Source organism: Cydia amplana, chromosome 2 (assembly GCF_948474715.1).
Source record: "Cydia amplana chromosome 2, ilCydAmpl1.1, whole genome shotgun sequence".
NCBI classification, from domain to species: Eukaryota; Metazoa; Arthropoda; class Insecta; order Lepidoptera; family Tortricidae; genus Cydia; species Cydia amplana.
Window position 1 is genome coordinate 13261868 of NC_086070.1, and position 285844 is coordinate 13547711.

Consider the following 285844-nt stretch of genomic DNA (forward strand, 5'->3'; position numbering starts at 1 on the left):
ATTACAGTCCGCTAAAATTAATATATATTCAAAAAAATATTTGTTAATATGTCCCAAAATCATGGCTCATTTTTTAAGTCTCCTGACTTACCAAACATATCGCAACGAAGGCAAGGGTACAACGCGGCATCGTGAACCTAATAACGTAACGTTTCAGTTACTTTTTTAGTCGCCGACCATTTTATCCGGGGTACGAAAAGAGGTATTAGATCTATCCTGGGTCTAATATGTTATAAAAACATAGTTTTTTGAAAAATGTTCGTAGGTAGTACACAAAATTTACATTTTCTTTTAAATGTGATTTGGGTCATCGTTCTCCCTGGTGACTTTTCTGGTGACCCAAGAGACATCAATTTTATTATGACTCAGGAGACTTTTTTTCTATGCACTTTGATTTTTTTGATGCGCTAATTTTGTAATCTAAAATAACTTTAAACTGCTGATATACTTATATCACTTTGCTGATGAGTGGAAGTGGAATTTAAACTTAATTTATTGTTCTCTCCCTTGACATTTTGGCATACATTTGACATGCTGCAGTGCACTCCTAACGTTAATAAAGACATAATTTTTAGAAAAAGCTTTAGGAAAACTCACTCTTGAGCTTAAAACGATTAAGTCCTTATCATATTATGTTAGATTTTTAGTACAGACCCCAAATCAGTGAAAATGTGTCTTAGCCAACTAAATTTGTCTCTGGGAAAAGTACGATATCCCTAAAAATTGTACGTACATTTCGCATTTTTCTGAAGGAACGGAATTCATAAATTGGGTTATTATTATTTTTTCAGATTATTTGATTGCATTGACATATCACCAAGATAGATAGAACATTTAAGTTACCAGAAGAAAAGCATTTGTGTTCTTTAATAGTGTGGAAAAAGTAGGTTCGATTCCCGGGCGCGATTAAGCGAATTTAAAAAAAAACAACGTGTTGCATTCCGGGAGTGCCGACAGAAGTGAAAACTCAATGACTAGTCCAAAATGTCTGCAGCACTATGTATAATTGACCCATCCTCCTTTCTATTGAAAACTTTTGGTTCCGAAATTGCTGGTCAGTGAGCTTGTTTAAAATTCGAAAATCAAATTTATTAATTATAATAATTTATTTATTTGGTCATGATATTTTGAGTTTTATTCACCAGTACTAGAGTTCACTTTTATTAGCGATTTCATCAAGATGTAGCTTTATTGAATTATATTTGAGTGATATAAAGTTATAATACTGTGAGATCCTCGTATTTCAGCCCGTACAAGATTATAACCTTTTTCATGTAATGTCATTGAGTTTTTCTTTATTGATTTAAATGCCATATAAACCTTACGGTCACATGATCGCCTTACGCTGTCTCGAGTTTATCATTTTTTCCCCACCTCATAAAGTGCCTAGCGCCGCTAAAGAAGTTTTCACTTCAAAAATCTTTGAATGCAGTTGTTTCTTTAAAAAACAATAATGTTTCATTTAAGTAAAATGAGCAAACTTAAGGTTTTAAGGCACTTTCCCTCCAGGGCCCATAATTTTTTTCCACCCGGTAGTAGACAACTATTTTTTTCGACTAAATGAAGTTTTATTAGATAAATCGTTGATCACATGGTTCGTTTCACACATCACATCAAATCGTTTGTCATCACAATCAAAATTTGTCAAAAGTAATGAAATTTATGCCAAAAAAACATAAATAAAACATATAAATTCAACACATTTTTTTAATAAAAATCTTTCTCGATGATATAAAAAAGAACATCGACAAATTATGTTCAAAGAATTAATATCAAAACAGATGTCATAATTAGGATTGGCTACTTTAAGAAAGGGACAGAGAGATTTAATCCTCTCGCTCTGCACGTTTTTCTCATTCCTCCTTGTCAAGCCAAAATAAACTATAAAATGATAGTAACACAGTACATTGTAATATTCACTTTTTCCACGGTATCATGTCATTGTAAATTACTTATGTGAAATTGTAGTGGCGTGCGACTTTCAAACCGGAGGTCACGGGTTCGAACCCCGGCCCGTGCAAGTGAGTTTTTGTAAGTAGAGACCTTTTTTAGTGGTACTTAAATATAATAACTTTTCGTATTATTGAAATAAAATATTTTATTCAAACAAACTTAATAATATAATAATTAAAACGAGTAATATCAATTAGTTTTTAATATTTATTCAATTATTTTAAATTATTTGAGCATGAAACATACTAGATTTATTTTTATCATTACAATAGAAAAAAAGCAAAAAATATATTCTTATAGATATTTTATTTTCAAACAAAAATAAAGCAAAAAGTTACGGTTAGATTCTGATGGCTAAATACCAAACAGCTACCGATACATTTCAATATCTGTCGAAATTTCCTAACCCGTTGTAACTGACAAAGCATAATTTCGACGTAGCATGACGTAGCTAAGCAAACACGCACACATGCGTAACGTATAGGCCTGTAAGAAGGCACCATCATAGGTTTACCTCCGATTCCGTTACTACTCAATGGAGTTACGACTCAACGTTTATTGGATATTAAAATTTTACGTAATTCGGAGCGCTGCGCGAAGTGACATAGGTCTTACCTCTTTGAGGCACGACGGCCATCTAACATTACTGGCATAAAGGATGCATTTATGACTTTGACGCATGACAGAAAGAGAAACGGAACTGCGTAAAATGGGCGTTTGCTGTTGAATTCATAAAATCAAAAATCGATAATAAATCCATCGGTAAAGGATAATAAGTTAATATTTAGTTCTTTGAAAGTTAAGACGAGATGAAAACCTTTGCTGTAAGGTGGGTTGTGCTGGATATGGATGTGTTTTCTAGTTGCACGAAGCTAAAACCGAAAAATGAACACGTAAGTTTGGATTTATTTTCTATCGAGAAAATTTTAAGCATTCGTGTTTCGACTACTACGAAATGTCTTATCATATAGTCAAGAAACATATATCCGAAAATCACTACTGTTTGTTTCCGGGGCTAGCCACTGCCACCTTTCTAAGATCCTGTTATTTTTCGATGCACGGCCTTAACGATATTACAACTTCCTCACTAGTGTAATGCTTGTTGCGCGCTCTATCTAGGTAAGTAGGTACCTATATATAGGTAGGTATGTTATTCTCAAGAACGTTCCCTATTTACCACGGGAAATGTTCTCGCAATGTTCCCCATAAAAAAAACGGAGAACGTTCTGGAAAGCGGCACAAATATGGGTAAGTAACCAAGTAATATATGGGTGTATGGGTGTGGGTATATGGGTAAGTACAAGTGTACTACGGCGCAAGTTTGCCAAGTAGTTGGACTTTTAAGGGGTCTGAATGTTAATTAAAAGTACTTCCTTCCGACTTCCAACAATCAAACATCTGAAACAAATCTACCTGTATCACAAGTAAAAAACTTTTCTCGAAAAATTACTCTACTTGAGGTAGTCGAGAAAATACAGGATTACGAATATTTCAATGTCTATGTAAATCAACACGTCATTTTTAATATCAATACGCCTCCATTCCCGCATTTGAATACAATGGCAATCTACACATATTCTCTTATTCGCGTAGCACCTTTCATCTCTCTTCAAAGAGAAATAAACAAGCCGAGTTGGCATTTCATTACCCCAGCTACGTGTGGTTAGGAAAAATGTTTTTGTTTGCGATAGTTAAGGTACCCATGTGTCTTGGAAAAAAGAAAAATACTATTATATTGATTTTTTCGGTTCTATATGTCAATTACCTTGTTTCAGATTGACGCTCTGATATCGTACTTGTTGTCAATAGCCATCTCGCTAATATCATTCGGAATGACAATATGTCTAGGAAATTGTGAATTTCCTAGACATATTGTTAAGCAACACTGACTTAATATAAAAGAAATAGACACACAAAGCAGAACAAAAACGTCAAGAAATGTGGATCCCAATGACGTTTCGCACCATTTGCATTGATGATAAAAACGCTTACGTAAATTTTGAGTCAAGATAAATGTTTCGTACAGAAAAGAGCTTAATGTCGTAAGCATTAAGTGTCAAATTTGCAAACATAAGTACCAACACTGTTAAAAAATTTAGTCCGATGGCACTAAACGTAACGTATTTACGTCAAACAACGTCAAACGAGAATAATGAACGAATGGAGCCACTTTGGTACACTTTAATATGTATTACTGTACAGGAAAACCAATTGAAGTAATAAATAAAACAAATTTAATTTAATCGGGTGCTCAAATAAAATTAATTCGTGGTTCAAATTCAAACAAATTAAATTTTTAATTCGTAAGTATACGTCTTTAAATACTAATTTCCTTGAAATAAATTCTACTTATTAAATAACTGTGTACCTATTTAAGATCTACATTTACTCATAGCACGGGTGCACGGGGAAATTTAGATACTGATTGGATTTTTTTATAAAGTCTACCTATACTTTATAAAAAAAATCCTGTGGTTGTCACTGTGTTCCGACAGGTTTAGCATTTACAGTTAGTCGATATAAGCCCTTATTGGTGGTGTATATGTCGGAAACAGGGAAATGGGCCGAACACACAAGTGCCGTTTTGCCTTGTTTAAAACTGCATCACCCCTATCTCTTGCTATAATTAAATAGCAGTCCACTTTGCACGTCGCATAGGTTTTCTTGGAAATCTTCAATTTAATCATAATATTATTTCTTATGAATTCCATATAAAAATAAATATTGACCTCACATCGACTCATTAGAATTTTGTTCCTTGACATCCCTTCTTTGGTACTAACAAATTAATTTATTCAAAACCATAAAATTACCACCAGATTACATAAATTATGTAATGCTATCCAAAGAACTAACCGAAAGAAATACATTCCATCCTTTTTCCTTGCTTTATCATTGTTATTTTTACATATTTTAACGGCACATTTCGTAATTGTTGACAACTTCACATTTGAGCGTTTCAAACAAGACTAAACGAAAAAGTAATGCATGATCTGTTTTGACATCACTTTTGTGGGGCCATTTTTGGCGGCTGATTGGGTATCCAGTTCTTTATACTATATCAATGTTAAGCAAGCATAAATTAATTTTCTTACAATGTGAATAGCAACTTGTACTTTGTAACAGCCATGCATTTTGGCTGGCTGATGTTGATATCTTGTATGGAAGTGTCAATTTTCTTATCGCAATTTTGAGGTTGGTCCCATAGTAAAAGTTGCTCAGTATGACCTATACATCGAGTACCCACCCCACTTTCAGTGGTAGATGTAACATGTTGTATAAATATGTTGTTGTATGTGCGTCATATAAATTGTTTCGACTGACTGTAAAGTGGTGGCCTGGCCGGGTATTTGAGGCATACTTATGGTGCGCCTGATGTTTTCCTTGCCGTAATGTAACACATAGTAATCAAAAGTGTCATTTACTGAAGGCTTACGAACATACATCAGTTTTGGAAGTAATCTCCCGAAAGAATTAATCGCTTGGGTTGATATAAATAAATAAATATTATAGAGTCTGTTCGAAAAGAGAAGAGTTGTGGAATGTATGGGGCCCAATACATTTCAAGACTCTTCTCTTTCCGCACAAACACTAGGACATAATTAAATTACACAAGTTGACTAAATTCCACAGTAAGCTCAAATAAGGCTTGTGGTGTGGTTACTTAGACAACGATATCCAATGTGCCCACGAGGAACCCGAAAGATTTTAACTTTTAATTTTTCTATCTATCTATCTTCAGAGTTAAAACTTAAAACCAGTAAAAAAAAACATATTTTTATTGTTACTTAGTGCAAAACGCCTTTTTGATGACGATGTTGCCACATGACTATGACGATGGTACTCCAAATGTCCTTACTGATAGATGTCAAAAAATTACAAGTAAACAGTTCCCATACAAATTGCAGTCCGTCTGCATCGACCCCAGTATCGACCCTAACACTTTGCAAAAACTAGGTTTTACTGCCACTAATAATAAGGATGGTATGACATACTTACTTATGTACTAACTAGAGAGATATTTACTTCGTTTCTCTATAAATTGTGTTGTTTTTTTTTTAAACTTAGACTCATTCAAATACTGGGTGGGCCATTAATTTCTGCAAATAGCTACAGTAAATAATAAAAAAAGAAATGAATCTGTTAACGACTGGAGGGAAATTAGACATTATTTCAGGCCACTTTAGTTGTGCTGGGGCTTCTATGGACACCAGTGAGCTTTTTGTATGAAGCAGTTTTATAAAAACCATGTTTTTTACGTTACGGTGCGTATTTGGGATCAAGTATGGATTACCTAATCCATTGCTGGATTACGCTACGACAATGAGTGTCCAGGTAGGTTAAGTATATACTTATAATAAGTAAGTACTTTAAAAGGGCCTGGATTGAGAAGTTCTGGCTGACTGGTCCCACGAAGAATTAAAGCGATATTGATGTAGTACTTAGTCTTTAAAACCAGCTTAAAACCAATACAGTTACCTAGGAGTGTTTGTTTAAAGCGCTCGTGGTCGTGTACGTACAAACAACTAATATGCAAAGTGCATTTAGGAATAAAGAATAAACATAAAAGGGTTAGAGTTAGAAAGGCATATATAAGGAGGTACTCACGTTTAGAAGTTTTATAAGAAAATTGGACTTATCTTATACAACTTAAAAGCTGCACTACACGCTTACAAATGGTCCTGCAAAACAAGAATAGTACATTACGATACAAGTGCGAAGAGTAGGAAATTCGCATCGAGTGGCAAGTTAATAGTTAGTTACCGACCGAAGGGAGTTACCTTACGGTGAATTACCTTTTCGCACATGTATTGTACAACGTTTTACAGTAGGTACATATGGCTCTTAAATTTTCGACATAGGCACATATTGTGCAAGTTACACCACTAGGGCGGTAGAGCGCCTGTTCCACCTATCCCTACCGGGTTATCTCCACTGGTAGGGATGCATAGATTTTTTTCCATCTATCCCTACCGGTAGTGATAGGTGGAAAAAAAGATCATGTATCTCTACTAAGCTATCCCCCCTGGTAGGGATAGGTGGACTTATTTTCCATTATTCGCTACCAGGAGGGCTAAGTGGACATTTTACTTCATCAATCTCTACTATCTATATTTTTTTTTATTACATTAACATAACAGTCACGTTATGTATTGTGTCGATAATGTAATAAATAAAAAAAGGATATTGCATTAATTGCATACCTTGTCATTTCTTGGTGGTTTTGGAAGATAATTCATCGGGGTTGATTAGATTATTTTAGTATAGTCAAAATCAAATAAAAGATACATCATATGGTAAAAACCCTTACCGGCGAGCTAACGTATTTTAATTAATTTGTATATTTCATTTACATCTCCAAAATATTGCCATATGAAGCTCATTTTACTCAGTCATTTGTACATTCAACATGAAAAAGGTGACTCAAAATGTTGTATGATTTTTGTTCCCAGGGCGTAACGTTCATAAAAAAAATTAAAAGTCAATACAAAAATGAGACGGTCTGGAATTGAGTTTTTGGGGCACATTTTTTCTTGTACGAGGCGTAAAAGTATCATATCTATCATATTTTTGTATCATATCTAGACACTCAAGAAAACACTTCATGTTTAGTAGAGATGAGTGGAAATATTTTGTCTAACTATCCCTACCAGTAGAGATACAAAGGCATAATATTTCCACCTATCCCGACTAAAAATAGGAGCGTCTAAATATGTTCCACCTATCCCTGTGGGGAAAGACGGAAAAAAATCTATGCATCCCTACCAGTGGAGACAACCCGGTAGGGATAGGTGGAACAGGCGAACATATCAAACTAACTTGCACATCGATTTCAGCACAAACTTGATCGGTATCCTGATTTCAAAAGCGGCAGGAGATATATATGGATCTGTATGGATGTTTGCATCAGTGTTGTTGCCTGTTAAAGTTCAGAGGTACCCTCAATTTCTACAATTTTATGTATCACTGTATCCATAATGTACTTACCTATGTAATGGATCTACGTATTTATTTACTTATCGCCCGGAAATGTACAGAAATGACAGACTTTTAAGTTTATTTTTTAGAAGTTGACAGTCAGGTGTCAATTGTCAGCGTAGTGAGATGGAAACATCGCGACAACCTGCCGTGTGCTGCCAACCGTAATTGTGGTACGAGTATATCTCGTAACAGTCATAAAATATCAACAGGAATATTTATTTATTTACTATATAATTTAATATAGGTAATCCTTCATTGCAGCCATAGATTCTGTGACGCAGTTTCCTAGGTATTGATAAACTTTTTACACAGTACGACTGGCCATACGTAAAAAAGTGTTCGGAAAATCACATTATTGTCACACTTCAAAAATTTTATAACTGACACTTTTCGCATTTTTAATAAGTACATCTGTTTGTAAAGACTTACTTATTTGTAAATTCAAATAACAATTGGACAATGCAGTCGGTTGTGACCTTCGAGAAACCATTGCCTCATTTAAGTTTACCGGATTGGGATGCTCGTCTCTACGGGTTAAAGGTAAGTAAAAGATGACCCACGCTATACCGCGCGGGCCGGGGCCGGGCCGAAGCTTCCGGCGCTGCGTTTTCTATGAAAAGCACCACGTGATCACCCATCAGCCGTCATAGAAAACGACATGTCGGACGTCCGGCCCGGTCACGGCCCGGTCTAGCGTGAGTCATTCTTAAATCATTTTTGTTAAAAGTTTTTAGTATTTGATGATAGAACAGAAGCATCAATAAATGTCATTAAGGGCAATGTGGTCAATTCCGTCATAGGGGCTATTCCATCCACTAGCGTTTTTCTCGAATAACGAACAAAATTGATAATTTCATCGACAAAGCAGCGATTGCTTTTAGTTTCAGCAATCAAAAGCAGATGGGTTTTTTCCTGCGATTGAAAAATACGCTCAATATACTCGTACGCTCGTAGACGGAATATGACGAAATGAGCCATAAAAATATATATAATATTTTAAGGTAATTATTAATATTAGATGCCTCAATCGTTTCATTTCGTGTTCATGGCGGTGTGAGGATACTGATAATGTAAATTTTTCGTGTTCGATTGGTGTTAGGCCACTTTTCCTGTACAGCTAGGCAAACTTTATTTTAATGCAGACCATTTTGACTTATCGCCACTAGAATTTAGAGACGCACTGGCACTGCGATACCACAGAACACCTGTCTCCATGCCCAAATCATGTGATGGCTGCGGCAATGATGACTTCAATGTCGAGCACGCCCTCTGCTGCAAAACGGGTGGTTTAACACGTCGCCACAACGAAATAAGAGATCTGTTTTGTGAGCTATGTCAGCACGCTTGGGGGAACGTGGTCAAAGAACCCATCATCACCGAAGGCGACGGTGGACTTCGCGGGGATCTCTGCTGCCGCGGCGTCTGGGATGCACAGAGGGAGGCGTTATTTGATATCCGTGTCGTAGACACCGACGCTCCTTCTTATATCTCACGTCCCGTAGCATCCGTCCTAAAATCCGCCGAAGAAGAGAAAAAAAGAAAATACTCGGACGCCTGTGAAAAGCGTCACGCAACTTTCACTCTCCTCGTCACATCCGTCGATGGAGTCTTCGCTCCGCAAATGTCCACCTTCATCAAACATCTCGGTGAAGCCATCGCTAACCGTTGGGACAGATCCCTTAGCGTAGTAATGGGTTGGCTAAGATCCAAAATTATGATTTCGATAATCCGAGCCACCAGCATGTGTATCCGTGGGACACGGCACAAATTCAAACCCATCCAACATTTCTTCGGTCTCAATCTCTCAATAACGGTGCAGCCATACCTAGCCCGTCTACCTCCACCCTGCACTAGCGCCATGTTTTGTTGTTGCTTATTCTGTTTTTTTATAATTTTACATTTTTGATAGTTAAACGTAAATTCCTCATGCTGAACTTTATTTAAATAGTCGAATTTTGTTTCTCGTTTTCTGTTTATACCTAGGCACTTTTTTTATCAAATAACCTAAATTTAACTACAAAACGCTATACAATAGAACTTTTCCCATGAAACTTCATATAGCCTTGAGCATGTTTGTGAAATGATAAATCATTGTCTCGCTCGGTAGGCCCGCCGTCCCAATCGTTTTGAGGTCGTCCTGATTTCGGCTTCAAATTAGAAAAGTTTTCCTTGTCCCAAACCATGTCAGTGAAATTGCCTTGCAAACAGGAATCGAAAAGCCCCCTCGACATTGATTGTATCTATTTAGCTGTGACGCTAAATCGACACAAGGTACTGTGAAGTATATATTCAGCCGAATTGAGTAGATATAATTAATTAAAAACATTGTTAAAATATTTCAAACAACAGACAACAAGCCGGCTGGAGTGGTATACATTTTTAGATAAATAGTATGTTAATAGTTAATAAATAAGACGTAAGCACAAAGTAATTTATGTAATAATATATCTAGTTGTGAAAAAGCACAACTATTACCATTATCTAAATTTTCGTCAAAACTTCTGGAACTTTATCAGAAAAATAACAAAACCAAATAAGGTAACTTTTTACCGCGTAAAATTTTTTATTTCAAATTTTATCTCATTTCAAATTGTAGTTTTTTTTTAGGTATTTATACTTATTTTATTAATTAAAGTTCAAGCTTGCCATTGACAAGTAGTCTTACTATATTTCAGCAAATAGTGCAGTAAAAAATAATTAAGTAATAATTAATTACTGTTTTATATCGCTTTTAAATATCAAATACTTCCAACGATACTATAAAGTTATTGCTAAAAGTTAAGCGTTTATATGTACTTATTATACTATAATCTTAATATATAAACCTATTACATAGTTAGTTTTTACCACAATAGCTCGTAAAGGCTCTCTTTATTCTTCAAAAACTGATGGGAAAAATTCATTTTGTCCACAAGAGTTTCAAAGTAATTATCATGCAAATTTTGAGTGGTTTCCTCAAATTAGCTGGTGGAATTGATTTTTAAGTGATAAATATTTAAAATTATAAACATGTAATGTAGAGTTTATTTGAATCTGATTTGTAACTTTTACATCAAGTATTTTCCTCGCGTTGGTGAGATGTAAATTACTGTGTTTCACTTGGTAGAAAAATTTGTTTAAAATTTGTTTTCCCCTTGAAACCCACGCAACGTCCAAGTTTCCACTTCTCAAATCTATCGCTATGCTTGTGGGTCAATGTTAGAATCTATCGCATGCTCGGATATCAAAATTAAAGCACGAGGAGTCAAACTACAACTTTGCCCCATTGTAAAACAAATCACTCTTTTGTCATCCCTTTCTAACAGACTAATGTTAAAGTGACGGACGATTAATAGCTAATATTTCATTTCAAGCCGACGCATGTTTATTACAAGCTTTTGTTTACTTTCACCTGTCCCGTTGTCTGTCTGTCTGTAATCAAATCTTGCAAGTATTTGATCTACTTTCCGGTTTCCGATTGAGCTGAAATTTTGCATACACATGTAAGTCGGGTGACAATGCAATATTACGGTACCATCGAGCTGATCTGATGATGGAGACAGGAGGTGGCCATAGGAACTCTGTGATGAAACAACGCAACCTAATTGTGTTAGGGGTTTTTAGAATTGTCTCGATGAGTATTAGTTGTCTGTGGTAAGAAAAGTACAGTCAGCGACAAAAGCTTGTATCAAAAATGAATTTTTGCCAATAACTTATGAATAAATGCACTATGGCAATGTAGTAGGTACATTGTTGCCATCCGTCGGCAACAGAACATACACATATTACATATTTATGAAATACTTTTTCCCCCTGCAGGTGACAGCAGATACTCGAAGAGCAGACGCTTTCGATTTTCGTCACAGCGCCCACCAGCTTAGGAATGAGACCGGGATCAAGACTGATTGGGACAGCTACCATAATAACAACCGTCTTAGAGCCAGGTAACCGTCACAACAATTGGATTTAATCGAATCTAGTCTCATATTCATTTGTTATTAATACAAATTGTAGTGTATAATCCTAGACAACTTTTCGTCTCTATTTGCGCGTTGGCTATAGGTAAAGTAGATGAGCCGGGGGGCGCATTCAGATGTAAGTAATATGGTACCTACATGATATTAATCTTACTGTCTCGCTTATTACTAAAATATCTGGGCGACCGAGCTTTGCTCGGAAAACATACAAAAACTCAAAAATGCGCGTTTGTCCAGAGATAAAACCTAGCTAGATCGATTTGTCGCCTCTCAAAACCCCCATATAGCAAATTTCATCAAAATTGTTAGAGCCGTTTCCGAGATCCCCGAAATATATACCTACCTATACATATAAATAAATAAATAAATAAACAAGAATTGCTCGTTTAAAGGTATAAGATAATAGTGCGAGTGGAACGCTTTCTAAATTTGATATCAAGTTGGTACAGTAGACAATTTACATAACTTACATTCTTAAACGACGCTCTTCTAGTTGGGTTAATCGCTTGGATATCACAGGCTTTTCATGCTCTGAGTTGTTTCATGAACGAAAATGAAATTTCGTACGTCAGAGGAATTAATATATTACAGTCGCCAAATTTAATTTTGCTTGCTGAATTCAGTGTGGTGTGGCTAAACCACTTGTTCGACGTTAGTAAGATGAAAGGGACAGAGCTTTTGAGCGCTCGATATGAAAGTCCTAATTAGTCTAATTACATAAAAACGGATTATCAAATCACGGAAAAAACTTGCCATTTTTGACACAAGCTTTTATTGCTGTCCGTACTTTCCACTCCCAAAGGATTGGTGTCGTCAAAACGAATTTTAGGATCCCAAACTCGTAGTACATGCAGGATTTACCTACTAGTAGTACATGCAGTCTTTGGCGAAGAATAGTTATTTGTTTTCTGAGGTTGTTTTAATATGTGCTAATATTGATAATCGAACCTGGTTCGTAAAGTGGAATCTTGAGCGTTGCGAGAGATTCAAGGCACGAGGGTTAAACAATCTTTGCTACCGTGTAAAATATCAGTTGCTAGCGCATGTGAAAGGGATACTATTTTATTTTACTCTTTTTGAATTCGGTTTTTTTATCTAAGTACTTTAGAAAACTTGTACAAATATGAAATACGTGTTAATGAAGCAGAAGTTCTGTTCTAGTTTTATTCGCCAAAAGTCGAAGACAGAATGAATGAATGAGTGAATGAATGAATGAATGATCTTTATTTTGCACGATATCAAGTAAGAACAATAGGATGTTACACAAAAAAATGTCCGCAGAAGCTAGTTCTAAATAATTTACTCCTTCCAGGGTATACGAGATAGATCAATGGCGATCAACTCTTCAAGAACTTCTAGATCGTATAGACAGAGAGATGAGTGCGCTGAAGGAGGAAAAGGCATCTACGGAAAGAGAGTTGGAACAGCTGAACTTGCCTCTTTTAGTTTGTTCCGAATGTCTTTCCAACAGAGATGGCAGGAGAAGCACGGAGTTAACTTATGATCTTGCCGACACTGAATTAAAGAAGGTAGGTACCTACCGTAAAATATATGTTTGATCATTTAGCAACCGCATTATCACATACCTAATCAGTAATCACATAAATATAAAATTTATAAAGAAAGTTTCATTTTGGAATGAAATTCAAATGAATAAAATCTATGGTAAACATAATTATGTAACATTTCTTCGCCCAAAGAAATTTTACACACCCCCTTTACAATCATGACCAACCATAATCTATTATCACCACTTTTTACGAATCACCGTCCACAGGAACTGTGTGTAACAGAGAGTAATAAAAAGATGCTGATCGATCGGTGTCAGTCAGCTTGGGAGAAAATTAACAAACTAGAGGTTGTAAAGTTTAAGCTCCAGCTGGACCTAAACGATAAGAACGAGGCTCTCCAAATTGACAAGGACATGCTCGGTCTGGATAAAGATTGCGCTAACATTACGTATAAGACGGATTCTCTCAAAACCCCAAAAAGGTTTGTATCTTCTGTAGTTGCAACCCACAAATTCAAATAGAATTTAAAAAAAAACACGGCCAAGTGCAAGGGGGGGCGTGCTCAGTATATTAGGGTTCCGTAGTTACCCTTCTAAGGGCCACTTGCACCATCCCACTTACCCGGGGTTAACCGGTTAAACCTGGAGTTACCATGGTTACCAGTACTTTTTGACAGTGGGTTAACGGTTTAACCGGTGGGTTAGTGGGATGGTGCAGGTTGCGCTAAGCGGTTAAAATGTTAAGAACTCAGAATTCAACCTCGAAAACTAAGGTTGCTTTTTATTTAAGTAGGTACCGGGACTTCCTCGTTCAAGTAACTTGTAAAAGCATTCTGGGGAAGTCACGTAGGTTTGTTTGCGAGTACTTGAACTATTATTGTCAACCGATTCATGTTGTAGTTATTTGCTAAGTAATTGGCAGGAGCAGAACAGGTTCTTTAAAAAAAATATTTCTAGCTAATACTAGTTACTAAAACCTTTGTTATGATCATGATCCCGATTGTCAAGTTGCTTTCTTTATATATTCCTATTTATTTCAGAATGATAACCTACGATCAATGGCTAGACCGATGCGAAGCCACTAAAAAAATGGCAGTAGATGAACTTCAAGAAACTCTAAGCCTCCGAGAGTCGCTCTTTGTAGCTAGAGGCCGCGCTAGGAACCTCCTGCAAGCTCAAAAGGACGCCACTAATTACATGTTGCGTAGGCGTATCTATGATACGCAACGGGCTAGGAATGAATTAGATTGGCAGAAACTAAAGGTAGGTATGTACATTCTGCCCTGCTTATCGCAAACGCAGTACTTTGCATGAGGGTTTTCATGCAAGTACTGCACCCGCGATAAGCAGGGCAGCATTGTGCAACGAGGGGGTACTTAAGTACCTAAAATTTTGCAAACGAGGTCGAGGAGGGCGGAGGAGGGGGGAGGTCTGGAGGTTTTGCTCGAGTTTGTAATATTGATCAATATTTAATAGCGTTCGTTTTGGATTTCATTTGTAATGTTTACGGTAAGCCTTTTACTGGTAGCAGTTTTTTTAACCCTCACTACGCTCGTGATTCAGTTTTTTTAACCGTCACTACGCTCGTGATTCAGTTTTTTTAACCCTCACTACGCTTGTGATTCAGTTTTGAAATCCTTCGCTTGCTCGGGTATCAATATTAGCACGAGGAGTTAAACAACAACTTTCCCCCTTGTGAAGCAAATAACTAGGTATTACTTGTTAATTTACGCATGTTACTTTCGTCCGCGACATCAGTTGTCTTTAGGTACCGTACTTTGGTGGTTTGGATCAATAAAATTTTAGGAATCTGACGAAATTTAGGCGCAATCAAGATGATGCCACCTCGGATAGTACTCCACACTCTGTTAATTAGATCTGACTCCAAGCTAAGTTGGTAGCAATTTAGATAGCCCAGACGATGCAAGTGTTAAGTAAACGTCATAATTTCATAGGACTTTGACGTTTAAAATGACGCTTGGTCTGACTTTATATATTCAAGTCTTAATTTATTTTATCATCATACCCATAAGTACCGATGAAGAAAAGTTTGTCTACTTAACAGATGGAAGAAAATATGGACAAGCTTGCCACAGAACTAAAAGTAATAGGGGAGCAATTTACCGACAAGGTAAACGCTTTGAAAGTGGCCGAGACCCGCCTGGAGACTCGAGGGTACCGACCAGGCTCCGAGCTGGCTGCAGACGAGGCGGATATCGGGTTGAAAGAGGAAGTGCGCAATCTAAGGGAAACCATCAGGCAGTTGCAGGAAAAACTCGACTGTGGCAAGTAAGTTAAGAGTCAAGTACTGACGACTGCATGACGACTGGTCTGGCCTAGTGGGTAATGATACTGCCTGTGAAGCCGCGGTCCTGGGTTCGAATCCCGGTATTTGTGTGATGAGCACAGATATTTGTTCCTGATTCTTGGGTGGTTTCTATGTATTTGTATATTATAATCGTTGTCTGAGTACCCACAACACAAGCCTTCTTGAGCTTACTGTGGGCCTTAGTCAATATGTGTAAGAATGTCCTAAAATATTTATTTATTTATTTATTTTAAGTCCGACTATATTTATTAAGCACTTAACGCGTTGAATGATGAATGCTAATATGACATTCATTTTTATATGGAGTAGCTGTCACGTAAAATTTTTGTTTGAGGTTTTTTGAAGGTTTAGCATAATAATTGATTTAGAAATGAAACATTTAAGTAATATATTAAGAATCAGAAATGCTTACTGATCATCAATTCTAGTTTTAGTTATTAGATCCGTTTCCAATATTATACTGATATTATGATACTGATCTGTCAGTGTCAAAAGTGCTATTTCTTCAACCAAAAACGTCTAGAATAAGCTTGTTATATAGAATAAAAAGTTGAACACTTTGGCTTGAAAAACGCTAGTAAAATAGGTACACTGTTTCCCAATAACAACCATGCGCCTTCAATAGGGACACCATCGTTCCTCATTATCGGGTGGTCGAACATCGTTACCTATCGATTTTATCCATTAACTAGCTCCAGGACTGAGAGTAGCGATTATTTCCCGAAAATCGAGTTTTACTGGAAGCAATATTTCCATTCGCAAAATTTACCATTTTATTCTTTCTGACTAGCTTCCTTTCCCGGAAGCATTTTTAACCAATTCGCATATTTTCCTATTATAATTATATTTCTATAGCTTATTTTCCTGATACGTTTTCAAACCATTGGAATAGTTTGGATAACTTTTCTTATTATCTGTAATGTACATCAATATTGTTCAATAAAATATGTTGGTTTTGGCGATCGCCGGCCGCTACCGCGGCACGCTCGCTTCGCTCGCTCGGCTTCGCGCACTGTTTTGGTCACAGTTCACCTAACACACTCCTCCTCGCTTCGCTCGTCGTCGTACCTAACTAGGCTCTGTCAAATGACACTCTTTAGTGATTGTAAACAAATGAAATATAGCGGGAAATTATGCGAATTGTTAGAAATCCTGTTAGGGAAATAATCTATTGAAAAATAAATATATAGGAAAATATGCGAATTGGTTAGAGATGCTATTGGGAAAGGAACCTATTGAGAAATTAAAAAGTGGTAAAATTTGCGAATGGCAGAAATCGCAACTAGGAAAAAACGATTTTCGGAAAATAGTAGCACCACTCCCGGGGCTAAGTAATGGAACCATAACTAGATTTGAGCTCAAAATATCGATCCGCGGAAAGCGTGTTACGTATATTATCGCTGGCAGGATTATGCTGTGAAATGCTAAGTCCCAGGGGGAACGCTTGACATTTCTTCAACCAAAAACGTAACTTTTGACACTGACAGATCAGTATCGTATTGAAGACAAATCTACTCGTAATAACTAAAACTAGAATTAGCCTGTTATATGTATGGAATCATTTATTTATTTATTTTATTTATTGATCAAATAAGTAACACAGCATTACAGTATAAAACCAAGGCACTGTGAAACTACAAAATATAAAAGAACTGATACAAAGAAAAACAATATACATAAAAATGAAATTAACTAAATATTAGATTTGGGCGACGACGTAACAGCGCGGCTCCGTAGCGTCGTCTGACTCGTCGATCATAAGTTGTCAAAGTTGAAAACGCTAGTAAAATACACTGTTTCCCAATAAAAACCGTGTACCTTCGATAAGCACCATCGTTCCTCATTATCGGCTGTGGTCGAACATTATTACCTATCGATTTCATGCACTAACTAGGCCCAGGGCTATTGGAACCGTAACTAGATTTGAGCTCAAAATAACGATCCGCGGAAAGCGTGTTACCTACATCGCTGGCAGGATTATACTGTAAAATAAAAAGTCCCACGGGGAAGGTCTTAGGTCGGTTTATATAATTTATTTACCTAAACTGGGAACTAAGAATGCCTTTTCTATCGGTATTTGGGTTTACCTTTGAGTCACCGACATACATTTAGTCGGATATCAATTCATCGAGAACGTTTCAAATATGTTTAGGTTTTCAATTGATGTACGAGTAATTTAGTAAGCGGAAATACGTTACACAATTTATTATTTCACATTGTTTTTAAATCATATAAGGCATATTTCGCACAAACTCAGTTTCAGTCTTGTGCTGGATTACAAGCAAGCAAGCCTTCTCCGCATTTGTAACACAACATGCTTTTCTGGTAGCAACTAGGCTTTGTTTTTGATCACTGTATGTAGGCGCAATCTCGTTATGCTGTCAAGATGATAGGGTAGGTTGGGAAGTGATTGAACAGTTATATATGGTAATATCTGGGAGACCGAGCTTTGCTCGGAAAACATATAAAAACTCGAAAATGCGCGTTTTCCCAGAGATAAAACCTAGCTAGATCGATTTTTCGCCTCCAAAAACCCCCATATAGCAAATTTCATCAAAATCGTTAGAGCCGTTCCCGAGATCCCCGAAATATATATAGATATAATTAAATAAATATATAAATAAATATACAAGAATTGCTCGTATTAGATAAACTATTACAGTTAGATACACTTTTTCCTGCAGCCACACTTTATTCATATTTACCCGTTTTAGACAAAACTAAAAATCATTTTTGAAAACATAAAACAATCTTATATAAATAGTTTTATTAACTAGTACATATAAGCTTCATTTACAACGAACAGCATTATGACTCAGTGCGCCTAATTTTTTTCTTGCCTGCGGGGTTCTAATGTGATGCCTAATAAATTATTCTTATCATGCAGGGTAGGTTCAGCCACCCTCGGAAGTCGCTGTACAATTTTAGTAGGTACTTTATCGTAGTTAGGTACACACAGAAGGCTACGTCAGATAAAAATTGTTACTTTAAAAAATTACAGTTCATTAAGGTCCTCAGTCACGGGACATTTTACAGCTCGTTCAAAAACTCCCGACGAAACGGAGACGATAAATTTAATAAGTGTTTATGGTAGAAGGGTGTGTGTGTATTTTTATTAGAGTACGCGTACCGTTTTTCTCCAAAACAAATCGACCCATTTAATTCAGGTTTTCTGTAAAAGATTTGTAATAAAGTACTTTTGATCCAACCAGATGGCGTTGTTGATTTTGACGGTTATTACGTCTTTAAGTTACTGCTAATAATTAACCGTAAGAAATAAAAAATAGCTACTTATTTAATATTTTTACAAGCTTTAGTTTTAGTTTAGTTCCAAAAAAATATATGACCCATTTTTCATTTTACTTCATTCAGCAAAGATTGTATTTGTTTCTCTGCTTACCTACCTGTTTATTGTTTTCATTTTGACCTCGTTGATAACGATGCATGGAAAAATAACTAAAGTACCAATCCACTTTACCAATACTTTTCTTCTACTTTAGTTTAATTGCACCGTAACGTTAAAGTATATATCAAATTTATATTTACCTGACCGTAACCTTCAATTTTAGGGCTACGTACAACGCTCTCGAGGCAACTTCTATCAAAATTGCTATGGATCTGGCTGACAAGAACCAGTCTTTGGAGACGGACACTCGCGCCCTGGAAATGAGGGCGGCCCTGGAGCCCAAGAAACCTACTGGCACCGACAAGAACCTGGTTCTCGCCAGCATGGCTGATGAAGTTCCCAAAACAGAACTTTAACAGGATGATCTAAAATTCACCTAGAACACAATTTTGGATTATTTTTTGATATCTCTTGACAACACCTATGATGACGTAAATATCGCAAAATAGTAGTAGCAGCAAAAATATTTTTTTTTTATGGAGTCCATAATTTTTTTTAATAATTACAAAAAAAAAACTAAAAAATGCTTTTGACAAGTCCTCACTTCTTTCCAGACATTTCAAATCAAAGGATTACGCTTGGAAAAGAGAAAACAGGAAGAGAGTTATGAATGTTATGATAGCTCGCGTTAATATCATTTTTTACAACAATATTAAAATTTGATCACCATGATGTCTCGAATTAATATTTAAAATGTCAAATTTTTTGCATAAAAGTTACAGTTTGATTTAAGATTTTTTTCCCTTTCTGGCAATAATTTGGCTGTAATTTCGTATTGATTTCCGTCCCCAGGAAATTTTCTCGGTCGCCGCCTGGAACATGTCTCGAGATCTTTCAAAAGTTACGAAATTGCCCATTTAACTTTTACTTTTGTCAATCTAGGTGCCGTATTTTGTGAAAATTGTTAATGTTGCCTATTGTGCTATTATTTATATACTAATAGATAATTATATAAAGATAAATATGTTTTTATTTCTTATCAAAATACATTAAATCAATGTACGAAGATGTTGCACTTTTTTAATGTATGATATAAAGTTGAGCCCATCCTGGACAAAACGAGCTTTAAAATCTTTATATACCTAATATATATATATATATATACATATATACTATTATAAACGAATAAAAAGCAATACCTTAGATCTAAATCCGAGTATAATAAATTATTGTTATCAGTGTTACCTAAAGGTTCCGTTTTTGTGATTCTTGCTACGAAACCCTAAAACTCTTTTATCCAATTCTTATTATTAATGATTCGTCTGAGTCAATCAATCCACTTAAATGTAATTTAATTACTTACCAGAAAGGTTCAATCCTAGCACAACAATCTTTTGTTTGCGTGTATTTTGTATAAGAATAGTTTTGCTGTCTATAGACAGTCGAGTCTGTGCAACTGCAAAATATAACTTGGCACTACGCGCCCTGCTGTGCTTTCAGCTATGGTTCAGTGGCAAAGAGAAGTATATAATCCGAGACAATCGACAGATCTTCACATTCAGCCTTCGTCTTCTTCACCGAGCTGCTTCATAAATTCCTGTAAGTTACATCCAAGTTATATTTTCATTTTTAGAAATTTACCTATCGCTCCATTTCTGCTTCTCCAGTAAGACACTTGTTAGAGAGATTTTTTTCCAGTTTGTAGATATATGGTAAACATTGTAAACAATGACATAACAAATAAAAGCCTTCGTTGCGAGAATCTCTTATATTAAGACAAAATATCATTCATCCCTTAACTCCGAAACCACTGGGCCTAAAAATTTGTGAAAAATACAGTTTTATTACCTATTCCTAAAATCTAATTCCACAAAAAAACTAAGAGGAGTTGAATGATGGCGGGATAAGATCAATAAAGATTCTAAATGCTGTACGTTATTGATGGTCGGCAAGAGATAGGTTTTCGAACGTAGAAAATTGAACAGTGACTCTCGTGTGACCTTCCTGATGACTACGGTTTATTTTGTAAGAAAAAATATCTCTTTTAAAGTCATATATAGAAATGCGGCATGTGTCACGCGTATCAAAAAAATTAAATTGATACCACCACTTATTTTAACGCTGCGGTGGAACGCACGACGTAAACATACATACCCGACGTAAATATACCTCTTTAAGTACTACCTACATGAATTTATTTACATGCATCGGTATACCTTTTCCGTAGTCATATAATTTTGGAAGTCGCACTGCATCCACGAATAAAATAGAGTAATTATAGATAGAAATTATATTAGTGTGTAATGGTTTAATGCGGAAACCTCAAAAAAACACATGAAGAATCAATCATAATCTCGTCATGAATTCCGGCATTATTTCGAATTTATCATTTTAATTTAGGAAGTGTTCTTACCACGTATTAAGCTCGATATGTGAACGATCGAACGATTAAGTAGATCCGCTTCCTAAATGACGCAAGTTTATTTCGATCTATTCTCTATACAATACTCTTATTGCTGTAACATGCATAGATCGTAAGCAGTCGCAGAGCAATGAATGTGAAAACGTTGGCTGCTCGAAAGCTTATTGTATTACTGCGTAGCTGCAGGTTATTTACATTTGACTTTTTGTCTGTCAACGCGGAAGTTAAATTACTTCTGTCGTAATGAAGGGCCATTCTGTTAATAAACATAAAGCAACGGCACAAAGTTCAAATCAACTCTCTTTACTTCAAGCAGCACTATAACGACGAAGCCGCCAGGATTTCCGTCAAAATTACGTTCGCCGATATTGAAATGCGTACCTTAATTTTCACCTCGTCAATTTGCGTTGATTACTCTTAGTTGAATTCGCAGTAGCGATTATTTGACGGTGTAAATGTTATGGAATAGCCCCGGGAGTATCATCCGAACAAGTATTCAGGCGCCCGAGGCACTGAAGGCCGGCTGGCTTAAGCCCGAAAGTATTGAGTGGACATGTGTCCCACGACTGTTGTAACAACTTTACGTACTTTTTGCTTTACTATTACTATGAACTGTATTAGAATTAGACTACTAAAATGAATGAATGACTACTAAGTTTGTATTATGCGTGCTAATACCAAAAGGCCGCGTATCATTCGTATGTACCTCCTTATAGTAACTAAAAACAATGCTTGAAAATGTCAGTTTCATTAGACTTATCGACCGGGATATGAAGCGTGATTACCTTTTGTATTGTTTTCGAGCTCTCGATATCACAAAACAATACAAAAGGTAAAAAATTTGTTTGTAGGTAAATACCAAATTTAAATATGCCATATTCTTGGCAGTTTCATCATTTGGATTTTTGCTAAACCAAATATCTTAGTGACCAGGAAAAACTTTTGTGGTTTTTATTCTATTCATATGTATTAATCATATTTTACTTTAATATTACCGACACATGTATATACATAAAAATATATAATAACAAATGTTAGAAAATTTACCTACCTGTACAAACCGGTCGAATTAACATTTCGTTGACATAAACTCAATAATATGAATCATACCTAAATACATCCGAGTTACGTTGCAACCAGTTTGAATTAAAAAAGAACTAAGTACCTGCTTACGTCAACGGTAAAGATATTCAGTCCCATTCGTCGTATGGGAAAACTGTAGTCCTGATTAAGGATTGTTTTGTCTTCTTGTTACTCTCAGTGGGAGGGCTGCAGTGATTCACAAAAATACGGTGTTTTCTTATGTACCTACCTAAGTAGATGTTATCAAGCCCTCAACTGCAAGTCAATTATTCTATTATAAGGCAAAAACGCTGGATTTAGAATGCCACTCTGTGTGCGATAGAACGCTTTCGCGGTCAGCGGTCAGTAGAACGCGGAACTCCAAAGTGCTGTGTGTGCGGGCTCTTAACTTTTAATTGCATTTTGTCAACGAAGAAATGAAGGGGTCTAAACAATTCATGTTACTGATATTATGAAAAATTATAAAAAGTGAATACTGATCTTATCCACGCAAAGCGAACAAGTACAAAATGTCAACACTTCCTACTTAGAAATTTTGGGCTTTCGCCGATGCGGTACCTACTCGTACATTCGCAGACCCATTTCCTGGGGTATCGAGCCGTGGTACCGTCGCTATAGGTCATTCAGGCTGTATTGTCATGACAAAACGCGACATACTCGGGAATTCTAGTTCCCTCGACATTATTTTGCTCGACATGCTTTATACCAACCTCAATTTCAGCCCACTAGCAATCTAAAATAACTAAATTGACCGACAGCCAGCCTAAAACATGATTTTAAAATCATATTCATCTGACGGATCCTGGCGCCACCGGGGCGTGCAATTGTAACTCGTGTAGAATCTGCCGCTGTAGAATCGCGCCTTTCACGAGCTTTAGGGTTCCGTAGTCAGCCAAGAACCCTTATAGTATAGCTCATCATCGCACACAAAAAATGTCACGTTCGTGCGGTGATTTTTTTACGTTTAGTACGTACCTAGTAGAGGTATCATTAGATATATGAATTTAAAATAAGTTTTTGGCAAAATTTTCATTTTTGGTACAAGCTTTTATCGCTGACTGTACTTTTCTTACGACAGACAACTAATACCTACTCATCGAGACAATTCTAAAAACCCCTAACACAATTAGGTTGCGTTGTTTCATCACAGAGTTCCTATGGCCACCTCCTGTCTCCATCATCAGATCAGCTCGATGGTACCATAATATTGCATTGTCACCCGACTTACATGTGTATGCAAAATGTCAGCTCAATCGGAAACCGGGAAGTGGATCAAATTTAACTTGCAAGATTCCATTACATGTTAGTTACATACAGGTCGACCTAATAAAAGATTGTTAAAAAGAGGAGCCTCGAAAAACGTATTTGATAACGTGAAAATTTTCGAAAGTAATCGCTCGGTTGAGCCAGTTTTGAAAATTCACAAAGAGTCCTCCCTATCCCAGTAAAAGCACGTAAGCACCGCGTAGGCACTCCCTTCTACGTATTAGTCAATAGTCAATTCCAAAAGGTCCCTTTTTAATTCCACCTGTTTTAACCAGGGATGTTGCGGATGAAGATTTTTTGACATCCGCGGATGCGGATATTTAAAGGCTCACATCCGCGGATGCGGATGCAGATGTCAAGATTAGATACAATTAATATTATATTTTTAGTATTTTTTTATTAAAAAAACGAAACGTTTAGTATTTGAGCAAGAATATAGGTGCGTTATATTTAATAAACAGTAACTTCGCCGACTTTTCTGGATCTAGACGATTTCGTTATAGGTAATGACGAAATTACCTAGCCCTTACGACGCCGCTAAGACGTTCCTGTACCGACTTGTTCGACATCCGCATCCGCATAAGCTCCGCATCGATTTTATGCGGATGCGCATGCGGATGTTCGCAACATCCCTGGTTTTAACGGATCGGCAACTACGGAACCCTGCATTGAGTTTTTTATGCCCTTTTGACATGGTTTAATAAAGTAAAACGTTAACCGTAGCGTAACAGTGAGCATGATCATTAACGGTTTTCCGGCGACATTTAAACTCTGTCGGGTTTATTTATTCACGGGGTATTTGAGATCACTGAAAATTTAACGTAGTCTACAGGTGAATCACTTTGAACATTACAGTGCTGAAAAGTAGAATTTGAATCAAAGGAACATGAAAAGCTCGTAAGCTTGGCTTAAATAAACAATTTTTTTTTCAACGCTTACTCAGTTCGATTCCGTAGTTGGTCGTTATATTCACCTCGCAGAGTATGGCTAAGGCTTTTAAAAAGACGAATATATACCTACATATGTGGTAATAGTAGTTTTTAATGGTAGGTACTAGGTATAGGGGTAGTACCTAAGTCAATATGATAAGTTTTTATTGTTCCTCTCTTTATTAATATTTATCATCGCGGAAAGAATTTACCCCCCCCTTCCCCCTACACACAGGTGTATAAAACCATTTTCACCGCGTGGACGACTATGAGTCAAGACCAAAGATTTGTTTCGTCGACTTGTCAGTGATTACAATCAGTTTCGGATATTGTGTGGATTGCTTTCGTGGATGATATCTCTAAAATTTAACTCCATGTACATATTGTACATCGAAGTAAGTGTTGATTGGCCCTTCTAATTATCAAATTTCCATTTTCATTACCTATGTATATATTAGCTGTAAAAATATTCTTCATCCAAAAAATGATTTTAAATGAAAACATTACCGGGACCCAGTAATATGGATAAGTGTATACCTACCTTTCTACCTGTAAATATTTAAATAATATATTAGTCCTTATAAGAATATATGTGTAGGGAATAAGTGCTACAGATTTAACCTGGTGTATGCATGGTGTAGGTAAGTAGGAAGAAGATTAATTTACCTTGCCAATTTATTTCTAGCAAAATTGATGTATTTTCTGACTGGATAAGATGACTACGTAATACATGCTCTGAAATCAAACCAATTTTTTTCATAGGTAGTAAAATCCGTTTATTTTCCTCGGTTGTTAAGGTCGTGCGAAATGAAATATTCATAGAGCAGTGACAGAATGTTGACCCTCTTGGAATCGCTAGTTGCTTGTTTTAACATAAGGGTTTCTATTGAATTAAATTACCTTACGGGTCGGTACTTATGAAAATAGACCATGGGTCTGATGGGTCCTCTTGATCTTTTTCAAACAGATCGGTGACCCATGTATTCCCAAAATAAATGAATGATTAAAATATCTAGGTATCGATACTTATTCTAGATATTTAAGTCATTCATTAAAATGTCGAAATGTCTATCGTAAAATAACTGCACCATCATCTTCCTGTAGTATATTTCAAATAGATTGGGCACAGTGACAGCTGCCGTCTCGAGGCAATTAATAACCTGTACGGATATGATGGTCGTTCTTGTCTACGTGACAGCGTGATAAAACGGTGTCCGTCACTTTCTTTCCCACGGTGTTAAACAGTGACAGTTATTTTATCACGTGGATAAAGATGGATAAAGCTATCCATAATAGGCTGGCTGAAAGCAAAAATATGCATTGAGAGTTCTGCTGTCACCGTACCCAAGCTATTTGAAATATACAAAAGCGTTGTTGTCCCGGCTCGGCAATCATCTACTTTTTTTTCTCATATCTATCAGTATACGAAAGACGACTTTCGTATACTGATATCTCCTGATAACTGTACAGTGGCATTTTAACGCAGTCGTGTCAGAATGTTTATTACGGAATTCCCCCGAGAGTTTTCCTCATTTTAGAGGTATTATTAAGTGCAATCTGGTCAACCGTAGTATTTATGTGCCGTAATTATACATCAAAAAATAATACGAAACATAGTGAACCTTATGACATTGTACTTTAGAATTACTTTTCTTTTTAACTATAGTACCTTCACTCTTTACTAAGAATTGTAGTTATGCCATGGATTTTAATAGCCCCCTGAGTTCTTGTCATTATTGCAGTTTTGAATTTGGAACTTTCTTGTATTCCACTTTAATTCAAAATTCGATTTGAATTAAATCCTTTATAAAGGCCTCAGGGACTCAGGAGGATAGATGTTACTACCCTCACTCCTAAAGATGATTTAATTAACCCTTTGACCGCCGTTGGCATGTATACAAGACAACGATAGAACGATACACTGACGCCGCTGTCTTGTATACAAGACAAAAATTCAACCGCTCGGTAAATGTGGAAAAAATATCAATTTTTTTTTTTTACACTCATGTTAATGTTTTAGGTCCTTGTTTAAAAAAAAATTGCATTTATTGCAGCTATAGAAATCCATTCTTTTATAATAAGGCTCTCAAAAAAATTGCTCCAGATTTCAACGTTTTTCTTGTTCCTCGTCGCCGTTGTCTTGTCTTGTAGCTAGGGATGGGAATGTTAACTCGATATGAGAATATTCAAAATAAATATCAAATCGCAAATCTGGTTTTATTTAAGCATTTGAACACTTGTTAAATGCCAATTGGTGGTAACTAGTAACTAGAATACGTAAAACGAGACGAGAGAGACAGGCATTAACTATAGCTGAAGTTCAGGGAGCTTCTTCAGCTGTTGATAGTAGAATCAGACAAGTAAATCTGTCCTTGTGGTTTATTTGCAGAACAAAAGATTCATTTTAAGATAGTGTAGTGGGGAGTGATACCCTGCAGTGACCGCTTCGCACAAGAATGGTACAGGCGGACGCTAGGACTATATAGTCAGTGTCGCCTAACTATGAGAATGTTATATATTTGAAATTGACGAAAAATTGTCATGGTAGGGAGGATGTAATACGGGAACTGAGAAGCTCATCTAAGGAACATGTCGAATGTGAAACATGCATTCCCGAACATTTCCAATCCCCACCCTTTTCCAATATTATTGTTCTTCACTCATTGACAATTCAATTAACCCACGTGCAATTTTCACCAATGCAGTTCCGGTACTTACATTTATATTATCGACACACGATGCGCGGCTCTAACGTTACGCTTATAAAGTTTACGTACCGACAAGCGCTTACGCCGTTGACCTAGAGACTATTATTACTTAATCCGCGCAGAAACAGTCCTTGTCGGTCTGCACTGCGGACAGTCCATGCGCGCCGTTGTCTTGTAGGTATAAACGACTTCTTGTACAGCCTAGTGCGGTGATATTACGTCATGAATCGATATTGTTTAGTGGTTGTTTTTAATGATAAAGACCTTTATTTTGAACATTGTCGTGTGTAAAAAATATGTTAATTTTTGGCATTTTCGAAATAAATTAAAGTTGGATAAGAACAAAGCCAAATTGAGAAGATTTTTACCATAATTTGTAAATATCGATATCACTATTTGCAATCCCTAAACTTTTTATTAGTTGTTTACTTAGAATTTGCTCTGGCGTGTGAGTGAGCGTCTTTGCGGAATAGGTCCGGCGGCCAAAAGGTTAATTATGGAAAAAAAAAACAAATTGCTTGTTGGCCATTCCAACAGAACTAAACTCTTATCATTACCTACATAGTATACCTAAAACAAAGTCGCTTCCTGTTGTCTGTAACATCCCTATGTATGCTTAGATCTTTAAAACTACGCAACGGATTTTGATGCGTTTTTTTAAATAGATAGAGTGATTCAAGAGGATGGTTTATGTATAACTTATAAACCCGTGCGAAGCCGGGGCGGGTCGCTAGTTAATTCTAAAATTGAACTAATTAATAATTACAGGCTAGCTGACAATGTCCGGAAAGTTCTCAGTAGCCCTGCTCTTCGCCGTCTTGGTAGTGAGCCTCGGCATCATCAACTGCAATCCTGCTATCGGTAAGTTCATTAGCTAAGTTGATTGTTAAGTTGGATGGGATGGGAGGAGGGAATTAAGTGTCTTCTGTTTGAACTTGAATACAATTATTTCATTTTCTAGCGCATAGCATTATGACTATAGGTAGGTACGAAATGTACCATATATTGTTCAATAAAATCACACCTATAACAGGTAGATACGAAGCCGGGTATAAAATATGAGTGTTGTCGTGTTATAAGCATCATAAATTCACCGAGAATAATAGATGTTAGGCCCCAGGATACGAAGTTATCTAGCTGAAATTCATATAACCGATTATTCATTCACAATATAATTATAATTAAATGCAGGCTTTCAATCCGGAGGTTGCGGGTTTAAACCCCGGCTTCTCGTACCAATGAGTTTTTGAAACTTATGTACGATAATTATACCGTTTGATCCAGTCGCATTTCGGTAAAAGAAAACATCATGAGAAAACCGGACTAAGCCCAATTAGGACTAGTTGGAAGGTCAGATAGCAGTCGCTTTCGTAAAAACTATTGCATACGCTAATTCTTGGGATTAGTGGCCAAGCGGACACTATATAGGCTCCTATGAGCCGTGGCAATAAGCCGGGACGAACGTTAAAAAGAAGTAGAAATAGTTTCCCAATTGGTAATGCGAACATAGTAGTTAACGAAGTTGACGCAGGCCGTACTTTGTTAATAATTATGACTTTATCAGACATTGTCGTTTGTCAATATTACATACAAAATAGCCAGGGAGGCTCGCGGCCCGCGGGCCGCAGGTTGCCGACCGCTGGTATAACGGGTATAGTTTCTATTACATATTACCTACTTACTCGTACTCAAAACACGTGGAAAGGCCACAAGAATTAAGAAGTGCTACAACGTTATCGTCATCTATGACTGAAATTGTGATCGCGGAAAATGATGACTTCAGACGAGATAATTGTTATAATAAATTTCCCATAAAAGCTTAGTCACAATAGGTATGTATGTGCGCGTAGTACAATAATTAGCCAATTAAATATTGCAACATAAATACTGACTGGCCAATATCTAGAGATTATAATAGGAATAACTATATACCTATACATAAAACACCTGTGGTATTAAGATGAATATGACTCATTTCGCAAAACCTCCATTAACTATATACTCGTACATCATCACACAGGAAATATATTTTTTGCTGAATTCCGATAGCAGCAGACAAAAAGTTGCGCCAAACCAAATTATGATCCAGACTACTTTTTTGTGTCTTCGTGAGTCATCTCTATATTGCACAAATAACAACAACTGATATTTACTTACATTAGTTACTTAGCTACCTACCTACATGGGTCATTAATCATTAGGTATAGTCGCTGTAACGCTGGTCTTCTGGAAGGCGCTTTTCGCTCATGAATGACTGTTTACATACCTATACCTATTCTTGAAATGGTCTTTTCACTAGCTTTCATTTGGTGTGGGTTATTACATACCTATACCTATTCTTGAAATGGTCTTTTCACTAGCTTTCATTTGGTGTGGGTTACTACCCCCCCCCCCCATACCCTCAAGGTATTGTATGGGTAGTAAGAAAAAAAAGACAATCCCCCATCCTCCATTTTTTCTACTAAAAATGCGCGTTTTCCAGAGATAAGACCTAGGTTGAACGATTTTTCGCCCCCGAAAACGTCCATATAGCAAATTTCATCGAAATCGTTAAAGCCGTTTCGAGAACATACAGTACACTTCACAGCTTTATAGATCGCGGTCTTTATCTACTCTATTCGTACCAAATATATATCTATGCGTTTTCTCCGTTTTCCACTGCCTTTGGAACAGTCAAGAATAGCCCACTGCAAGTACGGCAACAAAAAAAACGGGGGGTGAATTGAATTCCTATAGGTTGATATACCTTTGCTTATCGTGTGCGTAATAAGCTTTCCTTCTTTAGTGTCTGGCGCTAAAAGCAAATTAATGGTAGAGCGCGTTAATCAGATTAACCACATTGATTTGTTTCTTAGAATAGGTTCATTTTATCGGGTAGGTACCTACCTACTAGCGACCTGCCCGGCTTAGCACGAGTTACACAAAACCTTAATAAATTGCATACCTAAACCTTCCTCAAGAATCACTCACTCTCACTCAATCACTGAAGTGAAACCCACATGAAAATCCGTTCAGTAGTTTTTGAGTTTATCGCGAACATACATACCTACATACAGACAGATTCGGCGGGACATTAGGTACAAACATGAGGTACAACATGAGTACCTTCGCAGCGCTTTATGCGTCTTTTAGAAGATTTTCCAATAACTCAAAAACGGCTGGACCGATCATGATCGCTACAATTTTCATTAAAAGTGTTTAAAGTGTGTAAGTTTCACTTTTTTTTTCTTATTTTTTGGACCTATGGTTCAAAAGTTAGAGCGGGGCGGGGACATATTTTTTTCTTTCGGAGCGATTATTTCCGAAAATATTAACTTAATCTTCTTCTTTTTAATTTTGAATATGAATTATGAAATATAAAACATTCTGCGGCAGACCGGTAATACGAGGGCTGTTTGATAAGTACCCGTTTATGAAAAAAATTATCAGTTGTTTTGGTTTATATGCATTTATTTTTCTTCATAGTCTCCTTAATTACAGACCGATACTGCTCTTTCTCCATTTTCACAATTTTAAGTTCACGCTTTCACTGAATCGCTGTCAAATGAGAAAAAAACAAAAGAATGCTGTTTTTTTAAAAAAAATCCCACCTCTGAAAAATGGCTTAAAACGATTGTATAGATATTTTCGGCCCGTGATATTAATACATTTGGAAAACGGGTACTTATCAAACAGCCCTCGTACTATTTGATTACTCCCAATTTTATTTATTACTTACTTATTCCGATATCTACTAGCTAAAATATCTACTCGCATTACACCAAAAATGTTATTCTTCATCTGTCAAAATATTAAAATGATCCAATCGGCGAGAGTGTAACAAACCAACATAAATACCCGGGGAAAACATATTGCGCTATTTAGCCAATAAAGTACCGGGGAGAAGGGTTTTTACCGAATCGGCCTCATGGAGTGGAAATGAGATATTTTATTTACCTAGCTGTTTAATTTTCTCTTGTTTGATATATGGGATCGAACCGTTTTTGTCTTCTAGGTAGCTTAGCCAAAAACCGGTTTATTGTGATTATCTAGAAGTAAATTACCAATAACAAAGAAGAGAGGGGACGTGCATCGTACCTAAGTCATGTCATATCATCATGTGTGTGGGCGTTTTTATTTTTCGTTGTAAGTCGAAAAAATCGTTGTCCCGCCACTTTCATAGTCAATTACTCTGATTACACTAAGATTTGTATTAAATTGTAAGCATTTTATCAATGCATAGCTTATTAACTTTGTGTTCACACGAAAATAATGCAATTAGGTATGTTAAATTTTAAACAAGATCCAAATAAGTAAAAAAAAAAGTCATATTTATCGTGTCCCATACCCTCTGAGTAAAGTTTGGTATTCAAAAATGAATACTAAATTTGATTATTTTAAAGTGGTGGATATATCGGTGGTGAGTTATTGAGTGAGCTGTAATTTTATACCTAAAAACAAGGGTATTTTATTATAAATTTATTTGACAAAAATAGATTTTATCGTGTCCCGCGAATCAGCGTCAGGCGGAATTCCGTCCGCTTAACGACACCGCATTTTCTACGACTTGGCAACAAAATATTGAATAAATTCATTCAACATTTTGAATAATAGAACATTTTTAGTCTGTGGTAAACACTATTTTGTTGAAAATGATGGTAGTTAGTCAGTAAATGCATACTATTGTGGTCGCGCGCATCTTGATCAATAAAACAAGTTCCATTAACCAACCCGATTTTCGTAAGGTAAGATAATCCTGTGTACTTGATTAATTGCTATACTAAACTTGTTGTTTAATGACTATGCAAAATTTAAAGTAAAATTAACGAAAATATTAACAGTTTACTTGCAATTTCAATTTAAAGTTTTATTGTCGTGAAAACGTCACCTCCATTTCGCCACTATGGCGTTAATGGAACTAAAAAGTGACGAAATGGAATCTAAAGCTCGGTTCATATTGGTGAAAATGGTAATCCCCTAACTATACGTAAAATATCAAAATTATTTCGCCGGCTGAATATTCGGCGGCTGGATACCGAATATTCGGCAGATGGCAACAAATTCTACCCTCAAATGGCTCCTTAAGCTACTTAGTTGAGGGTAGATGATAACACGATCAAATAATGTAGGTTAAAGTCAGGTCGTTCAGTGACAGATCCAGGCGGTTTTGTATTTGTTTGGTTAACCAATAAATCTTAAAATAATCATGGTCTTAGTCATAGTCATAGTCATTTATTTATAATATTTTAAATATTACATGTCAATTTATTTAGGTATTAGGTTCCGTTGTTATATAATATTCAAATTAATTAAGTAATCAGCTTAATTAAGATATCAAGATAGGTACAATTACAATGTCAGTTATTATATCTTATCTCATAATCATGGTCGAGTAATGTGTAGCATTGACTAATCGTTTATAAATACCTCGCAATATGATCGTTGCCTTATAGTTCTTAAGCGCCACTTCGAGTTCTATGTAACGCCACTGTCCTATTATTTCTGTGATACAATTCCTACAATTAATGATAACATCTAAAAGATACATAGAAGATATTTTTGTTAAATACATCGTCTTTAATTCGTTGTCTTAGATAAATAAATATTATTAAAAAATATTCCGTATTTTTCACACAGGAGAAAACAATATAATGTAAGAAGTACAAGAAAGTAGCGTTATGAATACTCTTTATATTATAACTTTATTGTTGTAGTAACAAATACGACCAATTATATTTTTTTTAGTAGTTTGATTTGCTTTTGTGTGATTAATAAAGAGAATAAATTTCTAATTTTCTCTACTTTTTCTTTAATACCTTCCAAAATAGTGGCGCAATGGAACCTCTTCCCAGCATATGCGAAATTAAAATGAGATTATCTACTAATACAGAAATTATTTCTTGATGAATTTAAAATTTCTATGTACTTTATTTAATATACTATCGATTAAGGTGTATTTTACAGTAATCAAGGAGACATTTTAAAGTGGAACTCCGCTAACGTCACCTACAACGAAAAATAAAAACGCCCGTGTAGGTACCATACTAAGTTAAAAATTAGCTATTTAACGTCAAGATAACATCGATAATTGGCAAGGTGCGAAGTCGGTGGAGGGGGAAGTGGCGCTGATCGTCACAAACACAGGTAATCTTATGGAATGGCCGCCATTAGTACTAGCGGCAGCCGCTTGAACTAATTTTACTCCATAAGATTTAACGTAGAAAGTCTGCCAAAATGAGGGCAGCACCAGTCGTGCACCTAGCGAATAGACATGGCGATATTTCGTATTGAATAATTTTACGGTTTAGACTCCTTTGTTTAAGTCACTCGCGCGACATGTTTCGGAGAGCCTAGGTCTCCTTTCTTAAGCACTAACAGTGCGAGTAGAGTATGTTTCACAACAGTTTAAATTCGATATTTCGTGTTGTCAATTACTCGTTTTTGCCAGGAAAAGTTTTGCCTGGTTATGATTAACTGTGTAATTCAATTTATTAGGCATAGAAGCAATTGCTTCTACAATATACTTAATATAGGTAATTTGTATATGAAAGGTACAATTGTTGTTAGCCTTTGTAGCCTTTAGCACAGCCTAATTAAGTAGGTACGAGCGAGATGCACGGGCGAGTGATGTCAAAAAGAGATTAAATTCAATTGAACTATTGAAAATCAGCGCTGCGGCTTACCATAGCATTACGCTGAGTGAGGGGAGGGGTCCTTTTTAATGTCTATCTCATCTATGTATTCTATGTAATTAACTGGTTTGGTTTGACGTAAATAAATGTATTTTCCTTCTTACTACGTATAGAACCGGCACAGAGAACCAGTATTTTGCGCCATGAGTTGTTGTTGTTTTAACAACAAACCATAGAAGTGGAGCGTGAATCTCGCGACCTAAACGCGTAAGCGCAATGAATTTTACGGTGCTTACGACTTTATGGTCGCGTGGTACAGGTTGCGATTGCGACCATTTCATTGTCTGGTATGGCTTCTCTATATTAATAATAATTCAATGTTAAATTCACATTAATTTGTAAAATCGAATGCGTCTCGCTGGGCGGTAGGTCGCTACCTACCAATTGGTTTTGTTTTGAGTTGCTGTTATCGATTTGACCACGCCACTGTTATAAATTTCAATACGAAATGGCCTTATCCTCATTTAAAGATACGGAAAATCTGAACTGTAAACCCACTTTGCATATCAAACTGACCACTTGTGACACTGGTTTAGCTAGAAACAAAATTGCACAAACCGCGACATGGGGATGTGTGAGATTTCACAAAAAGGCATTAAAGGATGTCACGTAAACAGATGGAAAGCAGTCATAGAAGAGTCGCGTGCGAACCGAGGCAATGACCCCAATCGGCAGATTTGACCGGTTTGCTTTCGCCGTGTGTTTTGTTACGCAATTTCACCTTAGCCGCTTACACTTGACCTCGTGAAGACAGTTCGAGTTACAAACGACGAGCTCAAGATAATCTGGCAAATGTGGGCCCTGACACGTCCTCGGCTTGTCCGGCCCTAACAATTAACTACCTAACCTTATAAGAAAACTAAAAATGAGCTTAGATATTGTTATTTTAGTTCGCCCTAATGTCAGCACATTTTAGCACAAAATTAAATTCTGTAACTAAAATATTTGCGTAATTCAGTTTACAAACTTACTAAAGTTATTAGACAATAAACCTAGTATATAATGGTGTATATATATATAGTAAAAGCAGCTTACGAAAAGTCAAAGAGCTTTATTGAGTTCGAAAGTTCCAAAGAGTCGAATAGAATAGGTAAAGTGCTTTGCATGAACATTTCAGCAGTCGCCTAAATAGAAACTGAAGTGTCCTTTCCGAAGGGATGGAGTGATTTTGTTTTTCATATTGGACAAAAGCTTGGTGAAGGAGGGTGCGCACAGATACTCGTATAAAATATGGAGAATTTCCACAAAAGACGCTATGAATAGGTTTAAGCTAAGCTCATAGCTCCTCCAAATCTGCAGGGCTCTAAAAGGTTGTGGCGAACAGTTAAATTATTATTTTCTTGATTCATAATTATTACCTACGACAGATTATAACAAAGATCTGGGAGTTGCTCGGAAAACATATAAAAGCTCAAAAATGCGCGTTTTTCCAGAGATAAGACCTAGCTAGATCGATTTTTCGCCTCCGAAAACCCCCATATAGTAAATTTCATCGAAATCTTTAGAGCCGTTTACGGTGACATATACAAGAATTTCTCGTTTAAAGATATAAGATTAATAACTAGGTAATGTATATTATTAATGATCTCTAAAACAGAACGACTGATGACTGATATAATTTGTGATAGTCCAGCGATGATTATTTTTATAAGTTTTAACCAGATGGCGTCCTAATAACTTCGTCGGGAATGGAAAGTCGGGATTTTATTTTTTTGTTAGGTATCAGTCTAGTGATGTACCTACCTATCTCTTTATAAGCAATTAAACCTAGAAAATACCTATAAAGAAATATACCTAATTAAGCGTGTCACATATTTTTGCGGCCTTCGAAGAGTAACATATTATTGCAGGTGACTGTACCATCTCTTTTTACTATTTCAGCGTCCGGTTTCGACCCCATGGAGGTGTGCATAGAAAACTGCGCGCAATGCAAGAAGATGCTGGGTGACTGGTTCCAGGGCCCGCTCTGCGCGGAGACCTGCATCAAGCTCAGAGGCAAACTCATCCCTGAGTGCGAGAACTTCGCTTCCATATCGCCTTTTATTGTCAACAAATTTTAACGCGATTGGAATCATTTTGTCGAGCGCACGATATAAGTAAGACGGTTTTTTTGGACACTGAAGAATGGGCTGTTGAGTGTAGATTTCTAATATTTTTCATTTTGATATTAATGGAAGATCAGTAGCTAGCTAAATATCTTGCCGGTAGCAATAAGGAGCAGAAACTAATCTTGTACTAGTTACGCAACCTGAGCAATTTAGGACAGTTCAGTAGGTATAGGTACATATACAATTTGAAACAAATTTGATTCAAATATGTTTAACTACTCAAATCCAGCGGATATTTTGTATCTTAATAGTTTAAACAGGCCTAACTTGGATTGCTCTCTCTGTGTATTATATTATGATTCATAATAAATAATACACATCGGTAACTCGTGGCATTTAGGTAGCACTTGATTAGTGATGAGCACACATCGGTAACTCGTGGCACTTAGGTAGCACTTGACAGTTTCTAACAGACTAGTGATGTGACAACGTTCTTCCTATAAGAGTCGAGAAAAAGAAACCACTAAAAAAAGGAATTAATTAAACTAATCTTTTAAGTGCTACCTAAATGCCACGAGTTACCGATGTGTAATTATGAATGAAGGTGTATGGGGCAAACAAACAAGACTTCTTTACGCGAACAAGAGTATTTAAAAAAGTCAAATTAAAGTTAACTCAGAAAATTACGGGGCCCTCAAAATGCTCCGTATGATAATACAAAGAAACGGTATTTAAATTACTCCCTAATGGGTGATTGCCTGTAATCCTGCTCCAACCTTTAAAATCACTTTTTGATGATTAAAGTTTGAGGGCGCTCTCAGTAACTTCCGGTTCTTCTAACATTTTTTTTTAAATTTCAATGGAAAGTGGTGGAAGAAAGTAATTTTGTCGTCCCCTAAGAAAAAGGACTTAGTGATCACACGTGCGCGTTCCCCTTTCACACATTTCCACATAAAATCCATTATCTGAACCAAAAGAACTTATAAATGAATGTGCGTGTCGTGCACTCGACGAACCGACGATGAACGACTTCTGAAGATAAACGATAAAGCCAAAGTATTAGGTATACTCATTAGTACTTAATTATTTACTACTTAAGGTTATTATTTTTATCGGTATCTTATACACTTATTTTAATTTTTATACAGGGACATAATAAACCATGAATATACTAAAATAGTTTTATTTATTTCATTGTATTTTGTAAGACAGATTTATTGACATAAATATTTTATTACGTAAAAGGACATACGGTTACATAACTCTAAAGCACACTTAGTACAAAAATGTTTACTCCAGATCCGCCCTACCACGCATTGACAACCACATGTTACATTGGGAATTTTATTAAATAGTGCACCTTACGTGATTGTTAAGCAGGGTGGGGCAAAAATAATATAGTGCTGAGTAAAATGTAATTTCATAAAAAATAAATAAAATGTAAAACATTTACAAAAATTAAACCCCTGCTATAGTGGGCCAGATGGAACGGATAGATTTTAACCACGCAAATGGGGTTGGTATAAATTCAATCAGAATTAAGAGTCAGATCAAGCTACGGTGGCACCGATTTTGATAGCACAGATGGTGCAAGTGTTATTTTAAACGTCAAACATCTATGAAATTATGTCGTTTACTCAAACTTGCACTCAAACTATCAAAATCACTACCAACTTAGCTTGGTCTGACTCTAACCCATTTCCAGGCATAGTACGATTTATCGACCACATACGCGACAATAGAATTTTAAGCGCATTTTATTAATTCGCATTCCGATTTAAGGTTCAAATTAGATTGCACTTTCCGGAAATGTGACTAGTCTTCAAATTAATAATCAAAGCTGGATTTATTGGAATATATTTGGATTTTTTGGGAAAACCTTGTGGATTGGTTCGGCCTTAAAAACGGTCAATTTAGAAAATATAGAGGAAATTCCTTGCCAACTTTTGTCATGCGTTTTTGGAGTTAGAACTGAACATAGGTAGTTAAAATAAAAGCTTACCATAATTGAACTACATACACCTATTACTAACAATTGTATCATTACTGAGACATATCGTCGCTATACTTACTCAACCTCATATCTGCAACAATCATTTGATGGAAATGTCGCTTTTCTTTCATTCGGAATACGGGTGTTTTTGTCATCAAATGAGTGTTGCAGATACGAGGTTGAGTAAGTATAGCGGCGATATCTTAAACAAGCATGGCTTGAATATTAATTGACTTCAATACTTGGAGCAGTTTCTTCCGGCATCTGAACGGGAGGGGCGACGTCCATAGCACCAGAGTCATCAGGACCTAAATAAAATAAAAATATAGTTATACTAGCGACCCGCCCCGCCTTCGCACGGATTAACAAATTATCCATAAACCTTCCTCTTGAATCACTCTGTCTATTAAAAAAAACCGCATTAAAATCCGTTGCGTAGTTTTAAAGATCTAAGCATACATACAGACAGACAGCGGGAAGCGACTTTGTTTTATACTATGTAGTGATATGACCATAAACAATTTGGTCAATAATGCAAGGGCTTGCCTGCACCTGCAGAATGCTTGGACCTTAAGTATTAAGAGGAAAGGGGACGATCGATTCTCCATACCAGGCGTGGCTCACTCCGCGATTTCGTCGTTTTGCTACAGGTAGCTAAAAGTACATCCGTTCCGCCCAAATTTTGGGGAAAGCCATAAGCCGCGCGTAGCGCTGTCGCCACCTAGCGGCCATGTCTGTGCTAATCGTAACAGACGCGTTTTGTTAAAGAGTGAGTCTTCTGTACCTAGTACTATTATTTATTCTGTGACAATAGTATATTGTGCAACAAGGGAGGTATGGGCAAAATTGTTAACTGGGGTCAAAAGAAACGTGATGCGCGGAACTTTTAGAACGCCGTAATGAAGGTTGTACGAGTTTCCGGCTTACTGTCTCTAACATTCCGAGGTGAAACCCTTAATTTGACTGGATAAAGAGATTCGTGATAATGATGTTCTATTGTACCTATATTCCTAATAAACAAGAAGCACTTTAGCAACACCCACTATTACGCAAAACAAAACCAGACCAGATAGGTAGCTAGACTAGTCACGTAAAAAGTTATTAAATATCAGTTAATTCCATGACAAACGAATTAAATTCCAATTCCCTTTTTGCTTATATACCGTAAAACGGGGTGAGTAGGGACAAAACTGACATTCAAACCTTGATAACATTTTATTTTTACATTTTATGCAAACTTAATTTTATTAATAAATGTTCCGGCCGTTTGTATTTTAGTTTTTTTTATGATTTTAGATAGTTCCATTTCATAACTTTAAAGATAAACACAGAAAAGTAAGACATCCCACCTCACCCCGTAGTTGGGGTGAGGTGGGATTTCATACAAAGGTGATTTTGGAAAATTGTTGGTTCGTTTTTTTTATTATGAATATGACTATAGCTCCATTTGTAATAAGAATACATTATTTAGGTAGCCTTTAAAAACCATCTCTTCAACCCCTGTCATCCCTTCTCTCCCCATTCATAACCCAAATGTCCTCGCAATCCCTACTCGCCCCATTTTGCGGTATCTAAATTATAAACACGTAAATATTTCCTTACCTGCCGCAGGAAGTAAAGGCGTCTCTAGTGAGGTTGCCGAGGTATCCATTGATTCGTTTGCCTGATCTTCGGTGGTCTGCGGAGGCGAAGGCTGGGGGCTTGGCGGTAGCTGAAATAAAGGTTAAATGTTTTATTACTCTCTAATTAATTCTACATTATGACATAGAGAAAAAAATACATAGAGTGCTCACTCTATACATCAGTTTTAGTACCAAAAAGACTATTAGCATCTAGCATCGAGTAGCGGAACTATCAGTACTGCTACTTGACAATAGATGTAGCACCGCCCGGAAAGTCTTATGCTGTTGAGATAAGACTTTCCGGTCGGTGCTACATCTATTGTCAAGTAGCAGTACTGATAGTTTCGCTACTCGATGCTAGATGTAGACACTGAAATTAATAGTCTGAACTGATGTATGGAGTGAGCACTCGTCTTTATTTCTCACAAACAAGACAAAACTAGCGGTTATCAAATCCTGGACTTGCACTCGCGACTTCATGGGTCAAGTGATAACCGGCGTTTTTAGCACAGCTTCTCACCCTGATGACATGCGTGGTTAGTTCTACTAGAAGTTTTCACAGCGCCCAGGCTCTTTTCCATATGAAAGCTTTCCTGGTTCTATTGTTAACAATCCTAGGACCTTAGGTACTCTACCAAAAACTGTCTTCTGACTAGACCCCATTATCTTGTCGCACTGACATTGCTTTTCCGTAGAGCGTGAATGTTTTTTTTATCGACTATCTTGATATCGATGTTTATTATAATGCAATTGAATTTTCGCCTTTTAAGTCTATGCACAATCTCAATGAAAACTTCTTGATTAAAAATAAATAGGTAAACCGCCAGTTTACATTCGCGTGCGAGCCACGAGCCCACCGGTTACACTCGCGTCTCGTGGCTCGGCTCGCAGCTCGGCTCGTGACACTGACATATATTTAACTTTCTACACTATCGAAACTTAAACAGTCGATAAAAAAAACATTCACGCTCTACGGAAAATTAATGTCAGTGCGACAAGATAACGGGGTCTAGTCAGAAGACAGTTTTTGGTAGAGTACCTGAGGTCCTAGGATTGTTAACTACTCTACTACGTCTACTTCTGACCATCCAATTTAGTAAATGTGGAAGGTATAGTTTTTAATTCAAGAGCCACCCTTTGCCTATACAATGTATTTCTTTATACCACGACTCTGGCAACAGAGACGGTGGCGCCTGATGACGCATCCTATGGACGCTAATGTATGTGGATCTGAAGCTTAACCTTTTGGACGCCAATGACCGATATATACGCACCGCAGGTCCAACGCCAAAGACGTATTAATCGGTCATAGACCACAGAGCAACATAGACCTAGGTGCATATGCATAAAGTTCAATTTCAGTTTTGACACTTCGGTGACGTGGCGTCTGAGAGACAGAGGGCCTACCGCGAACCACATTCGACGTGTTACCTCTCTGTCGCACGTGTAAATTCGTACGTAAGTGTGACAGGGAGGCAGCATTTCGAACGTGGTTCGCGGTAGGCCCTCTGCTTTTGTGTTTGACACGGCGTCGAAAAGGTTAACGGCGCTCATCTCGCAGTAGGCGATCATATAGGCAGGGTAGATATTTGGTTTTTAGTTACTGTCTATGGATGAATGTAACCTACAACATTTTTATCATGAGTTACCTCGGGAGCTATCCTGGGCACCTTGGCTACCTTGTGTCTAACGTTAAACGGCGCGCAGCGCTCGTAGTAGGCGATCATGAAGTCGGGATACGCTTGACCGAACTCGTGGCCTGGCACTACGTCGAATTCTAGGCAGTCTTCCCTGGAAACAGATTAACACGGGGGTAAGTAAAAAATTAAGAAAAAAAATCTATATTTCTAGATTCTCTAGATCTTGGCTTTTACGTAAGAATTGAGGTGAATGATTGCACATATAGCTACTTAGGTATTTAGGTATACGTATCATTTTTAGTTAGTTACTAGCTGCTACCCGTGTCTTCAACCATGTATAATCATTATTTTCGTGATAATAACTATATGTATGTATGCGTGCATGCATCCGTGCAGAGGTAATAGACAGAAAGAGTATAACTTTCGAATTGATAGTAATGACTCATGACTACTATCATGTCTGTCATATGTAATATCAATTTATATGTAACATAGAAATGCTGCCATTATAATTATCATACCCCGCAACGGAGCTAGCAAAACCGTAGCATATGACAGTTTTGTGTCAGGGTTGGCGATTATGATGAACCATTTTGCTTTAACTTTATTGTATGTAAGATTAATAAAATTGATCGAGAACCTTGTTGATCCTCTTCCGATATAACCCGGTTTAATTTACTGTCAAATAATATAAATTAACAGGTCAATGTCAATATTAGATGCGTTTCAATGTATCTGTTATTTTGTTTATAAAATCAGGTTTTTTTTTCGCATATATTTCAAATATTAAAATGGAATTTTCATTGCTTGAAAATATTGGTGTGTTTGAAAACAAAGAAAAAATATTTTTTGTACTTTAGTTTATGCGTAGTTGTGATAACCTTGACGTACAACTGCTACAGATTTGCTAGCTCGGTTGCGAGGTATGATAATTATAATATAAATAAAGGATGAATTAAGTCAAAAAATAATATTATGCTTACCATTTAACAAGAAAATAGAGAACCCCATGGAATAACTGTCCAGCAAGAATCTTCTCTGGTTGCAAACCACGAGCCAAACCTCTGGGTTTTTCAATTTCCTGTAAATTTTACCAACTTTATATTATGACACACATGGCAGACAGTCGCTTACAAAAGCTAGTGCCAACCCCACCTCATGGGATTACTTGCAAAGTAAATGGACCCCCGGATCTCATGTAAAATGCAAGCAACAACATTGTATGTGGGAAAAAATGCAAGTTTAAACATTTTACAAATGTTAATGGCATACTTTTATAACATATCCATATCCACCGCACATTGTACCATCAAGATACAACATACAGCAACATCACATTAATTTAGGCCTCTTTGAATGTGGCTAACATTAAAGATAACCAACCGTCATATGTTACATAGCCACCAGGACCATCATCAGTCTATCATGCACAGTAAATAAAACAAAACTTACTTCAATCTTTTTCTTCTTTTCAGCCCCTCGACGCCCGCGTTTCCTAGTGCTATGTGTTTCCTCCACGGTTTCTGATGAAGGCATAGGAGTAACGGCAGTGGGAGCCGTGGCAGCAGCTGCCGCAGCGGCCGCAGCGGCTGCCACAACTTCCACTGCAGCGGCTGTTTCGGCCGTTGCTGCTTCAGCCTCTACTGCCTCACGTTCCCGCTTAAGGCGAGCTTCTTCATATGCTGATATAAGCTCTGGACAGTCCAGGTTGTCCTCAGGCTCCCAGGTGTCGTCCTCGCTATAATGAGAGAATGTTAAGTACACTAATTTCAAATGAATTTTATTTTATTTATTTGGAAAGTAACAAGTTAGGTAAAACATAGAAACAGTGAGCCAATTACATGTTTTCACAGGTAGAAGCGGTTGCGTTTTGTCACACTACCAGTTCTTAAATTGAATTCAGATTAAACAGGATTTCAGGATTATTCATCAATCATTGTTATAGTAGCAAGCCAAGTACAGGTTAAGTTCTACAAAATCAATTCAGAACTTACTGAGAATATCCCTTCCACTTGAGTAAGTATTCAACTTTTCCGTTCTTCACACGCCGGTCCAAGACTTTTTCAACAGAAAACTCTTCATGTTTACCACTCGGGCCTAGTGTGCCTGGCTGTCCTGTAGGAACTTGATTCGTTTCCATCGGTTGTACCGGTTCTTGATTAGGTTGGAAGTTTAAATCAACTCCAGCTTGCATATTGCTCGCAGAGAGCGACTCGATAGCTTCCTCCATCCCTAAAAACTCATTAATTTATTATAAATATTGAAGTGATCAAGACATCCTCACAATATTACGGAACTATTAATATGATATACCTGTTAATAGATTATATCCTTTTAATTTACGCAAGTTATTAATTTTTTTTTATAAAAAATAAAATAAAGCGGCTAATATTGATAATAATATACAGGAATCAAGTAAACAACAAGCGACAAGTCGACAACCCATCAACCCAACCCAACGCCAAAGTCGCCAAACGCCAAACGCGCTTCACAATTTGACATAATTATGAATGTTACCAATAAAAAAAACTTATAGCCTGTCAAGCCATTTTCAACAGTAGAAAGAAGAGGCAAATTTAAAATATAAGATGGTCAAGCAAATCTTGTCAGTAGAAAAAGTCGGGAATCGTCCCATAGAAAATTTTAATTTCTCGCCTTTTTCTACTGACAAGCTTTGCTAGACCATCTATAGCTGGTCAACCAAATCTTGTCAGTAAAAAAAGGCGCGAAATTCAAATTTTCTATGGGACGATATCCCTTCGCGCCTACATTGTTCAAAGGGTATAGCCGGGTAAGCATGGCCAATCTGCCCTTAGCGAAAAAAACAATTTCCTTTTACTGGATTATTAACCTATGTATATGTAGTGCTTTCACCAAATATTAAGCCTGAAATGCTTCAGACTTAAAAAAAAATGCAAAAAAAGTAAAATCATTTTTATTTTATTACAGCCAAAGTAATAATCCGATTTCTTTGTAATTTGGGTATGTTGTATATAAAATTAAGGTCGCTTTCTGAAAAAAATAATACTGAATTATCTCTTAAAATAATAGTAAAAAATTGAGATGAAAATTTTCAGAAAAATAAAAAAAATACGTGCGAGATAGCGACAGTTACCAAATTTACATATTTTATGTAGAATTTAATAATGTTTAACATATATTTTTTTCAAAATTTAAAATCGGGATTAACAGTGTGAAAAACTCGAATTTGTAACATCCCATAATACTCTCTCTTCATACAAGCAAAGCTAAGTAGTCGTAAACGAATGAAGTATATTGTGAACTCAGTCTTTACGAATTTGAATTTAGAATGTGACGTATTTTATTCATCAAAGGAACAGACATTTTTCAATCGTTAACGCTCTGTATAAAATTCGTGCCTATTTTCCTGTTCCCGCGCTGTTTTTAGGGTTCCGTAGCCAAATGGCAAAAAACGGAACCCTTATAGATTCGTCATGTCTGTCTGTCTGTCCGTCTGTCCGTCTGTCTGTCCGTCCGTATGTCACAGCCACTTTTCTCCGAAACTATAAGAACTATACTGTTGAAACTTGGTAAGTAGATGTATTCTGTGAACCGCATTAAGATTTTCATACAAAAATAGAAAAAAAAAACAATAAATTTTTGGGGTTCCCCATACTTCGAACTGAAACTCAAAAATTTTTTTTTCATCAAACCCATACGTGTGGGGTATCTATGGATAGGTCTTCAAAAATGATATTGAGGTTTCTAATATCATTTTTTTCTAAACTGAATAGTTTGCGCGAGAGACACTTCCAAAGTGGTAAAATGTGTGTCCCCCCCCCCCCCCTGTAACTTCTAAAATAAGAGAATGATAAAACTAAAAAAATATATGATGTACATTACCATGTAAACATCCACCGAAAATTGGTTTGAACGAGATCTAGTAAGTAGTTTTTTTTATACGTCATAAATCGCCTAAATACGGAACCCTTCATGGGCGAGTCCGACTCGCACTTGGCCGCTTTTTAAATCTATGAATGCCGTTCGCCCTAGCCGCATACAGCCACGGAGTTTAAGGTCCGCGCTCAGCGAAATAAGTCGCGTTCTAAATTCAAATTGCGTTGGGAATATAACTTTCTAGTATAACGTACAAGTTATTTTGTATGAAGAGAAGGTATTATGGGATGTTACAAATTCGAGTTTTTAACACTGTTAATCCCGATTTTAATTTTTGAAAAAAATATATGTTAAACATTATTAAATTCTACATGAAATATGTAAATTTGATAACTGTCACTATCTCGCATGTATTTTTTTTATTTTTCTGAAAATTTTCATCTAAATTTTTTACTATTATTTTAAGAGATAATTCAATATTATTTTTTTCAGAAAGCGACCTTAATTGTATATACAACATACCCAAATGACAAAGAAATCGGATTAGTACTTAGGCTGTAATAAAATAAAAATAATTTTTCTTTTTTTGCATTTTTTTTTTAAATCTGAAGCATTTGAGGCTTAATATTTAGTGAAAGCACTACATATACATAGGTTAATAATCCAGTAAAAGGAAATTGTTTTTTTCGCTAAGGGCAGTTTGGCCATGCTTACCCGGCTATACCCTTTGCCGCCTTTTTCTACTGACAAGATTTGGTTGACCATCTATAATTCATGTTTAAGCTGATGGCCGTGTTGCCATTGTTGCCAAAGCTTCAATAAATAAATAAAAAATGGCTCCTACAAACGCCATCGATAATCGCATGCGATCTTGGAGGATATAATCAAATATATATATTTAGTTGTATCCTCCAAGCATGCGATATTTGCGAAGAAAGAATATAAAACTCACGTCATGACTATACGAACGACCACCTAGGTTAATCACTAGTCAATTGTCAATGTCACGTTCACGTCTGACGTCTGACATGCTTATTAAAATAAAATAATAACATCATAACCTATAAGTTCATAAGTCGATGCTAAACTAAATAAGTAAAATAACAATTAATATAAATTTGTTAATTTTGAATAATATACCCGCTAAATTTGAGGTAAGTTTATTTCAAACAAGATATATACAGTGTATTACTAAAAGAAATTAAAAACTAGCTTAAATCTAAAATAGGCCCTTGAGGCATTGTACCAAGGATGCTGGCGACATTTCCTCGCTGTATCGCAATGCTGATACGTTGTGCGAGGTAGCCGCACAGTTTATTTCGAAGGTATTTTATAGCTAAACTAATAATTATGTACATTCTGGAGAAGAAAGTTAGAGAAGGGTAAAATCTAATATTAGGTATCTAATTTTCTGTACATCAGGCTATGGCGAGTCGAGTTCCATTCCAGAGCACAACGGGTTTTTGCGCCAGGTGCGGCTCCATTCTTCCCCTACTGCAGGAATTTGGTTCTGTGAAATGCTATGCTTGCAAATCCGTGTATGGGGCTGAAAGTAAGTAAAGTAGCACAACTTCCCAAGTATAATCGGTGTTATTATAATGTTAATTTCTTGTTTTTAAATGTTCATTGTTTTAGACAAACATTTAACTCAGATTTTGAGTTTTGAAAGAAAAAATGCTTGTTTATGTTTATGTATATTTTTCCAGAAGGTAATCATAGTCCAATTTATTCCTTTGCATTTTTTCTTACATTCTCTATATGATATTTTGAAAACAAAACAGTAAAATATCTCGGAGTTGTTAAAAATTTCCAGTCTTGGTTTTTATAAATATGTACCTACTTATCATCCTATCTCATTTCAGACTTCAACAACATAAAATTTAAATACTCAATTCACTTCAACACAGTATCATTGCTACCCAATGAAAATATATTGAATATGGACGACCCCGAGGGTCCAGTTGTTGAGAGAAAATGTCCCAAGTGCGGTAATGACAGAATGTCATATGCTACTCTACAGTTGAGGTCTGCGGATGAAGGGCAGACTGTGTTTTACACCTGTACAAGTTGCAAGTAAGTTTTACTTCACAACACATATTTTTAACTTACAAAGAGGGTGTGCACAACGCCATAAAACTAACATAGGGTGTGGGAGGCAAACGGCTCTTCACTACAATTTCTCAGAACTGGTGTGCAAAGTTTAGTAAATATTATTTTAGTTTTAGGCCTAAGTCTGCATTGTTAAGCCTAACTCTATTTTGTGTATATTTAAAAAGTTATGCAATGTAAATATTTTGAAGGTTGTAAACATTTTATTGTTATCGACAGGTAGTTACAGATGTTCTAAAAAACAATTTTTTATTCCAGATACAAGGAAACGGAAAATTCGTAATGGAGGCCTCAGATTGTAATGGGTTACTATTTAATTATAAGACATTTCAAAATATTATAGGATATTTTATATGATTTATAATTTACAATTATTCCCTATTTACATTACTAGCTTTACATCCTAATAAGGCTCTCTCTCACTCTACTTTAGCAGCAGTCTATACAAACTACTGCTGACAAATACATCACTCCTAATAATGCAGTGAATAAATGAGTGTGACGGACTGATGGAAGCAAGGCTCGGAACCGGTTTTTTCTTCATACAAAAAATACCGGTACTATTACGTTCTTTTTAGTTCCTTGGTTTATTATTTCATTGACCGAAGCGTAGCGAAGGTCTACGTTTTGACTCGGGCATTTTGCTTTTGTATGTCCGGATGTTCTCCTCTACAGGTCGCAATTCCTAACCGATTTTCGTGAAATTTTGTGACCGAATTCTATGACTAAATAAAATTTTTTTGTCGATCCGGTTTTTGGAAATTTTTCAAAATGGCGGAGTCGTGATAGCTCCCGCCTAAACAAATAGTCGTATCGGTATCATAAGAGTTTTTCTTTTTGAGATATGTTTATAGATTAAATGGCCAAAAATTCAGAAAAATTGTATCGCTGGTTTTGGCGGTTTTTACTTGAGAATGAGTAGCTAAATTTCGTCAGCTTTAGTAAGAACTATAATGGCGTATTTTGCAAACGTTCTCTTTTTTTGTTTGCATCGGCAGGTCCCTGGTTCCATCCCCAGTAATTGTATACTGCTACATAACTTTTTGTATTTTTTTTATACTTAAATTTCGTATAGTTGTTTTTTATTTTATTGTCTTATTTTGAAAAAATGAAAAATTTCGTATTTTTTATTTATCAAGCGCGGGTTAAGCGTATTCGTTTAATTTTTGTTTGTAGCTTTATGTAGTTTTTAATTTTTTGTTTATATTACATGTAGGTACTATACTTTAATAAATATTTTAATAAATATTTTTGCCATACATTTATTCAGTTTTAAGCTCTGCTTGCGAGGTCTACAGCTCACACAGCCACAAAATACGAAATTTTTCATTTTTTCAAAATAAAAAAATAAAATAAAAACCAACTATACGAAATTTAAGTATTAAAAAAAATACAAAAGGTTATGTAGCAGTATACAATTACTGGGGATTGAACCAGGGACCTCCCAATGCAAACAAAAAAAGCGAACGTTTGCAAAATACGCCATTATAGTTCTTATTAAAGCTGACGAAATTTAGCTCCTCATTCTCAACCAAAAACTAAATATCTAAATACCGCCAAAACCAACGATACAAATTTCACGAAAATCGGTTAAGAATTGCGACCTGTAGAGGAGAACATCCGGACATACAAAAGCAAAATGCCCGAGTCAAAACGTAGACCTTCGCTACGCATCGGTCAATAAATAAAACTCTTATCTGTGAAAATGTTTTTATTGCGTAATACCGAATACATCACAATGCGGTTAGTGAATACATCATACAGGGTGGAAAGATAAGTCGGGCCCTGGAGGGAAACTTCCTTAAATCCTTAAGCTGGCTCATTTTACTTAAAGGCGACATTCCTTTTTTTTTTTTTAAAAGAAACAAAACTGCATTCAAAGTATTTTTCTTTTTTTCTTCAATTTGGCTTGTCTAAAAAAATCTTAAGTACTAAATATTAGATTTTATGGATATTTTGTACGACTGACGAGTGTAAGACCTAATGTTTCTTGGAGAAATGTTATCATTAACATTAACTGTATCGACTAGTAGAATAAAACTGCGAGTTTTTATTTTTTGGAATTTTTAGTCGGTTCGAGTCCCGGGCGAGGCAAGCGAGTTTTAGAAAATCTTTGAATGCAGTTTTGTTTCTTTTTAAAAATAAAGGAATGTCTCCTTTAAGTAAAATGAGCCAGCTTAAGGATTTAAGGTAGTTTCCCTCCAGGGCCCGACTTATCTTTCCACCCTGTAGAGAGTTGAAATTATATGCATAGGTACATAAAATAGAGTTTGTACCTAACTGTACATAATTAGGCATATTAAAACTCACTTCGTTCGTTTCTTAATCCTACATTCGTATTTTAAGGCTTTTCATTATGTAGTAGTCACATATACTTAGTACTATAATGACGTACCAATGCGGAGTTTATGTCGCGGTGGGTTTTTGTACAAACTTGTCGGTATAATTATAATTCGCTCATTTAACCTAGAGTTATGTTATGGCTCCTCTACACGATGGGCCAACGCCGGCCACTGCAAGGGACGCATTTATGCGTTAGAGGGAGCAAGTGATATTGCTATCTCATTCTACCGCATGGCTGCGTCCCTTGGAGTGGCCGGCGTTGGCCCATCGTGAAGAGGAGCCATTACATTCAGACGAATTAGTTACCAACCATAACGAATGGGTGTCATTAAATGCATCCCGCTTTTAACTTTTATGACATCAAAATTATAACCCACTTATATTAAAAGCTTAAGCGTGGAACATAATGAATTGCCAAAATTAATGATACCGTCATTGTAGTCTATTAAGATGCTAATGCAAGTCCTCGGCCCATTTCCTTATCAAACGTCAACGGTGTTCTGACATCAAACGGTACCGCGACCACTCATTCACAACACAACACAACCGCGCTCACCAACTTATCTACGTCAGTTCCAAGCTCTTACCTCATTGACAAACAGACTATAATTGTTGAATCTATGTTACAAATAACTTGGTAGGTGGCACAGGTGAAACCTTCGTTTCACATTCGGCACGCGCTACCGCCAAAGATTTCAAGCATTTTATGACGCCAAAACGAGAAAGATGCACGATTGTGAGAGTTTTTACTACGCGAGAGAGAGGGAGGGCCGATAGTTTTTTCAACGAGCGTGGCTCGGCGTTGAGATGAGGCGGTAATTAATTTGATCAGTCGGTGTACGTTGTAACCATGTGGCTAAGGAGGGATGATGCTCTGATTTCAATTTGTCGATAAACGGAAAGTGTGTCAGCTAATTTTGCATCCTGATCACATTTATACCTGTTGTATTAACGCGAGCGGCTCCTAGAATACGTTAATTTTATTAAATATATTATTTTGAGATGATATGTTATATTATATAAATGAATAAAAAAAGATAAAAATATATTATTTAAAATACGCGCTTAACTATATTTCTACTACTTATATGAATTCTGTGGCATTTGTAAGATTTGATGTTTATTGAGACAGTTAATAATTGTTTTCACAGGCAAGTTTTATCACAATAGCTAGATATAAATTTCCATATCTTGTAAATATTTTTTCATAATAGGTATTTATTCGAGACGGATCTATATATATATTTGCCATAAGCTCGTTACAAAAAACACTATAATAACTAATAATTCGGTGGAAAGAAGTATAATATATACATGATACAGATAATATTTTACTAGTTTTCAATATAATGTAAATTCTAAAGTTTTATTCTAAATACGTAACCTAAGTCCAGTGAAAATAGACGCGACAAAATGATGAGACATTTAATACAACACGACCATTTCTTTAAAACTATCCAGGAGGGGCGGATAGGACATAAACGAGGTAGAGGAAAGCCCAGACGCAGTTACTTTAGATCAAATGAAATAAAAAGTATAGGGGTCGTGTCGTATTAAAAAGTCTTAAGAGCTGGCGAAAGATAGGAAAAGCTGGAAGATACTCCACCGACAAGAGAATAACTTTTTAAGTTCATGATGATGGTGAAGTGCAGTCCACGACTTCTCTGGTACCATGAGGATTTTGGCAATATATCGATATATCGACATGCACCTGTCCCTAGCCGCGGGGTCCGGGGCAGGTGCCTCGAGACGCGGCGGCGCGCCAGTCTCCCGCGCCCGCCGCCGCGACCACACGTCGCGATCATCGACAATCGAGAGAACACACGTGCGCGCAACCCTATTCGTTCTAATTTCGAATTTTACTAAAATAGAACAGTGCAGTGCTCGCGGATTTTAATCGACTTTTTTGTTTCAAGGTAAGAGCTTTTTATGTCACAACTTGTTTGTGAAAGAATTTATCGATAATATGGTAAAGTGTGCCAGTTGTACAAATGTTTTCTAAAGTTCAAAAAATGTGTTTTGTTTGTTATCGGTTAGAGATGTGGTTACGAGATAACATTGATTGTAAAAACAGATTCGTATCATAATATAAAAGCTCTTTACAAAAGACATCAACGCGCTGCGTGCTGGACTTTTGTGTCAGTGGTATCAAGTTTGGGCTTTTAAAGTCTTTATTTGATTGGTGATCGGATAAAAGTAGACAGTTACTTTCTTTAATGAATGACTTTCAATTAAGAATATCCTTGATAGGTACCTATTTTCTGCAAATGATGTATAAGAAACTGTGACTTTACTTTGAAATGAATGTTTATTTGCATTCGAATAGCATATTAACAAAAACGACAGTTTATTATTGCAATATAATTAACGTATTCACATATGTAAGTACCTATAGTAGAATAACCGAAGTTTAAAACGCCCCCTTAACATTTCTTAGCGTTACGTCTACATACATATATATTTGTTACAAAATGTCACCTCACAGCCATAAACTGCGATTTTCAGCGACTATCCATGACAGGTAAACTGTAACGTACCGTTAGCGTCATACCTGTTAAGGAACAAGAAAAACTAGCATTTATCTGCAAATGACACAGAAACAGAGGCTGATGCGAGTTTTTTCTACCGGTTGTTTCAGGCATCTTGTACATACGTCTGGATGTGTTTATGGTAGGCAGCACTCATGAAAAAACCCGGCCAAGTGCGAGTCGGACTCGCGCACGGAGGGTTCCGCACCATCAACAAAAAATAGAGCATAAAAATCGTGTTTGTTGTATCGGAGCCCCCCTTAAATATTTATTTTATTTTATTTTTAGTACCTATTTGTTATAGCGGCAACACAGATACATCATTTGTGACGGACGGACAGCGAAGTGTTAGTAATAGGGTCCCGTTTTTTACCCTTTAGGTACGGAACCCTAACAACACTAACGAGCTAATGATCAACGTAACTGCAGACCTATGAGTTTTCCCAGATAAAACAATTTTACGAACGTACCTAATATTTACCTAACGGTTAAAGACAGACGAAAGATGGTACCTATTCGGGTATGTTTTAGATACCTATTACCGACTTAGTGACATCATGATAAATACTAGGATATGACCACTTTGTCTTTTTTTTCCTTGTTAGACTTCGGATACAAATGTTTAACCATTCACCATCACAAATTCAGATCGGTATTCATATCAAATGAAATAGGTAGGTATTATTAGTAGAGATGCCACGAATATTCGGCAACTATTCGGTATTCGGCCTATTCGGCCACTTTTCCGAATATTCGGTATTCGGCCGAATGTTGCCTACTATTCGGCCGAATACCGAAAAAAAATTGCACAATAAAAATAACCAAAAACTATGTAGGTATATTTAGAATGTGTTCTTGGAAAGTTGTTAAATACTAAGACCATTTTTTGAGCATTTGTTAGTTTCATTAATTCTGTTCAACAAAAATATATCTTAGCTAACGTCATCTAACGTTGAGCTTTGTTGGCGATCACTTTTCATAATAATAATTGTGACTCAAAATGTTCGCTTGTCATGCCGAATATTCGGTATTCGGCCGAGAGAGGGGCCGAATATTCGGTATTCGGCCAAAACCACTATTCGGGGCATCTCTAATTATTAGTACCTACTTACCTACTATTTCCCCTGGATCTCGGACTATAAAATCATGTGCATATTATTATGCGCACGTTCGCATGCAGTAAAATAATATCAGCTGACCTCATGTAAAGGATCAAATTGCACTCATAATCTCACTGAAAGTACTGAAACTAACACAGCTGCCATTATAGGTACCTACAGCTACCCATAAAGTTAGCCTCGATACTCTAGCCGACACTGTCTATGTTTATGGAAGCCAGTCAGCCAAAAGAGATCTGACAGATCTGGTTGATAACTAGACGTTGCATAGGTATTTTCATTTTAACTTTTACTTGTAAACTTGACTTTAGCTATCGACCCTACATAGGTTACGCTTTTTTTTTAAATATTGGGGACATCTTACAGTCTTACACAGATCAACCTAGCCCCAAACTAGGCAAAGCTTGTACTGAGGGTGGTTACCTACATACTTATATACATAGGAAACATCCATGACTCAGGAACAAATACTTGTGTTCATGACTTCATCACTCAAATAAATGCCCTTACCGGGATTCGAACCTAGGACCATCAGCTTCACAGGCAGGGTCACTACCCACTAGGCCAGACCGGTCGTCGTCGGTTTGTGACAACGCTTAGCGTTTTACTATCGGTCTTGTAACTGATAACTTAATAAGTACTTAATGAATGAAAATTGCTTAGTTTCATTGTTATTAAATAAATATCTGAAGCAACACACTCTAATGCAATGCTAATTTGCTCTACCTATAACATAGATTGCTCACTCCATACATCAGTTTTAGTACCAAAAAGAATACTCATATTCATCATTTATGTAGCCACACCTAGCGGGTGCGTCATCACTGACTATCGACGACTTGATCGTGAATTTTAATCACATTTTATGACCCTTAATTGCTTTCATATATATTAATAAACGTTCATTTATTCAGTTACTCTTTTGGATCTGTCTTAAATGAAAGTTTTGAATTGTAAAGTTCAAATCGTAATAACGTATTTGTAAGGTACCTAATAGTTGCAGTAAGTATAGGTTTTAATAACAACACAAAATAGGTCTTAACAGCAATCCAGACAAGTCTAGTCCCATTTTTCTTGATGAATGATGACATTGATGACTAATTTAATGCAGTTTAATTTTTTTTTTACCAGAAATGTTTATAAATTTATCATAACGTAAAATTTCCCAATTAAAATGGAATAAATACCTAGAAATTTGGTTGCAGTTATTTCTTTCGCACTCCATTTGTTTTACGAAAAAGCTTACTTAGTGTAAGAAAAACATTTTATTTGATAAACATAACAAACAAAGAGTGGTAAGTAATGCGCATCGCTTAGTTGACAGAATCACCAGCAGCGACGCGAGTTTTCCATTGGAAAATAGGTTTGGCACTAATTTTCCTATTATAACACTCGCGTTATACGGGCAATCAGAAGAAAGTGGCAACGAGTATAGACGCGGAGTCAGTGTTCGAGTAGAACTGGGTTACTCGTACGCGAAAATATAATTGGCTTTATTTCTCCATGTATCGTTCACGCGGACTGAACATCTGTGGACGACGCACTTTTGACGTGGCTACACGCTAAAACATACCTTATTATGTTAAAAATGTTGTTCAAGATTGTATTTATCTAGTAGAATCGTTCATTATAAAAGATTAACGTAAGGAACTAATGCTTGGATGTCAGATCTAATTACCAAGAGAGATTTGATTATCACCACTTTTTTTTATAATATTGGAGGCAAATGAGCAGATGCGCCCATTGACACTGCAACGCCAGGGGGTCTAGCCAAGATGACGGAACGGATAGAAAAAAAGTATGGGTAAGTATGGGTATGACAGAATGTTACAGAGGGGTTACAAGTGCGTTGTAGGCCATTAAGATGAGAGTAAGTTCTTTTCTTGAAGGTTTGAAGGTCTTATCGGTCTGTTAATACCTCGGGCGACAGTAATTGCTTACCACAAATTTCGTAGGTACCTACCTACACATAAATTTTCAAGTTTGTTATATGAACGGCTTTATGACTCTAGTTTATAACCATTAGCTGTACATGTAATTCGCAGTAAAGATGAAACTTAAGATAATTTTGCGGACGATAAGTGTTATATAACTTTCTCCTTTTTATATTGGAATATTTTCTTCTAATGAGCCTAATTATGGCTTATTGAATAATATTTAAAAAAATAGAAACGCTAGTAAGAAAAGGAATTTTTACCAAATCAACTCGCGAGAGCGACATTACACTCTTGCCTTCACGACAGCCTTGGGGCTGTTCATAAATTACGATATCTATTTTTGACGATTTTTAACCCCCCCTCCCCCCCCTAAAGTCATCCAAAAATCATGCTTCGAATGACCCCGTTTCCTCCTACGTCTTGCTACCATCATCCGATGTCCAGACCCCCACCCCCAATTTGAAATGACGTAATTTATGAATAGCCCCCTTCACGCCGGGAGAGTGATGACAACCTCCGGATTTACCCCCTCAACGTTAACGATTTCTTGTAGAGGTGGACAACTCGACACCCTCGATGCCACTACCCGGTTCTCGTTATTAGAGACTTCATTACGTCCATGTCATTACGAGTATCAGCACCGGCAAGCAATCCCTTGGTACCATCGGGGCGCACGAACCAAGACCAACCCTTTCCCGTTGGCCTTGATTGGTACCAAATCTAGGGATATATTTTATTATAAATATTTACGTTCTGATGTGTCTGATGGACAACTCTGTCAATGTATGGCGAGAGTTAGGGACAGATGTTTCTGTGGATAGATCTGACTCCAATATTCCTCCCGAAAACGAAGGTCGTCGATTACTGAAAATCTCCGTACAAACATAATTTAATACGAGAAGAGTCAGATTAAGCTAACTCGGCAGCGATTTCATGATAGACTGTGCGAGTGTTATTTTAAACGTCATCATTTAATAGAAGTTTGCCGCTTCAAATAACACTTGTACAGTCTGTGCTATTAAAATCGCTGCTGAGTTAGTTTGGCCTGACTTTAGATACTTGCCTTAATTAGTGCCGTACATCACAATAAAAATATGTTGCAATAGGTACATTGTATTGCAAGATATGCTGGCTCGCTCTGCTTGACCCACTCGCCACGGCATGCGACTAGTCCCACACTCTTACTCGTACATCAATAAATTAAACTTATCTAAATGAATTATTATATATCCTGGTTCCTTTTAATAGATCATTCGCTATTAAATTATGAAACGTGTCGAATTGGGGCTTCGAGCTAATGAGAAGCTATGTTGTTATACTTGTTATTATATTAGGGGTTATATTATAGTTATACTATTACAACCGATTTTTTAATAGGAATGACATAGTTCTGAGAGCCATTCAACAATCAATCATCATTATCATCAAAATTAATGATGATGAAAATTGCATAATAGTTAGTTTAATACACATTGAAGTAAGAAATGAACGTAGGGGAAGTCCGGGTAAAGCGAACACCCCAGGCAAAGCGAATTCGGGCTCCCAGTCCTAAACTATTCGACTTTGTCGCACCACGCGCCTATATGATGTTCAGGATCCTTCGCTCTATGAGCGGCAAGCGTCACAGGGAGCGGTCGCTGTGAGCGTCGTCGGTGACGAGTCAAAACGTGTTTTAGTGCAAAATATTCGATTTTGAAAGGTAAGTACATTGTATGTTATTTTGTCCCAGTAATTGTCTCGAATTTTAATTCAAGATGCTTCTATTGCTTATTATAGTATCTTCCTTTTACAACGCATTTCTTTCAAAATAATCTAACGGTTATTTTTTTTAAATTGTTAATTTCTTTAACTGACTGAATGGGCAAAGTGGATCGGGCAAAGCGGATAGCGAGTTCACTTTGAATTTATTAGGTAATTTTTTTTAATGATAATATTTTATTACAGATGGTATATAAATATCAAAAAAAAATCGATAATGGCTCCTGGCTAACATACATCATGGAAATGGCTATTAGAACGTGGATTCGCTGTGTTAAAATGTCTTCAGAAATGCCGTGAAGACTTATGCTTATGAAATCAGTGAAAATATATCAAAAGTTACTTGTGACAGCTTTTTCTAATTAATATTATTGAAATGATCTCATGTTGATTAATTTTCACTTAGTTATTAAGTTCACTAAGATTTTATGAGTAATATTTGCTTTGCCCGGGGGCCTGTTTCACTTTGCCCGGCACCCTGGGCAAAGCGAATAAAATATCTTTTTTTACGTTTTGTTCAAAATTGCAGCAACTATTAAACATTAGAGGCTAGTGCTGTTTTAAATTAAAAGATTATTAAATAAAGACTTGTTATTGATACTTTTTTCATTTCTTCCTCATTAAATTTTTCTGTTATGTCAAGTCAAAGGTAAAGGTGTTCACTATGCCCGGACTTCCCCTATGCCTAATCATATAAATACTTAATAGGTACCTAATTAGTTTGTAACAAATTTGTCCATGTCCACGGGTAGCCGAGGACTTTCGTCCGAGATACCTATATAAAAGTTTAGACACAAATATTCCTCTAGGACAATTTTAATGAAGAAAGATGAATTTAATGAATTTAGCAAATTACATTAAAGTTTATAACATAATGTGTACCTAACTTCTCAAATTAAAATACAGGTATCTACTCGTAGTAAAAATTTATTGTGTTCCTACTTGTTTAGCAATATAAGTTTAGGTAATTTAAAATATATTTAGATTCTTTTGCAGAATATTTGCATCCTTCAAAGGACGAGACCGTAGGTTATTGACAATTAAAGTTCCTAGTAGACTGAGTCACATTCGACTCCAAATCACAACTTACTCTTAAAACTTTGACCCGACACTAGTTTCCTTTAAATCCCACATCCTTAAACCCAACTCTCACTCTACCGCAAGATAGCGGAATTCCATAGAATCATTATTAATTTATTAATTTATACGCTCTCTCCGCACGGTCGGCTGCGCGCAGCATCCCCGGCGGATAACGCCACTACGTGATGGATTAACTACGGTTAGACGTGCTTATGATTCTGACACGTGATCGGGTAATCGTTTTTATTGATTCAGACTTCTCCTCCATTGTTCAATACAAGTTAGGTCCTTGATTAGTTACCACTATTACGCATTCGTCCAATTTGGAAAAATATTCCCAGTCACAATGTAAGATTCGTTTTGACGTGATAACGTCTTATAAATCGATGAACACCAGTAGCATGCACGAAAAAGTGTCAAGTTGTGGACAGATCTCCATGGTAACGTTGTGGACAGATCTCAATGGTAACGTATAAAAGTATGCAATTATTCATCAATGTCTCCTTATGACGTTATCACGCAAAATTATCGTCCGTAAACCGACTTTACCGACAACCATATTTTTTTACATATAGTATTATGTCATAGATTTAGATTTATTTATTTAATAATACAGATGAAGTACATTATAAATTGCAGGCATGTCAATCTACAAGAATTCATGTTATGATATGATCGTCAAAACATAGAAGATAGCATCCATGAAAGTCGTAAGCGGCGGTATTAATAAAATATCTTTCACGATCCAATTACTTACTCGACTTAACTACCTATATACTAAATCGAACTTGTTCATTGTTACACTATGAATCGTTAAGTAAATGTAGCGTAAATTGAATGGTCGATACGATTTGTTAGCGAGATCATCCACTTAGCGCTAACTCGACAACAGAGAAAGGTAGTTAGTCGTTCAATTCCCGTGACAAACAAGCGTATCTACAAACCTAAATACATCATCGTTAACGAGAGTCCTCCTTACCATACATAATGCGTAGGTATTGTATTAGTATTAGACCTTTAATGGGAAACGCAAGCTATGACAACTTAAACAGGTCCACTTACTTATGTACATTATATTGGTGTATATGTACGAGGGCTGTTTGATAAGTACCCGTTTTCCAAATGTATTAATATCACGGGCCGAAAATATGTATACAATCGTTTTAAGCAATTTTTCAGAGGTGGGAAAATTTAAAAAAAAACAGCATTCTTTTGTTTTTTTCTCATTTGACAGCGATTCAGTGAAAGCGTGAACTTAAAATTGTGAAAATGGAGAAAGAGCAGTATCGGTCTGTAATTAGATTCTTGTTTTTGGAAGGAAAACCATGTGATGAAATAAAAGTAAGAATGCAAGCGGTTTACCATGAATGTGCTCCTTCTATGACAACCGCCAGATACTGGTTTAACGAATTTAAGCGGGGGAGAACAACCGTCTTTGATGAGGATCGCCCAGGCCGCCCAATTGAGGTGACTACAGACGATATGGTTAAGAAAATTGAAAATATCGTTTTAGCCGACCGCCGAATTGAACTTCGAGAAATCGTTGATGCTGTAAATGTTCCAATCGAGCGGGTACAAAACATATTAGAAGAAAAATTGGGTATGAAGACAGTATCGGCGAGGTGGGTGCCGCGTTTACTCACGGAGGAGCAAAAACGGAACCGACTGACTACTTCGGAACAGTGTTTGGCCGTGTTCAAACGTAACCCGAAGGAGTTTCTGCGTCGTTTTGTGACCGTAGACGAAACGTGGGTCACCACTACACCCCGGAAATGAAAGGGCAGTCGAAGCAGTGGATTTTACCGGGTGAACCTACGCGAAAGTTAGCAAAAATCGTCCCATCGGCTGGATAGGTCATGGCGACCGTTTTTTGGGATTCGCAGGGTATTATACATATTGAGTTCTTAGAAAAGGGGAAAACGATAACAGGACAGTACTATGCCAATTTATTGGATGAATTTGACGCTGTGTTGAAGGACAAACGACCCCATTTAAAAAATAAAAAAGTACTGTTTCATCACGACAACGCACCAGCTCATTCGTCTAGAGTTGTGATGGCTAAATTAACACAATTACGCTACGCCCTATTGCTTCACCCCCCGTATTCTCCAGATTTGACCCCATGCGATTTATTTTTGTTTCCCAACCTGAAAAAATGGCTCGGTGGTAAGCCATTTGGATCAAATGACGAAGTCATTGCCGCCACAGAGGCCTATTTTAATGACTTTCCGAAATTTTTTGGATGGTTTATTGAAGCTTGAATATAGGTGGAACAAGTGTATAGAGTTAAAAGGAGACTATGAAGAAAAATAAATGCATATAAACAAAAACAACTGATTATTTTTTTCATAAACGGGTACTTATCAAACAGCCCTCGTACAGTCATTAAAATAACAAATATGTTTACATAATTGTTTCCTTTGTTATCGTTTAGTCTTGTGCGTTTTCGCGATTGGTATCTACTCGTACCTAATACCTGTGAAGAGCCCGCGTGAGACTATTCTAACTCAATTGCAATCACGGCAAAAGTCTTATTACCTATACCAATCACCTACTTCATTTTGTGAGTGAATTAATAACACCTTGATTTGTATCCATAAATAAGGTAAACATAATATAGGCAATTTCAAGAACCATCTTGCTTAATAGGGTAATGCGTCAAAGACTGTGTTCAACCACCACATTTAAATGTCACCAAAAATGTCAATTTTCCTAAGAATTCTTGCGGCAAATGAATTTCGTGCGGTAAAGTGCGATCTTGCGCACACGCAAACGCGATGTACCGTACGATGCCGTAACTTGGGAACGCGCAGACCCGGCACTGGCGGTTAGCGCCGAATATAGAAGCTTGCTACGTCTTAATAGCGAGAATCGAGATGTCAGGTTTGTGAAACGACTTTTTTCGAGTTGTTTGAACGGTTTGATCTCTGGCGAACTTGTATAGGGCCTTCTAGTTGACAGTATTAAACTTGTATGAGATATTTTAAAAGTTAATTCAAATAGTGCTCTTTAACATTCCATAAAGTTTAGTGGTTCGATAATCACTGATACCACATCATTGTAATACATTGATGAAATGTTTATTTTATTTCTTATTTGACAAAGATACCTACGTATTGTTCATATGTGCCAAACCTAAATAAGGTAAACGTACTGGTGCTAGACGCGGTCCCAGTACATGTCATCTTGAAACTTAAGTCATTATCAATAGAAGTGACAGCAGGGTGTCATCTATTGGACATTAGCATGTCGAGCACTAGTACGTTTACCTTACGTACACAAAATATGGTAACTAGTAACCATTTGTCTGTTTTGAAGATCTGTCGCTAACTGAACTATGTGAGTATTTTTCTTAAAATATGTCAGTACCGATCAATCGATCATCTATCATGGCAAAATAAAAATAAACAAAAGTATTGTCACAATGTCCGGAGACCAAGTTAGACGTCAAATTGAATTGCTATCATCTGAATCAGTTAACAGGTGCGTTGTTTTTTATATTCATTTTGATGGCATCTCTTCTTATGGTATGGCGCCGAACTCACATAGTCAAGTTAGCGACAGATCTTCAAAACAGACGATTGATTATTAGTTACCATATGCTGTATAGGTACATATGTTGTATAGGTAGGTACAGGTACATAATATCTGGGTGACCGAGCATAACTCGGAAATGCGCGTTTTCCTAGAGATAAGACCTAGCTAGATCGATTTTTCGCCCCCGAAAACCCCCATATAGCAAAATTTCATCGAAATTGTTAGAGCTGTTTCCGAGATCCCCGAAATATATAAATAAATAAATAAATAAATATATAAATAAACAAGAATTGCTCGTTTAAAGGTATTAAGGTCACTGCGGGCAAGACCGTCTACAAGGGAAGTCCGTCTACACGTTATAACTTTTGAATTAAGAGTCGTATGCCGCTTTGGAGTCTAGTCGATTAATCAGTTTTGCGCGTTAGTTCCCCCACTCTAAAACAGATGGCGCTGTGACAACCAATTTCAGAGCAATCCGCCTAAATAAGTCATTTCGTGTTTTGAACTCGAAGTCATAGTTCGACAGCCGTTCGAAAAAAATGTGTTAAAAATAGTTTTTGAAAAGATTGTGCATCAGAAATTACCTACGTAAGTAGCATAAGAACCAGTTATCTTTATTCTGTGTTTAAAATATCAGAAATTGACTTAGTTTTGTAATTATACGTTCCACCATTTATCACATTAAAATTTGACTAAGTTTGAAAGTCCGTCTATTATGTACAAGGCAAGTCCGTCATATGCCGGACTTTTGTTAAATCAGAGATTACCAACTGTTTTTGCGACTTTAATATTATAACGATTTGATAAGGTATCGACAAATCCTCCTGACATTGCGCATGATGTTAGTTTCCTAAATTTTCATCTCAGTAAATTAAAATAAACTAATAAAGTACATTTTAAAATTTCTATTGGTCTTTTATTTCGGAAATCCAAAAAATAATTACGTATAATTATTAGCCATAAAAGGTTTACCACCCCATTTTCGTAGTATATGCCGATGTAGACTTGCCTTTATATTAGAAAAATGGCGTTTATTTCGAATCTGAACCCTATATTAACAAGTTGAAAGTACACTTTTCATTGTCTTGATTCATTCTTTTTAGGAATTCGACTACGAACATATACGCACCCATAGATTGGCTGATATCATTACTAGACGGACTTCCCTTAAACTACAAGGCAAGTCCGTCTACTCGCCGTCTTTTTAAAAATACTAATGTTTTTGCTTAATTTATGATTAAAATGATCTGTCACTATGGCTAAACTATTAATTATTAAATTCTTCATCGTATGCGATTACAAACGGAAACGTAGGTGAATAAGTAACGCAACTAGATCACTCCAAAGTAAAAAAAAATAAAGTATGCCGGTCTTGCCCGCAGTGACCTTAGATGTTTAGGTTTGGCACATTATAGGTATGAACAATATGTAGGTATTTTTGTCAAATAAGAAATAAAATAAGGTGTCGTATATTTAAAATTACAATACAACTATCAAATCTGGATTGTGGTTATATAGGTATTATTATGGCAGTTATTGTACATTACACGTAACATTACTTAAATCAAACTATATTTGGCACATTTTGCATCCCTTAAAACATTCAAATCTACTTTCGCTATCATTTTAATCTGGAATTCAGAAATTTCAAGATATCAGTAATGTAACTTAATTTCTAAAGTATTAATTTCCTCACTGCCAATTCTGCGAGACTTTCGCGGCGCCTCGCAGCGGACCGCGACATTTGAAATTAAAAATATAACGGACGCGCGATCTCTTATAAACAATTGTTCCGATTTTCCTCAGAAATTAATGCAACTTCGCTCTCATTATCAAGTAGAGGAGGCACGATAAGTGCTCGAACATAAACGACTCACAAGCACGTACGCTAACAGCACGTTACAATACACACAACTATTATACGAGTTTTACCATGAATGTGGGAGTGATAAAGTACTTTTTAGTGCTTTATATACTTTTCATATATTAAACACTGTAGTGAAATTAATTTATACTAATGTCGTTCTGAAACTTTACCATGCATCGTGTCTAATGATAATGAGCGACCTAATATTCCCGTAGGTACTGATTTATCCTTCCATTTCACCCCCTTAGGTTTCAAGTCTCGTGATAAAAGTGTTTTGTCGTATGTATGTTAATATCATGTTTTATTTACATTGTAAATCAATTTTTGGATATGTTTTCATTTGTGGTGCAATAAAGCATAATGTTTACTTTAGTTTTACTAGTTGAAAGCATATATAGGATAGGTATAGGTTTTTTTAATCCGTTAACTTCGGCGTTTGGCTAAGTACAATTCAATTCAAAGGAATCTAAGCAGCAAAACAATTCTCAAATATTTTATACGAACAATACCTACTTGTTCATCATCAATTCATTATATTACGTTGAACATACAATCTGTGGGCCTTTGATGGACAGTAACCAGAAATTCGCCATGCCCAGGATGCCAAGCGAGATTTTTCGAGAGCAGATGAATAATGCAACGAACGGGCTAACTGTAAAAAATATGACAATGTTTTTGGTAGCTGGCGTACACATATGTATAGATTGATTCACGAAAGCTCGTACGAATGGAAAAAACCCAACTTTCATTGTCATAATTTATACAGTCAGAGCCACCATTTTATTGGCTAATGTGATACACACATAATTTCATTCACTCATTAATTCCATTTGTGTCAGCTCTTGCGAATCGACCTGTATAAGTAATCCAGATCTAACTCTTAAACTGTTATTAGAATCAGAAATCAGAATACGCGCCCTGTTACTACACATGAACATACTTATTTTCATTATCAATCAATCGACGTGGACCTTTGAGTATATAGCCTAAGGAGATGTGATAACGTAAACTCTTCGAACAAATTTTTTCACCACTTTTAGCGGGGGGCAAGGTAAACACGTACAGCACACCACCAAAAGATAAGTAACTCAACAGACACAGATTTTGCTGTTGCGACAAACGCACACTACAATAAAATTCAACACATCAAAAATTACACGCACACAGACAGAGTTTTCACATAACTATGCAGCATACATACGAACATAATAGTGATGGGTCACATCTGAAGAATGAGTCAAATCAGTTTGATGAATGAACTGAATTGTCTTATACTATTTATTATAAAATTGTAAAAGTGAAAATTCTGTACATTGAAGATATTAGGTAGCCAATAAAATGATTGTTTGTATGTATGGTTGTCTGTATTTATGTGTCTTTGTGTCTTAGCCCGCACGCACAGCTAAACTGTGGAATGAACTGTCGCCCGCGGGTTTTCCGGGTTTATAGAAAACTAGCTTTTGCCCGCGGCTTCGCACGCGCAGGAGAGTTTTTTTTTTAATTTTGGACCCCCATTTCATCCCTTTAGGGGATGAATTTTGAAAAATCCTTTCTTAGTGGACCCCTAGACCTTATAAGGAACCTACTTGCCAAATTTGGACTTTCTAGTCCCAGCGGTTTGGGCTGGGCGTTGATTTAAGTCAGTCAGTCAGGTCTTTCACGTTTATATATATAGATTTGAATTTCGCGCCTTTTTTTTACTGACATTATTTGCTTGATCAGCTATATTAAACAAACTGCAGTGATTGAATGAATGAATGATTCATTCAATCATTCAAATGTTGAGTCGCTTTTTTGACTTTGTCGCATCCCTTAAGACCGATTCGTCCCCGTACCACTGTATTCATGTTTACATTTTTCTGTCGTTTATGTATCGCAACGGTTTTTTCTTTAAATGGAGATTGTACTTCAATATACATTTAATAGTTAGTATAAATACTTATTTATGATAGGAAACGCAATCTTGTTGCGAATTTGAGCTATCAGATCACCTTTTACACGATAATACTGAACAAGTCACCATTTTTTAAGAGAAACGTCTCGCGACACGGAACGATGCAAAATGGCGGTGAAGCGACTTCAAGTAGTTTTATATAACGTGTTTGAACAGTTGACCAATGTACTTTGCCGGAGGGGGTCGCCCGTGTATCACATCTCCTTAGGCTATATACTCAAAGACGTGGACAGTATAAAAGTACACGATTTACTAAGGCTTTCATCATTCAGCTTTTAAGTACGAGTAAGTGAAAGGAAGGCAACAAAAAAATCAGGCTTTAAAGTTATTTTATGATGTCATTAATTTAAAAATATTCAGCTAGATAAGAACATACTGTGAGTAATGCGAGTACAACAAACAAAGTGCCTTGTGAATGATGAAAATGATAAAACATTCGTTAAATGAATAACAAAAATGACGTCGCTCATTAAACAAGACCTTACAGCTTTGCCACCCACTTCATTGTAATAAATAGCTACAATGTTCCTCCATATATCTTACTCTTGTTGTAAATCATACAAACGTTATAAAAGCATCCTTAGGAAGACGCCATAAGAAACAATATGATAAATAGAAAGCGTACCATTCTTATAATGCCAGAGTCAGAGCTACTGACAGAAAGGCAGTACATTCAAAATCGTTATTGATAGTGGCAGCTTATCAAAAGTTTTACGAATTCAATTGGTCATTTATATTACTAATGCCACCATCATTCTGAATGTTGACGTTCATCTTTGTGTCACGTATAAGGCGCGTGGAGCTATTCACATTCATTCATCCAGGCAGTGCGGCAACCTTAGAAAAGTGCTTCTGTTTTGACTACCTTAACAGCCTGCACTGCCTCCAGCCTTTCAATTTTGTTTTTAACTTTACATTTTTAAAAACTCTCTGCAATTTTTAAAAAGTACCTAGTTACCTACTTAGATGTTTAATCCCAATTATTTGCAATTAAAATATTAAATAAAAATTTAGGGCTCTGTTCCGCCCGTATCCAAATATCAATATGAAACTAGACGCTGTCTGTCTATCCGTCTGTTTGCCCGTGGACTGTATTTCAGGAAGCAAAGTAAATACTTGAATTACGTACGCGTAATTGAATTTTCTTCTAATTTTAGTTACGTGTATGGAGTGCCCTCTAAAAATATATTTTTATAAATTTTTACTTCCGAACTAAGTAGCGGCTCACAAAATACAGCTACTTACTTTAGTTTCCGAATAAAATTACTGACATACAGACAGACGGACGGACAGACGGACATGGCGAAATTATAAGGGTTCCATTTTCTCCCCTATCCCTACCTCCACCTGAACCCTAAAAAAAGACAAGTATGATCTCATTCTTAACCGTTTCACGTTACGTATTCACTTGTTTCCCTTAAGCGTATTAAGGCTAGCCTCAAAGTAGTAGTGATGAAACAGAAAAAAAAACCGCATAAGGATACAGAACAAATACCTAATTAAAACCGCATTTTTTAAAACCGCACCGCAAACCGGAAAAAAATTAAAAGCTTACTAAATATTGCATGATAGCACAGAACCCTCGGAACAGGAACATGATTCACTCTAGGCCGGTTTTTTTATTTATTGTTAAATGTTGTCAAACAGCACCATAATTAAATAGAACATAATATGATCAAACCACATGAACTCATCCGATCGATGTCGTCGTTAAGATCTGATTAATAATTCATCCATTACAAACCATTAGCCTTTAAACAGACAAGCTCGCGGTTCAACTTTTAACATCAAGGATGCCCTAAGGTGTTCAAACATATCGCCCAGCTTAAACAGAACTCTAATTTCCGACTAGAGAGAGAGAGAGGTCTTCTAAAGACGCTGGGGCTATACGAAGGGGCAGGGGTCACGAAAACTGGTAATAGCATATGATTACATGTTCGGATAGTAATTTCAAACCCAACACACCCACACACAGGAGTGGCATTTGGTTAGAAAAAAATAATGACCAGCAGTAAAAACGTCCGAGAAAGGATTCGTGAGATTTGCTATGCTCTGCTTTGAAATATTTAATTAAGTTACTATCCCACCGTTTTGTATACGTTTGGACTTAAATACGTTCCTCGATGTTAACTGAATATATGCGTTAGTTGTTATTCTTATTAGAACCGACACTTTTGTCTGGTCTGGTGTAAATACCTATAAATAAGAAAGCTCAAGTCATAATTCATGACATGCTTCAAAAAAGTGATAAATGGAGTCCACTCAATTTACATTGAACACGGGTTACTTTTAAGGGACATTTCCATACCAATGGACCGGTTTTCATTGCTCCTGAATGCACACTATACTGAAAGATTTTCTCACATCGTTAATGCAAATAAAAACAAAACGTCAATCGATAGTATCGACTCAACGGCTTTAAAGTACCGGAAACGACGTCCAATTACGTACGAAAGATGCGAATTTAACTCGAATCGAGCCGTCGGCGTCGTAGATTATTGATAGGCTCGGCAGATGTTTGATTCCAATATATACGAACCTCATTATTTGCAACGGCCCTTTAATGATTTACTTATAGTAAACTTTTTTGAATATTAGGATTTGTAAAGATCAAAATGGCATATGTTTAACAAAATTCAATTCGCAATTCTTTCAATGTAAACTGCCTATAAAAAAATTAGGTAAACTTTATGGTTTATTTGCATGTTGCATGCTACTAACACTTTAAAAAAGCTTGTCATGCTGTCATATAAAATGCTTTTTTAAATCCTGAAATTCACATACGTAGTACATCAAAATAAAAGGTTATAAACTAAAACCCAACTACGGTTTTTTGGTGTATTCCCATTTGACCCTATCCCACGTGACCGCCGCCATACATTCGGCGGGAACAACTTTAGTTGGAAGGGAACATAGCGAGAATATTCAGGTGAAATACAGCCTACTTTTTGACTTCGTTGTATTCAGGTCAAAAAAACTAACAGTTCAATGTCGATGTATTTATGGGCCACCATATTATGTGAATAGACGGTATATGTATACAGTCGACGCAACGTAAGAACCAATATTTTTCAGTTATGAATTGACCCTTATTATAATAGGTGTTGGTTCTTACGTTGCGCCAACTATAGTTATACTAGCTTAATTTAAAACGTGATCGTCTAGATGAGCCGCAAGTAGGAACCTTTGGCTGCAATATCGCATTATTCAATGTTAGGTCACAGGCTAGCATTAGTGCCTGTCTTATTAACCCGCAAAGGCCAAGACCGTCTGCCACAGCGTGCTGATAGAAAGAGGTCTAGTATATAAAATGAAATATATATTATTCTAATGAATAGTCACGATTGAAGCATTGGTTATCTGGGCTTTTTCTAAAATAAATATCGAAAACCTGATTCTTTCAAATCTGGACATTCTTGGGCTCATTCTGCTCAGAATCGACAGCACTCTCCATCCTACCATTAAAAAAAGATGTCCCAAAATGTCCATTCCATTACGTCACGTTTTTAGTATGAGAAAAATTTTCACTTGTATGCAACGTGACGTAGTGGAATGTACTATTTTTATCATCAGGATTGAATATGCTAGTGATTCTGAGTTGAAAGTACCCAAAAACATCAGGATCTGGGAGAATCGGGTTTTCAATATTTATTTTAGAAAACGCCCATCTGGCATTTTTTATCATATAAGTAAGTACCTATATCATAGTTATAATTTTTAGAATATATAATTATGATCAGTATTATATTTGATACAGGTGTTCAACATGATTATAGGTTTACGAAGTTATTTTAAAACTACCTATCATAAAATTATAGATGTTTGCCACAATTAGGAAATAAAATTTGTACCTAATAATACCTACATACATCATTCGCGAATCAAGAGTTGTTCAAATAGTTTAATACGTTAGTTTTTAGGTTTCCTATCTCTTATCTCTCTCCACCAGCCTATTGAAACATTCTTTATACTATGTATTTATGTAACTGACACCTCAATAAAAACCCGACAACCACGTCATTTCAAACAATGACTGGCAGACGATTTAACAGCCGATGAAAGTAGGAATTACCTTCTATAGCAGCGATGTCATTCGGAGTGGGTGTAAACTAAACAGTGATGGCTGAGTAACACATTAGGTATTGTTTTTTTCAATATGGCGTTATCACCATACATATATGTACTATTAAATATAGCTATTATTGATAAAATACTATAATAGATGGCGCTCTTTTCATTTTATGTGCTTTATTATCACTGAGCTACGAGTATAGTTACTTAGTTAATAACATAAATAATAATAAACCTACATCATAAAATACGCCGATTGTATAATAATAAAAGAAAAAGTATCTACTCAATTTAAATGTTCCATATTAATTTGAATTAGGTACCTATATTCTCAATTTAAACACGTCCCCTCACTAAAAAAAAGCACGCTGAATCTCGTGGTACAAGTGTACCGACAGTATTACAAGACTTTAACAAATTTTACATCCCCATCTTGATAGGACCCCACATGAGATGCTGCCTAAATGTCTAAACAGTAAGGCTTATTATAGCTTGGCGTTTGCGATATCAAGTTGTAAGGCGCGTACTCGATAGCTCGTAACACTTACCGTTATCGCGGTACCGTCCGTCTGACGGCTACTCGGTCTTTGCGTTTTCATTTCCACATCGAACGGTATTCAATTTTCGAATTTCGCTTAGCATTCTTATCACTGTTTGTTGATCCTCTTTATTAATTTAAGTAAAACCGCATTATGTGCTAATTTATCACAAACCAACATTGGACTAGACGCAGCAAATGTCATCATTTGCGTGTTTTTTTTTTACAGCGGCGAACACCTTTGGTTCTACTGTAGAAAATATTTACCTTGGTTGCGTAGGGTGCGCTGTGGTGTGCCCCACGTTAAATCTTACAGTCAAATATAAACTCCCCCCTGAATGTTCAGTTTTCACTGGTGAATGCTTGGCCATTTGGACGACGATTAAACATATACAATCTAATAGACTTCCTAAAACTGTTATTTTCACTGACTGCTTAAGTGCCCTTCAGGCAATTTCCTCTCGGCCTTTTTTAAATTGTGCTCGCAATTACCTAATAGCCCAAATCAAACAAGCTATTTTTTCTTGCCGCTTAGCCAATATGGATATATATTTTGGATGGATCCCGAGTCATTGCGGAATTTTAGGTAACGAGCTAGCAGACCAGGCTGCAAAAGATGCTGTTCTACGCGGAAATGATTCCTTCTTTAAGATTTTCCCTTCAGATCTGGTTTGTATCCCCTCAAAAACAATTTTAAAAAAATGGTCTGCTCGATGGAAATCTTCCAAAAAATGTTTTTACTCGTACATTCAGCCCTCGATACCCTCTCGCCCTTGGTTTTTTAAAAATCGTTCTCTCTCGAAAAGGCACACCAGTACCATTATTAGACTCCGCTTGGCCTTCTATTATTCACCAGAACTCCTGCATCGCTTCAAACGCAGAGACTCTCCTATGCGCGATTGTAATGTGGAAGTGGGATCATTAGATCATATTTTCTTTAACTGCCCTCGCAACTCTCCCTTCTTTAATTTATACTCCGTCTTAACAAAATTAAAAATTCCCCTCCCTATAAAATCTTCGACCTTACTAAGTCTCACTGATAATAAAAAAGTATTCCGGTTTCTTGCTAGGTTTCTGAAGAAAAATAACATCGTACTATAGTAACCGTGTAGTATAGTATAACTAATAACTATATAATGTGTGTGTCGTCTGCATTTGAACTAATCACTCACCTTTGTTTTACTTAGTTATAACAAAACGTGTAGTGCTTTCATGTTCTGTGTGGGCGTTGGTATATGTTTGTGTTGTCGTCTGTTCTCAGGTGCAGATCGCAGTATTTTATACTTGACATTGGCAAATTTGTGCCAACTTGTTTGGCCAGACCGCCATAAAATAAAAGAAGAAGAAGAAGAATATTTTGCATGTACCTTTGTAGGTTCATTTTATCATACAAATCCATCCAAGTTTTAAAATAAAAAAGAAGTATCCATTGTATACCTATGTATGAGTATATTAAAATGTCGTCATCGACTATTATATGATGAATATGACACGCTTGCATCTGATCTGTATAATTTATTACGTTAACAAAATTCTCTGAATTTATAACTTTTTGAGTAGAAGCAGTCCTTTTACCGTAATGCATGGGGTTTCGGGGCTTCTTGTCGACCGCCATCTTGGTAACATCGGGTCGTGATTAATTTCTTTGTTTTTGCCCATTAATGTTGTTTAAAGTGTAATACTGATAGCTTATTATACAGTAAACTAATATGGAAGTGTGCGGATAATGAAGAATTAATCTTGATACGAGTTTAATCGCCATTCTGGCGTCAACGCCAGGTAGCCCCACGTGGCCCTTGTAAAGTCCAGCTATCGCCTTACAAGAGCTCATAATACAACCGAACAACGTCGTGCTCTACGAGCATTTGGTATTTCTACCTCTAACCGTGGCTGGCTAGAGCCCTAGAGGCCATAATTTTATAGTTTTATATACCGTACACTGGCAGAAGTTTATTTATTACAAATAATATTAATTCGATCCCACGTGGGATCCACTTCGACGTTGGCGAAATCATCGACAGTATCGATGGAGCCATATTACCCAAAGATTGATTGATTGATGGGGTTTCTGTAGGTTGTTTGTGTAGTAGATCATAGGTTAACTGGTACATGATACATTGGATCATTATGTATATTTAAGTATATGTGCACATGATATATATACTTTGAGTAAATAAATTGCCTTTACGGGACGACAGTGAAATCCGTTTTTCGTTCGTTTTTTTTAGCATTAGAAATAAGGTAAACAATCTTGACGTGTCTTTTTATTGAAAAACACGTTTTAAAAATAAATAATGGCAAATATGTAACAATTATGAATCTAATACGATCATTTATATTCTTCTGCTTTCATAAGTAATAGTTACTGATTTTTAACAAGCGTTTTTCAATTAAAAGACATGTCAAGATCGCTTACCTTCTTTCTAATGCTAAAAAAACGAATTATAAGAAATGATAAGAAATTGTTTATAAGATCCAAAGTGGGGACTTGTATCGTCGTCTAGTATACTCATAGCACGATCTTTGCTTACGAGGAGTTTGTTCTTCTTCTGTTAATGCTTATACTGTTTAAAATAAATAAATATGTACCTACAAAAATATAAATATTTATGTATAATTCAGTACGACTATTTTAAATATAAAAATATAAATTTGTCATTTAAACCTATTACCTACATTAACCCTTAATTCATCACAAAACACGGAAGGTCGTCGATGATTCTAATTAGGAAAAAAATAAAACTCAAAGGTTGTGTCCAGTTACCTACCTATCTACGTATTATGGACGTTGTCGAATTGAGAGCTGAAAATATAATAATATCACTAACCTATAGTTCGTTTTTTTAGCATTAGAAATAAGGTAAACAATCTTGATGTGTCTTTTAATTGAAAAACACCGTTTAAAAATAAGTTACGGCAAATATGTAACAATTATGAATCTTATACGATCATTTATATTCTTCAGCGGGCTCAGCACGGTTCCATGTTTATCGACTATCACTATGCCCGTCACTTTCGCACTTACATACTTGTTAGAACGTGACAGCCATGGTGATAAACGATAAAAATGCGACCGTGCTACTAGGGCTGCTTTCATAAGTAATAGTTTTTGATTTTTAAAAAGCGTTTTTCGATTAAAAGACATGTCAAGATCGCTTACCTTCTTGCAAGTTCTTTCTAATGCTAAAATAAACGAACTATAGCCCGGTCTATATTTTTCGCACCAGTACCTGTTATAATTATAAAGTAAAGGAAAAGAAAGAGCACTGAATAATATCAAATTAAATTCTAAAATTTCGAATGTGGCTCCAGTACATTCAGTAGAACCCGACCTAATCGTGATATCACAACAAAACATGGCCTACATTTGTACTCGGAACAGAACATCAATGAATTGCGTTTATTTTTTGTTACAAATTAAGAATGTAGCTACAAATTCCGTTACTTGTGGCGTGGCATACTTTACAAACATGTTCGTACAAAAAATGAAAATGAAATACCCTCCACGCGCTCGTGTTCGATAATTTCAGGACAAATAAGCCTTTTTGTACTTTGATAAAAAATCTTTGTATTTCATAATTACAACGAGATAATTACATGTTTTGTATACCGATTAAAATGCACATTAGTAACTTTTATGTAAACTTACAGGATTTCATCATAAAATTGAATGCTATTATGTGTATACTGACAATATGTCATAGTAACTACAATCCAATTTTGAGTCTTATCTGCGTGTCATCATATCATTAATATGCCTTATGGCCAATGAATCTTTAAATGAAATTAAGATACGAAATCATTTAATTCAATCATGTTCTCTGAGATCTGTTATGTAGTTTTATTATAAGATACTTTAAAGTAATTAATAAGTTTAATAACATATCGTGTCCATTGTTACAGATAACAAATATAAAATCATTGAGACGAGCAAGTGCAGTGCAGTGACACAAAGGATTATGTTCAGTGCCAAAACTATTCAAGTGGCCAAGAACAGGTGACAGTCGTGCCGCTCATGTCAGTGACGTGTTGTGAACAATGATTGTTTGGAGAACGAAGAACCCTAGTCGTCGGAAAATCAGTGGCTGGTAAGTTTTGACTACAACAAATAACATATTTTAAAAGATGTAATAAACGCAATGCAATTTAGGTAAATGAATAATTTCAAAATAAAAAACTTTCAACACGTTATTTATATTTAATAAAATAAGGTACTTATTTCTGATTCTGAATTCCGCAAAGTACGCCTGATTCAATTAATATTTCTTCATTATAACTTACACTTAGATTATCCTTCATATAAAGACCTGCCGGTCTAGACAGTTCCATCAACTTTACTCTGCGTCACGGGTAAAGCTGCGTTGACACTTAAGTCAATTAATAATTATTTAGATAGATAATACAACACTAGAATATTTTTTCAGGGCAGTTTTTTTATCAGTTATATGAGTTACCTATTTTAAAAGGTATTTTTGGTATCTACTACGGTTGTGTGAAGGGCAGAGATCTGATTTTTTAAGATCTTCAACGGTCAGGTCTACAGGTTTTATTAAATCATTATCCTCGCTAAGTTGCTGATAACTCTAACCACTAAAAAGGTAGATCAACAATTGTTTCATCAAGGTAATGAACAAATGGACGTAATTTCTCAGACGTTTTCGGCTAATCGTAATGGTATATTAAAATAAATATTTGATTTAGTCTCATGCAAGGAAAGTACCTGCACAAGGAAGAGGCACGGTTTATTCACGTTGCAAATGCAAATTACACAGCGTATCGCGATGATGGTGTTTTTGCTGAAGATGTGTCCTATTCCTAACTCTGCTCCGCGGGGCATCGACGCAGTTACCTATGTGCGCAGGCGCAGACGCCGTCCATGTATCTTCATCATGCGTTATTGCATACGTCCGCGGAGCAGAAATCTCGCAGGAGAATACCTCTCGTTAGAAATGTATTAGTACATAGCTAATAGTCTTACTTGTAGTAAATTACATAATTGAATTAAATAAATGTAAATATATCGATTACCGTAGGCTCAAAGGGCGTAAGGGACAAAATGGCGAAAATGAATTATGAACGCAGTTACATTGTAAAAATATAAATGAGAATTAAACGAAGTAGAACTAGCCGAATTAATAGGAACCTCGATTGGTAAGATTTTTTCTTATAGAATAACATGTGGTGTGATGTAGTTTTTACTTAAAATGAAATTTTTATGATCACCAGTTAAGTATAAAATGATGTAGGTAAGTACTTAAATAGTATATTCCTTTAGTATGCCTTTTATATACCTACATACATGAATATAACAGAATCCTAATTTGATTTGTTACATTGAATACTGTTAAATATAACTAATATTCAAAATATTGACTTCTCTTATAATTTATAAGAATTAATAATTTACAAGATATCCATATAATTTACAAGGGTCAATAAGCAATTATAGCGAACTATTCAAATTCTAAATTCTGTGTTGTAAAAAAACTGAAATATTTGTTCTGTGCTTGTATTCGATTGAAAATTATGCATCTGAAGACGTAGTGGTATATATTTTAAGAGAGCATAGTTTATCTAAAGTAAATCTAAAATGAATTCGCGTTCACGCCATATAGGGCTGTCTTCTTCGTCGACTTCATTGCCCTGTCTCTAAGTCTCTAACCACGGGAGGCCCGCTGGCTCGCTTATCTATCACGAAATAGCGGAGTAATTTCACTGCCCGTGTCACAGGCCGGCCAAGTACTTACCAACCAGGAATAAATTGGCATTGTTATGGCTAGTTAGCTTAGTATACCCAAGAGCAATGAAAATTACCAGTATAAAGTTACCCATTTTCATTACTGATAATACTTAAGTATAGCTGATCGTCGTTACATCGTTGTTCTTTATCAACATTGTTAAATTTTACCACAAAAAAATCTAAAATGCATATACTAAATTACTGCAACCAAAACTGTTCACTCAAGCTGGATAAACTGGTGGAGTAATGCTATTGTATATAAGTAACTATAGGAATTACAGGATGTTATTTCATTGTTTATTGAAAAATGTTTTTCAAACTTCAGGATTAAATAACAATTAGTTGGATAGTAATAGTAATGAACCCAAGTTTATTTGGGCAGAACAGGCTGTTTCTTCTTAAAAGTAATCTAAAGTCTAAACATTATTCAAGCAGTAAATCAGTTTTTGATTTATACTTAGGTAGGTAAACACTATCATTAGGACACGTGGACAGGTAACTTTATAACACCTCGATGTGAAACCCTTTTTATGTGCAAATAAATGATTATAATTATGATTATAATTATTAATAATTATTATGAATAGTAGCGTGACTATGAATGCTAACAATTTTTTTTAAATAAATAATAAGGAGCTTATTTATTGTAATTTGAGTTATGTGTATGTAATTTTTTAATGTCTTGATCCACAACTATAATAATAACATATGTATATACTTACGAGACGTACCTAGTTCTGTAGACAAACTACAACAATTATATAATCTAATAAAATGATAAAACCGTGCTACCTGACCTTGGAATAGGATGCTCTTATCTTAAAATCTATAATTAAATAAGTAGGTAATGAAAATACAATTATAAGTATTCCTCTCACTACTGACACCTGTGTTCAAAGTCAACTGCGTATCAGACCGGCGCAGGCTCAATTTGATTGATGAACATGGCCCATGCTGCTACCAGGAACAGTTAAAAAGTGGCCCGTTTACTTGAAAAAGTGGCCAGTTTATGTGCAAATAGTAAAGAAATAATAATAATAAAATAAAGTTTCGCAGATAGAGGAAATGGTGTATTTCGCTTATAATTATATATATTTGTTACTCACAAATTTTCCTGTCGTATTTATTGAAATGCAACTTACATGGCAAAAAAATAGCGGTCTCTGCAATTCGTTCCTATATCTTTACACTACTACTTCAAACATTTTTCAAGCATAAAAAATGTGTCTAAATTAGTGTCCGACCAAAACCGGATTTTATGCCGAAACCCAAACCGAAAAAAGGGTTCAGTTTTGCCCTGATTTCTGCCAAAACTGAATCTTCGGCCGGACACTTCGAATTTCGCGGTTATAGCCCTGAAACCAATACTAGTCTAAACACATACAAACAAAGAAGAATTGGTACCTGTATGTTAAATACTTCCAAATTCTTAAGATTGCGAGTACTTGTTCAGTACGGCAAGTCATGCGTCGGTGTTTCGCTTTTCATAATTAAAGAACATCGATTTTTTATCAATAATAATAAAACATATGAACTTTAAACTAAGTGTTTTACTAGTAAGTGAAATTAATTAGTTATCAAAATTGCGCGCGGTGTATCAAAGACACTTCTCACTTCGACAGGGCGGGCTCCCTGTCCTCATAATCTTAAGATACACGATGTGAAAGTATATTGTACTTAAGGTCAGAACATACCGTGTTTTATTTTTGCTAAATAACGATAATGACGAATTACAAAATCGGTCAGTTGTAAAAATTACATACTTAATTACATAAAGTTGATTTGCTTAAAGTTAATCGTGCAGCATTCGTTTGAGGTTCCTAATTATAATTAGTCATAATCATAATTAAACTATAGGTACGAGTAGATTACGTACTGTCCATATATTACCTATCCATAAGTTATTACCCTTTACCTAAGTAATATACTTATTCGTTTTAATGTCATTATTAACGATAATGCAAAGCGATTACATTCAGTATGAAGTTACTTGGCATGAATTTATGATCAATACATTTAATTTAGACAGGTTGATTAGTAGCTTAGCAATAACTAATAAGCATATTATTTGATGTTCATTTTTCTCGGCCTGCAATCAATATGACATCCTACTTATTTTGCGCCTAGGCAGTCATCCTGTTTCACAATAGGTCTGTTCGAACTTTGAAAATCTGATCTTAACCCGTCAATCCCGTCATTGATATTATTGATAGAGTCTGGCTAGCCAAAAATTGTTGACAGATATTTCGTTGTTGTATCACCAATTGTCTATGATTAAAAAAAAAGTTAAAAGTCAGTTGTCAATTTATGTCATTCCTTCAAATTGTTTGCGGTTTATAAGGGGTTTATTTTAAATAATATTAATAATGTCTATACTGAGAGAGGTCCGCAAACTATTATTTAAGCTCGTAGAATTATTACGACAATGTGCGAAGTCGACGTGTAGCGTTGTATAACGAAAAACTGCAATGTTTACAAGTCGTAACCAAATGTAAACAAATTAGGAGGTTGGTGCTCTATAAATATTTTGATACTTAGCATTTAGCATACTTGGCATAGTACTAATGTATTTTTTTGGTAATGGATTAATATTACGGTATTATCGAGCTAGGTCTTATTTACACTACATTTCATTTTTCGCCTCGTTACAATGGTATATGATGAGAATGTGTAAACATATGTATTTATCGTTGACTGTCGTTACAAAGTGGTAGAAATTATGTGAGCTGACTTTGAGTGCACGTCAACGTATATTTAACTTATATCCTTAGGTACCTTACGTGAGTTACGTGTGCACAGAAAATCAAAAATATTTTCTAGTATCAAAACTATAATTCGTACTACACGAAGTGTGACCAGCCCAAGATTTTTTGAATTTCCCGCCATACATTTGTGTAATATTTCAGTAGCCAGACTCTATCGTTTAAAATGGTGTGAGCGAGATGAAATTAATAAAGCCTCTTTATTTCCATAATGGATAACTAAACTAAGTAGGAACATATTTAACATGTAAAACATTTTTTTTTAAATATGGACCCCTCAACGGGTAAAGGCGAGATGAAATTATAATATCAATAACATTATTAATAATCCATTAAGAAAAGATTTTAAATGTTCGAAATGGCCTCCTATCCGTGGTAATTAACGTTTCATTATTGAATGCTATCTGTAGCCGGAGATGATGTTGCCTGAGAGGCGTTTATTGCCTCTGACTCTCCACAAAATGCATTATTTCTTATGTTTGTGTTGTAACTACTAAACATGCGTTGTCAGTTAGGTACTTCATTGTAATGTGGATATTTCAGTCTTAATTTAAACTTGCATTTTCTTCTCTTCTATATTTAGCTGATAATGGAACCTAGAACCTTTCTTAACTGCGGTAAATGTGCTGTAATGCCTGTAATTTTACTGAAATCGGAAAACACATTTGCCATAAAAAGAAAATTACATGTGTTAAAACTTAATGTTCGCAATTAAATGTAGTATTAGTTCTAGTTGTAATGACCTTTTAATATGGCGGCTTCCTCAACAAAGATTTTAATAATATTACTAAGTATTAAAATCTTACATTTGAATTAATTGGTAGGTACCTGATAATCAAATTAAATGGAATTATAAACTTTTATTACGAATCGGAGGATCTTAGCATTTTTAACTATTATACTGGTATATGTAATTATATAATATATTGTCAATTGGCAGATTTTTTTGTGTTCCGGCATAATATCCGGCATTGACCCCTAAAATATAATAACTTAATTAAAACATATTATTTTATTATTTTGAAGTATAAGTACAAACCTAAGGCTGAATAGAATAGAAATCCAAATTAGATTCAAGAGTTAATATAATTATGATTATAAAAACCCTTGAGTAATTTTATAATAAAATGCAGACAATAATTATTTCCATTAACCTACAATGTAAGTTAGAAACAAACTCAAGCTATGCAAATTAACAAACTAACCAGCTTTCTAACTAGGCTTTAATGGCCTAGGACTTGGAGTGACACTAATAATACTCGAATGAAATGACGGTGCGCAGACACAGCAAGTAATGTCTTCATGTGTGATTATGGGAGAATTCCGCGGTGGAGCGTGTAACGTCCGAAGAGCTGGATTCCTAACAGTCGCACCACTGTGCAACTGATTTGTAATAAGCTTTCTTTGTTAACATTGTGTACGGCATCGGCATGCTATTTCATTCTCTTAGTGGCAAACTTTTTAGTATTCTTTTTAGGGTTCCGTACCTCAAAAGGAAAAAACGGAACCCTAGTAGGATCACTCGTCTGTCTGTCCGTCCGTCTGTCACAGCCTATTTTCTCAGAAGCTACTGGACCAATTAAATTGAAATTTGGCACACATATGTAAGTTTGTGACCCAAAGATGGACGTGTAACGTAAATAAATTAATTTTAAATATGGAGGCCATTTTGGGGGATAAATGAAAAAATTAAAAAAGAAAGTTTTTCAAACTATATCGTGTTACATATCAAATGAAAGAGCTCATTGTAAGAATCTCAAATATTTTTTTTTTATAATTTTAGGATTAATAGTTTAGCAGTTATTCAAACAAATAGGCAAAAAATGACCATTCCCCCCCTTATCTCCGAAACTACTGGGTCTAAAATTTTGAAAAAAATACACAAAATAGTTCTTTACCTATAGATGACAGGAGAACCTATTAGAAATGTGCAGTCATGCGTGAGTCGGACTTAATGTACGGAACCCTTGGAACGCGAGTCCGACTCGCACTTGGCCGGTTTTTTTTGTATTCTGGCTACTATAACAAATTACACTAATGCCTGGTGTCTGTGATGCAGTTCTTAAGCTTAATATATTTATGCAAGGTCATAAATGTTTCTACGTTGAAAAACACCATATATATGTTACAATTACCTAATAATGAAGTTTGCGTTCACATAATTTTGACGTCGTATTAATTCGGTACGGCCGCTTGCTGAGATTCTTGAATGACATAATAATATATCATCACTACAGGCAGCACAGGTAATTAATTACTACTTATAACGCATATAAATTGTGATAAACTGATGAAAATAATTGTAAAATATATAAGTAGGTATTATACTACATACAGAAAAGAGCTTTTTCTTCCCTGCTAGGAGGGATCAAAGTGGCACTTTTCCTCCCTGCTAGAAGGGAGCAAAGTAACACTTTTCTGTTCTAGCACACTATTTTTACATTTTTTTTGCACATAATTTTTTAGCTTAAATAATCTGTTTAAACATCAGATTGTGTCAACACTAACATTTTTTTATTTTCCTCATAGTTGATGTGAAAAGCAGTATGTGTCACACGGTATCAAAATTATTTCGTCTTGGGCGTTAACACTTGAATCCCTCATTACGCTCAGGATTCAATGTACGCCCTTGACGGAAATATATCATTTTGATCCCTTGTAAGTAACACAAACTACTATTTTTCTCCTTGCACCAATTTTACATGTCTCTGTTTGGTCCGATGGTTGACTGGTAGAGAATGCCATTAGGCATTAAGTCCGCCATTTGTACATTACTTTTGTGTTATGTGCAACAAAGTTTAAATAAAGAAATAACTAGAGTCCAGTAAATAATAGCCATTTTCTTCGTATTTCCGCGACATAAGTAAAGGCCATTACCATAAGTATCGGGTGTCGCATGTCGCCAGGCACGCAACGCTTTACCGGTTCCACACTAGGTCATAGAGTTTCACAAATATTTGTGACTAATATTAATATGCATATACTTATTCATATATCACTTTATCAAATGCAATTAAAATCTTAATTTATAATTCGAAGATTTGATCAATTAGGTGTTAGATTTTTTTTGTAATAGCTAAACATAATCATGTAACTCATATTTAAAAAAATACTTTTTTCACGGTCTAAATGTTACGTAGTCTTATGATTTATTGGTATCATTTTCTATGGCATTTATTATCTGGTAGCTGTGGAGGTTCCTTTTTTAAAAACAAGTTTTATGATTTATTTCTGTACATATTTTTATTTCCGATTAGACCTTTTTAATTAGCCTTAACTCAATGAATTTGTGTTTATTTGGCTTTTCTTTGGCTACCGACAGCATCATCAGTTCAGCTTCATCTTAGTATTTATATTAATATTCATGCATTATCAAATTATCATATGAATCTAGTTTGCCAAATTTAAACTCATTTAGACACCGGGAAGTGGTTCAAATTAAAGTTACTATATTTGAATCAAATAACCTATGGAGCTATGGACTGAAGTTAAGTAAAAAAGAAAATTTATTTTTCACGTTATTATCATTTGACGTCTAGTCGGTAGTAACCCTGTCTATGAAGCCGTTGGTCCTGGGTTTGAATCCCGGTAAAGGCATATAAATACACGTATGTGTCCGAGTACCCACAACACATAACTTCTTGAGCTCATTGTGGGTCTTAGTCAATTTGTGTAAAGATGTCCTAATTTTATTTATTTAGGTATTTATTATTTATATCATCTAATAATTATTTCACCGTGCTATTCTACTAGTTATTAAAATACCTCTGCTCCAGGGCTCGTAAATAATAGGTAATTGAAATAAAATAACCTAGCATCACATTAACATCATGATAAGATACCAAATGCCTTAGCCGTTCGAGCGAAAAAAAATTCATTGTTTTTACACGAAACGAAAGTACGCGATCGTGCTGCCACGCACGCGCCTGCGCGCTTCATTACACTGCTCTCTGTAAAGATTTCCATTTGTACAATAATATACGATTTACTGAAGTTTATTGTGAGCAAAACCGCATAGCGCTGCACAATATTTTCGTGGTTGTGTGCGCAAAAAATTGAGAATACAACGAACACCATACAGTAAATTTAATAATATTAGGAACAAATTAGACAAATATACAAATTTTATCGTTTGGTTTCTACCAATATTCATTGTGATTACCTACAATAGCGCACTACGTGGAATAGTGCACTAAAATAGTTATACATTGCATTGTTAATTAAAGTACCTACCGTCTAAACTTTTATTAGCAGGTTATTTAATAATATTAGGTAGGTACACCTTAAAATTCGATTCTTGTCTATAAACTGTAACTTTTTATTACTACCTTGGCGTTTAAAAACTTTAATCCCGCTATAAAGAAACAATATGTCTACTATTAAACATTCGAATAGTTTCACGATTACTCTCTAAACGAGCACTAAAACTTAGCCATTGTTTTAAATTAAGTAAGTGTTTTCCCACCGACTTGGGACGATTGATGTAGAGACGAGATATCTGGGGGCACGGCTGTGCCCCCGCCAAGACGAGACATTGCTTATTGCCTTTGTTTATTTTCCTAATCAGTGGTATGTTTTTAATTTTAACACCATACGTATAGCCCTACATGAAATTGTAAAAAGAGGCAATATTGTAGTGTTGTCCCGTTTTCTTAGATTGATTTGAAAGGTGCACTACAGTGTTTCCACTTTTTAATTTCTACAATTTCTTGTCGGACTGTATGTCGGATAATTTACGACTTTTATTGGACAAAAATATTGAAAGTTGCATTCTCATGTAACTCGTCAATCTCATAATAGATAAAACTGAAAATTATTAGAATGGGCCACTTACTTCTTACTCTTATTATACAACTTATGAAAAACTCCGTCTGTATAATATAAATTGATACTAGTAAGATTAGGTATTATTGATACTGATTGTACCCACCTACTTGTTTGTTTTATTTAATAAGGAACAAGTGCGGAAGGTAGGTATTCTTAGATTGAAGACTCCAAAACAGAGAATATTTTAATTAGTGTGAAAGCGATATTGATTATAGGCATCGGTTCAAACTGGCTTCCTATGATTGTTTGCATTTATTCATAACATTTTCACTTATGTAAATCTGACGAATTAACAACTCCTTTGAACTCCTATTACCGGGAGTACGCACAGCTAAATGCGTAGATTTGACATCGGATTAATTAAGGGCAATGTGGAGAAGGCCGACATAAATTTTTTGGTTGTGCAAAAAAATCTCGTATTTGTATACGTACTTCGCTCAGACACAGGCCAATTCGGACGTACACTGATATCAGAATGACGTCTAAATAATGACATTCTGGGCTATAACCGCGAAAATCGAAGTTCGCAAATTGCGGGCACTTTTCTCTGTCACTCTAATTACGCCTTCATTGGAGTAAAAGAGAAAGATCCGCGCAATTTTCGAAAAACGGTTTTCGCGGTAGCCCCTCAGATATTGTGCATTTCGCTCGTACTTGTCCGTACATGTATCGGCGCGAGGGTCACGCACGATAGCTAAATGATATCAATCTGATGTCAGTGTTCGTTCGAATTGGCCTGTCAGTCAGGAAGGACAAGCTTCGCTGCTTGTGCTCTACCGACCTTCTGTAAGTGGAGTATGTATGTAAGAAAGAAAGAAAGAAAGAAAGAAAGAAAGAAAGAAAGAAAATACATTTATTTACGTTAAACGAAACCAGTTAATTACATAGAATAAATATATGAGATAGACGTTAAAAAGGAGTTGGAAACGACGAAAGAGTTTTACTTTACTTTTAATACAATTATTTTATGTTTACTAAATCTACCTTAAATAAAATAAAACTACTAGTTTACCTAAATATAAACATTAATATTCTACATCATTTTAGGACCTTATGACATATTTGACAATAACATAATACATAGTAATTTTATTGTTTCAGGTCCAAAATGGCATCAGATGTTGCGTCTCATATACCGAGGACGACATTTGTTTGGTTAATTTTTACATTGGTTAATGTAAGTATGTAATGAGTCAATTAATTTAAAATTCTTAGTTTACGTAAAATCCTTATATAAGTAGGTATAATTAATTAACCCTACAAACCTTCAAATGTCATGATATTCATATTAATATGTTTTTTCTAAGTCTAGTGTTAATTTTAAGAATAGTGTCAGTTTCGGCGTAGTTTTGGTATAGGTATAACAATGTATATTAAGTAGACAATTCCTGACAGTCTATTTTTTATAACATTATGAATAGGTACGATACTTTTATTCGATTTTCTACATTACTTTGTTGCATGCATAACATTCTGCATATAAATTTCACTTGTCAATTTATAAACATCTTAGTAATGCAGTTTATGTGAAGCAAATTCAATGAACCCACTTAAACGATGACTAAACATTTAACCAAGCGGGTCACTACAAACCGGATCCATGTTAGACAACGTCAAATTCCTCTGTATTAATTCTGAATCTCAAAATTGCATTCCGCTAGGCTCCGTATCATACAAAAACCCGTCTTAGAATAGTGTAAGTGTGTTGAGTAAGCAGAAACGAATCTCCGTTCCGTCCTTGGGGAGGTCGGGTTGGCAGCCTAACCGATGTGAAAAGCTGTCGGTTCGAAGCTAGGTGCTTTGAATTGAGGTCTTGCTCGTTTGGTCGGTTGTCGCGCAGCGTCCGTTCCATTTGAGCTGGTGGCTGCGAACGTCCGCTAACACACATAGCGTACATATCGCACGCCTGCAACTGGACCGAGAGGGGAAAAAACAAACGGATGGATGCTGTACGGTTAGCAGTGTTGACTTCTGAGTTGTACTTGATTTTTAAACAGGAAGTTAAACTTGAAGTAGTGTCCATGAAAAAAAAAATGTTTTTAAATATGTAATATATAATGCTCAATCTAATCTTATTGGATAGATTTCGTAGATGTGAAAAATATTAATCATTAAATGATCTTTGTGTTTTGTTTGGATTTAGGCATAATCACTTTAAGGACGTGTTGACAAAGTGTAACTTCTTAAATACGACGTCAAGATTTTTCCAACCAAACTGTGAAGAATACTGCAAATAAAATAAACATATTTTAGGTACTATGTCGTTAACTAATAACTTCTCTTCAATCTCCTTGTCGAATCGTCTCTGCTGTCGTTACGTAACGGATCCCACCTGACTTTACAGTACAATTCAATGAATTATTGAAAAGTACTTGCTTAGTTTTAGCGCGTGCGCGAACTCACGTGGGACGAGTGCAGAGTATACTTAGGTTTTAGATGCTCATCTAGTTATTTATAATAGGTATAGGATGACAATGCTGGTGCCATATTATAGTATTTTTCACATGCTTTAGGTACGGATCTCGATTCATTACTGTTGATAAGCTAAACATCTTTTATCCTATGTCAATGCAATTAACTAAAAGAGAAAAGACTATTTAATAATTTCGTCGTTAATGCGGTCGTTCATACAACCTATTTGCAGCCCATAGACAATTTCTAAAGTAATCATGTTATTATATAAAGAAAAATAAATTGTTTCAATACGTTCAATCAATACATAACAGAAGTAATTAGAAGATATTTACAAGTTCACATAATTTACCAACATCTGGCATGCAAAATATGGTGGAAACAAATGAAGGGTACACGGAAAGAACATGTCTAGTCACTTTAGTAACATTTTGAGTAATCGCGGTTTTAAAATTTGGAACAATGTCAAAACGTATGGTAATTCCGTGACCAGGTATTATTTAACTAAAAATAAAGTTGTGTTACATTTATTATACCGTGGTAGCAAAAGATATAACTAATAGTTCATTAAGAGCTCTTCATTTTGTAATTTGAGGTGCAGTGGTGGCAGGTCCTAAGAACACTGTACCTATGCATAATATCAGCCTTCGATCTTCTTTTGTTCCAGACTTATCCACGAAAATGTCAAAATATCAAGGTAATTTTTAAACGGTTATTTCAGCTAAACCAAGCAAGCGAGAGTAACCAAATAAATTCAGATTGAAGGAGCATAAAATGGAGCGATAAAAAAAACTTTTTTTTCATCCAAGTTCAAGGAAATGAATGTCTGTAAAAATATGCATTATAAACCCCATTTTATGCTCCTTCATTCTGAATTTATATGGTTACTCTCGCTTGCTTGGTTTAGCTAAAATAACCGTTTAAAAATTACCTTGATAAATTCAGATTGTCATTTTCGTGGATAAGTCTGGAACAAAAGAAGATCGAAGGCTGATATTATGCATAATACAGTGTTCTTAGGACCTGCCACTATTGCACCTCAAATTACGACCAAATCCCTTACGGGGGCCAACCTTATTAGCTTAGCCTGCTAGACCCTTTATAAACTATCATGCAAATCATAATACCTATGTCAATAAATGCGTTGGCCATTTAATCATCACATCAGTCTTCACTGGTCAAAAACACAGCCACCTGTATAATGGCTTGTACGATAGCACGATTGATGTAAGCTAACCGCAGAATTGCATCCGCAACGAGGCACAGGGTCGTTCTGATAGGGCTGTTGCTTGGACTCTGTTTTATCGATTAACTTCCTTTATTATTATTTTCTATTATCCCAGAAATTGCCCAAGGTCTGCCTCCTACTTATGAGTACCCTACACTGCTCGATTCTGGGTAGGTATCTTATTTTGTGAGCTTGTTTATGAGCAGTTTATGTTTCCATAATGTAAGGAATTGATTTTATTTAACATTGTGTCAGTCAGGCATATAGTAATCTCCGAAACGAAAGGTCAGGGGCCTATTGCATAACACAAGCGGACGCCTCTTTTCATTCCCTTTTATTAGAAAGAGACTTCCGCTTGTATTATGAGTTGTAAAATGTTATGCAATAGGCCTCAGGTGTCAGGTAAATAATTGAAGGGTACACGGAAAGAACATCAAGTCACTTTTTTCGGAAAATGAGATTTTCATCTCAAAATGTAGTAGTTATATCTTTTGCTACCACTGTATAATATATGTAACACAACCTTTTTTTGTTAAAAAATACCTGGTCACGGAATTACCATACATTTTGACATTGTTCACAATTTTAAAACCGCGATTATTCAAAATGTTACTAAAGTGAATTATTAGCTGAAGTAAAACATGTCTATGTTCTTTCCGTGTACCTACCCTTTAATGAATAATTTCATTCCATAGAAATGTTAGGTACTGTAAAAACAAGTCGGTTCAAATTGTTTTTAAAGTTTATCCTAAATGCTGTAAAAATTACCCAATGTAGAACCTGCATTAAATACAAAAAATATAAATGAAGAGATCGTAATACTTATTTTATACTTTTTATACGTCAACAAAACTATTAGCTTACTAATCTATCGGCATTGGCACTCCTGCATAGGTACATACATATACAAACGTATGAATGAATTCGTAGCATTACAATTTACATTTTATTTAATTCATACAAATATTTTTTTGTTAGCTTTCATCATAACGGATATTAATGTTATAAACAACTCTATATGATATTTTACATCGAGGCGCGTGGCCGCGTCAAATGGCTTGTACAATAGCTGCTCATTTTCAATTACTCATACCTACCGCTTTATACATAGTAATTACCAACCCAGTTTTACGATTTATGTGTTTTTAAAAAAAAAAAATTTTTTTAATTTATTTATATATTTAAATTTACATCTTAATTACTAAACATTTATATTCTCGCCAAACTGTTACGTTTGATGGCGAGATGCGCTCAGTTTTATACACTTAACCTATTTAACTAATTATATACTTAGACTAACAGTTTCATAGGCCACACATAAATGTATTGTTTCTATAAATTGGTTTGCTTACATTATTTTTCCATTTTCTAATTATGTTCATTTTACAATTTTTATATTGTTCAATTGAGAAGATATTCTTTTAATCTAGTTTTTAACATGGATTTACTTAATTTAGGACTTTGCCTCAGTAAGCTAATTTTATTTAATATTTTTGGTACCAGGTACTTTGAGCTTCTTTTGCCATAATAGTTTTTAATTTTCGGTTGCACTAGCTTTTTCTCTCTTACACTCCTAGTATTATAATTATTATTAATTACTAATTTGTACTTTTCACTATAATAATGCTCTAAACCTATGAGGTATGTGACTTTCTTATCTACGGGTAAAATTTTACATAAGGGAAATAGTTTATCATAATCATTTTGACATTCTATCTTAACTTTTTTACTAACCAGGAATTTAATTAGTCTTGTTTGCAAATTTCTTACATCTCTAATATATGTTATGAATGTTCGCCCGTATACAACTAGACCATAGCTAATAAGTGAATCGGCAAGGGCATAATATACAACTATTAGTGTTTTCTTACTCAATGTTCTGCTTAATTGGTAGAATTTGCCTAGTACAGATCTTAACCTATTACAAACGTCGTTAATATGCGGTTTCCAGTTAAAGTTTCTGTCGATAGTTAAACCCAAGTATTTGAATGTTTCCACATATAACAATTTAGAGCAACTACAATTATTTTTATCAGCATGCAGGCAATCATATGTATGTCCTATTATTTCCAAATTTTTTTAATCACTTTTTTTGCGGCCTGGTTATATGGCGAGTGAATGTTCATGCACTTGGTTTTTTCAAAGTTTATGATGATGCCGTTGTCATGAGCCCACTTTGTGATACTTTCGAAATCTTCTTTATGCACTTTTGCACCTCCGTTATATCTTTCGCGGCACAAAGTAGACACATGTCATCTGCGTACATGAACACCCGGCAGCGTTTCACTACATTCGCGACACTGTTGACATGCATCACATATCCCACGGGACCATACACGGATCCGGTCGGCACTCCGAGCTCCACCGCTGCATCTTGGCCCGTCACCCCCGCGATGCTCGTGCGTATTTTCCTGCCCGTCAAGAAACTTTGGAACCATTTATTAGTGGGACCACGGATTCCACATTCATCCATCGCCTGTAGCAAAATATCGTGGTCCAAAGTGTCGAAGGCCTTTTTATAATCTATGAACAGAGCTATTAGCTGCTGACCTGAGTCTAAACAGTCGTTTACATAGTCCGCAAACCCCGTTAGCGCAGAGACAGTGCTACGTCCTTTACGAAAACCGTGTTGCGAGTCCGAGATTATATTATGACGTTCTAAGAATTGACTGATTTGACCAACGATAACTTTCTCTATAATTTTATCTACGGCAGACAGAATAGCGATAGGTCTGTAGTTTGCGTATTCTAGATGGTTGCCAGACTTATATATTGGCCGTATTATTGCACACTTTAGTAGGTCAGGATAAACACCCCGAGTGAGGCAGGCGTTAGTTAATTTAGCTATAATAGGACATACCCATTCACTTAGATATTTAAGGTCTTTTACCCTTATACTATCTAATCCCGGTGCTTTTTCACATGACAACACATTTATGACTTTTTTCACATCTTCGGCGCTTACCATTCTGTATCTAAAGCTTACCTCACAAGGTTTCACATATTTTGTTCTATCTAAAAATTGTATCTTACAAACATGTTTAATTTCCCTAATTTCTTGGTATGTTAAAGATGTTTGTGTAAAACACAAGGATGTTACCGCTAAAGATTCCAAGCATGTTAACTCCTCAGCCCTGCGGCTACTGTCACGCCGCTGTCGGACAATACACGTCCTGCCGCATGTAATGGCTGTGAAAGCCGTGTGAACCCAAATGCATGGGAGCCATTGTGGTTGTCACGTACGATCGACTCAATTACCTGTGGCTAATTACCCACCAACCTACATTAGATCTACTCGTGGTTTCCTTCAGCAAATTATGGCAAATTGACGAGGTTTGCTCAGTTAATGCACTGTTTGTATTGTGGTCATGGGAATTATGATTATTCCCAGCGAAAGGTGTTGAGAGCAATTGGAGGAGTTCAATTGGTGATATAAATGACGTATTCAAATCTTTTCCACGGTTTGCTTTTCAAATGCGTTAATTACGATGGCGCGGTACTTAGCGTGCAATCTGTTTGTATTAATCTAATACAAATCCAGTCCTATTTCAGTACGTTGCGCTCGCTTTGTTCCGATTTAGCAAAAGCATATGCAAACAAACGATTCATAAATTCAACTCGTAAACGATGGTTACGAAATCACTAATTAATTTGGTACCGGCTTAAGGAAATGTTAACATGCCTACACGAATTACCATTTCTTAGGACTACATATTTAAATATTAATTGCCAGGTATGGTTATCTGTTACTAAATATCTATTATATGTCTGCAGACTGCTACCTATAGTGTCGACAATAATTTGCAACGCTAAACTGCCCGAGAAGTTTGCGTTATTCCTTTGAAACTCCGATTAGCATGTGACACGCGATCAGTAAGCTTTCTCTGAGTGCTCTTTCTTTACGTCTTTACAATTACTAAGATTGTTAGTACATTCCTCTCAGAGGTCACTAGTTTATAGGTTGCAAATGCAACAGGACTCGGTAATTTGCGGTGCATTTCCCATGAATAATGTATAAGAAGTTGTTCTAAGCAACAATCACTATCTCAACAGGCACTATCTCGTGCCTATTTACGTGCGGAGAATGAGGGATCAGTAACGGTCGCCAAATCGCGTATCCACGGATACTGTTGAATATGCACATCGGATGACGCCTCGTCGTGGAATGTTAACGGTAGTTACATTTACAATGAAATCTCTCGATACATCGGTTCGGTTTCAGCCAATGAAAGTGATAGCGATCCGGTTTGTATAGATTATTTGCATCAGATCACATATTAACTTTTAGTGTGTTGCTAGGACTCAGTTTCCAAATTAGGGGTCGCGAAAAATTTTTGACGAGTAATGTTACTCTGCCATATAACACAGTTCGATCGACTTAAGACATAATATATGAAAAACCAAACAAAAACTCAACAAGCTTCGTGGCCTAAACACGGTACTGAAAAGCTCTGTATTATGTGAGATTGTATACAATAATACTATTGAAAACTATATAAGTACGAGAAACATAGTTTAAAGACAACTATTATAGAGAGTTTAAAGAAAGATCAGTTAGATCTGACGTACATAATCGTATGTATAATCCTAGTTATACCTAGTGATATTACACCATTGCACGGCTGCGCCATTCCCTTAAGTTCATCGTAAAACTACCACAATGATTTAAACGCTCTTGGTGACTTTAGTAGGCAATAATAGACATTGTAATATTTTTCGAGCAAATGAAAAATACACAATCTAAGATAAATTCAAACCCATTCAACATTTCTTCGGTCTCAATGACGGTGCAGCCATACCTAACCCGTCTACCTCCACCCTGCACTAGCGCCATGTTTTTGTCGTTGCTCATTCTGTTTTTTTATAATTTTACATTTTTGATAATTAAACGTGATTATTTTATTACATTTTTCAAAACTTTTGTCATGCAAATTTTAAGAATCCGTTTATTTTATGACGTTAACAAGAAGACTTCGCATAAGCTTCTCATACTAAAAGAGTTATTGAGCCATCTTATATGGATTAAATTATTGGTTGATTAACCATATTTTATTGCACCTACTAACAGCAAAATATTAAATCTTATAAATAGAGGCTGTTCGTTATCATAGCTAACATAGATACTATAGCAATTTAATTCATTTATCTCACTAGTTTATGCTTCCCTTCGACTGCGATTTTATCGAACGTCGCTTGCACCTTGTGTTTAGTTTATACAACTTCAATATTGAATTACAATATAGATAACAACTACGTAAGATAATTCAGAATAATTAAACTTATTCGGATTAAACAAGTATGCTTTTAAGTTTCTTGGATGATTTACCGCATACGAATTAAAGTTCCAGGGGACCGAGCTTTGCTCGGAAAACGTATAAAAACTCCAAAATGCGCGTTTTACCAGAGATAAGACCTAGTTAGATCGGTCCACCCCCGAAAATCCCCATATAGCAAATTTCATCGAAATCGTTAGAGCCATTTCCGAGCCCCCGAAATAAATATTCAAGAATTGCAAGTTTAAAGGTATAAGATATATGTACTTATGTACCTAGGATAAAACGTATTGTACATACATAACACATATTATTATCTTACATTTGAACTGGACAGCAGTGGCTTCGTTGGCAGTCGTTACTCGATCATACACATGACAGAGGTAGTACCACTCAGCCAGCCTATTATGGATAGCTTTATCCATCTTTATCCACGTGATAAAATAACTGTCACTGTTTAACACCGTGGGAAAGAAAGTGACGGACACCGTTTTATCACGCTGTCACGTAGACAAGAACGACCATCATATCCGTACAGGAGATAAATATACCTAATAAACTGCGTGCTCGTCATTACGAGCTTCTTCGTTGTATGGTAATTAGTTACAATATAGAACTTTGTAATAACGAGGCAGCAAAATGCCGTAGGCACTTTCGCTGTGAGCAAAGCGTAGTGCGTGTCTCGCACGCCTACTCTACTGTCTATGAATATACTGTGCCAGACAGAAGCGAAGAGTTACATTTATTTATTTAATTTTCTGGCTGTAATTTATACCTATGTGGTCTCTTAACGTGTATAATTAGTTTTAATGGTATTGCGTGGGCTATACTTACTGTTCTTATTATTTTTTAACTATACGTTTTTTGTTCGTCGTACTGTTTCTACAATAACGTTTTAATTGAAGATTTTGGTTAATTATTAAAATACTTTGACCAAAGTAGGCCGTAGCGGTCAATAAATTGACATTAGAAACGTACCTTCGGCCCCAATACAGATCGTTATGTTCCATTTTTGCGGAAAGAACTAAGTTAATTTTATAAACTACGTAAATAAATATGAACATGAGTTATAATCGTATGTAATACTAATGTATACCTTTATTGCATAAAGTAATAAAAGCAAATATTTTCACGTGTTGCCCGTGAAAATAACAATAAAACTAAACAGTTAAAAAAAGCAACGAAACTCCATAACATTAGCTTGGGGCTATGTGATTATCAAACCAATATAACGATAAACAGCTGTTCAGACCACGCTAACGTGTAATTTGCCCGCGATACTGTGTCAGCCGCATAAATAGGAGAAATAGAATGATAATCACCAAATTACATGCTAAGGGCATGTCGATGCCGCGATCGCCATAAATTTAACATTCAGTATGAGTCTTAAGTAAGCGTGGAAGTAAACGCCTTTAGAGATCAATAGAAACATAATGCATTATTAGGTTATAGGGACTACACCCAATATATAGGCAGATGTAAACAATCATCTAGTCTAGTCTAGCCATTTATGTACGAGTATTAGGCTTTAAATATCTATCCCCGTTAAGAAACACATAGTTACTTACTTACTGCTTCTGGCGCCGGATTCGTAAGAGTTTGACCGATTTTGTTTGCTTTGATGTGGTTTCTTTATTTCGTGGCGTCCATGATGAAGGTTATTTGCTATTATTATTGGTTACTTTATCTACTATATTAATTTTAAACAAGCAGAAACGTCTGCGAACGATGCTATTAAGCTAAGAATAAATTTTAATGTAGAAAAATCCTTGTCTTGGCTTGGTTTTGGGTGACTTAGGTGGGTCTCACCCAAGGCATTAATTATCCACTTTTAAATTTATCTACTACTTATGTCGGAACTCCGTTCTTGAACAGTTCATTCAAACGCGAGACTTTTTTACGAGTGGGTATTTACTAAGTAAAAATAGGGCTAATTTGGTACCGTAAAACGGGGTGAGTAGGTTTCGCGGGGAGAGGTGGGTTATGAATGGGGAGAGGTTTGAGAGGGGGGTGAGAAGGGATTTAAAGGCTACTGCTACAAAAATAATGTATTCCAATTTAAAATGGAGCTATAGTAATACGCATAATAACAAAAATCGATCCAACAATCTTCCAAAATCACCTTTGTACGAGGCACTACGGTTTTTTACGGTTTTCCTATTTATCGTCAAAGTTATGAAATGGAACTACCCAAAATAAAATAAAAACTAAAATACAAACGTCCGGAACACATTCAGTTTTCATATGTAAAAATAAAATGTTATCGAGGTTTGAATTTCAGTTGTGACCGTACTCACCCCATTTTACGGTACACTTGAACTGGCAATAAAACATTATACAACATATTTTAAGGATAAAGTCAGAATACAGCTCAACTCAAAATCTTCTTCTTATCTTTATATAATGTGCACGACGGAATGATCAAGTACGTAGTACCTACATTGGTAAAAAATCTTATTAATTTCAAATCTTTTGCAAAAAATCGCAAGCACTTTCAACGTTATTACTACTTATACTATTAGTTATAATATTTACGATGTGGAAAATAGCTGCTCCCAGAATATAATCGTACCTTCGTACCTCATAATTGTAATAACGGTTTACAATGATCCAATCATTTTATCTGCTTTTGAGTTTGAGGAGTCAGTGACACCAATTAAATTTTCATAATGGATACTTAATTTAAAATTAACCTCGAATGTCAAGTAAGTTACGGTGTGGATTTTCATTATGAGCCAAAATACTTATAAACAGTGATCGGAATTGGTAGTGCCATTTCACGGGACTTTGGTGCGTAAGCTTAGTATGGATATACCTTTTCACCCCGGGATCTCATATTACCTACTTCAATTAAAGACATGCCAAGAAATATTTTTGGGAAGAAAACCGGCCAAGTGCGAGTCGGACTCGCGTTCCAAGGGTTCCGTACATTAAGTCCGACTCACGCTTGACTGCACATTTCTAATAGGTTTTACTGTCATCTATAGGTAAAGAACTATTTTGTGTATTTTTTTCAAAATTTTAGACCCAGTAGTTTCGGAGATAAGGGGGGAATGGTCATTTTTTGCCTATTTTCTTGAATAACTGCTAAACTATTAATCTTAAAATTATAAAATATATATATTTGAAATCCTTACAATGAGATCTTTCATTTGATATGTAATATACTTAGTTTGAAAAACTTTATTTTACAATTTTCTCATTTACCCCCCAAAAATGGCCTCCATATTTAAAATTCATATATTTACGTTACACGTCCATCTTTGGGTTACAAACTTACATATGTGTGCCAAATTTCAACTTAATTGGTCCAGTCGTTTCGGAGAAAATAGGCTGTGACAGACGGACGGACAGACAGACGCACGAGTGATCCTATTAGGGTTCCGTTTTTTTCTTTTGAGGTACGGAACCCTAAAAATAAGAGTCTTGGAATCCCGAGTCTTATCCATGTTAAGTACAATGTTTGAGGTCATTCACCCCAAATGGCACTACCTATTCCGATCATTGCTTATAAATTAATGTACGTAGGTACATACATAAATATCCAAGTTTGTTATAGGTACAGCCAGCATCAAAAGTAGCGGATGAAACATCGCCCCAAAAGTATATCTACCACCCTCGAATACTGTTCCAAATAGTGATATTATATATTTAAGAGTTCGCGTTCAAAAGTAACTATTTGCCACAGTTTTAATTGTTCTACATATAGACAAAACATCTATTTTTATTAACCTATTAGAGAATGGTTGACACTTTTGACACATAGTCTGATATTTTACTTTTGATGCTGACTGTACATCGTGCAATTTTGATGTACCTAGGTATAAGCTATGGTATTTTAGCACTACAGAGTTTACAGCACAAACACCAACCAGCCCTCTACAGAAACGTCGAATGACCGCAGAATGTTATGGTTAAGGCTAACCACAGACACCTACGACACGAAAAAAAATATTGTTGAGCTATTTATTATTTTAACACTATAACCTAAACAATTACAATGTGACAGATTTTTCAGGCTAATATCTACGAATAATGTAGTAACATGTGTGATGTGGTATCATACCCATATCTAAAAGGAGCCAAAAATATCTGGTAAACTCATCCCAATCAATCTAACCTTCTACCTATACATATGTACCTATAGGTAGGTAATTACACATAGAATATATTATGGGAATTGAAAATAATTATAATAAGCGAAACATACAATTACTGTCTTTTATGAAACTATATAGTTTTACAACTCTCCAGTTTTCACACTGATTCAAACAATTGAACGTGTTAAGGTAGGTCCAAACAAGTGCGTTTTCATGCGATGATGATGTCTTCCTCAATCCTCATTCACTAACAAACAGCCTATGTTGTTAGTTCAGTTATTAGGAAATTTGAGATAACAGTGCTGTACCCACTGGGTATTGAGTATTTAGACCATGTCCTAGCTGTCACTACTTTTAATAATGTAATGTAGGTAACTTAGTTTATATTGCGAGACCCTTTTTTGTACGGGTCAGTTACACAGTTTGCAAGGCAAGTTAAGTGTGTTGCTGTTGTAACCTATCAAAACTTGTTATCAGGTTTCATAGTAGAAATAAAATTCAGAATGCTTTGGAAAATGCTAATGAATTAATATGATATTTGATGTGCGCTTTAAGTTTTTCACGAGTTTCACACTATATTACGGCATGATTCTTTCTCGTTTAACAGTAAAATATCTATCTTGTATTCAATTAACGCGGTGAGAAAATGACATGTCTATCGGGTGAGGCCGTCGGCGGCTCTAAGCTATCATTACCATTATGATCGGAGCGCGGATATTAATGTTCTAGATGAGACTATGTACCTGCTTGTAAAATGTTCAGTCATAAGACACAAGTTTGCAGCAGTGCTACGAAAAGATAAATTTATAGATTGTTATTCTTCTATTTAGCCACTTTACAAAGCACTTATGAATATCAAAAGCTACCGCCGCCTTAATTACTTTTAAGTTTTATTTAAACGCAGACATTTAATTGCTTATTTCTTAAGCCCAAGAAGCAAAATCAAAAACTATAAGAGATACCCTTTGTACTTAGAAACCATGAGGAAGATTATGAAGATACACAAATATATAATACTCGTATATAGATAACAAACTGAGGTAGTGTTTTGAAAAATCAATGATGAAATGTACCTAATAATCTGGTCGTACATGGTACCATAATAAAATCTGTTCTGTTGCAATAAAGTTTGGGCTAGCACGTTAAAACTTTTTATTTTATTTAAAGGTAGAGTTATTTAGGTAGACATGATAATTTGATACTTTTGTATTTTAAACATAATACATACTTATATTACACTCCTATAATTGACGTTATTATAATACTGCGCTTGGTGAACAGAAAATACGCTCACCAACCATCTAAGTACACTCATGCCTCTTCCGTCTCTGCTAATTTCATGATTCACACCACCTGGCGAGGTGGCGTTGACCTTCCACTGTACAAGTCGGTTAGTACGACGACACTATGCCAAAAAACTTGAAGCATATAAGTACCTACCGATGAAATGCTACCGACGAAGAGGCGTGGTTTCTAATGGTGGGAGGCTAACTTACAGGATTGCGTCATCGTTATAATGAAATTTGTACCCATAAGTAGGTATTTAGGTACGATGTTTAACGTTTAACGTCGCATCCATCAATATAATCCTAATCACCAGAACTTGACTTCGAGTCTAATAATAGGCATAGAAAAAATATGAGAAATAAGAGCATATTAATACATTAATTAAATTTGCGCTAAGTAGGTACCACGTAAAAAATGGATAAGACATAAAGTGGACATAAAATTTGCGGTAAATTCGACTATGTATCAGTAAATATTGATAGGTAGCCAGCTAAAACTTCAAACTTCAACATTTATTCAGCAAATACCAAACAATAAAATTAGGCCTGTAATGTTAAGGCTCTCTTTTTACAACCATTTATTTTTTTACTTGCTTTGTAATTATGTTATGTATCCTGGAAGCTAAATTTGACCCACTTCCTGATTTCCGAATGAGCTGAAATTTTGCATACCTACATAATTATGTAAATCGGATGACAATGCAATATTATGATGACATGGAGCTGATCTAATGATGGTCATGATGGACACAGGAAGAGGCCATGGGAGGAAACTAAAGGAAACTATTTGTGAGTGTGGATTTTTTTTCCAAAAAATTTACTCGTACCTGCCTTATCATTGTCAGAGGGCAGGTACCTATATGTATGCAAATTTATACAAATATAGGTATTTATAAAAATAATGACCATCAAAATAGGTAGTCACGTATTTTTCAATATATCTTATCTTTAATATGAATCTTTTCTTATTATGTTTTACATTCGAAGATAACGTGAAAAACCTGTTGTTGTTAAAAAAAGGAAATAGATGATATATTATTAATTGCCATGCTATACATTAATTTTGTCGGTTGATTGTAATAGGTCGTTAGATTTTTCTTTTAAATTCCTTTCTAAATAGTTAGTGCCAATTTATATTATATACCTATACGGTTCTTTTTCTTGCGGGGTCAGTAGGTATTATAAATTTAGGTATCGTTTCATCGCGGTAGTATAGGTACTTTGTTTTTGTTAGGAACGGCACTTTACAACGAAAACTATGTCATAATTATTATTTCCGGAGCATATTTTTATTCAAATAATGTTTATTACAAATTCAAATGCCTTAGCAACAAGTAAAGTGTGATATGTCGGTATCGTCTTGGGTCGTCCCATTCGTTTTTCGTCTAGTTCTTAAATTAGTCCTTTTCTGCTTTCGTCACCCATTCTACATTGAAAGCCACCGACGATTGTGACGAATGTAGAAAGGGTGACGAAAAAGAATAGGACTAATTTAAGAACTTGACGAAAAACGAATGGGACGACCCAAGACGATACCGATATGTCATAGTTGTACACGTGAAACTGTTACCGTGAAATTTTGTTTAATCTGTCAGCTCCCACGGCTCATATATGAGCCAGAACGCTTATGGTGACGTCATATCGTGGGATTCGACAGGTTAAGTATGCTTTTTATGACTGAAATATTTTTATAACAATTAGTCTATATGTACTAGTTTTATTAAATTAAAACACTTAGAATTAAAAATCGCGTTATCACGGTAACATATCTATTCCTAGAACTTTAAAAACTTGGTTTTATGGTATTTTAGACGAATATTTAGGTGAAAAAGCATTTAAATTATGAAATAAACACCAGGCATAGAAGAAATTGTTACGTTTAAACGAAAATTATTATTCTTGGTTTAGGTTAACTTTCGTCTCCGCACCTGTGACATTCTTGTACAATGCGTAACCATCATAAATTGAAGACTTGCCTGTTGTTCAGCACGTGACGAAGCTTACAACACTTTCTACATTAACTTGTCTAGAACCGCTTCCTTGATGTCCTCATTGCAGATGACAAGCTACCCTATTATTTTTATTTGTCTTGCGTAAGTATTAGTCGTATCACTGGTAAACCCATTCCTCGCTTGCCCTCGCGTCCACATAAGATGTGTAAACATTATTATTTTTTTATTTTCTTATTATGTTATTGGGCTTCTACCCACCTCCAGTAGTTCCTTATCTCTTTCATTCAAATTCCGACCCTTTCATACCACGCTTTGCTCCAAATACCTATAATAAACTTATTCTGCTGTTCTGAGGTATGTATCATCATTTTATCTTATATTATCTCACAGTGCTCCGATAATCTGCCACTTCAGTCTTAATTTCGAGCAAATTAAGTGTCGTGCAGGAATTTCAGGATGATTAATATTAGAAATAGGGTGTCAAACAGTACGATATCCTTTATTTTTTGGAGTTAGTACTTGTTAAAACAACCATAGCTTAAGTGGCTACTAGTAGACTCTTCATATTTTAAGACTCATCATATTTCCAAATGGACTTCCGTCTGTAGGTATAAAGCTGGCGTATGAGTAATACCCATGAATGAATCAACCTAAAGGTGAAAGTGTTTGTTCTTACGAATCCAGCGATTGGTCACTAGTGATAGAAAAATATACACTTATACAGCGTAATTACAAGAATGAAACCTATTTATACGAGTTTGAAAAATATTTTGGTACAATATTTATTCCAGAAAATCTTAATGCCATATGTAAATTAAGTTGATTTGTATCATTAAAAAGATTTATGGAAAAATTGAGTTTTTAGATGTGTAGATATGCGGCAGGTACGGTTAGTGCAACAGTGCTAATATCGAAAGCAAATGTTATAATCCCCATCGATAAATTTCTCCGCTCCAGTTTCATCATTAATCATGCGCAGCGCTAACCTGAGTTCCTTCCACTTAATTCGTAATCAGCTTGTAGGCTCTAGCAATTTCCCTTAAAGTTGTTCAGGGAGTTGAAGGGGTATAATCGATCGAGATACCTGGTTAGTTGTATTTATTTTGTGCAATCGTAAGGATTTTTTTTTAACAGTTTTGGATGCATACAAACTTATTACTGTCCGCCTGATTGTAAGCAGTTTCCATAACCTATGTTATATTTGAGATCGTTTTTTTATTAGTAAACTTCTTCCGCCACGTTTCTTTTTTTTATCTATCTAATATAAACCATAATTTTTCCTAAGTGTATAAATTTGTATTAGCTGGAGTCATCATCATTGGCCACAGCATCTTAACAGATGATTGTTGCAGCGACAGTTTATTAAGAAGAGGTCTGTGCGCCGTCGGAGATCGGAGGTGCGGCACACAGAATATGTTAATTCTTATATAACTTTAAAGCTAAGTTAATCCTCCGGTTGGTTTTGTACGATATTATAACTGACACAGAAAAATTGCTGCACCTCGCAACTTTATAAGAACAGTGTCACATAAGTCTATGGGTTCTATCTTCATAAGTTGTTACTCTTTCTATAATGTAGTATTAGCTACAGCTAGTCATGACAGTAATGACCTAATGACGTACACTAGACTTTTGTTCCTTGTTCCCATTGCTCACCGAGCAATCAACAATTGGCGGAGCAAACCGGCGTAAATGTAGACTCTACATCAGTAAACATTATTTGTAATGGTAGTTGCACTTATATGGTTCGCTTGGGCGTTAGGCTCACCGGCGCTCGATAAGCTAATGCGAAAACGCTCCAGCAAACAGCAAGTCGTTAGTGCTAATACTGCTAAATAACTGATTCATCAGTAATGTTATTGCCGCAGATAATGCGTTAGTTTCCCTAGTCTTCGTGACATGGATTGCAGACGAATGCCACATAGCAAAAATAACTTATCTACATGCTCGTTACCTACATGTGAAAATCAGTAAAATCTCCTCTTCATCTATAGGTAATATCTTGATATTCCCACATAGCTGTTTTTAGAGACGTCGAATTTGTTTTCATCCTAGCTGATAAGTATTATAAATTCGAAAGTAGGTAACTCTATCTGTATGTCTGTCTCTACCTCGTCACGCTTAAACCGCTCAACCGACTTGTATGAAATTTGGTATTGAGATAGCTTGAGGCCCCAGAAAGGACATCAACGACAGTCGCGTGCGGAAGCGTATTTATTTAAATTATACCAATCGCTATGTAGGAAAAGCTTATTTTAGGGTGTTCTTCTTAAACGTTTTTCTTAACTAATTTTATAACCCAATAATCCCAATTAAATTAAGAGACAAAAATAAGTAAGAAATCTTCCTCATTATCAACTCATTAATAATCGCTATGTAGAAGAAGATTATTTTAGGGTGTTCTTCTTAAACGTTTTTCTTAAATAATTTTATAACCCAATAATCTTAATTCAATTAAGAGACAAAAATAAGTAAGAAATCTTATTACTTACTCATTAATAATCGCTACGTAGGAGAAGATTATTTTAGGGTGTTCTTCTTAAACGTTTTTCTTAACTAATTTTATAACCCAATAATCCCAATTCAATTAAGAGACAAAAATAAGTAAGAAATCTTATTACTTACTTATTAATAATTTTCAAGAAATATGCAAGAGGAAACTTTTTGCCCGTAAGTACGAGGCTACTTACGAGTACCTACATCAAATGCGTTAATATTCTTAGAGTGTAGCGAAATTACTTGCGATTAGTTCAATCGGTCTCTATAATTCCAGCGCTTGCACAGAAACACACTGCGGTTACTCCGTAATAACATAATGATATTATTAAAACTTGTGTACTCGATATTTATCACGTACTTACCTACTTGAAACGTGAGTCTATTATTTTGAACATGGTGAATCTTCAAATAATATATAGGTGTTGGCAGGAGAGTAGTATTAAAACCGAATAATAAAGAATTATTTCTAAATTTACAACACGTGTCCGTCTTTACCCAGAAAAAAAAATGAGATAAGATGAACATAACGTATTCATATTTACGGTTTTCCCCCAGTCCTTCTTTGTTGAAAAAATATTTTTAGGACTTTTTTACCCCTTGATACCATATTACTCTAGGGTTTTATCGATGGAATAGGAAAGTCTATTATTTTCCCTTATTCCTAATTAGGCTTTACGGTGTTTCCAATGCAACTGCTCATCTCACCAAAAACATTCCGTCTAACCCAGCGTTATTTTCAAAACCCCGCTGTCGTTTCATAAAATGTTATTGTGCGCTTGACCTCAACTCCCGTGGTGCTAACTGCTAACACTTATAACCGCGTGAGCATGACTGTCACATCAGTTGTCAATAATCATCAAATACGTCAATAACTATTTCCTATTGTTTTATTTATGATAACTATTGAACTTTGCCGATCGTTATGATGATCGGGATTGATCATTATCTCTCTTTTAACTATAACGAAGCATACTTGGTTTCAGTTTAAATAATTTCATAGATCTGACCATAAGTATATATGTTTCTAGAAGAAATACCTCACCCATGTAGGTAAGTTTTTTTCGTAACATCAAAAAGTTGGCGTCAAAACTATACTGGGAACTTCAGCACTATATCTTTTTAATTGACATATTCAACATGCTATTGCAACGTGGTATTGCGTTACCTATAACAACAAAGTGGATATTAAAATATTCAACTACGGTGGCTATCGTGTTATTCTATTGTGCTTTGTCACCAATTTTATGACAAATGCATAATTAATATAATTTAAGAACATACAACCAGTTAGTTGCAGCGTATACGCATACAGTATCGATTATTGAATAGAAAACTAAAGAGACAATTTGAGAATAAACGACGGTAACTATTGAGTGAGAATATCTGCTTATACTGGATGTTTAAAACGAACATTCTCCTCAAGTATGCTCCGGGAATCTGGACGGACTGCTTCACACAGGAAATAATAGGGATCCAACTACATACTTAATAATGCTCTGATTATATCCTTGAGCATAATGAGCAGATGGCGTTTGGTTTTTGTTAAGCAGAACAATTATTTACTGAATGCTTCGCGGCGTAATTGATATTAAAAAAACTGTTGTTAAATGGTTGGATAATTGACTCTTTGTAATTTCCCATGATATAAACCGATTTAAATCGATGTGCGTGTTTAAATTTAAGAACAATGTTTAATACAACAAAGTATTAACTAGAAATCTATATATATAAATGCACGTGTCCTGACTGACTGATTCATCAACGCACAGCCGAAACTACAAAAGCTAGAAAGTTTAAATTTGCACAATAAGTTGCATTTATAAATTTGCACAATAAGTTGCATTTATAAGAAGCGATTTTGAGAAATTCAACCCCTAAAGGGGTTAAAAAGGGGATGAAAGTTTGTATGGGGTTCAAGTTTTATTTTTAGCTAGGAAATTGAAACATCGTGCAAAGATATATTATTAAAAAATAAGAAAACTAATTTCAGCGTTTTTGAGAATTCATCCCCTAAGGTGGTGAGAAATGGGTTGAAAGTTTGTATGGAGATCGAAAAAAATTTTGAGTGCGGGCCTTAAAACTTCGTATATAGGCATATTATTAGAATACAAGAAAAGTAATTTCAGAGTTTTTAAAAATTCATCCCCTAACAGGGTTAAAAAGGGGTTGAAAAATGGAATCCATTACAAATTCTTTGAAACTTCTTATAAACGCGTAACATAAAATAAAAAAATAACATTAATCAAACATTATTAAAAATGACAACCCCTAAGGGGGTTAAAAAGGGGATGAAAGTTTGTCTTGGGGTTCAAATTTTATTGTAAGCCAGGAACTTGAAACTTTGTAAAAAGGTATTATAATAAAAGAGAAGAAAACTGATTTCAGCGTTTTTGAAAATGCATCCCCCAAGGTGGTGAAAAAGGGGTTGAAAGTTTGTATGCACATCAAATATTTTTTTGAGTGCGGGACTTGAATCTTTGTATAAGGGCATATTATAAGAATATAAGAAAAGTAATTTCAGCGTTTTTAAAAATTCATCCCTGAAAAGGGTTAAATAGGGGTTGAAAGTTTGTATGGAGATCTAACATTTTTTTGAGTGCGGAACTTGAATCTTTGCATAAAGCCATATTATTAGAATATAAGAAAAGTCATTTCAGCGTTTATGAAAATTCATCCCCCAAGGTGGTAAAAAAGGGGTGAAAGTTTGTATGCACATCAAATATTTTTTTGAGCGCGGGACTCGAATCTTTGTATAAGGGCATATTATAAGAATACAAGAAAAGTGATTTCAGTGTTTTTAAAAATTCAACCCATAAAAGGGTTAAATAGGGGTTGAAAGTTTGTATGGAGATCAAACATTTATTTGTTTGCGGGACTTGAATCGTTGTATAAAGGCATATTATTAGAATACATGAAAAGTAATTTCAGATTTTTTTTTAATTCATCCCCTAAAAGGTTTAAAAAGGGGTTGAAAGTTGGTAGCGTTCAAATTTTATTTAAAGCTAGGAACTTCAAACTTCGTAAATAGGTAGTTAGGTAGTAGGTTTTACTAAATAGTGGACTTGAAAATATGCTGGAGGTTGAGAGGGATTATTATATTATATCGAGAACAATTTTATTCAGTTAGGGGCTTGAAACTTCGTAGCCAGATTGTGTATTTATAATAATTAACAAATGATTAACAGCCCCTACTTCTATCTTTTGCTGCATAATGTTCTAAGCTAATGCAGAATATATAACCACCAATATACATATCCACGCGTACGAAGTCGCGGGCAACAGCTAGTATATTATAAGTAGACGGTATTATCCGAAATTAAACCTAACCCATTTATAAGCTTTTGTAAAATTACGTACCTACAATTGGTCTTGTAAAGGCTGACAGCGCACTTACAACCCCCATGGTGTTGCGGGTGCGCTTACCATCAGGCGATTCGTCTGCTCATTTACCTCCTATATTATAAAAAAATCTATAAAATCTATAATTGTAACAAAAACTGATATACCGTAGTACAATGTTTTAAACAATTTGTCTAAAATTTCATCTCATAAACCATCAATCTCAACTCCAATTTTTTTTTATCATTTATTACCCAAATCATTTTAGTGCTACGCTCGAGTCGGTTAACCCAAATTTATGATTAAGCGTTCAGTAATATTTCACTGCCACACAGAATACTTGGATTCATACTCATAAATGCTACCCGTGTCATGTGATTAATGTTTTAAATACGAGTATGTACCTTTCTTAAAAAAGGACACAGATATCCACCACACTTTTATAGATAAGAATTGAATGACCATGATAGGTTGAACTTTAGCATGCTCTTAAAATGCTAATTGACTTTTACCTTCTACTTCTATAAATCTTTCAAGATTTTAGTAAAGCCAGTAGGATACCAATTTCTCTAGGTATAAATTATAATATTATGCACTAATCAAAATATACGGATAGCCCGCATACCTGAAGCGGTAAACCGTTCAGTTGCGCAGTTTTTGGTGCATCCCTGTACAAAAATGCACGGTACCTACTCACTCACACATCGCCGAATCGCAAATTCCTCGTGGGAACTGCGCGAGCGGCGTTCCAGGAACGTGCCTCGGAGCTTCATCAAATCGCTCCCAAAGATCACTAAACTTAAGCAGATGCTGCGGAACGAATCGGAAATAGTGGATTCATACACTTACTAATCGGTAGTTTAGAGATGTGCGTTTCTTGGAGTACATTTTGATAATGACGCGCTCTTATGATTTTTAACCTAATAATAACTATGTATGTATGTAGAATGATTATATAAAACATTAAAGGTCCATTTCCAACCGCAGCTGCACTACTGTTCATTTTACAATGGAAATTGACAGTAACAGCGACGCGTTCAGTACCAGTAGTGCAGCTGCGGTCAGAAATGGAATGTTACCCTTAAAGCATTAAATAGTAAACTATTTGCATTTTGGGCATAAAATAGATTTGGTTGGTATATACTTAGCGTAGGGGTCTTTTTTTAAATTTTTAATTTAATAGTTATCACACAAAAAAATAAGTTCAAATAAACTGACAATTCATACTGAAGCCTACTGTTTGGCAGCACTTCTGCAGCCAAATTATTCTTTGTAGTTCAAAACCGCTCGTCGTTTAACCAATCATCCAATTTTAATGAAAGAGGTTAAGTATTTCAGAAATTATGCGGTCCTTGTTTAGTTTACAATCTTCGGAAAACCAGTTCCGTACTTCGGGAAATAACCGTGTAAAGTAAATCGCTATTTGTACGAACCTATTGCCATTAAGCTAGCCAGTAGGTAAATTAATAGGTACCGTAAAAGCCTACTTTGCTCCCGACTGGGTTATTGTCCTCCAACCGTTTTTATATATGAAAACTATATCACGATCTCATTTAAGTGTAACAACATGATAGTAGTGATGGTCTACTTTAAATCGCCATAATTATATATATCAACATCCCTACAGAGGTTTTCCCGAGGATCTACAGTATAGTGTTCTTCTTCTAATAAAGGCGTCTACAGGTTTTTAAGGGGTCGGCAGCGCGCATACACCTCCGCTTCTCTCACCTCTCCTAATTAATAAATTTCGAATTATGGAGCTAGTTTTGGAGTACATTTTGCGGTAGACATTTTTATGTCCAGCCTGAGAGAATCAAGTACTTTAAAGCGTGGAGGTAAAGAGTATTCCAATTAATTTTCATAATTTTATCGATGTCAGACCCAGGCGTTAAATTCCATGGCCACTATTAATGAATTTATTCGTAAATGCATTCATGCAATTTCAAAGCTCGGGGTGTCACTGGACCAGTTATCTGAACATATTCACATAATTGCATTGCAATTTCTATAGGTACCTACCAACGGAACGTCGTCGGCGCTTTATTCATTAGGTATACAAAATTACTGCATTAAACGTGGATATCTTCCACAAATAAGATAGCACAAGTAACAATTTAACTTAGATATCCTGGATACTCTCATCATACAATTTTCATTTGAGGTTACCTTTTCTAACAGGTTGTTAAAGTTGTCATTTAAATATCTGTTTTTAATGAAATTACGTTAAGTTCGCTTTCCCTTACCATATTTAAAATGCGGCGATCGATGGTCGAGATAATTGTTACGTAGTAGGTTTAGGTGTTTCGACAGTGGAGTGGTTTAATAGGTAGGTACTGGAGACTGAAAATCTTAATAGAGTCTGTGCTGAAAGAGAAGAGTCGTGGAATGTATGGGGCCCAATACATTCCACGACTCTATTTCCGCACAGACTCTAGTAGCTTTGATAATTGCAGCATTTTGGTGTTTGAAAGAAAACTGTTTTTTTTTTGTTTGAATAAAAAATAATAAACGAAGATGTTTCATTAAGACAGTCAAATGCCCATCCCATAGCAATTAAACGTTTTAGATATTCCAAAACTTACCTCTGCTATAGTTTGGGCAGTCAACAGTCAGTATATATATATATATATTACTCAGAATAGGCAGCTAGAAACATATGCATTAAACAAGCCAAAACCGGGTAGTATGTCTTTCTGCGAGTGAGTTTACATAGAGAGAGTTTCAGGCGTTAACAAGATAAGAAAACTGTTGATCCAAAATGTTAGGGTACATGTTCATACATGTTCTCACGACCACATTCTTCTAGATTTTTAGTAGAGTCTGTGCGGAAAGAGAAGAATCATGGAATATACGGGAACAATACATGACACGACTCTTCTCTTTTAAACAGGCTCTAACATGTGTGTCAGTGACGTCAGTGTCCGTATTAATGCGATGTATTATGTTTGTTGACAGACACGGGTACGGGCGGGCGAGCTATGGCCTGTCGACAGGCCAGACGGCATGCCAGTCATACAGTCGCTAGAAGTAATGTGCGGGAAGGATCATATGGACGTACACCTCACGTTCTCACATCCTTTTGAAGGAATCGTTTCGTCAAAAGGTAAGTTGAACATACGACTACGAGTACAATTATGTAAGCAGTTCCAGGTAAGTATGCTAACCAATTTTATTATACATACATGTATTACATAAAAAAAAAAATATAGTTTTAATGGTTGAGGGCCGATTCAAATGACAGGGCGCCGATTAGGTATTCATTATAAATGTAAGCCACATCACTGCTAATACTCTTTTTTAAATTATAACACTAAGTATGGTGAACCAATTTATTTTTAAGCATAAAGTTACTTACTAGTTATACTGATTCATACCCATCTTGACTACATTCATTTACATAGTTTACTAAATGTATTAGCGTAATAAAATCTCATTTTCTAGAAATTAGATAGATAGATAGATAAACACTTTATTCATTTCCACAACATACATGGTGATTACAAAAATTCCACTCTCTGCCCATCTATATATATGTATAGGTATATATATATATAAGTTGAAGCACCTTTCAACTGCACATACTAGTTAAGTCTCACCATACCCCACAGTATGTAGACCGCCACTAATTGTTATATGTAATTGCCCAGTTTCACTTACAATTATGACGGATACATGCTGAATTATTAATACATGCCCCAGTTTCAGGCTTTAGTGAACAAATGTGTCAGTTACCGGGATATATCCCTTGTAATGATAGTTAAAAGCAGATAACACGTGCTTTACTGCTGAGTATTTACATGCTGAAATGTATATTTACAGCGCTAACAGTTATGTATATATTGCAAAGCAGGTGAGGTGTTTAAAATTATCACATGCTTTTACCCCTATATTAAAGGTTTGTTTAAATAATATTGAACACTTAGCTGCTGACGCTGCTAAAGTAGATATACAATATATGTAATTAATGCCGAAAATAAGCATCTTCAACGAATGATTTTTAAATTGTTTTCTGTACACTACTGTTTTATTGTCGATATGCATAGCTTAGCCACACACCTTTAAAGAAAGCCATCAATTGAAAGTGCTTTATGGTTGATTATGGCACCATATTTTCTTCTATGATGTAAATTCATGTCTGGCATACAGCAGCCGCCTCGTAATCCCGTCAAGCCGTTTTGTCACGCGAGTGCGAAGACTGTCGAAATCGTAGCCGCTGAGTGAAATGAAACATTCCTCTATAAATATTAATGAATGAAAGTATTTTATCGAAAACGCAAGAACGGGCTTTGAAATTTCTATTGGAATCACAGAATGTTCAAGCAGAACCAGTTTGATTAAATTATTTTTAAATGTTATTCATTAACATGATCATAAAATATACTTACATTATTATTTGTCGGAAATGAATGATTTTACATTAGGTTTAATTTTCATTTACATTTTCAATTGCGCCGATTTTTTAAATTTTACTAGTGCTATTTAACCTTAACATACGAAAAAGTGTGAAATCAATGTTAAAATATAAATCTAAAAAATATTTTTTTTTGTGTTTTAAAACTTCAAAGTGATCGAGCACCTCTTTGTGGTTACAAACATGGTGTATTTTATCAACATAAAAAGTGTAACAAATTAAAAGAACGCTGTGTCGTCTGGCTAGACTTTGTTTTTTTTTATACAAACGTAATCCACTCTAGACTTTAGTAAATTGGGTCTCCTCAACTGTATTTTTAAATTTTTTAACGGTCTCGTAGTCTGAGTGACATTGAATCTGCTTACGAAGCATTGGTATTATTTGATATTTACTTATTAATTTTATTGAAATCAATTTCCGTAAGATGGTCGCATAAAATTAATTATTTATTGATTTCTAGAATTTAGTAGGTACCTAGTAGGCTGTAGGTATTCAAAAGTGGGTCACGTGGATTACCGAGTGTTGAAGCTGATGGTAATAATGAGTGATAATCATGTTTGTTTTGTTTTGCACGCAGGTCAGCACGGGGACCCTCGCTGTGTCTACGTACCGCCATCGACAGGACAAACATACTTTTCCTTTAGGATCGCATACGCAAAGTGCGGAACAAAACCAGGTGAGGCCAGGATAAATTAAATTCGTATGAGTACCGCGTTAACATAACCTCCTAAACAAGCCCGAAACTGTATGTTAACATAACATGTATATTAACCATAGCTTTGCCCTAAGTTTCACTTTTCTTCGATTTTTTGATTATTCTAAAAAAATAGGAGCGAAAAACAGACTTCATACACATTTTTAAATGATTAAATCAGGTATTCGAAAAAAAACATTGTGTCAAAATATTTTTAATAATGTTTGTATCTAGAGAGGAAAATGAGGTCTATACGTTTGGTGGAAAAGGCTATTTCGCGTGGGTCCTCCACTTCCATCTTAAGTCAGAAAATATCATTAGGTAGGTTTTTTTTTCCAGTAGGTACATATTTACTTTCATTTTATTATTTAATGAAGGCAACAATCTTAAATAAATATACTATAGAAGCACGTAATTTTCTAGTAAGTAAGTAATCGTTTCAGATTTCCCCTGATATTATATTTTATCAAAAGTATCGATCTTTTTTTTTCACAGTCAGTAATTGAAATTGTCTGCTTAAACGTCTTTACGGAACAGACAAAAATCTACTCTGTCTTTCCTAGAAACGATGTGCAAACATTGCGAACGCGTACCCGCTTTAGGCAGCCTTCCCGCTAGCCTGTGCACTATTGGTACTGGGATTCAATCATATATTAAATTTAGAACATGATATGGAAACTAAAATGGATCATGATATGGATGGATGGATCTTTCTAAAATGGATCGTAGGATTTAAAAAAAACTAATAAATAAAATCTATTTTATTTGACCCAGGACTGTAAATATTACATGCTATAAAATCAATTTTATTTTAGGAATATTTGTCTTAAATGTCCTTTTTCGTCATATAATATGTACTCGTATATACCGGTTAATAAACGATACTTAGAAGAAACCTCCCAAAATTATAAAAAATAAGGCTTAAGTTGCTACAAGTAGGTTTCATTAAATTTTAGTTTATTTTATTTGTGTGCTGCAACATTACGGTGCAATAAGAACGTTAATGTTCTTGTGCTGTAGTATACGTACATTTGACACAAATATTTCGGTTCATGTGACACATTTTACTAACTACACTACCGTTATTATTATGTTTATAAACTTTTCCGTTAACATGAACACTTTGCTCGTAGTTTCCACTTTATTGCCGGTTTTCAATCATTTTATTAAATAATTAAATTGCAACTTTCTGTTACACGATGTTTTAAAATTGTTAACGAGTAGCCATATGGCAACCGCTTACTGTTCCTACTAACGATCACATGAGCAATGTTTGGAATTAAAAAGTAGTTAATTATCAGCGGTTTCTGTATGACTTATGTAAAAGTAATGATAAATTATAAATATATTTTTAATGACTTTTATACTTAGCTACAACCTTTCAAATATTCACTGGAGATACCTATCGATTAAAAAAAAACTGAGCATCCCACTGCTGGATACAATTATCTCATTGACTGTTGGTAAAATAATTTATAGGGACTTTAAAATTCATTAATTTTAAGCTAGAAGGCTCACCATCAGACAGACTTTATTAAACATGTTTTCTTGCCTGCGCTTATTAGGTATTCATTATTATTTTATGGATAACTCCAAATACACAGGTATGTATATCTATTTTGCAGGGTACGTCACTTTCTGATAAAAATGTCCCAAGACATACATCCTTTTAGTTTCTACGTTAGAACTAGTTACGGTCCGGCACGTTACCCTGCTCGGAATGGTCGGTTTTTTCACTCGTGCGCCAATGTGGAAAGTGGACACTGTCAACATACATAGATACAGAACAGTTATAATTGCATCTCAGTGTACTGTCGATGTCGTGGGGACTTATAATTTTAAAAGTTGTTATTTTTTCTTTAAAGTTCAGTGCAATGAATCTAATAATTTGTGCGGAAAAAGAAGAGTCACAGAATTTATTGGTTTCCTTTCCCTTATATTCCACGACTCTTCTCTTTCTGCATATACTCTAATAGTGTTAAATGTCAGAATACTTATATATGTAAAAAAATGTTTTTTATTTAAATGGGTAAATAAAAACATTTCAAATGGGCATATTTATTCTAGGAAGTATATTTTCTTATGTTCAAAATGGATTGTTCCATTGACCTAATTAATCGACCCCATCACGTTGACAGCGCGATAAGGCAACGTTCTGTAAAATGCCACCCGCGACGGACAGCGTGCCGTGACGTTACGGCTGGTGTCTGGCTGGTCTGTTTGACGGATGACTGTTAGGGCCCACCTCACACTAGCGTCGTCCGAGCGTCGGCGTCTAGTCAACTCTATGGCTGCTGCTCGACGCAACATGGGCGCAACTGCGCTGCGACGTCATTTGCCATAGCTGAAGATGCTAGTGTGTGGTAGCTCTTAGTCTGTACTAAACTCATAAGTAGCTCAGATTTTCTTTGGTAATCGGTTCGTGGCACAAGTGGACGTCGAGTGTGGTGGGTGAGCAAGACCATGCACATACAGCACAAACGTAACAATCGGACGTCGAAGGTCGCGGCCGGCGTGTGGTCAAGCAGACCGCAGCCTAAGATTGCAACGTCTACCTACCCACAAGTGCATACACATATACTAAGAAGAAGAATCGCTTGAGGTCCGAACGCGAAGACTGAGTCTTTCAGTCGTTCCGCGGGATAATTTATGTGACAAATGAATAGAAATAGCAACCAGGCAAAGCGGCGTTTTCTTAGGAGCACCGTTTCCGTCCATAGAGGTACGCTATGCGGCTATACTGCGGCAAATTCGAAAACGTTTTGTTTACTTGTACATGTAGGATATTTTCGTTATTAATGTAATAACATAACTGCCAGAATACAATTTGGATATTAATCATAATCATAAACCATTTATTTGCTAAATCATTGCATTTATGCTAACTTAAATCTAAGGTTAGAAAAAAAAATATCTTAATAGGTCATTCATAACATAAATAACTATATATTATGTTGGATAATGGTAACATAATTATATTATAATAGTACCTTACCTAATACGTATTTAAAGTATATCAATCATTTTTAATGTTAGGTATACGAGTAGGTAACTACACAATACTTTTTTTATTTCATTGAACTCGGTGTTTTTTTTGGCTCTCAATTTTAAAACAGCTTTCCATGAATATCATCTGATCTGTACGCGATAAAAGTAAAATAAACATGTACTTAAATAGTTAGGTACCTACACCTCCATTTCGTAGTTCGTTGTCCCGAGGACAATCGCCGAAGGGCGTCGAGTAAAAGTAGACAGGTACTTAAGTATGTTACTTAGGTACTGCGAACATTTCGAGCCACACTAATATAAGAACTTGTTGACTTATAAGCATAAACCATGTTTAAAAGTGCAATGTAAAAGAAAATGCTACAATGTTAAAATGCGCGATAGTTATGAATCTAGATTAAATGCATATCCGTTTAAACGCTGTATGTATAAACTTCTTGGTAACTGCGGTAATTCGTAACAATTTCGCAATAAATCGTTGCAGGCCAAGTTTTACGGCATGTCGGTCCCATTTCAACAAAGTAAGAGAGTTTTTCTCGTTCCGATTCCTAGTTGTATCCACTATGGCTACTGTGGTGTATAACGGACGACGCATGCGTCCCGCTCCTTCTGCGAATGTTGTGCGCGCATTGTTTCTCAGAATCGCTACCCACCGGACCACATAGCGAGCTCATAAGGACCATTCTCCCTTGATACGATACCATTCCTCAAAGCAATACTTGCTCTGCGTACTAGCGCATTTCCTTCCCTCCGCATCGAACTATTTGCGACTTTAAGTGTAAACCAGCAAAACGAATTATATTATAAGCTGATCTGACAATGAAAACTCGATTTTAAAAGTCATGAAATAAAGACTGAACGTATAAGTTTGATTGAAGTTGGTAGATTAGTATCCTAATAGCCGATGGTTCTGAAAGGGAGTTGAGCTGGAACTTTCAAAGCTCAGTTTCGCTTGCGCGTTGTCGATCAAGAGGCCACTGGTTCGATCCGCGTTCTTCGGGCGACTTCAACTTTTTGCGCGAGTTCATCCGCATGTTCAGCCCTAGCAATAAGGCTTTAAAAATGAAATGCTGTCCATGGATAAGGTCTTGGTAGCTCCGATGGCAGGGCACTGGGCTAGTGATCCAGTTGTAGTGAGTTCAAGTCTCACTCAAGAGAGTAAATTTTCCACTTTTAAAATTTAAATTTATTCTAATAGACGTTCGCAGACGTTTCTGCTTGATACAAAATTAATTTAAAAATTAAATGTTTGGATTTTTAGTTTGTTCTATTACGAATTTATTTATAATCTCCGTACGTTCTCACGTAACTAAATAGATGATTGGTTTCTAAAACGATATGAGTCAATTATGATTCCTGTAACAAACATAAAAATCGTATTTCAGATCTCCACGGTCAGTTCTACGAAAACACAGTAGTAGTTCAATACGATAAGGATCTCCTGGAGGTGTGGGACGAGGCCAAGAGGCTGCGCTGCGAGTGGTTCAACGACTACGAGAAGACCGCCTCCAAACCGCCCATGGTCATCGCCGATTTGGATGTTGTACAGCTGGACTTCAGAGGTAACTTTACTTGTGGTACAGGATTTCACTTGTAACGTCAGCCACAGACAAAATGTTGTGTATTTTAAATCTTAACAGCATCAAAACAAATAGAAAAACAGATATTATTTGGTTGTACTTGAACCTCATCTGGCCGAATCGCCTGGTATAATATTTCATTCTTAAAACATGTACTTGTATTTTTTAGTTTCCAAAAATTTAGCTATTTAACACCAAATTGCTGCTAAACACGTAGCCAGATATAACCAACTTTTTGATGGAGTAATAAAAGTATTTTGGGATTTTTTTTCACCAGTGGCCTGACTTAAATAACTTGTAATAAATTTTGCAGGAGATAATGTGGACTGCTGGATGGAGATCCAAGCCGGCAAGGGCCCGTGGGCGCCGCCAGTGTCCGGCATCGTACCGTTGGGGTCCACACTGACGCTTGTGGTCGCCATCAACGATTACCGAGGTGATCTTTTTTAACGATCTGTTGAGCAAACACGTATTAGATAAGCTTACTTCGCAACCATAGGTACGAATCGCAAAATATAGATATTAAAGATAAAATCTAGTCTTCTATGAAGAGTAGACTAGATGTGTCGCACGATTTGACCCACAGAAAAGAGAATATTAGTTCTTTATTCCGTGATTTGACCAATACATAATTATTAGGGGTTACCACAAGCATAATTTAAGTAGGTACCTATTATGCTTGTGTTTATTAAATACATACACAATTCGTTCTATAATATTAGTTTTGTTTCGTAAAATGACACTGACTGTACGTAGTAGTTCGTACAGCAACATCACAGCTTTTTTTAAATAATACATAAAGTAACGTCCCAAATGTCATGCGAAAATATCCAATCAGTCCTTAATCAATTAACAATGTAATTTATATAGTCTTTATTATTTCTCAGTCAACATTGTTCCGCCGTTCTTACAATTATATTTTTAAATGCTTGTCGATTTACAATTATTATTCTATAAACCGGATTCCACTATAAAACGTTCGTTTACCTTTATAACCCATTCATAAACATAGACGTTTAAAAACAATGTTTATAGATTCCACAGATTGTTGTCCACCATTATGTGAATTGTATTGTTGCATAACCCGTTACGATTGCGGCAATATACAAAATATAAAAGTCTGGCACGAAAATAGTCATTATTGTGATTTTGTTATTTCCATTAGCGTAGTTTAAAGTTAAGTTTAAATTGTGGGATAAATTGATGAATTTGTACCTAGTGTCAGCGGAAATATATATTTTTTTAAACTCGATGGGTAGGTATTAAATTATATAATAAAATAACGTCAAATTTCGCATTTTTTTATTGAAATAACACCTGTCAGCGTACCCATCGAGTCTGAAAAATACTATATTAATCGACTTTTTGTCATCTATCGCTGATGTCGCTGTAGAATGTAGATGATGAGGTATGAGGTGACATTGAAGCCTAAAGGATATTTTATTCGCAGTAATTTTTTTTTTTATGTAAACACAAGAATCATTATATTACTCCGTTATAATATAAGTCCTCCTCTTCAACTTAACGTTCTTCCGGTTGTATCCTAAAAGAGTCCTGGTACTGCTTTGGCAATCTAATCATAAGAATTGGCGCAGGCTCTTGTTTTAACGAAAATGACTGCCATCTGACTTTTCAACCCAGAGGGTAAACTAGGCCTTATTGTGATTGGTCTGGTTTCCACACGTTAATATTACTTAGATACCTATCCTTCGCGCAATAGCGATGTGTACCTAAATCATCAAATGATATTTCGTACCTACATATAAGAACCGCTAGACCACCAATGCTTGGTAAAACAAGTGTCATTAAATGTACTAACCATTAACAGCTTAAAGGAGGCTTAAAGTGGTTGATAAATATGTACGAAAATATACGCTTTAAATTGTCCGTTTTGCTTTTGCAGGATACGGCATACCTTGTCGATTGGTAATCTAAATGGTCCAAAATTAACACAGCGGTATCTTAAAAGCCCCAAGGGCCAATTCTTCACCAATGTTAACGATTTTAAAATGTTTTTTACCTTGTAAAAATGCGCTACGGACAGCCAAAAAGAAAATAATCGTTAATCAGGCCTGTTTACTGCAATGATGAATCACCGGGCACCGCGGCCGATCGAGCCGTTTGATACTCGTTCGACTCTTGAAGCGCGATTGAAAAGCACGACCTAAGGTTTATTGTCAAATACTTATTTTTTCATAAGTACCATATTGTACTTACATCGGTGCTCGGTGAAGTTATAGTTTAACTATAAAATGCCAGTTGATAACCATCGAACAGATAAAGTGTGTTATTTTATGACTTGATGCACATCAGATGGTGGCAGTGTTAAAACTGGCAATTAGTGAGCCTTGCACGCTCTAAAACCATATGTAGACCTAATAAGAAACACAAACCTGAATCGTCCATTCTTACGTTCATCATATACAAACGGATTTCAGATTTTGATTCCCACAGAGAAAATAAACGAAGGTGATTTTCTATTGCTGCTATAACAACAAATAATAATAAAAACGAAAGGGGCTTAAAACTTATGGGACACTATGGAATCCTCAAATCTCAAATACGATTAGCATTTGGTAGATTTTTATGACGCCCTCCATGTGTTGATATTTTTAATAAACCTACTCTTAGCGCGATGGTTTATGGATTCATTTAAGGTGCATTGGGGTAAATTAGAAAACAGGTTAATTTAAGAAATGCAACATATCTATCATCTAGAAGTACTTCCTACTGTGCAACAGTAAGCGCGATGTCTTGGTAGGCGTTGCAGTAGTTGCTAAAGTATGAAATGCTTCTGGTTTTACAGATGCCTATCTACTATCTTCAAAATTAACCAGCTTTCGAATATACCCCAATGCACCTTACATATTATAGTTATCATCATATTATTAACAAATTTACAAAGGTGAATTGCCCGATAACTTGATTTTTTCCGAGCTTTCAATACTGTAACTGTAAACTGCATAGTTTACTGTCTATGTAAACAAGTAAATCGAATCGGTATTTTAAAAGGTAAGCAAGGAATAGACGTTACCGCCCACGTATGTCAGTTACAGATTCATTGACATGAGGGTCTCGCTGACAGCCGAGGTGTGATGTCAAGTCGAGATACCTATAAGCGAACAAGTTATGAATGTAATGTTGTTTGATGCCCGGTGTTAATGATGCAGCTCGCGAACACTCATTATGAGCGCGTTCGAAATAATTATCATTATAGCTTACAAGTGGCACTTGGCTTTGCATGGCTTACAAAGTGCGACGCATAATTTGAAAATATAAGTCCAATCACCTTAAAAAGTACTCGATAGCTCATTTCATGGAATTATGTTTATAAAAAAAGACGAAAGTTCTCTTAGAAGGAACAATCAGTCGACGTCTTATCCCTACTTCTATTTTTTGTACCTATAAACGATTCCCTGTGGTAAAAACTGAGTAAAAAAACAATAGCCACTGCCAAGTCGCTTTAGTGGTAACTAGTGGTTTTTTTTCTCTTTTTTTACCACTGGGAATCGTTTATAGGTACTGGGGAAACTGTTTTTTTTCTCAACTAATCAGAAATCAGAAACGCTAATCTATCTCTGCCTTATTAATCAAGAATGACAGAGAGACACATAGCGTTTCGTTCGCTACGGTGCAAATGATTGCCACCTTGGCTAGGCCCCCTGTTCCCTGAGAAAAAACCCAGTTCTTGCCACTAACGCGCTTTGTTAGTAACTAGATTACAGGCTCTTAGAAAACATATGCTATTCTTACAAATCACAAAAATAACAACCCACTAATGAGTTTCTCGGGAGTATGTACGAAATGATATTTTACATTTTGCCCCTTGCTTTGCAACAAAACGTGGAAACCTTTAGGTTGGACATTCAGATGGTAGTTGTTTTTGTAAAGTTACGCAAAATGTCGGGACGGGTGATAGGAAAATGCTCAAGGATCACTCGCGAGTTCAAATCTTGCTCGAGAATGAAAAATTGACCTGATAGGAAACCTATTAATTTAAAAATAATTATTATACGTGACGCATATCAATTGAAGGGATGTTTACAAAAACAACATAACTGCTTAGAGCGGTTGACACTTTTTTAAGAACATTGTTAATGGTTTCAGGTGTCAACCAGTGTAGTCAGTTATGTTGTTTTTGTAAACATCCCTTCAATTTTATAAGTCATAGTTAGATTAGTCACCCTAACCTTACGGAAATTGTTTAAATTCATATAAACCTATGAATAGCAAGCAAAAGAAGCATCAAGACAGCTCGTAATCGCATAATGTGAGTCTAACAGGGCAATAATGACGAGCAAATATCGCCGTTAACGGTATAGAGTATGGTAAAAAGTATACTAGACAAATACGCTCGAATACGTTTGTTTAACGGCATGATGGTCTCGTTACCAGTGGGTTGCGATAATGGGCTTAGTCATAAAAAATAAAATAATAAAGATACGTATCTAAGTCATCAACATATAATAATATAAGCTTGTAAATAAACATGAACAAAGTAAGTTCACATTTGGTGCAAATATTGCGAGCAGGATCAATATGGATGTTTATCTCAGTTTCGTTTATTGATTTCGTTTTTCAAAATGGCAGAGCCATGGACTCTCGCTATGTCTACAGGTTGTAGACCCACTAGTTTTAAAGCATGGTGACTAACTGAGTACTCTAATTGAGCAACTGCAGCGGGCTAAAATTAAGATAATATTTCAAGATAAATATTATCTTTATTTAGTTATGCTAAACTTTATTGGCAAGAAAGCCTAGAAACGACTAGTTCTACAAAAAAAAAATAAAGAAGTTAATTCATGTAAAACGAGGAAATATCGGTGTGAGAACATTCGCATCAGATATAAAGATGTGAACAAGATGTTTGATAAAGAAGATTATTATCTTAATTAAGATAAATTATGGTTTGATTTAATTGATGGCAAGTACGATGTTCAATCGTGCGTCGGCGACCACCTCATTATCTTTAAGCCATCTGATTATTAATCTGATGTTGTCCGATATTGCAAAGTTAGACCAGATTTTTTTAAACTTTGTATTAAAATAAATAGCAAATCATTTTGAGATATGAATCGTTTGGTGTTGCGGTGGATTAAATAATTGGTGGATCAAGTTCAATTGTTTAGGTACTATACAATACTCGTACATTGATATATCTATTTTAATGATAAGACTAATGATAGACTAAGTCTGTAAATACTTATTTTAAAGTGAACTGAGCATTTTCAAAATCCAATAATGGGAGAAATCTATGTAGGTACTAAAAAAAGTCAAGTCACTAAAGTAAATAATGTGCTCCTATTTGCTTAAATTTTTATGACGATAGTTCAATGTGCTGTTATAACATTTAGGCATGTCACGCTGCCGACGACGTGTAGATAGATTCAAATGAATATTTTATTTTAATTTGTTGTTTATTGCAAGCCAAATTTAGCCGTAAAAACCTTTTTTATGCACTTTGCTAGTGCACATAAATGTTAGATTTTATGAAAAATAGTATTTTTTGTGGTTATTTTAGTCGGATAATAATGTAGGTAATTAACTTCTAAATATTCAAATAGAAAAAGGAGAAAAGTAAAAATACGCGGTAATAGTTTTAATTTATAACTGTATTTATATTCATAAAGATACGGAAAGTATGAAAGTGAAGGTATAAAAGTGAGGATTGGATATGATATAGGTATCTTAAATTTTAAAACTTTATGCCCTACATTATTGACATGCAACATATTTTAAGTAATCTCTTGAGTTCTGTAGATTACCAAATTTTTCAACCGACAATTAGTGATAAGAATTAGAATAGAATATACCTACATTTATTTACGTTACATTGTGGTTGGTTACATGTCTTCGATAATAATGAATTAACTTCTGTTAGATCTAATAAATAAAAAACCGGCCAAATGCGAGGCGGACTCGCATTTCAAGGGTTCCGTACATTAAGTCCGGCTCACGCTTGACGGCACATTTCTAATAGGTATTCCTGTCATCTATAATAGATAAGGAACTATTTTGTGTATTTTTTTTTTCATTAATGTAGATCCAGTAGTTTCCGAGATAAAGAGGGGGAATGGTCGGACAGAGAGACAGACGCACGAGTGATCCAATAATGGTTCCGTTTTTTCCTTTTGAGGTACGGAACTCTAATACTAATATACTCGCAAAGTAAAATAAAGGTTTATTTTTAGGTGGATATAACATATTTAAATAGGTGAACGAAGTTAGGTTGTTCATTGTCAAATAAAAGTTTAAGATTAATCTCAAGATGATCAAAGATACCGAAAATTACTTAAATTTTAAATTAAACGAATATTTTCGGTTTGTTATTAAGTTTAGTTTAGTTACTTAAGTTTTTAGATCGCTCATTACCTAATTACTAGTAGGTAATAGAAAGAAAGAAAGGTACCTACTACTATCGTGTCATAATTTTTTGGTCACGTTTATTGTAATGCCGGTTCTACAATAGCGGAATACGAAGCATTTATACAAGACGAAACATATATTGTATGAAAAATTTAAAAAATCAAAATGTACAAAAACTAATTATGCCATTTAGTATCCTTAAATGTTCAGTAAGCTGCAGAGATAACTGACACCCTGCATAAAAACTTACTTACTTAATTTTAAGCGGCTTACACTGTAATACCTGTAAATTAATAGGATCGTCGGGACCTCGGGAGGTATGCGATGTCCCTGAAATAAGATTCAAAATTGCATGAGTATTTGAGGCTTGACCGTATTACATTTAAGCCCACTCGCCGGTCGCCGCCGCGCCGTCGTGTCAACTTTGTATTGCGACAGCTTTCTTCGTGTTTACTTTGTTTAATGGTATATTTGTTTACCTGTTTCCGCCTTTGCATGTTTGGCCATACTTTAGCCTTTTGTGGTTTCGGTAAACAGTTTAATCACTTTTCACTCAACTTGGATGGATGGGTTAGTTAAGAAGCACTCTCGTTGAAACCGCTAAGTGTGAATGGCATTTGTGTAGCTAGTGCGTTTTGGAAATATTAAGATAACGATGTACCTACCTATAAGTAGGTACTATGAAAATAACAACACTTTCGTAAGTTACTAAAAGAAGAACAACTTTGTAAGTTACTTAAGAAATACCAGTTTTAAAATTCGTATAATAATAATAATTAGTGCCTCTGTACAATACCTGCCAATTTTATAAATTAATTATCTGTAAAAGGTCCATTTCAAAACCATTTGGCAACAGATTATTCATTAAGAAGTAACACCAAAAAATAAATAACCCAACTTCTAAATAATGAGGAATATCGCTTTCACAATAATTAATTATAGACAAAAAACTAACCACACTTCATAATGATAACGTCAAAACACATCGTGTTGTTTCTGAAGTTTTTATAGCAAAACGCATCCTGCCATTTTATTACCCACAATTAAATTCCTAGGTACTCTTTCTCTTAAAATAAGTTATTTTGTGTTGTGTTCCGTTATACAGTACTAATAAATAAATGTTCAAGGCCGTAATTTCACCTAAATAACTTTTGATTTCAGGTGAATTCGATATGCGAGTGAAATCGTGTGCAGCGTCTGATGGCTCCGGACACATTATACAGCTTTCTGATGAATACGGCTGCGTTTTGCGCCCGAAGATGATATCAAGGTAGGATACCGATTATAATGCTTGGTATGCTAATCATCTATTGCCTGTTGATGAACCCAGTTAAGGTCTGCTCCTATTAGTGACTTCTGGCATGTGTGCTGTATGCGCGACGCGCTTATCTACTGTTGATTTCAGTCCTATACGCGCTGACCTTTTAATCCTGATACTAATGTCCTATAGCACGATCAAAATGCCTATTCGAGTAGGTAATACCTAACTGTCCTACCTCGCATGATCTAATTCATATTATTGTAATTTCAGATTTTTAAAAGCTAAGGCAGCAGATGAGCGAGCAACGGTGATCACGTACGCCTTTTTCCACGCCTTCAAGTTCCCTGATGCCCTGAGCGTGCATATTCGATGCAAAGTGGAGATCTGCAGGCACGGCTGCTTGGACCACTGTCAGCTAGCCGGCGTGGCTCCTCAGAGACACGGGGCTCTGGACAGGAAGGATGATCGGACTCATCGTGACCACAATGATATCAAGTAAGAATATTGCTCATAGGTACTGTTTCTAGAACATACTTGTAGTTCATTTAGTGCCAGTGGAGTTACGATTTATACAATATGTATATTAGCAATCCGTAATAGTAACTTTCATCACTAGATACATGGAAATTGACTAGGAACACCAGAAAGAACATTATTTATTTAATTATCACACCTTTGTAGGTACGTGGCTAGCTAAATCAAAACGAAGTATAAGATAGGTACTATATATAAATAGTAAGTGATTGTTGACGATACGAGGATCATTCAAAGTCATAGACTAGGAATCCTCTAGACTGAGTTTAGAGCAATTATTTCATGAAACCGATGCTGCTAAAAATACGGGGGTGCGGGGGGACGAGGTGAGCGAATCCCGTGCCGTGATTGGTCCGTTCAAAGACACGGACCAATCACGGCACGGGATTGACTCGAAGATGGAGTAATACTACCGTATAAGTGGCAGAGGGGGTAGCGTTACGAGTACTATGCTCAGTCTAGAGGATGTCTTGTCTGTGTTCAAAGTAAACTAACAAAAGCTTGTAATTTTTCAGTGATTCATCAGCCGAAGAAGTAGCAGAATCGAGCATAATAGAAGAAACTCGTTTACCACTAGAAGAAGCTTTCGGGGACGAGGTATCGGGCGACGCGGTGCCAGCGCCGGCGCCGCTGCCGCAGCGCGCGCCCGCGCCCGTCGTCGAGGAGTCTGACCACATGTCCGCCGTCGAGGAGCTGGTCGAGGCCCTGGCTAGGCCATTCACTGTGAGTAGCTTGCCCTGGCTAGGCCATTCACTGTGACTAGCTTAGCTGTGACAGTAGGCATTCGGTGAAGAGGTACCACCGAGTTGGGATTACTTTCACAAACCAGTTCCAGCATGACATAATGTGTTGTGTGCATTATGCGAGGAAAATAAACATAATTAGTAATTACTAATAGAATCATTTTAATTTAAATGTTTGCCACTGACTGGTAGCAGGATATAGTCAATAAGCGCGTGGTACCCATGCCTGCTGCTTGGACAAAATAATCCTTGACGTATACAAACGGCAAATATATACATACCGTACATACCAATAAGAATGAAATGCAAAAGTGAAATCTTTATGTACGAGTCCGAGTACATAATTACTAATGACACTTGCATATGTACACTACGTTTTTCCCTTGAACTAAAATGATATTGTCAATTCAGCACTATGGCGATGCTATTAATTACGTATGGATTATTGGTAACCAATACGGTTAGAAAACAAAATGGGAAATTAAAAACACTAGTTCGCAAAAACTAACTTTGCGAACGCTAAATAGCTATGTGAAATAGCACTTTTTGAGTAACTGTACAAAAAAGTAAATGTTAATAAAACATTTACTTTCCAGGATCGTCCCAGCGATCTCGACGAGCGCGAGCGTTTCCCCCACGGGCCGCGGGCCTTCGGCTCGGACAAGCCAGTGTCCGACGCGGTGGTGTCCGCCAAGCCCGCAGGGCCCGCCGTGGCCGGCCCCAGGTCTCTTCGCAAGCGGAGGACTGTTCGCGAGGGACGGTCCGCTGATGTTGGCGTTTCGGGCATCTACGATGTGGTCTCGGAGGCTGACTTAGCTTTTGGTCCGACAAGAGAACCAGTCACCGTGTTTAGTGGCAGGATTAGAGAAGAAGTAAGTGGATTATGATATAATAAAATTTATTTATGGCCTTCGGCTCGGACAAGCCAGTGTCCGACGCGGTGGTGCCCGCCAAGCCCGCAGGGCCCGCCGTGGCCGGCCCCAGGTCTCTTCGCAAGCGGAGGACTGTTCGCGAGGGACGGTCCGCTGATGTTGGCGTTTCGGGCATCTACGATGTGGTCTCGGAGGCTGACTTAGCTTTTGGTCCGACAAGGGAACCAGTCACCGTGTTTAGTGGCAGGATTAGAGAAGAAGTAAGTGGATTATGATATAATAAAATTTATTTATGGCCTTCGGCTCGGACAAGCCAGTGTCCGACGCGGTGGTGCCCGCCAAGCCTGCAGGGCCCGCCGTAGCCGGCCCCAGGTCTCTTCGCAAGCGGAGGACTGTTCGCGAGGGACGATCCGCTGATGTTGGCGTTTCGGGCATCTACGATGTGGTCTCGGAGGCTGACTTAGCTTTTGGTCCGACAAGGGAACCAGTCACCGTGTTTAGTGGCAGGATTAGAGAAGAAGTAAGTGGATTATGATATAATAAAATTTATTTATTTGGGAAACATACAGCACATAATAATACAAGTTAAAATATAAGGCAATGTTTGATGAAAAAAATATTATTATTGTGAATGAACTCTACATGTTTCCAACTAGAGACAGCTTTAAAAAGTTTAAAAAGTATAGAGAATATACAAACAATGTAGAAATATAGCATGCATCTTGAAAATCTTGAATTCTTTGCCTACTTCGATATTGTCCTCTGATTTTTTCTGAATCTATAAATGCTCAACATGACTTGGGACTTCAGAATCAGAATCAGAATCAGAATTTTATTGGTAAAAGTATAACAGAATTTTACATGTCAGGCATAAAAATATATTATAACTAGATATGTCACATTTTTAATTCATATATCTTTTTTAACACACAGTTAGTTATTAGTTCAGTAGCCTTTAAAAACCTATTACCTATAATAATTTCACTGTACCTAGATATCACTAGACGCCTCTTCCTAAGCTAATGCGTATAACAACGATTAAATTAAATTGTGAATAAAATTTCACATTTTCTCCATAGTAAATGTATGGAGAAAGTTTTTATTAATTTGTGGCTTTTTAGTACATTACCGTAAGTTGACCCTTAGGAAACTATTGATACTGGATAGGAATGAAATCGATTGGCATACAAAAAATAGCATGTGAAAAATAAAAGTTTTCATTTTCATACAAATTGTATGGGAAAATTTTTCCTCGATTTGTGGCTTTTCTAGCCGGAAATGTTTTTTTTGGTTCCATACAAGCTTTTGATACTCAATAAGAATGGGATCGATTGGCATCAAAAAAAAAGTGTGTCTAAAATTACCTTTTTCTCACACCCTGTATGTTTTCCAAAATCTGTAACCGGCAATCTCCATCAATTTGAAATCGAGGGAAGGTCTTCTAAGACCAATTTCGCGTAGCTGTACGGGATCTGATAGCCGCCCTCACTGACCCAAAAAGAAAATCCACCCTGTAATATAGTTTTGCGGTCGACGGTTATTTGATCGGCCACATTGTGTTCAGGTGGTGTACGGCGTGTGCATGGGCGCGGTGAGCTTCGGCGCGCTGTTCGCGTCGGCGGCGGGCGCGGCGGCGGGCGCGGCGCTGGCGGCGGCCGTGCTGCTGCAGCGGCTGCGCGCGCGCGCCGCCGCCGCGCCGCGCCCGACCCACGCCGCACCCGCCTCGCACTCGCTCGCCGCGTGGATGGCGCTGCGGCTGCTCGGCGAGCCGCAACACCCGCACCGGTCGCGCGACGGCTGATCCTCGAGAGACTGCCCCATTTTTATATTCTGTAACTTTTTAATGACGGACGATGAATCTGATAGACGTGCCCGGTTGAACGTGAATCGGTAGCGTCTAATGGTCGGTTGCGCCGACGCGCCTGTCACCGTTAACCTTTTCGCCGCCATTGGCTCGATATGAAGTTAGTACATTTCGTGCCCTCGCACACGCCTCGACTTTATGTCGAGTCGTGGTTTTGGTCAAGTTTGTTTACGTGTAATTTTTGGAATGGCGTTGATGATACTTAATAAAGTAATAACTTTATTGACGTGGTGGCGGAGAAAAGGTTACAACGTTCGCAGAACTTAACGGTACCTCTGTGAAATTTCATAGTTCATTGCTTATTGACGGTGACCAGTCCGTTAATTGTTGTCTGTGGGACTGATCTTAAATCTTCTAGAATCGGTGTAGTGCTGCGATTGCCAAACTACGACGATTAGGTACTAGCGTCGATTCGGCGGCTTATGGTGATATTGGTGATGTTATAATTCCGACACGACAATTTTTTGCTTGATTTGGCACGTCTATATAGTTGTTACGATTTTGAGTCGTCCAAAGCAAAAAAATTATAACTTGTTCTTTAAATTAAAATAATTGTATTATACTGTAGCAACGGTAATCTATGACTGCTTTGCTTCCAGAACATAGGTCTAATGATGATAATCAGATTAATATTAATTTATTTTGGTGTCAATTATGTTTCTATATATTTTATTATATGGTCTAACTAATTTGTTATTTTTTTTACAAGTTGCGAGTATACTAAAATAATATGGTTTTAAATCACCGCGTGCTTAATGGTGCTAAGTCGTGCTACGGACGCAGTCCTATGAAACCTGATTGTATTCATTTTTCACTGTTGTGAATATTTTACATTTTATACCGATAAGTTTTGTACAGAGTTTGCCCTTTATTAATTTATAATCATTTATGAATTGTATGATGTAAGTGTAAGCATATTGTCCAGTCATGCCAATAGGTTAAGTTTAGTGTTTAAGATAAGTACCTATTTATATGAGAATCTTTGACATACTTACAGGTGCACAAAACTGTACTCTTGATTTATAGGAAAAAAACACTGAAATGTCTATAATAGACATAATTTCTGGCGTAATTGACGGAATAGGTACAGTGGGCCAAGAAAGTGGTCTACCATCCTACGTTTGAGGTTCGTTTGACCGTCATGAGACGACAAGGTCGACACACGTACGTCAACTGTACGTCATTGTCAACCTTAGCGATCGTTAGATCTCGCAGAAACTTTTGTCAAAACTGGTAGACCACTTTCTTGGCCCACTGTACATTCCGCGTTTATCAAACTTAATTGTATGTGCGATTGTTTAATGTTCATGTACCTAAATGTATATTTTCTACACTATTTCATGCATATTTTCTTATTTACAAATCAAGGTCTAACGTTTCTTTGATTATGTCAGGCGTATTCTGATTTTAATGGCAGGTTATTAATTAGATCGGGTGTAGTTATCTGATGGATACTGGATCTGATCTGTCATTGTCAAAGGTGACGTTTTTAGTTGAAGAAATCAGAATACGCCTGTATAATAATATTTTAAACAGGATATGCCCTGATTTGAAAATTACAACTTTTTACATTTAGCTACATAACACAGAATATTCTCACAACGTCAAAATTGTGACTATGCATCTATGTTGTTAGAATATTTTAGAACACTTAAGTACCTCTTAATTACAATTAGTTATTTCAAAAATATATTTTTAAATACGTAGATATAATAATGTGTATACCTATGCTTATAATTTGGCCATCCATTTCCAAAAGTGAAAAATGTAAGCTCACTTTTGTCGTCCTTTTTTAGTGAGAAAGTGGTTGGCCATCTATAAGTCATAAATAAGTTCTAATAGATAACTGTACTGTAGGTACCTACACATATTATAGGTAGTTAAAACACCAATGAATGTTGCATACTAAGTAAATATTTTATTAATTAGTGGTTGGTTTTAAATCAAAGGATTAAGATTTATAATAATGATTCAAAAGAATCGTAAATTTACTTGCTCAATATTATTAAATTATATATTATATTTTATCAACGCTAATAAATACGTAAACGTAGCTATGAGTAGATTTAATATTAAAGTTAGTCAGTTAATAAATAACCTATTTAAAGTGAAATTAGCAAGTTTGTAAATGAAATACGATTACGATTTAGCTAGCGTTGGGAGATCAAACCGACATTGAAAAGGTACCCCAATTAAATGGCGCAAACATTAATGAAACAATAGTCTCAGGGCCGAAATAATTCACGTCATGTTAACTTATGTTACAATACTTATCTCTTAATAATGCTGACTACGAATTTTATAAACTATGTTGACATCACGATAGTATAGGTAAATTTTCTTGACTCCCATTTTTGTTTTTCCAGCTGAATACCAAACATACTTACATTTTATATAATATATAACAAAAAGTAATGTAACACAGATAGTACCTATAGTAACAGCACCAGTCATGGGACATTTAAGAGGAAATTTGGAGTATTTGTGATATTTCCCTGATACCGGCAAAAGTTCTACCGCTTAGCGTGTTTAAAGATGAAAATCCTATCCATCTTTTATGTTTCAGGCGTGTTATATCAAAGATACTGCAATTAGTTTCCACATAATTTACAAATTAAAACTATGCCTTTTTTCTCCAGTCATGGACACCAAAGCTCCAGTAATGGTACCCCGGTAATGGACGTGGATCCAGTAATGGGCCCCCTATAATGGACATACCCTATCAGTATAAGATATTGGAACAGGGAATAAATTTTTGGCAAAAAACTAGTTATTAGTCATATTTGGTATAAGCTTTTATGTAAGAATGTATTTTTCTTTTCACAGCCAACTAATACTCATCAAGACAATTCTAACAAACCCAAACACAATAAGGTTGCGTTTATTACAGAGTTCCCATGGCCACCTCCTGTCTCCATCATGAGATCAGGTCCATGTTATCATAATATTGCATTGTCATCCGATTTGCTTACGTATCCAAAATTTCAACTCAATCGGAAATCCGAAAGTGGCTCAAATTCAACTTCCAAGATTTGAACCACACTAACTAACAGGCATGTTAAATAAAATTTTGTAAAAACGATATTAATTTTTTCTACTCCCGTACTTTTATTTGTCATTTAAAGGGTCGTGCACACACCTTTAAACCCCTCTCTTATAGTTGTCAAGACAAGTCTTTAGTCTATTCCCCAAAAAAGTATTTGTGCATACACGCAGTATCTTTTTGGCACTTTTACGATACTTCGTGTAATCACCACTTAAAAAATATTGTATGGAATACATTGTTGCCAACCTAATTTTAATTGTCATTTCTGCCAGATGAGTGAACCATAGACATGTTTTGGTCACATCATCATCATCATCATCAGTTTTCATCTTTATAGGGCTGTATCTCCTAAACAGTGCGTCGTAGCGCAAAAATAATCAAATTTTCGTTCCCCTTTGAACCCCGTAAGTAATATTTAAAAAACACGAAAAACAAAAAAAAAATTATAAAAAATAAAGAAAAATGTTTATGGGTTGTATCTCCTAAACCGTGCGTAGTAGCGCAAAAATATTAAAATGTTCATTCCTCTGTAAGAAGCCCCTAATTAATATAAAAAAAACACAAAAGAGAAATAATAAAAAAAAACAAAAAAAAAATTATAATGCTGTATCTCCTAAACCGTGCGTCGTAGCGCAAAAATAATAAAATGTTCATTCCTCTGTAAGAAACTCCTAATTAATATTTAAAAAAAACACAAAAGAGAAATAAATAAAAAACAAAAAAAAACTTTATAATGCTGTATCTCCTAAACCGTGCGTCGTAGCGCAAAAATAATAAAATGTTCATTCCTCTGTAAGAAACCCCTAATTAATATTATAAAAAAAAAATTAAAAAAAAACAAAACAAAACTTTATAATACTGTATCTCCTAAACCGTGCGTCGTAGCGCAAAAATAATCAAATTTTCGTTTCCCTTTAAAACCCCAAAGTAATATTTAAAAAAACACGAAAAACAAAACAAAATAAAAAAAAAGAAAGAAAAATGTTTATGGGTTACATCTCCTAAACCGTGCGTCGTAGCGCAAAAATAATAAAATGTTCATTCCTCTGTAAGAAACCCCTAATTAATATTAAAAAAACAAAAAAAATATATATATATTTATAAGGCTGTATCTCCTAAACCGTGCGTCGTGGCGCAAAAATAATCAAATTTTCGTTTCCCTTTGAAACCCCAAAGTAATATTTAAAAAAACACGAAAAACAAAACAAAATAAAAAAAAAAGAAAGAAAAATGTTTATGGGTTACATCTCCTAAACCGTGCGTCGTAGCGCAAAAATAATAAAATGTTCATTCCTCTGTAAGAAACCCCTAATTAATATTAAAAAAACAAAAAAAATATATATATATTTATAAGGCTGTATCTCCTAAACCGTGCGTCGTGGCGCAAAAATAATAAAATTTTCGTTCCCCTTAAGAATCCCACGCACTGAACAACCTATCACATTAGGACATTAAACAATCATCATCATCTATTCTTATTATTATTTAATTGCATTTCAAAGTAAGTGCTTGGTCGTAGAAAAAGTATTGTATGCAACGTTGTTTAACTGAGTCAAAAAATACTCGTGGCGTCTTTATTAACAATTTTCGGCTTCACGCCACTCGCCTTTTTTGACCCCTCTTAAACAACGGTTGCATAAAATACTATATCCGAAGTCCGAGAAGACTTCCTGACATAGTTCGTAACTACATTATACCTACTTCTGTATTATTTAAACATGAAATTACGCCATGGCAAGCATCATTATGTAAATTGTAAGTTATCCCATCATAGGAGGTATGCAGTTTTAGAGCTCCTATAATGGGATTGGGCAAAATACCATTATTTTTTATACATCTCTAGAGACACAAAATAGTGTGTTGTATACCTTATTTCATGGTAAATGCAATTAACAAAACACATTCTAGTTTACACCAAGTTATAATTAATTACAATTTAATATATGAACTCACCTCTCTTAGCGAAGTTGTTAAGAATTCTTACTAGTTATATTTTTCGGTGACACGACAACTTTTGGGTTGACGCCAATTTCTTAAAAAGTAACCGAAATTAATAAAAATTCAAACTTAAACAGCTCTATGACTCTTATTTATGGTAAAATATTGCCAGTGTTCATAAACTACTTTTAGATACTTATTTTAGAGGATTTGTGGTTTTATGTCCCATTACCGGTTCCACGTCCATTATAGGGTCCATTACATTACTTATTCACAACAAAAATATGCCGCTGTTCTCCCAGCTATGTACGTATATGCCACCCAAAAAAATGCATTTATACTTACTTATTATAACTTAAGTTACGTAGCGTTTTATGAGAAATTAATTTCTCTAAGTGCAATTTATTTATATACCCATTTAATTTATGATTTTGAATATTACAATATTCTCTACCGATAAGTTTTTCTGTTATGGGTTTGTGTTTCTGTTTCTTTTTATACTTATATTACGTTTTTGGGTCGTTCTTAACGAATATTTCGTTATAAGTATGTCCAGAAGTGTGTTCAGCGAGTAAAAACTGTTAATAAATTCGTTTAATGGAATAAAATGTGTTGAAACGATTTTTTATTATTTTTTACTCTCCCTTTTTTATTATTTCTTACCTACTAATTCAGTAATTTGGTTTCCTATAAAAGATTTCTTAAGGATAATCCATTTTTAAGGTAAATACGCGACATTTGAAGTACCTACATAATATACTTACCTATGTCCTAGATCTTATACCTACATGCACCCCACACAAACACGGCCAAAGTATCGATGTACAATCATTGAGATATGGGCGTACGTGCCTTATAACGGAAAACTACCTACATCCAAGTTATTTTCAGGCCTCCTATTATTAGTCCTATTCGATGCTGCAATAATGGACGTATGGCTAAAATTTTAACGAGAAACCCGATGCCCCACACAGCTGCACTGGTCCCAAATCCTGAAAAGTAAGACATTACTTGTCTTATTATTTATTTCTCTTTCCCATCACGGAAAAATGGTGTTCCGGACCTTTGAGGGGCAGGCCTTGCGCGGAGCCGAAGCTAGTACCTACGTAGATGCCCTTTTGACACATGGTGGGCAACAAATAACCCAACCAATAATTTTGTCGCATTGCGTATGTTCTGTCCCTCATGGACGCATGCGTATAACTCATCTATAGGATTCTACCATGTTGGAGTCAAATGAGCTAGGTTATTACCTAAGTGAAAGCGATGGGCTAAGTACTGTGCTATGGGATAAATAAGTTTTTGGCAAAAATTTAATTTTTGGTACAAGCTTTTATCGCTGACTGTACTTTTCTTACGACAGACAACTATACTCATCGAGACAATTCTAAAAACCCCTAACACAATTAGGTTGCGTTGTTTCATCACAGAGTTCCTATGGCCACCTCCTGTCTCCATCATCAGATCAGTTCGACAGTATCATATTATTGTATTGTCATCAGAACTACATACAGCTGCCAATTTTCATGACGCTACGATCCTTGGAAGATGGTTAAATTGGTTACCTTAGATTCCATTACATGTTAGTTACATACAGGTCGAGAGTTCCTATGGCCAGCTCCCGTCTCCATCATTAGATCAGTTCGACAGTACCATAATATTATTGTATTGTCATCAGAACTACATAAGTACAGCTGCCAATTTTCATGACGCTACGATCCTTGGAAGATGGTTAAATTAGTTACCTTAGATTCCATTACATAGTTACATACAGGTCGACCTAATAAAAGCTTGTTAAAAACCGGACGCCTGCCTAATAAAACGGTATACAATTTTACTTTTGGCAGACGGTGATAATTCACCGTCTAATCCCTCACATAGGGTAATCCCTCACAAGTTGGGCTCCCACAAAAAGCGACATCTAGGATGGCTCGAGGGCAACACCGGTGTGAGCGACTCGAGAGGTGTGCGCCGCTTTCTTATTTAATTATTAATGTAACTTAATCTAACAGCGCAATACCTACTTAGTATTGCAAAGAAAAGACCTGCAAAACTGTTTCAACAGGTTCAACTGCTGGAAAGGTTAGTACATTACATACCTAGGGAGGTGAATTCGTGAATATACCTACCTATAAGATAAACGTACTAGTGCTCGACATGCTAATGCCCAATGGATGGCACCTTGCTGTCACCTCTATTGACAGACTTAAGTTTCAAGATGACATGTACTGGGACCGCGTCGAGCAGTACGTTTACCTTACTTACTAATCTAAAAATATACTTATAGGTTTTCATTATTTGGCATTATCAAATACTATTTCCAAAGAGAATTTGAAATAGAGGCGGATTGTCGAAGTAAATTATGTAGCCACAGTAAATTTACTGCCATCTTTCGACAGAAGATTAAAACTGTTAGAACGCCATTTGACTTTGATCCTATCTTTCACTGATATGACTGTGTCAATTTATTAAATGTCAAAAATTAACGCCATCCAGCTTGGAGGATATAATCAAACGGAGACGCCATGTCTGTAATTTTCTGTACAAAACAGTCTGCCGATTTTTGCGGGGGAGGGGAGCGTCAAATGTATGCGTAACGTAAAAATAGCCATGTCAGATAAACGTCAGTCCATACATTGTGTATGACCGTTGGCCGCCTATTTTCGACAGAGGGGAAAGCCTGTTAATGGCTACTCCGTTTAGTTGTATCCTCCAAGCCATCCAGTCGAGACTAGGCCCAAGGTCCTATCAATCAATATCAAATAAAAAGGTGCAATCTTTTCGAGAGATGGTGTAAAAAAAATGTTTTTTTTTTTTTTATAAAATACTGCCTTAATTTTGAGAACAAGATTATCAAATAAAAATAATAGTTATATCCAAATTTTTAACATAACTATTGAAAACCGCGTGAAACTCACAATCATGTCGGTCACGTTTGCCCTTCAACAACTCTATTTTAAACATGTCGGCTGCAATACGTTACATTGGCTCATTCTAGCTCTATTGCTCTAATATATCCGGGCCGATATATCGTAAACGTTTGTAGAGGCCTTTCAGTAAAAAACAGTGAAGTACTTAATGGATTTAATGGAAACTTTACGCCAGATATCTAGGACCTTTGGTCCGCGTGTCATAATGACTTCAAGTACTTATCTTACCCCAGTTATCTAAAGTATTGATTGGAATTAAATATATAATCAAAAATACCGATTTTGTATTCAATCAGTAGGTACCTAGCTTTATTTAATACATAGGTACTTTCGACAAATTACTTAAAGTATATAAATCGAAAAAAATAATTAACACGTTACTCTGTCGTATTGAGTTTATTTTTTCAAAATTATTTTCTACACTTAATACAGATTTATAACCGTCAAACAGAATTATGTTCTTCATTGTATATTATATAAGAATGATGGCATGCTTTCAAATATTGCATATCAGAACAATCACAATAAATAACTACAAATAACAAGTAAGTAACATATCATAAATCCTTTAAAATTGTAGAGGAAAACAATAAATAAAAAAGAAGAGGTACTGAGGCGGTATAACATAAATATAATTACATGTAGCAATGCTGCTACAGCAATAAACTTACCTAGAATAAATAATTATTCATACTAATGACAAGTTATTTTAATTTATTTTCTAGCGGTTCACCTAAATGCTGATTGTTATTACCACGCATGTATTTTCCGTTGCCCCTGAGACAAATAAAAATACCTGCTTTATTTGCAAAGAGGTAACAGAAGATTGTACTTATATTAAGTATTTAATACTATATTTGTGTCGTAAAATAAATTTGTCCTAATTAAGAGTTAAGTACATAGGTAGTTTCCTTTCAATAAATATCAAATATATAAATAATACAAAGGCAAAAACTAATTTTTTTGTATATAAATAGGAAACAAATTGAGGACGTCACTGAAGTTTTTTTACTATAATTGAGCAGTGTTGTGAATGAATTACTAAAATTTTAAATATCATGCACTATTTTTATAGATGCGTTTGAATCTGATCATTAATATATATTTAGCAAACTATTTAGCACAGGTTAATGAAATTGTAATGGTCTACATACTTCAGTCTCATCACACTAATATGTACAAATTAAATTATATCAATGAATGTTACGAATAAAACCGAGCTGTTGGTGGGTGTGGCCGGGCTATCGTCGCAATGGCAGCTGTTTTCTTCTTTAAAGTCGTGATGGGTCGTAGTTTTAAGAAAAGCACTGCTGATACAGCGCACGAACATACTAATGTGGCAAGAAGCGCTCCGAGGGTCGCTGCGAACCCTGGAGTAGTCATGCAAACTAGACCAGGAGTGGGTACAATTCTAGGAGCAGCAGTTTCTTCTGTAGAATCTAAATTTAAATCTCCGGCGGAAACAACACGTATAACTCTGTTTACTCCTACTTCTTTCTCAGGCGATGTAGCACGGCGTTGTCTTCGCACTCTTCGCTCGTCTCTTCTTACTTCAGCGCCAACTGGGAAAGCGTCTATCTGAGGAGGCCCGTATTCGGCATGGGGAGCAATAACATTTTGACCACCATCAGAGCATTGCTCAGGGCAGCGATACCTGCAAATCTGTATAGTACATTGAAAGTGCACTTCCATTGAATCAGGGAACTTAAATGCTTGGAAGTGTGCATATGAAAGAACGGAAGCACTGGCCCCGAAATTCTTAATCTTCGTAAATCTTGACATTAGCTTCGGTCGTGTTACACAGCCTCGCCTATCGACTAATTGTATAGGAGCGCGTTGACCGTCGTGGGCTACACAGTCTCGTACAAGCATGTCGAACTTCGCATCGTCATCCTTAATGGCCAATACCATGGTCATTGTTTGCCCAATCTTTACCAGACCTGATACTTCAGAGGCCCATGGTCCTTTACCCACTTGGATTTGCATCCAGCATCCAACGTTATCACCAGCAAAATCGGCGCGTACAACATCTAACATATCTACTGGGAAAGGTCGGAAAGTGACTGCTTTTTCATACTGATCGTGCCACGTGCAACGTAATTTTCGAGCCTGATCCCAAACCTCCTGGACCTGTGGGTCGTATTGAATAACTATTACATTTTCAAAGTATGTACCAGCGGCCGTCACGTCTCCTCTATATCTAGGATCCCCACTACCCGCCGTTCCACAAGCGTGAGCTCCAATCTCAAATGATGCTGTTGTTCTGCCCAGGTTGGGTGGCAGGTGGACGCATTGATGATTGGAATAATGCCCTTTAGAGAAAACTATTCCAAAGAACGGTTTGTCAAAACTGAGAAAAACTCGCATGGCATTCTTTTCACACTTGACGTCCAAAGAAACAATTTTAGGCATATCAGGAGCAGGAGCCGGCCACACATCTCCGGCACCACTGAACACTTTGTCGCTGGCAGATGTTTGAGCGTCGGCCGGTGCAGCAGATTGAGGGGGCGGACCTCTAAAGCCAGGTCCTATGTCGTTCTTATGATGACTAACTGGGGGCCCGAGAGCAAATGGTTTCGAGTGGATAGGATGATGATTCGTGATCCTCGGCATACCTGGAACCCCAAAGTAATATTTCATTAGTTACCTATATTCATTATTACCTATTCAGTTATCCTATTAAATATTATACATTTATTTATAATATCTTTATTGTATCTACGAAAGAAAAACATATCGTACAAAAAGCGGACTTAATGCAATGGTATTCTCTACCAGTCAACCTTAAGGTACTGAGATTGTGGGAGGTGCGCCGAGGTCGCGGGTTCGAACCCCGGCTCGTACCAATGAGTTTTTCGGAACTTATGTACGAAATATCATTTGATATTTACCAGTCGCTTTTCGGTGAAGGAAAACATCGTGAGGAAACCGGACTAATCTCAATACGGACTTAGTTTACCCTCTGGGTTGGAAGGTCAGATGGCAGTCGCTTTCGTAAAAACTAGTGCCCACGCCAATTACTGAGATTAGTTGCCAAGCGGACCCTAGGCTCCCATGAGCCGCGGCAAAAAATGCCGGGATAACGCGAGGAAGATGACGATGATGACGGAATTAGCCACATTGACCTTATAACTCTTGTAAGTTACTAATATATCATGGATTTTTTTTTTATAAATAATTATTTAATTAAATTTTTATAACTATTAGCATAAAACATAATAACTTTGGTTCAGACGTTCTGATGACTTACCTAATGCGTGGTGTTGCTGATGATGTGGTGGGTTTTGTCTTCTGTTGTGTGGAGGTGGCGCTGGCGGCGGGGGTCCGTTGTACGCGTGGCTCGGCGTCTCTCGCTCCGAGGACTCCATGGCCAGCTGGTCAGCCGATGGCTCGACGGCATTGCTGGAGTCTGCGTTACCACCTCCGCCACCCCCGCCACTCTCGTTTGATGTTTGGTCGCTGAGAGCTCCACTCTGAAATTTACAAATATTTGTTTTGTAGGTAACTAATAATAGCTTTTTGCCGAAGTACTTTTTAGGGTTCCGTACCTGAAAACGAAAAAACGGAACCCTTATAGGCCTTATAGGATCACTCGTGCTTCTGTCTGTCTGTCTGTTCGTCTGTCACAGCGTATTTTCTCCGAAACTACTGGACCAATTAAGTTGAAATTTGGCACACATCTATGTAAGTTTGTGACCCAAAGATGGACGTGTAACGTAAATAAATGAATTTTAAATATGTAGGCCATTTTTGTGGGGTAAATGAAAAAATTAAAAAATAAAGTTTTTCAAACTATATCGTGTTACATATCAAATGAAAGAGCTCATTGTAAGAATCTCAAATATATTTGTTTATAATTTTAGGATAAATAGTTTAGCAGTTATTCAAGAAAATAGGCAAAAAATTACCATTCCCCCTTATTTCCGAAAATACTAGGACTAAAATTTTGAAAAAAATTAACAAAATAGTTTTTTATCTATAGATGACAGGAAAACCTATTAGAAATGTGCCGTTAAGCGTGAGTCGGACTTAATGTACGGAACCCTTGGAACGCGAGTCCGACTCGCACTTGGCCGGTTTTTTTTTATTTTTAGAAAATAAATGCGTTGAATGGATATATGTTACCATAAATTAGGAGTGCACGAGCGGGCAGATTTATTGCACTATGTCAATAACTTCAAAAAGCCGTGTAAAGGAACGAATTGGGTGAGGATTATTGCCATTATTGTTATTGGCCGTCATGCAATATAACTTTATTATAATCTATCTATATATATAAATGCAAGTGTCCTGACTGACTGACTGACTGACTGACTGATTCATCAACGCAGAGCCGAAACTACAAAAGATAGAAAGTTGAAATTTGCACACTAGGTTGCATTTATAAAGTGTACAAGAGATAAGAAGCGATTTTGAAAAATTCAACCCCTAAGGGGGTTAAAAAGGGGATGAAAGGTTGTATGGGGTACAAGTTTTATTTTAAGCTAGGGATTTGAAACTTTGTAAAAATGTATTACATTAAAAAACAAGAAAACTAATTTCAGCGTTTTTGAAAATTCATCCCCCTAGGTGGTGAAAAAGGGGTTGAAAGTTTGTATGGAGATCAAATATTTTTGTGAGTGTGGGACTTGAAACTTTGTATATGGGGATATTATTATAAGACAGAAAAAGTAATTTCAGCGTTTTTGAAAATTCATCCCCTAACAGGGTTAAAAAGGGGTTGAAAGTTGAATCAATTACAAATGCTTTGAAACTTCTTAGAAAGGCATAGTAGCCAATTACAAAATAAAGTAATTGCGACGTTTTTGGAAATTCAATCCCTAAGGGGGTTAAAAAGGGGATGAAAGTTCGTCTTGGGGTGCAAATTTCATTTTAAGCTAGGAACTTGAAACTTTGCAAATAGATATTAAATTTAAATACAAGAAAACTAATTTCAGCGTTTTTGAAATTTCATCCCCTAAGGTGGTGAAAAAAGGGTTGAAAGTTTGTATGGATATCAAACATTTATTCGAGCGCGGGACTTGAATCTTTGTATTTGGGGATATTATTAAAAGACAGGAAAAGTAATTTCAGCGTTTTGTAAAATTCATCCCCTAACAGGGTTAAAAAGGGGTTGAAAGTTTGTATGTGGTTCAAATTTTATTTTAAGCTAGGTACTTGAAACTTCGGAAGAAGATATATTATTAAAACACAAGAAAACTAATTTCAGCGTTTTTGAAAATTCATCCCGTAAGGTGGTGAAAAAGGGGTTGAAAGTTTGTATGGATATCAAACATTTTTTCGAACGCGGGACTTGAATCTTTGTATTTGGGGATATTATTAAAAGACAGGAAAAGTAATTTCAGCGTTTTGTACAATTTATCCCCTAACAGGGTTAAAAAGGAGTTGAAAACTTGTATCCATAACAAATGCTTTGAAACTTCTTAGAAAGGCATAATAGCCGATTACAAAATAAAGTAATTGCAACGTTTTTGGAAATTCAACCCCTAAGGGAGTTAAAAAGGGGATGAAAGTTCGTCTTGGGGTGCAAATTTTATATTAGGTAGGAACTTGAAAATTTGCAAAAAGATATTAAATTTAAACACAAGAAAACTAATTTCAGCGTTTTTGAAAATTCATCCCCTAAGGTGATGATAAACGGGTTGAAAATTTGTATGGATATCAAACATTTTTTCGAGCGCGGGACTTGAATCTTTGTATTTGGGGATATTATTAAAAGACAGGAAAAGTAATTTCAGCGTTTTGTAAAATGCATCCCCTATCAGGGTTAAAAAGGGGTTGAAAGTTTGAATCCATTACAAATGCTTTGAAACTTCTTAGAAAGGCATAATAGCCGATCACAAAATAAAGTGATTGCGACGTTTTTTGGAAATTCAACCCCTAAGGGGGTTAAAAAGGGCATGAAAGTTCGTCTTGGGGTGCAAAGTTCATTTTAAGCTAGGAACTTGAAACTTTGCAAATAGATATTAAATTTAAATACAAGAAAACTAATTTCAGCGTTTTTGAAAATTCATCCCCTAAGGTGGTGAAAAAAGGGTTGAAAGTTTGTATGGATATCAAACATTTTTTCGAGCGCGGGACTTGAATCTTTGTATTTGGGGATATTATTAGAAGACAATACAAGTAATATCAGCGTTTTGTAAAATTCATCCCCTAACAGGTTTAAAAAGGGGTTGAAAGTTTGTACGGGGTTCAAATTTTATTTTAAGCTAGGAACTTGAAAATTCATAAAAAGGTATTATTTTAAAACGGAAAATGAAAATTCAGCGTTTTGAACATTTATATCTCAGGTGGTGGTTTGTATGGAGTTCAAACATTTTTGTGAGAACGGAGCTTGAATCTTTGTACAGAGGCATATTATTAAAATACAAGAAAAGTCATCATGGTTAAAAAGGGGTTGAAAGTTTATATAGGGTTCAAATTTTATTTACTTCAAACTTCGTAAATAGGTAGTTCGGTAGTAGGTTTTACTAAATAGAGGACATGAAAATCTTCTAAGGGGGTTGAGAGGGATTATGTCGAGAACAATTTTATTTAGTTAGGGGCTAGAAACTTCGTAGGTTGTGAAAGACAAGTCTCATGCGTTGTATACTTAATATTAATAATTAACAAATGATTAACCGTCCTACTGCAATATTTTGCTGCATAATGTTCTAAGCTAATGTAGAATATATAACCACCAATATACAAATCCACGCGTACGAAGTCGCGGGCAACAGCTAGTAATCTATATATATAAATGCAAGTGTCCTGACTGACTGACTGACTGACTGACTGATTCATCAACGCAGAGCCGAAACTACAAAAGATAGAAAGTTGAAATTTGCACACTAGGTTGCATTTATAAAGTGTACAAGAGATAAGAAGCGATTTTGAAAAATTCAACCCCTAAGGGGGTTAAAAAGGGGATGAAAGGTTGTATGGGGTACAAGTTTTATTTTAAGCTAGGGATTTGAAACTTTGTAAAAATGTATTACATTAAAAAACAAGAAAACTAATTTCAGCGTTTTTGAAAATTCATCCCCCTAGGTGGTGAAAAAGGGGTTGAAAGTTTGTATGGAGATCAAATATTTTTGTGAGTGTGGGACTTGAAACTTTGTATATGGGGATATTATTATAAGACAGAAAAAGTAATTTCAGCGTTTTTGAAAATTCATCCCCTAACAGGGTTAAAAAGGGGTTGAAAGTTGAATCAATTACAAATGCTTTGAAACTTCTTAGAAAGGCATAGTAGCCAATTACAAAATAAAGTAATTGCGACGTTTTTGGAAATTCAATCCCTAAGGGGGTTAAAAAGGGGATGAAAGTTCGTCTTGGGGTGCAAATTTCATTTTAAGCTAGGAACTTGAAACTTTGCAAATAGATATTAAATTTAAATACAAGAAAACTAATTTCAGCGTTTTTGAAATTTCATCCCCTAAGGTGGTGAAAAAAGGGTTGAAAGTTTGTATGGATATCAAACATTTATTCGAGCGCGGGACTTGAATCTTTGTATTTGGGGATATTATTAAAAGACAGGAAAAGTAATTTCAGCGTTTTGTAAAATTCATCCCCTAACAGGGTTAAAAAGGGGTTGAAAGTTTGTATGTGGTTCAAATTTTATTTTAAGCTAGGTACTTGAAACTTCGGAAGAAGATATATTATTAAAACACAAGAAAACTAATTTCAGCGTTTTTGAAAATTCATCCCGTAAGGTGGTGAAAAAGGGGTTGAAAGTTTGTATGGATATCAAACATTTTTTCGAACGCGGGACTTGAATCTTTGTATTTGGGGATATTATTAAAAGACAGGAAAAGTAATTTCAGCGTTTTGTACAATTTATCCCCTAACAGGGTTAAAAAGGAGTTGAAAACTTGTATCCATAACAAATGCTTTGAAACTTCTTAGAAAGGCATAATAGCCGATTACAAAATAAAGTAATTGCAACGTTTTTGGAAATTCAACCCCTAAGGGAGTTAAAAAGGGGATGAAAGTTCGTCTTGGGGTGCAAATTTTATATTAGGTAGGAACTTGAAAATTTGCAAAAAGATATTAAATTTAAACACAAGAAAACTAATTTCAGCGTTTTTGAAAATTCATCCCCTAAGGTGATGATAAACGGGTTGAAAATTTGTATGGATATCAAACATTTTTTCGAGCGCGGGACTTGAATCTTTGTATTTGGGGATATTATTAAAAGACAGGAAAAGTAATTTCAGCGTTTTGTAAAATGCATCCCCTATCAGGGTTAAAAAGGGGTTGAAAGTTTGAATCCATTACAAATGCTTTGAAACTTCTTAGAAAGGCATAATAGCCGATCACAAAATAAAGTGATTGCGACGTTTTTTGGAAATTCAACCCCTAAGGGGGTTAAAAAGGGCATGAAAGTTCGTCTTGGGGTGCAAAGTTCATTTTAAGCTAGGAACTTGAAACTTTGCAAATAGATATTAAATTTAAATACAAGAAAACTAATTTCAGCGTTTTTGAAAATTCATCCCCTAAGGTGGTGAAAAAAGGGTTGAAAGTTTGTATGGATATCAAACATTTTTTCGAGCGCGGGACTTGAATCTTTGTATTTGGGGATATTATTAGAAGACAATACAAGTAATATCAGCGTTTTGTAAAATTCATCCCCTAACAGGTTTAAAAAGGGGTTGAAAGTTTGTACGGGGTTCAAATTTTATTTTAAGCTAGGAACTTGAAAATTCATAAAAAGGTATTATTTTAAAACGGAAAATGAAAATTCAGCGTTTTGAACATTTATATCTCAGGTGGTGGTTTGTATGGAGTTCAAACATTTTTGTGAGAACGGAGCTTGAATCTTTGTACAGAGGCATATTATTAAAATACAAGAAAAGTCATCATGGTTAAAAAGGGGTTGAAAGTTTATATAGGGTTCAAATTTTATTTACTTCAAACTTCGTAAATAGGTAGTTCGGTAGTAGGTTTTACTAAATAGAGGACATGAAAATCTTCTAAGGGGGTTGAGAGGGATTATGTCGAGAACAATTTTATTTAGTTAGGGGCTAGAAACTTCGTAGGTTGTGAAAGACAAGTCTCATGCGTTGTATACTTAATATTAATAATTAACAAATGATTAACCGTCCTACTGCAATATTTTGCTGCATAATGTTCTAAGCTAATGTAGAATATATAACCACCAATATACAAATCCACGCGTACGAAGTCGCGGGCAACAGCTAGTCATTCTTATGTTTGTCTTTACCCATAACAGAAAAAAGGTGTACCGGACATTTGGGAGGCGTACGCGGAGCCAAAGCCAACACGTAGAGTGTTGTAGAGGCCATTTTGACACTTTTTAATAAATTTAAGGGAGTACGATTCTTAAATATTATTAATGTAATGTATTATACCTACATATTTAGAAAACTTCAGTTCTTTTCTAAATAGGTAGCTATCAAAAAAGAAGAACCTGCCCACAGTAGAACACCGTTCTCAAAAGCCAAGTTGAATTTCAAGGTACTCCTTAAATAAGTAAAAAAACTGCAAGAATTATTCTGACACGAAAATATCCACATTTCCCTCGTAGTATTTAAGCCACGGTCGGCTTTCACTGACTCGTGGGCGATATTTAAAGTGTTATTTAATACGACACACTGACCGTCTTTAATACATCTCTGGGGACACACCTGTATCAAAAGTTATGTGACAACGCAGATTGTAAATGCAACTTAATCGAGGTTACTAATACTAATGCAGCCCGTCTTTCGCCGGGTCGGTCGGACTCCTGGGGGCATGAATGGAATGATCTCGAGAAAGTTGTTCGTGATTCTGGTTTCGAATAACTTAAATCATTGCTCATTGGACCGCTCCGGTTTCCGATTTTTTTCCGGTTGAATCAAGACATGTTTATAGCTAATATTTTCTGTCACTGCATTTCTAACTCCATAATTATCGATGGTATAAATTATAGAAACATAGAAAATTAAAAACGATCGCATTTATTAAAGAGCTTCGTACAGCGTGGGTGGGTGGCCGGGCTATAAATAAAATATGTACAATTTCCACTAAAATCAAATTATCGGCGGCACTCTACAATTTGGAGTCATTGTGGGTGTTGACGGCAATTTTCGAACCTAGAATTAACGAATCGTCAGGTCTCTTATACCTCTCATTTGTTTTGCCTCAAGGAACAACATTAGAAAGTATTGCCTGCAAGAAGCGTGTAGAGCTTTTATATTACTTCGATAAAGATTTACGAGTGGCCTTATAAAGCACGTCGGTCCCGGCCTCCCGGTAAAGAGTGGAATCCAGTAATTATTTTAGAATGGGATCTGAGTTGATCCAGAGGATACCGGTGTACCAAATTATGTAATAAAAAGTACAGGAGAAAGTTTTAATGGAACGGAGATTAATCTTCGATGGTTATCTAAATGATAGCGGAGATGGCGTTTCATGCCTCGTTTGTAGTGTTGTATTCACAGAATAGTGTAATGACTTTTTTATTTTCAATCTGATAGGGTTAAGCGGCGTCAACTTCCTGAGGAATTAGTATAGTAGTCCAATTTTCTACAAATTTTCTACACAAGCAACAGAGTTTGATTATCGCACGATATATATATATTAAGTAACATTGTTTTGTATAGAGGAAATTCCTTCCCCACTTCTGCGGAGAAATTAACACCCTGGCAAGGTTTCCTCAGGGAAGCACCGTATGATGGGGTTCTTCGAGAAATTAGTGTACAGGTTATGAAAAGATTGACAACCCGTATGTAGTACCCTCGTCTAATGGTACATGTAACCTCCTTCCATGACACGGGCTGTATACTTGTTTGTAGGGTTGTTAAATATATCGGCCATGAATGATCATAATTTTTTACCTAAATATTAAGCAAGTAACACAACAAACGTGTCAATACGTTTCTACCATAGGACGACTTGTGCCATAATTCATAACTTAACGGCTAATTTGACAGGAGACTGATATGCTCGTAACACCAGGCAGGTACTTTATAAAACCTTTATAAATTATAAAACAATTAGACAACGAGCACAGCGGCAGGTAAGTTGTCGATACCCAAATACGACTAAGCACCGTAGCTAGAGTTCCGCGTATTCATTACCAGTACTGGTACAAGTATTTACTCGGGGAGTGGCACTCAAGAGCAGTGTGTCAGCGCGCGGTCGTTGATCTTAGCGGGCGAATTTCACTTTCATTCAATTACTTGAGATATAGTACTCTGCCGGTGTACTGATTTATGAGCAACACTGTATGTATGAGTGAAGCAAGCAAAAAAAATTGCGGCGCAAGTATCGTTTTTATCGATACTTGGTATCTGCCAGTCACCACCTCAGTAGTTTACGCTGGCGGATATGTTTTATGGTGAAAATGTAGTTTTACACATTATAATTTGAGAAAGTGCCAGTGATTGTCATTAATATGTATTCATTTCGCTTCGTTGAGTGACTATGTATCTTTCGAAATGAGAATTTATATTGTGCTCTGTAAAGGTACATAATTATAATGGATAGTACTATAGATGAGTGACTAAAGACGGCCATTATTGCAAAAGTAAAAAAAAGGAAGATACTTAATCAGGTCCTTAATATGATCGTAGGTATATTATATTAAATAAAAAATAATCTGTTAAATGTAATTCAATTTAGTTATAGTTTAAGATTGCTTATCATGATTGAATTACATATTTACTTAGCTATCTTATATTACTCTTATTTTAACCCCCGACCTTTAATAGTCAAGTAAAAATAATGCCCACACAGAACAGCTGATAATGCGGCGACCCCTCGCTTTTGCTCTATTGAGCGCTTTGATATGGCGCGGTGCCAAATATAGCGCATCCTGCCTGCCTGTACAAGATAGCTCATTTTTCAAACAGGCTTTTAAATCCTGATAAGTAGGTGTACCTACTTGATATTGTGTTCAAATTATTTGTAAATTAATTGAATACAATATCAAACAACATAGTTTCACATTCGTGACTAACATTCGGCGTTTGCATTTATCTCGTTAATTGCACGCTGATGTGAATTTTGAAACATGTTAAAGGATGATTAGAGAAATGAAAAGTATGTATGTTATGATTATGATATCTCTCAGACGAAACCGAGATCTCCATAGTTACGAAATTATCCCAGTCTATTAACTAGGTATTCTTCTCTATGAATGTTTTTTTGTACCTAGTAATAATTTAATAAAGCTAAGACAAATTTTTTGATATTTAAACTGAAATAAGGTGCTGGGGGACTATCCCGCAGTCAAAATTCCCCCTGCTTAGATATAATTACCTATAGGTATTTAAATTGACCGACTTACATACTAGTGATTATCAATGACACCATACATACATTTACGTTTTACTTCCGTCAAATATGGGAAGTTACATCTTACCAAAGGGGTGTTTTCACAACTGCCCCAGAGTTTTCTATTTTCACCTCCATTTTTTCAAACAGGGTACCCATTTGTCGGTCGCTTCAATGCTGAGCAGGATTTCAAGTTCAATGTGTGTCGTCGCTGTAGGTCGCGCGGTGACCGACCGCCGGGAAAGCCAGCTCTTACTCTTCACTACTATTGTCGTAAATCGACTCGGGTATTTTGCTATACGTGCCTCTTACTATTTGTGTCATCCTAGATATTTAGTCGATTTTGATCGACTAGCTTAGACACCAACGTTATATATTATGGGCGTTAGGTATACCAAATGATACTAAAGTAGCTATAAATATGATAAATTCAAGACGTAGCTATGAATGTAAATGGTCAAGGGTTACTTATAAATAAATAAATACATATTTGAAGACAAACTAAGGTTTGTTTTCTATGAAGTTACAAGGTGAAAATGTTGCACAGGCTGAATCAAATTTTCCTTGTCACTCGTTGCCCTCCCCTCTAGGCCACTGTTAAAACCCTGATTTTAAGTATAATATATAAAATTTACCAAACAGGCCATATTGAGCACGTTTTCTAATAAACTGTGTCAAAATTTTCATATAGACAACGATAAAGTTGAATAAAATTATCAATATAAATAATAATAAAAAACAGCTTATAAAAAATAATATACTGTATATTTTAAGATTCTAGATTTTTAATAACAGGACTTTAAGTTAAAACTTTCTGCTTTAAGGATGATGAGGATGATATTGATGACTAGCACTGCACTTACTTTTTAGTGCTGAGATTTATATCGCCTAAGAAAAAAATATCGCTTTTTGTTTAATGACACCCTCACTGAGGAAAACTGCCCTACTGCCAGAGGCTCTACTGAACGTATTATTTTTTCTGAAGTGAATAACTTCTTGCTGTTTACTAACTATTGCATAGTTAATTAACCTTTTTATTAGGTAACAATGTTGTTGTCGCTTAACCGTAGAAGTCAGGCGTTTGCACTAAGAACGTTTGTCGATCTAATTGCAATTGTGAGGCACACTATGCGCATCAATCGAGCCGCTTCGTTGTTTTGACAGTTCGATTTAATGTTTACATTGTTTAGAAGTTTACTTGTAGTCCCTGTTACCACCTACGATTATTAAGAGAGACAATATCACAAGTAAAAAAAATACATATATATTTTAACACATAGAAAATATTCATGAATATGGGATGTAACCTAACCTATCTAACCGGAATTCATACTCAAGACCCCCTTTTGCGAAGAGAGTATAACGACTACGTTTGATAATCGTTAACTGGAAACAGGAACATTTTTAGAGTACAAGCGTTAAAAAGTTGTGTCTACAATGTTAGTAAATAGAAACAGTTCAAGCGCCTTCTTACTTTCCACAGGGCAAAGCGGGTAAAGACTTAAAGAGTGGACACAGACGGAACTTGCCGCAGCGTCCGTCAGCGCAGTGGGTCGCCCGTGCCCATATTTGGACTGTTTACCCGGTCACCGTATTAGATTCTATGAGTCTGCTTCCTCGCGACTCCACCCTGGTTGTTTATGCTTTTTGTTACCCTAGTTCAGAGCTAAGTGCGCAATTAATTTAAACATGTTTAGAATTCGAAAGCATAAATATTTAAATTCAATGATTAGCCATTAACTTACTCAACATTACCATACTAAACATTGCTGGGCTTGAAAAAATAGTGATTCCAAACCGCTGTCTAATATATCAAATAATGAGGAATTAAAAAAGAGAACCACTGAGAGAATAGTGTAGGCAATATTAAGCAGCATATATTATATACCTACTTTTAATATATTCTGTGATACATTTACTTTTCACCAATCTATTATACACTTAGTCGATCTTTTAATTTACCCACCCGACAATTCGAAATTCATTTTATATATGTACTGTCAAACACGTGGTTCTGGTATTTGCTGTTCAAAATAGGAAAGGGTACTTCTGATGCACGTTTTCCCTACAACAAAATACTATATATGCTATGCTATAACAAAATACATCTTGGCAGGCGTAGCACAGAAGAAAACAAAGGCACCTGGCGGCCTAGCCAAGATGACAATCGCTATCGCTTCGCCAACGAATCGCTTTGTGTCTCTCTTTCACTCTGCCATATTATAGTGTGACAGTGACAGTTGCGTTTCGTTCGCTACGGAGCGTTAGCGATTGGCATGTTGTCTACGGGGCCTGCGGTAGTCAGAACAAAAGCCAGATTTTGTTGTCGTAAACAGAAGCCATCTAGATAAACTTGTCCACAAAACGGCAGCAGGCCACAGCAGGCGTAGGTTTTAAGCAAATTATTCCATTAAAAGCGCTCATTATGGTTCTAAAAATAAAATTATCATGAAAGACGATATCTTGAAATAATTCAGGCATCTACCGACTATTACAAATTAAGTGAATCCTGGACATTTGCATCCCTCAGTTCCCTGCTAACATTAAGAGGTAATTGAAAATTAAATGAGAGTGATGAATGGAAAATGAATTTCTTTATTCAGATGACGTCTTTGAAAATTTTATGCAAAACAAATATTCAATTCAAGACAATTTACCTACCTACTGGTTTAAAAAATGTATAAAGGAGCCATAATAAATAAATATGTATCACTCGTAGTTTAAGAGTCTTAGGGAATTTAATGCTAGTTATTAAAAAGTTGACAATTGATTTGTTTCTAATTGACTGAATGTAAAAGTCCGGGAAGAAAACAAACTTTTAGTCATGTTAGAGAAACCTAAGAAAACTTAGGCAAACTTTCGTTACTCATTTAGAAAAGCGGTGTCCAATAAAATTGATGTTAAACATTATTGCAAATTGTGAAAATAGTGGGCACAAGCGAGATGGAGTGCACCATAAGCGGTAAGTGTCTCGATTAAAAATCATTAACTTTCATGCGGTGAGTACGCTCTACTTACGTGTTGTATTTGAACGATGGTTTTGGATCAAGATGCACCAAAAAAAAAAAAAACAACATATTGTTAATGCGAGGAAATAAGTTGTAGCACCACTAATTAAGAAGTAAAGTTAAAAATGCATTTTAAAGATCAACGCCGTCGCGTTTTTTTATTATAGATTAATTTTAAGGGTACCTACATTTTAGCTGTTACTTTTTTTTTGTGCATGTCTTTCTTTTAACAAACATACGGCTTGATGGTAAGCAATTTCTGTACCCTATGGACGCCTGCAACTAGTGTGGTGAGGCGTTAAGTAGGTACATGCGGGTTGTTTTGTTACTGCTCAAAATATTGTTTAAATAAAGATATGACAATCTTTCGGAGCGTCACCCGACTTACTCTTTACCAAATTATGTACCTATTAGCAACGTCGATTTAAAAATCGATGATTATCAATATTAAAGTACTGATTTAAGAAGTTTACGAGCATATTATTATCGGGGAAAGCCCTTTAAATTTTGAAAGTAAATGCAAATATTACAAAACGTAAGCGAGTGTTACATCCTAATACATAAAGCCTTCATTAGTAGCTACTACGTTAAATTTAGTGTGACTAGATTAGTAAGGAAATGTCAGCGGACCCTGGTTTTCAGGTCAGTTCAACAGGGGGGAGCAAGGTTGCAAACATTATAAAATATGTTGCATGCAACACTAACGTAAAATATGATAAGAAATCATGGTAAAATTATTCTTCATTCAATAACGTTTTTGATTATAACATTTACTATTAAAGCTTAGAAATAAATTAAAACGAAAATCAATAATTTCAGGTAATAATAATACGCATATCAATAAGTATAGAGTCCGCCCGCGGCTGGTTCCGTGTTGAAGTCGTTCAACTGCCTCGCACCCACTCCCCCATAATATTCCCATACTAATATTAGGCAACCATTATTGTAACCCCCTACGGAATGAATTCTGGGACAAAAACAATCATATTTCCTATTCCAGGTTAAAAATCTATGTGCTAAATTACATCGAAATTTATTGAAGATGTTTTTATAATACTCATTAGTAACTAGGATTAATTTAAAGAGTTAGATTTCTGTGGCGCCTATCGTAACCTTTTATTTTTTTGACAGAGATTGGAATTACTCCTCATTCATATTGGCACGGGTAGTAATGTGTAATTTAATATGTAGTTTAGTTCATATTGTAGTTCATATGTATGAGGTGAAATTTCAATCATACATACCTACGTACAAACGTACCTAATAATTTGTGTAAAACAAATAGAGTACGTATAATAAAGCTATCAATGCAGCCAGCTTTATTATATAAAGAGATGGGTCACTTACGTATTCATAAGAAGTAGCAAACGTGACAACAATAAATTATAATGTAGTCTGTTGATTGGTGGTTATTGTGTAGGTAGGCCCCCGGGCAGTGACCCACCAATCGTCAGTGTTTACATTCGTACACCTACACCTACCTTTATAAAATTAACGATTGTCTTTAGAACATTAATTACTGTAGGCAACTGTCTTCACTTAGTTAACGTCTTGTGATTATTGCCGGGCAATATGTACGTTTTTAAAATTTAAGTTTAATCCTGACTAATCTATCCCATCAAAAACATTACATGTAAAAAGGTGCAAGTCTCGCAACGCTTTTACTACAAAAAAGTTTTGAGATGTAATGTGAAACCAAGTCGGTTATTTTAATCAGTGCCAGGGGGTGTTAAAACCGTATCAATAAGATACCTTTAATTTGTAATACGTATAATGACTTGGCCATCGCACGGCTGCATAATGACATAAGGATCATCGTCACCTATTAAAAATAAAATAATTCTAATTAAACATAACACTAGCGCTAATTGCAGTTTGAGCATTACACGAGTACGGTACGAGTAAAGCATTATGTGCGATTGCCAAGTCTTTATATGTATTACAAATTAAAGATATCTTATTGATACGGTTTTAACACCCCCTGGCACTGATTAAAATAACCGACTTGGTTTCACATTACATCTCAAAATTTTTTTGTAGTAAAAGCGTTGCGAGACTTGCACCTTTTTACATGTAATGTTTTTGATGGGATCTCATCTCTTTTTGTAGGCAGTCCTTCTTTTCGGGTACTCATACCCATACTCATCATCATTCAATTTAAGAGCTGGGCTCTTGTCGGTGCAGCGTGATGAATTTGTCTCCACCTTGGTCGATCCGAAGCCAGCCCTTTAGCGTCCTGGTACGACACGGCCCCTACATGCTCCTTCACTTGGCTCATATAACTTTTTCTTGGTCTTCCCCTCCTTCTTCTTCCATTTATTTTCCCTTCTATGATGTTTCTGATGAAGTGGTCGTGTCGTAGCAGGTGGCCGATCATTTTTCCTCTTCTATTTTTAATAATGTCCATTAAACTTCTCTTTTCATTCACTCTGTTCAGGACGGCTTCATTGGTCACTCTTTCCGTCCACTTTATTCCTTCCATCCTTCGCCAGCACCACATTTCAAATGCTTGTAGATATTTTTGATCTCTCTTATTTAGCGTCCATGTCTCACATGCATATAGTGCGATGGACCATATATATGTTTTCATAAATCTTTTCCTTATGTTTAAGGATATACGTGATTTAAATAGGTTTTTCTTTTTATAGAAGGTCTGTTTAGCCATTGCAATTCTTGCTTTTATATCTGGAGTACATCTTGAGTTTTCTGTTATGATACTTCCCAAATATTTAAAGTTTTTGACTTGTTCTATATTTATTCCCCTTATTTTCAGCTCACTCTTTATATTACCTATCTTAGACACTTCCATGAATTTAGTTTTATTGTTATTAATTTTTAGACCAAATTCTCTAAATATTTTATCCATTGTATTTACCAACTTCTCTAATTGTATGTTGTTATTAGCTAAGGCTGCAATATCATAACTAAACATATCTTCATCCATACTCACATCGTACATTGTAGTGTACCTTTACTTTACCTACTGTTTGTAGGAACTGCAACAGTAACTTTGTAATATCATATATTTATATGGGATTACAAACTTACTTATGCAGTTCTTAGATCTTTAAAACGTGACTGATATTGCAATATTTTTAGGTTTACCCTTTATGTGGCCATTAAAGTCTAACTCTGTACCAAATTTCAGCTCTCTGAGTTTATGGGAAGTACTAATTCTATTCTGATGATCATGAGTGAATGAATGAGTGTCATAAATGCGAAACTTTGCTTTCGCTTAACTTCGGAACTAAATGACCTACAGACTTGAAAGTTTGGATTTTAAGTATGTGATTATAGCTTACTGGATGACGAAAATTTCTGCGTTCTGGTCTTATCCAGAGGTTCTCAAATAGGGGCCTGAAAATGCGGCGAAATGGTTCCAGTAAAGGATGGTACGGCAGTGTTTGCTTCGCGCTCGACTTGGCGGGGGCACTGCCGTGCCCCCAGATCGTACAGTCAGGAAAACTATTAGCTTAGTACATACCACAAATGTGTATGCAGCGGCGGCAGCGGTGTTAAGCTAATAGCTTTGCTGACTGTACATGATCTCATTGTTAGGCTAGTCTGGGTCAATTGCGACCGATCGAAACTACCCCATTAGGTGTTCGTAATTTCCCGACAAGTGTCGGGTAAACACGAACACTGAAGGTTTTGTTTAATATTGTTGACTGTAGTAGTTTAAAGTACCTTTCAGAAGAAGCTATTAAAGTTTCCCTACAAATACTATCTGTAAATGTATTTCAGAACTGCCTTACAAGTAGGTGTTCTTAGAGTCTGTGCGGAAAGAGAAGAGTCGTGAAATGTGTAGGATCCAAAATACATTCCATATCATACAGGCGACAGTAATCATTCTACGACTCTTCTCTACCGCACAGACTCTATAGTGGCCCGGCCAGCGTAAGAAAAGTCTTCTAGAAATCAATTTTCGCTCATGTCGTCTCGGATATGGGTGAATATGGTATCGATGCATTCAGTGTAATGCCCTGAACCCAAATATATGAGATGACAAGCGCGAAAGTGGTGGGGGTAGTTGTTGTGACGTCATAAAGTCGGCAGTACAAACTTTTTTTTTATTTACGTTTAAACATACCATGTGGGATATCAAATGAAAGGGCTTTGTAAGTAGATCACAAATATATAACATACTGTAACATTTCATTTTCAATAATTGGTCTAACAAATTTTTAGAAAACGTTCAAAAATTTCACAGTCCATAGTTGACTTCTAACTGCTCTAAATTAAAAATGGCTAAATGGATTAGTCCAAACTACATACCAAGTGACTGTGAATATTCTCTACGTAATGTTAAAAAATAATTAACCAGATATATGAAAAAATAAGAAAAGTACATTAAACTGCAACTATTATTAAAACAAACAAAAAACCCGACAGTTTACATATATTTTTGAAATAGTCTTTTCAATAGCTTTCATTTGGTACCCATATTGCTAGAGTAAGAAAACAAAAAAAACAATCCCCCTCAATTTTTTATTAGCGAGCGCCATTTTCAAAATTTATATAGCCTATGTCACTACAACAATTCTGACAAATTCAACCACACCTCATATGTCAAAAACTGTCCAGCCGCCAAAATATATGTAAACTGTCGGGTTTTTTTGTTTGTTTTCATAATAGTTACAGTTTAATGTAACAGAAAATTATACTTTTTTCAACTTTATAACATTACATAGAGGATATTCAGAGTCACTTGGTATGTATTTTGGACTAATCCATTCAGCCATTTTCAATTTAGAGCAGTTAGAAGTCAACTATGGTTTGTGAATTTTTTGAACGTTTTCTAATAATTTGTTAGACCAAGTATTGAAAATGTTACAGTAGGTATGTTATATATTTGTAATCTACTCACAAAGCCCTTTCATTTGGTACCCCACCTGGTATGTTTAAACGAAAATAAAAAAAAGTTTGTACTGCCAACTTTATGACGTCACAGCAACTACCCCCACCACTTTCGCGCTTGTCATCTCATATATTTGTGTTCAGGGCATTACACTGAATGCATCGATACCATATTTACCCATATCCGAGACTACATGAACGAAAACTAACCTAAAGCCTGAAAAAACGGCCTACTACTAATTATCTCGCCTTCCCTAGGTAGTATAATGAGCATCTAATTATTGTGCAAGAAAAAATAATAAAAATAAGAATATCCGGATTTCGATTGCCATTTAGTTTCCTTAAATGTACTTAGACAAACGCTTTATACGAAAAAAAATACATTCAATCTAATTAACTTCTTTAAACTTGCTTTTCTATACAAAACGATGAAACGTGACTAGGTATCCACCAAGTACTACAACACTTTAATCAAAACGAGTGAAAGGTTGACAAGGTTTTATTAAAAACATATCGAAGACGTGACCTGCCACAAGATAAGATACGGATAAGATTTAAAAGCTGTCTGTCAGGTAGTGTGATTTCATTTAAAGAGGTTCCGTAATTTTAATGAGAGGCCTTTTGGTACCTAACAAGGCACCGGGACCTATTCCCATAGGTTCCAATTAATCATGTTTCACTGTATGTCAATGTCAAAAATAATACGTATTCCTAGCTAAATAGGCAAAGTGCAGCTTCTCTAAATCTGCCAAAGACTTTCGCCAAGACGAACTCGAGTTGTATTTAAACTTTGTCTCACCAAGTGTAATATGAGGAGGATGCCTATAGCCAGCCCGCGTCGCAGCCGCATCGTTCAACTGCAAACAAAAACATAAAAACATGAGTTTCCGTCCGGCTCAGGTTACAACGAAAGTTCTAGGGAAAGTACACACAATGTAAATTCTTTGCTAGGTCAATGCTAGCTTGTCCTTAAGTGTGACACGGGTTTGGTTAAACACATACAAGTACTATGCTTGTCGGCATTTTTTGAGATAAAAACAAAAGATTTTAAATCCATTTTAAAATTAGTGAGTGTCACGCGTCTGAAATCTAAAAGCATTATTTTAAAACGGGTCTAATGTTATATCTAAGCGGTGTATTCTTGTGATTAAAGGTTGCAATTTTGCTCAAGTTGTTGCTTAACATTAATGAGTTTTTTTAGAATGTTTTTTTAGACTTCTAAATACCGGCGTCGTTCAAAATGTTTCCAATAGAATATGTTTGAAAGTGACTGAAAGTAAAATAAATTTTCGCGTCAATAGCAGCAGAGTTAATTATTTGCTTTCCTCGTTGCGAATAAATCACTATAACCTCCTCAATCATATTAAAAATTTCGGATCTTATAATTAGGCACCTACTTATTAGTTCTTTATACTTATCGAAATGGTAAAATGATGGGCCTGATTCGGATTTTGAACTAGATATCTATTGGACATCACCAAGATACGACAACGATATTTTTAAGATAGCCTGTCAAATTTGACATTTCCGCGATTCTGGAGATACTCTTGAACGATTTTCACAATGTCTAAAACGTCTCGTTATGTATTTTTAGATCTCAAAACGATTTCGAAACGATCTTAAAACGATAATTTAACGTAAAAGTGACATTGGTTGCTCGAATTGAGCTGCAAAAGATATCTAGACTAGTTGATGGTATCTAGTACATATCGTATCGTTCTCTTCTCTAGAACGAATCTTGTTTTCCGAATACCGCGGTATGTTTTGTTCTATAGTACAACTTAATACTTTAGAAACTTCATGGCCAGCGATAATACGTGCGGCTTCTAAACCGGGGGTCGTGAGTTCAATCAAGCCCAAACCAATGAGTTTCTTTGAACTATACCTAATGTACACACAGATGCAAAAGTGCAATACCCACTTAATGAATGAAATTCATTCATAATGTGCGCAGGTATACACTTTTGCAGCTCGCTGTACCTACGAAATATCATTTGAAATATTAGTTGCTCTCCGGTGAAGAAAAACAACGTGAGGAAACGGGACTAAACTAGGTTTGAAGGTTAGTTTGCATGCGGTTTCGTAAAAACAAGTTATTTCTTGAATAAAGCGGACTTTGAGTTCTTTTCAAATGCGACGCTAGTAATATGAAGATTAAATACGAAACAATGCGCAACGAAAACTATTAGACCTTAATTTTTAAAGGCCACAAATAGAATTAGGTAGAATCTGTGCGGAAAGAGAAGAGTCGTGAAATGTATGGGGCCCAATATATTCCACGACTCTTCTGACTCTACACGTGTTTAAAAAAACTATGTGAAGTTTTTTTTTGCAATGATGATCAGGGCAAAGTGATTCTTCAAGCCTTCATCGGCTGACAGATAATGCACCTACATAATACTTACGATTCTCACAAAGTTCCGAACATGTCTCGTCTGGTATTTACGTTGTTAATCTAACAGGTCAATTCAAAAGTACACTGACATCAGTAGATATTTGAATCATGTTATGTTGTGTGTTACTAGCATATTATGTAATTTTCTCATTAAGCGAAATGTACATTTCTTATGAGATATAAACTTCGTCAAGTAGAAAAACGATTTTTTTTATAATGAATAAAAGTTAATTAACATGACTTGCTACCTTTCACGAGCTAATTCGTCCTTCAACTGCTTGTTAACCTCAAAGATAAAAGTAAACGAGCCACACTCTCAAAGTAAACAGCTGAAAAAAAAATGCCATTCAGCTTGTTAAAAGCTCCCGCCGTGCGCACCCCTGCAAGTTTAATTGGCCGCGAAAGTAAAGCCTCTGCATGCTTCAATCACCGAATAGTGGGCGTTCCTGCCCAACGGGTTGGCTGCATTTTGGGGCGACCGGGCCGTGGGACCATCGGGAGAAAGTGGACACCTACCGGAAACTGACGGGCTCTTTGTGGCAGTTTGCCATATTTCGGTAAGATATGCGGACGAGTAGTAATTACGGGGTGCGGTTGAAGCGTAAGGTTTATTGCAAAATCCTTGCCAACAGAGATGAAACTGCTTTAGTGTAAAATAATGTTCACTATGGTAAAACTCTGTCTGCGAAGAAGTAAATCAATGAAGAAGATAAGGATAAAGAACTTTGCTAACAAGGAAGGGTACCCAACTGTGGTACTTTGGAGGTCAATTTCTCGCAGTACGTTGAGTTTAGGCAGCTTAAAAAAAATACGTGTTTATTATTTTAGACTACTCTATAACATATATAAAAATAAATCAAATCGGAGCCGGACAGTTGGGTACCCTTCCTTGTAAGTCTTGAATTAGGTAAAGGCACAGCATGTAGACTGATCGCTGTTACGCAACTTGTAAACGCAAGTTGAGAGTATAGAGTTGCTTCCAAAAGTTAAACTGGCATTCATTACTTATAAACTCTATTATCGCTTTCACCCGATAACATACTTTATTTTAGATTCCACCAACTCTCAATAGTCCTTACACCCCGGCGGCGGCGGGGTCGTGCTACTTCTGCGCGCTACCCATGGCAAGGGCAAGTTCAGCATCCGCTCGGTGTAGCCCTTACATCTCATTAAAGCGTCAAAAGGGCCTCTAGCTAGTGTTGGCTTGGCTCCGCGCACGCTTCTCAAATGGGTTAAGACAACAAAAAAGAAAATTACAAAATTCGGGTTTTTAAGGCTTAATGCTTAGCGACTTGTACTTTATTTACACAAAATGTTTATTTTAATTGCGACCACAATATTTAATTTAAAAAAACCGGTCAATTTGAAAATTAAACCATTTGTTAATGTACGTTCGAATTCCAGAACAAAACGTGTAACGCAAACACACTCATGCTTGTTTATAAATTCTCTTAATACAGGTGATCGACTTTTAAACCTAGTTAGAGTTTATTTACCTAATTCACATTGAATGTACCTACTAATAATTCACCACCTGAGATTCAACCGCCGGAGCACTACTAGTAGGATCATTATTGGTTGAAGCTAGAGGACTGAATCCGCATCGGACGGCAACTAACGTTTGAAATAAAAAGAGCTTGAGACCCAACGCAGCGTGAACGTTTTTTGTGCGGTTTGTTTACATACAAATTAGTATCAAATTTTTATGCATAAAGCTGGTTTTTTCTATGTTAAGCATCTAATTGTTTAGCAACATAATTATTAACTTACGTTGTTATAGATTAGATGAATTAACCATACAAGTGGATATTTTGCATTGCCTAAATTTTAACCGCTATATTTTACAGCTATAAATAAAATAAATAAATAAATAAATATGAATGGACATTTTTACACAAATTGACTAAGCCCCACGGTAAGCTTAAGAAGGCTTGTGTTGTGGGTACTCAGACAACGATAGATATAATATACAAATACCTAAATACATAGAAAACAACCATGACTCAGGAACAAATATCTGTGCTCATCACACAAATAAATGCCCTTACTGGGATTCGAACCCAGGACCGCGGCTTCACAGGCAGGGTCACTAACCACTAGGCCAGACCGGTCGTCGTATATGTTCTATACGACGTCGCTATATGTTCTATAAGATACATTGGTACATTAAATACCGAATGGATAAGCTCATGACAATTTAAAAACTAATAAAATTTGGTGATAGACATTTATCATTATCGTCAACGCCTATATGTGACTGAAGTTATAAAGTACCTACCTAACTTTATACCTACAACAATACAGATATCTCTTAAATATCGGTATTGTTGTAAGCAGGCTTTATCAAAAACAACCAATATTAAATAATAAAATAATGGGTATTAATATATTCTATCTTTTATGAGTAGGCATTGTGCGTAATTTAAAAATATAATTAACATATTTAATCTAAAATCTTATAACTTCTATAAGAGGCTCAGTTCAGAAAGTTTCGGTATTACCCGCGTATGATGAAATATCACATATTTTAAGTGTCTCGCGTATAAAATGTTGGTACTAATAATTAAATACTATTTAGATAAATCCAAACTCAGATAGATACGAGTATGACCTGGTATTTACTGGTATGTAAATAAAGATCTATATCTCTCTATCCGCAATATGTAGCGGACAATAGTTTCTGTTTCGTCACATTAGCATAACACCTAATGGGTTGAACGAATGAATGGGTTAGACTCAATGATCTATTGAATGAATGGCGAACTGGTTTCGTTTGGCAAAAGGTTTATGTCGAGAGCGTTGAACCGGCGTGCGCGCGTGAAAACGAAAGTCGACAATGCGCAAAAGGGTTGAAATTGTTGCATCATTTTGAAGATTTGGTGGGTTATAAATCTTATTCATTAAACTTTACGGACCTTTTAATAAAAGGCCATTTAATTTATGTTTTATCACTTTCTTATAAAGAGGTACGTAGTATACCTACCAAGTCAAAATTAACGATTAGTAGCAGCTACTAATCGTTATTGACTCAATTAGCTGCTAATTGAGGGTTGTAGCGCATTAAGTTCGTAAAAGAATAAATAATTAGGTACTTTGTAGGTAGTATGGTGCGGTAATTTTACTGATTACTTATGAAATTAACGATCCTGGTTATTAAATTTAACTTATATTTTACCCATGGAGCGCGTTATAATCAGCACGCATTTTTTTCACATCACTACATAGTATAAAAGAAAGTCGCTTCCCGCTGTCTATATGTATGGTTAGGTTTTTTAAAGTTACGCAACGGATTAAGATGCGTTTTTTTTAATATATAGGGTGATTCAAGGTTTATGTATAATTTGTTAACCCGTGCGAAGCCAGTGCGGGTCGCTAGTAACCTACATATATTTGTATAACTGTAAGAACTTAAATTTGTTAATGTTAATTCTTCTTCTTTGACTTTACCCTCATACCCAGAATAATAAATACAAGCTGACAACAATTTGGAAACATATACGTACATGTATTTTAGTGCAAGGATTAAGAAAATAATAAGATATGTTAACAATTTATATACCGTAACGAGGTAATCTTATCTCTTTTAGTTATTAGTATATTTAGTAACTGGTGTTGTATGAGCTAATTAATTATCTTGAGTCTGAAGTAGAAATATTATTTTTCAGAATATGTTTTCCTTACTTCGATGATAGCTGATGAGTTGTTGAATTGACATATGTACGCTGGAAGAAAAATAAACCAATTAATAATAAACCCCGTCTATACTTTGAATTTTAAAATCTGTTCATCAAAATTTTAAGTTACAACTAAGAGCACACCATACGGATAAGTGTGAGTGAGAATAAACGGTCAAAAAGTTTGCGTGTCTTATCTATGTTTACACTTTCTCCTATCGATTGACACCGCGTCAATTACTGTTACTGGTGTTACGGTGCGCCCACGCACATGCTGCTCATGTGGTTCCGGATACAGATTTTATAACACGCAATACATCACCTCAAGATTCTAGAGTCCAACCACGATGAGTATGGCGATCCTACGGGATGTGCATGCATTGTCATGCCAAGTCAGTACAATCGTCAAGTCTTAGCGTGATCGGAGTCTAACAATGATTTAATGATTGTGACTTTACTTACATACCCGTAACAAGGTGTCATTATTTCATTAGATGCACAAGTTCAACATTCAATTTATTTATGGCAGACAAAAACAAATAGGTACGCAGTACAATCTCATATAATTTCAAGGATGATAATATTTTCGTAGTAATAAATCTTACAGTTTTCACTTAGTGAAATCCGTCAAACATTACCATTTCTAAGTGCAAAGTATTTCTCTACGCACGTTACGAGAGTCACGTCAATGTTATGTTGACGGTCAAGAGTTAAGAACGTGACATACCGCGGGCGTACAATGACATTTTAGGCTTTACTCTTGCTTTCGCTAAAACTTTTACTCCTGCGTTCTATTTTTAGTTATTTATACTATTACCGCACTTATCGGTTGTTATTGGTGCTAAATAAACGTGTGCTGCAGTCCACTTTCACCGATCTTCTCGTGATTTGGTAGTTCAATGACTCACGCATCAGTCGGGACTAGATGTTACCGATTGTTATTCATATTATACAATATTATGTATTTGATAGTTCATATCCATCGGCTAATGCTAGAAGCATGTGATAAAAGCGCGCTTTAATAGGTATACGTAACGTAGGTAAGTAGTAAACATATTAATTTGCAACATGCCTTTATTGCGTGTACTTTTTTTACGAATGTAATAAAATTAATGCCGTGTCGACGGTGTCATAATTGAAAGTTATATATTAAATTATGTATTTTTAGAGCTCCGTTCAAAACTTTGTCCACGGAGCTCTTATGGGACCACTTCGGTCTTGCAAATCTTTTGGTGCGGTTTTTAATTTCTGTGACACTTGTAGATTTAAAGTTGGGTGTTGTACTTGCGTTAATTGGGTAACACGTGACATTTGTCTGGTACTGGCAAAATGCCTTTCTACGAAATTACAAGTCCCTCGTTAAAAAAACAACCATTGCTGCTCTTTTAACTCCTTTACGGGACGTATTTTTAAAAACGCTGAGAACTATTTCCTGTTTTCTAATATCGAAATCTAATATTTAAGTCAGTAAGTCAGAACATTTACGTTTAAGTAATATACTTAGATAATAATATTTTTAGACACGCTTGCGTGCTTTTCGCTACGTGCGAAGTACATGGTGGGGGTAAATAAAGCGATCGCAGCGCATGCGGTGGTGAAAATTGGAACTAAATAAAAAAGGATAGAGTCTTTAACATTTCCTACAAGTTATATGGCTCGAACTGGAACTTTAATTTACGATTACTCCTGAAATATTCATTTAAATTGTATGGTGTAATGGACCATTGTAATCTGTATGAAATGCTTAATTTAACTAACGTAATTAATTTGATAATAATTCATGCTGTATCCGTGTAAAAAGCTTTCCAAATGCCACATATTATGTGATCTTTTTCTAGAAGTTAAGAATGGGTATAGTAAGTTATCCTTAAAAGATAGACATACATCATCGCGGACTTTTTTGTAGACCCATGAAAGAGAGACAATCCCACCATACATTGTATTATTGTTATTAGCTCAAACGGATTAGGCAGCGTTTTCGATTAAAGCTCCTAGCCAGCGTGTTTTTTTCCGACAACATCGTCATATTTCAACTATTTTAAACAGAACCTCAATAAGTTATATACCTAAACCTTCCTTAAGAATCACTTTGTTGATAGATGAAAATCGTGTGAAAATCCGTTCAGTAGTTTTTGAGTTTTGGAGTAGTTTTATAAGATGTAGTAAATTGACGTTTTCCCCTAGAGTTGCGGATGCTAGGTTGCGTGACAGTCGTGCACGTAGCGAATAAGGTCGTTCATAAATCATAATATTAAGGGCCCTTTGGGCATGGAACGCCATATTTTTGCTCTCAATTTTATATTACCTATTCGAATTCATCTTTACTATACCTATCAAACAATTCAAGACTCAGAAGAAATATCATTGATAAGTTATAATTGCACTAAAAACAATCCCTCAACATTCATTCACATGAAATCCTAGGAAAATCGTACAGTTACGGTGTTAATTGTCGGTAGACAATGGTACGGCACCCACGTCGCTGGGAAGCGCCGTAAACCCACATACCCAGACCTGTTGGCACACATTAAACGACCTCACCTCAGACTCCAACTTTTAATTAGGTGAATTTGTGGATGACAGAGAGCGGTCTGCGCACTATACGGTGCGGTTACCTGGTGCAGCACTCGACACTGTTTTTAGCTACACGTGACTTTATCAGTTAACCAAAATAAATAATGCATGCTATGAGGTTGAAATAAAAGGAATGAAGATCAGTTTTATTTATGTATAGTACAGGATATATAAAACAGAAATAATAAAATCAACCAGAAAAAATGTTCAAAGATAGATAGTATTTGATAATAGAAGTGTGTGTTTCCCGTAAGTTCATTTAACAAGCGAGGCGGCGAACATTTACTTTGAACCTTCGCTAACACCCTCATCAACAAAAAATAACATTTGGCTTTACTACGAAGGCACGGACTATAACTACATAGCTCTGACGCGAACGTATCTAAATTCTAAATAGATAGACATCGACCATCAAATTTATCGCCTTGTAATCTCAAAGCGGCATCGCTTAGTCACGCTCAAATTCACAATCATAATACCTACTCAATACAAAGTGGTCAAGATGCAAATGACGTACGTAGGTAAGATAAATCAATATTTCAATAGTGAGTGGTAAGTAAGAGTAGTCAAAAACGAAAGTAGAATCGATCTAAAATCGGCACCGCCGAAACATCGGCTGGGATTGTGGTCAGTCGGTCGGTAACTTTCACCGGGGACTAATTAGCGATCAACTTGATGTTTACACGACCACCGCGTCGATATCGAGATATCCATGTGTATCGACACATTGATGTATATTAGCCATCTATAACCAGATAAGAGAGGAATGTCGGATTAGATTTGATGAGTAATTATGTCGACCGGTCTGAGATTGGGCAAGTGTAACTCGTTACTTTAATTATGATAAATTGAGTGAAAACTACCTGTATCCGCGTAGGTGGGAATATTTGTTGCAATCGAAGAAGTGTTAACTTCTCTTCTCATTGCTCATTCAAATTAATCATGCAAGTATATTATTAATCAAGTAATAGTAATTAACGTACCCAATTTAATTAAAAAGTACGAAACGTAATCAAATAAATTTCAAGTGAGATTAAAAAATGTCTGCGAAAAGAATAAGTAGGTAGATGGTACGAGTATTTACGCACGATGCGGCGCCTTTGCGTCTGCGACAAAAAATAAACGCACACAACAATGCGTAACGTCGATTTGTGTAGCAGAAACTACGCGCCTATGTGGAGGACGCCGGAAGCTGTACGTCGCTTGTAGACGAATAATGTAGGTATATTAAGTCATATACGGGTGGACGTACCTATGATGTATTAGAATTATTCCGTAAATGGCTAAACGATATAAGTAAATCTGACAATCGCAAATTTCGATTGACTACTGCATGGCCCGGAATCACAACTGTTTGAATTGTTTAAATATATATGTCACCGTAAAATTCTAACACTCGTCAGTTTTATCTCGCTAGTTAAATTATAAACTGACGGTAGGGAGATTATATAAACTAACCTAACCTACGATAGTAAAAGAAACACAAGATTAATACCAAATGACACTCTTTATTGCATTATATTAACCTATAGTTAAACAGGATGAATACTACTAAGGCAAGTACTATATTTAATCATTAACTAATTCATTTATTAAATACAACATGTAAGCAACCTCAGCACATTAGAACATAATTTAAGTAGCTACTTTACTATTAATAATGGATACGCAAAGCAAAAGGCAACATTTAGCTAATTAATACATATACCTAATCAGGGTAAGCAATACTTATGTGTACAACTCGACGTCCGGTTGGCAAGAGAGAGCTCCGTTGCAGCGACAAGGTTTATATAAACGACGATGATGTGACGTCACCGGAACAGGTATTGACGCCGTTCGTGTTGCCAGCACTGGAACTGGCTGTGTTGCTGATTGAAACAAACTCGGCGACTACATCCGGCTGTCCTGCCCACGGAATCGACTCGACTTCCGTTATGGGCTGATGGTGGAGCTGTGAACATGACAACAATATACATTAGTACTTATTCAATCTCATTAGTCATGCTAACATGCAACAACAGTTGTTTGTGTACAGAGGGATTTGGGCGTATATATTGGCTTAACTCTGTGATGTTCTCACTCTATCACTTCGTTGTGTATCGCCTTAGCCCCATGTAACAGTGTTCACCGCGGATATCTGTCACATGTTCTCATTCCCTTATACACAATGTACATGTTCGAAGCATCAGCATTAGCCCAATGAAAATACACACTTTATATTTTGTACTTGTAACTTGTAATATGCACAGCTAAAGGAAAATGCAAATGTTTAACGTATGGTGCCACATTATATCTAACACTATGAAAATATGGAATATGTAAACAAGAGATAATAAAGTACTTATGAAAAAATTACCTTGATGTTTTTATATCGACTACATCCGGTATTACCAATTTATTCTGCTAGGCGTATCCAGGGCTTCATATTTTCAACGCAAGCGACGCCGTCGTAACGTTTGGAGGTCCTTTCGGCGCCTCTTAGGTCTGTCACCTTATATCGGTCATGACCTAATACAGCTGTAACTTGGAACGGCCCTTTGTATAGCGGCAATAGTTTCGTGCTGTTGCCGTCATTCGAATGACTTGGAATTTTAAGGACCACCAAGTCGTCAATCTTATACTGCGGCGCCTCTTTCCGTCTAGCGTCAAACGAAGCCTTTTGTCTCTCGGCGTCCTTCTTGATATTGGCATCGACCTTCTGCCTCAAGGAGGTAACGTCAACCGGGTGCTCCGTGTTGTCATCGTCAGTGATTGCGTCATTGTCCATGCGAATTCTATACCCAAAAAAGACTTCACTCGGTACTGCGGCTGTGGTTTTATTTATAGTGCTGTTGATACCTTGTTGAATCCTAGTCACATGTTGATCCCATTTATTATTTTCCGTATCTGCTCCTAGACTACGTAAAGCTTCTAGAATCGTCAAATTATATCGCTCCACCTGTCCGTTCGATCTAGGTACAGCGGTCGCGATAACGTGTCGCCTAATATTCCTATCGTTACAAAATTGTGTAAAGAGTTTCGATGTAAATGCACTCCCGGCATCGCAAATTAGTCGTTTAGGGTTTCCAAATTGTTTAAATAGCTTTAGTAGTTCATTGATTACTAACTGACTTTTAGTATTTTTCACCGCAGCTATAAACACAAATTTGGTGAACGCGTCTACTAGAACTAACAGATAGCAATTTTTTTGTGTCGTTTTTATGAAGGGTCCGAGATGATCGACATGTAATGTATGAAATGGTCTCGCGTATTTTGGAATGGGATACAATTTTCCTGGCTTTTTGCCGTGAATGTTTTTATAATATATGCAATTCAAGCAGTTTTTAATGTATTTTGATACAGTTCGCTTTAAGTGTGGAAACCAATATTTTGAACGAATTCTTTCTATCGTTTTGTCGACAGCAAAATGGCCCACGTTATCGTGATTAGCATGTATCACATTCCAAATACAGCGCTTAGGAACAAGCCAACGTCTACCATATTCCGTCCGTCGATATACTTTATTTCCTAATAATTCGTAATCCTGAAATATACGTTTGTTCGCGTCGGCCTCGCCTGACATCAAAATTTCACGAATGCTACATATATTAGGATCTTGCAGCTGAACCGATAGCAACCAATCACCTTCCGTTAACGATAAAACAGATTCAACCTTGAGATTGTTGTCACAAATCGGATTTCGACTAAGGGCGTCCACGTGCTGCATTTGACTACCTGCTCTGTGAACTATCTCATATGTGAACTCTTGCGCATATAACACCCATCGACTGATTCGAGGGACAATCTCCTGCTTACTTAAAGCGTGCCTGACTGCATTGCAATCCGTCGTGATTTTAAAAGACGTCCCTATTAAATAATGCCTAAACTTTTGTAATCCTGTTATTATAGCAAGAAGTTCTAGCTCGAATGAATGATATTTTTTTTCTTCATTGGTAGTTTGCCGGCTATAAAAGTGTATAGGTCTCTCGCCTTTCTCGGTTAATTGAGTCAAAATACATCCTATTCCGTCCCTACTGGCGTCTGTGTAAAGATTTATCGGCAGCTTGGGATCGAAAATATTGAGTACAGCGTTATCAATGAGGGCTCGTTTTAACTTAGTTACCGCTTGTTCATGTTCGTCATTCCATTTCCAGGTACTCCCCTTTTTCAACAAACTGGTTAACGGTTTGCATAATAATGCACAGTTATGAATAAACTTGCGAAAGTAACTAATCAATCCTACGAATTGTCGCACTTGATGCACAGTTTTTGGAGTAGGATACTCTGCCACCGCTTTGAGCTTCTTGGGACTGGGACTAATCCCATTTTCAGAGATCTCATACCCCAAAAACGTAATCTCATTTTTGAAAAATGAGCATTTGTCTAAATTTACCGTTAACCCATTTTTTGAAAAAAGGTCAAGTACCGCATCTAAACATGCTATATTCTCTTCTAAAGTTTCGGTGGCGATTAACAAATCGTCCATGTAACAAACAACTCTCCCGAAACGTAAATTCCCCAAAACTGTATTCATTAGCCTCTGAAAGATGGACGGCCCGTTACAAACCCCGAACGGGACACGAACGTACTCAAAATGCCCGTCAGGGGTCACGAATCCAGTTTTGTGAATATCCTCTGCCTTAACACAAATTTGGTGGTAACCACTTTTCAAGTCAAGTGATGTGTAATATTTGCAACCTTGTAAACGATCAATTAAATCCTCTATAACAGGCATTGGGTACTTTTCTTTTACAGTAATTTTGTTAAGCTGTCGATAATCAACGCACAGACGCTTAGATCCAGATGCTTTATCAACGAGGAGAGCGGGGCTTGCATACGCTGAAGAGCTATGTCGTATAATACCGTTATTTAATAGATCATCAGTCAATTCGCGCATGATAACTTTTTCGGACTCCGACATTCTATAAGGTCGTGAAAAAACCGGTTTACTTGAAGTCAGTTCTATCTCTAACTCAACGCAAGAAGTCCTGCCGAGAGTGGCCAAGTCCTGAGAAAAACATTGAGGATATTTTTCTAAAATACTATTTAATAGCGACTTATGTTCATGAGATACTTCACTGATCACGCTAGTGTCAATTTTGTTTACTTGTAATACTTGAACATGTTCAAAAGTTAACACGTCACCTACTCGAGTATACATTATGCTCCTATCCTCAGTAAAGTTCCGACCTACGAGTATGTTACACCCTAACACCGAATCTACTACATAAAATGTAACAAACAGTTCAACAGAGTCAACTTTCAGGGTGGTTGCTACAGCTTCAGTCGCGCGAGTTACGGAGTCGTTGTTCCAACCTACCAAATTAATGGGACTGTTCAAACGGAACATGGATAACTGGTTCTGTTCTACAAGTTCACGTGTTATTAAGGAGCACTCGCTGCCCATGTCAAAAAATGCCTCACTCTTAACGTTGTTAACAAAAACCGGTTTGTAGAACTTCTGTTTTGAATTGCACTCTTTAATTAATTTTACTTCCGATTCCTTTTCTATTTTCGGTTTGGGTTTTGATTTACAAGCGGCTTCTAGGTGACCTGATTTGCTACACGAGTTGCAACGGACATTGTCTTTAAACGTGCAAAGATTTCTTTTGTGACCTACTTCACCGCAACGGAAGCAAGTTAAATTGGAACTATGCGCATTACTATTATTTACAGGCATCTCTGTTTTAATGCTACTTTCAGGCCTATCATTACTAGAATGACTCCCGTGAGATTGTCGAACATTCGGTTTGCTACCTACAAAGTTCCTTTGAGGTGTTTGTTTATCATGGACCGTATTCACTTTGCTATGCAAAAAGGACGCTAACTCATCACAATACCTAAAGCTGCCTGCATCTGCCGCGGTAGTAATATTTGGATCACCGATTGTTCCAACAATGATCGAGATAATGTCTTTACTTCTAAACCCTAGCTGCAGTTTATCTATCCTACCCTTTTGTTCGAAAAAAAATTCGTATAACGATTGATTTGGTCCCGGCTTTGCTTCTATAAGCTGTTTCATTAACACATACATATTCCGACTAATTTGGAAGGTATCTGATAAAGTGTCACGCCATTGCTTCCACTCCCACGTGGTCCAACTAGTATCATTTTTTTGTAAGGAATCCAACCACGTTTTGGCGGTATTTCGCAACTTTTGCAATGCTTGATACTTTATCATGTTGTCAGCCCACCCAAAAGCACGAGCGTTTGCATCAACCACGTTAAGCCACATATCGATATTGTCAACAAGGGGGTCGAATTCCGGAATCACTGACGATAATAAAACACTTTGACTCACGGTTTTCGGTTGTTTACGTTTACTCTTCTTCCTCCTTTTTCTTCTTTGGTCATCGCTGCTTGTGGATGATGACGAATCCTGTGATGCTGTGGTATCCGAAGAGGAACTGGAGGTCGTAGATGGCTCCCTTGTTCGTCGTCTCGGTCTCTTGCGCTTGCGATTACGCGGCATGTTGTGAGCGTATTTTCGAGCACTTCTGATAAAAGAAACACAAGATTAATACCAAATGACACTCTTTATTGCATTATATTAACCTATAGTTAAACAGGATGAATACTACTAAGGCAAGTACTATATTTAATCATTAACTAATTCATTTATTAAATACAACATGTAAGCAACCTCAGCACATTAGAACATAATTTAAGTAGCTACTTTACTATTAATAATGGATACGCAAAGCAAAAGGCAACATTTAGCTAATTAATACATATACCTAATCAGGGTAAGCAATACTTATGTGTACAACTCGACGTCCGGTTGGCAAGAGAGAGCTCCGTTGCAGCGACAAGGTTTATATAAACGACGATGATGTGACGTCACCGGAACAGGTATTGACGCCGTTCGTGTTGCCAGCACTGGAACTGGCTGTGTTGCTGATTGAAACAAACTCGGCGACTACAATAGATTGTAAACTAACGGGTTCACAATCTTACGGTGTCATATACAACGTTAACTAAAAAAGCTTTGCCTACCCTGGAAGCAAGTAATTTATCGTTACAATCCCCCAGTTCTACAAAAGGCTCCTAACGATATCCGTTATCGCGAGATCACATGAGTAGCGAGTTGAATGGATAAATCCACCGGCTGCCGACCGACGTGTTTATGTGGAGTAAGTGCGAGATAATTACCTACCACGCTGTGATTAATGTATGTAATTCCGCGTAATAATTACTCATTATTTATATCTGACAAAGGAAATACAATTACACGTTAAATTAAAGCTACTACAATAATACTTACCCCCGGGTAAGTATTATTGTATTCCCGGGTTCCCGGAGGTTTTACTAAATAATATCTGACAGAAGCATGGAGTACTTACTGCACTGTGACGGTGACAAGGTACTTAGGTCTACCTATACATCGTCCTGGTAGAATGTTCGCGATCCCAGGACGCCTCCCCAAACGGCATATTGTGGGAAACGCCGGTGTGGGTTTAGTGGGTAGGCTCCTCTCCTCTTTTCATAACTGAAAAGAGCTGAGAGGTGAGAGTCCCACGTACCTCCCATTGTGGGCCCACGTCGGGGCCAGGGGGACGATGCGTAACAGCATTCCCACATCGACAACAAAAAAAAAAGGTCTACCTATACATATTTCTGTAGTCGACTGTACAGCTCCATTATGAACTTCAACTTTTCCCTGTTCCACGAAACAGCAATTATCATATTCAAAGATTCACCAACACCCCACGTGTGAACTGATCAAACAAAAGACCATTTGTATATGTCAATTAGACGCCAGCGTGTACTTGGGAGCCGCTTTCCCTTCGGCTATGTGATCGGTATTTGATTGTGATAAGCGAGATTTAATTGAATTACTAGAAGCTAAGAAAACAGAAAGTGTTCAGTTGAGAATAATTAATTTGTCAAAGTTTTTTGCACAGTTTTAATTCTGAATGATTTTAGTGAAAACAAAACATTCAGTTATGATATGATATATGATAATATGATATGAATAGACTTATAGTTTATAATTATATAAATACTTAAAAAACAAATAAAAGCATATTTCATACAATAATTTGATTTGTTCCCTAGTTAGACTCGCACAACAATTTTACCTTTAGGTCGAATTTACCCTTAGAAGCACAATTATTATACCTACAATTTTTCTTAACTGCAGAGTTGTTGGGAAACCTTGATTCATAAAGTTAATTCAACTTTCAATTAATTTATCTATCAAACATCCTAAAAATAAAAATAAACTACTTACACAAAACCAACTGAACTAGACTAAGTATGAAGAGGTCCTTGTGGCAAGGTACCGAAGATGTTGACAGGATCATCCCGCTGTATAGTGAGACTGATGCAATGGGCGAGGAAACTGCTTCTAGCTCTTCGGTCCCCAGTGGTGTCTTTGAGTGGAGACTCAAAGACACCACTCAAGGAACAAAATCAAATCGGCACTGAAACCACTGTATTTGCCCATGTTAGCATACAGAGCACAATGTGGCAGCAGTAATGCGAATGCGAATATCACCTGAATAATTGTTAGTTAAACACTTCTAGCTACTTACAATTATACAAAACGCGTTCGCATTTTGTTAAAACTCGGTACTTCTCTGACACATAATTTCACAACATATTTAGCAGCGAAAATTTGACGCTGGACAAAATCGCCGCATTCCAATTTTGTACTTCAAAAGACCCGACAACATATCGTGTGCGAAATTAAAAACACTTTCGCTTCACGTCGAGGAACCTGTTTCGTAAGCTTGTAACGGTTTTGGACTACGATAAATTAAATAAAAACATATGTTGTTATTGGTTGTGTAGTGTATAAAAACGTGTCTCTCATGTGTTTGTAATGAAATCTTTTATAACTTGTTGACCGACGTTATATACTGCATCTAATTATTTTGTAGGTACTTACTGATAATTTCTTTCTGTTATAGAATTTCAGCAGCGAACTTACATTTTGACGACCTGTCTGACCTAGTGAGTAGTGACCCTGCCTATGAAGCTGATGGTCCCGGATTCAAATCCTGGTAAGGGCATACGGAGTACGGATATTTTGTTCCTGAGCCATGAGTGTTTTCTATGTTTTTAAGTATTTATACGCATATTTATACTCGTATATCGTTATCACAAGCCTTATTGAGTTTACTGTAGTTACAAATTGACTTGTGGAAAGAAGCGAAAGCTTACCTCCATGCGTACTAAAGTAACTTAGTAATATGCAACTGACACATAATAAGACAAAATTTTAATATCTATGGATACTAGATTAGGGATCCAATTAAAATGGGTAGATTTTGACAGCTCTTCCAAGTTTGAAACTCGTAACATAAGATAAATATGATACTGAAAGTACATTATGTTACTGATGTTATCTACTATGACAGTCAATAAACTTGTCAGAGTATAATCGATTATTGTAACGCTGGTCATTGCCTGCAGTTTCTGAACACATTTTAAATTACTTTTGATAGGTATGGGTGTAGGTAAATAGTGGATACTGTAGATAAATTAATTAACGCACGTCAGGAGGGCAATAGTAGCTGAATTAAGAAATAACTTTTTAAAGCTTTACAAACATCAAGTGGGTCATTCTCTCATTTCGTGCAAATCGGTGAGATTCTCTCGATTTGTAATTTTTGTTTTAAATGGTAAACTTTTGAGTTTCGTCAATTTGTGGATTCATTTATTAACATTTTTCTGCTAAAGGCACCTTTGTAACGTTATTACTTTTCATTTAATAAGGCTACTGGTAATGAACTACGCGCTGGTAATGAATTCGGACGAGATGGTAATTTTATCAGTGGACGGTAATGAAACAAACTTATGAAATCGAACATATTCTATGTATATAAGTATGTATTTATCTATATACGTATGTATATCGTTGCCTAACACCCATAGTACAAGCTTTGCTTTGTTTGGGGCTAGGTTGATCTGTGTAAGATGTCCCCCAATATTTATTTATTTATTTATTATTTATATAAAAAACTGTATTTCAAGAAAATTAACACCAATTAAAATCAACAATATTAAAAACATGTGTCTTAAGCACTGCGGAGATGATCAAACCGACTTGACATACACTTGGAGTTGACAATCTCAACTTATAATGTTCAAGCTAGATGGTACATTCACCATTTACTTATCATCATTATAAGTCGAGATTGTTAACCCCAAGTGTTTATTAAGTCGGTTTGATCATCTGCGCACCATATCACATAAAACATAGTTTTCAAATTTTCAAAAATTAGCATAGACAAAATATATTTAAATCATTCGCGTTTTGTACCTATGTAATTTTTTTTTATCGTTTTAACCCTATAGTGTGGGGTGTCGTCGGATAGGTCTTTAAAAATAAATAGGAGTTTGCAAACAACATTTTTTGATAAAGTCAATCAATTCGGAAATAATAATTTAGAAAGAATAAAAAACGGTTATTCCTTCTAACTTTTGAAAAATCGATCCAAAAAATATGGAAAAAATCATAAAAATAGTGCTTAATAAACTCATTCAAACAAAATTAAAGCGAACTTGATAAGTTAAGCCGTTTATGAGTTATCGCTAAAAGTCTTCCCTTCTTATTTTATTTAAAAGCCTGGCAAACCTTATTTGTGACCGGATTTTCGCAAGCAACCCTATAACCACATAATAGTGACCGGAAAAAGATAGGCAACCTAGTTGATTTATATTGTACAAGTTGTATACTTTCCATTGGAACTTATTTCGTTTGTCAGACAGATCGGTGAAATTTAAAGAAAAAAATTTTTTTTTTCAAAAAATAATTAAACATAGTTTTGACCATATTTCTTTAAGCAACCCTATTTATTTATGTTCAGGAATATATTTTCTTTCATAATATGTAAGTTTCATCCGTCAGACATATCGGTGAAGGTCGACCATCTTAGACTACAAAAGCCTCCCCGGTTGGGCTCCCCTATTATCATATACAGTTTTAAATGTTTATAACAACGTAATATTTATAATAACTAAGCCTCTTTCCATTAAATGCACTGCCTCGAATATATTATCATTACCTTCTTAAGTCATTCATTACCTTTCCCAGTAAAATTAGAAGGAAAAGAAGTGAATGAAACCGATATGAATGAAGTTTTGGAAGTTTTTGTCGCCTACATCAGTTGGCATCAGACCTTAATTTTGCAGAATAAACCATCTGAAAGGGGACACTAAAACACTTCATTACGTATAATTATAATAATGTACACTTGCTACTTACTGTATAAATCACGCGATGGCGATGAAGACTAACGAGAACCACACTCCTTCCCGACCCGAGAGATCGTATATATTTTCGCTAACAGCGGCACACGGGCGTCCGCTACGAGATCACGCGGCCAACTGACTGACGAACAATGTGTTGCATCGGCGGTAGGCGCTATATACCCTCGCTATATAGCAAAATATAGCTAATCTATTTCTCGCGTCGGTAATGAAGAAATTACTTGAACCATAACTTATAAGGCTGTATAGTTTTTATTATTTATTTCTAGCTTCTAATATTATACGATTTAAAACATAACTAAATAAGTCATTTATTGAACAAACAACGAATTTTCTATTTGTAGTATCTTAAGGTTAAAATGTAGGTCAAAGTTATATCTTCACGCGTTACATGTAGAGATGAATGAAAAATTTGGGTGTTAATTGTACATATAAAGAAAATACATATCTTTTTAGAATTGTTCATTGGAGAGACATATACTTTAGGCCCTATGTTACAACCTTGCATTAACAGATATTTGAAAACGCCACCACATTTTTGGTAAATTTCCGAAAACACCGATTTGCACGAAATGCGAGAACGACCCCAGTGTGCCTGATTGACATGTGTATTCCACTCCAATAATCATGATTGACAGGAAATAGCCGCTATTGATGTCTCTTCTTTTGACTGAAACCTCGTTTATATGTTGTTTTGGCGTCTGTCAATTTTTTTAACATGAGCCATTCTAAGTAATCAATTGTGTCGTATAAAAAATAAATCTTTATGCCAGTACAAATATGTTTTTTGCCATCCCATCACATGAACGTGTGTACGTTTAGGTACCTAATGTGAAAACAACGCAGTGATTGACTTTGGACATTTTATACAGGTCGCCGGTCGATTTTATGACTTTCATTTTCGATAATCTTGTTATGAAAGTAATTTGATAAATAGGTAGGTATATTTATCGGTTCTTGGTTTCAATAAAATATGTACTTTTTACTTTAAGTAAAATAGCTAATATATAAAGTAGCTAATAATAGGCAGTAAGTGAATTTTTTATTTGCACTTTAGTTATTGGAGAAGATATTTTTATATCGTCAAGAGAAAATAATCACTTAACATTTCATTGTCCGCTCATGAGCATTCTTTGAGCCACTTCAAACGCTCTGATTACGGCAACAAAAGACAATACCTAATTTTATTTATTATAGTAATTAGTCTGACAATCTGAGGGCAATAGTACATTATTGCAAGGCCGGGAAAGGCCAGTTCGTGGATGAGTTTTGATTCGAAGAGATCGAAAGAAGACGAATCCACGAATTGTTATTTCTGCCGAGGCATATACAGAGTGGTCCAAACCTTGACATCCAAAAAAATTTTTTTGTCCTCACGTCGTGGGCTATCAGAATATACCCCATGTATGTTAGCCGATTTTTCGTAGTTTTCGAGTTATGATTTTTTAAACTTTTAACTTTTGTTATAAAATTCCGGGGTTCCCATACAGGGTGGCTAAAAAATAACTGCATTCCCGTTGCCAGGGAGGTTTCGGGATTATACTGAGCAAATTCTACTATGGGACCAACCCCGAAATCTCGAAAAAAAAAATTACCCTTCCACAGAAAATGGACCACAGCCAAAATGTATGGAAGGCAAATTTTTATTCTGATAGCCCACGACGTGAGGAATCTAAAAAAAATTTTTGGACGTCAAGGTTTGGACCACCCTGTATAGTGCTTTTCTCCAATATTCTCGGAAATGTTCACCTTATTGTATCAAAAATAGTACGGGAAGTTTATCGTTACGGTCAAAAACAAATTTTAAAAAATCAAACCATTATTGTCCTGTTTTAGCGGACGGCAAGTGTTCATTACTGTATTGTTTTTTTTTTACTTTTTTGGCTTCATCGCGCTTTCTATGTTACCAAAAAAAAAATTTAATTATTTATTTCAATAAGTAGAGCATTATTGAACACAAAATCAAGTAGGTATAGGTTATTATCTCGTGATGTAAATATGGCGTTATTAAGGTGCGGTCAGATTGCCAGATTACCGAGTTATCGCTAGCGAGCTGTTCACGCTCATGAAAGCTTTAGATTGCGCCGTGCGCGTTCTAGCGAGCTAGCATGATGGGTTGCGCTAAATAGGCGCGCAAGCAGGGGCCCATTTCTCAAACAGTACTTATTAGACTAATATTATTAGTCCGCGAACTGTCAAATCGTATGGGTTACCAATGTTACCATGGCAACACACTAATAATATTAGACTAATACCGTTCGAAAAATGGGACCCAGTTCGCGGTGAATTGCACTCTTGCACATTGCACGCAGGCAAACCAGACGCACCTTATGAATATAAATTCTTTTCGACAAAACTACTACTTTCGACAAAGATACTAACCTAAATAATACATTTACCTTTCTTTAATTATAAGACGTGTGTTTTGCGTGATTTGAGAAATGAAATGATTGACACTGACGATGAGTCAAAGTGATCCCTTAAGTTTAAAAAATACTTAATAAGAAATATAAATATTTTATTTTCATATGGTACATAATTATAAGTCATTACATAATAATGTCATTTGAAATGTGGTATTTGAAATCTGTGATATTTAAACGTACCTTATTGACTTATCTAAGAAGTTCTTAGGTGAGCGTTTTCCAAAAAAAGTGTAAGTACATTTCATTCATGTCTTCAAAATATTGACTTCTTGGGCTCATTTTACTCAGAATCATTTGTACATTCACGCCTCATACATAAAAAAATGTGTCCAAAGATTTCTGATCTGGAGATCGTCACATTCTTGTATGAAAATTTTTTTGTTTTGTATGAACGTGACGCACTAGAAAAAAATTTTTTTATACAAAATTTTGGGACACATTTTTTCATGTATGAGGCGTGAATGTACAAATGATTCTGAGTAAAATGAGCCCAAGAAGTCAATATTTTGAAGACATGAATGAAATGTACACTTTTTTTGGAAAACGCTCAGGTACAGTCAAGTGTAAAAATATGGGTGCAAAAATATCTCCCATAGTTCTTATGTCAGCGAAATAAGAACTATGGGACATATTTATGAGTCACATAGTTGTCTACACCACACCCATGTTTTCACACTTGACTGAACCTACGGTAAGATTAAGCATTAACACATGTTAATGATACAATATCTGGGTGACCGAGCTTCGCTCGGAAAACATAAAAAAACTCGAAAATGCGCGTTTTCCCAGAGATAAGACCTAGCTAGATCGATTTTTCGCCCCCAAAAACCCCCATATAGCAAATTTCATCGAAATCGTTAGAGCCGTTTCCGAGATCCCCGAAATATATATATATATATATATATATATATAAATAAACAAGAATTGCTCGCTTAAAGGTATTAGATAGATAGATATAGCAAATACGAGTATTACATCAATTACTTTGTGTTCATGTAAAATACACATAGCAACATAGAAGATATACTTTAAGTAGTTACTATTTTTAGTTTTTTTCCTATTACTAGAGATCCTCGAGTAACTTTTTGACTGATAGGCTAACTGCCAATGGCATTGAGACGAGTACACCATCTAGTTTTTGTAATCCAACTGCTTGGCCATAAGATGGATTTCAAATACATATCTATTAATATGTTATGCGCAAAGCATTCACCTATAAACATGAATCTATTAACACCGATATATGCTTGCTGATGTACCTGGCCATTTGACCTGAGACCTGAACTTTCTCCATACCGTGCTATACTGGTTCTGTTTGGCATTATACATAGAATTTATATTTGTGTTCGAGTATATTGGAATGTGAGTTTGTATGTTATGTAGTGGTAAGGAAATTGGCTAGTTTGTACTTTGTAGTAATCGATCAGTAAGTCAAATAACATGTTTTTCTTACAAATACTAGTTTTAAAACGCGTCCTTCCGTAGGTAGTGATAAGGGCAAGGGAAGCCAGAACAGTGCATGCAAAATACAAGTATGTAGATAGTAAGTGTACCTACATACTGCACATTTCTTTCTTTATGTTTATGGAACTATGTTGTAAACAAAAGCGTACTGTTATAACTTCTGCTATCTAGACACGTTACGCGGCAGCGTGTCAAGCCAAGTTCATAATAACAGTATAACAGTAAAGAGGAGAGCATTATAAAATGTTATAAAATAAGTAGTTATACAAAGATATAATTACCTATTTATCAATAACCCCATAGCCCGCACATAGGTCGCTGTTGCAGACGTCATTCATATAGGATTTTATTTCTGTGTAAAATCGACGAGTTCCCGACCATTCAACCACCGTGTTAATATCATAGGTACCTAATTTTCACACGAGCTATTGGAAGTTACTACTTTTGTAATCCGTTTTTAACAAAAAAAAAATTAGGGAGAAGTAAAAACTTAAAAAGTACCTTAAAATTTATTTAACTTTTGAACTAAATGTAAAAATGTCTTTTTTTTTTAAACCAAAATCTGTATTGTTTCCCCGAATATCAATCAAATTCTTAACACTAGTTGTCAAAAGGCCACATTCTCACATCTCACACACTACTTTCCATTTTTATTGACGACCATTGCTAAACAAAGGTGAGATCCCAAGTTTAAGAAATTAATTAGACACCTGCTCGTACTTATACTATTTTCTCACGGCGGGTCAAAAACTTGTCTCTATGCATAATAGCCTATTTGGATGGGACTTTTACTCTGTAATCACAGTCAGCAAAAAGTCCGTACCCGTAGGAGAACAATGTCATTCACTTATAGTCAGATGCGACATTGTTCTTTCAAGCGAAATGGGTTATACACACGATGAAAACCAAAAGCTGCCTATTCTGCTCCCGAAAGTAAGTTATATTGGAGCCTAATTTCTAGTTGAAAATAATGGCGGCACTGTGCGCCACAAGCATTTTTATAATATAAGTTAGCGACCCGCCCCGGCTTCGCACGGGTTAACAAATTATACATAAACCTTCCTAAAAAAACCGCATCAAAATCCATTGCGAAGTTTTAAAGATCTAAGCATACATAGGGACAGACAGACAGCGGGAAGCGACTTTGTTTTATACTATGTAGTGATGCTTGTGCCGCACATTGCCGCACACTGGTGGAAGCCTGCCTTAATATTTTACGCAGATGTTTTTAATGTAGGTACTTACTGGGATTTTAACAAAGACTGTTTTGTAGTTACTGCACTATTTTAAGTCACCCTATTACCACTTACTTACGTAGAACAATCAGCATCAATACCTAGTCTCAGATAGAACAAACGCGCCAAAAGTATCCGTATATATCCATTGTTTTGTTAACACATTCACTGCCAGCGCGAGCTACGCGCTACGAGCGTAGCCGATAACACGTACACGGAGAAATCCGTATGTAGCGAAAAGCGCCTACGACCAGTGAACCCGCCTAGCGGGTCGCTGGCAGTGAATGTGTTAAGCTTGCATTGAACCTTAAACGGATTTAAATAAATAAAATATATTTTGTAGTTGATAGATCTATAATTGTTAGGTAAATAAGTTGTTATAATAAAAAATAATTTATAAGGAAGTACTGCTTTTTCATTAGTCGCCTAATAAAAGTCCATATAATTGGTACCATCGATCTTTCTTAACCGGAGAGAGTGTACAAAAAATAAGGGACAATCCTTGATATTGAAGCCGGCCGGAGACGAGTTTCACCTATTAAACTAACGATTAAATGGCGATTAAATAAATGCCGACGAGACAACCGTAGACGCGCGGACGTTTCCTGTTTACCGCTCGTTTGTAGGGAGCCGTGTGAATGTAGTCCATCTGCTTACAATGACCTCCTTGCTGCTGGTGCTAGGTTTCCGGATTTTGTGACGAGTCTCCGTGGCCGATGCACTACTCGACCGGATGGTTAGCCGCGTAAAGAAAGGACTTTCTTTATTATAGGTTACATTTGAAATCCACAATATGACATAATTCAAATTTATCGTTGTTGCATTGCAACTTATCGAAAATAAAAACATCCGCATAACTGGATTCAATTTGCATACGAAGTACATATGTACCAGAATTGTTGTACCTAACTCACAATTCATTACTCAAGTAACGGCGATTCTTATGGCTCCTCTACACGATGGGCCAACGCCGGCTACTCCAAGGGACGCATTTATGCATTAGAGGGAGCAAGTGATATTGCTATCTCATTCTACCGTATGGCTGCGTCCCTTGGAGTGGCCGGCGTTGGCCCATCGTGTAGTGGAGCCATTAAACGATGTAAAGGATGACTCACGCTAGACCGGGCCGCGTCCAGGCCTAGGCGTCCGATACGTCATTTTCTATGACGGCCGATCGGTGATCACGTGAGGCTTTCCATAGATTTCCATTTGTCATCATAATCGCCATGCATGTTCGCTTTTTGGATAGTATGTAAGTATTTAAGTTGAGTTTAGTATTTAGTGCATTAGTGCATAGCATAATATGTATGTTTAAAACTTAAAAATGAGCGCGATCTCGCCAACAAACTGCAATCGCAGTTTGGCGAGGAATATAAATTGTTAAAAATTGTTGTGTACTTTGTGATAAAAAAAAAAAGAAAATGAAGCACCGGTAGCACCGGCCCAGCCTAGCGTGAGTCATCCTTAACTCAGTGTTCAATAAAGTACACTGTTTCAATCATCGGTATCATGACAAGAAGAAATCCGTAGTAAACTCAATTTAAATTTTGCTTTAGATTAACGGATAACAGCTTACCTAACTCTTCTCTGTATGAAGTTAATCTAAAGTAATCTTTGCTCCGTACACTTCCTCGTCTTTAATAAATAGGGTCTTGCCAAAAAGACGATATAGGGACCCTAATTTTATAAAATATGATTTATGAATATAGGCCCAATACCGGTCGACACTATGTAGTAAGTAATAAAGCTGTAAAAGAAAATTAAATTAATAATTAAATAGCCGTACGTACGTTTAAATTTTCTTTTACAGCTTTATTACTTACTACATAGTGTTGACCGGTATTGGGCCTATATTCATAAATCATATTTATTAACTACACATTCACTGCTCAGCTACTGTCGTAGCGCTACGTTTTAGCCGATAACATAGGTTTCCAGGTAGGTATAGTAAATTTGGATAGCAGTTAAAACTGATAAACTAACCGTGAAAAGCTAAGCTAAATAATAAACGAATTTTTTTATGTAATTTTTCAGATTTTTTGTGTAGACGAATTAGTGAAGACTAAAATCTAAAATCAACTAATATTATAAATTGTGTAACACGCGTACATTACATTTTAATTCCTAATAATGAAAGCGTTATAAGTATTTGATCAATTAATTTTGATGAGATGACATTTGAGAAAACGTAATATAAGTAAAGCAGACTAGTATAATTTTGAACTTTGTAACACACAGCGGGTGACTGCTATTCGTTACCAGCGGCACAGCCAGCGGGAGGTAGGTCTAGGTACCTATTTAAGGAAAGCTTGACGATATCTACCTACCTACCTATAGTGTGTGTACCTATAGTGTATTATTATTTTCATTGTCAATTTTCAAGAATGACTCTCTTTGGAATTTTTATTGACCTCGTACATTTCTTGTTTATTTTTCTCTTGTGACCTTTAAGGCGACATTCAAAACGAAACAATACCTTCGCCTTTCCCACGCTTGTGTCAACGTACCTTATTTAATTACCTATTCTCAGTCAAAATCTCCAGTAACACACTTTCTATACGAACAAATCTAATAGCTAATAACCCTCACTATAATTTTTGATTCCATAATTACCCTTAACCAATCGTTGATTCCTCTCATTAAATACTGATATTGTTAAATGAATTATCCGTATAACCCTTACTTAGTTACGAAAACGTTCGATTTTAATGTAAATGAACGAGATGTCATGCCATCCTTTACTCAAGCAGCAAGTGAGAATGGGATGGGACTATTCGATCCGATACTATTTCTGAATTGATCGTGAACACGCAGGTTAACTGGTAAATGGAGTAGAAAATTTTAATGTAAACGCTTAAATGATCCGAATTATACCTGTAAAATTAAGCATGACATTCAATCGAACCGAGTTAAATAGTATAAGTTGGTGGTAAATAAGTACCTACAGCAAGTATAAAAATAGGAAATAACAAAATCACATGTTGACCGCACAGTAAACATGTTAAAGTATTTTATGTATAATTTATTGATGTGAAAACATTTATAAAGATATTCTTATAGTTTACTTACTAAACTATAAGAATATCTAAGTAACAGGTGGTTAAATTATATAAGCGATAGATAATGCATTACAAAAGCATTCCTTTGATTTTATTTATAATATAGAGCCAAATCCAAACAAATGTGTAAAGTAAGGACGCTAAGCACGAAGAATTTTGTACATTAACCCGCCTGTTCCTATCTCTATCGCACGCGCGTAATTAGGTATATTGCTGCACCGCCCATATGCCGGCGGTCAATGTCACTGTGCGAGCGGGAACCAATATAATTATTAATTATGCGCGTGCGATAGAGATATTATGAAATGGAGGGTCAATGTACGAAGCTCTTCGTGCTTAGCGTCAACATTTTGTACTCATTACATTACATAAAAGTACTTGTTTACTGTTACGTTGACAGATAATTATACCGAGAAAAGATATGCACTGCCGTTTGCCCTTTGTTTCGTCTTGGCGGGGGCACGGCCGTGCCCCCAGATAAATGTGGTTACATTTCTTTTGAGAATAAATCGAAGGATGGTGGCAATGTTACGGATCACCTCAATAATTGTAGGACATTATATCCTATGTGAGCTAAACTCCGCTATTTATAAGCGTAGCTGACCCTAATTAGATGTATATAAGGACCCGCTTTAACATACCATAAAAGCGTACCTAATAAATATATATGTAATATGTGTATGTATGTATATATGTCGGAGGCAGATCGTAAAATCGGCCATATCGAGATATTCCTAGGCATACCATGAAACGCCGCCATTTCATGATCTGACTAGCGACTACCAGCCATATCGTTCAAACATCAACGTTTGACGATTTGCCTAGCGACGTTTAGGCATATCAAATAAGTAGGGTGTGATATTCCTAGGCAAATCATGAAACGCCGGCATTTCATGATCTGCCTAGCGCGACCATCAGCCATATCGTGCAAACCTCAATGGGTGATATTCCTAGGCAGATCATGAAACGCCGGCATTTCATGATCTGCCTAGCGACGACCAGCCATATCGTGCAAACCTCAAGGGGTGATATTCCTAGGCAGATCATGAAACGCCGGCATTTCATGATCTGCCTAGCGACGACCAGCCATATCGTGCAAACCTCAAGGGGTGATATTCCTAGGCAGATCATGAAACGCCGGCATTTCATGATCTGCCTAGCGCGACCACCGGCCATATCGTGCAAACCTCAATGGGTGATATTCCTAGGCAGATCATGAAACGCCGGCATTTCATGATCTGCCTAGCGACGACCAGCCATATCGTGCAAACCTCAAGGGGTGATATTCCTAGGCAGATCATGAAACGCCGGCATTTCATGATATGCCTAGGAATATCTCATCAATTATTTTACGATGCGCCCGGTATGAAGCTAGGAATATCAACGAATACATTGGTCTGACCGATCTGCCGCCTCTTTTATAAGGCAGATCGTGATACGCCTGGGTTAATCTTAGTCAGATCATGAAATGGCGGCGTTTCATGATATGCCTAGGAATATCTCGATATGCCCGATTTTACGATCTGCCGCCGACATATATATGTAAATACATATCACGAAAGCTGAAGCGGAAAATGCAGGCCCCTCGCTGCGCACCCTCGTTTAAGAAGTCGTGCCCTGTGCTTGTGAACGCACTCGGCCAATAGGCCAAGGTTGCGTGATCACCCCAGTTGTTTACCCGCTATAAGCGGAGCGGAAATACACTCGGGCGAAACAACTTATTGGACATATATTGTACTTGAGTCATAATTAAAGCAATGTTAATCTGCAATACGATAAAGGTTGACATGGTTTCATCCACAAAGTTAACCGAACGAGACTATTGCAATGGTTGTTAACCTTTTTAACACCCCTTTGAAGGTTTTGATCTTAATTTTAAATAACCATCAAATACAATAACTTTTAGGTACCGACTATCTGATACTTATTTGTAATATATCGGTTTAACCCCGTGGGGGTAATTACGCCCCGGTTTGGCACCAATGGTCTTAGTAATAATCACAATTATAACTAGGTAACCCGACGAACCACCTCTAATTATAATCGTATCTAATCTAAATGCCTAATAATTACCTACACTTGTTATACATACTTATAATGTATGTAATGTACAATCCTAACTAAGTACGTTTATGAGGAGTCACTACATGTTTCATAGTATTTTCATAAAGAACCGGAATTCAAGTTTATACTACCAATTAAGCGGCACTCGTGCGCACAGCACATGGGCGGGCGGCGCGGCGACCGACCCGCTCTGTAAACTGTCCTAATTCACTTTCCTTTTACAATGCCAATCATCAAGAACTTCAACAGTCACGGATATCGTGAATATTAAACTCTCGTTGCGGTCTGATTCCTTGATCTTCATTACCACATATACATATGCAGATTTCTTATATACTTACATATCTTATAGGTATATATTGGGAGCTGTAGTCGTGCACAAGTGCAGGTACTTCATTTGAAACTAATGATGACTAATTAATAATGCAATACATACGTTTTAATCTTCCAAAGTTTAAACAGCGAACCACCACACAGTCCAACACACACACAGTCACAAAAATCCCACTGAAAATATGGTGCGAGCACGTGCGTGCCGACGCGTTTGTATGTCTGGCGCGGCGGTTCCGCGCGGCAGGCTAGTGACAAGTGTAAACTCAGGCGCAGGTGCCAGCCAGCCTCCCTCTAACAAGGTCGCCCCCACTCCGTTTCACCCGGAGAAAGTCTGCCTACATACATACCAAATTTCCGAACTGATTGAGTTGAATTTAATAGTGATGAATGAAGTAACCTTAGCGAATCAGCTCATTGCCCTTTACAATTAAATTAGTTATAATTTAGGCACGAAATGACATATCATCATTTTCTTTCAATAATGATAAGGGATAAAATTACAAAATATCGTGTATGGTCGTATTTATCGTTGAACTCTGCTTCGGTGCAAATGAACTCTGCCGGTGCTATAATTTCGTGCAACAATAACATTCTTGTTTAAATTGTTCTTATTATCCAACCATGACAACATACTACTTACTCAACAATAGAAAGTGGCATATTTTTATGTTTCGAAATAGGTCATTCAACGTAATGATCTTTTAAGACTACAGTAAAAAAATCATATGTAAAATATACCTATATTTTTTAGTAAGTATTTTTCCTTTACGCAAAATACCAAATATATTTTTTATTTTTATTTATTTTCATTTATTCACCATAAAGTAATATGTGTATTAAATACATGGTATGTGTCATGGTATGTGTATTTTGCGCAATCGCATGATGTTTAAATGACCGCAAGGTAGTGTTCAAGTATTTGTAAATTTAAAGTTTGCACCATTATGAATTAACAATATAACAATCACTAATATCATATTATGTGCCTTGCAAGATATAGGTGGAGGGATAATACATTTCTAGAGTTATAGAACAGATGTGTAGGCGTTTCAATGCAATGAATATCATAAAAGCCACAATTATCTTTAATAACGCTGCTAACTTTTATCATACGCACCTGTCAAACCTTAGGGATGGCTTTTTATATGTAATGCAATTAGAGAATGATATACTTATACATAGATACTTTTATACACCAGCCGCAAAAGTACAACCTAACATGGCCACTTTATGGATGAATTCCATTCATAATGCGTCCATGTAATTTTTCAGCTAGTCTCAGACATCCGTTGGGATTTTTAAAGAGCGACCTAATGATCTTTACATACAAGTAACAATAATGTAAACATCTAAATCGAAACACAAACCTTTTTTTATTAAAACCATAAACATAATTAATAACAGACTTAAAATAAAAATTAACCTAAAATTAAAACTACCTACAAAACTAAAACGAATACCTAAAAAATAAATAAAGATAATGTGGGTGACCTAGCCCAATATGTATATATTAGGCTAGATCACCCAGGTCCGATCCATGTGGGAGGGTTCCCATAAGGCTGGCTGCGTTCCCCCTTTGGATGGCTATGCCGATCCGTTGGGCGAGGAACGAGCCAGCCCTACGGTCCCCGGTGACCTCGAAGATTTTTTTTGACAGCTGCCGAACTAGTTTATGGGCCCCTGGGCACCACGGTCCCAGAGTTTCTACTGCAAATGCCGCAAATATATGCCGGTCAGTGAGAGCTATATATTTGCGGCATTTTGCCGCCTCAGCAGCTGCGGCCGCCCCGCCCGCTCTCAGTGATGTTGAACCGAGGTGGGACGGTGCCAGGGTGTCCACACACGTTGCGTCCCAAATAAGGGCCCGTCCCACACTCCAGGGCACAAGGGTCATTCCGTCGGGTCTTTTGCCATCGTCACGCGCGAGGCCAGGTGGTTCAAGAATCGCTGGAACGTTGGCGCTGACGAAGGCCCGACGGAGGATGTCGTTAAGGCAGGCATGGCGTGATAGGCGGCCGGCACTCTTAGAACACGATAAACCGTGGTGTCCAAGGCTGTCCACAAAAGTTCCGCAGGGGCAGCGATGGGGTGCGACAATGTTGGATCCCAGGCGAAGACCGACAGCCAGCCTGAGGGTATTGTTGTCGAGCAATGTACCGTAGTTGGAGGAGGGGAGAGCATGTAACCAGGAGCCAGATTCTCTTTCCGAAACAGCCAAAATGCGTGCCCTTTCCTGGCTGGAGAGGCAAGAGTTTAGGATGTGGGAATGTACTTGAGTGCAGATAGGTTGATCCCAGATTCTCTGAACTGATTTATCTATGGGTAGGTCTCTTCCAGGGCAGGCTATTTTCCAGGCGTCTTCGGCCTCAGACAAGTACGCTACCTCGAAACCACAGAGTGATGGCGTAAGGATATTGCCTACGAGGGTGAGCGTACTATGTACTGAGGACAGAAACGCGGGTAAGCCGACACCTGATATTTGACGGATACCGAGTCCTCCAAATCTAATTGGTAGGGTGGCATGGAGGAATTGGCGATCGTTAATTTTGACATTTAAAATTTTTTCCAGCTGGGTGTGCAGGATTAAGTCTATGGATGCGGTTAAGTTTGGAAACTTCCATAAGGGACTGCAGCGTAGGGAATATGTCAATTTGGGAACGAAAAGGCAGGAACGAAGAATACAGAGTGCCATGTGGGAATTAATTTCGAGGAGTCGGCCCGAGAATTCAGAAAAAATATCAACTTTTGACTTGATGAAATCAGGAAAAGATTCCTCGAAAACAGGTGCACCCAGCAGGCAGAGCGAGTCTTTTTGCATTATTTTAATACCTGGGCAGATGTTTTCAAAATTTTGCTGGATTTGTAGCTTGTCTGAAATGTCTGGGTTGATATAGAGTTCGCACTTGTTTGTGTTTAGTTCTAGTCCTATTGATTTGAATTGGTTGATGATGGATAAAAGATCATTAAGGACGAAATTCGCTTCGCCTCCCAGGCTACCATCGTCGAGGTACCAAACGTTGAATTTGGAATTTAGTGCCGAAATAATGGGATGAATAGCAAGGCTGAAGATGGCCGGTCCTAGAGGGTCACCCTGTTGACAGCCAACGCAGGACAGGATATTGTTTTTTTTGTAGGACAGCTTTGTGGGAGAGCTATAGCACTGCCACATGTATGGATAGATACTAGGACTATGTTTTTGGATTTCTGTCAACAGAGCGCCTCTGTCTACTGAATTGAAAGCATTTTTGACGTCGACTTTGAGCAGTACCTGGCATTCGGGGCTATGCAGGAAAGTTCGACAGGCGTGAACGGCTGCTTCGCAACCACCTTTGCTACCAAATCCGAGTTGGATGGGTTGAAATTTTTTTTCTAGGTCCGAAATGATATATTTACAGCAAATTTTGGAGGTTAGTCTGCGGAGGGTTGAGCCTACGGCGATGGGTCTGATTCCCCCATCTTTTTTTTTCAAGGCGCAGAGATTAGCGCCGTAGAGGGTTGGTAAAATAGAAGGGTTAACTTTTCCTGCAAGCATCAAGTTAACGAGACGAGTAATGCTTGCAAGTAAGTGATTACTTTGGCCGCAAGGCATACCTGAAGTTAGGTCTTTTAAATGTTGTGGGGTTATTCCATCTAAGCCGCCTGCAGAGCCATTTTTAAATGACGCGATGGCTATTTGGACTGCGTCTTCCGAGCATTGTAGGCATGGTAAGGCTGAACTAGGAGGATGTTTACTTTGGAGAGCAGTCAGAGTCTCTGGGGTGTCTGGAGCAGATGTGTCGCTAGAAAACAGAAGTTGGGCAGCGCCTTTAAGGTCCCCATCGTTTATTTTAGATTCGACTAACTTATTGATTTGGCTGGGTTTGAAATGGTGAGTGTTATGATGATTAATGTCTATGTTATGAGGGCGGGTGCAATTTAATTTAATTTTAGAGGTCAGTGATTTTTTGTCTTCTTTGTTAACGTTAAAAATGTTGTATGAGAACGTTAAGAGGTATTCCCAGCTTGATAGTGAATTTTCATTTACGCAGTCATCAATGGCTTTTACTAGATGGTTTGAAACGGTAGATCTAGCACCTCGCGGGATGCGCTTAATAATGGGCACAGAGTTTTTTAAAGAGCTTAGTTTATCCGAGAGATTGGTGTGACTGATCGGTGCTGGAGCTGATGAGGAGTGAGATATAGTGGGAATTTGGCTGAAGGTGAGTTTGTGACACTTGCCTAGGTGGATGTGGAGACCTCGGCGACCTTTCAAGAGTTTTGGGGCCGGGCAATGAGGGCATTGAACATAATCATCGAGCGACACAGCAGTTAGTTGTGAATTGTGCTGGCTGTTGGCATGCGGGGGTGAAGCCATCGACAGTAGTTAGTATTAAAACAGAGCTTACAAGGTAACTTAAATAACCATAAGAACACAAATCACAAATAAACAAATAAAAGGAACTATCAAAATGACACTGATGTCACAGGGCTCCGTCGACGCGAGACTTCCGTTTCGATGGTGTTTCCGGCCAGACCCTCGCGCTTCGCTGTCGGCGCCTAAGGAGTTTGGGATTGGAGTCAAGTGGAGCCGCTAGTGATGGGAGTCTTCCGTAACCGGAAACCAGGTTTTCGAGGATTATAAGAATTTTATTTTTCAAAATCGAACGACGTATGGCTTGATTGTTGTGAATATTCGGTATTAATCTGTATTATGGAAGAGAAACTCTAAGATAGGACACTTTGTACTAGGCATGCTGCTGGCGTAGTTCACTCTTAAGAACAGATTGTTCGATTAATTTTCGAGCAATAGATATATTCTCTTCTGTTTGTGTTTTGCGTCAATCGAAATTGAATTAACGAAGCTAAAAAATTAATAAATATTTAGGAGAGAAAAATTTAGACATCCGCTTGATGTGACAGTTGACAGTTGACCTTTCTATCTAATGTTCCTAATTCATCAACCATGATGAAATATACCTACATACAAAATTAATAATGGGTTGAATTTGTGAACGAGTATTGTGTTAATTTCTCCGAGATAGCAAACCGCAAGAAAGCATGTTAAAAAGTAACAATTGGTAGTAAACTGCTTTTTTTTTCACATGTAGAAAGCTTTTAATGCTGTATTAGTAACGACATTCGGTGGAAATAATATGCAGTGTTCTCACAAATAAAAATACATTATTAGGTAGGCACATTTTTCACACATCACAATATCTGAGGGCACGGCAGTGCCCCCGCCAAGTCGAGCGCGAAGCAAACACTGCCGTACCATCCTTTACTGGAACCATTTCGCCGCATTTCATCAGGCCCCTATTTGAGAACCTCTGGATAAGACCAGAACGCAGAAATTTTCGTCATCCAGTAAGCTATAATCACATACTTAAAATCCAAACTTTCAAGTCTGTAGGTCATTTAGTTCCGAAGTTAAGCGAAAGCAAAGTTTCGCATTTATGACACTCACTCACTCACTCATGATCATCAGAGTAGAACTAGTACTTCCCATAAACTCAGAGAGCTGAAATTTGGTACAGAGTTAGGGTTTAATGGCCACATAAAGGGAAAACCTAAAAATATTGCAATATCAGTCACGTTTTAAAGATCTAAGAACTGCATAAGTAAGTTTGTAATCCCATATAAATATATGATATTACAAAGTTACTGTTGCAGTTCCTACAAATAGTAGGTAAAGTAAAGGTACACTACGATGTACGATGTGAGTATGAATGAAGATATGTTTAGTTATGATATGTGTATACATAGTATGGGTATGAGTACCCGAAAAGAAGGACTGCCTACAAAAAGAGATGAGATCCCATCAAAAACATTACATGTAAAAAGGTGCAAGTCTCGCAACGCTTTTACTACAAAAAAGTTTTGAGATGTAATGTGAAACCAAGTCGGTTATTTTAATCAGTGCCAGGGGGTGTTAAAACCGTATCAATAAGATATCTTTAATTTGTAATACATATAATGACTAGTTTCCTTAATGTACATATCGAAAATACGTATTAGCAGATGCACCTAAATAAATATAAATAAATACAATCTTATATAAATGCAAAGACTTTTTATCACTTAAACAAAAACATAATTTTATTATCTGTAAGCTTTTTCACGCGCTAATCCGGTTTTAAGGTAAAATAAACTTATATTTACACAATTCTTAACTCTTAATATTACCGCTCAACTAACAACAAAATCCAAACGTTACATGACTTTCGACAAGTTTTCGCAAATAACTCTACCGATGATTAGTCGTACTCGTATTTGTACTAAGAACCAAAAGAAATTTAGTTAAACAATGTGTCCGGTGAAACTCGTCCTCAAGCCCAGAACGTGGGAAAAGGCTCGAGGAAATAATAAAGACCTATTGACCTGTCACAAAAATTATGTCCAGATATATTGTATTGGGTAGGTAGGTATTTATTTTCTGTATCATGTGTACCTGTAGGTACCTACTCGTAGGTATCTAAAAGAATATAACTATTACCTGACATTCCAACACCTAACATTTCTAAAATTTAATTCCTAATTTGTATAAGTGGGTATTAGTTTCACTTCTTCCCTCACTGCCCCCTTTGTATTAAGTAATTAACACTGTATATGGTATAAATAGGTACTAAAATAACATAGAAAACATTTTCATCGCGCATACACATTGGCTTCATTAATAAATAATGCTATATATAAAAGACTGTTTTAGTTCCCGTGACCCGTATATTCTCTACGCCAACCCTTCGTCACCCTTCTATTCAACATATACCTACACAATCTCTCTCCTTAATAAAATAACTCTAATTAAATGGCCCAGGATGCATATTGAACATGGTTACAAATGTTAGAATAAGTACATAGTTCCTATAAGTACTTAGTAGCTAGAATACATAGTTATATAGTTTGTAGGTATAGTGTGTCAAAGGTCTGTTTGATTTCAAACATAGAGAGAATCATACTATCTTTGTCTTACACTAGTACTAGCACCCAAAAGAAAAGGATGAGTATAGTTTTATTGTTCCTATTTACTGACAAGATTTGGTTGACCCAGTATAGTTACTTGACTGCTGCTAAGATTCTGCAAATCAACAGATTTAAAAGTAAAAATAACACTATTGTATCATTCTCATAAATTTAATATTGTCATTGAATTCCATACACGATCAAACTAGAATGCGGTCGATAACCATTATAAGCCATTGCTTATATTAGGTATAGTGCTTGATTAAATATTTAAGCAGAGATATTACACAGCAGTCAAGCTGGCGCTCTATAATCTATGATTGAAAAAAAAATGCATTTAGCCAAATCTTGACATAAGTACCTAACCCAAATTATAGATACTCTTTTTCATTATGATACCTACATGCAATTCAGCAAATTTTAGAAAGTGTTAGATCATAGTACTTACCTAATAAATAGTATTATTAGGAGACGTCGCGTAAGTGCCTACTACTACTTATCTATTCTCTGACCACTGCCATTCAGAAGACACAAAAAGACCATAGAACTAGGGATCTGAGAATTAATACGAAACAAAATATTATTAGAAAGCGTGCGTTCCCCCATCGGTCCTATTATACGGCCTCCTGCTTATAAGCCGGCTTTCGCAATGTCAGCCATCCAATAGCGACTGTTAATTGCGATTAAACATCAGCAATTTTAATAGTCGAAGCCGAACGTTATTTGTAAATAAGATTCTATCTTCGCAACAGAAGAGGACTAAGGAAAAGTTTAGCAATAGTTCAGGCTTTCAGGCTTAACTTTCAGGCTTCCAGTAGTGCAGCGGTGTCCCCTTGTCCCTTGGTCCCTTACCTACAGTTTGCTTTTACAGATGTAAGTAGTGTATCATCTTTTACCATCGTATGTTCTCGGAAATGTTCGTATTTGTAATTCAACTTCAGTCAACGTCAGTACCTACTTTTTGTACTGAGACTGACTAAAATAACGTTCGTACGTTTCCATGAAAATACGATGGTAAAGGATTATGCACTACATCTGTACATAAGGTGCGTTGTGTTTAGCTCTATTGAGATTTTGCATGAAGTAGTCACGTGGTAGGCCGGCCACGGCTTGTAACCCCAATGCCACTACCACTACCTAATGGCAAATAGGAATGAATCAACGAGTGCAGCATATACACTCACACTCCGAATTAATATTAACAAGAACTATTGAATTGACTTAAACAAGCGTCCAGCAGAAATAAAAGTAGCCGAGTTGTAACACATACGAAAGCGGCCAACATCCGTATCAAAATCTACGTCGTGTTTAAACTATTTTTTTCCAAGAGGAAGTGAAAACTTGGGGCGATGTCGGTCGGCAAGGTCGCGAGTAGGATGCGCGCAAGTGGGCTGTTGTCACTGCGTCTGCGCAGCACGCGTCGCATGTGCGTTCACTTGAGCTGAGTGCGCGGATATCGAAATACACATGTAGGTACTCATCAACCTGTCGACTAGGTGTTATCAGTGTGTAGCTAAAAAGTAAGTATAATCACTTGATAAATAATGACTTAATGACTTTAAATATTTAAATGTTAATAGGTACTGATGTTTATTGATTTAGGCAGTTAACTCGAAACGGAAATATATCACATTCTATGTTTTTATTAAGAAATGATAGGTGTGTTTTTTAAAGTATAGTTTCCGTTTAGACTGTTGCACTATCTTTTAGGGAAGCGACAGCTAGCGAGCGAGTCGCGTGCCGCCGCCCCGGATGTGTTTCTAGGAGATCCCACTATACTATGTATCCCGGCTCTACAATGTTCATGCTCAAATTTCCGTACTTAGCTAACACTAGCTCCACATGTAGATAAACCCCATTTATATCATCACATATATAATATCATCAGTACCAATTTAATCACCTACTTAGGTACCAATTTTTTTCGAAAGACACATTGTTAGGTGTAGTATATACAATGTACCTATAGTTAGTACTTATGATTTCCGTGAACTTATTATTACACATGTTTTACTGCCTGTAGTTTGAATAGTGATTACCCTATGCTGGCTTTATGGTAGATAGCCTAGATTATTTGTATTTACCTAAATAGGTATTGGAGCTACTTTTTAATGTTATAATGAAGAAGTTCGCGTATCTGAACACCTCTGTCAGTAGTTAGACGAGCGCTGATCGAACAAATTGGACTGGCAACCGCTTTGCTATGCGACTAATCTGTTACTTTATAGAATTTAACTCGTTCACCCAAAGCCCGCTTTCAGTTTAATTTTCACTTTGTTACTTGCTTGCTATTTAGTCACAAAGATAATATTTACTAGTATATACTATTATAGGTACCACATTTCTCATCCTGTTCCTAACTTATTTTTGCTCCAGTATGACGTAGGGCCAATCGTCTATTAGTGGTACAGATTTTATCTATGGATTTGTTTTGGGAACGAAAACATCGTCGAATACATATTGTATGTATACGATGCTAACCTGTTCTCTTCTATCTGTTTTCTAAATACACAAAACATAAGTAACAAGTCATCTTAGGATGGTTCTTAACTGTTTGGTCTAAGAAAACCATCAATGAATCCCCATCTCTCTAAGTTTAGGATCCGGTTTGTTAAACGATGCTGCCACAACCAACTTTTGTTTCAGTACGAGCCGTATGAAGATATAGGCAATAATTATCGATCACATCTGTCTTAAATGGAATATGATCCAAACGAGAACATATCATTTTCAACCTTAGGCTTATTGTTATAGAGTGTAAGTACCTACAATTGGAAAATACTGCTACTGTAACAGGGAGAGGAGGACGTACATTGACCGATTGAGATGACAACTGTTGAGTCCAGGCCTGTAGATTTTAAGGTTGCATTTACAATGCTTCAAACATGATTCTCTATTTGACGGAAGGAAACAAGATAGTAAACCTTATTAAGTTATGCTGGTTTATAAGCAGAGGTTATTGTCCATCTCCGTATTATGCGTCTGCCATGCTCATTGGAAAATTAGGGAAATTTTCTCTCTATAACAATTTTGCTAAACAAAAGTCCCTACATATAAAACTAGTAAACGTTAGAGAAGAAATAGATAAACACATCCGTGGATTAACCAGGCGGGCATTTTGGTAGTAGTTAAAATATTACATTTGATAATTCAGTTACCACAAAACATATGGCACTATACAGATCCATCTTTTCTCTTAGACTTTAGACATCATACAATCAATGAATCATAGGCAAAAATATGTATATTGAATGTAGATTGAATGATTTAACGTAGATACACCTAAATACAGTATTTACAGTATAACTTCAAAAATTATGATCAGAACGTTTATCCTCCCCTCCACTGCCTTGAGATGAAAGTAGTTAAGTACTGTGTAGATATTGAGAAATTCAAAAATCATGGCAATGGCAAACTTACACATAGAAACTATGAAAAGCATTATCCTCTCTCCTGTTAATCTAAAAAGCCTATATAAACCATGGACCGACCTCATGGGTGTAATGCGATTACATTAAAAGTTCTGGTGCATACATTGGTAAGAATTTCCCAAGAATGTTACTGACCAACACTCAACCCAAATATGTCGAATAGACGATAAGGTCCGCCTACGTTCTGATGCGCTGCTACCAATCCGCGACTACAACTTGTCCATCTTTAATAACTTTACCGTAGAGGTCAAAGTCGTGTTTTCGAGTTGATAATAAAAAATGTAAGGTCTTACTCTTACAGCTACTTTCCAACGTGTCAATAAGAGCTTTCGCTCTCTGTGACCGTCGCTCGTTTTGTTTGTTTTACTTATTTGAACATTCATTTTTGAGCCCCCATTGATAAGAGCTGGGTTACGTGAATCCGACATTGTCAGTGAATGGGCATCTCATTGTTTATAGGTACTTATAAAATAATTTCTTTACTAAAGTGTAATTCTATAGAACTTGCTAACAACAGTAAAGTGACATCCAGAGACAATTTTAATATGGCGGTTTGTTTACATAGTTAGCAAGTTCCATAGAATGTATGGCTAAGTAATTAAGGTGACGGTATAGGTGGGTAAATTTTCAGATTCTGTCAATTTACCCCATTTCACACACAAGCGCACTTCACGCACACTACCTCACTTTACTGGGACAGGTCATTGACCCATCAAGTTTTTTTAAGATTGCGTTTTGAGTTTAGTGTTAACCACTGACCTCTTTTGAGGAACAGAAACTGTAAAAACGTTCCATTGAAAGAAGAAAGAGAAACAATACATTAAATCTTGCTCTCCTTGTCTGTTCATGTCACACGTGACGTATTTAAATTCTAATTTAATTCATTTGATTGTTAACTATTTTCTGCATATTATGGCTTTGTCGAGATACGCGTTTTGTAAAGTTAAACCGAATAAACCCAGATGTCATTAAGTCAGATGTAAAATGTTATTTACTACTCTATACGGTTATTCATAAGGCGAAAAATCAATTCAATTAAAAATTTAAATAAATAAAGTTTCGGCAGGGTGGAAATTTAATTAAGGCCGACAAAATAAAATTTAATAATATATGTCGGCTGATGTACCCCTAAGATCTTTACAGATTTACTTGTACGAGTATCCTATATTCGCTATTTATTTTGCTATTAAATTTATAAAATTAAAATAAATAATTAAATATTATACTGGCATTCCACCGCTATTATTTCAGTGCTGAACTGATTATCTTCGATCGTAGCCTTGATGATGTAGTTGTACTTACACTTACGGCGGTAGGAGCGGCAATGAACCCCGCGCAGCGTAGAACGAGAGGTGCGTTGGGATAAGTGCATATACATATAATTCTTCGTGCGTCTGTCTGTCCGTCCGTCTGTCACAGTCTATTTTCTCCGAAACTACTGGACCAATTCAGTTGAAATTTGGCACACATATGTAAATTTGGCACACAAATGTAAATTTGTGACCCAAAGATGGACGTGTAACGTAAATAAAATGTATTTTAGAGAATTTGAAATACGGTAGCCATTTTGGGGGGGGGGTAAATGAAAAAATTTAAAAATATGTTTTTTAAACTATATAGTGTTACATATCAAATAAAAGAGCTCATTGTAAGAATCTCAAACATAACTTTTTTTATAATTTTAGGATTAATAGTTCAGCAGTTATTCATGAAAATAGGCAAAAAATGATCATTCTCCGCCCACTTTCTCCGAAACAACTGGATCTAAAATTTTGAAAAAAATACACAAAGTACTTCTTTACCTATATATGTCAGGAAAATCTATAAGAAATGTGCAGTCAAGCGTGAGACGGACTTAATATACGGAACCCTTAGAATGCGAGTCCGACTCGCACTTGTTTTTGTTTAGCTCTTATTAGGTTTAAGGAGTTTTATGAGTGAAAAAAGAAGTTTTTTGTTTTATGTGCCCGCGTTATTGCCGATCGATTGTGTTTTAAACGATAATTAGACAAAAAAACTTGTTTTTCACCCAACGAATATAGATCCCCATGACACATCTTCCAAGTCGCCTTTGGATAGGCTTAATTTTAAAAATAATTGAAATAATGTTCTATATCATTCATACTTGCAAAAAAAGACTAAAAATAATTTACGTGACCAATGCTTATTATTAGTAAATATCTTACAATTTAATATCTGATATATCACACGATACAAAAAAATGGCCGCAAAGTTAAAAGTTTATTTATTTACGTTACTAGTCCATCTTTGGATCACCGACTCTTTGTCATATGTGAAAAATGTGTACCAAATTTCAATTGAATTAGTCTATTAGGGGCAGACACACGAGTGATCTTAAAAGGGATTTTTTTCTTGAATGATTTGTATGTACTTACCCCAACGCACCTCACGTTCCACGCGGCGCAGCGTAATCAGTAAGTACCTAATAATTAGTGTCCGACCGAAACACAAATTTCTGTATATATAAATATTGTTGTCCTACTTGCTCGCCAACTTTTGGTCTTTGTCACATAGTTTAGTTTCATAATACGAAGTACTATTTCGTATGTTTCGGCCAGGCCGAAAGATTCGGCCGTTTTTTGGCCGAAACCGAAACTACGGCCGAAACATGATTTTATGGCCGAAACCGAAACCGAAACCGAATCTTCGGTCGGACACTACGAATAATCACAATGGTCTTAAGTACCACAGACCCTACTGTCGCTTAAGTCCTTTATGCCAATCTCTGCCTATTAGAACTTATAAAAAAAAAAGAAACCGAGTAATTATATCCAACTACCGAACCTGCTTACAAATTTTCTCGAGATATTTGAGAAATGTGATATGCAAAGGAGAACATTCGAACAAACGAAAGTATTTTTGCCCAAGCTGAAACGGAGACCTTCGCCTACGCTCGGTCAGTGATGGTTTAGGTACAGTCAGCTGCAGGTCACCCCTGCATAGAAGATTGTATGCAGGGGTGGTACCTTTTCTCTGCAGCTGACTGTACACCTATAAAAAATTGTTGTACCTGCTACAATTTTATACCGGTACCGTACTTTATATTTCAACAGGTATAGTACCTTCAAAACGAAGCGGTATTGATAAATAATAACGGTACCGTACCGCCTATAAATAATAATAATAATTCAGCCTATATACAGGGTGGTCCAAACCTTGACGTCCAAAAATTTTTTTTTAGATTCCTCACGTCGTGGGCTATCAGAATATACCCCATGTACGAGTATGTTAGCCGATTTTTCGTAGTTATCGAGTTATGATTTTTTTTTACTTTTAACTTTTCATATGAAATTCCGGGGTTCCCATACAGAGTGGCTAAAAAATAACTGCATTTCCGTTGCCAGGGAGGTTTTGGGATTATACTGAGCAACTTTTACAATGGGGCCAACCCCGAAACCGCGAAAAAAAATTACCCTTCCATATAGTGATGGGTAGGACATCAATTTAAAATGAGTTTGTATGAGTACCTCATTTACTAAAATGAGGTGTTACAATGTCTTACTTCAAATGAGGTGAGGTACTAGCATATTTTCAGCGTCGACTATTCCATTAATTCCAACGGCGACAAAAATATTTAATGTATATACATATTTATGTATTCATCACTTCCTTTATAAATAAATAAATAGTAACATTTAATTGGAGTGCAATTCTGGAGGTTAAGAATAGAACTTTTAGGAGAAAGATAATTTTAGAATCAAGTAAAATGAATAGAGGAGTGAAGTAAGACATTTTTGCGGTACGAAGTACTGCGACAAATTAACAAAATGAGTGGTACAAATGAGGTGCCTCACGAGTGAGCGACTCAACACTACTTCCATAGAAAATGGACTAGCCAAAATGTATAAAAAGCCAATTTTTTTTTCGCGATTTCGGGGTTGGTCCCATAATAAAAGTTGCTCAGTATAATCCCAACACCTCCCTGGCAACGGAATGCAGTTATTTTTCAGCCACTCTGTATGGGAACCCCGGAATTTCATAGGAATAAGAATAAGAATAGAATAAGAATAAGAATTGTTTATTGCCACATACATGAACATAAAATAGAGTTAGAATTACTTACATAATAAAATAAAACAGTTGTTATCATATACAAAACAAAAGTGAGAAGATCTTTGTATTAGGCACAGGGTTCCAGTCTCAGCGTGTGCCGGGCCTAGGTGCCCGGCGCTGGTTTTCAGACCGGTCCCAGACTAAGGACGGTCGGAGAATATTACCTACATAGGAAAAGTTAAAAGCTTAAAAAATCATAACTTGAAAACTACGAAAAATCGGCTAACATACATATGGGGTACATTATGATAGCCCACGATTTTTGGACGTCACGGTTTGGACCACCCTGTATAGACAATAATCTCAACGCTAGCCCAATGCGGATTGGGGACTTCACACACAGCTTTGAATTTCTTCGCAAATGTATGCACTACGAGTATGCAGGTTTCCTCACGATGTTTCCTCCTTCACCGAAAAGCTAGTGGTAAATATCAAATGATATTTCGTACATAAGTTCCGAAAAACTCATTGGTACGAGCCAGGATACCAATGAGTTTTTCCTTACCGCTTATACCGTAAAAAAATAATGCAGTCTCTGCTTTGCACGATTATTGTGTGCACATAATTCTTATAATCACCGAAACATACATACCTCTACGCACAGAATGTCATTGAAATAAAACATTGTTTTTTATAGTAAATTAATATAGCATTCGATTTATACACATAACAATAAGCAGGCCAGGCCGCAGCGATATTGGCCTGTAAGCTTCATCTCGGTCTCCAAATCCGCAAAACTCGCTGGTACTAAATGCTGGTCTTGCCGTTATTAATTATCTTGATTCTTGAAGATTATCAGAACAGCACGTTACGTAATCGCATACATAGACGGAACGAACGTCAACAAAGTAGGTGTAGACACTGCAAGTCTTTAGGTATTAAACGAATTACGCTTCGTATTAATAGATGAGTAATATTTAAATGAACATATAATATTCTCTAACATAAATACAAGATTACAATTAATTGACATCAAAAGTCATTGACGTACAGAAGTCATATACATTTTTATAATGACGCAAAATTGATACCAGCATAATGAAAATCAATCCCAATCAGTAAAACGAGTCTTTAAACTTTTTTCATTTTAAGCGGGTTTTGAAGGAACAAGTTACTTAAATTCGATTGTAATCGTATTGTTTTAGGATAATTTACTGCTGTTTTCGACCGTTACGACCCGTAAATAACAACAACTCACATTTAAAATTTGACTGGAGCTCGACGTGATTATATTTATTTACCCTATTTTATGAAATACAATTTATCTACTGGTATACATTTTCGTATGCGTATATGATGAAATGTCTTTATTAATGTCAAAAACGAGCTATGACGATGTACACGTCTGCTTCGATGCAAGGCCAACGGCCATCTGACTCGAAGAAGAGTTTTGAGTGATGTCGTCAATGTATGGAAATTATACGAAAGTTTACATTTGGGATTGAATTTCTGTGCTGTATTTGTGAGTAAAAATATAAGTAGATAATAATCTGGTAGTATAGTTATCTAGCCTTCAAAATCCCACAACAACTCAATTACTGTCAAAGACAAAACTGTAATGCGTCTTGCTCAAACGGAACTCCATATTTTGATTTTTGGACACTTTTAGTGTCGATTTGTAGAGAATTACAGGAAATAAAAAAAAATATGGCGTGAAGAGCCGGTACACGGCTTCTTCGTGAACAGATTTGCGTATAATTTAATGCAGTTATTAATCATTCATTGAACAAATTGATTGCACAAAGTGAGGTCTAAATCGAAAACGTCATATACCGTCCCCTTAAGTAGGTAGGTAACAATTTATATTAACTTTTGGAGCACGATTACCCAGTGAAGAGCAAACAAGGCACATTTTACGGTACCTATGTGGAAAACAACGAATTTTGAGTCGTAACCTCAAATGTAAATTTTACTGCCATTGCATTGCAAAGCCGGAACTTCAAAAGGGCCTAAAGTTTACTTAAACTTTTCTTTTAAAACAAGTTTAACCAATTCCGTCCCTATCGACAAGCTAAACGACGCCAACACACTGACATACATAGTTTTATTTATTTATCCGCGTTACGCATGCGCGCCTCGTTGTCGCAACGATTAGCAGTCAGTCTAGTGCCGTGGGTTCAATCCTAACTAGGCATTTTGAGCGTCAGATTTGGCGACCGTGCAGTATCTATTAACGAAGGAATACACATTACACATCTACACTCGATTCGTACGTGTAGGGAAAGGCGATACAGGCTACTCGTAATTATAATAATTATATTATGTCAATGGTCGTAATGTTCATCATGTCTAGCTGTCCGTCATCATTTTACTCGGAAACATTAAAATATATATTGTAATTAAATGAGATTGCCTTTCCATGTACCTACACAAGGCCCCCAGGGTGCCTAGCCAAGATGCAAATCGTTCCCTCCGTAGGGAACAATACGCTAATGCCTCTGTGTAACATGTAAATAAGACTTGAAAGAGTGATAGAGAGAGATTACAGTTTCTTTTGCCACGGCGCAAACGGTTGGCATCTTGGCTAGGCACCCAGGAAGGCTTGCGGTGTTGCGGGCGTAAATTTCATGAGATTATTGAATAGGTACCTGATACAGTCAAAACCTTTTATAACGACGTCGAAAGGACTAGTCATATTTGGTCGTAAAAACCGATAGTCGTAACAGCCGATGACGTACCTAATACTTATTATTACATGTGTGATTAATATACTCATCTATAAAATAAAAGTACATTTTATTTATTTCACATGAAAATTATAATAAAAAGACATTACGTACATAATTATGTAATTTGTTTTCTTTTACTTTGCGACATGTTAAAAGTTTCACGAATAACTCAACAATCATTGACGTATAATATCTAAGGACGGGCTAATGGGGCACTAAACATCGTACTAGTCCAGCGGTGCTACCCACGAATTCCAGCCAATCGTGCAGTCTAACGTGACTAGTTGCGACCAATACCGCGCGTAATGCGAACTCGTCAACCAATCGCGCGCGTGATGCGAACTCATCAACCAATCGCATTGTAGCGATTTCACACCGCTGTACTGGCCCTTGTCATGCCTCATTATTATTGCCCGTAAAGCCAGTCCCTATTATACGTCAATGGTTCGGATAAGTAACAAACTGACTGAAAAGAAATGAGAAAGCGGGCTTTGGGTTTCGATTATACTGCATACACGTGTACCTATTTTGTTTCTGAGAAATACAATAGACCCTAAACTCGAGTTGTTTTTGTTTACTTTTGCGATCTTGATGACTTTAGTGTGCCAGGTGTGGGAAGGGGATACTGCCCTCACCTATTCAAATGTTTACAATACGGCTGGTCGTTCTAACAGATATAATTCTCCGAAAATATCAGTTAAATGTAGTCGCTTAAAGAGATATGTTGTAATAAGCGATGTCGTAAAAAGCGGTGTTTTTTATAAGGCGGTTTAATAGAAATCAGCCGGGACCTTTGATTTTGGTCAATATAACCGGTATGTTGTTCTAAACGATGTCGTCGTAAACGGTTTTGACTGTAATAATTTTTTTTTTGCTTTACAGTTAGGTACCTAGCCGGTTCTTTTTTAGTCAAAGGTTTCTTTAATTTTAAACTTTCCATGAGTACAAAAATAATACTTTCTTATCATAATGATCACTAGGTACTTACTATTAAGCACATTATATACACTAATCGTACATTGAAATATTCACTGCCTATCTAATACTTTTTACGTGATCAATTTAATCGAGGCAGACTAATAATTGTTTTCGTACTAAATGATAGTGATCGATAAATCATTAAATGTTGCTGCTATAAAAATTGCAAGCCCATTATATTAGATAGAACTAGTTTATTACGGGTATTTGCAATAAAATAATTTTACTTTCTCTTAGAGAAAATCTCACCTAAATTTCGTCGGTAGGTATTATACCTACACAGTATTTTAAAAATAGACGTAGGTACCAAGTTTAAAATTAATTGAACGCAGAATGTTGCATGAATCCAATGTTTTTTTAAATTCAAATGAGTAAAGGCCCCAGTACACAATGGGCCATCGCCGGCCACTCCAAGGGACGCATTTATACGTTAGAGGGAGCAAGTGGTATTCTGCCGCCTTAAGAAAAAAACCATAACTGACAAAAAGTAAGTTTCGAGAAAAAGCCAAAAAACTTTGCACTCCTGTTCAAATAGGTTAAATTCAAAGTACAAAGTTGAAACTTTTACTAATTAACAAAGTAATAGTACCTATATAATTTTTATGCATTGTAAATTATTGGATTATCTATTTATTTAAATAAGTTATTTAGTAAAAATTGTTACTGCCTCGTAAAATAATTAAATAATATATATCTTTACTAACATTAAATGACATAAGTGCGTACTTATGCTTTTTGTGTTAGTTTTCAATCAATCAATCAATCAATATATTTTATTTCGGACCATGTCCATAGTGTTAGTGTACATTCCCTTAATCTTATGTTAGTGAGACTTATAATAAATTATAAACTACGCCTCTGGACCCCATATGTACATCGTCCCAGTGTTTCCAGAAGGCGCAAGCAGGCGATTCTAGCACTAGACGCAAGAGGCTGTTGGAACTGTCACGCACGAGGCCGTTCTATTGCGTATGATCGCACCGAAACAGTCAGTGCGCGCCTCCGCGAACATACCTGACGCGCTGCAAAAACGAGGCAGTCCCAACAGCATCCTGAACCCATTGTTGTACTGGACGCGCAGGGCATTGAAGGCTCTTTTAGTATAATTTGTCTACAGGCTGCATGTGTAAAAGGTCTGGCAAAATGCTTTAAATAGCGTTATTTTGACATTCCCATTACACCGCGCAAACCTGCGGGACAACATATTACAACGCACCGCCAATGCCCTGCGCTCCCTCTCTATATCGACATCGTCCTGTAAGTTTTGTACTACGATGTCTAAGAAATAAAAACACAAGTAAGTACACTGTTGTGATTATGTTACTAATCGTTCTAGAAGCTGAAAAATCATAAATGTGTTTTTTTGCTTAGTTAAAGTAACCAAATTATGATTTATCTCGATAAAGAAATTCATAAAAATACGATGAAGAATCAAAATTGTTTATGAAAAGAAAACAAATGACATACTTTTAGATAACTTTAGCTTTGAGTAACAATTTAACACAAAACTAAAGTCAACCTCAATTAGATTGCATTAAGCAATTACTAATTCTTAATTTATTAAGATACCCTTACACATATTTGGATAATCAATATATATTATAAAATAAAGTGTACAATGTGCGTGCCGCTAAAACTCAGAAATAAGTCCCGATACGATCGAGGAAGTTATATGGTGTGGTAGCCCTCTACCTCCCGTCCATGAAGAAGTTTCCCGTTTTTACCTGAAACGTGTGCTTTTGAAGATATAAGGGCTGAAAGTTTCGCCCAGTCCCAGACTCAGAAGCAGTCGTATTGTTATTGAATATTGAACCTTAACTCAATAGACGAAAGTTCAGAATAGATCGTGATGAAATATATATTACAAAAATGTGTGGTGTCTCGGGTCTCGGACGCTAGACATTTCTAGAATAGTCCAGAACATTCGGGAGGATTCGAGAGCATTCCACAGCATTTCAGAACATTCTGGAATGTTTTCAAATGTTCGAGAACATTCCAGAACACTTTAGAATATTCTGGAATATTTTGGAGCATTCGAAGCCTTTTTTTGTAGGGCCGGAGCGGAGCTACCATTGGTAGGCGTGTATAAAGCAAGATCCGTCGTGCTGGTTCGAATATTCGAGAAATGTTTTCAAATATACGGATATAACGTAGAATCCAGAATCCCAGATCATTGTGGAACTCGAATGTTGTGGAATACGCTGGAATGTTGGGGGCCATTTGATTTTTTTACAACTACCACACAATCACATGTCAACTCTCTGAGCGAAGCCGGGTACATCAGCTAGTGTGATATAAAATTAAAATTTACAACTATCAGATTCCACTAAGTAAAAATGCTTTTAGAGATATTTCGGTATTAAATAACGTAATGAAAAAGAGACTCCTGATTCTTCTGATTTTGATTCTGAACAAAGGATACATTATCGCAAGTCATAAAACAAAATTTACGAGTATCTCCAGCCTCAAATCCGAGTATCGTCGACATATGAAAATTGCTTCGAGAATAAAAAAGTAAATAAAAAAGTACGTAAAATAAAATAAAAATACATTACAATGTCACACCAGTCAATGCTCCCTAGAAAAAAATTGTGGTAGAAATTGGAGGAGTTACGAGGAACAACTGAATTGTTATTGTTGTTACATGACATTTCGAAAAAAAAAATGGTTCCTATCTTGATAACAAAGTTAACTACCTAGTAACGTTTTGACAACTGTTAGCAATAGAGTTTAGTGAATGGGGTAAACTAATAGGTACACGTTAACAGTTCTCAAAAAATTCAAAGTAGGCAGGAGTATTCAATAGGTACGTGCGTTGTACGCGCAACCTCTTCCAACGGAAAGTGACCGATCGAGCCGCGCGCGCCTTGTGAACTGGCCGAAATCATCTGTCTTGAGTGGACCGAGGGGGACTACCTACTAGCAAGTACCTACTAGCCTGATAAAGCATAACTGACATCAATGTTTAAGAAATAAACCACAAGTTAACTGTTTTCGAAACCGACACTAAGCAGAAAAAGCGGCCAAGTGCGAGTCGGACTCGCCCATGAAGGGTTCCGTATTTAGGCGATTTATGACGTATAAAAAAAAACTACTTACTAGATCTCGTTCAAACCAATTTTCGGAGGAAGTTTACATGGTAATGTACATCATATATTTTTTTTAGTTTTATCATTCTCTTATTTTAGAAGTTACAGGGGGGGACACACATTTTACCACTTTGGAAGTGTCTCTCGCGCAAACTATTCAGTTTAGAAAAAAATGATATTAGAAACCTCAATATCATTTTTGAAGACCTATCCATAGATACCCCACACATATGGGTTTGATGAAAAAAAAATTTTTGAGTTTCAGTTCGAAGTATGGGGAACCCCAAAAACTTATTGTTTTTTTTTCTATTTTTGTGTGAAAATCTTAATGCGGTTCACAGAATACATCTACTTACCAAGTTTCAACAGTATAGTTCTTATAGTTTCGGAGAAAAGTGGCTGTGACATACGGACGGACAGACAGACGGACAGACGGACAGACGGACAGACAGACACACAGACAGACAGACAGACAGACAGACAGACAGACAGACAGACAGACAGACAGACATGACGAATCTATAAGGGTTCCGTTTTTTGCCATTTGGCTACGGAACCCTAAAAAGCATAAGGAAGAGATATACGAGATAGAAAAAACAAAACGTGCAACTTATGTTTTTTCAGATTCCAAGAATTTACTAATAATAAATTTTATACTAGCACGAATGAACATATTTGTCAACTTATGGGTTTCTTAGATAGAAATTTCATATAATAACAAAATATGGTTTTTCTTCTTATGAAATCAATGTTGAGCTCAAGTTCAAGCCAAAAGAAAAAAAACACAAGTCGTCAACTTAGTACTTTTCTGCCTATGAATATATACTTATGCTTTTTCTTTCTCAAAAAGGAAGTAATTTTACCGAAATGGCGTGTAGTTAGTTATGCTTGTCTAAATCGTGATCTATTAGAGATACAGAAATAACTGCTAGATAGAAAAATCACATTTTTCTTCCTGATTTCAAGGATGTCAGTAACTCAGTTTCGCAAAAAATGTCACTTACAAATACAAATACAAATACAAATGCATTTATTTCATTACTTTTTACATCAGTTCTTAGGTATAATATAAGGGTTAGGTAGGTAATTAGTCCATCTTAGGTACATGAAGTAATTATAGTATTTATCTAAACATTGTGCAACAAATTGTGTAAGTAGGTAATGAAAAAGGTGCGGGTACAGCTTGCTGAATTTAAACCCGCCCTTGGTCAGCTAATTGGAATGGTATTAAGATTAAATATTTTTTAAATTATGAAATTCACAATAAAAACCAAAACTTTAGTATGTAACAATAGTTTCCTTACGGGGTACTTAATACAGGAACAGTATAGCATATGTTTCGTGTGGTTAGTATTTACCTAAAAGTTAACGTTATGAACGCTTCCCTCACGGGGCTGGTCACGTGTATATTCTCAAACTCTTTTTGATAATTCATGTACAACTTTTTAAGTCTAGATTTGAACTGTTGGATACTCTTTGCCTCACGCACAGGAGGGGGGATATCGTTCCAACATTTGGTGGCAGCGTAGCGAAATGACCCCCTGAACGCGGCCGCACGATACTCGGGCGGTACCAGCAGCAGCGCGTGGAGGGCCCGGCGCGGGCGCGCGGAGTCGGCCGCGCGCCGCAGCTTGTCGGCCAGCGCGCGCGACGTTTGCTGTGCTAACACGCGGAACGTCGCGCACTTATGGTTTTTTTTCTTAAGACGGCAGTATTGCTATCTCATTCTACCGCATGGCTGCGTCCCTTGGAGTGGCCGGCGATGGCCCATTGTGTACTGGGGCCTTAAGATAATTTATAAAGTATAGGTTAATAAATTTCATTCTAATTTAAATTATTTAATGAGTATTAGGTAGGTACCTATTACTTTTGAAAACAAGTAGTAACGTCCCTAAAATTAAATGTTTGTTATTTATTAAATTTCAAGCCAAAATATTGTTTATTTATTACATAAAGTGGAATTTTAATTACCTAGTCACATAAACAAATGTTTGAAAATACATATTTTTCACATAGCTTGGGTACGGCGGCAGGTGTCAGTTTAATACAATTTTGCGTTTAAAGGAGCTTAATACAATTTTGCGTTTTAAATAATCAAGATGCTGTTTATGACAACGTCGGCTCTAGTCACAACCTAAGTATAGGTAATATACCTACGTAGCTTTTAAACCTGAATCCGAGGCGTCTATCACTAGATATCATGATTCTGACCGATCGACGACAACGATTTCTACTTCGTGCTATTTTTATTCAAACACCACCATTTAAATACTATCCCATCAAAAACATTACATGTAAAAAGGTGCAAGTCTCGCAACGCTTTTACTACAAAAAAGTTTTGAGATGTAATGTGAAACCAAGTCGGTTATTTTAATCAGTGCCAGGGGGTGTTAAAACCGTATCAATAAGATATCTTTAATTTGTAATACGTATAATGACTTGGCCATCGCACGGCTGCATAATGACAAAAGGATCATCGTCACCTATTAAAAATAATTGTAATGGAACATAACGCTAGCGCTAATTGCAGTTTGAGCATTACACAATTTACACATATTTACGAGCATTCTTATTTTTGTTTTATTTTTGTCCGTTTTATGTAAACCTGTTTATGTGCAATAAAGTGACATACATACATACATACATACATACGAGTACGGTACGAGTAAAGCATTATGTGCGATTGCCAAGTCATTATATGTATTACAAATTAAAGATATCTTATTGATACGGTTTTAACACCCCCTGGCACTGATTTAAATAACCGACTTGGTTTCACATTACATCTCAAAACTTTTTTGTAGTAAAAGCGTTGCGAGACTTGCACCTTTTTACATGTAATGTTTTTGATGGGATCTCATCTCTTTTTGTAGGCAGTCCTTCTTTTCGGGTACTCATACCCATACTATGTATACACACACATATCATAACTAAACATATCTTCATTCATACTCACATCGTACATCGTAGTGTACCTTTACTTTACCTACTATTTGAAGGAACTGCAACAGTAACTTTGTAATATCATATATTTATATGGGATTACAAACTTACTTATGCAGTTCTTAGATCTTTAAAACGTGACTGATATTGCAATATTTTTAGGTTTTCCCTTTATGTGGCCATTAAACCTTAACTCTGTACCAAATTTCAGCTCTTTGAGTTTATGGGAAGTACTAGTTCTATTCTGATGATCATGAGTGAGTGAGTGAGTGTCATAAATGCGAAATTTTGCTTTCGCTTAACTTCGGAACTAAATGACCTACAGACTTGAAATTTTGGATTTTAAGTATGTGATTATAGCTTACTGGATGACGAAAATTTCTGCGTTCTGGTCTTATCCAGAGGTTCTCAAATAGGGGTCCGAAAATGCGGCGAAATGGTTCCAGTAAAGGATGGTACGGCAGTGTTTGCTTCGCGCTCGACTTGGCGGGGGCACTGCCGTGCCCCCAGATTATAACCTACTACTTATCCTACTAAGAAACCTACTCATAATTTACGTGTCATAATTATTTGGTGCATCGCTAATTCGGTAGCTGAGCAAATGTGAATTAGGTATTTTTTGTTAAAAAGCTTCCGTTAATGATAGCTCCGGTTATTTAACTGGCAATTAAAAACGTACCACACAAACACTTTCTACTCGTCCACAACTCCTATGTTTATCTTAATTTCTAAATACAAATACGACAGACAATCTAGTCGGCTGCCACTCTCCAAAACAAAGTTTGCTTAGAAAACAGACGTGAGGATGCAACCCCAGATAAATAACTTTTATGATTATGCATTAAAGTTCGCAGTGATCACTCTAGTACAATCACTCTAGTAAAATAATTAAGACGTACAGTAACTAATATTATATTTCTGAATTGTTACACAACGCGGTTGTTCACGACCTAATGCTACTCGTACTGTCACTACCTATTTTCAGCCTTCGACATGTCTAATAATCTTACATTCTTGCTTGTAACATGTACAATTTTAATTTTTGTGGCGTACCAGTACCAGTTAAATCCTTAAATCGTTAGATAATTGTCAATTATGTTAAAGTCTGGTATAAATGTGATAATATAGGTATGTATTTTAGAACATCATGAGGTATATGTACCTATCCGCAATTAATGGACGCGGCGCATGTCTAAATTTAACCAGCACACACAACATTCTGATATCATCCCCTTTCCAAAAATCCGAAATGTTAAAATTATTGCTGAAAAAATAATCGAAAGAGGTCAAAACAAAACATGTCCAACAGATGAAGGGCACGCCCACTCTCACGCAGTCTGTTAATTAGATACAGAGTTATTTTCCCATCGTATACCTACTAACTGCAGGCGAAGCGATCGGACCAGTATTATTGTGGCTTCCGATAACGCGTAGTTGTTAAGGGGCTTGAGATCTTATTTACTTGACTTGCAACTAGTGATGCTGCTGAGGAAGTGATGGGAACAACAGTTTCGAAGATCGAACGCTCGAGCCGGCTGCTGTTGAGTGTCACTTCGACTTATTTATTGCGTTTACACTGCGGGACAATAAACGGTGTCAACTTGTATATAATATATGTTTATTTCAGCATAATTAGCAAGGTATGTATGTAACTTATACGATCGCTAGCCACAAACCCATTATAGAAAACTGAAACTAAGAGTAAATCTGTCGATCCGTTGTGGATATAATTTCGAACATTTATTTGTATATACAAACACACAAACAATTAAGTCTGTCACATAATTTAATAGGTACCATCTCTGTTCGTAGGGGGTAAAATAGTACGTGAAAACAGTCTAACAAACAAATACATATTTTATTTACAAAAGAAATTATGCTAATAGTTAAGTCTTTTTTATTTTCATCATGTTACCCTGTGTATGGTATAAGGTCGTTTAATATTCTTCCAAAACCTGCACAACCCTATTTTCCAAAACATGCGTCGTTTACCACATTTTTGACAACCAAATTATAGGTAAGTAACTCAGACATTCATTGCCCACTTACGTCGAAAACTCAACTTTCCACATCTAACTTAGTTTCCATAAGTTCATTTCATTGTTAAACTTGGCAATTAAATAACATTTATGAAAAACGATTTCTACTGATTTTATAATTGATGTATTACTTTTTATGACTTTATGTGTACTAAGTAACTCATTTCGTATATGTTCATTTGTGGGTTCCAATGACATGGTTAATTAAATAAAAGACTCTCACGCACCGCACGAGTATTTTATCGTGAAAATGTCATAAGTTGTTCTACTTCCCAATTATTTGTTTGACACGAATTAAGTCAGGTATTAGAAGTAGTAAGCAGTTGAGTGATAATGTTAGAAAGTGAACGAACGAGTAAATAATTGCTCCGTTAAGAATTTATTGAGGATGCTTAATCAAGATTTACGTTCTGTGTCATAAAAATATCAAACAAAAAAAAAGGCTGGTTAGTTGGTTTGTGTTAAGCCATCCACCCAACTTAGTAATTTTCGAGAGTATATATATGATTTTTGTAGCCGTAGCTGTTTCCGTAGAATAGTTTCGAATCTTGGGGATAGATACGTTCGCTAAATATAATCCGTTCAGATATGTGTTTTTACTTTTACCAGTGAATGGTTAGTTTCTCCGAGTTGTAAGTGTTTATCTCGGGGCCGCGTTTTGTTATGCACGCTTGCACCTCACTATGCACGTTTGGTACTTTGCACTGGACGGAACTGAATACCCAAAGAAAATCGTAGAAGGGAAGGTGCTGGATAACGCATATTACAAACTTTAAAAAAATATATTAATTAGGATAATGGATATCTCTATTAGCTTCTGAGCAATTTTTATAAGATTGGGCTATGCGCTATTTATTCTTTTTTTCTCAATAATGTCAAACGAAAGTGATCATCACTGATGCAACGTCACGAAGACCATTAAATTTTCTGCGCCTTCTAGTAAAATAGTCCTTGTAGTCAAACGATGAATTGTAGTCCGGATTTTTCAAATATTAATGCAAAATAGTCGCTTAGTTTGCGCACGGCTCTGTCTAAACATTCCCAAGGCAAGTGTACCACTAGTCTGCAACATCTCCGGCGAATCTAAATTAGTTTACGCGGAGGGAATCACAATCGCTGCGTTTTTGTGGCTAGCCTCGTAAACGGAGCACGTCTGCCACTTTCCTAGTGTTCCTTCATTAAAATGCAGAATTCCAGAATTAACAGTTAGCGTTAAGCCACTAAACAAACCAAGTCCTATTGTCTACGATGATAAAATAGATATCAAATAATAATAAATAATAAAACTAGTCAAATTATTTATATTAGTAAAATTCGAATGGTTCTAAAACGTTGTTTGCATAGGTATTACAACTTTTGTAAAACTTACGAGTAAGTACATAAATACATTTTTACGGAGAAGTTACTTACATATGAGCTTCTATGGTAAAAAGTGGGTTATCAAACTAGATACAAATATCGGCCCGAATTTTGATAATGTCTACAAATCCAAACCTGTCCACAGTCACACAGGTGTAGCAGGTATGTAGCTCAAATCGATAATTAAAACATGTTTTATTGAATCTCATATTTCATACTCGAGTTATTAATATAAAGACGGCCAAGTTTGAGTAACGTATAGATGAGTAAAAGTGCTCGGGTGCTTATTTTGTGTGATCAATCACATTAGTAATAAAACATGGTCCAACACGCACTTAGCCGGGTTTAGGCTGTGTTTACCGGAGATGTGCGAGGATGTGTAGCTAGGGATGCGTTTGCTATAAACCAATAGAATCACATCATTTACCTATCCTCGTTCAGCGCATCTCTTGTTGGCAATTTCCTTTTGTTTATTATATAAACTCACCCCTCGCTACGCATCCTCGCACAACTCGTGGAACTGAAGCCTAATATTATGGGTTCATCATCATCTTCCATGCGTTGTCTCGGCATTTTGCCACGGGTCATGGAAACCTGGGGTCCGCTTGGCAACTAATCCCAAGAAGGCAAGATGTGAAGTGTCATAGGCACTATAGTTTTTACGAAAGCGACTGCCATCTGACCTTTTAACCCAGAGGGTACACTAGGCCTTATGGGGATTAGTCCGGTTTCCTCACGATGATTTCCTTCACAGAAAAGTGACTGGAAAATATGAAATGATATTTTGTACGTACGTTCCGAAAAACTCATTGGTGCGCGCCGGGGTTAGAACCCGCGACCTCCAAATTGCAAGTCGCACGCTCTTACCGCTTAAAAGCCACCAGCGCTTATGAATGAATGAATATTATAGATTATACTTAGGTGCCTACCTAATTTACACTTAGGTACTAAATAGGTACCTACTTACATATTTTGTATGAGCATGACCGAATAAACAGATCATATTTATCGAGTATTTATCCCTACCTATATCTCAACGTTTCTTTTGTAACTAACGTTTGTTGTTTTATTTTCCTCGTTTTTAAAGACACCACTTACTTTTGTTTACGGTAGGTATTAAGGAATTTGTATTAAAACTTTTCATTTATTGGATTCGTTCTATAATTGTTAATGCATCTTTGATATAATTGACCGAAGCGTAGCGAAGGTCTACGTTTTGACTCGGGCATTTTGCTTTTGTATGTCCGGATGTTCTCCTCTACAGGTCACAATTCTCAACCGATTCTTGTGAAATTTTATAGTATATAAAAAAAAATTGTCGATCCCGTTTTTGGAAATTTTCAAAAATGGAGGAGTTGTGATACCTCGCGCTTAAACAAATAGTCGTATCGATATCATAAGAGTATTTTCTTTTTGAGACATATTTACATAGTAAATGGCAAAATATGCAGAAAAATTGTATTGCTGGTTTAGGCGGTATTTAGATATTTAGTTTGTACTCGAGAATGAGTAGCCAAATTTCGTCAACTTAGCTAAGAACTATCATGGCGCATTTTGTAAACAATCGTTTTTTTTGTTTGCACACAGAAAGTCTGGGTTCGATCCCCAGTAAGACATAACTTTTTGTATTTTTTTTCACTTAATCTTCGTATTTTTTTTTAATAAATTAAAATCTTTGTATTGTTGATTGATCAAACCGCTGTGTGGCGCTGTCATCGTGCACGGTCCCAATAAGCTATGCTCGCGAGGTCTACAGCTCACAGAGCCACTAGTGTAATAGTAAGAATAAGTATATTTATTATTTTTAGTGCTCCGTACCTGAAGGATCAGAACATTCGGAACCCTACTTTACTAAGCTGTCTGTCTGTCAAGGGGCTCTATTTCAAAAAACGTGAAAGGTAGACAGTTGAAATTTTCTCCGCCGGTGTTTAGGGTTCCGTACCTCAAAAAAACGGAACACTTATCACTTTGTTGTTCGTCCGTCAGTCTGTCTGTCAAGACCCCTTATCTCGGGAACGCGTGGAGAACCTAGACTTGTAGTGTATCTCGCGTGCGACAATATCGCGTGATTTTTATATTTCGAATGCATCTCCTGTATGTATGTTAGGTATGTTCGAATATAGATGTTAGATCATGTTCATATTCCATGGTGAGGTAGCACTTTAAATGAGAATACTCGTACTTACTCAGCAAACTTGCACGCAGAGACGAGGGCCATAAAGAAGGTAAACAATTTTATGACAACTCCTTGATGATTTATTCAACTCGATGTTACACAGAAAAGTGAGTCCAAATGACTCGTGCTCTGTTATTTAAAGACTACCAAAGTACTGACGAAGGGTGGGGGTAACAAGGTACAGGTAGTCGTTAAACAACTAGTAATATTTTAAAGTTAATTGACTAACTGTATAATCAAATTAACAATTCTTAAATTAAGTTTATTATTGCTTAGTTAATCTTTTTATTTATTTATTAGAAAATTACTAATTAAATTTTATACAAATCAATAGATAGAGAGCTTCTGAGGCGGTAAGTACTTTTTAATCAATCATTCGTCTGAACTGGTGAATACAATCGAATAAAATAATCAATCTCCGAAATAGTAACAAATAAAACATTTCTCATAATTAACTTAATTAAATAACCGTTATTTGACATTTAAATCAATTATGTAAACATGTGCTAATGCTAATACTATTTTACTTAGTCTAAAGTTTTATTTTTGTTTAAAGGCGCTATCACGGCCATACTGACCCGAAGCTCGTGCTCAGAGCGAACGGTCTGAAAAAAAAAACTCAGTTGATTTATCCGCCCAGTTGTTGAATTAAATCTGTGTGACCTATCCGAACAAGTGGCGGCTAAAACAAAGTCTGAGCTTAGGAAAGCCAGGTAGTTTGACGGCCCAGTTGCTGACTAATTAACCCCTTCGGATTCAGTACATCAGCAAGTGGCAGGCAAACCATGGTTTCTATTGACTGAACGGCCCAGTCGTTGGACTAATCCCTCTGGACCATCCACACAAGTGACAACTGTTTATCATTTCAACTGCCCGGATGTTGGACTAACTACCAAACAAGTGGCAAATAAGATGTACATCTCTCTGGTCTGGTGGTCTCTCAATTATTTTTATTGTTATAATAATTCTACCTTTCATACATTTAATCATCGAATTCCTATTTTTCTGTATTAATCATCCATAATTATAGTGAAAGTTTCTGTGTCATTTTGCCACGCTATTTTTAGATTTATTATTAGAGCAATTTTTACAAAATAGGTTTTAATTTGTTTGCCAATAGAGCATATTATGTTTGCATACCAATTAAGTTATCTTATTTGATTTGATTTTTAATTATGTTATTTTTTTTGTTACGTTTATAAAATAAAACTATAGTTATGAAATAATAAATTTGTTTTTTTTTACCTATTCAATTTATTCATCTTCGCTATCATGGCTGTTCCTATCTGATGCGAGGTTTGGAAATGGAACTAATCTGACGTGTTCATGAGAGACAGTGATGGGTTTATTGTTAATATGCTTAATATTTTTAACTTCATACCTGTCACCATTTAAAATTTTTGTTATTTGAAATGGGCCTTGGAATTTAGGGCCTAATTTATTGTTTGACCATTGTGTGTCCTTACATAGAACAAAATCATTAAGCGCAAAAGGGACTACTGTGGCTTTTGTTGAGTCAAAACGTTGTTTACTTTTTCGAGCTTGTTCGGCTAGCCTGACCATAGCCTCATGGCGGAGCGTGTCTCGATCTACGTCATTTTCTATGAGGCTCATTTGAGCAATGGCGGGAGGGGAGCAAACTCTGCCTATTAAAATTTCTAAGGGTGATCGTCCTGTGGCGTTTGATCTTGTGCAATTTATTGCTAGTTGTAGGTCCCCTAATTTTGTAACCCAAGCTCTGTTGTGGGTTTGCGCGACTGTAACTAAATGATCCCTTATTGTACGCATGTATCGTTCTGCTTGACCGTTACATCTCGGGACTCCTCGTGCTATAGCATGATGAATGATTCCGCTTGCTTTAAAAAAATCTTGGACTTCTTTACTCATGATTCCGGGTTCCCTATCGGAAATGATTCTATTTGGAGCCCCAAACAGATGAATAATGTCATGTAAAGTTTTCAAGATTAAGCCAGTGGTTTTGTCATGTAATGGACGGATAATTACAAATTTAGTGAATGCGTCAACAGCAATGAAAGCATAGGCTTTTTTATCACTACCTGTTAGATTTCCAATTAAGTCTACGTAAATCGTATGAAAGGGTATGTTAATTTTTTCTATTGGGTGAAGTGATATTTGTTTTTTACCTGTAGATTCTTTTCCAATTTTACAAGCTAAACAATTGTCACAAAATCGTCGTACTCGTTTTGACATGTGTTGAAACCGAAATTGTTCTTTGATTTTTTGGAGTGTACGGTCATAACCTGCATGTAACGACGTTATTTATTAGAGGTCTGGGAAGTACAATACGATTTATCGAGCTTCCTTTGTCATTTTGTATAGTGATGTATAACAAGTTATTTTGCATGCTATATTTTTTGTCGTAATCAGTTTTATTGACAATAGAATTTCTAATAAGTTTTAATACTTCATCTCGTTCTTGTTCGACAATAATCCACGATGGTCTTTTGTAATGATATTTATTTGGTGATTTCTGCTTAAATAGTCAACATGGGGCATTTGTTCACCTTTGCGATACATAATGTCGAATTCGAAACCCTGTAAAAACGCCCACCACCGATGTACACGTGGTGTGAGCTCTTTTTTTGTGCTACTTGCCTTAAGGGCATTGCAATCCGTTACTACTGTAAAGTGACGACCGAATAAGAAGTGCCTAAAATGTTTTAGTGCACGGACGACCGCTAGTGTCTCAAGTTCATACGAATGGTAGTATGATTCGGGTTTGGTTGTTCGCATACTAAAATAACCGATAACTTTTCGTCTGTTATTATCTAATTGAATCAGAATTCCACCAAATCCGAGAGCACTAGCATCTGTATGAACTTCTATGGATAATTCTGGATTATAGATAGCAAGTACTGGGTCAGTTGTAAGGAATGTTATTATTTTTTGCCTAATGTCCTCGTGCTTCTCAGTCCATTCCCATTTGCTATCTTTTTTTGTCAGATCGTAAAGTGGTGCCATCAATTGAGAAAAATTTGGAATGAACCGTCTGAAATAGCTTGCTAAACCATTAAACTGTCTAAGTTGTTTTACGTTTTTTGGGGATTCGGTATTTTGGGGAGCTTTAACTTTAAGGGGGCTAGGTTTGACTTGGCCGTTTTCAATTACATTTCCGAGGTATTCAACAGATGTTTTTAGGAATTTACATTTTGCTAAATTTACACAAAATCCTGCACTTGAGAGTCTCTCCAGTACTGTCTAGTTGGCGCAAGCCTTCTGTTTCAGTTTGAGAAGGGATGAGTATGTCATCCATGTATACAAGGGCTATGGTGTCTTTGTAATCACCAAGTGCTTTATTTATAGCCCGCTGATAGACAGACGCGGCATTGCAGAGACCGAAAGGCATAGTGGTATACTCAAATTGGCCGTCTGGTGTGACAAATGAAGTTTTTTCTATGGATGCATGTTCAATAGGTATTTGATGGAAACCAGACTTCACGTCAAGGGTTGCGAAAAACTTGGCTGTTCCGAGTTTATTTATTTGATCCTGAATCAGAGGGAGAGGATAGTGATCGCGGATTGTGTTTTTGTTTAATTCCCGATAGTCTACACAGAGACGGTCATCGCCATATTTCTTTTTAACGAGTAATATTGGGCTAGCGAACGGGGAGTTGCTGTCTCTAATAATGCCTTTTTCTTTAAGATCTTTGACGATATTTTCTACTTTTTCTCGTTCTATGGGTGCAAGACGGTATGGACGCCGCTGGACATATTTATTAGGATCTTTGAGACGAATCGCGAGTGTACCGGTATTCACTTTTTTATTTGATTCTAAATTGAATGATTCTCTATGTTTATCGAGGATTTGTTGTAATGCAGCAGGGTCTGATGTATCCGTGTCGATTGATTCAAATAACGTTTGAGATTGGGCATATAAAACATTACAAGCTTGTGTACGAGTTACAGTTACACCGTCATTTGTGAACATGATTTTAATGCCGGGTATTTTAAGCAAGTTTCTTCCTATAATGACATCGTAAGGCAGACTATCAACTACATGCAAACTTAATTCTACTGAGATGTTGTCAATCGTTATGATGGTGTCTATCACTTCGCTTGAAGAGATTTGGCCTCCTAGACCATTTAGGCATGTTATTTTTACCCGTCGCTTGCCTGGAATCGAACCAGCATTTTTTTTTGTAATTAGAGAGCATGCAGCACCGGAATCAATAAGTGAACAAAAAGTTACATTACCTATTTTAATGGGTGATATAACCGACGGTGTTTCAACTTCAGTCATATTCACTTGTGATGTCCGTGCTGCTGTGTAAGGTTTCTTCTCGTTGTTTCCCCGCTGTTGGTTTGAAGTAGACGGTTTTGAGTAACAGTTTTCGGTGAGATGTCCAGTCCGTTTGCAGAAGTCGCAGAAGATTGATTTGCAATCACGTATCCTGTGTCCTGGTTTGCCACATTGAAAACAGGTAAGCTTGATGTTTGCAGCAACCTGGTCCATTCTTGGTTTCTTTTGTTGTGATGTTTGTGTTTCATTGTTGTTGGAGACGATGGGTCGTTTGCGACTAGTGATGGTAGATTCTTCACGTTGTTGAAATTCCCACGAGTTACGTTTACGGTAATTGTTGAGGGTAGATATGAGCTCCGCCTGTGATGTCAGTGTTGAGCGTAGTAATTCGGCTTGAAAATATTTAGGTCTTATGCCAGATATGACTGCTTCAATCATTAATTCGTTTGGTGCATTTGGTGAAATAGCGGCAAACAATCGCCAAGATTCGGCGACATATTCCGCGTAGGTTTCTGCATTATTTGAAGTGTATTCGCGAAACTTGTTTAAATAAACAATGTAACGTGATTCTCCTTGAAATTGAACTAGGAGGTGTGGTTTCATATCTTCCCACGTAGAATATTGATGAGCATTATCGTCGGCCCATGTTTTGGCTCGTCCTCGAAGACATGATAATGCTTTCATCAATGCTGTAGTGGCTGAGCATCCTCGCCTAGTGATTAGTGAGTCTACTTGTTTACACCATGCGGTTACCGTGATCCTGTGATCGTCAGGGTTGAACTCAGGTAAATATAGATCACTGAGTTTATGTTTCATTTGATTTTGTTCATTTCGATGGTGGAAAACCATTCCTTCTAATAGTTCTACTTGTCGTCGAAGAAGATTAATTTCATTTTCTTCGTTGTGCCTGTTTGTACGACGGTTTCCGATGCCGAGAACGGGTGAATATGAAGGTGCAGGACGATTGTCGTCTTCATGATGATGTGTTGGCGCGTAAGGTCTCCGACCGGCTTCTGATGTTAGATCATGTTCATATTCCATGGTGAGGTAGCACTTTAAATGAGAATACTCGTACTTATTCAGCAAACTTGCACGCAGAGACGAGGGCCATAAAGAAGGTAAACAATTTTATGACAACTCCTTGATGATTTATTCAACTCGATGTTACACAGAAAAGTGAGTCCAAATGACTCGTGCTCTGTTATTTAAAGACTACCAAAGTACTGACGAAGGGTGGGGGTAACAAGGTACAGGTAGTCGTTAAACAACTAGTAATATTTTAAAGTTAATTGACTAACTGTATAATCAAATTAACAATTCTTAAATTAAGTTTATTATTGCTTATTTAATCTTTTTATTTATTCATTAGAAAATTACTAATTAAATTTTATACAAATCAATAGATAGAGAGCTTCTGAGGCGGTAAGTACTTTTTAATCAATCATTCGTCTGAACTGGTGAATACAATCGAATAAAATAATCAATCTCCGAAATAGTAACAAATAAAACATTTCTCATAATTAACTTAATTAAATAACCATTATTTGACATTTAAATCAATTATGTAAACATGTGCTAATGCTAATACTATTTTACTTAGTCTAAAGTTTTATTTTTGTTTAAAGGCGCTATCATAGATGCCCCTGCTTTATCTTTCTGTTATTTTTGGTCAAACTTTACTAAACTTTACCTACATACAATTATACGTACCTCGTATGTATACAAGGTCATATTCCATTTATTCGGTATGGCTTACTGACTCACAACTCTCACAAGGAACTTCTTAAGGATTCCGATAGTGTGATACGTTTGACCGGGAGTGGCTTATTATGATTCTAGTCACATGAGATATGTTCTCGATACTTCGCATCTCAGTACAAATCGAATGAAAGTAAGTGCCGATGTAGTGAGTTGCCGAAATAATAAATAAGTAAGTAAAAAGCAAAGCAGCAGCATATATTAGCGTACCTAGTGATTAGATATGCGACCCATATTTCAATTTGTTAACCATAATATAGGTACCTACTCGTAGGTTTAAGTTACTAAGCTTGTATAAAATTGAATTGCAGCACAAAATTGAATAAACTGAATATATGTAAGTTGTATGTTATATTAAATCATAAATCAACTAGGCATTTTTGTAAAGTGTAGGTACTCAAATACACACTAGAAGGGCTTTATTTTATTTGTTTTATCTACTGCTCAGTTGGTTTTGGGATTTTTTGAAATATACAAATATGTAACAAAAATCTATTTTTTATAAATAACAAAAACCCTGTTAAGTAAAATATGACAAACATTGATAAAACTAAACATAATCACATAATATCAAAACCGAAATGTACTGAGCTTAATGATGTGTTGAGCTTAATGATGTGTTCGAGCACTTGGAGCAAACACACGATACGACCGTAAGTACCTAATTAAGATAAGAGTGGGGGATTTATTAATACGCTGAGTGTTCAGTTCATGAGCCGGTAATATTTATGACAACCTAAATATTTTGGATTACTTCGGTAAATATGAAGTTGAGTGAGTGTTTTTTTCTTCCTATTCATAATATCTGTACTCTTTGTATCTATATTACGGTCGTTACTTGACACACGTATACATTATTCATTTTCAGCGATACCTTTTTACTATTATTATTTATTTACTTACTCAATAAAATTGCACAGTAGGTATAAGTATTTATAACATACATAATTTTCAAAATTTTCCAAACTGCATGACAATTTTTGGACAACGATAGAACTCGACATACTGCCTTATTATCAACTACGTAAGATGTAGGTAGTATAAGTAACATTAACATTTAGCTGACTAGTTGGTAGACCTTATGTCATTGCAACAAGGTTTAGAGGTGGTCAGAAAACTGTGACAATACCAACCATACTCATACACACTTCATTGTACCTAAATGGCAATATTGTATATTATATATTAATTTAGTTATTACCCTAATATACAGTATTCAAAATAAACGGACACGAAAAAACTCCTGCCAATTTATCACAAATTCTTCTTTCCTAAGATAACTCAGATAATTCTATTTACAATTAAGGATACAATTTAAACCCAAAACTCATATCTCAGAAAAAAAATCCTACCTACGGAATGAGTCACATGTCAGATAATGGCATTCTAGCAGCGTTCGACCACATTAACAAATGTCCCATACAAAATGATAACAATTCCCTTTTGTTAGTTCAACATTAACTGCCGACTAACTGATACGTTTAGTGCGCCTTTTTAATATTGAAATAAATAGGTAGTTGGTAAATTAGACTTTAGTTTTGGTGACGAATTAAGCAATGGCTATACAAATATATTTAGTGGCAGTGATTGTCTTGATTAGTGGAAGTGCAGGCAGGATTGTAAATAAATTTAAATGTCCTGAAGTCAGGGCTGTCCCACACTTCGATTTACAACAGGCAAGTAGAATTTACGAGTAAAAGATGTTATGTATATGTTTGAAACCAAGCGGTTTACGTAGGTATAAAAGCAACTGTAAGAAGGCATGATTTGTTTTTGGTCGTAAATAACGTTTAAACACCCAAACATAATGTGTGTGCATAACATTAGTTTAGAGTGAGTTTAAAAAAATGAAGAATCTTTTTAAACTCAGGACTTAACTAATGTTATGCACCAAGGTTTTTCATAAGGAATGTCTATAAAAGTTGACGTTTAAAAAAAAACAGACATTTAAAAGAAACGCCGTCTTTGACACCTATATCTGATTAACATTATACCTGACTCAACTAAGTTAACTTAATCTGTTTATAGTCATGTATAAATTAAGTCACCTTTTAATTAGACGCCTCATCAACATAAGATTAATGTTATTAAATACTTATCATTTTTGGAGTTATTCATCTTCTTTGCTTATAGTTAATCTCCCCATGATACTTAACTTCACATTACTTTTAAAATGATTTTATCACTTGAAATACATGTTAATATTATGACAGGTATATTCCAAGTGGGTACCTATATTCATGGAAAATAAACCAATTTGTTTCAGGTTGTTTGATTTGCTTGTTTCTAAAATCCTAACCTAACCTAACCGTATTCCAAGTCCGAAATTTTATAAAATGGTTGTTATAAATTAGGTTTTTCGTGTTATTTAAGTAAACAATGAATTAGGTTAGTATCAACATATGTTGTAGACCAGCGGTCGGCAACCCGCGGCCCGTGAACCTGTCACATGCGGCCCGCAAGCGTCCCTGGCTATTTTGTATGTAATATTGACAAATGACAATGTCTGACAAAGTCATAAAAATTAACAAAGTGCGGCCCGCGTAACTTCGTTAACTACAATGTGGCCCTTGGCTGCTAAAAGGTTGCCGACCGCTGTTGTAGACCGTACAGCGCGTTGGCGTCGGACGCTGCATTGATAAACATGCGGACGTCAACTTGAATACTGTACCTATTTATTGTAGGGGACATAACATATGCAACATCATTTTGTACATTCAGAAACTCTTTAATAACTCATTTATTGTATAATAAGTGTTATAATATGAATATAAAACTAAAATTAACTACAACTAATAACTATAGCTAAAAAATTTAAAAATACCTATCAAAATTTTTATTGTATGAAATTATAGTAGCTTTTAAACATATCTAGCCTGTTGTTAAATATCACTACGGTCAGTAACAAGGAAAAAGACGGCAATAATTATTTCGTAAAAATATAATGCATAGATACAACCTGCCAGATCTCAGACATATAGTATGATCCCGGATTCCGAAGTACCGACAACGCAAGGCATCCTAAGCGGTCTGTAATATTTTATATTTTGTATTAGGGTATGACAAACGTTAAATTGTAAGTGATTCTGGACGATGTCAATATTAAATACCTAGATTGTGATAACCAAAGAGGCGAAATATATCGGCAACACAATCCTATGGGAATAAAAGTTTTTTTTATATTTGAATATTCTAGTCTAGCTAGGTATAAGATGTGCTGTCTGCAACTCTGTATGTTGTCTGTAACCTTTTACAGAATATAAACGCCTGACAAAACCTTCTTCGCAAAGTATTTGTACTAGGTAGTGGGGCACAAATTTAAAAGGAGTTTTGATTAATTTGTAACCATGGTAACTCCAGGTTTAACCGCTTAACCCCGGGTTAGTGGAATGGTGCAAGTGGGCCTAATTAGTGAAGTATATTTTCAGATGCTCGGTGACTGGTATGTGGTGGAGTACTATGCAAGCGCAGAGGAAGCCCTGTCATACAGCTGTATGAAATCAGTGTTCGCGCAAGACGACCATGTGCCAGCGGCAGGTAAATAACAAGAACTAAACTTTATAAAATAATGAAAGCAACTATTAGCTTTGACAGCCTAAGTACCTACGATATTGGGGATCACCTCCATATTTAGTTGTAGGTGGGGATCAATATCAACCTACCACTTTAGTTCCTAGTTATAACTAACTAGGAACTAAAATTGAAGGTGGTAACTGGAGGCTTGGCGGTTGCATGGCGACTTTGGATAAGTGCAATTGGTACGAATATCCCGTACACGTATACGATTTTAGTTACATTGTGGACCATTGAGGTTAGGTACCTACATCAATTCAGCCGACCGATCAAATGACGTAATGTAATGAAACTCGCATGCGAGTTCTCGCACCGTCTAAATAAGCCCTAAGAGGGCATCGTCCGTCTAGTGGCGCCCTAATTAGGGATTCTGTTTTTAGGGTTCCGTAGCCAAATGGCAAAAAACGGAACCCTTATAGATTCGTCATGTCTGTCTGTCTGTCCGTCTGTCCGTCTGTCTGTCCGTCCGTATGTCACAGCCACTTTTCTCCGAAACTATAAGAACTATACTGTTGAAACTTGGTAAGTAGATGTATTCTGTGAACCGCATTAAGATTTTTACACAAAAATAGAAAAAAAACAATAAATTTTTGGGGTTCCCCATACTTCGAACTGAAACTCAAAATATTTTTTTTTATCAAACCTGTACGTGTGGGGTATCTATGGATAGGTCTTCAAAAATGATATTGAGGTTTCTAATATCATTTTTTTCTAAACTGAATAGTTTGCGCGAGAGACACTTCCAAAGTGGTAAAATGTGTATCCCCCCCCCCCCTGTAACTTCTAAAATAAGAGAATGATAAAACTAAAAAAAATATATGATGTACATTACCATGTAAACTTCCACCGAAAATTGGTTTGAACGAGATCTAGCAAGTAGTTTTTTTTTAATACGTCATAAATCGCCTAAATACGGAACCCTTCATGGGCGAGTCCGACTCGCACTTGGCCGCTTTTTTAATAAACCATGCAATCTATTTCTGTATAATCCAGGACGTATTGATTTCCCAACTTTCGGCCTATGTGATATAGTTTTATATTAAATACTTAACTTTAGACTTCATCACCTAAACGGAAAAAGTAGCCACCATTTGCCGTTTAGGTGATGAAGCAAAATAAAACTAGGTAAGTATATGCTACATTATGCGCATACCTGTTACCTCTTTTGTGTTCTCATATGTAGATATGGTATTTATTCTTAGCTGCATCAGAGTTGACGAAGGTACCTTCCTATATTACATTGGCTGGGCTCCTTAGAACCACTCGCTGCCGTCGTAGTAGGTATATAAAAAATCTAACATTTGTCATCAACTCATCAAGACCTGGATTTATTGAACTCATCCATCTTAATTTCAGATGGTGGGTGGACGCCGGGTGTAACAATGAACTTCACTTACCGATTCGCGGACGACCCTCTGGGGGAGAATCTCTTCGGGAACATCACTTGGCGCGTCGACCTCAACCAACCAGCCCATTGGACACATGCCGAGAGCACCTGTAAGTAACCAATGATGCTGCTTATTATTAATCTTCTAAAGATCAAAAACGCTTATTGACAGAGGCGATTTAACAACCTTAACATGCAGCAATTGTGGCATTTGAGAATTTGGCAATTCTCAAATGATTCAGTATAAGAAGAAGTATTACTACTATTACTAGCTTAACGTTCTTGCTTGTAGGTACAGCGTTTTAGTGTATAGTATAAGGCACACTAAGAGGCTGACCGTACGTAACGTAGAAGCGTTGCTAGCGCTTGACCTAACGAATAATGTTTTTCTAGATGACGGCGTCTACAACACGTACGTGCTAGACACGGAGTATAAGACCTGGTCGCTGCTGCTGCACTGCGCGGAGCCCAAGGACAAGGCCCGGTATCTGAGCGCTTTCATCCTGTCTCGCAAGACCACGCTCCCCAAGAACGTAATGGCGTATCTTAGGGACAAGTTGCCGAGGTTTGTTATAGCGTATAGTTTATAATAGCAATAGCATTTAGTCGCTACTTTACTGCGCTGAGCTAAGATAACTAAGGAGGCTCAACTCTGAGGACCTACTGCAAAAAACGAAATTTCGTTATTAGTCCCTCTATTGCTCTTGCATATTCGATAGAGAGGCAGATAAATACATTTCCATTTCTATTTTTTGCGAGACGGCCTCTAGTCTGAGCACCATCATTCGTAAAGCTTACTCAAGGCTATCGACGTTGGAACTAACATAAAACAAAATTACCGATGAGTACGAGTCTGTCGTACAGACTCTGTACGAGTAGCCTAACTGCAGTTTACGCTTTGATGAATACAAGGAACCTGATTAGTCTACCAATGTACAGAGTTGACAACGTCAATTTGATAATCTATCTATCTATCTATCTAATACCTAATACCTAATATCTATCTAATACCTTTAAACGAGAAATTCTTGTATATTTATTTATATATTTATATGTATATATATTTCGGGAATCTCGGGAACGGCTCTAACGATTTCGATGAAATTTGCTATATGGGGGTTGTCGGGGGTGAAAAATCGATCTAGCTAGGTTTGATCTCTGGGAAAACGCGAATTTTTGAGTTTTTATATGATTTCCGATCAAAGCTCGGTATCCCAGATATTAGTTACCTAATACCACCGAACCATGCGCTTGTCTGCTACCAAACGTATTAAAAAGACTTTAAATTATAAAATAAAGTATACGTAAAGAAATGAGATATTCCTCTACAAAGACTGTATGTTCCTCCCTATATCCCCAGATACGACATCGACATGAACTACGTGTTCGCGATCCCGCACGACGACTGCAAGGACAAGCCAGCACGCGCGGACTACTCGCCAGTGCTTGTGCCGGTCGACTCCAAGAAACCGCAGAAACCCGGCCTCGCCTACAGTGTAGAACAGGATAATTAAAATCCTGAATACACTGAATGACTCATTGGTCAAATACAGAAATGCCTCTTGCGGTTCGCTAAAAGAACAACCATATATTATTTATTCAATGAATAAATACTTATGGTTTATTCATACAAAATTTATACCTAACATTTGAAAGCGTGATGGTTACTTTGACATCTTATACTCCAAGAAAACCTATACGTACCGTATACCCAGGTTAATGTTAATGTTAGAAATGGCCAGGAAAGAGTAAAAAAATAAAATAATTAGGTAATTTTATTATACTCGTATTGTCATGTGATATTTAAATTATGTTAAATATGTAATGTCATTGTTGCGAAGATGTAACAAATGTAAAAATATCCAACTAAGTACTAATTCTACCAAAATTATTTATATTTCCTTTTTAATAAATCTATTGTATGATAATAAAAGATTTCTTTGTTTTATTTCCCGACCTTTCAATTAAACAGCCAACCAAGGGGTAGCTAATAAACCATGTGCTTACAATCAAGTATCTGCAATGTCTATTTCAAGAAATGCTGCAAGAAAATAGTACCTAATCGAATATCCTGACAGACGAAAGCATTTTTGCCCATGCTTAAACGAACCTGCTAAGTACTATGTTGTAGAAGTATGTTGTATACGCTAAGTACTTGCACATGGAGTAAGGACAGTTGACCGTCTGAATTCAGTAGGTCGGTAATTCCAAACTTTATTCGTAATGAGCAAAGTTGTAGGTAAGACATTCATATTAAGACTAAAATAAATATTATAATTATTTAAAGAGTCATATTTAATAACCCTATACATATATCCCAGGGTAAGTATAATTATATTGTAATTATTATGTAAATAATACTCTGTGGTAATTAACCTATGAACTATAGTCGTAGAAATGATCCAAATATTACTTGTTATAGCCTTTGAAAACATTATATGAATTGCTAAAGTACCTATATCAAATTGCAATTATCGTAAACTGAATTGCGCAAAGACGTAATAACCGAAACTTCTCTGCATTTTAGTGTCAAATGCCCTACGTTTCAGTCCACTGAAGCTAAAGTAGTTAGTGTCGTCTTCAAGCCAGTTTAGAACTGTAGCATATGTTTAGAACTTAGAATACCTATACCTTCACACGTTAACTGCTTTCGAAGAATCGATAGGGCACGAACATTGTGTGAAGCATATTAGTATGCTATACAGGATTCGTCTGCAAACACAAACGGCATAGGCACGTTCTGTGGTACACATATGATACGTAGTTATGACATTCAAACTTGACCGTGTCCAAACCACTCAGGCAACAATAAGCGAGCCGAATCGAATAGTCGCTCTTGTAGAATATCTTGGTGTCGCGTCAATAAATTTACAATTTTCACAATTTACCCGAAGGCGACGTCAAAGAATAAAACTTTAGACAAAAACACAGATGACAACAAATTTCATGAAAGTGACACAGTAGCGATATGAGGTTTATCACAATAATGTTCTCGCCTCAAACAGGATGAAGCGGTTACTATTAAGGTAACGTTCGGATTCAGATAACACCATCAGCATTACTGCTGCAGTAATGTCGCACTGCAACACCGCTGCAGTAACGCTGCCGACTCCACTAAGGTATTAGGAAACGAAAAATTTTGTGTTTCACTCGGTGGCAAAATTTGTTTAACCCTCGTGCCTTGAAACCCTCGCAACGCTCAAGGTTCCATTTTTCGCACCACGCTCGTGGTTCAATTTCGGAATAAGTATTTCGCTTGCTCGGGCATCAATATTAGCACGAGAGGTTAAACAACAACTTTCCCCCCTTGTAAAACAATTAAATAACTTTTGTTTGAAACATAATAATATTAATAATCAACTCACAATACCCGCATTATATATCTACAAGCGGTTTTTCTCGACTCATATTCTTTGACCGCGCGTCAATATTGGAGGCTTCTTGCGTAAAGACCTGGCTATAAGTACAACGGGAGCGTGGTGAAGTGTTTTTCATGAAAACTCGAACATGGCTGCGTCTCGTCTGTGTGTTTTTCTGGCTGTTTTAGTGAGCGCAAAGATGCTGGCTGCTCAGGTTTGTTATTATATAATTAGGTATTAATCAAATAAATTATCGAATATAATCTAGCATCGAATGCTATGGAACATTTATATTATTCTAAAGCCCAAAAGGATAGGAATAAACTTTCAAGGAACGTTTCAGTAGGTACCTAGTGAAACCGGCCCAGCTTCAAAATCAGTTTTGACTTTATCACATTGTTTTAAAAGCGGCCAAGTGCGAGTCGGACTCGCCCATGAAGGATTCCGTATTTAGGGGATTTATGACGTTTTAAAAAAAAAACTACTTACTAGATCTCGTTCAAACCAATTTTCTGTGGAACTTTGCATGGTAACGTATATCATATATTTTTTTTAGTTTTATCATTCTCTTATTTTAGAAGTTACAGGGGGGGGGGGGTTACACATTTTACCACTTTGGAAGTGTCTCTCGCGCAAACTATTCAGTTTAGAAAAAATGATATATTATTAGAAACCTCGATATCATTTTTGAAGACCTATCTATAGATACCCCACACGTATGGGTTTGATGAAAAAAATTTTTTTGAGTTTCAGTTCTAAGTATGGGGAACCCCCAAAATTTATTGTTTTTTTCTATTTTTGTGTGAAAATCTTAATGCGGTTCACAGAATACATCTACTTACCATGTTTCAACAGTATAGTTCTTATAGTTTCGGAAAAAGTGGCTGTGACATACGGACGGACAGACAGACGGACAGACAGACAGAATCCATAATCCATCCATGACGGTTCCGTTTTTTGCCATTTGGCTACGGAACCCTAAAAAGTCATCAACCGACTTCGAAAAAAGGAGGAGGTTCGGAATCTTTTTTCAAGTTTAAACTTGTAATACAATTTCTTATTTACCGTATTCACGATTTTATATACAGGGTGTCCGGTAAGGATAGGAAGCTAACTGTAGTCAATCTCATTGAATTCCAGCTCATAGGATTATCGTAAATGTGTAGATATCTTAAGTACCTACACTGTCGGAGACTAAAACTGTTATCGTTAACGAATTGTTTAGGTTTTTTTTTTAACTGAAATAGATGTCATATACCTAGAGGCCGAAAACGAACCGGCGTTTTTAGCTTAAACAGTGGCTTAAACATAAAAAACACAGATCACACAATACCTATTTAATAAAAAAAATTGATAGTTATAGATTTTTTAAACTGGTGTCGATTTAAAACACTCCCTTCGGTCGTGGTTTTAATATTCGCCACTCGTTGCGAATATCCTATTTTTCGCACTTGTATCGAAAATAACTATTTCAGCCTATATTCGGCACAATGTGGTGTGACCTGATGTGCGACGACGACGATGGTGACGATTACTCGGACGGTGACATATTCGACTACTTGTTCGACCCTTGTGCCGGCTGCACAACTACCAACAAGCCAGCAAAGACTAAACCGACCACAACGCCACCGGGAATGCAGCAGCCTTTCAATCTCGTTATACGTAAGTTCATTGCTTTGGTGTAAATTCACGGTATATCCCCGTGGACTGGACACGTGGTCCTACTGCCCTTGTCCTACCGATCGGACCACATGAACTTTTTTTTCCGACTGGTCCGATTAATCGGACTACCAGGATTTGCTACTCCGCTTCGTCCTACCGATCGGATCACATGATTTTTTTTCCACTTAGTTCGATTAATCGGACTACCAGGAAAAGAGCGTACTCCCATCTTTAAAGCCGACAGCGCACTTGATGAGGAGTCTCTGGAGGCCTAGCCAAAATGACAATTGCTTTTAGAAAACGCTAGTCGGAACTTACATGTAAGTTTTTTATCACGTGATTTTTTGTAGAATCACTTGTATGGGGCCTAATACATTCCACGGTTTTTTGATAGGAGGACAAAAAATATGTTAGCCACACAGAGTCAAGTAAATTGTTTATCATCTGTATGTTGCAGCTCCAGCCAATGGCATGAACGTCACAATGACACCCACGGGCAACTCGTGGCTCATGAACTTCATCCCGTGGCTCATGCCCGCGGCCCCTACTAGGGCTCCGGGGCCCACCACGGCGGCACCCGCCACCACCGCCGCGGCTACCACACCAGCAGGCAATACAACCGCGGCGGCTACTACTAAAAAAGCATAATAAATCTTGATCACACCATCATCAAGCGGCAGTAAAAAATACAAAAATTACATCTCGCGTGCTGCACTGAACTGTATTTAGAATATGTTAAATATGATACGTAATAAATAATAAGTACATAGTAGGTAAATGTAATTAGTGTCTAATGTAATATCGTAAGAGTACGATGCATTGGTATTGATATCAATATTTTACATTCCTGTAGTGACACTCGGAACATTTTTTAGCCGCTTTAATCACTTAAATAGAATTTCAGACGCTCTTGTTTGCTGCATTCATTGACGTATAATATCTAAGGACGGGCTAATGAGGCACTAAAAATAGTACAAATTTAGCGGTGTTACTCACGAATTCCAGCCAATCGTGCAGTCTAACGCAACTAGTTGCGACCAATAGCGCGCGTAATGCGAACTCGTCAACCAATCGCGCGCGTGATGCGAACTCATCTACCAATCGCGTTGTAGTGATTTCACACCGCTGTACTGGCCTCTGTCATTCCTCATTATTATTGCCCGTAAAGCCAGTCCCTAGATATCTATGTCAATGGCTGCATAACCAAGGAGCGGTGTTTAAGTGTCGGTCCTGGGGTAACGTAACATTGGTGCTGTTACACGGGCGGGCTGTTTAGTTCACAAATTCGGGTTTGTTATTTGCCTCGCCATTCGCGCACGATTATTATGTAACTGCAAGGTAATAATGCATTAGGAAACGATTAACAATACCTATTTATTGTTTGTATATTAAGATAGATATTTGTTATGAAATGTGTTGTACAAAAACCATTACTACTTTTAATTTTTATTCCAGGTAATTACTGTTTCATGGACAAAGAAAATAAACTAATAAAAACACTTAAAATAAAACCTTATAAATAAAAAATTTGGCCTAGGTCGTGGTCGCTCGGTAGGGTACCCAGAAGGCTGGCCGCATTGCCCCGCTGGATGGCAATGCTGATCCGCTGGGCAAAATATTGGCCAGCCCTCTGGTCACCAGAAGCCTCTATAAGGCGCTTTGACAGCTCCTTATAGAGGCTACGCGCGCTAGGTCCCCACGGCCCCAGGGTTTCCACTCCAAACGCCGCAAATATGTAGCTACTACCTAGTGTCGCATATTTGCGACGTTTGGAGCTTTCGGCTGAGGATGCGGCCGCACCAGCGCCAACTTTGGTGCTTGGAATATGGGACGGCGCCAGGGTATCTACGCAGGTAGCGTCCCAGACAAGTGGCCGACCCATACTCCAAGGCACTAGCGTCATTCCGTCAGGCCTCTTGCCATCGGAATAAGTTTTGAAAACTTCCTGTTTCATTAAGTTGTTATAAAATAGGTAAACAGTTTAGGTATAAACAACAAATCTACCTAGGCTCTGAAACGCGTGTTTAATCTTTCAGGACAATTCGAGTTTTAGTTATTAGATCAGTATCATATTGGAAACAGATTTAATGACTAAAACTCGAATTGGTCTGTTATTTTTACGAAAGCAAGTCTTCATAGCAGCAGGAGTTACTCCAGAGCATAGTAATTCCTGCTATAAATACTTTTGGAAGATTATTCATAAAGAGATACAGGAGTTATCCAGTAAGGAATTGATAGACACTCAAGTCGGATTTCGACAGTAATTTTACCTCTCCTTGTGTTTCTGTTTTCTTTCTGTACCTATTGTTTTCTTTTATTGAGGTTTGCAATAAAGATTGTTTGTATTGTATTGTATTGTAATTTTTTAAGTAGTGTATAAGTATTTTTTTGGATTACTTTACTTTGTATCAGTGTTGAATCAATGTTCTTATTCAGCCATGACTTTTTTTCAAACCTAGTCAATTCAATCTCTAATAATGTGTCATTTCGAGACTTTCATGTGTGCATACAACCGCATATGAAACACGATAACATCGTCACGGCCCGTAGAAGGCAAACTGGTCGGATGATCTAGTTATGTTTTACGTCATTCTTGCAGGTTAATTGTAGAATGTGTTTTCTGATAAATTTAACCAAGAATTGTCTTTAATTTAGCTACCGACACGAAAATCAACGTATCTGCCCTATATATAAAGCTCTATGACGCAGACGCAACGTTAAATAGGCACCTATGTATTATCTAAAAATAGCCCCATGTTTTCAAAACTTATTCCTATTTTTCTTACTACACATGCATCACCTAAAGGTTTAAGTTTTTATTGATTATTAATAAGTAGAAATTGCATCAGTAAAGAAGATAACTGCAGTCTAAAGATAAATATACAGGTACATTTTAGTGTTTCTTCCTACTGTTTACGAATAACAAGATACTCTACGTCAATACTTAAAATTTCATAATAATTCTGTTTGCATTTTTTTTTAACAATGGTTTCATTGCTGCTAGTAGGCGTATTGTTCTTGATTGTATTGATAAATACAACAGACCGACTTGTCTGTCTGTTTGACGACTGGTCTGACCTAGTCGGTAGGTAGTGATAGTGACCATGTCTATGAAGCCGATGGTCCTAGGTTCGGATCCCGGTAAAGGCATTTTGTGTGATGAGCACAGATAAATATTTTTGTTCCTGACTCATGGGTGGTTTCTATATATTTAAGTACTAGTATATTATATATTAATATCGTTGTCTGAGTAAGTATCCTTAGTCAATTTGTGTAAGAATGTCTTATAGTTATGTATTTTTACTTAATATTTAAATATGTACCTATGACTAATTTTAGTGTGTAAAATGTTGCATAAAAACTACAGCACAGGTATAAATTCACCTTAATTGACTACCTAATATGACCGCTGGTAACTGATTACCTACTTATGATTACCAAAATCCAGTGAGTGGTTAAAATATAGGTAGGTATAGGTATATGATTTAACTTTAAATGTAATATATAGGTGTAGTGTTATAGTGTTTACTTAAATTAAAAATAGTAAATAATTAAACATAATCAGTAGTTAATGAAAGGATAATGAACTAATCACAGACCCAATACTCGAACAATGTATTTTCCTCACGATCAGTTAGTCCCGTTCTCCGAATCGCAATGAATTAAATCGTCTAATTAAATGTTTTTCTCGTCTAAAAATAAAACAAGATGGACTACATCGTCACAAAGAAGAGGAACGACCGCTTGATTGCTCTTGAGGCTTGGACCGGATGCCCTTCTGCAGCGCAGCTTAATTAATGTTTTTAAACGATGCATTCCGGAATGATGTGTACAAATATAAATACAAACCTTAATCTTAACTGATTAAGGTACACTATAGGTATCTATAAATTCTTACAATCTCGAAGGATCTAAAAGGACCAGAGGTCAATTGAGAACACACTTTCTATCGATGTGGGGTCTTAATCTTATCGACAGTCGTTAAAAGCTACATGCGATAAGTTAGTCCATAATATACTTACTCGTATTTTGTTTTACGATTCATTTTGTCGCATGAACCAAGCGTTTAACTCTGTCTATGTTGAACCGATCATTCTTGTAATTTAATGATTCTAATCTATAGGTATAACAGTTTTACAGCAACGACAATATTTAGGTTGGTACCTAACGGTTACATACATTTAACTTAACGTTAACGCACGATATGTTTTACACTCGTAACGTTATATAAGTAGTAGGTACATAAAAATAATGTAAGCAGTTTACTACATTAATAATTATAATAGGTAATATTATTTATAGAATTTTTAAGTACATATACTTATGTTACATACATTTACACATTACGCATTAGGTACGTGTAGTGTAGGCATGTAACCGTTAGAAACCTATCGTTGCTGTAAAACTGTTGTATAGGAACAAAAAAATGCTCCGTCCAATCGGTACAATAATATAAACAAGATTTAGAAAACATCATTTATGTAGGTATAGCACCTTATTTTACTGTTAGGTAACTGTACAAAACTCTAAAAAGTTTTCTTACATTGTTACTTAGGTATTCCTAGCAGGTCTCCTTAACACAAACGACACCAAATGTTTAATTATAGACTGTACATGTATACATGTCACAGGGTATTGTGCCTACTTGTGCCTACCTACTCGTAGACATTCCTCGAAGTGACGCCAGGAAGACGTTGTTAGTTTCCAGGGTCCCTTTGTTTGTGATTATACTGATTATCGTGAGAAAGGCAGAGCGCTTAAAGCCAACTGGATATTTACTGCTGTCGTTGCTTACTAAAAATGGCAGTCATGTGGTTTAATGCAAGAATGGAAGTTGTTCTACATAGGACCAATAGGAGTTAGAGAGATGCTTCATCAATAAGGAACAAAGACAGGCTGCAAGCAATACCTACACTCAAAAGGAGAAAACATTATTTACAACAACAGTGAACGCTCTTGAGGTAAAAATACTTATATTGAAAATCATAATTGATTTGATATTGATTGAGAGCATCTGCCGTGCAGCAATCAATAGGCACGAGCGAGATGGATTGCGAGTAGGTATTTAATGTCAAACCAAACAGGTGTCTCATTTAGATTCTCACGTGGCCCGTACAACCAGCATCAGTAGCATATACAAGCGGGCGAAATAATATAAGCCCATTACGGAACCCACAAAATAATCTACATATTCCAACTTTACCACTAGTTTTTAATTAGGAAGCCGGGCCGGTAAAAGCCTTCCGTCATAGCGGCAGCAGGAAAGCATCATCGCGTATTAATGAAGTCGGTGCACGCATCGGCCGCGCGCGCATGCCGCATGTTAGTCGATCGTCGTGGGCGCAGCGGACTACTCGTCAACTGTCAAAAGTTCAGTGACATTTATTTATGTATATACTTTATCGTGCTCTCACGACAGGTGTGCTTAGAACAAACAAACAAACAAGTGTTCATTTTTGGATTTTTGGTAGGTACATTTTATCAGAGAACTAAGTTGATTATTACTATTTTCTAACCAAATAATTAGAATTAAAGGACAATCAAGTGATATATTTAATCAGTGTTAGTAGATTGGTGTAAACCTGTAAACAAACAATGCATGTCACGTGACATGAGTACTTACCTAACGATTCCACCAAATCGAAACCAAACGATAATTGCATAATATTTAAAACTAATTTAATAAGGACAATTAGGTGCAGAAGTTGTAATACTTTTATACCTAATAATATACAATCATTTATCAAATAAATTCTCGAATTTACTACGGGCCTGATCATTACGGCAGCCGCCCTTCTAGTCAGCCAGTTCATAAACAAAAGTGCAATAACTAGGTACAGTCGCAATCAGATATACTATGCTATAACAAAGTGTGGGAGTGTCACCATTGGTCCGACTATAGAAAGATTGAGTAAAAAATGTAACATAAAAAGCCTCAATGCAATATAGGGTAATTCGCCAGTAACTGGCTACCGGCCAATAACTGGCCACCCTAAACTAAAAATGAATTCTGTTCACATATAAACAGAATTCATTTTAGTATAAGGTTTCAATAACTGGCCAGCCTTCAATAACTAGCCACCTTAATACTAAAATAAATTCTGTTTAGGTATAGGTGAATAAAATTAATTTTTAGTTTAGGGCAGAGATCGGATACCGGTATTTTGAAAAATTTACCCTTAAATGCATGACTTTTTATTTTTGCCCGAAATTAATATATGTATCACATAATTGTTTGCCGATTCTAAGAAAAATAGTAAAAAAAAATATAACTTCGATTTTCACTGCGAAATTAGTGTTAGAAGTTGAATTGGCTAAATCATATTTATGTAAATACTAGCTGTTGCCCGCGACTTCGTACGCGTGGATTTGTATATTGGTGGTTATAAATTCTACATTAGCTTAGAACATTATGCAGCAAAAGATAGCAGTAGGGACGGTTAATCATTTGTTAATTATTATACAACGCATGAAATTTGTCTTTCACAACCTGGCTACGAAGTTTCAAGCCCCTAACTGAATAAAATTGTTCTCGATAATCTCGATATAATCTCTCTCGACCCCCAGAAGATTTTCAAGTCCACTATTTAATAAAACCTACTACCTAACTACCTATTTACGAAGTTTGAAGTTCCTAGCTTAAAATAAAATTTGAACCCTCTACCAACTCTCAACCCCTGTTTAAACTTTTAGGGGATGAATTTTTAAAAACGCTGAAATTACTTTTCTTGTATTGTAATAATATGCCTTTATACAACGATTCAAGTCCCGCACTCCGATAAATATTTGGGTTCCATACAAATTTTCGACCCCCTTCACCACCTTGGGGGATGAATTTTTAAAAACGCTGAAATTAGTTTTCTTGTTTTTTAATTTAATACCTTTTTGCAAAGTTTCAAAGTCCTAGCTTAAAATAAAATTTTCACCCCAAGACAAAGTTTCATCCCCTTTTTTACCCCCTTAGGGGTTGAATTTCCTAAAACGTCGCAATTTCTTTTTTTTGTAATCGGCTATTATGCCTTTCTAAAAAGTTTCAAAGCATTTGTAATGGATTCAAACTTTCAACCCCTTTTTAACCCTGTTAGGGGATGAATTTTCAAAAACGCTGAAATTACTTTTCCTATCTTATAATAATATACCCATATACAAAGTTTAAAGTCACACACTCACAAAAATATTTGATCTCCATACAAACTTTCAACCCCTTTTTCACCACCTTGGGGGATGAATTTTCGAAAACGCTGAAATTAGTTTTCTTATTTTTTAATATAATACATTTTTACAGAGTTTCAAATTCCTAGCTTAAAATAAATCTTGAACCCCATACAACCTTTCATCCCCTTTTTAACCCTTTTAAGGGATGAATTTTTAAAAACGCTGAAATTACTTTTCTTGAGTTTTAATAATATGGCTTTATACAAAGACTCAAGTCCCGCACTCTCAATAATATTTGATCTCCGTACAAACTTTCAACCCCTTCTTCACCACCTCGGGGGATGAATTTTTAAAAACGCTGAAATTAGTTTTCTTGTTTTTTAATTTAATACCTTTTTGCAAAGTTTCAAGGTCCTAGCTTAAAATAAAATTTGCACCCCAAGACAAAGTTTCATCCCCTTTTTTACCCCCTTAGGGGTTGAATTTCCTAAAACGTCGCAATTCCTTTTTTTTGTAATCGGCTATTATGCCTTTCTAAGAAGTTTCAAAGCATTTGTAATGGATTCAAACTTTCAACCCCTTTTTAACCCTGTCAGGGGATGAATTTTCAAAAACGCTGAAATTACTTTTCTTGTCTTATAATAATATACCCATATACAAAGTTTAAAGTCACACACTCACAAAAATATTTGATCTCCATACAAACTTTCAACCCCTTTTTCACCACCTTGGGGGATGAATTTTCGAAAACGCTGAAATTAGTTTTCTTATTTTTTAATATAATACATTTTTACAAAGTTTCAAATTCCTAGCTTAAAATAAATCTTGAACCCCATACAACCTTTCATCCCCTTTTTAACCCTTTTAAGGGATGAATTTTTAAAAACGCTGAAATTACTTTTCTTGAGTTTTAATAATATGGCTTTATACAAAGACTCAAGTCCCGCACTCTCAATAATATTTGATCTCCGTACAAACTTTCAACCCCTTCTTCACCACCTCGGGGGATGAATTTTTAAAAACGCTGAAATTAGTTTTCTTGTTTTTTAATTTAATACCTTTTTGCAAAGTTTCAAGGTCCTAGCTTAAAATAAAATTTGCACCCCAAGATAAAGTTTCATCCCCTTTTTTACCCCCTTAGGGGTTGAATTTCCTAAAACGTCGCAGTTACTTTTTTTTGTAATCGGCTATTATGCCTTTCTAAGAAGTTTCAAAGCATTTGTAATGGATTCAAACTTTCAACCCCTTTTTAACCCTGTTAGGGGATGAATTTTCAAAAACGCTGAAATTACTTTTCCTGTCTTATAATAATATACCCATATACAAAGTTTAAAGTCACACACTCACAAAAATATTTGATCTCCATACAAACTTTCAACCCCTTTTTCACCACCTTGGGGGATGAATTTTCGAAAACGCTGAAATTAGTTTTCTTGTTTTTTAATATAATACATTTTCACAAAGTTTCAAATTTCTAGCTTAAACTAAAACTTGAACCCCATACAACCGTTCATCCCCTTTTTAACCCCCTTAGGGGTTGAATTTTTCAAAATCGCTTCTTATCTCTTGTACACTTTACAAATGCAACCTAGTGTGCAAATTTCAACTTTCTAGCTTTTGTAGTTTCGGCTCTGCGTTGATGAATCAGTCAGTCAGTCAGTCAGTCAGTCAGTCAGTCAGGACACTTGCATTTATATATATAGATGTAATTTTCAGTAATAGATATATGATTTTTTTACTACCATTAGAAAGGTACACTATTTGTGATATACCTATGATAAAGTTTGTAAATATAAAATAATTACAAACCCCGAAAAATCTGCCCAAAATCACATACTAAAAATCATCAACTTCCAGTTTTTTCTAAGTTTTCCGACATTTCGTCTATAAACAAATGTAATTTTTATAAATTAAAATACTGCGTAAATTTATGTAATAATTCGGAAAGTTTATTAGTTTTACTATTGAAATAATATACAGGTACAAATATAATTTGTTTAACCATTAATCTGTGAGCTGTCTAATGCTTTGTAGACATTTGGCAACACTATGCATTTAAGGGTTAAAAATATGGTTATTTCGAAGTTATTGCAAAAAACCAGTTCCGAACCCTTTAGGGTGGCCAGTTACTGGCGAATTACCCTAATTACTACGAAAATGCTGACAGCTTAATCAATATTAGGCAATATTAATGTTTCCACATACTGACTTACTCGTAAAGGATTTTAAAAAGAGTTTGTGACACGATTTACTGGCCTTTTTCTACTGTCTAATTATTATGACTAATTTACACAACAAATGACTAGTATGGTAAGCCTAAGATACCACTATGTACCGTAAAATGGGGTGAGTAGGCTTCGCGGGGACAGTTGGGTTATGAATGGGGAGAGAAGGTTTGAAAGGGGGGTGAGATGGTTTTTAAGGCTACTGCCACAAAAACAATGCATTCCAATTTAAATTGGAGCTATAGTAATACTCATAATAAAAAAAAATCGATCCAACAATCTTCCAAAATCACCTTTGTATGAAAACCCAACTCACCCCAAATACGAGGGACTACGGGGTGAGGTGGGTTTTCCTGTTTATCGTCAAAGTTATGAAATGGAACTACCCAAAATAAAATAAAAACGAAAATACAAACTTCCGGAACACTTATTATATACACCATTCAGTTTGCATATATAAAAATAAAATGTTATCGAGGTTTGAATGTCAGTTTTGCACCTGCTCACCCCATTTTACGGTATGTAGAGTCTGTGCGGAAAGAGAAGAGTCGTGGAATGTAAGGGAGCCCATACATTTCACGACTCTTCTCTTTCCGCACAGACTCTACAAATGACACTTTAATAGGTCTGCTCTCGGAAAAATCAGTTCAATGTTATATGTATCATGTAGGGGAGGACGGGGCTAGAAATTCAGACTTATTCTCGACGATACTCTTTATTGTCACACCTCAGTAAAAGATACGGCTTAAGGGGCCCACTGATTAACAGTCCCCCCGGTATCGGCCTGTCAGTTGTTCGGAACTGTCAACATTTTGCTCTAGCTGTCAGGCCGATACCTACCGTCCGGCGGACTGTCAATCAGTGGGCCCCTTTATAGAAAAATATTTGATTAAAGATAGAGGCAGACAACCGGGCGGACAGGATGTACCTAGTGATTTTTAGCGACAAATAAATTTAGTATGCAGAGATTCTACCGCGAAAACCAAAATTCGCATATTGCGGGGATCTTTCTCTTTTACTCTCATAATTAGAGTGACAAAGAAAAATGCCCGCAATTGACGAACATCGATTTTCGCGGTTATATCTCAGTTTTCATTTTATTTTAGGTATTTAGTTATGTTTGAGTACTTTAATTATATTAGCCTAGAATAATTATTTATTAAATAAACAAATAGCTGAGTAAAAATATAATGATACATTTCATTCAAAAGAAACTTTTTTCATGTTTTGATTAATCTGCATTAATGATTTGTTTTGTCAATAACTACATAATATGTTTTAGGCGATAATGTTTTTACTGCCTATAATGTATTCACACGTTCACTTTAATAGTAGAAAGAAACTTAGGAAACGTTTACTTATTACTGTTTTACTTCACGCAAACTACATATTCACGCAAATGTTTTGTTCCATGTGTATCAGGAAATGTATAATACGCGGGTGATTGTGTTGACGTGTTCAACACAGACAGGGTGTGCCCGAGACAGGGTAGGAGGAATCAAAAATAAATGTATACGTAACGGCTCCTATAGAAAAGACGCTTAGCACATGGAACTTCGTGCTAAGCATCCGTTCTTTAGCTGACTAATTTTAAAAGGTTTAGGCGGAGTATGTCATCTTCTTAGGAGGTCACTTTCGAGTTAGGTCACGTTCTGAGGACTGTGCATTTGATTTCTTTGCCACACATGTGGATAAAAAGAAACTTTCTCATCAGTTTTTCAACAATCAAGAGAGCTTTTACCAGCTGGTGTGGTGAAAATCCTACTAGGCTACTAGGCTATATTGCTACTAGGCTATGCCCGCGACTTTGCCCCGTAGTAACCGTTATAATGCTCCACCCCCTCCCCCTTCGTACTGGCATACAATCTTGCAACCCCCATTGCACAATTTTCACAAGCTTGAATTCTGGGATAATGAGTAGGTAAACTAAACCTACTTATCCTAAGTGACCTGACCTGAGTCCCTTTCCAGGTTAAAAACTGGTTCTATATGGGCCAAATTTTATTAAAATTCAGTGATGGAGGGACAGACATTCAATAAGCCAAATATTTATTATCACCAATTAATTATGACTCACGCTAGACCGGGCCGGGACTGGGCCGAAACTGCCGGCGCTTCGTTTTCTATGGTAAGCACGTCGTGATCAGCCGTCATAGAAAATGACGAGTCGGAGGCCCCGGACCGGGCTCGTAAGTCTAGCGTAAGTCATCCTTTACTTCTTTAATTATTAAACTGTATGATTAACTACTATGCATGTGTATCTACTTGCTTATTAAAATGCACACATATTATATGAATGACTGCTTTTTCTCGGAAATGTACACACATTCGATACATCAAGAAGTTAACAATACATAATTATCAAAAGGTCTAATTATATTCCTATTTCTGGTTATTCGCACCACACTTACATACTACATTTTTTGAAGATGAAATGATATAATTAGATTAGGTGTCTAACACGCCATTTAAGGGTCCGCAGCAAGCGCGGCCGAATTTCACATTCCCATAAAAACGGAGTTCCGATCTCATTTTGAAACTACGTGGTGGATTGTAATGAAACTTTGCACATACAATGACATGAGGTATATCTATGCCTGTAATTAGTTTATATAGCTCCAGCTTATAAAACAAACGAAATAGAGCAAAACAATTTCTCTTCTTTCTACCGTACAACTGTTTTTTAAATACGTTTAAAATTGTATGATTTAATGTAATAACTGCGTTATGCAACGATAAGTTATGTATGAAAAACTTTAATTCGCTATTTTTTTAACTACTTATGGTATCTGAAGCTACATAAACTAATTAAAGGCATAGATATATCTCATCCTATTGTAGGCACAATGTTTCAGTGCAATCTAGCTAGTCGTTTTAAAATGAGAGCGTAAATAACTACGTTTGTATGGAGAACCGAGTTTGCTGCGGACTCTTAACGTAACATTTTTAGCTCTCACGAAGTCACGACATACCTATATCACTCTAAATGTCGGACGTTAAAATAACTCTATTTAAACTTGATTGGACGTCACCTTTTACTCCGCGCGGTCGTAATAAGTTACGCAGTAACAATCAGGAATAAACGGTTTTTCGTCAATCTCGTCCGCTTTGCAAATTGGAACAAACAATTCCGATATTTATGTTTAGCATTAATAAAGTAATTTCAAAAAGGTAACCCGTCTAAGTCCCTGCCTGACTAATATTATAAATACCTAAATATTAAATGAACAGTAAAACGAAACTCGTTTTTAGGGCTCCGTAGTCAACTAGGAACCCTTATAGTTTCGCCATGTCCATCTGTATGTCTGTCCGTTTGATAGGTCTTTCAAAACGAATAGGAGTCTTCAACAACCATTTTTTGATAAACATACCTAATAGTTTCGAGTATAATCGTTCTAAAAGAAAAATAAAATATGAAAAAAAAATCGTGGAAGTATAATTATAATTAATTAAGTATATAAATAACTAAGCTTTTTTATTTCCTTAATAAAATTCGATTTACAATGATACCTATTGTGATTCTTAAAGTGCATGCAATTGTATAAATGGTAATTTTTAATAATAATAAAATTAAAAGCAATTTTAACACAAATAATTAGAACATTATTATTGAGGACCTCTTCATAGAGTAAAGTAAAAATACTTTCAAGGAAAATACAGCGAACATTGTCGGTTGAACCGTGTTTGAGTTTTTGGAAAAAGTCTATTTTGACGGACGTGTAACTACGGAACCCTACACTGAGCATGGCCCGAAGGAAGGCGTACATTTATAGATCTAGTATAGACTGTAATTACCTATTGCATAAAATTTTATTGATCTATAAATTGTTATTACCTACTAGAATAAGACGAAACATGCTTTTTACAGATTAAGCAATGATATACTGAGAGTTTGATTAAAAAAAATGAGAACTGGATTCACGATGCAAAGAACGATATTTGGACTATTGGTTATAGTGTTTCTGGCATCTGACGTACTATCAAAATCAAGGAGATTCTCAAAAATACAAACGGATGCGCTGTCCAAGACGAGGTGTGATTTGATGTGCATTGACGTCAGCAAGGAAAATAGAACACAAGTAAGTATAAAGCCGGTAAATATATTTTGCCAACATGACATTAATCCGTTCTTCTTGCACCAAAATATGCGTGAAACCCGTGATAGGTACTTACGGTAATCTTTTTTTTTCAAGATACTCAAATCAAAGTCAATTCATAGTTTTTGATATCAATGATCCACGTCCAATTTTAAGCTTAGACTGCTTGTTAAAAAATATATCAAAATTAAAATTTTGTCAGAAACATGTTTATTTGTTTTTTTTTTTAACTATGTATTAGGACTAAGAAAATAATTAATACCAGAACCAGGCCAAAAAGTATACTACAGACCAAAGTCACTTGCAATCTTGCATGTTCAGGCATATTGTGTGTTACCTTTACGATCTAAACGTAAATTTTGGGTTTATGCAGTGGTTTATGAATAAGGTTTTCGCTTGTTTTTCTTCAGTGCCGCTCACAATGCCGGATGCAAGAGCAAAAGCCGGGGACGTGCCCCGGTTACGACATCCCGCAGTGGCAAGCCGCTTGTGTAGAGGCCTGCAACTTGGACTACCAGTGCGACGGCACCCAGCGCTGCTGCCACCACGGATGTGGCTCTACCTGCAGCGAACCCGTAGACCTACTGACCTTGCCAGGTACTTACTACCTACAGACCAACAACCTAGGCAACCATGCAGTGCCACCACTACGGTTGTTACGGTTGTTATTACATAATATATGTTGGCTGTTGGCCCTATCTCCCCTAGATCAACTGAATCAGTCCTACCTACCTGCTATGTCGTTGAAATCTATGAGTATTAGCTGCTCGTGTCGGCATAGAACCGGACACCACTTAAAGGTTGACTCACGCTTGACCGGATCGGGACCGGGCCGGAGCTTCCGGCGCTTCTTTTTTTATGGAAAGCACCACGTGATCACCGATCAGCCGTCATAGAAAAGAAGTCTAACGTGAGTCATCCTTAACTGTGTAAGGTCGGGTAAGAGAAACATAGGTACTTAGTTTCTTTTGCTCGGGGCAATTAGGGCGAGAAATTGTATGAGTTAAGTATCTCTGTTTAAATGTTCCCTACAACTTGCCCCATAGTTTCTCTTACCCCACCTAACCTTACATGTGTTTAGGCTAACTGACTGTGCCAGGCACGTCAGTAGGGCAATTAGTTAGCCCGGTCCCATATGGTAGGTAAGTATCTACTCTTTACTATGCCCGTATCCGCTTACCTAGAAAACTACCGAAAGAAAATCATGTAAAATATAACATGCTACGAACTAGGTATATTAATGAACATCCATATCACTATTCACAATAGAATTTCCGGCATCGCGTCAAACATAGGTAGGTACCTACCTACCTACTAGAACAAGATGCAATGCCCACAATAGAAAGCTTTACAATAACAAGCAAACACGTCTTACAATGGTTACAATGATATGATGTTATCAACATCATGATATAATATCTAAGTATTATAACAAACACAAACAAACACGCAATCACATCTAACAATGATTTGAATGATGTTCATGAAAACTTCAAAAAGTAATATGTATGTTTTTGTAAGTATATGTATATAAAATTTCCTGAGAAAACGACATATCTTAATTTTGAACTTAGATATAATATTTCACAGGACTCCCAGCATTACCAGTCATAGAAGAAGTCAAGGAGAAGCGGAAATCAATCCTCATCAGATGGTCTGATGGAGTCGGAGATCTGGCCCGCGCAGTACCCGGCAGGATTATGTACCTGCTTGAGGAACAACATCATCTCGGACCGAAGTACGAGGAGGCGAGGCTTGCAGAATGGAATCTACTATTAAGAACCAATAAGTAAGTTCTCTTATTAACTATGAATATCTGGGAGATCGAGCTTTGCTCGGAAAACATATAAAAACTCAAAAATGCGCGTTTTCCCAGAGATAAGACCTAGCTAGATCGATTTATCACCTCCGAAAACCCCCAAATAGCAAATTTCATCGAAATCGTTAAAGCCGTTTCCGAGATCCCCGAAATATATATGTTTATATGTAAATAAATAAACAAGAATTGCTCGTTTAAAGGTAGAATATATAAATAAATATGCAAGAATTGCTCGTTTAAAGGTATTAGATGATAGAAGTAGCGTGACCACAAAATCCTGTGCTTCCAATAAAATAGGGCTTGATGTACTAGAATTAAGACCTCCTGGGGGGTCGCCTCTGCAAGCCTTAAAACAATACATAAGCGAAACATTTTGTTGTATGCTTTTTAGGTACCTACCTATAAAGTACACCTAGTCTAAACGATATCGTTTCGTAAAGGAACACCAGGGTCAACGTCCCTTGAACAATAATTTGTCTAACAAAATGTTCAAACTTTTTGCTTGCTAATCTTCTCAAGCTTTCATTTGATCTCTCCTCTTAAGTGCTTAGTTTAAACAATAGACACTATTGATAATTTATATTGTCGAGCTCAACGATATATTTTTTCACTGGACGTACAATGTACATTATATACGATACGATATCATTTATAAGATTTTAACTACCTATATTTTAACGATATCCGTCACATCCGTGAGACTCTTGATTTTTTTAACTCTACCGTAGAGATTTTAAAACGAATAGCTAGTACTTCATTATCCTGTAGTCGAATCTTCTTATTTAAATGTTACTTCATCATCTTCCTCGCGTTGTCCCGGCATTTTTCCCACGGCTCATGGGAGCCTGGGGTCCGCTTGGCAACTAATCCCAGGAATTGGCATAGGCACTAGTTTTTACGAAAGCGACTGCCATCTGACCTTCCAACCCAGAGGGTAAACTAGGCTTTATTGGGATTAGTTCGGTTTCCTCACGATGTTTTCCTTCACCGAAAAGCGACTGATGGTAAATATCAAATGATATTTCGTACATAAGTTCCGAAAAACTCATTGGTATGAGCCGGGGTTTGAACCCGCGACCTCCGGATTGCAAGTCGCACGCTCTTACCGCTAGGCCACCAGCGCTTTTTAATTAAATGCCACGTAAGTAAATATTAAGTATTGTAATCTATATATATATATATATATATATAAATGCACGTGTCCTGACTGATTGACTGACTGACTGACTGACTGACTCATCAACGCAGAGCCGAAACTACAAACGCTAGAAAGTTGAAATTTGGACACTAGATTGCATTTATAAAATGTAAAAGAGCTAAGAAGCAATTTTGAGAAATTCAACCCCTAAGGGGGTTAAAAAGGGGATGAAAGTTTGTATGGGGTTCAAGTTTTATTTTGAGCTAGGAAATTGAAACTTCGTAAAATGATATATTATTAAAATACACGAAAACTAATTTCAGCGTTTTTGAAAATTCATCCCCTAAGGTGGTGAAAAAGGGGTTGAAAGTTTGTATGGATATCAAACATTTTTTTGAGCGCGGGACTTTAATCTTTGTACAAAGCCATATTATTAGAAAATAAGAAAAGTAATTTTAGCGTTTTTAAAAATTCATCTATTACAAATTCTTTGAAACTTCTTATAAAGGCATAACATAAGATAGCAAAATAACATTATTTGAACGTTATTAAAATTTCAACCCCTAAGGGGGTTAAAAAGGGGATGAAAGTTTGTCTTGGGGTGCACATTTTATTTTAAGCTAGGACCTTAAAACTTTGTTAAAGGTATTAAATTATAAAACAAGAAAACTAATTTCAGCATTTTTAAAAATTCGCCCCCTAAGGTGTATTTGGGGATATTATTAAAAGACAGGAAAAGTAATTTCAGCGTTTTTTAAAATTCATCCCCTAACAGGGTTAAAAAGAGGTTGAAAGTTTATATGTGGTTCAAATTTTATTTTAAGCTAGGTACTTGAAAGTTCATAAAAAGATATATTATTAAAATACAAGAAAACTCATTTCTGTGTTTTTGAAAATTCATCCTGTAAGGTGGTAAAAAAGGGATTGAAAGTTTGTATGGATATCAAACATTTTTTCGAACGCGGGACTTGAATCTTTGTATTTGGGGATATTATTAAAAGACAGGAAAAGTAATTTCAGCGTTTTGTAAAATTCATCCCCTAACAGGGTTAAAAAGGGGTTGAAAGTTTGAATCCATAACAAATGCTTTGAAACTTCTTAGAAAGGCATAATAGCCGATTACAAAATAAAGTAATTGCAACGTTTTTGGAAATTCAACCCCTAAGGGATTTAAAAAGGGGAAGAAATTTCGTCTTGGGGTGCAAATTTTATTTTAAGGTAGGAACTTGAAAATTTGCAAAAAGATATTAAATTTAAACACAGGAAAACTAATTTTAGCGTTTTTGAAAATTCATCCCCTAAGGTGACGAAAAAGGGGTTGAAAGTTTGTATGGATATCAAAGATTTTTTCGAGCGCGGGACTTGAATCTTTGTATTTGGGGATATTATTAGAAGACAATACAAGTACAAACACACACAAGAACAAAAAGGGGTTGAAAGTTTGTACAGGGTACAAATTTTATTTTAAGCTAGGAACTTGAAACCTCATAAAAAGGTATTATTTTAAAACGGAAAAAAAAATCAGCGTTTTTGAAAATTTATATCTCAAGGTGGTGCAAAAGGGGTTGAAAGTTTGTATGGAGTTCAAACATTTTTGTGAGAACGGGCTTGAATCTTTGTACAGAGGCATATTATTAGAAGACAAGAAAAGTAACTTCAGCGTTTTTAAAAATTCATCCCCTAAAATGGTTAAAAAGGGGTTGAAGGGATTGGGTTCAAATTTTATTTACTTCAAACTTCGTAAATAGGTAGGTAGTTAGGTAGTAGGTTTTATTAAATACAGGACATGAAAATCTTCTAAGGGGGTTGAGAGGGATTATGTCGAGAACAATTTTATTTAGTTAGGGGCTAGAAACTTCGTAGGTTGTGAAAGACAAGTCTCATGCGTTGTATAATATTAATAATTAATAAATGATTAACCGTCCTACTGCAATATTTTGCTGCATAATGTTCTAAGCTAATGTAGAATATATAACCACCAGTATACAAATCCACGCGTACGAAGTCGCGGGCAACAGCTAGTGATAATTTTTTTTCTGATGGACGTTTAGGTAAACGCGCGCAAAGCATTGATTTAGTCGATCTTATTTGGAAATTTCGTAAAGTTTGGACTGCTAAAAATGGTAATTTTGTATTACGATATATCCTGTACTCCAACTTTCATAGATTACATTTTTGTTATATGATATTGAACAAGAGTAAATGAAAGTTGGACGAAATCAATTTTCACCAGAAATTACTTCAAAACAAGTGATTTTTTTTCGTGAAAATCGACTTAATTTCAACGTAATTTTGATACTAAAACAATCTACATCATTTCCTGAAACTGTTCTTATACATCATTTTGTATAATTTACCACTATAATTTTTGGATGAATTTTTAAAAACTGTCCCTTCTCGTCATATATTGTCGGTGACGCACGCTCGAGACCTCATTATTAATAGGCAAGATGAGAAGACGTGCTAATAGAAACCAATACTTGTTATTTAGATATTACGTAACAAAATGTGTATAATTTCAACAACGAAATCTATCAATTTGACATTTTGGCTCTAAAATCGTTAACGGAGCCTGAAGTTTTAATGATTGACCTTTAATGTATGTAGGTATTTGGTGTTAAATAAAATATATATATATCTCTCTCTCAAATTTGGTGAAATATTTTCAGAACGAAAATTTCTCTCCGCAACTTGCTGAAACCAGGCCGCTGGTACCGCTTCAGGGTAGCCGCTGTCAGCTCGACCGGCAGCAGAGGTTTCTCATCTCCTAGCGCACCCTTCACCCCCAGGAAGGGGCCCAGAGCGCCTCCACCGCCCAAACGGTTGAGGATACACCCGGTGCGAACTGAAAACGGTACGCAATAATGTTTATAACATAATATATACTTATTGCGTACAGCGTGTTGTGGGGAAACGAAGAGCCATAACATTGGTTTGATCTTTCGGATGCTCAAATTCTTATTCCTATATGAATCAATCTAATTCTTTTTTGAGATATGTCAAAAACCAATATGTACTGTTACCACCAGATTAAATCGGGTTCTATCAATTCGAGAATCAGGTTGCTTTCAAGGTTTCAGTGTGCACGTTTTCAGGTTTTCAATCGTAACCTTAGGGGGTCAACTCCATCTTATTATTTATCCTTCTACTACAGTTCCTACACGGTCTATCAAAACTTTACAAAAGCCGGGTGATGGCTTGAATACCCGATGCGCAATTCCGACTTCCCCTTGACTGAACTGTTTAAAAAGCCAACATTCCAACTCTTCCAAGCCGTCGATCAACACACGAGTTGATCTTAAGATGAAGCCTCAGAGCTCTCGAACGATACGTCAATCTAAAAAAAAATTGTCTCCATTTAATACATGTCCTCATTTTAGCGTTTACTTTTTCTTTCAATATTTTAAAGAAAAAGAATCCTAAATCTATGAATAAATGTAGGTACGAGTATGACCTAAATTGTCTGATTTCTTTAGGCTTTAGGTAATAAATGGCACATAATATTCCCTTTTTAAATTATTTAATAACTACAAATAATTAAAAGTAAAAATTATCTCTTCCAGGTACAGTAACGGTTCGTCTAGAATGGAAGGAACCCAACTCGGACTTGCCGGTAAATAGATACAAAGTGTTCTGGAGCCGTCGCGTTCGGGGCGTGACGGGTGATCTAGATTCAGTTCTAGTAAACCATCAGACAGTTCCTAAGGTAAGTTGGGGAAACTAGAACGGAGGGGTGTTAAGCCAAAAGTCTCAGATAAAGGTATCAAACTGAAACTAAAATGCTAATATCCACACAAAATAAATCTGAAAGATAAATGTTAAAAAAGTGTATTTGAAAATAGCAAGACTAAGAAAAGACGTAAAATTAATTTGAAAACTAATCACAGTTGAAAACGGAATCAATTAAAATAATCAAAAACCTAGTAGGTACACTTACTCACACTTGAAGTAAGTAGGTATGTCTAAATGCATATAATAAGGTCGTATTAGTACTAATAAGGTACCTACCTACCCTGGCAGTGTCTGTATTTTTGCCTACATTGTACCGCCACTGATGTAAATAATTACTTATTATTAGAGTCTGTGCGGAAAGCGGAACGCGAAGAGTCGTGGAATGTATGGGGCCCAATATATTCCACGACTTTTTTCTTTCCGAACAGACTCTATGTATATATATTATAATGAATTCAACTTAATTTGTTTTCTTACAGGACAAAACATACGCTGAAATAAAAGAGCTAAAACCTAACTCAATGTATTTCTTCCAAATACAAACGATCAGTCAATTTGGCACCGGCAAGCTTCGAAGTGATAAAGCGGCTGTATTTTACAACACCACAAGCACCCACGGTAAAGTAACGCCACGCCACTTGAATATTAAAAATAAAACTTATTCTGCGTCTGCGGCATATTGTCTGTTGCCGCTTTAAAGTACAAGATTATAACAAAATCTAGAAACAAATGCTCTTACGAGTTCTTCCGCTAGGTATCATAATTCATAATAATATTTAGTAGGCACCTAAGTACCTAATGCAATACCTAAAGGGGCCCACTGATTAACAGTCCGCCGGATGGTATCGGCGTGTCAGTTGTTCGGAACTGTCAACTTATTGTTCTAACTGACAGGCCGATACCGTCCAGCGAACTGTTAATCAGTTGGCCCCTTAAGGCAACTTATACAATTTGTACAAGGTAAGCGTTTCAATTGTGAAACGCCTATAACATATATTTTTGTTATAATATCATTGGTTAAGCCACTACCACGAAACAAAACCCAATTTCATGTGATACTAGTGATAAGCTAATCAAACCACAGTTTTTTCACATCAAACACCTTGATATATTTAAGTCACTTTACAATCACTTGTTCACAGTTGGCAATCCAAGTTCAGAACGGCGCTCAGACTTGGTATCGGTTACCAGTAAAATTAATCCCTTATACTTCTATTTAAAAAAAGGATCGCGAATTGAAACCGGTAACCAATTCCAAGTCAATTACATTTTTTTTTGTAGTATTATAGTAGTTTATGCAACAGTGATATAATAAGGGTTCTTAAAATTCAAGGGTCGAAGTTACAAAACGAGACGTAGTCGAGTTTTGTAAAAAAAGACCCGAGAATTTTAAGAACCAATTATGAGCTGTTGCATACATTACTTTTTCTATGACAGCTGCAGCAAAAAAAAAAAAAAGAGTTATTATTAAAAAAAAAAGAGATTATTAAAAAAAAGAGTTATTATTAAAAAAAAGAGTTGTTATTTAAAAAAAATTTAGTTATTATTAAAAAAAAAAAAGAGTTATTATTTAAAAAAAAAAGAGTTATTATTGTAAATGAAAACATACCTCTTTCAATCAAGATGATCGGAACTTGTATCTTTAAAAAAAATAAAGCAGTTGTATTATACTCATAAGATGACTGCTAGCAGTCATCTTATGAGCCTATAGACAAAGCATTCAAATGACATTGCTTTAGATATCACTGTCAGTCATTTAATTGACACATTTGAGTGCTGGAGTAGAAAAAATATTTTTATTCGTACATAGAATATTTCTAAATAGATATAACTATTTATATGTATTCAGTATTCATTATTAAGTGGATTTGCTATTTAACACATTTATAAACTGTAATAATAATTTATAACATAACCCTTGCACACATTTTAGTACCATATTTTCACAGTAGTTAAGGTATTTCACACGGGTTTACTTAGTCAAAATATGACCTATTACTAAGAGAATACCTATGTGCGAAAAGAGAAGAGTCGTGGAATGTACACCTACTCGCAAGGGAAAACCCATACATTCTAGGACTCTTTTATTTCCGCACAGACCCTACTTACCTATACTTTAATCTTTGAATTCTTTGATAATCACATAATCAGACCATTAATATTAAGAAGCTTAGGTAATTCGTCCATCCTGACAAATCATATCAATTCCTCGTGAAAGGCCCCCCATGAGTGCCATGAGTGAAAATGGGTTCTAATCAATATATTACGTGCTAAATTTACAACAAAAAATATCACTTTTTATTGAACCATTAAATGTATTCAAAAAATGGAATATGTGATATATATCATGATGAATTATAAATTATTCCGTCAACTTCCGCTAAGTTACAATAATGTTTTATTTATTTATTTTATTTTACCGACACTTGACTATTTCAATGTGTATGACTGTTGCTGTCAGCTAATTCTACTAAGCCTAGGAAATTCTATAGCTAATTCTAATTATTCCTAATCTTGTAATCAGTTTGTTTTTCTTAAATGGAATAAGAAATAAATAAATCGAATTTAAACTGTCGTGAGTCATACTAACTTAAGCCAAAAATAAATAGATAATTAGTTAATAATACTGAATTTGATATGATTTTTAATGTAATTTCAGATTTTGCGCCACAGTCACTTAATAAACAGGATAAAAGGGTTGTCAAAGGCCTTAAGTTGCACAAGGTTATTTGGCAAAATGGAAAATTGAAGGCTAGAATATCCTGGAACCCAATATCTACTAGCGGCATTAGAAGGTAGGTGATACCAGGGGAGACACTCCTGACTTCAGGCAAACTCGGCTCCGTTCGGCTCAGCAAGTCAGCATTGCCCCGAGCAATTATTAGGGTTGACAGAACTTGATGTCCCTTTGCATGCACGACCATAGATAAGATAATTACTTAAATTTTGACAACCCTAAATAGCCAAAAGGGATTATTAAGTGCACTGCGCCGGCCCTTATCAAAACGTAGTAAGCACCTACGTACTTCAGACCGAATTTTAAACACGAGCGTAATCCATACTAATATTATAAATGCGAAAGTGTGTCTGTCTGTCTGTTACCTCTTTACGATTAAACCGCTGAACCAACCGATTTTGTTGAAATTTGGTATCAGAGAGAGTTTGAGTCCCGGGCAGGGACATAGGGTAGTTTATATCCCAGAAGTCATCCTTTAAGAGGGTGCAAAGGGGCGCGGAAGTTTGTACGGGGAATCGATGAAAAGCAGATTGGATAAGCTACCCAAATTACTAAATCCACGCAGAAGAAGTCGCGGACAAAAGCTAGCATGCTATAATTTATAGTATGATACTGATAAAGACAAAAGTAATTCCCACTAGTTACTACCATCTAAGATAAATTATAAGATAAATGACAATGTATTTAACAATATTTTTATTCATAATAAAATTACAAAATAAAACCTAAAGTGGTGGTAATACTTACCTTACTTAGGGGATTTTTTTCAGTTATTACGAGTGGTAAAAAGTGAGATAAAATTTTCATTTGTTACCACTGGTCACAACTTAGTACCTAGTAATTAACTAGTGGGGAAAACCCCGATACTTGTGTCTTAAAAGTTGATACTAAGTGATATACCAGTTCACACCTAAAAAGAGCTTAGCACTTAATACTAACCTATAGGTAATGGAGCGGGAATAACTAAGACACTAACATCGGTGCTTACATTTTCAAGCTTAGTAGGTAGATAAGGGGCATAAAACGTACCTATATAAAATATAATGATAATGAAACGTACATATTATAAAATATTGATGTTAATAAATAATGGTTAATAATCATTCATGTATTTTTTTTTATTAAAAATAAAAATAAATATTTAAGTTTGATACATTTTATGTTTTTACGCTCTATTCTGTAAAATTTGGTCTGAAGCACTTACTAGGTTTTGATATGGGACAGCCGAATACTTTACTCGCTTTACAATGCAATTGCATTTTTACTTGTACTATTCGGACGGGTTACAAGTGGGTTACAATTTTAGCAAGTCTGCTGTACAGTTCCAAGCAAAACCAACAGGCACGACCGAGTTCCATAGGGCACACACACGTAACGACAAACCTGCACAAACTCTCAGTTCAAACCATCATGGCACCGGTAGCGGTGGTTGACGTCGACGCAATAGCGTTATTAGGTTTATATTTCGTCAGCCATACACGCATACAAACCATGAATCCACTCCACACTTAAAAAATAATAAAACTGGCCAAGTGCGAGTGGGACTCGCGCACGAAGGGTACCGTACCATTATCTATAAAAACGGAAAAAAAATCATGGGAGCCCCACTCCGACTCGCACTTGGCCGGTAGTATTTATTTGTTGTACTAGAGGCAACAGAAATAGATTATCTGTGAACATTTCAACAGTCTAACTAGCATAGTTCATGAGATACAGCCTAGTGACAGACGGACGGACGGACAGTGGAGTCTTAGTAATAGGGTCCCGTTTTACCCTTTGGTTACGGAACCCTAAAAATCCTCTACAATTGCATTCCGTTTGCGAGACGACATTGTTGCACAGTGACTTGCGACCTATCCCCTCGGCAATCACTGGATAACTGAAGCCTATCAAGCCTGCCAGCCACACACGTTCAGTTATGCCTGCGCAAGCGAAGTGCGCAAGCACAACCGACAGGCAAAAAATATAAATTTTGATATTTTCAATTTTGCTTGCGCAGGCAAGGAGTTTGCTTGCGCAGGCAAGGAGTCATGTCATACACACGTTCAGTTATGCCTGCACAAGTAAACTGTGCAGGCATAACCATCGGTTATAACCTAGTGTGTGTGGCCGGCTTAATGCGCACTGGGACCCCATGGACCTAGAGTTTGAACTCCAAATGGTACAAAATTGTACTACCGAGGCTCTTATATTTGTTAATTTGTTAGTACCTTTGTCGTTTTATTTAATATGTGCATACTTGTTTTTTACAGATATGTTGTACAGTGGCGAACGGAAAAATGTGAAAATCCACAACACGAACATAAAATTCTTTCGGCAACCACTGAGGTAAATATACACTACCAATATTAACGAAGTGAAAATGAATTCAATAACAGAATAACGCGGGGCAGGCCGGCGTCACAATTTGCATGAACATAATATGCAAAAATATCAAGCATGAGCGGTTATGATGAGCGTCTAATTAGAAAGTAGACTCAAACCCATGGTCTAATAAAACATGGTCTTCTCTTCCCAGAGTGTCACAATAACATTGCCACTTTATTTCAACATAACATGTTACATGGGTACATTATATCTATGGTTAATAAGTTAAAATATTTCTTTATAATTTTATAATTTTCATTTATATGTATTTTATCTTAAATTTTACAATAACACGTCATTTTTAATTATTCGTTAGCAATATCTTCCGATTCACGAAAGAAATTTCAGACGTTCGGGTAATTCTGTTTACACTACTGGCAACACAGGATAGCGCTGTCACATTTGACAATCCGCCATTTTGTCCCTGACCGTCATCCTTGTCGAACGCGTGTTAATTGTTATTTCCTTCTCGCTCAGTGTCAGCAGTCGCAGTGTTTTCCAAACTTTTCACGGCGTAAGCTTGGTAATTAATGTTTTGTTACGAAAATGGTTGGCTGCTCTATTCGGAACTGTAAGAGTAGGAGTGAAAAGTGCAGTATAGATTTGTTTTATTTTACTATGTTTCTACATGAATAACTTAAAATTAATGCCGTTAAAATAATTTTCACCGTTGGTTAAAATTCTCCCACATTTTAAAGTTTGAGAACCTGTAAACAGCATGATGACGTAGGCAAGTGACAGTTAGGTCATTCGCGAATCTCGGAAGAGAGTACCAGGCAGAGTATATTATTATACCATGCTCAAACCCCGCGAAAACTCGTCCTCGACCTTTTGATTTTTAAATATGACAATGAAGCTAGCTACGGGTCAGACGATCCCAAGACTCCTTTTTTTAATGTTGCCCACCCAAATTCTGTGACATTTCAGTCATCAAAAATATTACCAGCCTAAATTTAAATAAAAATCATATTTACGAAAAAATCATTTTGTTTTATATTTACAGCAAACCACTTTCGAAATCTACGAATTGGATTATGATTGCACTTACAAAGTGAATGTAAACAAATCACGGAAAAGTCTATCTCCTGACTCGGAAATCATCGTTAATGTTCCTGGGTGTGACTATTTTCAACGACGGATGAATGGCACAACAATAAACTGTGAAACTTGAATTATTCCATATGGTTAATTTAAACTATTTCGCCAGAATTTTAAAGCAACATTTTATTATGACAGTATTAGTATTAAAAAAAAACATCTTAAGACACTTATGAAAGGATATTAGATTGGTTCCTTGTTTGTTCAAAATGTCTGGATGGTGACATTAATTACATCAGCATTCATGTTTTGTTATATGCTGCATTAGTTTAACGTGTAATTTTACCGTTTATGGCTCGTACATGGAATCTTATCCTCATACCTATTCTCCCTCTTCGTCTCTCTGTCTTTGGGATGATAATAATGATTATTGTAAGAAAACGAAAATCTAAATTTTCTTTGCTCTTATCCTGCAAAGAGCAGAAATATAAATGGAATCAACCATAAACTTGTTTTGATATTTATTATTACCTAGCCAATCGACGAGCATGATGTGTGTCAAATAGTATGTTGAGACGTTGCGATTGCTGAGCGACGTGAGTTAAACATACGTTGAATGTATACCTACCAATTTTTCCCAAGGAAATTAAAATAATTTAAGGTACCTATTTATTTAGTTTTAATAGTTTAATTAAAATATAAGTTGAAAAGTTTGCTTGTATTTTTCCAATAAAATATCCTATACCTACATCATTAAGCACTAAGTTAATAACTTTTTAATACAAAGTAGCTTTTGCCCGCGACTTCGTCTGCGTGGAATTAGTGGCAGCAGCTAAAGTAAGTATAGCGCCTGGATAATGCTAATAACAATCATTCAATTTGCGCATTGCTTACTTCAATTATTAGGCAATTAAGGTCTTAAGGTACTCTTTCAATTCCTATGGACGCCGCCTGCAACACCAGAAATATTACATGCGCGTTGTTATAATGTTGCATATAACTAAGGTATAACGCTAAATATAATCCCATCAAAAACATTACATGTAAAAAGGTGCAAGTCTCGCAATGCTTTTAAGTACTACAAAAAAGTTTTGAGATGTAATGTGAAACCAAGTCGGTTATTTTAATCAGTGCTAGGGGGTGTTAAAACCGTATCAATAAGATATCTTTAATTTGTAATACATATAATGACTCCGATAGAGATCCCTGTTCTGAACATTAGAAACACATTTTATTAGGTACGAGTACTAGTACTTATATTATAAAATTTCTTTCACTGGGTTACAACGTCATACGGAATTTCTCACCACTGCCATCACTCGGTAGGAATTGACATTTTTCACTAAAACCACTTCCTCACTGAATGATGGATTTATGACCTACAAAAACAAAAAAAAACATAAATTTAAAATATAATTTTAAACCCTAACTTCATTACTAGGTCTACTGAAACACAACTTGTCAGTAGAATAATCTTTAATAGAAAAAAACCGACTTCTCTAACTACTAGCCTAACCCACTTAACGGTGCTTATACTTTATTTGGTAATATGTATACATTTTATGGTAATCATAGTGGTTGATTTAGTTTAGGTATCATAGTGGTTTTCCGGGTCAAGGTCTGGGTCCGAGTCCGAGTACGGGTCCGAGTCCGGAGTCCGGGGCCCAATCCAAGTCAAAATCGAAATTGAAAATCACAAAACGTGTACTATGCGTCGTTGAGGAGTTCTGTTCTGATCATCATCAGCAGTTCCACTTCATCAAATGCCACAGTTTTTAATGTAAATGCTTGATTTTCTGATGAAAATATATAAAATTCTATACGGATGCCTTTAAGATTTGAGAAGTTCCCTCGATTCCTCATGGATACCATGTTCAGGACTTGAGATTGACATAAATGTGCCTAAAAACCTAACTTGCTTAACAAACATAACGAAAAGGACAAATCGCCAAATGCGAGCTATGCGTCGTTGAAGAGTTCCGTTATGATCATCATCAGCAGTTCCACTTCATCAAATGCGACAGTTTTTAATGAAAATGCTCGATTTTCTGATGAAAATACAAAAATCTCTATACGCATGCCTTTAAGATTGGAGGAGTTCCCTCGATTCCTCGTGGATCCCATCATCAGAACTCGAGCTTGACAAAATTGTGGCTTAAAAACTTAACTTGCTTAACAAACATAACGAAGAGGACAAATCGCCAAACGTGAACTATGCGTCATTGAAGAGTTCTGTTCTGATCATCATCAGCAGTTCCACTTCATCAAATGTCACTTTTTTTATGTATATGCTTGATTTGTTGATGAAAATACAAAAATCTCTATACGCATGCCTTTAAGATTTGAGGAGTTCCCTCGATTCCTCATGGATCCCATCATCAGCACTCGAGCTTGACAAAAATGTAGCTTAAAAACTTAACTTGCTTAACAAACATAACGAAGAGGACAAATCGTCAGACGTGTGCTATGCATCGTTGAAGAGTTCCGTTCTGATCATCATCAGCAGTTCCACTTCATCAAATGTCACTTTTTTGAATGTATATGCTTGATTTGTTGATAAAAATACAAAAATCACTATATGTGTGCCTTTAAGATTTGAGGAGTTCCCTCGATTCCTCATGGATCCCATCATCAGAACTAGGTTTTGACAAAAAACGGGACCAATCTGTATGCATATATATACAATCAAAAAAATAATTTTCAAAATCGGTCCAGTAATGACGGAGATATGGAGTAACAAACATAAAAAAAAAAAAACATACAACCGAATTGATAACCTCCTCCTTTTAGATTTAGAAGTCGGTTAAAAAGGCGAGAAATTTAAACTTATTATGAGAAGTTAACCCTTCAAGTCTAATTTTTTTAAATTTGCCGCCTTTTCTACTATGCTAGAGCTTTAAAGTTCACAACCGTGAACTTTAGAGGCCCTAGTACACAGTGGGGAAGCAATGTCCATGCCAAGCCATGTTTTGCTATGCGCAACTGCAGGCCAATATCACGTAGGTGTTCACACAATGGTGCATATACACAACAGCGGGTCTCTCCAGCCAGCTGTCAAACTGCTAGCGTATTTACGTCAAACTAAACAAACAATGGCGACTAGGCCACGGTACGTTACGATTCCTTAGAAATGTGCCAAAAAAACTGACAACTTCCCGATTGCTCCATGTTCACAATGGCATCCTTCACCACTGTGTACTGGCCTTAAGCTTGCAGTCGGCGTGAAGCTACAGGTACAACTATAGAGGGTTATCGTCATAGTAAATTTTGTAGTCACAGTAAAATTACTGCCATCTATCGACACACGATTAAAACTAAAAATGAAAATTAATAAACATATAAAAAAGATGGGTATAAAAGTTTTTTATTTTATTTTATTTTGTAAAACGCCATATGACTTTGGCCAGTTTGACCCATGTTCTTTCATAGTTATGTGTTTAAATTGTTAAATATCAAACGGTGTCGCCAACGCCATCTACCCGAGTATAGGGCAAAGCTGTGGCGCCATTTATTCGAGAATAACTTTTTCTTGATTTGAGGCACGATTTTTCCTTAGACTTTATCTTATACGGAGTTATATAAAGGCGTATCCAGACGAGCTGGGCAAATCGACCGATTTGATCAGGAAAATAACTGGCGCCAATCTCATCTAGCGTTCACACGTACACAATTTAATCACCAATTTGCATTCCATACATACTAACTTTGAAAATAGGCGTTCAAATTGGCGTTTGTGTCCGCACGGCCTGATTCGATCGGACAATGGACAGTTTCATCAGATTGGCGAAAATTTGTCTCATCCGGACTCCACTTAAGGTCCGAAAGAAAAGAACCGTGGAAATCGTGGAATGTATTGGGCTCCATTTGGGCCCCATACATTCCACGACTCTTCTTTATCCGAACAGACTCTAGCTTCCCCGCGCCCTCGCTATTCCCACAAAACAATGGCAGTCAAAGTGAAACCGCGTGTCGCCAATGCAATTATAGCTGGTCAAGCAACGCTTGTCAGTAGAAAAAGGCGCGATTTTTTTATTGGACGATATCCTTTCGCGCCTACATTTTTCAAATTTGCCGCCTTTTTCTACTGACAAGATCTGCTTGACCATCTATAGTCCGTCAACCAAATCTTGTCAGTAGCAATGTAAAGCAAACTAAAGTAGGGCAACACTCAAAGAGCAGTATTGCGTTAAGAAAAGCAGCAATGTACATCGAACCAACAGATTTTTTTTTCCGCTGAGCGCGCCCTGCGTACGTCAATTCAAATTGTCACTGGCGGTTTATTGAAAAAAATTGAAACATGGACGGACAATTTAAAAGCGATGTTAAAACAATGTTAATCAAAATGATGAACAAATTTGAAGATATCAAAAACAACTGCTTATATTCTCTTTGTTCCCTATCTATGTCTTCTAAGTTTACTAAAATAAAATCATATCAAAATGCAGATAATTAGATAGTGCATATATTTGTTATTTACAATATAATATGCCACTTGTTAATGTAAATTAGTGTACTGTTCTGGATGAATATGACATACCTGTGTAATTTTTTTGATTGGTATATATTGTACAATATACATATTAAAAATAAAACAACTGATATTTGGGTGTTTATTTAATTTAAAGGTAAATAAGATAAGGGTCACTTTTCGACTTGGTTGCGTTGTACACGTACATAAACCGCCATAGGTAAGTATTGTCTGAAAAGATACTACGTACTACGAACGCCTTATATTGGGCAAGATTTAATCCTGCAACAAACATGTATGGATTAGGTAGATATTGCGAAAGAACGGCGATATAATCAAGGCTCTTAATAGTGTTTAAAAGGTTTACCTTTGTAAATAGTCACAACCGATTGCTGAAAATATTAGACATGTGGGCCTATAGACGGTTTCCAGGACACAATTTATGGTCTTGTTGGATAGATTTAGGCATACGTTTTAATTTTATTTATGCCTTTTAACCCTAAAACAAAAAAACTGAACATAATCTTAAAAGTTCGAAAGAGTTCTTCCAGTATGTACTTGTCATAACCTCAATTTTTAGTAATGTTTACCATCAACGAGCATGATTGTATATTGTAGGCCCCTTAGCTTTGCTTATTCTTATTTAATGTATTGGTATTTAATGGTGACAGCAGAAATATCTCTTGAAACAGAAACGATTCAGAATGAAAACCAAATGAAAACAAATAAGGTGACGGCTGTCGTTCACGATCCACATTCCACAGATAAAACACAGATGACACGCATTTTGGAATTATTCGAACACAGTGTTGCTAACCCGCGATTTTTCAAATTTGCCGCCTTTTACTACTGACAAGATTTGGTTGACGGACTTTATACATTAAATAACCCCAACAAAAATCTCTAAAAACGGAACTGCGTTGAAGTGGCAACACTAAATAAGTGTCTAACTTCACACCGATAATTCGCAACCCTCGGAATTGTCAAAATCGCGATAAGAAAATATTGCAGATTGTTTTATTTTATTTGATTATTATCAAAGTTTTGCGATAATCACAAACCCGGCACATAGTTTGAAAATTTTACAAACTTTTTAAGTGCTTAATACATTTTACTGAAGCGGTAGTGCCGTGTTATAAATGACTAGAAATATGCGCGAATATTCACGACTTTATTTAAAATGTACGGTTTAAAATCCACTATTATGTCTTTTACGCCGTGTATCGTGTCTCCCTTATAACATATAATCAACACTTTCAATATAATATCAAATTGTGTTCATTTAATATTTAGTGTCCTTGTAAACTGCAATCCTCTCAGGGCGTAACCTGTCGTTCTACGGGGTGAAGGCTGTGCAAAAATGTTATTTTTTAACCTTTTCTGAAACGTAGTGCATCTCATTTTTGTAAAAAATGGCTGAGGACGAGGTACTTTTCGACGAAGTGTACGAACTTTGTGAAATAATCGGCAAGTAAGTAACCGGAATCTTATAGGAAAACAGTATAGAAGATTTCAAGAATATTCGACATAAACGTACAAATATTTATTTATACTTATTAATTTATGGTTGCTATATTTAGAACATTAATTACCCATTTTATTTATTAGCTTGTTTTAAAATGCTTGTTATTATAATATGTATATTATAATAATATTATATGCTTTAAACTTAACTGCTTTAAGCTGTACATTAATCCTGTGAAAATTAGGTGATTGCCCATTTTTGTTTAAAATTCCTACAATGATAATATTGCTTTGCTATTCTGCTAAAAGTATATTTACACTAATACTTAAAGCGTTATTTCTGTAGTATTCACGTTATACTTCTGCATAATAATGCCTAAATGCAGAGACATGAGCTATTCTCGCAGTGAATTATTTCTAAACTTATTTATCTAATTATGGCTGAGTTAAGCTACATGTAGGCCACTTAGCAATATAAGTTGGGCACTCACCTACTGCTATAGATAGTATTTTTTCCAACAGGAATACTGCTCGGTAGTTCATGTGATGATCTCGATAGATAATCTGGTTCTCACATTAATTTGCTCAGGAGAGATTGTTTCACCTTTTAGTAAGTGTCAGCCCACTCACTAACAACATGTGTCAATACTGTGGCTCAGGGATCGGATACCGGTATTTTTTGAATGGCAACAAATATGGTATTCAAATTCTTTGCTAATTATTTAATTTATAATTGGGCAATCTACTAATACGAAGTTGTTACCTAAAAACACTCCTACATTTTGAGTATAAAATATGTAATTCGAAAAATATGGTTATTTCGAAGTTTTTGCAAAAAACCGGTACCGATCCCTGCTATGGCTACTACAGTTTACACTGGAAGATTTTATTCCTTCTATTAAATTAAAGTGTCAGCAAAATTAAGTTAAAAATTGGATACTAGTCTTGTCCTTTGAAAACAATTTGATGGTGTACATTATATTTTACTTTTTTTATACAAAACTGGACTAAATAAAATTATAGGTATTACAAATTACATAATTGTTTATTACAAAGCCTGTATAATTGTATATTAATAATACAATCTATCTAGTATACACCCTAGACTATACAATTGGGCACATGCCTCCTCTCATGCGTGAGAAGGCTTGGGCTATAGTTCTTACGCTGGTCTAATGCGGGTTGGGGGCTTCATATAGACCCTTAAATAACTCCTTAAGTGGTTTGGCATTTATTATATTTAATGATGAAGTCAATATTTGAAATAAATTCAAGATTTTTTTTTTACTTTTTACCAATCCCATCAACAGTATGTGGTCGCTGTCCCCCTAAAATAACTATTGTATCTATGATACATTCCTTACAATTGAGAATTGTCAAATATATTTTTACTCTTTATTAATGTTGGTATAATTATTAGGGAGCAAAACTCAAGCTGGTGTTTGTTTCTATTCTGATCATTAACAGGTATCTCTCATAAATTAATAATTGAGTGACCAGTGAGTTAAATGATTTGTCATTGAGTGTCAACAGTAGTAATTAGTAATAAACTTTTGTACTAAGGCCAATTTTATTATTACCTTAAACATACTGTAACATGGGAAATTGTACATTGTTTAAGAAGGTACTTAATGACCAATTAAGTAATTTATGTTAATTTGTAGATTGACTAATCATTAATTTACCTTACTTCATAATCACACACACCTCTTATTATTTATGTAGGTCACAAAAATGGTGACCAGACCAGCCTCACATACATCTTTCTTTTCTATTATTTATAATAATACTACTTTTGCTTTTTAAATATTCAGAAATGGGCCAATATCATTAATTTATGAAATATCTAGTTTCTTCTTCTTTTGATCCTGTTATATCTTCTTTTTATCATATCAAATTTTTTCCACCTTCCTCCACAAGCCCAATAAACCCCACCCAACTCCTGCCCCAGGGAACGGCGCCTAGTAGATCACTACGCCTTATAAAACAAAGTCCCCCGCCGCGTCTGTCTGTGTGTGTGTGTGTGTGTGTGTGTGTGTGTGTGTGTGTGTGTGTGTGTGTGTGTGTGTGTGTGTGTGTGTGTGTGTGTGTGTGTGTGTGTGTGTGTGTGTGTGTGTGTGTGTGTGTGTGTGTGTGTGTGTGTGTGTGTGTGTGTGTGTGTGTGTGTGTGTGTGTGTGTGTGTGTGTGTGTGTGTGTGTGTGTGTGTGTGTGTGTGTGTGTGTAGTGTATGTATGTTCGCGATAAACTCGAAAACTACTAAACGGATTTTCATGGCGGCGAGGCTTTATTTGTAAAAATGTATGCAAGAAATAACTGTCTTTTTAGGGTTCCGTAGCCAAATGGCAAAAAACGGAACCCTTATAGATTCGTCATGTCTGTCTGTCCGTCTGTCCGTCTGTCCGTCTGTCCGTCTGTCTGTCCGTCCGTATGTCACAGCCACTTTTCTCCGAAACTATAAGAACTATACTGTTGAAACTTGGTAAGTAGATGTATTCTGTAAACCGCATTAAGATTTTCACACAAAAATAGAAAAAAAACAATAAATTTTTGGGGTTCCCCATACTTCGAACTGAAACTCAAAAATTTTTTTTTCATCAAACCCATACGTGTGGGGTATCTATGGATAGGTCTTCAAAAATGATATTGAGGTTTCTAATATAATTTTTTTCTAAACTGAATAGTTTGCGCGAGAGACACTTCCAAAGTGGTAAAATGTGTGTCCCCCCCCCTGTAACTTCTAAAATAAGAGAATGATAAAACTAAAAAAAATATATGATGTACATTACCATGTAAACTTCCACCGAAAATTGGTTTGAACGAGATCTAGTAAGTAGTTTTTTTTTATACGTCATAAATCGCCTAAATACGGAACCCTTCATGGGCGAGTCCGACTCGCACTTGGCCGCTTTTTTATTTTATTTATTATAAAAGTTAATATTAATCGTATATGTTCGTTCCGCCGAGCAGATTTGGTAGGTAATGAATGGATATATAAATAAAAAATTCTTATAATGTCATGTTTTGTAGGGGCCCTTTCAGTTTGGTCCGCCGCTGCGTGCACCGTCAAACGGGGCAACAGTTCGCGGTCAAAATTGTAGATGTCGCCCGATTTACTGCCAGTCCTGGACTAAGCACTGCCGGTAAGTTGTTTAAACCCTGTTTTGTACTTTACAGTTTTGCTTGTCGTAATGTTTTATATGAAAACAAAGGAAAGAAGTATTTTTCAAACTTGTACCAGTATTACCTGGTCTTCATAACTATGGCTACGGTTTCGCTCACGAGAGATTTGCTTCCTCGCCGCAGGGAAAGGATTCCATAATATAAAGGGAGCATTCCACGGGCTGTCCCATACAAACGCATTATATTTCACGTATTACTACTTTTTAATCGGCGTTTTTAAGCTGACGGTTATTTTTATGTTTTGTTTTTAAATATTAGAAATAGTTAAGCATTTGACCACATATTTATGTGCATAGGTATTTCTGAACATTTGTCGCGGAAACAGAAATCTTCAGAAATTTTTGAAGATTTGTAGTTCAAAAAATTCGCATTTGTACGGAACAATTCGCGTTTGTTGGAATGCTCCAAAGTAGCCCAACCCCATCTCTAAAAGGCTCAAGTAGAAATACTTGGAAAAATTCGTCAAAATCGGTATCATAGAGTAACAACAACAAGACAAACATTTCGCTTTTATATTTACTTCTGAAGTAAATGAAACGTTGTTGTTTCCAGACCTCAAACGTGAGGCCACAATATGCCACATGCTGAAACATCCGCACATCGTGGAGCTCTTGGAGACGTACAGCTCCGAGGGAATGCTCTACATGGTCTTTGAATAGTAAGTCTCTTCTCTTTAACCTTTTGACTGCCGTGCGTAATAAACAAAATAGGTAGGTTCTTATTGTATCACACAAATCTTTTCTTTTTGGTACGGTGTTAAGTTAGTTGACTACGGAACCCTAAAAAAATATCCATTCCATGCATTTGCTGTGTACCCATAAATCGCTTTATATACGTATACGTAGGTACCAATTTAATCATTTTGATTGCTTTCATTACGGGTTTTCATCGTCATTATGTGTTCTTACGAAATATGTACTTTGATTGAATAACCAATACCAGACAGACAGGTTTAATACCAATTAGTCATTGGTATTAAACCTGTTGAAGACTTATCAAATGTATCATACAACTTCTTATTACATACTTACAATTTAAGTAGTAGAAAATGTATTGAATATGTAACTAAAGGAGGATAAATATAACAAAAACATTATGTTACGCGAACACGCCGACGACACGGCATCGTCACTGTTTCATTGTCTTCGTATACTTGTTGCTTTCAATGTCGTTGCCAAGGTAAATTGGGCTGAATAATTTACATCTCGCTTAATTGGGTTGTACGCATTAGTGTCCTGTGGCGTACCGTAGGTAATATACAACATAAACTTGTATAAATTAGGTACCTATCTTGGAGGATATAATCAAACGGAGACGCCATGTCTGTAATTTTCTGTACAAAACAGTCTGCCGATTTTTGCGGGGGAGGGGAACGTCAAATGTATGCGTAACGTAAAAATAGCCATGTCAGATAAACGTCAGTCCATACATTGTGTATGACCGTTGGCCGCCTATTTTCGACAGAGGGGAAAGCCTGTTAATGGCTACTCCGTTTAGTTGTATCCTCCAAGGTACCTATAATACAACAGCCTACGCGTATGGAAGAAGCAGTAAGACTTATCCAGGCCATGCAATTATCGTCGTCCTTGACGTTATTTCTTGTAGATTTTGTTAGCTCTTCATCCCATTATAATATACCTATGTACACTTTACAAGCTTAGTCCCTTGTATCTACATACCTACGCTGAATACGCTCGGTAGATAAAACTTTAGTGATACCTACTACCTACCAAAGAGTTTTTTTTGTAAGAGGTGTGAAATCTTAAGAAAAATCGTGCCTCTGAGTTTGTCAGCTGAACTAGATGGCGCTATACATTGATTTGTGTCAACTATATTGTCAAATGTCAACTTTTGACAGCAAATATGTTACCGAATTATTTACAGGGTCGTACAGCAACATCTACCTCAGTTGCCAAATTCGCACCATGATTTTTTCTAGACGTCATCAACTCATCCCCTACCTTCAAGCATTAACAACTCTTAACAATAACTGAGGTTGCTGACACAGTAAATGCTAAAAAGATTGTTTTTGAGTGATGCGTTAAATATGTTGCTGAGTGTAGGTACCTGCTCAGCGTGGAAACTATAGCTGGTCAACCAAATCTTGTCAGTAAAAAAAGGCGCGAAATTCAAATTTTCTATGGGACTATATCCCTTCGCGCCTACATTTTTCATATTTGATCTGGTTGACCAAGTATATGTAACATCCTTAAATGAAATGTTCTTCTTTTTTCAGTATGGATGGATCTGATCTCTGCTTCGAGGTGGTGCGCAGAGCTAGCGCCGGCTTTGTGTACAGCGAGGCTGTTGCTTGGTTAGTTTATTAAAAATAATTCTTATTTCTGAATATTGTTGTCAGTATTGCCCAAATAAATACAAAAGGATACATGTGTCCTGCCACAGCTGACGCTAACTGCGTTATTTTGGGCATTATCAGCTTTAATAGCCTTAATGCCCAACTTAAGTTCTGCCTTAGTCATGCTCAAGTCAAACCTATTGTGACGAAAAATATAGATATTGAAATTATCCCTAAGAAGTACATAATTGCGTAGATAAAACATGCCCCACATTATATGTAATTCGTTTCATAAACCCACACTCGAGTTTTAATATCTTTCATTATACATAATGCATGTATCAGTCACATAAACTACTATTAAGAGTATTAAGAGTCATGCTCATGGGTGTTTTCTATGTATATAAGTATGTATTTATATCTATATAAGTATGTATATCGTCACCTAGCACCCATAGTACAAGCACAGAATAACTAATAGTACTACCGTACAGAAAATTCACTCCTTCACAAAAGTCAGATTTAGGTATAAAATTACACCTATATCGCCGCCTGCAAGCAAAATTTAAACATAACCGCGCACGAACCGTGAATCTCCTTTGCGCGCCGCAGTTTTATGACCGAGCTGTGAGTGTCGGCACGGGGATATCACTTGACAAGTTTTTATACCTAAAGTCTATTTTTTTATTCGGTAGACTAACATTACATTTCATAGTATGAACATCATGTGTCATTTCATACTATGAAATGTCATTTTAGTCTACCGAATAAAAAAATAGACTTTATACCCACTGATTTATTATTTTTAAGATAAATATGTAGGAATTACAAACGTTGATTATGTAAACACACATTTTTATCCGGAGATAGTATGTCTGATTCTCACGGAAGTAAGTTTCGAAGCCATTGTGTATTTTCAATTTTATGCGAGCGCCACGTGACATGACTATCATGCGAGCCGAGCGGCAGCCCACTGCCATACGCCTGTCCGATGGGCGCGCCGGCCAAATGTACCTAAACTGCGGAGTGACACCCCCCTGGTACAAGCTTTGCTTAGTTTGGGGTTAGGACCTAGGTTGATCTGTGTAAGATGTCCCCTAATATTTTTTTTTTTTATTATTTAGAAAACCAAACAATCGTATAAACATATCAAAAATACAATACAAAAGATGTACTGCAACAAAAGGTACAATAAAAAAGACCTGGAGGTTCATAAATTATAAATTATGTTAACTGTGTAAGTATAATTATAACTATATATACTGAAATTACTGCATATAGACATATCAGATAGAAAAAAGCTATCAGTACTTAGGTTAAGACGAAACAGGAGCTGAGATTTAAATATTTTAGGTAAATATACCCGTCTCGCTAACGGAAGCGGCTCCTAAAACTAGTGCGATAAGGTCAAGGCGAAAAATCCTGCGTAAAAATTTTTAAAAATCGAGGTTTCGTACTCGACTGTTTCCTCCTCCAAAACTTAACCAATCGTAACCAAATTTGGAAATCTAAATGATTATAAAATTATCTGTGTCGGACCGTTTTGCTTTTTTGGCTAATTGATATCAGTTTTGAATACCACGCCTCTCATTGTGGCATAGTCAAATAGGCCATTTTGGCCATTTTAGAAGGGCTCTAGCGCCTTAAAAAACAAAAATATCAAAAAAAGCAAAACGGTCCGACACAGATATTGACAATATTAATCTGTGTTGAAAAAATCATTGCTCTAGCTTCAAAACCCACGGAGGAAACAGTCGAGTACGTTTGTATGGAGAAATGACCACTCCTGTTGGCTCTTAAACTAAAACAACTTACGTTTAACTATGGTTTTTAGATTAGACATCGAATTTTGAAAGCATTATTATCCCCAGCCACTACATGCGTCAGATCCTGGAGGCGCTCCGCTACTGCCACGAGAACGACATCGTGCACCGCGACGTGCGGCCGCACTGCGTGCTGCTGGCCGGCCGCGACAACTGCGCGCCCGTCAAGCTCGGCGGGTTCGGCGTCGCCGCGCAGCTGCCCCAGCCCACCGAGCACCGGGCCCCGCCAGGTCACTCACACTTCTGATCATAATAACCGAAGCGAAACACCAGACACTCCCACGAACGCGGTGACGAACTAAATTCTATTTTAAATTTGGAAAGTTATTGTCGTTTACATTTCTGATCATAATAACCGAAGGGAAACACCCGACAATCTCACGGACGTGATGACGATTTAACCTTTTCCACGCCGTGTCAAACACAAAAGCTGTCACTCAGACGCCACATCATTGAAGTGTCAAAACTGAAGTTGAACTTATGTATATGCACGTAGGTCGATGTTGCTCTGTGGTCTGTGACCGACTCAGATCATAGAAGGTACTAGATATCTTACGGAGGCGTGGCGCGTGTCGCCGCAACATGGTCAGGCTGACCATTTTTCTTTCCACCGTAAGACCGGTAAGACAGTCGCAATTTAGCTGTCGTGGAAAAATGTGCGCGTCAATTTACGTAAAATGCCGGTTTCTAGCGTTGTTTCGTGTATAAATAGGAGTGCTAGCAAAAACTATAGGGATCATGGAGTTACATACCACATGTGAGTACATTTTTTTTACGTATTAGTCAACAGTTCAGTCAGTTGACAAATAAATCCAGTGACATGATTTTACTGAGTCGGACCATTTTGCCAAACAAACGCGTGGCAATTTGAATATGCATTCTACATTGACGGCTTAGCATGGAAAACTATTTGAGGTGCAACGGCGCAATGCATTAAGCCGCTAACGATATCCACAACGGCATTATTGTTTCTTGGTACGACCGCTAACCGGTTCCCTTCTTTCCGCAAGGAACTAGAGTGGCGCTCGTGCATAATTGATGTTTAAGCGTTATCGATAAAATATCTGGATATAGTGTGTATGGAATTATTTTTCAATTAAAATTTTACTATTATTTTGTAGTACTATACCTATTAATTTTTAATAAAAATGCAGTAGGTAGGTACGTCAAAGAAAAAACTGTTTTAAATACCTATTATTTATTACATTGTAGTTTATACCTATAAGTATAGGTATTAAACTCAGGTTCTTAGCAACGATTTAAATAACTGCACTAGGTATGATCAAAATATTAATATGTTCATGCTTGCAAAAATATTTTCCATACAAAAAAAATCGTTGTCATTTTTCAGTTTCCCGAAAAATCCCAGTAATAAAGAACTAACGACAATCCCAAAGTAAACAATAAGTATAAACAAACAGTAAATAAAATCGTTACTAAATTGTATACCAATTATGTTAGGTACGTTTTGATAAACATATAACAATTAAGCTTTCGAATCGTTGCTATTTTTTTATTAAAAGCTTTGTATTACATTCTATCAGTAGAAACTTTTGTGACAGAACTTTATGGATCGAATAATATACTTACCTTAATCGTACCTTTAAAATCTTAGCTCGCAAATAAGGTCAAAAGTTTAAAGGTAAATAAATTAAGTCAATGGCAATTATTACTTAAAACATTTTAAGGCCAAAACAATACAGTCATGTTTAGAACATAATACAAAATATCGATAGCTGTTGTAAATTTATCGACTTGTCCTACTCTCTAGCGTCGTCCCTTTTGTCCTTTACCCCGCGCGGTACGGCCAATCACGGCGCGTGAGTTGGTTGTCTGACCACGCCCTCAATGATGTGGTGGGGCACAGTTGGAGACACTGAGTCTCGTTGAAATTATGCTTCGTTATAAATCTCCTTACTTCTTATATCTATGGTGACCGATTAATCGGTCTTTGGCGTTGTACCTACGGTGCGGAGATATCGGTCATTGGCGTCCAAAAGGTTAAATTCAATTCTAAATTAGGAACCTTATTGTCGTTTTTGCTTGGCAAATTTAGATCCCTGGGACTCTAGGGGTCACATTCACATGTGGCGGCGTCAGCCATCATCCCCCAGAATAGGAAGTATTACTGCAACGTTTTACCGCCAGAGTGCAGCACTAGCGCCTTTAGTACATCATAGAGTAAGTTATACATACTGTTTCTTAAACTGTTTATAGACAAGTTTTCACAGACAAAAATATGACATTAATACATCAAGGCGGTTTGTTTACAAAGGGCCTACCGGGAAACGCGAAATCGAAACTCGGCTATCTGCCTCTTTATCGCTCGAATATGCAAGAGTGATAGAAAGGTTAGATAACAAAATTTCGACTCCCTCGTTTGCCGTAGACCCTTAGATTGTGACTGATTGTGGGAGTGGCACCCCCTACGCAGAGTTTCGCGTAATATTCCCTATTGTAAATCGTTTCTATCGAACAAATTTTAACGCCCTACGATGACGTTGAGAGACAGTTTGTTGCGACCGGCTGTGAAATACCCTAGAGTTCCTGCGACTCATGTCGGCTATAAAATTACGTGATAGAATGAATACTATAGTTCGTTTTTTTTTAGCATTAGAAATAAGGTAAACAATCTTGATGTGTCTTTTAATTGAAAAACACATTTTAAAAATAAGTTACGGCAAATATGTAACAATTATGAATCTAATACGATCATTTATATTCTTCTGCTTTCATAAGTAATAGTTTTTGATTTTTAAAAAGCGTTTTTCAATTAAAAGACATGTCAAGATCGCTTACCTTCTTGCAAGTTCTTTCTAATGCTAAAAAAACGAACTATAGTCCGATTGAGTATATGCATTTTCGTAAATTCATCACTGAAGAGTAGGAGTTACGTGTAATCTCAACGCAGATTAATTCACTCATTTAGAGCTCTTATTTTAGTGTACCTGTTATTATGATTATAAGTTTTCTTATACCTAAACTACCTAAAGATTATACCCGAAATATTGGATTAGGACAAAATAACCTGGGGTGTATTTAAAACATTAACTTGTGAACTAAAATAACCTGACTAAAACCGGGTTGTATTATACAGAACTGGTGAGGGACACTCGACCGCTAATGGGTCCCACGGGCCAAGCGTATCTCAAATCAGACGAGTACGGTAAGACTCGAAGCAAGTTGTGCCGTAACTGCATGGACATAGTGTGCATTCTCCATTGCACACCGTGTCTTCACTCATATCACAGATACACCATGTGTCTTATGCAGCAGACATCAGAGTTTATAATCGCTTGATCGAATTGTACCCAATTGGCACTTTTTCCACATACAACACAGACCCTGTTTCCTGCGTGATAGATGTAATTTTTATGTTCATTTATATGAATAGTCAAAATTTTATTTTCCTTTCCTCATCGGCTTTTTCATGATTGGGATATATAGTTACTTGTTTGATTTACATAGTGTCGAATTCAGTTTCCGCTTTTTACCAATTTACGATAGTCAACATAGCAACACAAACAAAAGTTATCATATGTGTTTCTTTAATTGGAATAGGATAATCCTAAAGTTTGTTCCATCCGATTTGTTTGGAATTGAAGTATTTATGATTTAATGAAATTATTTTAGACAAAAAATTACACGTATCACGACAAAGCCACTTGATTCGACTTCTATATAAAGTACCAAAGCCTAGTGCCCTAGTGTTACAAGACAAAAAGATGAACCTTTCTTGAATGCGCTTAGGTTACCGTGACATACAGGGTGCTTCCTGTAACAGGAGCAATAAATTAAGCTAAAGGCTGTACTCCTCAAACTGACCAACATTAGTTCAGCAACTTTTAAAAATTATGAATCCTTTAGACTTCCTCTTTTTCATACAAAATAAATATTGCCTTCAATGTACGCTGACATCAGTGTGTTTGACGTTGCTTGTCACGCTTTAAACATAACAAAATTTGCAATACATTGCGTCTTAGAATAAACTTTAAAGTGTAATAAAAATCAAAACATGAGTTATTTTCAAAAGTTGCTGAACAAATGTTGGTCAGTTTGAGGAGTACAGCCTACAGTTTAATTTATTGCTCCTGTTACAGGAAGCACCCTGTATATGTCATAAGATTTTTAAACATCGTGTTTCTGACTCCTATTTCATCAATTTAACAATGCCATAAGAACACATACAATTCCTCGCACGTACGTTTATGCATTAACAAGTTGCGATCGCAGCTTAGAGCTATTACTGGTCCATCTGCCGACTTACCGAGGACATACATTTCTGGATGAGTAACTAACGCCTTTTAACAATTGTTACTTGTCGATCCAAAAATGTACAGCGTATTGTAAGCGTCAGTTGACATTGACAATCACACGCGAATATTGAAAGCTAATGTCGTAAATATCTCCAGGTCGTATCGGAACACCGCACTACATGGCGCCCGAGGTGGTGTCGAGCCAGCTGTACGGGAAGCCGGTGGACGTGTGGGCCGCGGGCATTCTGCTGCACGTGCTGCTAGTCGGCTACTTGCCGTTCACTGGCACGAGGGAGAGGCTGTTTGAAGCTATATGCAGAGGAAGATTGCGGGTGAATACCTGCACTATTGTATCTAGTAGAGATAATACCTACACAAACACTGTATCACACTGGAGTTGGCGTTGAGCTAGCGAAAGCCAATGAAAGTGTGGGCTTCGGCATTCTGTTGCGGCATGTTCACTGATAGGAGGATAAATCTCCAGATCGAATCGGATTACACAGTGACAAGAAAAAGAAAAGAAAAACTAACTTGGCCATATACTTTATAGGCATCATATGAAATAAGTTGCAAATAGGAAGCGCAGTGTGGTGTGTGTGTGAAAAAGCGCCGGTGGCCTAGCGGTAAGAGCGTGCGACTTGCAATCCGGAGGTCGCGGGTTCGAACCCCGGCTCGTACCAATGAGTTTTTCGGAACTTATGTACGAAATATCATTTGATATTTACTAGTCGCTTTTAGGTGAAGGAAAACATCGTGAGGAAACCGGACTAATCCCAATACGGGCCTAGTTTACCCTCTAGGTTGAAAGGTCAGATGGCAGTCGCTTTCGTAAAAACTAGTGCCCACGCCAATTACTGGGATTAGTTGCCAAGCGGACCCCAGGTTCCCATGAGCCGTGGCAAAATGCCGGGACAACGCGAGGAAGAAGAAGAGGAAGCGCAGTGTGATCTTACCAGATACGGCCGTACAGATTAAATAAAACGGTAATTACTAGCGTCTATACTATAGCTTCCCGTAAAAAGATAAACGATGATTATTTAGAGATAGGATATTTCTTTGAGATTATACCTTACCTTATAAAACTATGATCGATTGTTAACAGTTTGACGCCCCGCTTTGGGATGACATCAGCGACTCCGCTAAAGATTTGGTCCAGCGAATGCTGACCGTGGACCATACGCAGAGAATAACCATCCAGGATGTGCTCAACCACAGGTGGATAAGAGTAAGTAAAGAAAGATACGGCGACATCACCGTTGTTTGTAGCAATAGATCGAACGAAACCCAAATGACATAGAATCATCATGAGTACATGGTTTGCTCCAAATAATCTAGGTAGTACCTTTTCAGGTAAACAAACATTTTTGATATAGACAGAGTTATTTTTTATATTTTTGGGCCTTCTTTTGTTGACCTTCTGACCTCTGTCATCTTAACAATAAAGGCACTAAAGTAGGGCCAAGGCCAACACACGACTGTATAATGTAAACAATCTGACTGTAACTGCATTACGATAGCGAGCGATTAGTATTATACATATAGGATATACACCGTGTTTTTTTTATTTCCGTTAATTTTAAGGGTGCATTCCTGAGATCTGTCTTTGTATCTCGTATGCGGTAATGTCATCAGTTGGTTGACGAAGGCTGTTGTTGCGTTGTCGTGGTACAAGGAAGCGCAAAGTGAATCAACATTTTCCCGACATTTTGTGAACAAATTTACTACCGTTTTTTTAGATAAAAGTTTTTAAGCCTTGCAAGTTTGTGTACATTATTTATGTCGTTATGTTGAATATTGTTATTTTATCGATCTTTGGAACGGTTCAAGAACTTGCGTGCGATGTTCGTTACATTGCGATATTTGGTAGAACAACTGAATTCAAGCTCTTGGTCCGTCTAATTCAAATGCCAGAGTAATTCAGCTTTCTGGCTAAGCAACTCAATTTGTTGTAGGACCGCGACAAGCAAAACCGTATCCACCTCGCCGGCACCGTGGACGAGCTGAAGAAATTCAACAGCCGGCGCCGCCTGCGGGCCGCCACGCTGGCGGCGGCCGCGGCCGACGACGACGAGGACGACGAGCAGCCCGCCAGCAAGCAGGCCGTGCTGGAGGAGGCCAACGCGGCTGGTGAGTCACGACTGGTTCACTGCCTCGTGTCCGGCGACCAGCACAACCGTAGCCACCTCGCCGGCACCGTGGACGAGCTGAAGTTCAACAGCCGGCGCCGCCTGCGGGCCGCCACGCTGGCGGCGGCCGCGGCCGACGACGACGAGGACGACGAGCAGCCCGCCAGCAAGCAGGCCGTGCTGGAGGAGGCCAACGCGGCTGGTGAGTCACGACTCGTTCACTGCCTCGTGTCCGGCGACCAGCACAACCGTAGCCACCTCGCCGGCACCGTGGACGAGCTGAAGTTCAACAGCCGGCGCCGCCTGCGGGCCGCCACGCTGGCGGCGGCCGCGGCCGACGACGACGAGGACGACGAGCAGCCCGCCAGCAAGCAGGCCGTGCTGGAGGAGGCCAACGCGGCTGGTGAGTCACGACTCGTTCACTGCCTCGTGTCCGGCGACCAGCACAACCGTAGCCACCTCGCCGGCACCGTGGACGAGCTGAAGTTCAACAGCCGGCGCCGCCTGCGGGCCGCCACGCTGGCGGCGGCCGCGGCCGACGACGACGAGGACGACGAGCAGCCCGCCAGCAAGCAGGCCGTGCTGGAGGAGGCCAACGCGGCTGGTGAGTCACGACTCGTTCACTGCCTCGTGTCCGGCGACCAGCACAACCGTAGCCACCTCGCCGGCACCGTGGACGAGCTGAAGTTCAACAGCCGGCGCCGCCTGCGGGCCGCCACGCTGGCGGCGGCCGCGGCCGACGACGACGAGGACGACGAGCAGCCCGCCAGCAAGCAGGCCGTGCTGGAGGAGGCCAACGCGGCTGGTGAGTCACGACTCGTTCACTGCCTCGTGTCCGGCGACCAGCACAACCGTAGCCACCTCGCCGGCACCGTGGACGAGCTGAAGAAGTTCAACAGCCGGCGCCGCCTGCGGGCCGCCACGCTGGCGGCGGCCGCGGCCGACGACGACGAGGACGACGAGCAGCCCGCCAGCAAGCAGGCCGTGCTGGAGGAGGCCAACGCGGCTGGTGAGTCTTGTGTCCGGCGACCAGCACAACCGTATTTACCTCGCCGGCACCGTGGGCGAGTTGAATTAAAAATTAAAATAAATTAAAATGAATGTTGTCGTATGGACATTTTTAGGGTTCTGTACCCAAAGGGTAAAAAAGCGGCCAAGTGCGAGTCGGACTCGCCCATGAAGGGTTCCGTATTTAGGCGATTTATGACGTATTAAAAAAAAAACTACTTACTAGATCTCGTTCAAACCAATTTTCGGTGGAAGTTTACATGGTAATGTACATCACATATTTTTTTTAGTTTTATCATTCTCTTATTTTAGAAGTTACAGGGGGGGGGACACACACATTTTACCACTTTGGAAGTGTCTCTCGCGCAAACTATTCAGTTGAGAAAAAAATGATATTAGAAACCTCAATATCATTTTTGAAGACCTATCCATAGATACCCCACACGTATGGGTTTGATGAAAAAAAAAATTTTGAGTTTCAGTTCGAAGTATGGGGAACCCCAAAAATTTATTGTTTTTTTTTCTATTTTTGTGTGAAAATCTTAATGCGGTTCACAGAATACATCTACTTACCAAGTTTCAACAGTATAGTTCTTATAGTTTCGGAGAAAAGTGGCTGTGACATACGGACGGACAGACAGACGGACAACAGACAAACATGACGAATCTATAAGGGTTCCGTTTTTTGCCATTTGGCTACGGAACCCTAAAAATGGGACCCTATTACTAAGACTTCGCTGTCCGTCCGTCCGTCTGTCACCAGGCTGTATCTCATGAACCACGATAGCTAGACAGTTGACATTTTCACAAATGATGTATCTCTGTTGCCGCTATAACAACAAATACTAAAAATAAAATAAAATAAATATTTAAGGGGGGCTCCCATACAACAAACACGATTTTTTTTGCTGTATTTTTTGTTGATGGTGCGGAACCCTCCGTGCACGAGTCCGACTCGCACTTGGCCGGTTTTTTAGTAATATCAGCTTTAGTCGTTTGTCTCATTTGCAGAGCACAAATTCAACTGCATTCAGCAGCATTTATACTTCACAGGGAAAGGAAGAATTGGTTGTGCTCAGCGACGAAAACAATTTATATAGATCAATAGCTCCCAGGACATTTTTGACTTCGGAAATCGATTCATATTATGACTGACACTTCTGTGTCGTTCTAGCTGTCAATCTCGTGGTGGAATCGCTGGACGACGTGGCGGTGCTGCAGGACGGGCCCGGGTTCGTCGACCCCGACCTGTTTCACAGCGTGCTGGACGACCTGCAGCTCCGGGCATTGCTCGAGGTGAGGTTTTCGGGATCTAATTAAAGTCGCGATATCGGAATGACTCCCGACGAACTTTACTCGCGCAGAATCTTTACCGGAAGCCGGTTCCGCGTGTTGATTTTCTCAAATAAAGAAAATCCCTTAGTGTAAGGCCTGAGTGAACGCTCGAAGCGGAGCGTTCGGCGGGGCGTGCAGCGTGGCGTCGAGCTCCCATGGGATTTGAGCAGCGTGCACTAAGGCCGCTCCTATGCGCTTGCATTTGTTTAACATGCACGCCGCACGCCCCGCCCCGCTGCACGCCCAACTCGAGCGTCAACTCAGGCCTTAAGCTTTGGATTCCTTCGAAAACGGTGCCGTCATATTACGGCCGCTATATAGCGTTGACTGACGTCACTAGAACGTTGTCTATGTAAACAAGATGGCGCGGTTTCCTAGACGGCGTTACGTTACGTTGATTGTCAACGTAACGTAAGATGACGGCCGTCATGACCTTGTCGATAGTTTCGTGAACGTTTTATTAGATAGCGGTGACGCCATTTTGAATAAATGACACGAGATTTGAATAAATGATTCCGTACTACGATTATTTTCCTCTTCTGATGATATTTCATCCTCCAAGTAAATTATAGATGATCAAGCAAATCTTGTCAGTAGGAAAAGGCGCGAAATTCAAATTTTCTATGGGACGTTATCCCATCGCGCCTACATTTTTCAAATTTGCCGCTTTGACCTTGGTGGATGACGGTGTGTTATGACGCCGTGGTACTTTCCACATGTCGCCACCGTAAAGACGGCCGTCTTTTGCTGCCGCTATATGACGGCACCGTTTTCGGAGGAATCCAAAGCTTTACACTTATGCAGATTTCGAAATAACATGACTGAAATGTGTCGTCCAGGTGTACGACCGCATCGCGTGCACGGTGGTGGTGAGCTCGGGGCGCGCGCCGGCGGCCGAGGGCCGGCAGCGCGGGCGCCAGGCGCTGGACGCGGCCGCGCGCCCGCGCACCGCCGCCGGGCCCGCCGCCGCCTCCGTCACCACGGCCGCCGCCATCCACGACCTGCGCCGGGCGCTGGCGCTGCCGCATATCAAGGTCAGTCGTCTATCACGCTCATCTAGCCGCTGGACACGCGTTGACAGGCCCATATGTTGCCTAGAGACCGCTTTAGAATAATAGTACATTATTGTCGAGGTTCGGAAGTAGCTACTTGCTGGCTGAGGATTCGTTTTTAACGGACTACCTTGGGAGTCCGTTTAATTGAATCCGAAGCCAGCAAGTAGCCTTCCAACCGAGTCATATATAGTGCTTTTCTCAAAAATGGTGCAAGAAATAGAAATATTTTACGAAAGCAACGTTATAATTTTCACATAAAACCGGCCAAGTGCGAGTCGGACTCGCGCACGGAGGGTTCCGCACCATCAACAAAAAATAGAGCAAAACAAGCAAAAAAACGGTCACCCATCCAAGTACTGACCCCGCCCGACGTTGCTTAACTTCGGTCAAAAATCACGTTTGTTGTATGGGAGCCCCACTTAAATCTTAATTTTATTCTGTTTTTAGTATTTGTTGTTATAGCGGCAACAGAAATACATCATCTGTGAAAATTTCAACTGTCTAGCTATCACGGTTCGTGAGATACAGCCTGGTGACAGACGGACGGACGGACGGACAGCGGAGTCTTAATAATAGGGTCCCGTTTTTACCCTTTGGGTACGGAACCCTAATAAAGGCCCATTTATTTAGATGCTGACGGTTCAAGAACTTGCTTGCAATATTCGATATATTGCTACCTACAGAGTATTATGAATTCAGTCGATCGACTGAATACCGCAATGTAACGAAAATCACACGCAAGTAAGTTCTTGAACCGTCTAAATGGGGCTTAACCCCGTCAGCGACCGATGTCAGCGTAGGGGGAAATCCAGCCTTACGCGCCGCACGTTTTCCAACTTGCTGGGAATTAATTCCTCAAAACACTGTTTTGGATCTAGTTTGATTGGCCTAATACAACAATATACGTAATATAATATATGTATAAATTCCGGCTTGTATTAATGAGATTAGGTCAGGTTAGGTAGAAGTAACATGGCATGGGCTCTCTACTCTAATTAAGTTTTAGTATCCACAAAGATGGCGTTAACCCCACGTTAGTCATGATTGTTCATCTTCATGACTATCTCTAATAAGTTCCTAGTTTATCACCAAGATGGCGCCGGTCGCGACAAACGATTCGTTTCCATGGGAACATGGAAGCAGAAGCATTGATCGTAAACGCCCACGACATCTATTGTCGTTATTCGCTTATTTTGACACCGATTTACGCCAGTAAAGTCAACTATAATCTCGAATGCAGGTGTTGGCACGTGAAAGGTTAGTAAAGCTAAATCGTAAAAGGGTTCGTCTGATTCAAATATTCAAAAGGGGATTTGCGATCCCTTTGTTGAACCAGGCAGGGATTTCGAATGCTTACTGTTATTTTAAGAACCGGCTTTCAGTTGCCTCGATGATTGACATACCTCATAATTAGAATAACAAGGCGTTCATTGTTCCCTTCATACCTTGAAATATCTTTCTTGGAACCCTTGTTTGTTTTTTGCTTTTCTACTTTGTGATTCTCAGTCAACATAATTAACATGTTGAAAATATGTTTATGATAATGTCGGATTTTATGGAACCTTCCAGTAGGTATCTATTTAAGAAGTATACGTAGGCAATGTGTGTTAATAAAAATGTCGCAATTAATTCTTAACTTGAACGTGCTTATTTACTGCAAAATAAGAAATTGTTCTTGGCTAAACACTGTTAAACGAAGTGATTCTGAATCAGATATAATTATGAAGATTTTATACTTTCAGTGTTAATACTCATACTTATGACAGTGAAAAGACTAAAACAATAGGTATTCTAAGAACCAAAATGCAATTAATTTTCCGACAAACGCCAATCTAAATCGGGATGGCATACACGATTTAATTTTCGATTGGTGTTTTCTTTAAACGATTGTTTTGGTTGCGCTAGGCCCCTAGCTGCTACTCGTGTGGAATCAGTTTCTAAAAATTATATTTGACCTCTGTATCTCGAAAAAATATATTTGGCGCGATGACCCAAAATGAGTCTTGGCACAAGAGCACGCCATTTTAGTTTTACCCGGTCCTGCGCGGATTCACGCCAGATTCACCCAACCTGAAATACTATTTTTGAAGGTAGGTACTAGTTTAACCTCAATAAATCGAAACCTCTTCACGGAGAGCAAGAACCTATATAAACCTCTCTAAGTCGATATCCTCCATAAGACGAAAGCTCATTAACACGAACTTATTGGCGTTTCCCTTGCCTTCAGATAGATAGTTATGAACTGCCTATATTCCGACCTCACAAAAGTTTTATTAGAACATTCGGGCTAAGAATACAAAATGAGTTGGCCGTGTAAACAAACTGAAACGTATGCTACGTGCAGGTTCTTGGGTCGGAAATGATTGAGTGATCGAGCTCTTGAGAGGTGTTTAAATACACATCTGCGGGTAGAAAGCGTTGCGTGGGTGAACTGCTAAAAGTGCGTATTTCAGAAAGTTGCTGTGGTTCTGGAGGGCGCGTGTCATTAACCATATCTATTTAAGATTGAATACGAACTAGTTATATCTACCGCTCCCGCAGTGTAAAAACTCCGCTCTCTAAACATACGGCACCTTAATCACGAGATTTTTCATCTTTCTACTTAGGGCGTTTCTACTATGTTGCAAGGCTTTATCTTAAAAAATAAATACTTCCTTACTACATACGAGTACCTTTAAACTGACCTAACTTCCCTTAAACCCTTAACCTTATTAAATTATACAACGGGACTTAATCGCGTATCTAAGTTTTAAGATTTACCTCCGACGTTTCGAGGACGGCGTTGTCCCCGTGGTCTCGGAGAAGACTGGCTTAAGTTGACATCAGCATCGTCTAACCGCGCGAGTTTTTCGAACTACCCGCACTTGGTCTTGGTCTTGGTCTTGGTCTCGAAACGTCGGAGGTAAATCTGAAAACTTAGATACGCGATTAAGTCCCGTTGTATAATTTAATAATGTGTAAAAATCGTGAAAGTTTAAATCAACCCTTAACCTACCTTAGCCCCCCTTCCTTCTCGCTTTAAACCTCCCTTAGAGGTTGAATTTTTAGAAACGCTGAAATCATCAGTTTGATTATATTCTAACAAAAAACTTTTCTGGTAGCCCGCAGCAATAGTTCACCGTTATGTTATGACACTTATACCTACAAGTTTCAAGTGTTGTAAGTTAAATGCACTAAAAAGAACATAGAACCGAATGTTCATAACTCGAACTTAGTACCAAGTGTGATTTCAGTACGTACCTCGACCGTAAGCGGGAACTTATATTGCGGAAGTTACGAATGCGGTTTCTAAACGTATTCCATTTACGAGTACGTGGCATGTGTTGTTCTTATAAAAGTTTTATATTATGCGCTCGTATTTCTTTATTTACCTACTTCGGCGGGCCAGGAAATCACTATGGGTTCTTCAAATAGGCTTCAAATAGTGCTCTGAAATCACAATATTTACCTTTTCGCTATTCTCGATCGTAAAAACTGGCCAGGTGCGAATATGGTTTCGCTTTATTAGGGTTTCGTACTAGGTTGTGCTAGCATTTTATGTATTATGGCTATAATTGATAATCCGTATTTTATGATTCTATTAAAGCACAGTGTAGGACCTACACTGTAGGTACCTAAAGTGAATCTAGACTAGAATAACCTAACCCAATTCTTTGTGAAGAATGAAATATTGATCCAGCAGACGCAAAATGGAACTTATAAATATTCTAATGTAAGGTACTAAAATATGACCAGCGGACGGTCTGATATTCAAGATAAAGGTAAAGCCTAGCTCTCGAATCTGAATATCATATTTTGTTCGTTATCCCCTCTCGTGTCCATTATACGTGCACGTAGTATATTTTTAAAGGAAACGTTCACGGGATACCTAATGTCCAAAGGGATGGTAACATTGTGTTACAATTTCTTTACATGTAAATAATAACATACAACATATTATTCTGTTGTTGCAACATTATGATCCCTTTTCGAACAACAAATATAGCTCGCCGTTTGACTGAGGCGTAGAGGAGGCGTATGTTAAGAAGTTATTAGTATTATGTTCAGCTACGAACTGTTTGAAATGCTGATTTGTAGTAAGTTAATCAACAAAATGTAATATACCGGATGACTCCTGTATACGAGCAAATATTAAAACATAGATTGTACTCGTCAAACGATAAAACGCTTGTTAAAAGTCATTTAAAGATTATGAAGTCTATATTTTTTAGAAAGAAATATTTTATTCGGAAACACAAACTTCTTAATCGTTAATACGTTTTTTGATAAATTTGTAGAATTTTTTTCTTAGTAGACAAGTTAGGTTTTTTCCAGTGATGTCGATTGGAACTTTTCTAAAATATGTCTGGATTTAGAAAATAGTGGTGGATATAAAAAAAAATCGTTTTAGTTTCTTAAGCTATATGAATTTGAACCAAGGGCCAAAAAACAAATGACAGAGTAACGGTTACAAGTTCCCTGGTTAACATAGGTATGCCTTTAGACGGATCACCAGTATTTTAGTAATATTCTGTAAATACACGAGTAACAAGATTTGGGCGAAAGAGTTTAAAATTTCGGTGTCCTCTGGCCTTCAAAGTTTCGGGCACAGTCGAGCTGGCGCTAGCTAGTTACGTGCTCCTATTACCATGTTTTCTTTTGATGTAGGTATAAACAAACGACCCGTATTAAAGGACCGAATACAAAAATTGAACTTCGGGGAAACGTGAAAAGGTCTGATAGAAAAGTAAAATGTTGAAATGTTTTAATTTAAAATATGGAATGTCTGTAATTGTAACTTTGTGAGATAACCTTTGGAAATGTTATTCTAGTCCGACTAAGCTAATTTTGCACCGACATGAACATAACAAAGTGAAAAGGTGTCATTATAAACGTCATACATATTTTCATAGAAATTAAACTTTAATGATGACATTGCCACACTTTGTCATTGCAAATGCCGAGTAGAGTTAGCTTCGTCCGTCTCTACCTGTAACTTATTTAAATGTTATCTTTTAAATGTGCGAAATAAAACGATGTCGCAAGCTGCAAATCATATTTAAAATTAACTTATCCAGGTGTAGTTCCATCAATAACTTCGATATCACATTTGGTATTTCTTACTGAGTTGTATTAGGAGTCCTGTTAGACCTAGGCATAATCTGCGAAACTACGTTTGTTAACTCTCGCATTTTGTTCACATACCTATTTAATGATATTAACGGGCCTATCGCGATTAAATTTCATTATTTTACCTTATCTCAGATTTTTTGTTACTGCTTCATTTTATCATCAGGATTAGATAAGGATCAGGAGAGACAATAGGTATTCATTTTTCTACTTACTCGGCGAAAACCTAACCCCTTGTTTTTTCTACCGAAACTCCAAGCATGAAATAGGGTTACGTAAGGTTGCCCTTACCCCGAATTAAATAAGGTTGACAGTCTAAAAAGTTGGCGACGGGGAGTTAGTCGGCGTCT

General features: G+C 36.4%; 9 protein-coding genes across 10 annotated transcripts; 7 read left to right on the forward strand and 2 right to left on the reverse strand.

Annotated features, from left to right (window-relative positions):
* Window positions 1-8347: 8347 nt before the first annotated feature.
* Window positions 8348-19550, forward strand: LOC134658352 (tektin-B1-like). Its single transcript, XM_063513984.1, has 7 exons — window positions 8348-8475; window positions 11734-11858; window positions 13204-13420; window positions 13669-13883; window positions 14442-14664; window positions 15467-15690; window positions 19300-19550. Exons 1-7 carry the CDS (start codon window positions 8395-8397, stop codon window positions 19490-19492), a joined length of 1278 nt encoding a protein of 425 aa, XP_063370054.1. The 5' UTR covers window positions 8348-8394; the 3' UTR covers window positions 19493-19550.
* Window positions 19551-20416: 866 nt separating this feature from the next.
* On the reverse strand, window positions 20417-43807 carry LOC134658500 (heterochromatin protein 1-like). Its single transcript, XM_063514189.1, has 8 exons — window positions 43772-43807; window positions 43453-43690; window positions 42911-43196; window positions 42442-42539; window positions 41468-41609; window positions 39799-39907; window positions 38439-38504; window positions 20417-20673 (listed from the first exon to the last, which is right to left on the reverse strand). The coding sequence occupies exons 2-8, from the start codon at window positions 43686-43688 to the stop codon at window positions 20651-20653; spliced, it is 960 nt and encodes a 319-aa protein (XP_063370259.1). The 5' UTR covers window positions 43689-43690; window positions 43772-43807; the 3' UTR covers window positions 20417-20650.
* On the forward strand, window positions 20620-36293 carry LOC134658676 (eclosion hormone). The gene is made up of 3 exons (XM_063514332.1): window positions 20620-20679; window positions 28253-28345; window positions 36037-36293. Exons 2-3 carry the CDS (start codon window positions 28264-28266, stop codon window positions 36213-36215), a joined length of 261 nt encoding a protein of 86 aa, XP_063370402.1. The 5' UTR covers window positions 20620-20679; window positions 28253-28263; the 3' UTR covers window positions 36216-36293.
* Window positions 43808-46723: 2916 nt separating the features above from the next.
* LOC134662150 (DNA-directed RNA polymerase I subunit RPA12) lies at window positions 46724-47872 on the forward strand. Its single transcript, XM_063518418.1, has 3 exons — window positions 46724-46868; window positions 47179-47389; window positions 47684-47872. Exons 1-3 carry the CDS (start codon window positions 46742-46744, stop codon window positions 47706-47708), a joined length of 363 nt encoding a protein of 120 aa, XP_063374488.1. The 5' UTR covers window positions 46724-46741; the 3' UTR covers window positions 47709-47872.
* Window positions 47873-51418: 3546 nt separating this feature from the next.
* On the forward strand, window positions 51419-126879 carry LOC134658191 (cuticlin-1). The gene is made up of 12 exons (XM_063513802.1): window positions 51419-51684; window positions 74060-74244; window positions 84587-84662; window positions 108530-108677; window positions 110563-110661; window positions 115071-115247; window positions 115579-115701; window positions 122793-122901; window positions 123163-123387; window positions 123942-124149; window positions 124766-125041; window positions 126606-126879. The coding sequence occupies exons 2-12, from the start codon at window positions 74195-74197 to the stop codon at window positions 126840-126842; spliced, it is 1728 nt and encodes a 575-aa protein (XP_063369872.1). The 5' UTR covers window positions 51419-51684; window positions 74060-74194; the 3' UTR covers window positions 126843-126879.
* A 9031-nt stretch (window positions 126880-135910) lies between these two features.
* Window positions 135911-185806, reverse strand: LOC134658256 (uncharacterized). The gene is made up of 4 exons (XM_063513872.1): window positions 185472-185806; window positions 155745-155802; window positions 138070-138292; window positions 135911-137434 (listed from the first exon to the last, which is right to left on the reverse strand). The coding sequence occupies exons 2-4, from the start codon at window positions 155793-155795 to the stop codon at window positions 136023-136025; spliced, it is 1686 nt and encodes a 561-aa protein (XP_063369942.1). The 5' UTR covers window positions 155796-155802; window positions 185472-185806; the 3' UTR covers window positions 135911-136022.
* A 36659-nt stretch (window positions 185807-222465) lies between these two features.
* Window positions 222466-227614, forward strand: LOC134662151 (uncharacterized). Its single transcript, XM_063518419.1, has 5 exons — window positions 222466-222760; window positions 224513-224621; window positions 226014-226154; window positions 226438-226609; window positions 227405-227614. The coding sequence occupies exons 1-5, from the start codon at window positions 222641-222643 to the stop codon at window positions 227556-227558; spliced, it is 696 nt and encodes a 231-aa protein (XP_063374489.1). The 5' UTR covers window positions 222466-222640; the 3' UTR covers window positions 227559-227614.
* Window positions 227615-229442: 1828 nt separating this feature from the next.
* Window positions 229443-231723, forward strand: LOC134658630 (uncharacterized). Its single transcript, XM_063514286.1, has 3 exons — window positions 229443-229617; window positions 230879-231065; window positions 231523-231723. Exons 1-3 carry the CDS (start codon window positions 229552-229554, stop codon window positions 231711-231713), a joined length of 444 nt encoding a protein of 147 aa, XP_063370356.1. The 5' UTR covers window positions 229443-229551; the 3' UTR covers window positions 231714-231723.
* A 4608-nt stretch (window positions 231724-236331) lies between these two features.
* LOC134657638 (anosmin-1) lies at window positions 236332-257530 on the forward strand. 2 transcript variants are annotated; one of them, XM_063513210.1, is made up of 10 exons: window positions 236400-236532; window positions 244314-244524; window positions 244953-245139; window positions 246133-246331; window positions 250169-250353; window positions 251063-251205; window positions 251711-251849; window positions 253891-254026; window positions 256221-256296; window positions 257339-257527. In XM_063513210.1, the coding sequence occupies exons 2-10, from the start codon at window positions 244351-244353 to the stop codon at window positions 257504-257506; spliced, it is 1407 nt and encodes a 468-aa protein (XP_063369280.1). In that variant the 5' UTR covers window positions 236400-236532; window positions 244314-244350; the 3' UTR covers window positions 257507-257527. The 2 variants fall into 2 exon arrangements, with proteins under 2 accessions (XP_063369274.1, XP_063369280.1); XM_063513204.1 differs by lacking the exon at window positions 244314-244524 and having other exon boundaries at window positions 236332-236532; window positions 257339-257530.
* Window positions 257531-285844: the final 28314 nt, after the last annotated feature.

Coding starts and splice junctions, on each gene's coding strand:
- LOC134657638 (XM_063513204.1), top strand. CDS start 236,347: ATGAAGTCGGTGCACGCATCGGCCGCGCGCGCATGCCGCATGTTAGTC. Junction 245,140..246,132: donor AGACCTACTGACCTTGCCAG/GTACTTACTACC, acceptor AATATTTCACAG/GACTCCCAGCATTACCAGTC. Junction 251,850..253,890: donor CAACACCACAAGCACCCACG/GTAAAGTAACGC, acceptor ATGTAATTTCAG/ATTTTGCGCCACAGTCACTT.
- LOC134658191 (XM_063513802.1), top strand. CDS start 74,195: ATGATTGTTTGGAGAACGAAGAACCCTAGTCGTCGGAAAATCAGTGGC. Junction 122,902..123,162: donor CGCCCGAAGATGATATCAAG/GTAGGATACCGA, acceptor TTGTAATTTCAG/ATTTTTAAAAGCTAAGGCAG. Junction 123,388..123,941: donor CGTGACCACAATGATATCAA/GTAAGAATATTG, acceptor GTAATTTTTCAG/TGATTCATCAGCCGAAGAAG.
- LOC134658630 (XM_063514286.1), top strand. CDS start 229,552: ATGGCTGCGTCTCGTCTGTGTGTTTTTCTGGCTGTTTTAGTGAGCGCA. Junction 229,618..230,878: donor CAAAGATGCTGGCTGCTCAG/GTTTGTTATTAT, acceptor TAACTATTTCAG/CCTATATTCGGCACAATGTG. Junction 231,066..231,522: donor GCCTTTCAATCTCGTTATAC/GTAAGTTCATTG, acceptor TGTATGTTGCAG/CTCCAGCCAATGGCATGAAC.
- LOC134662150 (XM_063518418.1), top strand. CDS start 46,742: ATGGCGAGTCGAGTTCCATTCCAGAGCACAACGGGTTTTTGCGCCAGG. Junction 46,869..47,178: donor ATCCGTGTATGGGGCTGAAA/GTAAGTAAAGTA, acceptor ATCTCATTTCAG/ACTTCAACAACATAAAATTT. Junction 47,390..47,683: donor TACACCTGTACAAGTTGCAA/GTAAGTTTTACT, acceptor TTTTTATTCCAG/ATACAAGGAAACGGAAAATT.
- LOC134662151 (XM_063518419.1), top strand. CDS start 222,641: ATGGCTATACAAATATATTTAGTGGCAGTGATTGTCTTGATTAGTGGA. Junction 224,622..226,013: donor CGACCATGTGCCAGCGGCAG/GTAAATAACAAG, acceptor TCTTAATTTCAG/ATGGTGGGTGGACGCCGGGT. Junction 226,610..227,404: donor CTTAGGGACAAGTTGCCGAG/GTTTGTTATAGC, acceptor CTATATCCCCAG/ATACGACATCGACATGAACT.
- LOC134658256 (XM_063513872.1), bottom strand. CDS start 155,795: ATGCGGCTGCGACGCGGGCTGGCTATAGGCATCCTCCTCATATTACAC. Junction 138,293..155,744: donor TCCTCCTCATATTACACTTG/GTGAGACAAAGT, acceptor TGTAAATTTCAG/AGTGGAGCTCTCAGCGACCA. Junction 137,435..138,069: donor TCAGCAACACCACGCATTAG/GTAAGTCATCAG, acceptor TTGGGGTTCCAG/GTATGCCGAGGATCACGAAT.
- LOC134658676 (XM_063514332.1), top strand. CDS start 28,264: ATGTCCGGAAAGTTCTCAGTAGCCCTGCTCTTCGCCGTCTTGGTAGTG. Junction 28,346..36,036: donor CAACTGCAATCCTGCTATCG/GTAAGTTCATTA, acceptor TTACTATTTCAG/CGTCCGGTTTCGACCCCATG.
- LOC134658352 (XM_063513984.1), top strand. CDS start 8,395: ATGCAGTCGGTTGTGACCTTCGAGAAACCATTGCCTCATTTAAGTTTA. Junction 8,476..11,733: donor CTCGTCTCTACGGGTTAAAG/GTAAGTAAAAGA, acceptor TTCCCCCTGCAG/GTGACAGCAGATACTCGAAG. Junction 14,665..15,466: donor TAGATTGGCAGAAACTAAAG/GTAGGTATGTAC, acceptor TCTACTTAACAG/ATGGAAGAAAATATGGACAA.
- LOC134658500 (XM_063514189.1), bottom strand. CDS start 43,688: ATGGAGGAAGCTATCGAGTCGCTCTCTGCGAGCAATATGCAAGCTGGA. Junction 42,540..42,910: donor AAAAGAAGAAAAAGATTGAA/GTAAGTTTTGTT, acceptor TAAAATTTACAG/GAAATTGAAAAACCCAGAGG. Junction 39,908..41,467: donor TGCCCAGGATAGCTCCCGAG/GTAACTCATGAT, acceptor CCTTTATTTCAG/CTACCGCCAAGCCCCCAGCC.